This window comes from Lynx rufus, unplaced genomic scaffold, assembly GCF_022079265.1.
Source record: "Lynx rufus isolate CCGP_SWC_20201006 ecotype Redwood Valley unplaced genomic scaffold, mLynRuf1.p SCAF_37, whole genome shotgun sequence".
In the NCBI taxonomy this organism is placed as follows: domain Eukaryota; kingdom Metazoa; phylum Chordata; class Mammalia; order Carnivora; family Felidae; genus Lynx; species Lynx rufus.
Genome location: NW_025814853.1, coordinates 178,234 through 452,438, shown reverse-complemented (window position 1 = coordinate 452,438; position 274,205 = coordinate 178,234). Strand labels below are relative to the sequence as shown.

At 57.5% G+C, this 274,205-nt stretch overlaps 6 protein-coding genes, 7 long non-coding RNA genes and 1 other non-coding gene across 26 annotated transcripts in view; 7 read left to right on the top strand and 7 right to left on the bottom strand.

Annotated features, from left to right (window-relative positions):
* The window catches only part of CANT1 (calcium activated nucleotidase 1), a 30,896-nt gene extending 2,851 nt beyond the window's left edge, over nucleotides 1-28,045 (top strand). Inside the window, exons 2-9 of one of the 4 annotated variants that reach the window (XM_047093918.1) lie at nucleotides 7,623-7,776; nucleotides 7,936-8,275; nucleotides 10,192-10,395; nucleotides 20,649-20,723; nucleotides 21,686-21,877; nucleotides 22,448-22,579; nucleotides 23,753-24,011; nucleotides 26,649-28,045. In XM_047093918.1, the coding sequence (XP_046949874.1) occupies nucleotides 7,645-7,776; nucleotides 7,936-8,275; nucleotides 10,192-10,395; nucleotides 20,649-20,723; nucleotides 21,686-21,877; nucleotides 22,448-22,579; nucleotides 23,753-24,011; nucleotides 26,649-27,702 (2,388 nt within the window). In that variant the 5' untranslated portion in view covers nucleotides 7,623-7,644 and the 3' untranslated portion in view covers nucleotides 27,703-28,045. Of the gene's footprint in view, nucleotides 1-7,622; nucleotides 8,276-10,191; nucleotides 10,396-11,249; nucleotides 13,498-19,164; nucleotides 19,280-20,648; nucleotides 20,724-21,685; nucleotides 21,878-22,447; nucleotides 22,580-23,752; nucleotides 24,012-26,648 lie in introns of those variants that run through there. The other 3 variants (XM_047093917.1, XM_047093919.1, XM_047093920.1) reach the window with 3 other exon arrangements.
* LOC124522474 (uncharacterized) lies at nucleotides 3,082-9,088 on the bottom strand. 2 transcript variants are annotated; one of them, XM_047093921.1, is made up of 2 exons: nucleotides 8,669-9,088; nucleotides 3,082-5,972 (listed from the first exon to the last, which is right to left on the bottom strand). In XM_047093921.1, exons 1-2 carry the CDS (start codon nucleotides 8,678-8,680, stop codon nucleotides 5,085-5,087), a joined length of 900 nt encoding a protein of 299 aa, XP_046949877.1. In that variant the 5' UTR covers nucleotides 8,681-9,088; the 3' UTR covers nucleotides 3,082-5,084. The 2 variants fall into 2 exon arrangements, with proteins under 2 accessions (XP_046949877.1, XP_046949878.1); XM_047093922.1 differs by having other exon boundaries at nucleotides 3,082-5,944.
* Nucleotides 28,046-53,805: 25,760 nt separating the features above from the next.
* On the top strand, nucleotides 53,806-102,188 carry TIMP2 (TIMP metallopeptidase inhibitor 2). Of its 4 annotated transcripts, none has more exons than XM_047094050.1 (5): nucleotides 53,806-53,822; nucleotides 92,237-92,337; nucleotides 94,285-94,393; nucleotides 100,447-100,571; nucleotides 101,883-102,188. In XM_047094050.1, coding segments are annotated over exons 1-5 (534 nt in total). In that variant the 5' UTR covers nucleotides 53,806-53,821; the 3' UTR covers nucleotides 102,081-102,188. The 4 variants fall into 4 exon arrangements, with proteins under 4 accessions (XP_046950006.1, XP_046950002.1, XP_046950005.1 ...); XM_047094046.1 differs by lacking the exon at nucleotides 53,806-53,822 and adding an exon at nucleotides 57,086-57,233; XM_047094049.1 differs by lacking the exon at nucleotides 53,806-53,822 and adding an exon at nucleotides 82,716-82,779.
* Nucleotides 81,787-87,299, bottom strand: LOC124522554 (uncharacterized). Its single transcript, XR_006964807.1, has 2 exons — nucleotides 85,894-87,299; nucleotides 81,787-83,535 (listed from the first exon to the last, which is right to left on the bottom strand). It is a non-coding gene; the product is annotated as an uncharacterized LOC124522554 (long non-coding RNA).
* LOC124522553 (uncharacterized) lies at nucleotides 89,520-91,123 on the bottom strand. The gene is made up of 2 exons (XR_006964806.1): nucleotides 90,629-91,123; nucleotides 89,520-90,107 (listed from the first exon to the last, which is right to left on the bottom strand). It is a non-coding gene; the product is annotated as an uncharacterized LOC124522553 (long non-coding RNA).
* An 11,875-nt stretch (nucleotides 102,189-114,063) lies between the features above and the next one.
* On the top strand, nucleotides 114,064-151,492 carry USP36 (ubiquitin specific peptidase 36). Of its 4 annotated transcripts, none has more exons than XM_047094055.1 (21): nucleotides 114,064-114,167; nucleotides 116,764-116,914; nucleotides 118,509-118,904; nucleotides 119,440-119,661; nucleotides 126,558-126,668; nucleotides 127,233-127,335; nucleotides 131,319-131,386; nucleotides 131,833-131,903; nucleotides 132,560-132,642; nucleotides 133,655-133,766; nucleotides 137,024-137,164; nucleotides 138,107-138,207; nucleotides 138,850-138,988; nucleotides 141,840-142,499; nucleotides 143,126-143,253; nucleotides 145,107-145,658; nucleotides 146,100-146,311; nucleotides 147,896-147,997; nucleotides 148,460-148,575; nucleotides 148,988-149,139; nucleotides 149,434-151,492. In XM_047094055.1, the coding sequence occupies exons 3-20, from the start codon at nucleotides 118,652-118,654 to the stop codon at nucleotides 149,117-149,119; spliced, it is 3,306 nt and encodes a 1,101-aa protein (XP_046950011.1). In that variant the 5' UTR covers nucleotides 114,064-114,167; nucleotides 116,764-116,914; nucleotides 118,509-118,651; the 3' UTR covers nucleotides 149,120-149,139; nucleotides 149,434-151,492. The 4 variants fall into 4 exon arrangements, with proteins under 4 accessions (XP_046950011.1, XP_046950010.1, XP_046950008.1 ...); XM_047094054.1 differs by having other exon boundaries at nucleotides 145,086-145,658; nucleotides 146,103-146,311; XM_047094052.1 differs by having other exon boundaries at nucleotides 145,086-145,658.
* LOC124522561 (uncharacterized) lies at nucleotides 118,213-120,119 on the bottom strand. The gene is made up of 2 exons (XR_006964810.1): nucleotides 120,057-120,119; nucleotides 118,213-119,890 (listed from the first exon to the last, which is right to left on the bottom strand). It is a non-coding gene; the product is annotated as an uncharacterized LOC124522561 (long non-coding RNA).
* LOC124522559 (uncharacterized) lies at nucleotides 122,704-144,656 on the bottom strand. The gene is made up of 3 exons (XM_047094056.1): nucleotides 143,216-144,656; nucleotides 139,674-139,836; nucleotides 122,704-123,468 (listed from the first exon to the last, which is right to left on the bottom strand). The coding sequence occupies exons 1-3, from the start codon at nucleotides 143,248-143,250 to the stop codon at nucleotides 123,007-123,009; spliced, it is 660 nt and encodes a 219-aa protein (XP_046950012.1). The 5' UTR covers nucleotides 143,251-144,656; the 3' UTR covers nucleotides 122,704-123,006.
* Nucleotides 151,493-151,664: 172 nt separating the features above from the next.
* Nucleotides 151,665-155,444, bottom strand: LOC124522560 (uncharacterized). Its single transcript, XR_006964809.1, has 2 exons — nucleotides 155,226-155,444; nucleotides 151,665-151,858 (listed from the first exon to the last, which is right to left on the bottom strand). It is a non-coding gene; the product is annotated as an uncharacterized LOC124522560 (long non-coding RNA).
* A 7,133-nt stretch (nucleotides 155,445-162,577) lies between these two features.
* On the top strand, nucleotides 162,578-241,603 carry CYTH1 (cytohesin 1). Of its 3 annotated transcripts, XM_047093937.1 has the most exons (14): nucleotides 201,518-201,644; nucleotides 220,711-220,793; nucleotides 222,319-222,383; nucleotides 223,931-223,997; nucleotides 224,289-224,407; nucleotides 224,723-224,803; nucleotides 225,211-225,323; nucleotides 226,244-226,392; nucleotides 226,767-226,879; nucleotides 232,108-232,186; nucleotides 235,527-235,598; nucleotides 236,239-236,393; nucleotides 239,829-239,939; nucleotides 240,212-241,603. In XM_047093937.1, the coding sequence occupies exons 1-13, from the start codon at nucleotides 201,617-201,619 to the stop codon at nucleotides 239,905-239,907; spliced, it is 1,203 nt and encodes a 400-aa protein (XP_046949893.1). In that variant the 5' UTR covers nucleotides 201,518-201,616; the 3' UTR covers nucleotides 239,908-239,939; nucleotides 240,212-241,603. The 3 variants fall into 3 exon arrangements, with proteins under 3 accessions (XP_046949896.1, XP_046949893.1, XP_046949895.1); XM_047093940.1 differs by lacking the exon at nucleotides 201,518-201,644 and adding an exon at nucleotides 162,578-162,662 and having other exon boundaries at nucleotides 239,829-241,603; XM_047093939.1 differs by having other exon boundaries at nucleotides 226,767-226,878; nucleotides 232,110-232,186; nucleotides 239,829-241,603.
* On the bottom strand, nucleotides 199,014-201,221 carry LOC124522489 (uncharacterized). The gene is made up of 3 exons (XR_006964789.1): nucleotides 201,133-201,221; nucleotides 200,632-200,689; nucleotides 199,014-200,255 (listed from the first exon to the last, which is right to left on the bottom strand). It is a non-coding gene; the product is annotated as an uncharacterized LOC124522489 (long non-coding RNA).
* On the top strand, nucleotides 228,277-228,378 carry LOC124522599 (U6 spliceosomal RNA). The gene has a single exon (XR_006964812.1). It is a non-coding gene; the product is annotated as a U6 spliceosomal RNA (small nuclear RNA).
* Nucleotides 241,604-251,233: 9,630 nt separating the features above from the next.
* LOC124522490 (uncharacterized) lies at nucleotides 251,234-262,987 on the top strand. Its single transcript, XR_006964790.1, has 3 exons — nucleotides 251,234-251,464; nucleotides 258,910-259,910; nucleotides 262,017-262,987. It is a non-coding gene; the product is annotated as an uncharacterized LOC124522490 (long non-coding RNA).
* Nucleotides 262,988-264,263: 1,276 nt separating this feature from the next.
* On the top strand, nucleotides 264,264-266,659 carry LOC124522537 (uncharacterized). The gene is made up of 2 exons (XR_006964803.1): nucleotides 264,264-264,788; nucleotides 265,790-266,659. It is a non-coding gene; the product is annotated as an uncharacterized LOC124522537 (long non-coding RNA).
* The last annotated feature ends 7,546 nt before the right edge of the window (nucleotides 266,660-274,205 follow it).

The following is a 274,205-nucleotide window of genomic DNA, read 5'->3' as shown; positions in this document are numbered from 1 at the left end:
TCGGGCAGGTGCGACCCCACCGTCTACAGGAGCAGGCCGTGATTTGGGTGGATGGGGGGATTTTTATTGTGTCCCCTTATCTTCAGGCTCTCTGATAACGAGTAGCGTTGTTTGGGACGTTGCTTTCAACCGGTAGGGTAACTTTTGCTGAAATTGCTCCTGATGGTACGAGTTCATCACACACGGCCCTACAGCGATGCAGTAAATACAGGCTCTGAGGCTGTGTGTGGAGGGTCCTGGCCCCTGGGAAGCTGAGGCTTCTTTCCCTGTCTCCCTTCTTGTGGCCGGCAGAATGATGGCCCCCCAAGATGTCCACATCGTGACCCCCAGAACCTGCAGGTGTATTATGTGGCAGAGGGGGCCGAAGGTAGCAGATGGAATGAAGGGTGCCAGTCAGCTGACCTTGAAATGGGAGGCGCATCCTGGATGACCCAGGTGGGCCCAGCCTAGTCCCAGGGCCACAGAGCAAGTGGACGCAGAGACAGGAGAGCAGGGGGGAGGGCGTGCGAGGCTCAGAGAGATGCGGCGTTGCTGCTTTGAGGATGAGCAGGGGCCGCACGCAAGGGACGCAGCCATCTCTGGAAGCCGGAACCATCTGGGAAGAGGCTTCTCCCTGGAGCCTCTGAGGGAAGGGAGCCCTGGATTTTAGCCCAGCGGGACCCGTCAGACTTCTGTCCCGCAGGCCTGTGACATAAGTGTGCAGTGTTGAAGCACCACGCCTGCCCGGAGTGGTCACAGCAGCCACAGAAGCTCGCTTCTCTCGGGTAGTTGACTATAAACAAAAACAGGGCTGAAAAAGAAGTTGTTCTGAGGTGTGTTTAACCTGACTCAGGAGGCAGCCGTGAGTGCCTGCTGTATGCAGAGAAAGGGGGTGGGAGTCCTGACCCGGGAGGCAGCCGTGAGTGCCTGCTGTATGCAGAGAAAGGGGGTGGGAGACCTGACCCGGGAGGCAGCCGTGAGTGCCTGCTGTATGCAGAGAAAGGGGGTGGGAGTCCTGACCCGGGAGGCAGCCGTGAGTGCCTGCTGTATGCAGAGAAAGGGGGTGGGAGACCTGACCCGGGAGGCAGCCGTGAGTGCCTGCTGTATGCAGAGAAAGGGGGTGGGAGACCTGACCCGGGAGGCAGCCGTGAGTGCCTGCTGTATGCAGAGAAAGGGGGTGGGAGACCTGACCCGGGAGGCAGCCGTGAGTGCCTGCTGTATGCAGAGAAAGGGGGTGGGAGTCCTGACCCGGGAGGCAGCCGTGAGTGCCTGCTGTATGCAGAGAAAGGGGGTGGGAGACCTGACCCGGGAGGCAGCCGTGAGTGCCTGCTGTATGCAGAGAAAGGGGGTGGGAGACCTGACCCGGGAGGCAGCCGTGAGTGCCTGCTGTATGCAGAGAAAGGGGGTGGGAGATGCAGAATTTAGTAGGATCCGGAGTGTCGGCCTTTAAGGAAATGATCTGGGAGGAGGGCCTCAGTCCCTAAAGCACATGCTTGGCCGCTGTGACTTTTTCCTTCCTGGTTTCCTTGTGCCTCTCACCCCGTCCAAATTTGAAGTGTGGTTTCCTTGCTGAGTGCAAGGCGGAAGAATGCCGTGAGCCAGGTAACGTTTTCCAGGAGCCCGGCCCCAGCGGGTGTTCGACATTCGCTTCCCTGACTCTCCCGGCACTTCTGGAGTCCCGGAGCCCGCCAGCCCTCGCCTCTGTCTTTGTCACTCTGAGGAGCTCAGGGCCGGCAGCCTCTGCTCTTTTCTCCAACCGGGAGGTGCGGTGGGCAGCGAGCTCCCCCCTGCTGCCCGGACGTGCGCCCTCTTAGGACCGTTCAGTTCCGAGACCGGGGCCGTGCTGGGGGAGGGGAGGCAGCCACTGTGCAGGGGTGAGGCAGCGCCTGAGCCTAGATCCTGGAAGGGCGGAGGTTTGCTCTGGCAGCTGCAGCTAAACCTGTTCGTTCTGCCACCTGTCACACACCTGTCCTGAGGGAAGCGGGGAAAGAGTCCCTCTTGGCTGTGGGCTCCGTCGGGAGTGGCCGCGCCTGTCGTCTCAGCTTTATGTAGAGTCCTGTCGCGGCCTGAGGATGGCGGGAGAAGGTAGGGGTGGCCGCTCCCTCCTGGGGCTCGGGTGGGAGCGTCTCCCTCGCAGGGTCCGGAGTCCGGGGACCCACTTGGGAGTGGACAGACCCCGGGTCACACCGTGTCGCTCAGGCCTGTGTTACAAGGAAGTGCTGGCGACAGAAACCAGAGATGTGGGCGAGGCAGCGAGCCGTTCTTGGTGCCCGTCTAAGAGAGAGGGGGTGGGGAAGGAAAGGAGGATTGGAGCCCCCTGTGGGGGGGGGGGTTGTCCCCCCGGGTGGCTCTTTCCCGGGACCTCTCCCGGCAGTGTGGCTGGCGCAGGAGAAGGGAGGCCAGCAGGGGTGTGGCCCCCGGGTTTCCGAAGGGAGATCCGGAACAGGCGAGCATGGCCAGCCAGAGATCGTGTGACATTTTGCCGTAGCATCTAGGTTCTAACTTTCCTGATTGTGTAGGATCAGCCCATTATGCCGCAGACGGTGGGGTTGACGACCTGGTTGTCACGATAAAGCAAACATTTAAATGGTGTAGAGCTTTGAGGAGCGCGGGCAAGGAGAGAGCCTCACCTGTGCCCTCTCCCGGGAGCGGCTCTGTCCGTTTCGCTGTTGCCCTCGTGGCGCGTTTCTCTTGGGGTTCATGGCTGCACATTTGGGGTTGTGGTGGTGGATGGAGGTGGTGGTGTTTCCTTTAAATACGAACGCGAGGCCCCGCACTGCGCCAGGACACAGGCCCCATCAGTTCTGAGAGTTCTGGGTGCTGAACCAGCCTGGGCTTGGGGGGGGCAAATGGAAAGACATCTGATTTTATCTCCACAAAATAAAAGTAGCTCCTAGGACACTAATGGAGGGCTGTCTTCAGAGGTTGGGTTTTGGTCCAGAGAGAAATTATTCCAGTCGTGAAGCTAAAGGGATTTTTCTGGAAGGCAGACAGAGCCCGCTGTCGTTCTCTTGTTCCCGAAAGGTGGTGGGGCCCCAGGCTCTGCCCGCCGGTCAGGGGCTGGGACTAGCCTGGCGGAGCAGAGCCCCTTCCCCCCAGGAGCTCAGAGTGGAGCCGTGGTCGCAGGGGGCAGCACAGAGGACGGCGTGGGAGGAGGTGTGTGTGTTCCTGGGGCCCTGCCGTGGCAAACTACCACAAACGTGGCTGAAAACCACACACATTTATTCTCTCCCAACGCGGAGGCCAGAAAGCCAGTATCGGTGTCCCTGGGTCGACATCAAGGTGTGAGCTGGCGAGCGCCCCCTCCAAGGCCGTAGGGGACAACCTGGCCTGGCCTCTTCCAGCTCGGGGGCCCCAGGCACTTCTTGGCCATGGCCCCATCACTCCCCTCTCTGCCTTCGTGGTCACAGTCTCCTATCATTGTCTAATCCCCCTCTGCCTCCTTTTGTAAGGACGCTCGTGGCTGCATTTAGAGCCCACCTGGATCATCTCCCCATCCCTGGATGCTTAACTTAGTCACATCTGCAGAGTCTTTATTGACAAATCAGGGACACTCACAGGTTCAGCGTTAGGCCCGGATATCTTCCGGTATCCACAGGAGGGAAGCTCACTGGTTGGGGAGTGGGTCCTTCACCATCGATGGGGGCAGGAGGGGAAAGGGACAGCAGAAGCATCACTATCATGGCACAGCTAGGGACCTCCAGGTGGTTCTGTGTGGTCAGAGAGGTTGGCGTCCCAGGCAGAGGCATCACGCACGGGGGTTTGGCTCAGGACTATGGAATTGTAAACAGCCCAGCGCTGCGTGCATGTGTGCGTAGGGCTGGGGAGTTTGTCCGTTAGTGGGAGAGCTTTAGGATCTAGTGAAGGACTTCAATCCACGTTCGCTTTTTCGGGGAATCGATCTGTCACTTGTGTGCAGGATGGGTCTGAGAGGGTCCAGGGCAGGGCCCGGCACACTTTCTCTGTGGAGAGACGGTCCTCGTGTTTGGCCTTGCAAGCTGTGCGGCCCTCGACCTTGCTGCCGTGCTCAGTACTTCCGGGATGGTCCAGCCGCTTCTGGTCAAGCCTACTTACACGGCTAGGCCCTCCGGGCAGGTGGGCGAAGGTGCTGGCAGAGTGAAGGGGAAGGTGGGGGGGAGCCGGCCACACGGCTCTGGGAAGGTGGCCCTGTTCTGTCCCGGCTTACACGTGAAGGAGCCGAAGCCCAGAGAAGCGAGCTCAGGCCTCTGATGGGTGGCGGGATGCAGGTGGGACCTGGACGGTCCGGATCCCCAGGAGGCCAAGGTGAGAGATGGCGCCAGGGGGAGGCCTTGGGGGTGGGACCCACATCCAGAGCTGGGGTGCAGACCAGACCAGTGAGGGGAGAGAAAGCGAGCTGCCTGCTCCCCAGGATGACTTCTGAGGGCTGCGAGTGCCCTCAGCCAGCTCAGCAGATTCCTGGGGGAACCCGTTCTGGTGCCCGCGGGCAGACGAGGGGGCCCAGCGGCCGGGCCTGGAGTTCGGGGCAGAGGTGCGGGCGGGGAAGGTGTGGGGAGCCCGCACTGTAGCAGTTCTGCCCCTGGAGACCGAACCCACCTCACGGAAGATTCAGGAGAAGAGGTGGGCTGCAGGGAAGGAGCTGCAGGCTCACTGTCCCCCTGGCAGGAGGTTCGGCCTTGTGACACGGAGCAGGACGGAGGGGCAGAGGGGGCGGAGGGGCGGAGGGGCGGCTCCTCCAGGATGGTGAGGGGCGGGGAGGGACCGAGGTGTCACAGGCTGCGGAGGGGTTCTCATCCCTCAGACACGGTATTTACTGGGTGCGTTCCGTGTACCTGAGAGTATAACGTGGGGATCAAATGGCCGCTCAGATGGCTGATTTGGACACGTATGTAGATGGTGGAGAAGGAACCAGAAGCGCAGGCATGGCTGACCTACCCCCGAGAAGCAGGAGCGGGCCCCTTCTCTCCAGACCCCTTGGACCAGGGCCAGGCAGCCTGGTGCATGGGAGGGGTGGCCATGTGGGCTCTGCCCTGGGCCCCCTCGTCACCTACAGGAAGCCAGCGGGCAGGAGATGTGACAAGATGACCAGGGGCAGGATGACGAACCAGGAGTGGACAGCGGGCAGGCTAGGGGCCAGTAGGGTGACGCCTCACGATGGTGACCCCTGGCGGGCATTGTGTCCACCTCCCCTGAGGCCCAGTGTGACAGCCGGGCCGGATGCGGGGGCGTGGATCTGCAGTATGACCAAGGTGGGGCCTGGGGTGGAGTTGAGGGACTGTTGAGGACGTGGGCCTATTTTTCATTCCTTCCGCAAATATATGCCGAGTTTCCACCGTTCGCCAGGCGTGTAAGTTCACAGTGGGCAGGTCCCTGCCCCGTGGAGCCACGGCAGCGCGGAAGTGATTACGTGGGTTGCTGAGGGCCTGGGAGAGGGGGGGCAGGATGCCGTGGTAGAGAATGGGCAGGCACTCCGGGGCAGCCCCTGCGGAGTGGGCGGCCGAGTCTTTCCGGGCAGCTTTAGAAAAATCCTGAAAGGTGAGGCAGCCACGCAGAGAGGCGAGAGCGTCCTGGCGGGGGGAGACGAGCCCCGGCCAGGGTGCACGAGGGCCACGGTGCCCGGCCGGCCAGTAGAGGAGCCGGCTCAGGGAGGTGGAGGTCTGGGTGGGGGCCGTGCCGCAGTGAGGGTTTACTCCCAGAATGCGCGGCGACGCGGTGCGATCCACCCGTGTGGGTAGAGCAGGTGTCGCCGGCCGCGGGGCAGGTGGGTCACCAGACGGGAGTGGCAGCAGACGGTGTGGTTGGAGGGGGTGGGTGGCCGAACTGCCAGGTCTCTGGCTGGAGCAGATGCTGTGGAGGGAGGGGGCGTGCCTGGGTTCTTCAAGGTGGTGGTGGTCCTCGTGCAGAAAAGGGCCTCTCCTGAGGTTCCGATGGAGATGTGGCCCCGGGCAGCAGAGAATATGGCGGCTCTCCGTCACCAGCACTATTCCTGAGGGAGGGGTTGGGGGGGAGAGAAGCTTGGGGAGAGCAAGCGAGACTTAGTTGGGAATAGTAAGTTGAGAAAGCGTTAGAATCCAGGCGGAACTGGGAACGGGAGGTGAGCGGGGGTTGAGAGCTCAGTGGCCACGTGGCAGAGGAGATGGGCTCTGGGTGGCTTGGGCCCAGCTGTGGTTTGGGAAGCCCTGGGCTTGGGTGCAGCAGAGGAGGGGCAGTGGCCGGGACCCCCGTCTCCCAGCCAGGAAGGCCTCAGCCACCAGCTCTGTGGCCACAGCTGGGCCGCTTCCCGGGGGGGCAGGGAGCCCTCGCCCAGGAGGGAGGCCTGGGACCAGCATCTGAGCTGAGGCGGGGGGCCTCCCTAGCCCACCTCCCCCGCGCAGCACCTCTGCCCCCAGGGCCCCCCTTTTCTGCACCCGACCCTACGGGCAAAACCTACACATGTGTCCAAAAGCAAGAGAAGGAAAGGGCTGGCTTCCACGTGGAACCATGGCCACGTTTTTCTACCCGCAGAGCCAGCGGCCTGTGGTGTGGATGGGAGCTCCTTGGCCCCCCCGCCGTGGGGCCGTGTGGACTGGGGTGCGGCGGGAGGGGGGGCTCGGGGTGGCGTGAAGCTGCCTGGCCCCCCGCCCTTCCCTGCTGCCACCCATTAGCAAGAGGAGCATCCGCCCCTGAAGTCACGTCATTGGCTGTTTCGGGGCAGGAGGCAGAAGTGGCCTAGCGGTCCGGCCCGGGGACTTTCTCAGGCCGGGACTTACTGAGTGACAACTGAAGATGGAGACCGAGGGCCGCAGCCCAGAGCCGGCTCTCTGCCGATCGTCCCCAGCTTGTCCGGCGCCGCTGTGGCCACGCCAGCCAGGCTGCCGTGGTCCGTGCCGGCGACGCAAGCAGGGGGCAGGTGGTGAAGAGCCGCGGTTCCTGGCCGCCGCCCGGCTGTGGTAGTGCCCCGGGGAGTGGGCCAGGGTCCCACGGCTCCAGGCCAAGAGGGCCCGTCAGACTCTGGCCCCTCCGTCATTTGCACGAACAGAAGGGTGCCAGAGGACAGACTTTGCCAGAAACAGAAGTATTTCTGTTTGTTTTACGTGTGTCTTATACTTGTATCTGCTTATTACAGACGCCTGGCCCAGGAGGAGGCGCGCACACGTCCGCTCTGTGCCCTGTTCTAGGAGTGCAGGACTCATGAACACACTGATAGTTGTGTGCCATGATGTTGGGGGGCGGGGTGGTGACAGATGCCAAGGAAGGGGACATGGGGGCTGCTGTCGGGAGCAGAGCCCTTGGAGCGGGCTTCTCGGATGAGGTGGCATCTGATGAGAATATAGCTCAGGAGCCTGTCCTGCCCAGACCCCTCGGCTCCCCCACTCCCTCCCTCACCCCCTGCTGCTCCCTCTTTCTGAGCTTGTAAAGCGCCAGCCTCCACAGAACTCGCCCTCGCCAAGCTTTCTATCCCGCCAGTCGAGACAGAGGAGATGGAATAGTTTTGCTCTGGAAAGACTTCTCATCTTGCCGAGTAAGAGTAAACAAAGATATTGCTAGAGTCGGGTTTAATTAAGCCAAATCCTAACAGCCGCACAGCAGTGACAGTGCCGTTCCGGGTACGGCAGCCTTCAGGCCGTGCACCGTCTCGGGATTGGGAAGCCGCTGACCTCTCTCCTCTCTCTCTGGGTGCCCAGGTACCGCCTGCCCTTCGGTCTGATGCCCGTCCAGCCCTCCAACCACCTGGAATGGAATGAGTCTATGCACTCCCTCCGGATAAGTGTGGGGGGCCTTCCGGTGCTGGCGTCCATGACCAAGGCGGCAGACCCCCGCTTCCGCCCCCGCTGGAAGGTGATCCTGCCGTCCTTTGTGGGCGCCGCCGTCCTCTGGCTGCTCTACTCCCACCGCCCGCCCCCAGGCAGGCCCCCCATACCCAACGCCCACAACTGGAGGCTCGGCCAGGCACCCGCTGACCGGTACAATGACACCTACCCCCTGTCCGCCCCCCAGAGGACGCCAGGCGGGACTCGATACCGAATTGCGGTTATTGCTGACTTGGACACGGAGTCAAGAGCCCAAGAGGAAAACACCTGGTTCAGTTACCTGAAGAAGGGCCATCTGACCCTGTCAGACAGCGGGGACAAGGTGGCCGTGGAGTGGGACAAAGGCCACGAGGTCCTCGAGTCCCACCTGGCTGAGAAGGGGCGGGGCATGGAGCTCTCCGAGCTGATCGTTTTCAACGGGAGACTCTACTCTGTGGACGACCGGACAGGGGTCATCTACCAGATCGATGGCACCAAGGCCGTGCCCTGGGTGATCCTGTCCGATGGCGATGGAACCGTGGGGAAAGGTAGGTCAGGCCCTCTCCGCCTCCCGGCTTTGGCTGAGGTGTCGGGGGACAGGTTTGGGTTGACTGTCTGCCGGTCTGGTTTGTGCCCGTGTGCGGTGAACACGACCAGGAGGGACCACCGGGAAGAGCCCTGTCCCCCCTGCTTCTGGCCCCCGCCCCCGCCACCCCCCCACCCCAAGCTGGGAGCCGAAGCCTTACGGGGCCTCGGACCAAAGCAGTTTCTAGCAGTAGGAGCTTCTTCCTAGAAGACTGGCCACGAAGCAGGCTCCTTTCTAGGACTAGTTTGAGGGCCCTGTCCACTGCTGCTCCCGGTGACCCCAGGATCGAGCCCTTTCTTCCATCTTCAAAGGTGTCTTCAGAGCACGCAGGGATGACACCCTGTGAGTGTCTTACCTTTAAAGCCATGGTGTCCAATTGCCCTCATTTTGAACGGGGACTTATTGAAAAGGTAAACTTGCGCTGCCTGGGGCTCCTTTCTGGAAACCCAGCCGAGGGAGGGTCTGCGTAGCAGCGACCGCACTTGAGTGGGATCCGTGCTCAGAAACCAGCTGTCACCCACTGCTCTGTTGAGCCAGAAAGGAGTTACCGCTTTCAGCCCACGGGGAGCACAGAGCTAGGAGAGGGAGCCAGAGCGGGCCAGGGCCTTCCCCGGGGAAAGGGGCCAGGAGGCGCTAGGCACCGGCGGGGGAGCTGACAAAAGCCCCGCTCTCAGGCTGGGTGTGCACCCTCTAGGAAGCTAAGCACTGCGGCCTCTCTAAGGCCGGAGCAGTGGCAGCAACTAGCTGGCCCGTGGGGCGCGCCATCTGCCAGCCCTCCCCCTCCCCCCCCCCCCCAGTGATAAAACCCCTTCCGGGCTTGCCCAAGCCTCGGGCAATTGGCAGGGAACTATCTCGGCCTGGGTTTTAGAGAAAACATTCGTTGCCCATTTCCTGCCATGGTTTGTCAGCGTTTATGGGCAACCATTATAGTTCTGTTCTTCCCTGTCGGATCAGGAAGAGAGCGGAATGATGGGAGCCTTGGGTTGCCCTGTGGTCAGGTCATCGGAAGGGACAAAAGACTGGTCAATGGAGAGGGCCTTATCTGAAAGTGACCCCGGGAGGTTGATGAGGTCCCTGAGACCACAAGGTACCCAGCGGGTCCCTCCAGAGCCACCTGCAGAGAAACATTCTGGAGGCCACAGCTCTAGGTCCTTGGGGCCGGCCAGAAGCTGGCAGAACGTGTGGGAAAGCGGGCACAGTTTAGAACACGGGGTGCGGGGAACGGCTTTCCCACACAGCCTGAGCACCCTGCAGCCTTCAGCTGGGCTCACGGTAAGTAAACCTGCCGAGAAGTAAACACGCTGATCAGAGCTGACTAGGAGCCCCCACCACCCCTCGTAGCTCTGGCCACTGGGGCTTCACGTCCGCTCGACGGGCGCCAGGCACGGTTGCAGAGACAGAGACCGCTCTCTGCTACAGTAACCTCTCCAGGTGCTCCCACTTGCCCGGGGTCAGGGGTGATCCTGAGGTTGGGGCACACAGCTTGAGAAACAGTTCAGGGATCAGAGGAGACTGGCCAGTGGCTGCTGGGCCGTTGGGAGTTGGGGAGCAGGCGAGGCACCAGCGGCAGAAGCCATTGGAATCAGTTTAGGACAGGCTGTCCCAGCAGAGGGTCCCTAGATCCAGTGGCCAAAGAGAAGGTGACGGGTCTTGGGGACAGAGGACAGGGAGAATAGCAGGCAGAGGGCCGGTGCCCCACTGCTGGCCCTCTGGGAATGGCGCCCTGAGCCAGACTGTTCCCCGCTGTCTTGTCATCGCCTCGTGTGAGGTCCAGCATGGGTGCCCTCTGATGCCCAAGGCTGCCGGACCCCCCGCGAACCCAGGGAGCAGAGGGGTGGCTGTCATCTCAGGCGCGCCCCCTCGTCTCCTTGTCCCCAGGCTTCAAAGCCGAGTGGCTGGCGGTGAAGGACGAGCATCTGTATGTGGGCGGCCTGGGCAAGGAGTGGACCACCAGCACGGGGGAAGTGGTGAACGAAAACCCGGAATGGGTGAAGGTGGTGGGCTGCAGGGGCAGCGTGGACCACGAGAACTGGGTGTCCAGCTACAATGCCCTGCGGGCCGCCGCGGGGATCCAGCCGCCAGGTAAGGGACCCGGCCCCGCCCGGGGTCATGGCAGATGCCGGTGCGCTGCGTGCGCGCTTTCTCTGGGCACAGCGGTGTTGGGCATTTCTGCCTGTGCGGTCTGTTCCCAGCCCCCCCCATCCCTTCACTGTCCCTGACAGAGCGCCTCCTGCTGTCTCAGACCACAGCCCCTCCTGTGCCAGCTCTTCTGGCCCTTCCCTGAGGGTGGGGCCCGGGCCCCGCCCCTGACCAGGTAGAAGCAAGGTGGACCGAGTTCTGGTTCTCCCCTCGCCTCCCGGGAGAGTGTCACGGCTTGTGTGTGTGTGTCGGGGCGGGGGGGTTGGGATGTTCAGAGCGGCCAGGCAGCTCCAGGCTTGGGGGGCGTGGCGCTGGGGACGTTGCTTCGCCCCCAGATAGGAGGGTGTGCTGCCTCCTTTTCAGCCTCGAGGGAGCGTCTCCCCCAACCCTGATCCCTTCCTCACAAATCCATCGTGCTGGCTTATCTCGCTCCCTTCCCCCCGGGCTCGCTCGCTCATCGTGCTCCTCGGTTAGCAGCAAGGGAGCAGAAACGCAGACAGAACTCCTGGCCACGGGTCCCCAGGCCTGGGCGGTCTCGGTCTGGCTTTCCCGTCTTTGTCTCTCGGAGTGACCAAGGACGAGGACGGACGGAGAGCGCCACAGGAAGCAGGGAGGTCTCGATAGGACGGAGTGGTGACGCTCCCTGGCGGCCCGCCCGCCACGCACTGTCAGCGTGGAAGCCTGCGCGGGGAAGGAGGCGCCGCGGGCGCACGACCACGTGGTGGAGGGTCCCGTCCGCACCCTGCTCGCGGGCGGGGCGGTCTGGTGACCCCGGGGGGTCTGTCGTGTGTCCCCAGGCTACCTCATTCACGAATCGGCGTGCTGGAGCGACACTCTGCAGCGGTGGTTCTTCCTGCCGCGCCGCGCCAGCCACGAGCGGTACAGCGAGAAGGACGACGAGCACAAGGGCGCCAACCTGCTCCTGAGCGCCAGCCCGGACTTCGGCGACATCTCCGTCGGCCACGTGGGCGCCGTGGTCCCCACGCACGGCTTCTCTTCCTTCAAGTTCATCCCCGACACCGACGACCAGATCATCGTGGCCCTCAAGTCTGAGGAGGACGCGGGCAGGGTCGCCACCTACATCCTGGCCTTCACACTGGATGGCCGCTTCCTACTGCCGGAGACCAAGATCGGAAACGTGAAGTATGAAGGAATAGAGTTTATTTAAATTCACAAAATTCAGACCAGCAAGGCCGAGAGGTGGACGGTGTTCAGCCATCAGGACTCAAGTTTTCTAAAAACCAGAAGACGGCACTTTTCCGTGGTGTTTTGTTTTGCTTTTGTCTTTTCCTTTTCAGAGCTCAGGTGTGTGCCTGGTTCAGAGACCCTGCCCGCCCCCCAGAACAGGGGGGTCAGCCCCAGGGTGCGAGCAGAGCAGCCGCAGGAGGGGGTTCCGCAGTGCGCAGTGCCGGGAAAGGGGCCGGGACGGTCCCCCTTGCGGCCACCTGTTCTGTGCACTGCCACCTGGTGGTGGGAGCTGGTCCCTGCGGGCGTCCTAATCTGGGACCAGCCCTCCCTCCTGCCCACCTCCCTTTCTCTCCTTCCCTTTGTGCTTTCGTTTAATAAATGTTTCTTGAGCTCCTACTGTGTATCCAGCACTGTCCCCCCGTGGGAACAAAACAGTGAGTCTGAAGTGGGACCTGCCCGTCGGGAACTCCCAGGCCACCCCCTTTTCTTCCTTCCTGGTGAACCTCGTGCGTTAAATCCACTCCTCGAGGCGCCCGGAAAGGAATCTGTCTACACTACAGGGTGTCACAGGGCTGTGTGGGCGAAGGCAGACCTCCAGGGACGCATCTGCCCACAACCCACAGGAAAGGACACAAGTTTGCTCGTTTGTCCTCGGCCTCACATCAGGCAGTCTCCGCTCCGTGTGGCTGACTCCACGGTTTTTCCCTTCAGGAAGCTTCTGTGGCCAGGCAACACTTGGAAGTTTTAATTATGGCGCTCGCTTTGCCAGCATGTGTACTGAGGTTTTAATTATTAACTCATTTTAATTAAACCAATTTCCTTTCTCATAGTGGAGTCACCAAATCTTATCACACAGACCAAAGTCCCATAGTTAACGAATTCATTCCCAGCAGTGGAGGAGGCTGGAATTAAGTTCTGACAGGTGGGAAGACAAGTGATTAAGCATTTAGAAGTCCTCGGTCAGAAGATACGAAGACAGAACATTAGCAACTGTCGGAAGTTGTCTTGCCTTTAAAGACTTCCACGAGTGACGATCTTTTCCTTCCTTTACGGGCCTGCCCTGGGTCAGGGGTGCTGGGCTCTTTCCAAGAGAGGTCATGTACGAGGCCAGCCTGGCCCTGTGGCTTCTGTCCCCTGACCTTTTGTTTCTCCTCCCCTGGGGAACTTCGCAGCTTCTCCTCTGGGAACTTCACACAAATCGCTTGCTTATCTGCGTCCCTGTGGCCTGTTCGTGCTCCACGGCAAAGGCAAAGGGTTTAGGACAGGTCAGCCAGGACCAGAGCCGAGGAGGGCCCTTCCCCTGAAGCTCCCTCACCCCTCAGGGAGTTGTAGGATGCCTGATGGTCTGGGAAGGGCCATCTTTTAGGCTCGGGTGTCACTGAGGACCCCTGTCTCACAGACTTTTCCCGCTCACAGACTCTGATACCGCTGCTAGGAAGGAACCCAGGGAGGCTCCGCTCCCACTATGAAGTATCTGGCAAAAGTACGTGACACGTTTCTTTGGAACTCGATTCCTGCTGGACGTAGGCTGGAGCAGCCAAGTGTTTTCTGACTTTGCCTGACCGGGCTCCCTGACCCACGTCCTTGATAAACGTCACTGACGTGGAGGCCGTGTGAGTTTTTGAAACGGAAGCAAAATTAGGAAGGTTGGACTTGGGACAGTCACTGAGTCGAGACCTTTCTGATGGCACTTCAGGCCTAGGTGCCCCAAGGGGGTTTTCACAGTTAGGGATTTGGGACCGTTTTAAAGCTAGAAGTTTTCTGTTTCTGTATTTGCTGCCGTAAGCATCAGGATTGCGTTCCTTCCTACTGGAGCCATTGTTTTCTAAATAATAAAGTGCTAGAGGGGACTGTGAATGCTCTGTCTCCGGCTCTGTGTTGGCTGTCGGCCAGGGGCCTCATGCAGGAAATGTAAGAGGGGTGGCGATTCACAAACAGGCCGGGCTCTCTCAGGGGTGCGCTCTGTCCTCTTCTGGGGCGGGGGCGTCTGACAGGCCGTGGGAATTGGCGGGACAGGCGCCTTCGCAGACCAGGGAAAGACTTTTCTGGAAACTGAATCATCCAGTCCCAACTTTTCCTGTGTCTGAAGGAGCCCGTTTGGTCATTGCGGTGAAGGACATGGGCTGTGAAATCACTCACAGGTTCCAGTCCTGGCCCCGACGCTTCCCAGTTGTGTGGCCTGGGACAGCACGTCTGACTTCTCAGTCCTTTGAGTTCCTCGTCTGTAAAGGGAAGATGCTGCTGTGAACAGCCCCCGGTGCCCAGTTAGCATGCGCTCGCCGGTGCTGGCTCGCCGCGTGATGGGGTGATGAGGAGGGTCCCAGCAGAGAGGTTAGGCCGATCAGGGTGCCCTTGGCGTGTCTGTGGAGCTGCGGGGATGAGCCCGTTCCCCGGGGTGCGAACCCTCAGGAGCACCCAGGAGCAGCGGGTGGGGAAGGGCTGTTGGAGAAGACGGGCCTGAGCTGGCGTAGGACCCAGAGGGTGTGCTCACAGGTCCTTTTCTCTCTTCAGACCCTCCCTTGCCCTTCCCCCTCCCCGCCCTGCTCTGCGTCCCCAGAGACTGACCTGGGGGGTCCCCACGGAGGGAGGAGGATGAGCCGAAGGTCCTCAGTTCCCTCTAGCGGGGTCGCCTCCGGCACGATCTCGCGAGAAGGGTCCCCCCTGCCCTCTCAGCCTGTGCTCCAGTGACTGCTCCCTGCCCTCGGCCCTTCTGGCCTGAGAGTGGTCCACACTCCAGGAACCACTCTACCCCTCGTGATGTCCCTACCCGTGCTCACTCACACCTCGCAGGTCGTGCCTTCCTTAAAGCCTCCGTCGGTGACCCCCGTTTGGAGCCATCTGTTTCCTACTGGGAGCCTGACCATCAGATACCGCAGGGAGGTCAGGGAAGAAGGGCCGCAGAGGGTCCGTGGACTGAGCCACAGGGAGGACCCGGTGTTCTTGGCAGTCCTCCGGAGAACAGCTCCAGGAGGGCCACGAGGGGGAAGCCGGAGGGCGTCGGCCTGAGATGGAACCGGACAAGGAGTCATCTCTTTGAGAAGCTTCCAGATACCGCGGGGTCTGGGCTCACACCCTCCTCACACGCGTGGTGACTGTGGCCTGCTGGCTGCTGTCTGTGTTCAGGGTATAATTCATCAGCAAAAGGAGAGCTCCCAAGCACCGTCTTGGAACGGAGTGAAAACAAGTGAGATTAATCTCTTCCCAAGCGTGAATCCTGTCCTATGCACTTTAAATTGGTGAGTTTCAAGGTAAATCATACCTTAATAAAATTGTGTAAAAGATGCGACTCAAAAGCCTTCACGCCAAGAAAATTCCAAGGCCACGTGGTCTTACTGGTGAATTGCCCCAAAGATTTAAGGAAGAAACAATACCAAGCCAACACAAAACCTTCCATGATTTGGGAAATCGAGAACACGTCCTGACTGATTTTCTGAGGGCTCCACTATCCTGATACCAAAACCAGACACATCTTTTACAAGAAACGACAGATACAGACCAGCATCCCTCATGAACAAAGACGCAGAAGTCTTTGATGAAAATCTAGCCAGTTGAATCCAGCTGTATATCAAAGCGGAAGTAATTCACGAGAGCGTGTGTTTTATTCCAGGAAGGCAAGGTTGGTTGAATGGTCAAAACGTAACATAATCCACCACGTTGCCAGAGTCAAAAGGAAAAATCCTATAATTGTCTCAAAAGACACAGAAAAAGGTTTGGACAAAACTCAACACCTGTTCATGATTTTAAAACGAACAAAACTCTTAGCAAACCAGGCATAAGAGGAACGTCGCTCATCACTTGATAAAGGGCGCTTGCCGTAAACCTACAGCGAGCATCATACTTTGTGCTGAAAGACTGAAGGTCTCCCCCCCCCCCCGCTAAGGCTGGGAACGAGGTAAGAATGTCCCCCAACAACCTAATTTCTTATGTTGCAGCCATTTTAAACCAAAACTCGCACAGAAGTTGCAAAACTAGCACGGTGCCTTCGCGCAGCCTTCTCCGGTGTTGACAGCTTCCGGTTTTCACGAGCGTAAGCGCAGTGATCAGACGCGGGGAAACTGACCTTGGTTTCCTCACTTTTATTCACAATCATCCAATGGGGTGTCCCAGAGCGTGCAACTGGGCAAGGAAAAGAAAGTAAAAGAGAGTAAAATTATCTTTATTTGCCAGAGACCAGATCAACGGGGCGGGAAAGCGTAAGAAGCCTTCAGAAAACAGCTACCAAAACTGAAGAGTTGAGCTTAGCGGAGCTGAAGGACAGATGGCACACGTACAGAAATTCACTTGTTTCTGTGTAGCTGACGTGAACAACTGGAAACCCTGTGTAGTAGTTAAAACCTGGGAATGACCCAAATGTCCATCGGTGCACGTAAACGCTTACGCAAGTTGTAGTCTGTCCCCGTGGGGCACGACTACTCAGGAAAAAAGTCAGCCGAGAGCTGGTATTCGCGTGTGGCACGAATGAGTCTCAAAAGCCTCGTGCTAAGTAAAGGCGGCCAGATGCAGAACGTCACACGTTGTACGTTTCTGTTTCTATGAAACTCTGGGACACGCGAAACACATCGGTAGTTGCCAGGGATGGGGGCTGGCGGAGGGGACCGACCGCAGAGGGGCATGAGGAACGTTTGAGGATGATGAAAATGTTCTGTAGATTATGGTCATGGTTGCCATTTGCACACCCCTGTCAAAACTCATTAATGCATTTTAATGAGTGCATTTTAATGTATGTAAATCATATCTCAAGAGAGCAGGGGGGAGGGGCAGAGGGCGAGAGACCGACTCTTAAGCAGGGTCCACGCTCAGCGTGGAGCCGCACGTAGGACTCGATCCCATGACCCCGGGATCGTGACCTGAGCTGAAATCAGGAGTTGGACGCGCAGCCGGCTGAACCATCAAGGCGTCCTGAGCCAATTTTTTTAAAAAGAAAAAGTGGGGGTTTGAATCCCAGCTCCTTCCCTTCTTGCTGCACAGACGGGCACATTTTGCCTCTCTCGCCTCTGTTTTCTCATCTGCAAAGGGAACCCCCTTTGCAGATACCAGCCACGGGGGTTTGGGTAGCAAGTGGGCCGAGGCCCGTGCGAAAGGTCTATGGTAGACCCCAGCAGGAGCCTCTGGGGCCAGTTCCTGCGCTCGGTGTGCAGGTGGGGGAGACGCAGGAAAGAATACCCTATGAGCCGGCCAAGGGTCCTCGCCTCCGAAAACCCCCAGGCCTCTCCCTGCCGTGTTGGCAGTGGCTTCCTGGTGACAGCAGCCGGACCGTCGTCTGCGGTGCCCGGGACTTTCCGTCCTACCGGCACGGAGTCCCTCCTCACCGGACCAGGCCCTCTCAAGCTCGGTTCCGCCTGGAGGGCCCCGGGGGAGTCCACACCCCGCACCCGGATTCCATGCAGAGGCCTTGGGCTCACACCTTCCTTGCCCGAACACGAAGGACTTTCCAGGACCGTGGGGCTAAAGATTCAGCAACTTGAGTGGGAAACCGCGCCACCATGAAAATGAGGCCAAGGAAACCTCGGTGAGAATGGAGGGGGGCGGCGGGCGGGGGAGCTCTCACCCCAGCCCCGGTTGACCACCGCAGACCCAGCAGGAAGAGACCGCGTCACTGTCCCAACCTGGAGGAAGGAGGGTTTCTTCCTCCCCGTGCCGCAGCTCAGCCACTGGGAAGCCACCTTACGCCACCTCCCAGTTTCCCCCAGGGGCCTTTCTGTTTATAACAGCCCCTCCCTTTCCTCTAAAACCGAGCCCCTTCTTCCTTGCCCGGTGGAGTTGCCAGCGGCTTTGCCGTAGCCTGCTTGCTCCGGGTAGCAACTCTTAGCTTTTCGTCAACAAACTGGTTTTTGCTGGTAAGATAGCTGGCAGTTTTATGTTTAAGGGTAACGCCACCACCACCTCCCAAAGGACTTCCTTCGTACTCTCTTCCTGACGGGCGGCTTGTGTGGGCAAAAATCGTGGAGACTGAGAAGGGGGGGTCCTGGGGGTTCTGCACCAACGAAGCTGAAGCTCCTTCGTCTGGATGGGATTTTAAAACTCACCACGGTCTCTCCTGCCAGCGCTGTTTCCAGATGCTTCTCCCCCTGGATATCTGGTTTCTCTGGAGGGAGCTGGAGGAGCCACGCAGCTCCCTGAAACCTCACCTCGTGGGCAAACAGCCATTCAGGGCTTGACCTCGGCGCGCCTTCCTGGGATCGCAGTGCCAGGGAACCCGTGTGTCTCAGCCCTGGCCGCCACGGCAGCCACCTGGAGGGCTTTACGTTGCCGATGCCTGTCCCCACCCCGGAGATCGTGACGGACTGGGCCTGCACACCAGGAGTTTGTAAAGCTCCCGGGTGACTGTCATGTGCAGACCAGGCTGCGAGCCACTAGGCTGGGGAGACCTGGGGACATTCCAAGGGACAAATCATCCAGAACTGTGGCATGCAGGTGACAAAAACAAAAGAGGGCGTTCGTTGCCTCATTTAACCGTGAATCCCAGGGCTTGACCTTGGCAGCTGGACCCAGGGGCTTGGACCACAGACTCGGGACCTACCGCCTCCAGGTCTCAGCTCCACACACACACCCCCCCCCCCCAGATGGGCTCTCCCCGGGGCATCCGCAGCCCCCGGGCACACGCACCTTACAGGGACCCTCCCTGAGGCCGAAGCTGACCCCCACTGGGCCGGCCGCCCTCATGGCCTCTCTCCGACACCATCCCTGTGGCAAGGGGCCTGCAGGGCCCTGAGCTGCCAGGTCTGGGTCAGACTCCGGGGGAGCCTGGGCCCCCAGACAGCCTGGGAGTGGGAGCCGGTGACTTCCCGAGGGAAAAATGCAGTGCTGCTTTCTGTTGGGGGGGGGGGAGGGGGGAAGAGACGGCTGGGGGGGAGGGGGGCTCCGCAATTTACACCCGCCCTGCAGGGGTGAGACGCTGGGAGAACAGCCCTTATCGGGGGTGGGTGGTGTGCCCCCTGGGGGTCACTTGCTGGCTGCGTACTTGGCCGTGCTGTCTCGCGTCTCCGAGCCCCCCTCGCCTGTCCGGGGATGACTCCGTGCAGCCTCGCGGAGGGCCTCTCAGTGAGGTCAGGCTTGCCGCACTCTCAGCGCGGGGTGACGCCCGGTGAGCGGCCATCCCGGCGGTGGCCACCCTGCCGGCCACGTGCCAGACCCAGGATACGGCCCGGAGCGTTCAGCGCGAGCCCAGGCCACACTGGCAGGTGCGGCCCCAGCCTGTCTGTTCCCACCCCCTGCTCTTCTTCCCGGCTCCCCCTCCCCCTCCCCCACTCCCCCCCCCCACCGCCACCGCCCTCCCCCAGCGCCAGCCCTTGGGGCCAGTCCAGCTTGGAAGGTTGTTTACAATCAAGCCTAGCTGCCGCGGCGGGCAGGCCGCCTCGCTCCCCTCGCTCCGGTTATCAACTCAGTTAGACTGCCCCCGTGAGGTCCAACATCTGCAGCCAGAGCTGAGAGGAGGGAGGGGACCAGGAAGCCTTGGGCCGGCAGCCAGTCCCAGAAGAGACCCAGGTCAGGTGGTTTCTAGAAATCGAAACTCCACTGTTTTCTGTGGCGTTTCCTGGGACCAGCATGCCCCGCTTCACACGGGGTTTTCTGGGTTGAAGAGGGGATCCCGCAGCAGGTAGGCAAGACGATCCAGGGCAGCCATCAGTAGTGGCCTCAGGTAAGCTCATGCCTCTTGTTCTCAGGTGGGTGTCCCTCTCACTGCCCAATGTAATCTGGTGGGTACAGTCTCCCTGTGTGTACTCAGCTGGGATCTGGTGCTCTCCCTCAGCCCAGAAACCATCATTGCCGCTCCCAGATCCACAGGGTCTCTATGTACAGTTGTCCAAGTGGTTCACTGCACAAGGACAAAGGGCAAACAGGCTTGGAATTCAGCCCAGTGCCCTCTCACCAGTTGGTGTATTCCAGCCCAGGCCTATACCTATCCCAAGAAAGAGTATCTTTTTTCTAATTTGCAAAAGTCAGGCAGCCTTATCCCAATTTCCCATGTGAGGGAGCCAGGCTACAGCAGGTGGCCATGACCACCCCAAGGACAGCCATATTTGCATACCACGTACCAGGTGCTTGATCGGCCACTGTTAATGCACAACTGGGGTGCTGCCTCAGGGTCACCAGCCCTGAACTCGTAGGGGTGCCCACAATGGCGGCCTCGTTGCCCACTTGCTGGGCCCGGGAGTGGCGCGGGGCCACGGGATTGTCACCGAGCCAGAGAGACGATGACTGGTTCCCCCACAGCCGGGGCCTGGTGGGCAGAGGGAGGTGAGGGGCAGAGGCTGGGATTAAGGCGAAAACCGAGCCCCAAGAATTGCAGAGAAGCAAGGACTCCAGGCGGACGTTGGAAGAGCTGCGCCCCCCAGGCTGGCTGTGTAGTCTCGGTGGCCCGAGCCTCTCCGCGCCTGTGTCTTGGGGACACTAACCTCAGAGGAGGCAGCACCAGGTCCACCGCTCAGCATCTCGCCCCCAGCCTGCTCCCCCGGCCCCCGTCTCGTCCGCACCCCCACCCCCACCCCCACCCCCACCCGGCTGCAGCCAGTCCCAGGCCTCAGCCCTGACTCCCCCTCCCAGCCACTGTCTCTGGCCCTGTCTGTCGCTCCTGCCTGGATTTCTGAGGACCTCCCGGCGTGTCCCCTCCCTTTGGGGCCCACAGAGAGCTCTCAGGCCACGCCCACAGGAGTCCAGCTGCCAAAAGTAAAGCCCTACCTTCAGCAGGGCCCACCAGGCCTCTGGGGATCTGGGCCCTGCACCCTCTACAGCCTTGCCCAGGGCCTGGTTTTCGGAGATGGGCTTTAGTGCCCGCTGTCCTGCTGCTTAGAGACCTCCGCCAGTTCCCCCCACCCTTCGTCTGGGCAAGTCTCACTCCCTCCTTACGTGCCGAGGACCACCCCTCGGGGGAGGGGCTCCCGCTGGGGGGGGGGCACCTGTCACACTCACAGCTGAGAGCAGGGACACCACACGTAGGGTCTGAAGGATCCTGGTCCCAAGGGCTGCCCAGCTCTGCCGTCTGACTCTTCCACTTCCTTCCACCGCAGGACGGGGGCCTCCCAGGAGAGCCATGGCCCCCCCACGACTCCTCTGGATGTGGCTGCTGGTTGCAGGGACCCAAGGTGAGCTGAGCCCCAGGAATGCCCAAAGCGGCCATCTGAGGGGCCGCTGCTCCGCCTTCTGTGGGGCTGACCCCTCCTTGCGGAAAATCTAGGCAATGTTCTGCCTGGGTCACCGGGGTCAGCCCGGGTTCTCTCCTGCCTGGAGCCCTGGTGAGCCCCAGTGACGGTGGCTTATAGGTTCTGGGGGGACACCAAGGGATTCTCCGTTTTCATCCAGTGGGACCCGGAGGGACTGAGCACCGGGAGCCCATCACACAGGCCGAATGCTGGGAGTTGGGGGTGGGGTCACGAATCAGTGCCCTGTGGACCCAGTCAGACTTCAGAGTTCTGGATGCCTGTCTTCAGAAGTGTTCTCAGGAGGCCCTTCCTTGTCCTGGTGACCCCATGGAGGCCTGCTGCACCCCCAACTGAGAACTACCCTTTGACATGGCACCCAGCTCCTGCCTGACCCTGTCCCAGAACAGCCCCACTTTCTCTCTGCACCTGGCGTTTCCTGCCAATGTTTCTGGGGGGGTCCCTGGGCCTGCCATTCCTGGACTCCCCCCCCCACCCTCCTAGGGGTCCATGCTGTAGTGCACAGGCAGCATCCCCGAGCCCCAGACGCCCTCAGGTGGGGTCACATAGGCCCCTCCTTCTCCATTCTGCCCCCCGGGGTCCCGCCTCCCCCGTTCTCAGGCTTTAGGGTCCCAGCTGCCCCTCCTGCCCCTTCTCTACCAACAGAGGAAGGACTCAGACCTCAAAAATAAGAGGCGTTTTACCTCCTGGGGGGGGGCATGTCCTCTACCCCTCCCCTATAGGTGAACCCCTCGACGATGGATGGAGGGCTTTAAAGTTCGTTGCACAGCAGGCACCCCGCCCTGGGGGGAACTGACAAGTGGTCCTCGGGGGGCAGGGCCCCCGGATAGGGAGGGAGGTGGGCCTTCCTCCCTGCTGACCTTTCTGTTCCCTTGGGGACCCTGTAGGTGTGAAAGATGGGGACGTGCGGCTGGCCGACGGGGACAGCACCAATGAGGGCCGCGTGGAGATCTTCTACAGAGGCCAGTGGGGGACGGTGTGTGACAACCTGTGGGACCTGACGGATGCCAGCGTCGTCTGCCGGGCCCTGGGCTTTGAGAATGCCACCAAGGCTCTGGGCAGAGCCGCCTTCGGGCCAGGTAGGCCTGCTGATCCCCAGGTCCCAGAGCTGGGACCGGCTGCCGGAGAAGGGCCGGGCCTCCTCACTCAGCTTTGGCCAACACTTAAAGCAGTGCTAACACCCGAGCTGGCCAGGGGCACTCACACTGGCCTTGCCGGCAGCCAGTCCCGCAGGCCCCGGGAACCATACCTTCCTGAACCATCGGGGGGGGGGGGGCACGTCTGTGCACAGGACCGTTTCCACTGACGCAGGGCCCATGATTCTGAAGAAAGGGAAATAATCCAACTCTCCAGAGGCGGGGGTCGGGTAGAGATGATGGCTAGTTTGTGGCGCCACCGGAATAACCCCGAACCCGCACTCGGATCGCCGCCAGGTCACACCTGGGGACAGACCCCGCAGGGCAGCGTGAGGGACAAGGGGCTGCCGGCTTGGAGCGGGAGGGCTGCCCGGGGCTCCCGTCGCCGCAGTAAACGCAACTGGCCTCTGCAGTCGGCAGTTCTAGGGGAACAGCAGCCCTGTCCACGCCCCGCCCCCCCCCCCCCCCGCGGAGGGCGCCAGCACCCCCAGCCCCGCCCTTGTGTGCCTGCAGGCGCGGGCCCTATCATGCTGGACGAGGTGGAGTGCACGGGGACAGAGTCGTCGCTGGCCGAGTGCAAGTCCCTGGGCTGGCTGAGGAGCAACTGCAGGCACAATCAGGACGCCGGCGTGATCTGCACCAACGGTGAGCCCCGTGCGCTGCACGCCCGCCCTGGCCCTCCCCTGCACCGCACGCCCTGCCCCGCCCTGCCCCGCCGCGCCTGTCCCGGAGGGAGGGGGCGGGAGAGCCCCTAGAGCAGCACCACGCCCCAAGCGATCCCCCATTCCCCACGGCCCTTCGCCCCCTTCGCCGGGCTGCTCAGAAGTGCTCCCTTTAACCGGGTCCTTGGGCAAGAGCCGCCTGCCCCCTGCACGGGACACCTGCGTGCTGCAGGCTTGCGTCTCGAAGCCTTTTACTTTCCTTCCTCCTCCGTCGGCGACACGGAAGGAGCGCCCGCGTGCCTGGACGGCAAGCCCTAAACCCTGCCCCCGTGGCTCCCGCCCCTCTGGCCTCCCCTCCCCCTCCCCCTGCACCAGCACGCGGGCTGACCTCTCCGGGCCGCTGCGCGTTCTTCAGTCCCCGATTCCTATCTTTCTTCTCCTTCCTGGGCTTCGCACGGGGCCTGGGGACCCGGGCAGCCCCCCCAGGCTTGGGGACGGAGCATTTACACAGCGATAGAGCCACCGCGTGGAGGGCTCCCTGGGAGTGGGCGCGGGGGGCGGGCAGGGAGCGGGTGGTGACCGTGGGGGTGGAGGAATGCGGGGCTGGACCCGCCTGGCTGACTTGTGACCCATTTGTGAAAAAGAAAGAACAGGTGGGATTTTTGTTCCCAGTTAGGCTTTGGGGGTGTCGGGGCAGGGGTGCATCACCCCCGGCACCACCTGGGGGGGGCTTCAAGTGGCTTCTCTAGGCCCCTGTTCCCTGAAGGAGGCTGCTAGGGACCCCATGGCTCTGAACTGAGTTTCTGTAAGACTCTCCCTCCTCAGACGGTCCAGCCAGGGAAAGGGTCTGGGTTTTAGAACGCACCACCTGGGTGACTGCTTGAGCAGCTGGGATTTTAAAGGGGGGGGGGGGGGCAGGGGCGCTGGACGTGGGGGGAGGTGCTGCCCGAATGTGGGGGAGCAGAGGAGCTAACTGGGGTGTCCCACGGGGGTGGGGAGGCTCTGCACCACAGAGGGGACGGCACCCCCTGTCTCCCCCGGAGCCTTCCTGAGTAGATAAGGCGAGGAGGAGGCCGAGTCCAGGGGGCAGAAGTGTTCTTGGGTGACGGCCCCTGGCCCTTCTTGCTAACAGTGTGCTCCCCTCCGCCCCTCTTAGAAACCCGCGGTGCCCACACCCTTGACCTGTCGGATGAGCTCCCTGCGGCTCTCGAGTGGATCTTTGACAGCCAGAGGGGCTGTGACCTGTCCATCAGGGTGAGGGTGAAGGACGACGAGGAGGAGGGCCTAGACGTGTGCGGTCACAGGCTGATCCTGTCAACCAACCCCGAGGCCGAGGCCCTGTGGAAGGAGCCTGGCCCCACCGTCACCATGGAGGTGGACGCAGAGTGCCTGCCTGTCGTCAGAGACTTTATCAGGTGACCATCCTCGGGACGGGGGTACCAGGGCCTGGGCAGGGTCCCCAGGGCGCTCCCACCTCCCTCCGGCGGCAAACCTCAGGGGCTACGGCACCGACCTCACGGGTGCTTCCGCAAGCACGTGCGTGGGCACGACACAACACACACTCACACCCACGTGTGCCCCCACATATCCGCATGGTCTTAAACAGGCACGCCCACACCCTCACGTGGACACACGTGTGCTCGCACACGCTCGGGCTCACAGTTGTGTGCGTCCCACCCGCTCGCGTGCACACGCACACTCTTGTGCGCACACACAGTTGCGCACTCTACACTCACACACACACACACACACACACGAATACCGACTTTCACAAAACACTGTATAAAAAATCTCCCAGCAGTCGCCGCCGTTAGAAGAGGCATCAAACCCTCTGTGGGTCACAAGTCCACCGGGTCCAAGACCCGGACCGGTTTGGTGAGAGGTCGCTGGAGGGGCCTGGGGCAGAGCTGGGAAGGGGTCCCGCACAGCAGAGGCCGCCGGTCTGGGCCACGGCCTCCGTGGAGGCCCAGTCGTGCGTGTGTTCGAGGAGGAGTCAGGTGGTCCAGAGCACACACACCTGTCTCTGAGGTCACGTGAGGTCACGGCCCAAGATTTGCAAGAAACTTAAACGTAGTTCCGAACTCACCCTTCTCCCCGTCTCGCTCTGACCTTGCTCGTGTGGAAGGTGGAGCGCTTGTGACCCCAGACCCCTCGGAGTCTCCCCCGCCCGTGAGCCAGCGCCCCAGCTGGGGACACGGAGACACCAGGGGCCCACCTCTCCGGGTCCTGGGCCGACCCTCCCGCCAGGCCGCCCTGCCGGGGCCCCCAGGGGGCTTGTGCTCCGAAAGCACGTATTTAAAAAGAGCTGCTCCTTCTCCTTCTCCGGACCTAAAGCTCTATGTAGCTGCGAGCGACATTGAAGAGAAAACAACAAATGTTGGCAATTAAGACAGATTGAAACGGTTTCTTTCCAGCTGCCCTGTGCTGCACCGCCCCCCGCAATGGGACCCTCTCTATGAGAACCAGGCAGGCGCCCTTCCCCCCCCCACTGCTGCCCTGTGCCCCCCGCCCAGTGGGACCATCTCTACGATCCGTTCAAGAACCAGGCAGGCACCCTTCCCCAGCTTCCCAGGCCCAGCTGGAATCACACCCTTAGTCAGAGCTCAGGATTCTGGAGCAGTGGTGATGCCCCTGTCTCTTTCCTTCTCTCTCTATCTCTTTCCTTCTCTGTCTTTTCCCTTTTCTCTCCGTCTCTGTCTCTGTGCCCTCGCCAAAGGCAGAAAGGCTACAGCGAGCTGGATGCCCCTGGCCTCCGGACCCCGTCCGGCCCCGGGAAGGCCTCAGGAGACCTGATCCCCATCGAGGGCAGAGACTCCCCCCATTCCTCTGCCTGGGGCCCCCTGATGCCCGGGGCCTCCTCACCAGTTCCCGTGGTTTCTGAGGGTCACCGACGCTCCCCGTCCTTGTTCGAGTCTGCCTCTCAGGGGCAGGCCGAGGGACGACTGGGACCCCCCCCTCCTCACACTGGGGCCCACCTGAGGCTGAGGTGGGCAGTGACCGGCGGCCTGGGAACCTCCCACTCCGGCCTGAAATGAGAATTGGGAGGGGTGGTAGCCACAGTCCCTCCCCACTTTTGCCAACGCACCTGCGGGGCCTGCCACCAAAGAGGCCGTGCTCGGGAGGTGTGCGCCCCAGTGCCCTGCCACCGCCCCAGGGCGAGGCTTCAGTGATTCGGGCAGATACCCAGCTGGTGGGTGGCCGGCCAGTGGGAAGATGCCCTCTTCCCCCTGCGAGTTCCTGTCGCCAGCAGGAATCACACATTAGGCTTCGAGAGTAGCGAGTACAGGAAGGGACGAGGAGGGGAAGACCCGCGTCTGCCACCGTCACTGGGCACAGGGTCTCCTCCCAAGGGACCCCACCCGCCCCATCCCGGGAGAGGATGGCAGGCCTAGCCAGCATTGCCTTCTAGGCAGACCCCTTCCACACCTGTTCTCACCCAGCACAGTGGGTCCTGGTGGCGCCCCAAGTCACAGAACCAATCATAGGTTGGGTGCCACCGGCATGGGCTCCCCATCAGCAGGGGAAACAGACAGGGAGCAACCAGGGGTGATGCCCGTGTCATGGGGGCAGGAGACGGGTGCTGGGGACAGAGGGGCACTGACAGGCACCCAGCAAGGGACCGAAGGGGCCCTGGCCCGGCCTGTGACGGCAGGAAGGAAGGGGTAGTGTAGTGCTGATGCCCGAGGTGGCCAGCAGGTCCTGGTGCCCAGGACACCAGAGGGTGATGACCGTGACGGCGGAGGCAGAGCACAGAGGCTGCTGGTGCCGCCTCCGTCGCAGGTGAGGGGCGGAGCGTCGTGCTTGGCGATCCTGGGATCTGCCCGCTTGTCAGATCTGAGCAGATGTGAGATTGGACTGTGGGTTGGCCCGAAAGATAAGTCCGTGGGGCACTGAACGCCTCTCGAAACGGCACCGCCGGGGGTGTCTGTGGGTCAGTGGCAAACACGGGATAGACGGTGATGTCAGAGAGGCAGGCCCGGCACACACCCGGCCCCCTGTTGTCCCGCAGGGGCAGGGGTGCCAGGCTGGTCAGCGCTCGCTCCCCTTCCCAGGTACTTCTACTCCCGAAGGTTGGACGTCTCCCTGACGTCTGTGAAGTGCTTCCACAAGCTCGCCTCCGCCTACGGGGCCTGGCGGCTGCAGAGTTTCTGCGCGAGCCTCTTTGCCATCCTCCTCCCCGAGGACGCCTCCTTCCAGACGCCCCTGGACCTCTATGCCTATGCACTGGCCACCCGGGACCCCATGCTGGAGGAGCTCTGCGTGCGGTTCCTGGCCTGGAACTTCGAGGCCCTGACGCAGGCCGAGGCCTGGCCGAGCGTCCCCACGGCCCTGCTGCAAGTCCTGCTCTCCAGGAGCGACCTGGCCGTGCGCAGCGAGCTGGCCCTGCTGATGGCCGTGGACGCGTGGAGCCAGGAGAAGCAGCCCTCCCACGGGGAGGTGGAAGGCCTTCTGGACGAGATCCGGTTCCCCATGATGCTGCCCGAGACCCTGTTCGAGCTGCAGTTTAACCTGTCCCTGTACCGGGGTCACGAGGCACTCTTCCAGAAGAAGACTCTGCAGGCGCTGGAGTTCCACACCGTGCCCTTCCGGCTGCTGGCCCAGTACAGAGGCCTGAACCTCAGCGACGACGCCTACCAGCCCCGGCTGTATACCTCGCCCACCTGGAGTGCCAACATCTCGGGCGATTCCCAGGCCTCGTCCGGCTACCCGTACGTTCCAAACTGGTCCTTCCAGACCCCACAGCACCCCAGCTTCCTGTTCCAGAACAAGCTCGTCTCCTGGTCGCTCCTGTACCTTCCCACCGTCCAGAGCTGCTGGGACTACCAGTTCTCGTGCACCGCGGACGAGGTCCCCCTCCTGGGCCTCTCCAAGTCCACCTACTCGGATCCCACCATCGGCTACCAAAGCAAGGCTCTGATGCTCTGCGAGGGGCGCTTCGTGGCGGACGTCACCGACTTCCTGGGACAGAAGGCCTCGATCCCCGACGCCCTGGGCACCAACAGCTCCAGGAGCGCCTCCCTCTTCCCCTGCCCGGAGGGGTCCTTCACCAGCTTCCAAGCGGTCATCCGCCCCTTCTACCTGACCAACTCCTCCGACGTGAACTAGGCGCAAGCGAGCGCCGAGAGGCCAGGCGCCTCCCAGTCCGCCCCAGGCTTGCCGTTGCTGGCCGCCTCCTGTCTGCAGCCACCGGCCACACCGGCCACCAGAGGGCCCTCGCGCTTTCACTGATGTCTCTGAGCTTAGAGAAAGTACTGGAAGGTTTCAACTAACGTTCACCACCCTGCACAGAAGTCCCAGTTCCACCCCCACCGCCCGGCTGGTTTCCAGGTCGAGAAGCAGCAGGACCTGGGAGGGGCAGCGGCTGGACTTTCCACCCGGCCTTTCCCTTTCCCGGTCGGGTCCTGTGCCGTCCCTCGTCCGAGATCATTAAAATTGCACTGATTGCCCAGTTCCCGCGTTGGTGCCCAGAGTCACGCGTCCGTTCTGCGCTCGGACGTTGGGTGTGCTGGGTCCTGGGGCTCAGAATGAGCAGACACAGCCCCTGTCCTCGTGAAGCTGCGACCCGCGCGGTGGGGTGGGCGGGGCAAGTAGACACCCCCGGCGTCATCGCAGTGGGGACGGCAGGTGATGGAAAGCAGAGGGTGCGCAGGGCGGCGGGCTGTGGAGAAACGAGAGCCCGGGGCATATGGAAAATGGGGCGGGGGGCGGTGAGCCCCGGGGAGAAGGAGCGGCGCCCCGCGACCCCGTGCCTCCGCGAACCCTCGCGCATGCGCACAGGGATGCGGACGCGGATTCTCCTCGCAGCCGGGGTCCTGGGAATTGGAAACCACCGTCATGCACGTCAGCGAGGGGCCAGAGCCCCGATAAAGGACCCCCCACGACGGGGTGGGCGGGACAGAAAGACGTGCTGGAGCAACCCTGGGCCACCCACTCAGTCTAAGTGAGGGCAGGGGACTGAGCCTGGGGTCCCGTGGGGACTTACCCTGGGCTCGGGGTGCTCAACCCTCCCCACCCCCCCCACCCCCTCCACCCCCCCCCCCGCCGAGAGCGGGGCAGGAACTCAGAACTGTCCCTGCTGCTGTGTGATATGCGCTCCAGGCCAGGGTCCCCGGAAACACGCGGTTGGCCGAGCCCAGGCCGCGTGCTCGCAGCTCTTGGCCAGGGTCTGAACGGCAGCATCTGGGCTGCTCCGGCCTCGGGAAGGGGAGGCGCCCACGGGAGGGAGGGTCAGACGCGGGACAGGCCGGAAGGCAGCAGGCCCGACGCACCCTGCGCCCCCGCCCCCGCAGAGACAGAGAGCCTCCCGCCCGGCCCAGGCACAGCTTCGCCTTCCCGAGGGGTCCCCAGCTCCAGGCCCGCGGTCTTGGTCACGTCGGTGGCCGTGCCTGGACGTTTTACAAACGTTAGCGTTTCGTTTCTACCGCGCGCTGACTAGCACCAGCTCCTGTGTCGGGCTCAAACGCATGTAGAGGTCGACGGGAAGGAAAGGTCGGCGGAAGTAAGCACTGGGTCCCAGAGGTGGCCCCGGGGACCACCAGCTTCCACAGCGGTGTTCTTCTCTGGCTCTGGGAGAACCACCTGCCGGCCTCGAGCTCCGCGTGCCCCGAGGACCGGAGGGCGGTTATCGGCTTGTGTGGCAGCCCGTGATCGGATTCGTAAGGAATCTGGAAGCAGGGTGGTTCCGGCAGAACTGGCTGGCATGCCTCCGGGCCCAGGTTCTTCCGTCTCCCGCCCCTGCCGTCCCCGAGCCCTTCCACACTCGTGAGTCACGGGGCTGCCCGCATTAGATCCTTGGGCCTCGGCACCTGCGTGCACTGGGGCCAGGCACCACGCCATTCGGTTGGCCCAGGGTTAGTAGGACAAAGGCCAGTATGACGGGTGGGGAGGGCCAGTCCAAATCTAGAATAAATGTCGGATCCCTTGGCTGGAAGATATCCGCCAGGCACAAGTGCCCTCGGGGAGACGGCGGTTCCGCCTCAGCGTCACAAGACGCCAGGGGAGGGCTCGGGAGCAAACGTCAGATCGCATCGCCTGGGTGACTAGGCCAAGGTCACCATGCACAGCCACCCTCCCTGCCACCAAGGCTACCTGGAGAGCCAGAAGAGCAGGTCACTGTGGCCGGGGAGGGGCAGTGACTCCCCCCGAGCAGCATGCCTGACCCCCATGGCATGAGGGCCTATTTGGTCAGAGACTCTCTTTGGTCAGGCTCTCTGATCAAACCCTGCCTCCTCTGCAGACAAGGTGGCCCAGACCCTCTTCCCTAATGGGGAGTGAGGTGTTGCTCAACCTTCTGCCCTAAGGGAGGGCGACAGTGCCACAGCAGGCCTCTCCCGCCTGGTGTTAGCCAACCGTGCATCTGAAACCAGGCGCGCGTCTTCCCCAAGAGGCTGCAGGTGGCCGAGGGAGGGGCGACCGATGCGCAGAATACGGCAGCCCACAGATACGAGCCACCCACTGCTCCAGGGATTGGTCGAGCCACTCCTTGGGGACCCACTCCACCTGCTGCTGGGGGCTCAGATCCTGTCGAGCTCAGGGAGGGCTGCTCAGGACCCGTGCTCAGGTGCTGGGGCCCAAAGCTGGTTGTGGCGTAGAAGGAGAGAGGTTCCCTGCTGAGGACGGCATCGACTTGACTGCAAACGCCCAGATACCTCCCGGATGGTCCTCCCACCAGGCCTCGTGGGCACCGCCCCCCCTCCCCCGCCAGTGTGCCTTGGTGAATCCCAAGCACCGCTGGGGAGGCAGCTCATAAAGGAATCCGTTCTGGTCCCGAGCCCCTCACGGACAGCTGGCCACATCCTTCTCCTTGCAGTCGGAAAGCCCCCACCAACTGGCACCTTCTTCCTCAGTGCATTTCCCCGGGGCGTTCAGGCAAGAGGGCTGTCCAGGTCTGTCTAGATGAGGGGCCACAGATTAACTGCACTTCGTGCACGTCTCAGGGTCCTGGATCCTGGGTTCCTTTCTCTGCATCGTAGTGAGGGCTTCATGGGTCACCAGGAGGTCACCAGGAGGTCACCAGAAGCCCATCAGGCAGGTGAGACAGCACTACTCTCAGCGGCTCAAGCAACGAAGGCAGGTCTCTGATGGTTGTGCCTGTACTGGATATTTTTAGCTTCCGCTTCGTATATTGAAAACCCAAAAATATGGGGCGCCTGGGTGGCGCAGTCGGTTAAGCGTCCGACTTCAGCCAGGTCACGATCTCGCGGTCCGTGAGTTCGAGCCCCGCGTCTGGCTCTGGGCTGATGGCTCAGAGCCTGGAGCCTGTTTCTGATTCTGTGTCTCCCTCTCTCTCTGCCGCTCCCCCCGTTCATGCTCTGTCTCTCTCTGTCCCAAAAATAAATAAACGTTGAAAAAAAAATTAAAAAAAAAAAAAAAAGAAAACCCAAAAATAGCGACGACTTAGGTGGGATACTTTCTTTTTCTCTCACCTGGGAGAGATGAGGCGATCATTCTGGAGGTGGGAGCCTCCTTTTCTCAGCACTATCTTAGGCTATGACTGCCATCTTTGAGGTTACTTCATGGTCCGCAGTGGCTGCTGGGATTCCGGCCATCATGTCTGCCTTTCAGGAGGAAGCAGGAAGGAGGTAGCAGAACAAAGACTTTCTTCCGGCTGTCTGTCCCCGGAGACTGGGTGCATCTTTAAATTTTGCACGTAATTTAGCTTGCTTGGTTCATCCTTGCTTCAGTCCCATTGAAAACAGCTGCCCCTTCAGCCTACAATCCTTGAATATCTTTGGTTCTTCATAGTATTTTGTGGGCAGCAACAGGGTCCCCGACATTTTGCCTCCAGTGGATATTTCATTCCAGGCGACCCACAGGCCAGTAACTGAAATCAGCTGGTTTATACACTGCCAGCCGTCTATCCCTGTATGCCAGTGGAATTTTGAGAAACGGTGTTACTGCTTTACGACATATACGTATAAGGGTACAGATCTACATCGATGCATATATATATATACACGCACACATGTATAAAGTATAGAGCTCAGTTAATCTTTATATTACGTGTATACAACAAATGCCGACCCCTCAGATCTGGATTCTAACACCTCCCTCGGCCCCAGAAGACGCCCTCATGCCTCTTTCCAATTAGTACCACACCCCCGCCCCCATAACCACCGTTCTGACTCTCATCAACACAGACTAGTCTTTCCTGTTCTTGAACTTCACATAAATGGAATCATGCTGTGTGTACCCTTCAGCGTTGGCCTTCTTGGACTCAATATTTTGTCTGCAGGTTTCCGCACAAAGGCAGAGTTCCATTATAGGAATTTGCCCCAGTTTTCCAACCTGTTCTACAGCTCCTGGGTATCAGGGCTGTTTCCGGCGTTTTGGTATTTTAAAAGAAATATTTACTTATTTTGAAAGAGAGAGGAGGGGGCAAAGAGAGAGAGAGAGAGGGAGAGAGAATCCCAAGCAGGCTCCGGGCTGTCAGTGTGGAACCCAACATGGGGCTTGATCCCACGAACCGTGAGATCGTGACCTGAGCAGAAATCAAGAGTCGGATGCTTAACGGACTGAGCCACCCAGGTGCCTCTGCCGTTTTGAATAAAGCCTCCGTGAACATTCTTGCGTGTGTCCTTTGGAGGACACGTGGGCTCATTGTCCCGGGGGTGCACCTAGGAGTGCAGTCGATGGGGCGTGCGTTTCGCTTTAGTGGACACAGTGCAGTCCTTTTCCTCAGTGACCGTGCCAGTGTCCCCCCTGCCCCCGCGTGAGAACTCAGCTGCCCCGCGTCGTCCCCAGCACCACGCACTGTCAGCCTTAACTGCAGTCATGCTGGGGGGGGAGGGGTCCAGTGGGAGTTTCTCCGCTTTCAGCCCACCGTTCTCCAAGGACCGCTCACCTGAAATCCACTTCCAGCACCAGCGTCTACACCAGCCGCTGCTCTCGGTTGCAAACAACAGAACCGAGTCTGGCGACTACGCGGAAGAGGGTTTAAGGAAGGAATCAGGAAGCTCGCGGACCGGATGGAAAGGCTGGAGAACCAGGCTTGGGAGCTGGGCAGCAATTAGGGAAGTTAGTGTTTCAGGGAACTTGCCCACTAACAAACCGCTCCAAAACTCAGCCTCTTACTCCCGCCATTCCTGCGCGCATGGCCCTAGGGGGCGTAATTTGGGCTGGATTCTTGGGAATGGCTGGTCTTTGCTCCCGCGGGGTTGGCTGGGCTCCTCGGGTCCCGGCCTCACCTGGGTGGGACAGCTGGGAGCGTGGGGCTCGTCTGTCCACCTGGTCCTGGCGGATGCTAACGCAGCCTCGGTCACCTGGTGGCAGAGTTCCCCGATGCGAGGCCACCGTAGATCCAAGGGTGCGGGGAAAACAGCATCTACCTCCTGCCGGGAGGAGCTGCCATTTGAAGTTCGCAGCCAGCAAGCTGAGAGGACGGCTGGGCCCAGGTAGCGAGGCTGGAATTTAGAAACCGCCGACGCCCCGTCGGGGACACACTCTCTGCCTCATGGGCCCCTGGGGTTCCGGATGCCGCCGCTCCTCTTCTGTCCCCTCAGCAAGCTTTCTGAACCACCCCTGCCTCACTCAGCCACCTGCTGCAGACCTGAGGTCCCGAGAGGCCACCCGAGAGCAGACCTGGCCTTTCCAGCCCGCACAGTGGCAGGTGTCCCGAACGCAGGAAGGAGCTTCAGATGCCCCGAGAAATCGGGGACACGTTACGGCCCTGGAGAGGGGAACGTTCCTGGCTGTCTACCGAGTCTCTATGTCCCCCCCCCCCCCTCCAACTCCGGGCCCTCTCCCAAGGACCCAGCTGTTCCTTCTGGGACTGCCCCTCCCCCACCAGGTAGCAGCAGTGGGCGATCCCAGGGAGGGGCCCACAGGACCCCCACCCGTCTGTGCAGCTTCTGGTTTGGGGTGCAGTTGGTTGACGGGGAGGAGCACGTGACCCCTGTTCGAGCTTCTGTTGGGGGAGGGGAGTCGCAGGCGACCCTTTGACCCTGAGAACGCTTGTGGACCCCCCACCCCCCCGCCCGATGAAAGGTTTCTATTGCCTGCTTTTTCCATTTCGTTTTTATTTTTTAATGAGGAAATAGGACGCAAGGAAAGGTTTTCCAAAGCCGTCCCCTTGCTGCTCAGGCCCTCACACCTCAAGCTCTGGCCACAGCCTGGCGCAGACGCGCTCACGACGCCCCGAAATGTCACAACCCGCGGTGGGTTCCTTGCGCGCCTCCCCCCCCCCCCCCCCGCCCCGCGTGGCCCCAGGCGAAGGTGGCGGGCCCGGGGCCTCCGTGAGGGCTGGACAGAAAAGGTTTGATGTGGCAGCAGCTGATCCCTCCGAAAGAATGTCGCTGGGGGGCTGCCAGAGCCCAGCGCCAAGCATGTGGTCGTTGCAAAACGGCCGGGAAAGAACACAGAGCCCTGCTCCCGGCTCCCCTCCCGCACCCGGCTGCCCGGCCCGGCCGGTCCTCCCCGTCCGCCCGGATGCCCGCGTCGGGGAGGGGGCGCCTTCCCTTCTCGGGGCCAGGGTGCAGGGGCGGTGGCCTCCCCCAGCCCCAGCCCCCCTCCCAGGGCCAGGAGTGAGCGGATGCCTGGCAAGTGTTGGGGGGGGGGGGTGAGAAGCGGGGAGGAGAGGGCGCCAGGGCCAGAGGCACCACGGGCTGTGACCTATGGGGGAGGGGTGGAGAGGAGTGGGGTCCTGGGGACAGTCCAGAGCGGCCCGGAGGGTCTAGGGGGGGCCCAGGTCAGCAACCAGAGGGGCTTCGGGGCCTCCGGGTGAGCGCCCACTGGAGTTGCCCAGGCGGGGACAGCCAGCACCAGCACCTGCGACCCCCACGCGCCCCTGAGCCAGCCTTCAAGCCTGCTGGAGTCGGCGGGGGGTGGGGGGGGGGGGCGGGTGGCCTGTCCAGGGGGCTGCACCGCGTCCAGGTGGGAACCGGCCTGTGTTAGTTTCCGGGGCTTCCGGCTGGAGTCGCCCCCACCCCTGCACAGCTAGAGATGGCACAGGGGTACCTCTCCCAGTGCTGGAGGCCACGGTCCGAAATCAAGGTGTGGGCCGGGCCGGTTCCTTCCCAGGGCTCCTCGGGCGGTCCGCTCCAGGCCCGTGGCCTTCTGCTGGCAGCCCTCGATCCCTGGCGTGAGGGCACGTGGCTCTGCATCCAAAGCTCGGCTCCCTGTGTCTCCCGCCTCCCTGCCCTTTCTCTCATAAGGACACCAGCGCCTGGATTCAGGCCCACCCTCCGTCTAGGGCGAGCTCATCTCCAAGTCTTTAACTTAATTACATCTCCAAAGACCCTTTTTCCAAACACAGTCACACCCTTGGGTCTTGGGGGTCAGGGCACGGACATATCTTTTGAGGGAACACCATCACCCCACTCCTTCCCTAATCCGAACCCTGCTGGTGCCCAGGAGAGGGGTCCTGGTCCCGAGGGGGACCTTCTGCCTTCCTGCCACGGCACCCTTGGGCGCCCCGAGCTGGATGGGGGCCGCCAGCCCGTTTTCTCGTGCTTGAAAATGGGAAGCTGTCTCCCCTCCTGCTGGCCGGGGACTGACGTTCAGACTCAGAATATCTCACCCTTCCTGGGGTCTGCTTTCTTTGAGACACGGACTCTCCCATCTGACTTCAGCAGACCCCCGTGCCTGGTGACGCCACCTCTGCCCGTGCCAGGCCCGGGAAGCGACGGGGAAGCTGGCCCTTGGACACTGCTACAGACCCCGATCCATATGAGCTCTGGGATACCGGCGAGGGGGGTCAGATGGATCATGGACCGCGACCTCTTTCAAAGATCCGAGGGCCGAGGCAGGGGAGCCACCGGGACACAGGTTTTGGTGTAATGTGACAAGGCGCATTCTAACCATCAGAGTGAGACGGGGACACACAGCTGGCGCTTGTTGGGGACGGCCACGGGGCAGTCGGCCGAGACCGGCCGGCGGGCCGGGCACCTGAGCCCCCGTCCTCAGCTGCAGAGCTGAGCGGACTGGGACCCCTTATCCCCAGCCCCAGGCTCCTCTGTGCAGAGGGGACCCTGCCGGCTTCCCAACCCTTCCGCCTCCCTTCCATCTGTCACGTCCCCACCCTGAACCCAGAGCGACCTGCCTCTCTTTTCCGGAGCCTCCCCGCCACACAGCTCTGCCATCGTCCGGTGACAGTGCTGCCCGAGTGACAGTGCCACCGCAGGGAAGCAGGAGTAGACTTCCTAAGGCGCAAATCTGTTCTTGGAGCTGTAGCAAAACGATGCCCCACTTTTACCGGTGAGACGACCCACTGGAAGTCTCCCAACCCGACGGACAGAGGCTTGGAGGCCCCGGACAAGTGGAGGAGAGCCACCAGGAGTGTCCCCAGTCGTGGTCCCTTCACAAGGAAAGATGCTTCTCTACCACCAGCACCCACCCCCACATCCTGCTCTGGTCGGTGGAACTTGTTTTCCCTCTTAGAGCGCACATGGACCAGAATGTTCTTCTGGAACATTCTTTCTCTTCCTCTTCACCGGGTAATTCCTACGCATCCTTCAGGTCTGAGGGCCTCTCAGATCTCAGGGGTCTGGCGGAAGGGGGCCTGAAGTTCTGCACCTCTAACCAGCTCCCTCAGACCACACTTTGGGGCCCAGCGCCTTAGACGCAGGACCTCTGGGAACGCTTCTCTGTCCTCCTCGCCAAGTCAGCTACCCGGCCCTGTGCCCACGACACACAACATGTCCCCCTGCCACAATCCTCCCACAGGGCATGGCCATCACCACCTGTGTCTCTGCGGCCACTAGACGGAATTCTTCTTTCCGAGGTCGGATCCCAGGGATGCCCAGCACAGAGCGGGAACACGGTCAGCCCTGAAATCTTGGTCGGATGAAGGAACCAACCCATGCGTTCAAACGCACGGTCCGTCAGACCTACGCCCCCCTCCTCCAAGACCACATCTACACCCTGGGGGAGAAATCCACTTAGAACACGGACCTCGCGTCGAGTCCCAAGTAGAGGAAACAAAACGGCTGTGGAACATTGGGCCAGCTTAAGTCAACTTCCGATGGGATCATCTAGACCAGCGGTTTTCACAGCGGGGTCCCCCATCAGCAGCGTCAGCGTGGCCTGGGAAACTTGTCAGCAATGCAAATTCTCGGGACTGCCCCAGCCCTTCCGAGTCAGGAGCCCTGGGGAAGCGCCCGGCCTGCGTTCCAGAGCCCCAGAGACGCCAGCTCCCGCAAATGCAAGAGCCCGGGTCTCCACCCCGTGACAGCTGTGGTGGCTGCAGGTGGGAACCCCCCGGAGGGGCTCTGAGCGTTCCTGAAACCCCCGCCCTCTGTGCCGCTGTCACCACCCCTCTGACACTGAAGGTTGTCACACTGAGGGTTGTGGAGGACCCTGCTTCCTGACACCTCCCGGAGGACTTTGTTTCCGACCCTTCTCCGGCCCTCAGACACCAGCTGCCTGGGGTCAGCGCGGACCCCACAGGCTAAGGGCTCCCGTCCCAGGAGACCACTCCCACCTCAGATGCCAATCGCGGATCCCCAGGGGGGTTCCCACCACCCCCTGCTCAGGCTTGATCGTTTGCCGGAAGGGCCCACAGAACTCAGGGAAACACCCGGCCTGCCGTTACCAGTTTATGCTCACGGATACCAGCCCGGCGCGGTGGCCGAGGGCAGCCCTTACAATTCCTTGTGTGCGGTGCCCTGAGCAGCCGTTCCCCGTGAGACCAGCCTCCAGCCCTTTCCCGGGAGCCGCGTGCAAGAGGCTCTGTGCTTCAGTCACGGCAGCCCCGTGCGGGGATGGGGAGCGTTGCCTTGGCAACACGGAGACTTCGGGGGTGGCGATGGTGAGAAGGCCTGCGTTTGACCTTCTCGCCATCCCATCTCGCGGGGCTGGCGGCTTTCCTGGCTCCCTGCTCCGCCACCAGGGCCGGGCCCAAGCCCTCGGCCGGGTGCGTTCCCCAAGGGAGGCCTTGGGCGCCCCCTCCCCACGCCCTGGGCTCAGAGGGCAGCCGCCTATGACATCGGCTTCACCAGGAGGCCCCGAGGAGTCCTGTGCCCATCTGGAAGCGGAGCCCCCCCGCCTGCACCAGGATAACCAGGGAGCCCCCCACCCCCCGTGGCCACACCTTCTGCTCGCTCGGAGGCTGTAACCACACAAAAGCAAGGTGATCTCTGAGTTCCGGGCGGCGAGTCAGGTCTCCGTCTCGGCCGGGTGACCTCAGGCAGAAGGCTTCCCCTCTCGGGGCCCCGGCTTGGCGACCGTGACGTGCGCACTGACACGCCGCCTCTCTCCGGGGACTGTCGTCAGAACCACGTGAAAGGGTATCTGAAGGCTTCCGATGTCACAGTCCCTCTTATCACGATGGCGAGGGCATTGTCTCTGCACGCTCAGGCGGCTCTAACAGAGCCACCCGCAGACCGGGTGGCTCAGACACGACAGGAACTCGCTCCCCTCAGCCTGGAGACTACACGTCCGAGATCAAGGTGCCGATAGATTTGGTGCCTGGTGGGAGCCACCTTCCCGGTTCGGAGATAGCCCTCTTGGTCCGCTGTGTCCTCACAGGGAGGAAGGGGTGAGGGAGGCCCCAGGGTCCCTTTTATAAGGTCACTAATCCCATCCCTAAGGCTCCGCCCTCCTACCTGAACACCTCCCTAGAGGTGACACCCCCTAACACCATCACACTGGGGGTTAGTTTCCAGCGTGTGAATTTGTGGGGGGACACGAACATGACCAGATGCTTCCGGGAGCTCAGCTCTGTGCGAGTCCCTCCGGGAATCTTTACTCGGTTAGGGACCCAGGTCGGAGACCTCAGTGCCCTCCCGCCACGGGGCCCAGCCGCAAACTCCCCCACCCCCGCACTCTGGATCGCAGGCACGGTTGCACATTTGGGGTCCTGGCTTCGCAATGGTTCCCAGGCTGTGCGTTGACTGGGGTTCGGGGAGGGGAGGCGGGCCGGCCCCTGCTCGCACGGAGCTCACGCTACAGCCAGGCCAGCCCCAGCGGCCGGGGTGCATCTGGTCTGCCCTCCTCGGCGGCCCCGGCCTGGGGACGTGAGGAGGACTCACCCCTGACCACGCGTGGGTCGGGCCAGCTGCTGCCCCCCCGGCCCCCCCACTGGGCCAGTCGGCTCCCTGAGACCTTGGTGGGGTCCCTCGGATCGAGGCTTGGGCAGCCTGCCCGGTCTCACGCGAGGTCCGTGGATTTCGGAAAATGCTTAAAAGCTTCAGCTCCTTTAAGAAGGCTTTTCTCCAATTTGGCACGGTGGGGTGTTTCTGGGCTGTGGGCTGCCCAAACCCTGGGGCGCCTGTGTTTATTCACCCAGTCAGGGAGGAGGCCCGGCCGCAGGAGCTGGCCGTGCTGTCCTCCGAGAAGTGGGTGTCGGGGACGTGTCCTGGGTTTCCTGGGGGGCGGGGGGGGGGGGAGGGGTGGGTGCGCACCCTCCGGCCCGGGAGGAAAGGAGGCCAGTTCGGTGGGTCCCCCTCCAACAGTCAGGGTGGCCCGGCCACCACGGCCCCAGGTGCCGGCCACCGGGGGAGTCATCATCGGCTGGCCCCGGCCGTCCCGACCCGGGCACCTGCTCCCCGCACAAGGTCAAGAGGGCGCCCCCAGAGGGCGACCAGAGGGAGAGGGGTCCCCGAGGCCCACGAGGAGGAAAACTAGCTGGGCCCCTTTAAGACTCTGCGTCGCCAGAGGAGAGAGAATGCAGAGCTTTGGTAAACATCTGAGGCCTTGCGGTAACAACTACCAGCTGTGTGAGGGGGCGCTGGGGGGGCGGGGAGGCCGCCCCAGCTCGGCTGGAGGGTGGGATGGGCTGAGGTCAGTCTGGGTGGGGACGGAACAAGAGCGAATGTAGGGAGGACGGCGGGCTGGGACCCGGAGAGGCGTGCGTTCGAGGGCAGGAGCAGCGGCCCAGCCCCGAAGCTGCCGAACCGTCTGGGCCTAGAAGCTTCCACCGAGGCTCCCAGTCTTGTCCCACATCCTGCTGGGAGATCTCTAACCCTCCCCCGACTCCCCGCAGCAGCCGGGCAGTGAGGACAGCGGGAAAGGACGGTTTCAGCCCCGTGGGGGCCGTTTCTTCGAGACGCTCCGATAGTTGCGTCTTCGCCCGACAGGGGTGGCGTTTGGGATCTCGTTCTAGAGCGAGTAGTACCGAGCCCGGCACCTGTGAACTGCCCCTCGGCAACGCCCTTCCCCAGACCCGTGGCCTTGGCCCTCACCTTCTCTTGCCTGGAAGCTTGGCTGCAGAGCCCTTCGTGTCGTGGCCGTGGCCACGTGGCCCGTGGCCCGTGGAGCCACCGTGGTAGTGATTGTGTCTACAGCAGCCAGGGTGCTTTGGGATTATGAGAACGAATCCACTTCAGAAAGGCTTAGCCTCTGGAGAGGGTGTTTTGTGGGCATTAACGGGGACGTGCGGAAGCCGGTGGCATCGTGGCTCGCTGGGCCCAGCGTTCGGCCGCGTCTGAGGGGCCTGGTGCAAGGCCACTGCTCCTTTCTGCTTCCTGTAGCAGCCTCTTCATGCTCACACCGCTCCCCTTCATGGCGCCAAAAAGGCTGCAGTGGCTCCGGCCCCATGCTGCATTTAAAAGGCAGGACGAGGGACGCTTGGGCGGCTCAGTCAGTTAAGCATCTGACTCTTGGTGTCGGCTCAGGTCACGGTCTCACGGTTCAGAGGTTTGAGCCCCGCGTCGGGCTCTGCGCTGACAGCCCGGAGCCTGCTTCGGGTTCCGTGTCTCCCTCCCTCTCTGCCCCTCCGCCCCACTCTCTCTCTCTCTCTCTCAAAAATAAGTAAACATTAAAAAAATTATAAAAGGCAGACTGAACCTTTTCTTTCAGAACTCCTGTTCCGGTTATCTATTTCTGTATAACAAATCACCCCAAAACCTGGTGATTGAATCTTTTATTTTGCTCGTAAATCAGCGATCCGGGCTGGGCTCAGCAAGAACGCGGTCAGCCTTGTTCTGTGTGGCATCTGCTGGGGCAGATCAGCCGGGGGCTGGAGGGTCCGCTTCAAGACGGCTCGCCCACAAGGCCCGCAGATCCATGTGGCTCCTGGCCGGGAACCCAGGAGGGGGGCTCTGGACTGGGGGCCTCAGCCCCGCTCAGGGAGAGCTGCTCAGACTCCCTACCAGCACGGTGGCTGGGTTCCAAGGAGACGAGGCCGAAGGGCACGGCGTCTTTAGGACCTGGCCTCGGAAGTCACACCAAGTTACTTCCGTCGGACTCTGCTGCTCGAGGCCTCACGAGGGCCTGCCCAGCTTCGGGGGAGGGGCCGCAGGTCCCACCACTTCCTGGAGGAGTGTCGAGGCTGCCCTGACGAGGACCATGTGGGGTCGGAGCTACGGGTGTGGACACCTTGGAAAACCTCATCAGCCACAACCCCCCGCGGACGTCTTCTCTGTTCCCGCTGAGCCACTTTGGGGCCCACGCCCAGCACCAACCTGGTAACTGAAGCCAGGGCACAGGGGAATCTCGGCTCTCCCCACGGTGTCCGGGATGTGTGAGGAGGTGTGGGTTCCAAACGAAACCAGCAAAGTCCCCCAGAAAAGGAAGGGGAAGCTCAGGATGTAATCACAGTGTCCCCGAGAGCCACATTCATTGAGCACTTACTATCATGTTTATTTATTTTTGAGACAGAGAGAGACAGAGAGTGAGCAGGGGAGGGGCAGAGAGAGAGGGAGACACAGAACGGGAAGCGGGCTCCAGGCTCCGAGCTGTCAGCACAGAGCCTGACGCAGGGCTCGAACCCACGAACTACGAGATCACGACCTGGGCCAAAGTCGGACACTTAACCCACTGAGCCACCCAGGCGCCCGAGCACTTACTATAAACCTGGGGCTGTGCTGAAAGTTTGATGCTCATTCAACTGATCACTTCTCCCCACCACTCAATAGACGGGGCTGTTGTTCTCCACTCTTTGCAAAACCCAAGGTTTGCAACCTGCCCGGGCTCGCAAGGCCAGAAGACAGCAGGGACAGGGTCGAAGGTCAGGTCCAAATGGCTCTGAGTCTCCACCACTAGCCAGTCTGCGGCAAAGTTCAAGCCGTCTGGTCTGCGGCTGAAGAAAGCACAGACCGGACTTTGACTGTGGAGGAAGCACGTAGTCTGGTTGCACTGGTAGCCATTTTGGGACAGGAGGCCATCCAATCTGAGAAAGAAACAGGTGCCTGGAGGAGGGGAGGACGTTGATCGAAGACAGCAATGCCTGCCCTCCCCGGGGACACTTCAGCTGCCTGGGCCAGGAAATCCACTTTACCGTTTAAGACTGTGTAAGTATGGTGCACAGTTACTTATAATTGAAAATATCTTAACCAATACAGGAAGCTACTATAGTGTTTTTCCTGTCTCGTTGCGGGGATGATCTGTAGGTCAGTCTACGCAACCAGACAACAAGGGGCTTAAGAGGAGGGACCAGGCCTCAAGCATCTCTGTCCCCAGTGCCTAGCAGAGCGCATGAACCCTACTCGGAGAGAAAGTAAAGGGGAACAGGTGTAGCTTTTCCTCCAGAATTTTTACGTGTTTATATCAGAAGCTTCTCTCTTCTCTGCATCTACACCTGGTGACGTTGACTCACTGCGTCTAATTTTTTTTTTTTTAATGTTTATTCTTGAGAGAGACAGAACACAAGTGGGGGAGGGACAGAGAGAGGGGGAGACACGGAGTCCGAAGCAGGCTCCAGGCTCCGAGCCGTCAGCACGGAGCCCGATGCGGGGCTCGAACCCACAGACCGCGGGATCGTGACCTGAGCCGAAGTCGGACGCTCAACCGACGCCCCCCCCCCCCCCAGGCTCCCCTTGCCTGTCATTTTCAAAGCTGAAATGCAGGAAGGAGGCTGCCCTGGAGTCCCTCCAGAGGCGACCTCGGTGGAAGGGGGCAGGCGCGTGCGTCTTCCCAGGGCAGCGGGAGGAGGCCGCTGGTGCTGTTCTGTTATCAGCACGTCGCCTGGTGATGGCTGTGGCCTCAGCCCAGGACACGCCGCCACCCTTCGAGGCCGGCTTCTCATGAGTCAGATTCCCTCCCACACCCAGGCTACGGGGGAGCTTTTGCACGTGAAGCAGCTTTGCGGAGCACCGATAGAAGAAAGCCTCGAAAACAAGCGTGTTCTGAGAGTCGGTCTGACAAAAGCATACCCGGCCGGCTCCCTCTGCACCCGGGGAGTGTGGGCGCCCAAGGCCTGAGCCCCGGGTTCGCGGCCCTTCCGCCAGAACCAGCGGTCGCCGTCCCGGGCTCGGGGCCTTCTTCACTCGCCTGAGAGACCCCGGCTCCTGTCCTGACGCTGGCCCTCTGTCTGGCCTGCCAGTGAAAGAAAGCCCACACTCGACAGGTGTAGACAAGAACGGTTTGAAAACGTCACCTGACAGGGAGCCCGGAAGCCGGGCCCCAGGGCCTGTCGACTCAGGGGCGTCACGACATCTGACATCTTCTCCTTGTCCCGGGGAGTGGAACTTCCCCTCATGTGTCGCCTGTGCTTCTGTCCTGTCCCAGGGTGCTCCCCCAGAAAGGGAAGGGAGGGGTTGGATCATTCTGAATGTTGCTCACTTTTCCTCTGACATGATCACCCGATACAGATAAAGACGGACGGACGGTTGCTTAGAAATTCAAAGTCTAACTGAACCAAGCCGTGAGTACGTATTTTCCAAGCCAATAAAATCATCTTTGCGGAGATGACCGGACAGGTTTTTGGCACCATGTGTGTTTGAGGCGGCCTGGCCTAACATAGAAGCCCGGCAGAGTGAGTCCCGGTGCCGGTGGTCAGGGCCGAGGTCCAAGCAGGGAGGAGTGACCCGGAGGGGACACGCAGGAGGCGGTGCTCCACGCGTGCTGGTGACGGGCCATCTCTTGTTCTGGATGGTGGTCGTGAGCTGTGTGCACACGGCAGGGATGGACCGAGCTCCGTCCACCCTTAAGGTCTGTGTTCTCTGCATGTGTGTTGCATTTCAACAAAAGTGGCCTTGGTATCTCCCCATGCAGGGGTCACACGATGTTCACTGTAAGGGCGGTGGGGGGGGGGCCACAGGCACTCACCCCTCAAGCAGCTGGAGCTTGGGGGGTGACCCACTGGAGACGGAGAGGGTGGCAGAGAATCTCACCTGTCATGACTCCCTGGCTGGAGACCAGCAGAGGCTTTAAAAATGTTTTTCTTGACATTTATTCATTTTTCAAGAGAGAAAGAGAGGCAGAGTGTGAGCAGGGCAGGGGCAGGGAGAGAGGGGGAGACACAGAATGGGAAGCGGGCCCCGGGCTCCGAGCTGTCAGCCCAGAGCCCGACGCGGGGCTCGAACTCACAGACCGCGAGATCGTGACCTGAGCCGCAGTCGGACGCTGGACCGGCTGAGCCCCCCGCCCCAAGGCGCCCAAAGATCAGTAGAGGCTTCAGCCCCGAGCCCCCAGCACAAGCGGGTGAGCTGCCCGTCTCGCGTGCGGCTCCGTGCACGTGAGGACGGGACGAGGGCCGCGGCGGGCCTGGGGAGGCGGGTTGTGGGGTCACGCGTCTGAGAACGGCTGGAACTTGGGTGGCCCCGGGACTCTCTGCCGTTCGAGATCGTCACACCCTGCTCGGGACTTGCCGCTAGCACACCGGCCTCGCGTAGATGCCTTCCTGTCATGGGTCACTGGAGTCATCAGGGCCGCCCGTCCCTCGGGCCACAGGCCTCCGCATCAACCCCCGCCCCCCCCCCATTATTTCACCGCATCCGTGCAGATGAGGACACTGGGGGAGACTTCCGGGCCACAGGGCTCGCGAGCCCACCGAGCCCAGCGCTTCCTGCGGCCCCGGGGGCCACCAGCGGTTCGCGGCTCGTTCTCCGTCCCGCGTGGCGGCGCGGCCGAGGGTCGGGAGGACGGAGGATCTCGGCGGCGTCGGGAGCGTGGCCCAGACCCAGCCCGTTTCCCTCCACGCTCCCCCAGAGGTGCTCTTGTCCCCCCGCACGGGGGAGGGTGCTGTCACACAGAGGGGGTCACCTGGGTTTAGTCAGCTAAGGGTCCGCCTTCAGATTAGGTCGTGATCATGTGGTTCATGAGTTCAAGCCCCATGTTCGACTCTGTGCTGACAGCATGGAGCCCACACTTGAGATGCTCTGCCCCCCCCTTCAAAAATAAATGAACATCGAAAACAATTAAAAACAAGATAATCAATACTGGTTCAATCGAGCCATCAAGTCAAATATGCGTGCGCCCCCCAAATTCACGTTGAAATCCTACCCCCGCAACGAGATGGTGTTAGGAGGTGGGTCCTTTGGTGGGGGGGGGGGGTCAGGTCATGAGGGGACAGCCTCATGAGGGGTTAGTGCCCTCGTAAGGGAGACCCCCGAGGGCTCCCTCGCCCCTTCTGCCACCGCCGGCCCCCCAGTGTCAGGCATCCAGCCTCCGGACGTGTGAGACAGCTGTTTGCGGTGGGAGCCGCCCGGCACGGTCTGGGGCGTGTTTGTCACAGCGTCCCAGCAGACCGAGACATTGTGACCCATGTGTCGCACTGCGTCAGGTGATAACAGCAGGGAACCCCGCGCTCTCTGCTCAATTTCCCGTAAAACTAAACTTACCCTAAGACCTAAGCTCGGTTCCGTGAAAACGACGAATACTGCAGATTTAATGAAGGTATTACACTCAGGCCTCAGGAGGGCCCCGGCACCTTGCCCAGCCCACTTTGCACAGTGCCCGTGGCAGCCGCCCCCCCCCCGCCCCCCGCGGAGTCCCCACATCGTCACCCGGTCCCACCCCATGTGTTTGACTCCCCCACCTTTTCCCGCCCCTCCCCCGTCTTCCGCGGCTTTGATTTGGTTTGCTCTCCCGCCAGCGGATCTCTGCCTTTTCCAGCCTCCAACGAGGAGCCAAGCTCCCCTCCTGTTCTCCTCCCGGCTGCCCACGACTCCCAGCCTGGGGTCCGAGGCCAGGAGCCACGCCAGCAGACTCGTGCCTTGCTGCTCAGATCACCGTGCACGAGTGTGGCTCCCAAGCAAGCAAAGTACCGGGTGTTGCCAAACCTCTCTTCCCGGGAGCACACGGCTCGAACCTTCCCCTCCTCCCGCCCCGCCCCGTCTTGTGCCCAACGTCCCCCTGGCGAGCCTGAGGAGCCGTCCCCGTGTGTCCGGACACTGTGGCCTGAGGGAGAAGCCGGAACCCCGGCTCCTCTCACGAGCGGCCTCCTGCCGGCCCCCCACCCCGCCTTCCGCCTCAGCCTCCCCGCCAGCCTCTCCCTGGGTGCCCTCTGCCCCTGCCAGCCTGAGCTCGCCACGTCCTGCCCACAAGTCAGGCTGGCTCCCCTCTCCGCCTCGGGCAGGCCCTCCCCTCCCCCTGGCCCAAACCCCACTATTCAAACCCCTTCCTTTTTGACGGTTACCGACGCACGATCCGGATGCCGTGTAATTCATCCATTGGAAGGGCACGGCTGCATGACTGACAGCGATATTCACAGCTCTCCAACCGCCTCCACGGTTCACCTTAAAACATTTTCACGGGGGCACCTGGGGGGCTCAGTCGCTTAAGCATCCGACGTCGGCTCACGATCGTGATCTCCGGTTCATGGGTTCCAGCCCGCGTCGGGCTCTGTGCTGACGGCTCAGAGCCTGGAATCTGCTTCGGATTCTGTGTCTCCCTCTCTCTGCCCCTCCCCCACTCATGCGCGCACGCGCGCTCTCTCTCTCTCTCTCTCTCTCAAAAATAAGCATTTAAAAAATTTTTAAAAACTAAAACATTTCCATCATTTCTGAAAGAAAACCTGTGCCCTTAGCCGGTCCCCGCCGTCTTCCCCTCCCCTCCCCTCGGAGCCCTGCAGCCCTAACGGACTCGGTCTCTACAGGCTTACCCGTCGGGTGGAGGGAATCGTGCAGTACGTGGCTGTGTGTGTGGCCGGCTCCTTGCACGGTTTTGAGGCTCATCCCCATCGTAGCAGGAGTCAGTGCTTTGTGCTTTTCTGTGGCCACATAGTATCCACTTTACGGGTACCCACGTCCTTATCCGGCCATCACAGTGACGGACACTGGGGTTGTTTCCACCTCTCGTTACAACGAATCCACCGTGCACACCGAAGCTTCTCCAGGCACTTCTCCAGCCCCGCTAACTCCCCCCTACCCAGCCCGCGCTACGTGCCAGGCTCCAGACTGCACTCTCGCTCATGCCCGCGAGGGCCGGTCTCGCCATACCCCGACGGGTGCGACACAGGCCATCGTTCCCGTGTTACGGATGAGGACACCCGAGTCCGGAGAAGGGAGGAGATTGGCCAACGTCCTGGTGGAAGGAGGACCCCGACACAGGTCTGCTCTACAACCTGCAACCTCCCGCTATTGGGCATTTGGGCATTTACCCCTTGTTTCGGTGGGTCCTGTGTATTTATGGGTCTCCTCGAACTATAAGCGTCTTCCGGATAAGGACCACGTCTCTTGGCCCTTTGGTCGGCCGTCGGGGGGTGGGGGGAGCTCTATGCTTTCTGTCGGCTAAGCATCCTTTCCCTCACCCCCCTCCTGGCTACAGGATGGGCACGTGGTTCAGGCCTGGCCAGTCACGGCCCTTCACTCCACTGGCTACAGTGATTGGCTCAAGGATGGGCACAGGCTCCAAGCCTGGCCAATCAGAGCCTTCCTTGGGTCTTTTGCCATAGCAACGGCTGAGGCCACCTGCTTCCTCTTTGGGACCGGGAGCTATAAGGACCATGAAGCCTGGAGCTGCCCCTGGAAACTTCTTCCTGCCTCCCGGGGACAGTCTACACCAGAATGCCATGCAGATGTCAGAACTGATGCTGCAGGAAGCCATTTGATGGCACCGAAAGATGTTCGCGATCCCTTCCCCGGGTTTACAGTAAGCAAGCTGCGAACTAGAACATGCAACATCACTTGCTCTCCGTGTGTTCCCCTATGTATGAAAACATACGCACGCACGCACACACGCACTCTTTAGAAATGGATGCCAGATGCCGAAATATGAACAGTGTTTCTTTCCGATCCTACGACTTGGTGTATTTTTTCTTTCTGTTCATCTGAACTTTGAAGCCTCGGCCTGTTAGAAGTTGTTATGCTTGTTCTGTTTTGTTGAAGCCACAGTTCCTGCAGGACCCCCCCCTCCCCCCCCCCCCCCCCGCCCCACCAAGAAGTCCTGTCGACTGCCCTCCTCCCTGGAATTTTTAGGTTCAGCCTGAGTCATGTCGTCTTGGCCTTTTTAGAGCACACAACTTTTCCAACAATCCCATTTTCTGCCCCGGTCCTGGGCGCTCCCCACCCTCGGCGTCTCTGCTCACCTGCCCCACCCCCTGGGCCTCCAGGCCTGGCCGTCCAGCTGTGCCTGAGTGACGCCATCCCCCAGTGTCTTCCGGACCCTCAGAGAAAGCCAGGCCTTTCACCCCCACCCCCAACCCGCCCTGCTGGGTGCTGTGTTTTCATTCTCAGCTCGCAAGGAACCTGCAGAAAATATTTTCTTTGGCAGCCGATTAGGGAGTAGCAGCCCCGGACATGCCTTTCAGGCGACGTCCAAGCCTGGGCCAGCTGCTGGCCTCCACAGCTGCCCCAGGGGCTGTGGCCACGGGCAAGGCCAGGGTTTGGACCTCATCCAGCTTGAGTAAGGTTCTCTCCCCCATCAGGTTCTGAGACGTCCCAAGGCCCCACGGCACCCTTCTGGCAGACCAGACCTCTCCCAGGCCACCATGCCAGGGGGTTGGCGTCTGGCCTTCCAGAGGCCCACCCCCTGAATGCCTTCTCCCTCTGCCACAGGGTTCAAGGGTATAAGGGCCTCCCAGGCAGGGAGTCAAGGGCCTCATGTCCCCCTCCCCGCCCGAGTGTCTCCTTGTGGGGGCCCTGCCTTCCCTCCCTCTTGGAGGGGCTGTTCCCACTCCCCTTCTGAGCAGGCCTGTCCTTCAGATCTAGGCCCTGTCCCGCTGCCTGACCCTGGCTGGCCGGTCAGATCCACGCTGATAAGAACGGGACCCTAGCAGAGAATGAACTGGATGACAGGCTTTGAACCAAAGGGCCGGCAGGTTGTAGGGGAGCAGCCGGACCAGGAGAGCCAGGGAGAGGCGAGGGGCCGAGCTGAGTCACCCAGGGGAGCAAGAGGAGGAAGGGGGAAGGAGCCCGGGGGGCTCTCAGGTCCCGGATGCACAGCTGCACCTGTCAGTCTCACCACGTTCTCTGCTTCCTTCCAATAAAGCCCACTTCGGCTAAACATCCCACCTGGATATTTATTCCTTAAAGCCCAAAGATCCAGACGGTTTCACTAGGGCACCTGGGCTTCCCCAGGTGGGAAGAGCCTTCCTCGCCCGCCTCCAGGAGGAGGGCGTCCTCCTCTTGTCCCTCCCGCTGGCTGGAAAGCCCCTTTTTCTGCTCAGTCCCAAGGGCCTTGAGCTCTTGAAGAAAGTGCTTACCTGGGTCTCCTCCAACCCTGGTGTCCAAGGGAGGGGGTTCAGGGCAGAGAGGCCTTCCGGGTCACAAGCAGAAGTCACCGGGCAGCCCAGTTCAGTGGACCCTGATTGGGCATACGGCTGGTGGAAAAGAAAAAGGTAGCAGATTTTGGAGTGTGGCAGATTTGGGTTTGAATCCTGGGTCCAGCACCTGCCAGTTTACGCACCCTGCTCTTTGTTGGCCCCGTGACACCAATGGCGTCCGGGACTTGCCACGCCCTGGGCCCCCTCCTACACTCTCCTCTAGACAGCACTGCTAGGAGGGTCCCGTTTTTCCAAACAAGGAAGCAGAGATGGGAGAGGTTAAGCGATCGCCCACAAGCTTCTCTCAGCCGGTGATGGGAGAGAAACCCTGATTTTTCTGACTCTGGGGAGCTGGTTTTGCCCTAAGAGAAGAAAAAAAAAAGTCTGGTCCTAACATAAACCCTCATGAAATAAAGCTAACGTGCTTCTCTACACAGAGGAAGAGTAGATAACCCTTCCAAAAAAAAAAAAAAAAAAAAAAAAAGCTCTTCCCGTATTTACCCAGGAACTACAACATCTGGGATTTGCTTCAGAAGATCCCACTGGGGCCGGTGCTGATGAGCTGATGGTTCTGGAAGCTGGAGATGGGTGGCTCTCCCTCCATGTGAGTATGCTTGTGAGGTTTCATAATACAATGTTTTTTTTTAAAGTAGCAAGAAGGAACACGGCCAGGGTGGAGAAGCGGTCTTGCAAAGGATGTCAAGGTGCAGACAGCGAGCCCCGAGTCCCGCCAGGAAGGGAGCCCCGAGCCCCTCCCCACGGCCCGCCGCCAGCCATGCCCCCTCCCCACGCCTCTCCCTGTTGACTCCCTTGTGGTCCAAGAACCCTCGGCTCTGAGTAATAAATGTGCGCTCTCTCGGAGGGACATGTGTTTCCAATCATTCTCCGCAGTGAGTGACCACCGACGGCTGCTGCCTGTCTGTCCCCCACCTCGTACCTTCAGATCCGCCATGACCACAGCCCCGGCCCAGCTCCCACCCCAGGTCTGCGCGGAGCCCCCCCCCCCCCCTGTGCCCTCCCGCCCATGTGACTTCACGCAAGCAGGCTTGCGTCTGGAAGAGAGTCCTCTGCACCGCCTCTGCCCCCGATGGGACAACTCCGACCACCCTGTAGGTCTCGTTTATCCCAGCGAGCGTCCCAGACCACCTGTCCCCGCCCTCCGCCGATGCCCTTCACCTGCTTGTACTTGTTTCTGTCCGCGTTTCTGCTAACGGCCGGTTGCTGCTGGAGGAAGAACCGGGTCACGTCTGTTCCCTCTGGGCGCCCGGCACCTGCACAGGCCTGGCAGATGGCGGGTGCCCAACACATCCTCACTGAATCGATGAACGAACAAATGAGCCATAACCTTAAGGAGCAGGGAGTCGAGGGGAAGACAGACACAAAGATGAGTAACCTGCTAGGGGACACGCAAGGGGCCTAAGGAGGCCAGACAGTGAGCTATGACCGGGTCATGTCCATCCCCGCTCCCTCTTAGGGCGACCCATTCTCCACGCAACTCCACTGGGCGCCGCCTTCGGCTGGCTGGGCCCGCGGCCTGGGGCACAGCGAGGAGGGATCTTGGGCCACACCAAGGCTCGGTGGGGAAGGAGTGCTCGGGTCTGCTGGAGGTCGGGGGTCAGGGAACGCGGACGCCCCCCCCCCCACGTCCCCGAGGAGTCAGACCACAGTCCGATGTGATAGGGGAGCAATGACGAGGACCCACAGCGCGCTCGGTGCAGGAACATCACCCCCCCCAGACCCCAGCGCCTCCCCCGTGGGCATCTAGGTCACACTTGTTGGGGGTGTGCTGAGTGGCAGCTGGAGAATGCAGGGGACACTCAGGTGGCTGGCTCTCAGGCTTGCCTCTGGGGCCAGGAACCCTAGGGCAGAGCTTGGGGTCCCCGGGAAGAGGAGAGAAGCAGGGGGATATGGTGTGGAACCGCTCCCATGGTCCCACCTGCCTCTGGGGGCTGGACCGTCCGTCCCTTTGGCGTCCGACGCAGGCACCAAAGGGTGTGGAGCCCGGCAGGTCCCCCCAGCCAAGGAGGGGCTGAAGGTGCCAGTGGGCCAGACCCAAACTCCAGAAACCGTCTGGAGATGGCCATAAGGACCCAACGACTCACTTTCTAAGGAGCTGCGTTTCTCCTTGCCTCTCATGGCTCTGCTGTCTTCCGATCTTTTCGTTGATGACCAGGGCCACCCCACCCCTGCGCTCTCTGTTGTTCTGGTGTTTCAGCTCAAGGTTGAACGAGCGCCCTCAGGGATTCTCACCCCGTACTCCCTGGGTGCCGTCTCGGGGCTGGGACCGAGCCCGTACATGCCAGGGCTGGTCACGGAGCCTCACGGAAGGCGGCAAGAGCCTGGACCAGTGCTGGCCACCGGGCGAACCTTCAGCATCCCGGAGAAGAGAGGGCCAGGGGAGAGGAGGGGAGGGAAGGAGAGGCAGGAGAACAGGAAGAAAAATAGGATGGGGAGAGGGAAGGAGAGAGAAAGGAAATTCTTGGGCACCGTCCTAATCATAGCCTTGAAATGAAATTTACTGCTGCACTCAGCATGGGGACGCCAGCCAGCACCAACCCCCCTTCTGTTTGGATTAGGCGATGACATCATGGCCACGGCCAATCACTGCCAGCACCAAAGAAGCAGAGGATGGTGGGGGGAAACCTGAGCCTCCAGCCGCCCCCCCCCCCCCACACTCCCCGTGCTTCCAGGGAGGGGAACCTGAAACCAGCAGAAGTCAGTCTCAACACACCCCTGCTGAGCTGGGCCCGCCACTCCGGCTGCCCTGCTCCCTGCCAGCACCTGGTCCCCGGGCCCCGCCAGCTGAGGCTGCCTCCGGGAGCAGGCCAGGGGCGGACGCAGCAGTGCCGGGTTCCCGTCTCCGCTCTGCTCGCTGGCCCTGCTCCCCGACCCGCCCGTGTGAAGGAGGCACATGACACATGCCCGGGGCCAAAGGCAAGGGCTTGGGCACGAGAGAGCACAGAGCAGGCGGCGTGAGAGCGTGAGAGCCGGCTCTGGTCGGGTTCACCCTGCTCTGTGTTTTGCGGCGACAGAGTCAAAGTGTGGGTCGGCGGGGAGCCCACGCTGGGGGCCTGCCCCCGCCGTGCCTCGCGGGCCGGGAGACCCTTCTGCGTCAAGGCCACCGTGCCGAGAGGCAGTGCCGGCTCAGAATCCGGGTGGGACGAGGTCCGCGAAGGCTTCGGCCCAGGGGACGCGGCGGGGTGGCGTCAGCCCGCCTCCCCGGGGGGGGGGGGGGGGACAGGAGTGTGATCGCTGCTCCCAGACGGCTCAGGGGTGGCCAGTGACTTCACGGGCTGCCTGCTCACAAAGCAACAGCCTCCCTCGCACCCTCCCTCTCTCTTTCTGGAGTTACTCTAGACTGGATCAGAGCAGCACGGGCAGGCGGTGTTGGGACGGCATCCAGGCCTGTGGAACCTGTGCCCTGCGGAGCAGGCGGGCGGGCGGGCAAGGCCGGCATCCAGGCAGGCGTGCAAGGTGGGTGCCTGGGCTCCGACTGCCTTTCCCCACAGGGCGCCTGCCTGGGAGGAGGCAGACAGTGACAAAGGAAACCCCGTGGGGAGGCAGGGGCTGAGGGAGTGTAGGTGACCGCGTGGGATCACCGAAGTACCTGGCTTGGGGAGCTGGAGACAGGACAAGCCTTGAGAGAGCCAGGCAGAGAGCCTAGAAAGTATCCAGGTTTCGGCGCCAGGAGATACCCGTCGAATCTGCATCTGAAAATTGCCTTCCTCGCCCCAGGGGCAGGATACGACGCTCATCCTGGGTCACCAGGTCCCATCACCTAGAGAAACTCCACGAACTTTCTGGCCAACACCCTCTTACATACTCTGTCCACGCATATGTGTAATTTCACGTAAATGAAACACCGTGCATACCGTTTTCTCAGGGACGCTTGGAGAAAACAAACCCTTGAAATACGCCTTGCCCTCCCTGTGTCCCCCGAGAGCCGATGTGGACACACGGATACGCCGTCCTGCACAGCTAACCTCCCGAGAGCATGACTGTGTCTCTACAAAAACGGAGCCTTGTTGATCTGCCCTGCATTTTGCTTTTCTTGAGCCTGAAGGTTTTATTGGTTTCCCTAAGCTAGTGGTTATCAACCAGGCGGTTTTGGTCCCACCCAGGGACATTAGGCAATGTCTGCAGACATGTTTGGTTGTCACAACTTGGTGGTGGTGGGGGGGGACCCTTGGCATTCAGGGGGTGGAGAAGAGGGATGTTGCTCAACACCTCACAGCGCACAGGGCGCGCCCCTCCCCCACCAGAGATCAATCTGGCCCAGAGATCGGCGTCACCGAGGCAGAGAAGTCAGCCCTGGCCGCAGAGGGTTAATAATTTAATTAATGAGCAAATAGGAACATGGACCGTCCTTATAGCGTCTGCTGCTGGTCGTTAAGACGCTGACTGTGCAGAGACCACAGCCCATATTCTGGCCACAGTCGGACTCAGCTTGTCACCGTGGATGTCCTGCGGTAAACAGCCCCACCAAGGAACACGGAGGACAGATATCTGGGCGGATGCAGCGGGTGGCGGGGGTGGGGGGGGGGGAGGGGAGTACCACCTGCCTTCTATGGTCATGAGTCAGACGCCCAGAGTGGACAGGGGCCCGTCGTGACCCTGATCCCTCTCTGGGGGCCACCCATCACACAACCACAGAAACCTCCCAGACGGTCAGGTGTACGGACAAGCCCCACCCCCCCCCACCCCCCCCCCGCCACCGACCCGGGAGCTGCCCGAGACATTGCCGCTGTTCTGTATCTAGCCTCCTGGGCATGTGGGGCCAACTGTAATGCCTGTAAGTTACACGGAGCGTCTGGCTCTCTGGAACCTGCCGGAAGGAGGTGGAGGCTTCAGCTCCGCTCCAGCTGCCTCTCCGGAGAGAACACTCCATGCTCAGGAGGCAGGAGATCTCCTCCAAACTGAGAGAGTGAGTCTACGGAGAAGACGCACTCCCAGGGCTCTCCCAGTGCTGGGTGGACAGAGCCTGGCTCTCCTGGGCCTGCTGCCCGGGGCCCGTGAGGTCACTCTGACTCTGTTTACCTGACAGGAGCAGGAGGGAGGAGCCATTGGCATTTCCTCCTGGCTCCCGACAGTGTTTACTCTGTCAGGCCAAGCCCGGGACACGTTTGCTGGGTGTGCCCCGACACGGGTAGGACGGGCAGCGGCTCTGGAGGACCGTGCATTGGAAAAGTCTCTTGGTGAGGGAGGCAGGGGCAAGCTGTGAGTTTCTGGTAGACGGTGGTGGGCCCACGAGTGTGGTCTGAGGGTCCCGGAAGTCCCCCCTCCCCGGCTGGCCCGGCAGGTCCGCTTCCCCCTGTCTGTCCTAAGACTCAGCCCAGAGTCAGGCTCTGGGGGCAGATACGAGCCCAAGTCCAGAAGGCGTAATCAGAATGGATCCCGGGGGGAATGGGCCAAGGTCTCCTGCGTGGCTCCCCTACTGGCCCACTCCCCCAATATCAACGTAGAGGAGGCTGGGTAGGAGCAAAGGTGACAGAGGGAGCTACCGGCGGCCCGGGGCCTCCTCCCTCCCCACTCTGCATGGATGTGGGCCACGCAGACCCTGTCCTCCTTCTTGGGGGCGTGGTCAGAGCGCAGCCTCGCCTGGCTGTTGATGTTCTACAGCACGTAGCAGAGCGAGCGCTCTTGCGATGGGGCGTGTGAAAGATCACTCTGTTGACATCAGCAGCCAGGTTCTAATCTCCTCCTGTCCTCAGTACCTTCCTCATCTGAGGCCTCAGTTTCCTGAGTTGGAAGACAGCACCTGGAAGGCTGGCCAAGGCTGCAAAGAGGAACAGAGAGGCAATCAGGCGGCAGTCAGATGGCTGGAGCCGGTGACGTGGATGGAGATGGGGGTTGGGGGGGGGGCGGCTGCTCGGCCCGCATGAGAGTCATTCGATGTGGGGTGGCTCTCAGTAACAGCCAGCACATGCACCAGATTTTAGAGACCAGGTCAGCCATTCAGAGCAATCCGTTAGGAAGGGGGTTCAATCACCATTCTGCGGGTGCGGAGGGCGTGGTGGGACCGCGAGGCGGCTGGGCTGCTGAGTCTGAGATCTGCTGGTGCCCTCTGCCCCCACTCCAACCTTTCAGAGAGGTACCTGCGCTGCCCATCTGCTAAAAACCCTCCAAAAGCTCCAAACTCAAAATAAAAGGTGCGTCCCCTCCCCTCCCAGCCCCTCTGACAGCAAATGGGTCCTAGCTGGCCCCTTTTCCCTCACTTCCCCCTCCTTCACTGGCTCAGGGGTCTTTGCACCCACTGCCCATGGGACTTTTGCCTGTTCTGTGGGTTTCTGAATGCCCTGCTCCTAGGACAGTGTCCCTCTGTAGATGCTCCAGTGAGCACGGTTGATGGAAGGGAGGAAGGAAGACCAGGTCTCTTATTTCCACCCTGGGGCAGCTGGTGTGGCCCTGCTCTCCTCTCGCACGGCCATCGAACCTACCTCTGGGATCCTCATCACCCTCACCTATACCTGACTGCTCAGGTGTACGTCTTGCCTAAAAGACAGGGCGCCCCTAGGTTGTCTGTTTCATAAACTGACAAATCGATTTTGGATTCTGCAAATTTCAGCAGCATTTTGGTTGTGCCTGTCACAATGAAAGGATGGTGGGGGGGGAAATGTTACAGTTTTCTGAATTCACGACTAGAGATCGGACACCATCTCAAAACGACACAATTCTATTTTATGCGAACAAAAGCTGGAAAAGTGACTTTGGGTTTGTCAGGGTGCTAAAAATAACCACTCTGCCTATTTATCTTTGCTCCCAGTTGTGTGCTGCAAAGCACACACAAACAGAGAGAAACCATTTTCTCCCGGCCTTCCAGTATTTTCCAGTTTCCTATTGAAAGTCAGCATCACACAGTTGCAGGAGCAATTACTCCTTAACTGTGCCCTTTTCCTGCACTTACAGCCCTCCTAGATAACACACGCCCTGCGGGCAGGAGGGAGGTCCTGTGTATAACACCACCACCAACCGCAGAGGGGCTCGGGGGGCAGCCTCGGTGACAGGTACACGGGGACCCTGGTGGCCACAGTTTGCATGCCATCTGCGCCTCCAAGATCCCGGCCTTTCCTGGAACACAGAACTGTTTTGGGAAAAGTCCTTCAGCCCCACATTTGTGGGCTAAGGGAGGAAACTGTGAGCAGAGCCCAGCAAACGCTTTCCATCCAATCCTACTGCGTCCTGAACTCCAAGGCCCACCCCCCACTGGCTCTTGTTGGCTGGTCAAAAATATGGCCAGTTTATATAAAATCCTGTTTTGTTCATAGTAACCACTCCCCCTCCCCCTCCATCTGAACTGGTCAACCGCACTTAAAATTCTAAGACCTGCATTTGAGACAGGAATCTTCACGAAGCTTCCTGAGGCCACCTACCAAGGGGGGCATGGGCAGGGGGCGGGCGGGGAATGACCCCCGCTCTGAAGCGCACACATCCCTTTGGCTCAGTCCCTAGCCGAGGGACCCCAGGGGTGGAAGGGAATCAGGCAGTGCACGCCTCCAAGCCGGAGGGGAAGGGGCAGTCGGCGGGCGCCCGGTGCCGTTGAGGGGTGGGCTGCGAGTCCCAAGTGCTGAGTCAGGGCCCCGTGGGCGCTGCCCGCCCCGCGGCTGCCACCCCAACCTCGGGCGATCTCGGGGGGCGCCGGGGGGAGGGGGGCTGCGGGGCGCGGCCGGGGGCCAGGTGCGCAGCTGCGGGCGGGGGTGGGGGCCAGACGTGTCCGCCGGTCCGGGCACAACAAAGCCGAGTTTGGGGGAGGGCGGGGAGGCGCGGGAGGCGCGCGGGGAGGGGGCGGCCCGGAGCTGCCGGAGCCGCATTGGCCGCCCGCCACCGGGGGGCGGAGCCGGCTCGCCCCGGAGCGCAATAAAAGGCCGGCTCGGCCCGCGCCCGCAGCGCACGCATCCATAGAAGGCAGTGGAAGCCGCCGGCGCCGGGTCGCGCGCTCGCTCGCTCGCCCGCCCGCCCGCCTCGCCGCCCCCACCCGTCTCCTCGCCGCCGCGTGAGCCGCGCCCCACGCCCCGCGCGCCCCCCTCTCCGGCCCGCGACAAAGACCCGGGAAAGTTTGCGCGGGCGAGCGCGGGCCAGGTGCGGAGGGCGCGCCCGCGGAGCGCAGCGAGCCCCGCGCGGCCCCGGCGCGCCCAGAGGCCAGCGCCCGCAGAGCCGGCGGAGGCGGCCGAGCCCCGCGCCCCGCGCCCCGCGCCCCCGCCCGCCATGGGCTCCGCGGCCCGCAGCCTGCGGCTCGCGCTGGGCCTGCTGCTGCTGCTGGGGACGCTGCTGCGCCGGGCCGACGCCTGCAGCTGCTCCCCGGTGCACCCGCAACAGGCGTTTTGCAATGCAGACGTAGGTAAGGACGGCGACCCCGCCCCGGCCCGGTGCCCGCCTCCCCGAGGGTCCGCGGGCGCCCCGCCCGCCCGCAGCTGGCCGAGGGGCCCACGCCCCGGACCCTGGCCCTCGGGCCTTCTCGAATCCTGCAAGTGGACGCCAAAATCGCACTTTTTTTTCCCACCCCCTTCCGTCTCCCTTTCTTTGCTTCTCTGCCGAGATGCTTCTCAACCTCAAAATTCCACCGAAATTCCGCTGCAGCTCCAGCCCCAGAGAAGGGAGCCAGGGAACGGATCGGGTTTTGGCAGGCGGAGGGCCCTGGGATGCCAGCGCGGGGGGCGGGGAGAGTGGGGGGACACAGCGTGGGACGGGGAGAGTTCCGGCGCCGGGGGGCTGGAGGCCTGGGGACCCCGGGAGAAACTTGCACGGATAACATGGAGCTGGCCTTCTGTGGCCTGGAGCTGAGTGCCAAAGGGCTTCTCTGCCTGGGCCCCTCCCTCCAGCCCCGTTTGGGGGTTCGCAGGATTAAACTGGGGCAGAGTGGAAGCTTCCCTCCTCTGGCCGGCTTCCCTGAGCTCAGAGGGGCAGCCCTGAGAGGCAGCTAGAGCCCCAAAGGCAGCTCCTTGATCTGCACCCTGCCCACGGGGCACCCAACCCAGGGCCGTCGGGGGAGAGGGAGGAGGGTCCTTGAGTGGTTTGCACCCGGCGAGTGCTTTTTCAGGACATGCACAAGAACGAGGCTGTGTGGGGCAAGTGGGGTTGTGTGGCTGTTTAGAATCCTCAAGAAAATATCTGTTACCCCCAGGACTCCTTACCCCCCCCCCCCAGTGGTGGGAGCAGGCAAGGGAGGGAGGAGAAGCCAGAGACTAGGTGTGATCCACGCAGAGGCTGGGACAAGTGGGGAGAAGCCAGCAGAAATGGGAGGAACCAGCTGGGCCCCAGAGGTTTCCATGCAGGCCTCCAACTGCCCTGGTGAGGGTCAGCCTGGTTCTCCTGGGCCAAGTTCAGTTGAGCCGGAAGGACAGATGCCCAGCAGGTGGGCCACTGCAGCCCCCTATCCCGCCCCTCCCCCCCCACCCCCAGGCTTTTCAACAGGTTTATGTTCTGTTCCTGAGTCTCAGCCAGCCAAGCATCCGGTTGCCAGGCCACGTGTGGTGGGGCTGGCCGCCCTCACCTGTGCAGACGCAGAGCCAGGGTCTCTGGGTCTCTTCTGTTGTCAGCCATGCCCTTCCCATCCCCCCATGGCTGCTGGCCACACCCCAGTTGGCCCTCCGAGCTGTTGCCAGCCCAGGAAGTGTTCGTGGGTTCTTATCTGTGGGCCTCACATGGCTCTGGCCACCTGGGCGTGGGACGTGGTCCATGCCTACGGACTAGTTTTCCGTAAAACCCGAGTTGGGGGGAGGTAAGGTCGGCTCCCCGATTTGGCTTTGGTGCTCAGCAGGATTTGAGGGCGATGCACATCGGCCTCCTTCTGGGGTGTCTGCTGGGAGTCCCGGCCTGGCCAGGCCCCTTTGCTAAGAGCGAGGCCATACTTCTGACCATCAGGCTGTGGGGCAGGATGGTCCCAAGGCCCAGAAGGAACCGAGTCTTGCAAGGTGCTTGGGCTTGGTTCGCAGGCACCAAGCAGGAAGGGGCTGGCCCTGGAGACCACCTCACACTCTTTGGCCCCGGAGGGAGAATTCCTGGCCTCGTCCTGGCCCAGTAAGCTGAGGCAGCAAAGGGTTGGGGTCGAGGGGCTTCTTGCTTTGTGGTTCCTCTCTCTTCCGCCTGGATCTCCTGGCATTTGTGTCCCAATTCTCCAAATCAGAAGCATCGGAGATCCTAGACTTCTAACCCCGTCTCAGCTCGGAGGCCGGTCGGGGAACCGACGCCAGACTTGCATTGCGACGCCCAGTTCGTTAGATTCCCGCGGCTGCTGTAGCGAATCACCAGAAACTGGGGGGTGAAGGGGGGGTGCTCAAAACAACAGGAATTGCTTCTCTCACAGTGTAGGGGCCCAAAGCCCCAGATCAAGGTGTGGGTAGGATTGGCTCCTTCCGGGGGCCCCGAGGGGGAATTCGCTCTAGGTCTCTCTCGCAGCTTGGTCCGGCTGCTGGCGCCCCTCCAGCCTGCGCTCTGTCTTTACGTGGGTCCGTCTGTGCGCGCGTCTGTCCACATCTCTCTCTCCTTAGAAAGACCCCGATCACTGAGTTTAGGGCCCACTTGAATCCAGCATGACATCATCTTAACGTGATCACATCTGCAGAGACCCTATTTCCAAATAAGGTCACGTACGCAGGTTCTGGGTGGACCTGAATTTTAGGGGGAAGCTCGCCACACACCGGCTGCCCCGGTCGGCCCCTCTGTGTTCGATCTCCTTGGGATACAGAGCCGAGGCACCCCAGGGTGGCCGTGGAGTAAACCTCACGGTGAAGGCCGTGGCCCTTCTGTGTCTGCTTCTCTTTTAAGTCCTGCTTGTGTTCCCCACTCTGGCCCAGAACCGAGTTGCCTGGGGCTCTTTTAGAGACCACTCAAGGCTGGGTCCCTTTGTAAATACAGAGGGCCTGGCCTGGACCTCAGCTCTTGTGGTTTTAAAAGCGCCACAGGTGATTCCGTGCCACCACGGCCGGCTGTGGCCGCGACCCAGGGGCCCGTGAAGGGTGATGGCCTCACGCACACTGGGGTTACTAAACGCTGACCTTGAATGTGCTGTGCTGGCTCCTTTAATTGTCGGCTGGACGCAGGCTCGTTAACTGGCTTGGTGTCTACGAGAGGCGGTTGGCTTAAGAAATAGTCCGATCTCTGTCTGCCTGCCTGTGTAAGGATTTCTGGGAGCTTGTAGGACCGGAACTGTGCTCAGGAAAAGGAGCTCATGATGAGGTTGTGAAATTTACGATGAAGGGAGCAGTAGGTAAGACCTGGGTCCCTCCTGGAAGGCCTTGTTCCCCATCCTTTCCAGGCAAATGAGGACAAACGGGAAACGTTTCCTGTCTCAGCCCTGCTCCCATGTGCTGCTGGCCCGTCTCCTACCACCTAATGGAGTCCGTGGCCGTCTACCGCGAGCCTGCCCAGCCCCCAGCCCCCGGCACCTGGCCACAGACCAGCTTTGGGCCTTTTCTTCAAGCAGTACCACCACGGAGGGAGCCTCCAGATACTGAGCCGGCTGAGAGACTTGGCCAGTTTGGGAGTCCTGGGTCAATCCAGGAGCTCCCTGGATCTGGCAAAGAAAATCTCACTTCTCGCTTGGGTGGCAGCACCCAAGGCCGCGTGGCTCCAGAAGAGTGGCCCACGATGGCGTCTTTCTCAGGGTGCTCCCATCTCCAGACCCTGCTCTCGGCAAACCCCCTGGCGATCTCCGGCAGAGCGGAGAAAGGCCCACCGCCAAGGTCGCTTGCCGGTTGCCGGGCCGGGCGGGCCAGACCGTGGCCACCTGCAGAAAACACACAGCGAGCATTCGGAAATGGCCGTGTCTTCACTGGACGCACGTGTCCGGGAAGACCAGGGCAGATAAGACTCCCGTGAGTTGAATCAGGCCCTAAGTGCACAGGGGCCGGGTGGGGGTGGCTCTTTAAAACTGCCGTTGGCGACTCCTATAGAGTGCTTGCCCGCTTGGTGTTGTGTATACCCTTTCACAGCGGGCTGTGTTTCAACAAGCCGTTATGGCGTGGCCGGCTCCGCCCCACGGGAGGCATTGTCCCCCGCCTTAGGAGGGGACCTCCGGACACCAGTGCCAGGCGGTGTGGGAGTGCTGGGTGTGTCAGGGTAGGCAGAGCCCCGCAGTCCCCAACCCTGATGGCCACACTCCAGGTGCTTTGGGTAAATGATAAATCAAGTACCTGTGTGAGAGGGGAATGCAGTTTTAGGATCTGGAAGTAGCAGGTTTTGAAGGGAGGGGGGCCACGGAGGGGACTGGAGCCCCTGGGCCCGGGTTTGGACAGTGTCCCTGGAAGGATGCATTCTCCCCAGGGAGTCCCTGGAACCTGGGCTGCTGGCATTTTCCCGGGGTTGGGAGACAGAGGGCGGAGATGTAGCCTAGACACACGCGTGCAGGTGGTGCCGGGCGTGGCCGGTGGGTGGAGGGAGCTCTCCCCACACCGTGGCCCCTGCCTGTGGGCTGAGGACTTGGTGTCAGCCTGCAGCCGGGACCCGCTCGGTCCTCGGGAATTCGCGGTTGGGGCCTGTGGTCTGTGAGCGGCCCGTGGGCTGGGCCCCTGCCTCTCTTCTGTGCTGTCTCAGCTGGGCTGCCGGGCAGACCCCCGTGCCGGGTGCACGGTCCAGATCCAGTGGCAACATTTGAGCGCATTGAGAGCAAGGATGTGGACCCCTTCCCAGGCTTATGGGGTCGGCGGGGAGGGAGGGCGTGCAGCCACCCTAGGCCAGATGCAGAGCCACTGATCCGATGCCCGAGGCCCGCAGGTGGGGGCGAACCCCTCAGATTCCCAAGTGGCTAAGAGATCTACCCGGAGGACCCTGGGAAACGCAGCAGGAGAGAGAAGGGCCTGGAGGAGACCAGAGAAGAAAGAACAGCGTGGTGGGCGGGGCCAGTGCTTCTCCCCTGCACCGGACGCTCCCTCACCCTTCCGCAAGCACGTGCGCAAGGGACCAAGGGCAGGTAGCCCCATGACTAGGATGGTTTTCCTGGAAAGAGAAAAGCAGAGCTGAGGAGCCAAGGTGGGAGAGTGCGAGCCCTGAATCTGAGGACAGGGCTGGGGGACCACGCGCCCAGACGTGGTTAGGTGCATCATCCGTGGCGGCAGCGTGGGGGTGTGCTGAGCAGAGGGACCACCCACCCAGGGAACGGTGAGAGAGAGTTCCAGGTGCAGAGCAGGGGGGCGAGGGGCCAGATGACCCCTCTGTGGTGTATCACGTGCAATCTGTGTCCCTTCCCAGGGGCCCAAGGCAAGCCTTTGAGGATGACAGCAGGGGTGGCCCCGGGAGTTGGTTAGAAGGCAGATGTCTGAACTGGTCCCGAATTGGAGCCTTGTGGCTCGGGGCATGGGCACTGGTATTTTTTATTTGGAGTGTGCACCTGGGAGAGGGGCAGAGAGGGAGGGAGAGAGCGAATCCCAAGCAGGCTCCACCCTGTCGGCACAGAGCCCCGTGTAACGCTTGATCTCTCCAACCGTGAGATCGTGACCTGAGCCAAAATTAGGAGCCAGATGCTTAACTGACTGAGCCACCCAGGCCCTTCATGGGCATTGGTATTTATAAGACTGTCCAGGTGATTCTGGTACCTGCCAATGTTTGCACAGAGCAGTTGTCTCCAGTGTGGGCTACTCAGGACACTTTTGGTTTGAGAAAAGAATGTTCTCGGGGCTCCTGGGTGGCTCAGTCAGTGAGGCATCTGGCTCTTGATTTCGGCTCGGGTCATCATCTCACGGCTTGTGAGTTCAAGCCCCGTGTCAGGCTCTGCACAGTCAGTGCAGGATTGACAGCTTGGGATCCTCTCTCTCTGCCCCTCACCCGCTCATTCTCTCTCTCTCTCTCAAAATAAATAAACTAAAAAAAAAAAAAAAAAAAAGAAGGTTCTAGATCTTTAGTATAGGCATTGACAGCTGTACTTGTACATAACTTTAAATGGGTCGATAGGTCTTGAGGCTGCTTGGCCAGACTTCTGTCTTGGTGCTAAAGGGTCTGAGCAGGAGTGGAGACAGAGGGCCGTGGGGGTGTCCGGCCAGGGGTTAAGCAGGTAGATGAGATGCCTAGAGTTTGGGAGCAGAGGTGGCTGAGGGAGGCGGGGAAGGGGGACTTCCAGACCGAGGGATGGTCAGGAGCACCTGTGTCTCAGAGGGCAGGTAGGATGAAGTCGACTCCCCCATCCAGACCTGGGAGCTCCCAGGACCCACTCCCCCGGCCCCTTGAGGCCTGAACTGGCTGGAATCCTTCGGTGCCTCTGTCATTGCATGGAAAAGTGCACAGGACCCAGAGGAATCCTGTTTTGCAGCTGACCAAAATTGGATTGTCTGAATAGTACCCCAGGTTAGGCTTCTGGAGACCCCAGCAAGGCGGACTACACAAGCGTTTACTCTAAGAATCCCATTGAGGTGGAGTCTTTCTAAGGAAGGGTCCTATCCTGGGCCGTAGGGACATCTATCCAAAGATAGACTGGGGGGAGGTGGCGGGGGAGGGGGGGCGGGGGACACGGGTCTTGAGCCCTGAAACCGCAAGCAAAGCCGTGTGTCTGTGTGCGCGCACGCGTATGTGTGTGCGTGCCCGGATTTTCCGAGGCAGGGGCGGTGGCTTCCACCAGATTCTCAGAGGGCTATGTGACCTCCAAGAGCCGGTTCGCTACCGTGGAAACAGCCATTGTATGGCCTGTAGGGGAGAGTGGAGAACGTGGGGAGAAGCGTCGCTGGAACCGAAAGGCGGGCAGCTCTGAGCCCGGGTGCGGCAGTGGAGTCTGGAGTCCCGGCGATGGGACCCACTGCAGGATTTTGTGCGCGCCCCCCTCCCCCCAACTGTTAGATGTCAGGGTGGGGGAGGGGCACAAAGCTGCGGGCAGGAGAGCGATTTTTTTTTTTAATGTTTTATTTTTGAGACAGAGAGAGACAGAGCAGGAGCAGGGGAGGGGCAGAGAGACAGGGAGACACAGAACCGGAAGCAGGCTCCAGGCTCCGAGCTGTCAGCCCAGAGCCCGATGTGGGGCTTGAACTCACAAACCGCGAGATCATGACCTGAGCCGAAGTCGGACGCTTAACGGACTGAGCCACCCAGGCGCCCCGATTTTAAGGGGCCTGCAGTTCTCCAGGAGCCCGTGCCTGCAGTGGGGGAGGTCTCGGGAGACAGAAGGCAGGTGTAGCAACTGGTGGGGCTGGTGGGGAGGGCAGGGGCGGGAAGGGCTCGTGGGGGCTCGTCTCTGGAGTTCGCCCTCAGTGCCCAGAGACCAGGTATCCCCTCACGTGCTCAGGGCTACCCTCCCGTTTAGTTCTGCTGGGATACAGAGCCTGGGTCTACACGGGAAAGCCTCTGGCCGTGGCTCAGCAGACGGTGGAAAATCGGGGCGGGCGGGGGGGCCCCGGGAGGGAAGGGGAAGTAGAACACAGAGGGGAAGTCGAGTCAGCAGGAAACGAGGGAGCTGGCTTTTATAACAAGCCTGTTAGGGAGGCCGCCGTGCCGCCCCATGCCGGCATCCAGAGGGTTGAGGTCCTGGGCCGGTGCCCTCTGCCTCAGTTTCTCCAGCTTCAAACAGATAGTAAATTACTTACTTGCTAGGGTTGTGGGCGAGGATCACAAGAACAAGCAGAGGTAAAATGCTTAGGACGCTGCTCACAGGAGGTTCTGGTGTGTGTGTGTTTTGGGGGGGGGGGTGTTCGCTGTCTCCACGTGAGACCCTGTGCTCTGCGCACCACCCCCACCGAACAGAGCAGAGGCCGTGGTGATCGATCGCACAGGGAAGGGAGCTGGGGAGACACAGGCCGGGTTCCCGGGCCGCCTGCGGGCAGCCAGGCAGGAAATGATCCTAAGTTTGGGAAGGGTACAGGACGGGGACCGTGACAATAACGGCTGTTGCTAATAAGTGCCGAGTGCTTGGAGGTATGTCCGCGTGTTCCTGGTGTTAGCCCTGCCCGTTCAGTTGTTATCCCCATTTTACAGAAGGTCACGGTGAGGCACGGCTGATGAGGTCACTTGCTCGGGGTCGTGCAGAGGGCAGGTAGCCGAGAAGATGGGAGGTGTTAAATAGAGGAGCCCGACCTTCGGGATTCTGAGCCACGAGAGCTTGGCTGGGGCGGGAGGGTGGAGGGTGGAGGGTGAAAGACCTCTCGCTCAGGGGTTAGCCTGTCGACTGCAGATGAGCAAATAAATGAAGCTCTATCCTGACAGCAAAATATTCAGCTGTCATTTTCAGCGGTGTTACGGATTCATGTTTGTGACCTAGAAGAATCTTTAGGACGTATTTATTTTAAGTTTTTTTTTTTAAATGTTTTTATTTATTTTTGAGACAGAGAGAGACAGAGCAGGAGCAGGGGAGGGGCAGAGAGAGAGGGAGACACAGAATCCGAAGCAGGCTCCAGGCTCCGAGTTGTCAGCACAGAGCCCGACGCAGGGCTGGAACTCATGGACTGTGAGATCATGACCTGAGCCGAAGTCGGACGTTTAACTGACTAAGCCACCCAGGCGCCCCAGGACGTGTTTATTTTAAAAGCCCAGTTGCACTGAGTGCTTTCAAATTTATTTTATTTTATTTATTTCGTTGTATTTATTTTATTCTTTAATTTTATCTTATTTTGTTTATTAGTTTTTAAATTTTATTTAAATCCAAGTTAGTTAAACTGTTGTGTAATACTGGCTTCAGGAGTAGAAATCAGGGATTCATCACTTACATACAGCACCCGGTGCCCATCCCAACAGGTGCCCCCCCCTTAATGCCCATCCCCCATTTAGCCCCTCCCCCCCACCCAACTCCCCTCCAGCAGCCCTCAGCTTGTTCTCTGTATTTAAGAGTCTCTTACGGTGTGCCTCCCTCTCTCTTTTTGTCTTATGTTTCTTTCTTTTCCCCCATTTTTACTTTTTTAGGTTTATTTTCATTTATTTCGAGAGAGAGAGAGAGAGTGAGCAGGGGAGAGGCAGAAAGAGAGGGAGACTAAGCCCAAACAGGCTCCACGCCGTCAGCACAGAGCTGGGCTCGGACCCTGTGAATCGTGAGATCATGACGTGAGCCGAAATCATGGGTCAGACGCTTAACCAGCTCAGCCACCCAGCACCCCTGCTTTCGCATTTTAAACATTCTCTCCCCCGGGGCGCCTGGGTGGCTGAGTCGGTGAAGCGTCCGACTTCGGCTCAGGTCATGATCTCACAGTCTGTGGGTTCGAGCCTCGCTTCGGGCTCTGTGTCTCCCTTGCTCTCTGCTCCCCCCCCCCACTTGCACTCTCTCTCTCTCTCTCAAAAATAAACATTAAAAAAGGGGAAAAGGAAATGGAAGGACAGAGTGAGGTTCCCTCGGGAGGGGAGAGGCGGAGGAGAGGCCCCCACGTGATCGGGTGAGGGCGCTGAGCCTGGGGACACGTGCCGCCCCAGAGCCGCCTGACTTTGCCTTGGGTCCCCCGAGAAGCGGTCACACTGAAGGGTTCGTGGCCCCTCAGAACAGCCGTCATGCTTCATGCGCCTCGGAGACGGGCCGTGAGTTCCGTCGGCTTTCCTGAGGTGCGGTTCCCGTACGGCTGTTCATCTGTTCCAGGTGTAGGAGTCTGGTTTTTAGTACATTCGTGGGGGTGAGCGGCCGTCACCGCTGGCTGACTTCACAAGGGCCAGGGGACCCTGAGCTGGGTTCCCTTTGCGGTTTCTTAGCGGGAGGCGTGGGGTGGCCCTCAGCCTCCTCCCGCCGCTGGAGCCTGCTGTTCTAACCCGGTGTCCTGGGCTGCAGCCCCGTGCGCCAGGAGTTCGAGGCCCACAGCGGCTTCTGAGCCGGGCGGCAGAGCCGATCGGTGGGCAGTGTGGCACACAGAGCCCGGTCGGGGGCCGTTGGGCCCCGGCCGGACCCAAGCCGAGCCCTGGGCCGTCGTGAGGGCCGGCTGCACGTGTGGGCTTTCTGGTGCCAGCTCCCCTCTCCCGTTGGCCTGTGGGGTGTCATTCCCCGAACTGACCTCAAAGATACGGTGAATCCACCCCCCCTCCCCCTTCTGGGCTCGAGCCGGCGAGCACAGTGGCAGAGATGAGCTGCAGGGCGAAACCTCGGCTTTCTGCCGTGGAACGTTCCATGGGCAGAGAGACCCCGAGATCACATCGGCGTGTCCTTGGGGACAGGACCTGGCTTGGGGTGAGGCTTTACTTGTCCCTTTCTGGTCTATACCCTGGAGATGTTGGTTGGGCCTTCCTGGCAGCCCCATGAGGGGCTGGGGGCACCTTCACAGAGCCGGTGAGGCACGAGACCGCAGCACCGGGCTTTGCCCTCACCCCCGTCACTGTCATCGAAGGCGCTGGTTAGAAAGCATTTCAACTGCTGATTCTTCACCAAGGGCGGGATGAGAAAGCGGACCGACATGTTAGAGAAAAAAGACAAAGTAGAAGGCATTGGGAGAAAGGCCAGCCAGAAGTGGTTCCGAATCCCAACCCCTGTGCCCGTCTGAGTCTCCGTTTCCTCTTCCGTACGAGCAGGATTGAACTTCTGGAGGCCGTGCCCTCGTAGACGCTGAGTAAGGCTCTGCGAAAGAGTGCGGTGCAGGGGGAGGGGGGCCTCGACGGCCGTCGGTCCCCCCACTGCACCCAGGATTCTGAGACCCAGCACGATGCTCCGTCCCGGAGCTCTTTAGGGAGAGGCCGCGGCTGGCGCGGGAAGTAAACCTACATCGTTCCTGGCCGGCTCTGGCCGCTGAAGCCCAGCCGGGCTGTCCTGGGGCCAGCTCGCGGCAGCTGCCTTCCTCCCCCCGTCCGGATGGGGAGTTCGGGGCTCGAGGGTGGACTCACGGTGATGATCACACGAGATCGTAGCGCCAAGGAGAGGTTGTGCCCTCGACCGTCCGCGGCTCCGCCTCTGTGGCTGGTCACGCCCGGTGGCTGAGAGTTCACCGTGCCGCGTTGGCTGACCCTCCCCAGGCCACCGTGTCCTCCCCCAGGTCCCGTGAGGTGCAAGAGAGCGGAAAGCAAGGACAGGAGTGAGAATGAAGCCAGGAGTGTGTTGCACGCAGAGGTGTGGGGCAGTGATACCGTTTGGGCCGTGTGTCTTGCGTGTTTACAAGTACCCAGCGGGATCTGGGCTCACGTCACCACCGGGCGCTGCCACGCCGAGGAAGATTACCTGACCCTTTGCCCAGGTCACAAGGCCACTGGGCGTCCCGGCCGCAGTCCCAGCCCGGAGTCCAGGGTGCTTTGGAGAGCTGGCGCTCCATTTGTCAGGGGCCGGGAGAGAGGGGACTTGGCATCACTTGTGGGCTTCAGGTCCGTGGAGAGGGTCCTGTTCCGTTCGGAGGAGAGTGTGTGTTTCAGGAGGATTGTGGCGGCCCCTGTGGCCGGTTCGCTTTGGGGGCACGTAAGGCGCCCTGCTTTTTGGGTACAGGGTTATTAGTTGGACGTGTGTACCCAAGTGCTCTCCTGGGGGCTTCTGTCTACAGCTCTCCTAGCATTTAGCCTTCAATTTTTAAGTCTCTGGGAGGAAAGGACCAGCCTGGCATCTCAGGAGGGGGGGAGGGTTGTGCTAGAGCAGAGCCAGGATGCAGGCCGCCCAGTTGTGTACATCTTGTCCCCTCATCCAAGGTGGCTCAGGACGGAGAAGGAAGGAACAAATCTATAGCGGCCTTGGCTTTTTGTGCACCAGTTCTGGAAGGCAGGGATTGAAAACCCAGGGCTCATCGCCCCCAATTGTACGTCTCTTAGATGAAGATACCAGCTGTCGAGGCCTTCCCAGCACAGAAGGGCCTCCCGTGTCCCTTCCTGGTCACGAGGCCTCGGTGAGGCCGCTGTCCTCTCCTGTCTGGACGGGGACTGGTTGGATGACTCACCCAAGGTCACGCAGCTGAGGGCTCAGGCCAGGAATGCGAGGAGCCTGGTCCTGGCACGCGTCTCTAGAAATGGGACCGGATGTCACAGCTTTGGACTTCCCGTGGCTTGGTTCATCTGGCTGAGGGGCTTGCTGTCCTTGGAAGGGCTTGACTGTAGGATTCTGTCTTAACCCGAGCAGTTGAGAGGCTCGGAAGGGCATTTTGGCCTTGCCACTCGGGGGCTTTAAAAATCAGTCTCCGTCTTATCAGGCAGCCCTGTATCTAGGCATTTTCTGAGGGAAGGAATTCGGCACACGTGCCAGCGTTCAGTCAGGATATTCATTTCCGTCTCGTTTGTCTTAGGGAAGCGTTAGAAACACCTACATACACAGCAGCAGGGGAGCAGTTAAATAAATCACAGCTTCTGATGCTCTGCGGGACCAAATGGTGTACAGTTTTTTTTTTTTTTTTTTAACGCGGCGTGTTCAGATGGGGGTGGGAAATGAGACGTTCTCTTCCAAGTGTGCGGTTCCTAATTTTTCTATGATGCGTGCGAATGACACGTGTCGTTTCGAAGTTAAGGTTCGCGAAGGTGCGGGTCGAACCGCGGAGCGCAGCGGTACGGGCCTGGGCTTGAGCTGGCTGGTCCTACGCCGGTGGTGGGCCCAGAGAGGAAATGCCGTCGAGCAGGGCAGGTCAACGCAGAGCAGGGGAGCTGTTGCTGAGGTGGCGTTAGGAGGACCGGGGCTCGGGAGAAATGTCTTCGACGGTGGTGGCCATACCGGGACGTTCTGGAAGGCCGTCAGGGACCCCCTAAGCTGTAACATTTGGAAGCCGTGTTTATTCCACCCCCCACCCCCGCCCCGAACTTGTCCCTTGCTGGAGGTGGGTACAGAAGACCATGCTGAAGGGGCTGGGGGGCTGGAGGGGTATTCACTGCAGCAGAAGTAGAACTCTCTGTACCCGCAGGACCAGGAAGAGGGACCCCAACAAAAAGGGGGTGGAGGGGGCAGACTGTGGTTGAGAACTTCGGTGGGAGGTTCCGGCCCCAGACAAAGGCTTTTGTCCCCAAGATTCCCACGATTCAGCCAAGTGCCTGCTAGTAACCTTCTCCTCTCAAGAAACCAAACCCCGGGGCGCCTGGGTGGCTCAATCGGTTAAGCGTCCACCTTCGGCTCAGGTCATGATCTCACGGTTCGTGAGTTCGAGCCCCACGTTGGGTTCTGTGCTGACAGCTTGGAGCCTGGAGCCTGCTTCTGATTCTGTGTCTCCTCTCTCTGCCCCTCCCCTGCTTGTGCTCTCTCTTTCTCTCTCTTCCTCAAACATAAACGATTAAAAAAAAAAAAAAAAAGGAAGAAACCAAGCCCCCGAATCAGTTGCTTTGACTTCTTAAGGCCAAAGTCATGTTCTCCAAACTAAATTTCTTGACTGCTAGATTGGCGGAGGGCGCCCCCCGCCCTAGAAACGAGGTCAGGCATGTCTGGTTTCTTATTTTGTATGGGTGGGTGGCCACAGGGGGCCGGGGCCAGGAGCCCTTCCCCTCCTCGTCTGGTTAGCTCTGCTCAGCAGTGGCGTCCTGCAGGTCCCCGACCTGAGTGGGGACAGAGGCTCTCGGGGGGGGGGGGGGGGGAGGGGGAGGGGCGGCAGCATCTTGGGGATCCCCGACTTTGACTCGGGACAGCTCAGAAGAGCGACCCCCTGGCCCTCCTCACCAGCATGTGCTGCCGGGCCCCTCCTTAAACCCCAAAAGGGCACCCGCGCCCCGACCTTCACGATGTGCCTGTGTGTGTGCTGTCTGCTTGTCATGCCAGCCGCTTGAAGCAAATCTTCGTGATTGGTAGCCTCCCAACAGGTGTCCTCATAGGCGCTCGCCCTCTGGCTGGCTGGTCACCGTCCCTGACTTCAGCCCTGCTCTGATGTCACAGGCCAGCGGCTGTGTCGTTCCCGCGGCAGCGGCCCGCCTCTGGTCACCGGCTGGGGCAGACGCCGGGCTGCTGGTGGAGGTGGGGAGCTATGAGTCCAGCCTCCCTCGGCCAGTGCGCCCTGGAGAACCCAGTGCAGGCCGTTCAAAGCTCCAGTGGTGCCCGCCCCTTATCCGTCGTGGGGTGGGCTCCGTGTGGGCCCAGCTGTTTGGGGGGGGAGGTCTTACAAGGGCCTTGGGAAGTGGGCCAGTCAGGGTCGCCAGGCCACGTGTCCAGAAGGCTAATTTGAATTTCTTTTTTTTTTTTTAATATTCATTTTTTGAGAGACAGAGAGGCAGAGTGTGAGCAGTGGAGGGGCAGAGAGAGAGGGAGGCACAGAATCCGAAGCAGGCTCCAGGCTCCGAGCTGTCGGCACAGAGCCCGACGCGGGGCTCGAACCCACGAGCCGCGAGATCATGACCTGAGCCGAAGTCGGACGTTGAACCCACTGAGCCCCCCAGGTGCCCCTAGAAGGCGGATTTGAAAGTCCTGCACTGACGGGGCTCTCCATATGCAGCCGGATGGGTGGTGGTGGCTGGGGACAAGGCTGGCGCCGGAGGTCCCTGTCTGAGGGAATGGGGAGAAGTCATCGTGCGGCAAGAACAGCTGTCGGTCGTGGGGGACCCCTGAGCGGCGCTGGGTACCTGGGGGTGTGAGGTTTCGGGGAAACCCGATGATTGGCATAGGCAAGGGACATTTAGAAAGGAAGCTCCCGGTTGGGTCAGCCGTAGCGGCCCCCTTGGCTAGCCCGGTGTCCCCCATGGGTTTGGGAGAGTCTGTGCCTCGTGTCCGTCTCTGAAGCTGGTCAGGGGGGTGTACAGATTTATAAGCCCCACCCTAGGATGTGGGTGCAAAACTCTGCTGTGGGACTTGGCCAGGATTCTTCTTCTACCATGACTCCCCCCTGCTCCCAGTGGTTCTGATCCGGCTGGTCCAGAAGGCCAGCTGACTTTAAGAACCACCACTCTGAAACTTGGCTGAGAGTCAGGAAGTGGGCAAACCCCAAGGCTCTGGGCAGCCCAGTGGTTGTATTGTTAGAGGCTAGAGCTCAGAGAAATGGAGTTTAAAATGTCTCTGATGTTTGTTTCATCCGGGCTTGGCTTGGATGCCTCCAGTGATGGGTGTCTCACTACGTACAAGGCACCCCCAGGATTTCAAGACAGCCATTTAGCAAGTGCTCCTTTCCACCTGGCCAGTTTCCACCTCCCTGTAATGTGTTGTTGGTCTCGCTCAGTCATCTGGAGACACACACAGTAAGTACCACCCTCTTCCCCAAGTAGCTTGCCAAGCATTTGGGTGTTTCCTGGTGATGAATGCCAGCATCTGTGCAGATGGGTGCTGCTGTTACCACTATTTCACAGAGGAGCAGACTGAGGCACCCAGAGTTTAGAAACCTGTGCTGGGTCACACAGTTCATACTCGTCACCACCACATCGTGCTGTTCTAGACTTTTCCATCTCCTTCAAGCTCCTCTCCAGACACTCTTGGTTCCTTAGGATTTTTCTTCCTCGGACAGGTTTTTCATTCTCCTGAAGAGAGGCTACAGCCCCTCCCCCCCTTGTGGAACTCTCTAGTTTTTTGTGAATCCTTTCTGGGAAGACACATCTCTCTAGTATTCAGATTTTCTCCTTAGTGAACTTGTAGTTCTCATTTATGTATATTTCTCTTTCTTTTAATATTTCATTTTTTGGTGTAACCTTTATTTTTTGAGAGACAGAGACAGAGCACAAGCAGGGGAAGGGGCAGAGAGAGAAGGAGACACAGAATCCCAAGCAGGCTCCAGGCTTTGAGCTGTCAGCACACAGCCCGATGCAGGGCTCAAACTCATGAGCCATGAGATCGTGCCTGAGCCGAAGTCGAACACTTCACTGATGGAGCCACCCAGGCGCCCCTGTTTATTTTTTTTTTAGAGAGAGAGAGAGAGAGACAGAGCATGAGCAGGGGAGGGGCAGAGACACAGAATCCGAAGCGGGCTCCAGGCTCCGAGCTGTCAGCCCAGAGCCCGACACGGGGCTCGAACCCACGAACCGCGAGATTGTGACCTGCGCCAAAGCCGATGCCCAACCGACTGAGCCACCCAGGGGAAACCACGTGTATATATTTCTTAATTAGGTTAATTCCGAAGCATTTCATTAGTTACGCTTTATGAAGCTTTGCCCCCGATGCTAAGCAGACATGCTGGCTGTCGACACCTCTTGCCCCCTTAAGGTTATTTCGACACACGTCTGTCGGCTCCGTGCACGTGGGTTGCATCGTCTGCTTTTACGTCTCTGCGGTGCTTGGACGTTCACCGAGCCTTCCCGTGAGCCAGGCTGCCTCACTCCATCCCGTGGGGTGGCAGCAGGGTGGGCTCCCCGGGTGTGGGCGCGCCTCTTCCACGTGCCCCCCAGCTCCTCTGCGCGTCCCCTCCACGCCCGGCTGGGGTCCGACCGGGGCAGCGCCGGGCCGGACCGTCGCCCTGCTTGTCCGAGGCCTCTCTGTCGCCACAGGTAGAGATCACGCGCGTCCCTGCCGAGCCGCTCCCGCTTTGCGCTTGTGCAGCCGGGGCTGGGGGGCCCACGTGTGGGTTGTAAATGTCTTCCCGACCCATCGAGTGTTGTCAGGTTTGGTCGGGTGTTCAAGCCTCTTAAAAATCTTCTGAGCTGGAGGTGTGCCTTCTAACCCCGCCGCTGGCTTTCTGTGTCCCCGCGGGGAATTGCAGGCTGGCTCTCTGTGCAGCTGGACTTGGGACGGCTAGACTCACACACTCGTGAACTTGAGTCACAGAAGAGCCTGTGCGTGCCCCGTACTGCAGACTCTGTTTATTCTTCGGACACAGTTTAACAAGCTCCCTTGTGTGGGTGGCAGGCCACAGGAGTTGGGAGCTGTTGGAGAAAGGAGGATAGGGCGCTGGCTGTCACTCTCTGTCTGTCTCACAACCAGGGAGGAGGACATAGGCAGCTATAAAGAGTCAACGTGGAGGGGCGCCTGGGTGGCTCAGTCGGTTGGGCGTCCGACTTCGGCTCAGGTCATGATCTCACGGTTCGTGGGTTTGAGCCCCACGCCGGGCCCTGTGCTGACAGCTCTGAGCCTGGAGCCTGCTTCGGACTCTGTGTCTCCCTCTCTCTTGGCCCTCCCCCGCTCGTGCTCTGTCTCTCTCTCTGTCTCTCAAAAATAAATATTAAAGAGAAAAAAGTCAACCTATAAAACCCAGATTGTATTCGGGGAGGTCACTTAGTATAGAGGAACCTTACCCTACACGTGCCTTTTTCTTTCTTTTCGTTATTTTTTTAGTTTTCTGCATTTTAATTTCTTTCTTATTTATTTTTTTATGTTTATTTAATTTTGAGAGAGAGAGAGAGACAGAGCACGAGCAGGGGAAGGGCAGAGCCAGAGGGAGACGCAGAATCCGAAGCAGGCTCCAAGCTCTGAGCTGCGTCAGCACAGAGCCCGACGTGGGGCTCAAACTCGTGAACCGTGAGATCATGACCTGAGCTGACGTCGGACGCTTAACTGACTGAGCCACCCAGGCTCCCCTAGTCCTATGCATTTTAAAAGCCTTTAAGGGAATCTTTATGTTACCGTCCAAAACAGAATCTGGAGTGTTCCAAAAGAGGTCAAGTTTGATCTGTTCTGTGTACTCTCAGAGGACAGAAATGATGAACTTTGCATCTGAGAGGGTAAGCCTTAATTATATGGAGATGTTCTCCCTCTCTGGCCGCACCAGCTAACGGGAGCCTTTCTGTGTCTATTTTTGTGTGTTTCAAAGAAAAGGTGCTAAACCCTGTGACCCAGGCACTGAGCCTGCAGGCCTTTGGAGAGGGCAGGAGTGTTTCTCTAGTTGCCACAGAGCCCAGGGGGCCACCGGACCTGGCTTGGGAAACGTGGGTAGGGCTGAGGAGGTGTCTGTTGGTGGAACAAGAAATTGTGCATCCGGGGCGCTGGACCCGGATGGCGGGAGGGGGGCATTTGGGAACGGCGGGGAGCCAGAACACACCCTGCCAGCAGGGTCTCCGGCCCGCAGGCCGGGGACTGTGGACCCTGGTGGGTGTTGTCTGGGAGCTGGTGATGGCCTGGTGAGCCGGCCGTGCTCTGGGCCCCTCCCTGCAGGGGCTGGGACGGGATCTGCGGGCAGCAGGGCCCCGGAATCTGCATTTTCACCGGCAGTGCAGGTGACGGGGGTGCAGGCGGGCTGGGGGCTGCACCTGGAGACCTGCTGGTGTGGGTGAGAAGATGTCACAGCCCGACCACCAGCTGGGCTAGAATGGTGGCCGAGGACGGAGGAGGAGTGGCCGGGGTCAGGGCGGGGGTGGGGGCACAGAGAGCCTGATTAGGAGTCTTTCTGGAGGGGCTCCGGTGGAGAGGGGGCTGGGGAGGAGGCAGATCAAGGCCCTGATACTGGCTAGAGCCACCTACTAGGGCCGCCCTTCTCAAAGTATGGTCCCCGGACCAGAGTATCCCTTCCCCTGGGGGCTCCTCAGAAATCGGAGCCCCCAGCCTCACCCCAGACCTTCCGGATCAAAATCTGACTCTCCATGAGATTCAGGAAGCACTGGGCTAGATCTTGCCTTTCGATGTTCAAGTAAAATACTCGAATGGGAAAGGGGAGGGTGGTTCATTCGATGACCTCAGAGAAAAGCACCCGGAAAACACTGTGGACCGCCCCCCCCCCCCCCCCGCCGCCCGCTTAGCACAGAAGCTGTTGCACCTCAGAATCCCGAGAGGACAGGTGTCAGGTGGTAAGTTCTTAATTTTGCTTGCAGTTTATTTATTTATTTATTTTGACAGAGACAGAACAAGCAGGGGAGGGGCAGAGAGAGAGAGGGAGAGAGAGAATCCCAAGCAGGCTCCGCGCTGCCCGCACAGAGCCCGACACGGGGCTCAAACCCGCGAATCAGGAGACCATGACCTGAGCCTAAAGGAAGAGTCTGACGCTTAACCACCTGAGCCCCCCAGGCGCCCCCGGGTGATCTGACCCCCCTCAGCTGCAGGGTAGGTGTCTCAGATCAGGGGTCTGCCTGCTCAGATTCGAATCCCTGCTGTACTGCCTCTGAGCTGTGTGGCCTCAGACAAGTTACTTAACGTCTCTGAGTCTCGGTTTCCCCATCCAAAAGTGGGGTAGGAATAGAGCTCCTCACGGTGAGACCACGTGGGAGGGATGGTCGGCTTCTACTGTGTCCCCGCTTAGTAGCCCTGTGGCGTTATGCGTCCTGTACACGGGAGGGAGCCACGGACCCGAGACCCTCCGTCCTGCCTGCCGTCGGAGCCCCTGGTCTGGGCACCTCCCGGCCTCTAATTGTGGCCCTGTTGTCCTTCCTGCTCACGGGCGCGGCATGCCCCGGAGTCTGCTGTGGGCCTGGTGCTTCCCCGCCACCCGCAGACGGGGTCCCCCCAGCAGCCTGGCAGGGGCCTGTCTCTATCGGAAGGCTGTCTGAGCGACTGCCTGGGGGCGGCCGCCGCGCTGGGGCCGCAGAGGGTGAGAGAGAGAATGGGCCCAGTGTCCGCTTGGCACTAGAGGCCGGTCGGTGTCCACCTTCCTTCTGTCTGCTGCTCTGAGCCGGGCTTGTGTAGGGACCGGGGCTGTGGTTTCCCCGAGGGGTGGCAGGCAGCCGGCATGGGGCGGGCAGCCGTCCAGCTCTGGAGGAGCAGGCTTAGGAGACCGGAGGGAGAACCCCAGGACGCTGAGAACACTCTGGGCTTAAGTGAGCGAGCGGGGTCGGGCTTGGAGTGTCAGCACGCAGGAGCCGGGGACGTGGGCGGACAGCGAGGGGGGGCGTCTGCTGGTTATCAGTTCTGGACTTTGTCCCCAAGACGTCTTTGTCCCCAGATTTTTCCGTTTCATCCATTTGTGTGTCTCCAGGAAAGCCAGCTCAGCGGCTTTGGGGTATCCGCCTCCGGGGGCCTGGCTCAGGGTGATGGAGTGGTGGGGGGCACTCCAGAGTGGGAGAGTCGTGTCCAGACTACTGACCGGGGCCAGTGAGCAGAGGGGGAGCCAGTGGATGGCCGGATCTCGGGGTACACTCTCCCCCCTCCCCGCGGGTATCTTCCAAGGCAGACGAGGGGACAGCCACAGCTCTCCAGACCTCTCTCCCCCCGTTTGGACACCACCGTGGCCATTCCCATGTTGGGAGAAGTTCAGTCTTGGGCATCTGAGACTCAGACCCAAGCTCCCCACTTTCCCCTGGGAAGGTCGTGTCTTGGGTCACGTGCTTTCCTTTCTCTTGGCCACGCAACTGCCGGGTCGCCTGACAGATCTGGGTTTGCCTTTTAAACATCGGCCAAACTCCTTCCCGAAGCAGCCTCACCATCTTGCGTTCCCGCCGGCAGCGTGTGAGGCTTCTGCTTCCTCCCCGTCCTCACCAACACTTGTTATTGTCCGTCTTTTTAATCATGGCCGTAATTCGCACCCGGCGGGTGTGGATGGGACCTGGCTGTGGCTTCAGTGTGCGTTCCCCCGAGGACCGTCCGTGCTGAGCGTCTCGTGCCTTATTAGCGGTGTGCCTCTCCCTTAGGGAAGGGTCTGGTTTGATGTTGTGTGTGTGTGTGTGCCCGTTTAAAAATGGGATTGTGGGGCGCCTGGGCGGCTCAGTCGGTTAGGCGGCCGACTTCGGCTCGGGTCATGATCTCGCGGTCCGTGAGTTCGAGCCCCGCGTCGGGCTCTGTGCTGACAGCTCAGAGCCTGGAGCCTGTTTCAGATTCTGTGTCTCCCTCTCTCTCTGACCCTCCCCCGTTCATGCTCTGTCTCTCTCTGTCTCAAAAATAAATAAACGTTAAAAAAAAAAATTTATAAAAATGGGATTGTTTGTCTTCCTGCATTTTGAGTGGTTTACATAATCTGGATTCAAGCCTTTTTTGTTGGATACGTGACTCACAGGTATTTCCTGCCAGTCTGTCCCTTGTGTCCTCACTTACTAACGATGTCTCGTGGCAGGGAAATGTCTTGAGTGTCGATGGCATTTTATCAGTTTCTTTGATTGGTTGTGTTTTTGGGGTTGTATCTGAGACATCTTTACCTAACCGAAGGTCGTGAAGATGTACCCACGTTTCTTTCTGAACAGCCGTGGTTTTAGACCTTACGTTAAGGTCTGCGATCCATTCTGAGTTAATTTTTTTTCCAAAACTGACACAATGGTCAGTGTGTGTTTTTTTTTTTGTAACATTTATTTATTTTTGAAGGAGAGAGAGACAGAGCATGAGTGGGGGAGGGACAGAGAGAGAGGGAGACACAGAATCCGAAGCGGGCTCCAGGCTCCGAGCTGTCAGCACAGAGCCCGACGCGGGGCTCGACTTCATGAACCGTGAGCCCAAGTCGGACACTCTACCGACTGAGCCACCCAGGTGCCCCCTGAGTTAATTTTTATATACGGTGTATGATTTTGTCTGTGGTGAGATAGGGGGTCTGTGTTTCTGGTGTTTGCACGTGGCTGTCCCAGCACGATTCATCGGGGGAAAAAACACCCAAACTGCTCTTGCCCCCGTTGAGTTGCCGTGGCCCCTTTACCAAACCTCCATCAGTGCGTTTGATGCCCCAGCTTTCTCTTCTCTCCCCCTCCTCTTGCTCATAGCGGTGGTGGGCACAGTGGCTGAGCGTAACTCTGACCCCTACTGGAAGTATATAACCGCGTGATCAGATTTACCCAGAGCCGGCGGCCCTCGGTTGGTCAAAGGCACTGTGGTCCCCGTGCACAGCATAGGCCTGGCTCTGCCACTTGCCGGCTGTGTGATCTGGGCTAAGTTTCTTAATCGGTCCCTGCCTCAGTTTCCCCACCTGTGAACCAGGGGTGCTGATAGCTGCTTACCTTGCGGGGTTATCAGAAGAAAGATGAGCCAAAACGTATAAGGTGCTGGAAGGGGGCCCCGCACAGCGACGGTCGGCTGTTCCACGGACGCGTGCTGTGTTCCGACCCCCACCATGCCTCTGGGCTGGCCTTGCTCAGCCCACAGAAATGAGAGCAGGGAGGGGTGGTGGAGGGGCGCTCGGCACAGCCTGCAGCGGTCCAGGGAGGGGCTCCTTTAGCCCACCAGCCTGGCTCATCTTGGTATCAGCTGCAGGGGGCCACAGATGTGACTCCACACCTTTTTGGTGTAAACGCCCCTCCTTTTCTGGGAAGGCGGGCAGAGCCCGCGTCCCTTCCTGAGGCCGGAGCGTCCCCCTCTGATAATCCCACGAGCGAAGAGCTGCGAATCCTGAGAAGAGAAGCTTAACCCCCTCTCTGATTGGTTTGCCCTGGATTCTGGTGCCAAACGTGCCTGCACACGCACACCCTTGCACACGTGCAGCCTCCTCGTCCTCCTCCTCCCTTTCCCCCTGCCATTTACAAGCAGCTCCCCCTGCAGAGACCAGACCCTCGCCCCCTTCCGCCCCTGCCTGAGTCCCCATGCGTCTCCCCGGGTGGGGGTCTCTACCTCGGCACCGCTGACCTGTGGGGCTGAACCAGCGTTCGTCGTGGGGACCGTCCCGGGGAGGCCTCCACATACCAGACGCTGGCAAGTCGTGACAGCAAAGCATGTGTCCAGACATTGCCGCGTGTCCCCTGCAGAGCAGACCCACACCCCACCGGGAGCAGTCGCCCTGCGGGATCTTGTTAAAGGTGTGCAGGACGAGTTGGGAACAGAGCCTGGGCCCTGGTGGGCGGGTGTGGGCCAAAGTGATCCGGAGGGACATGTCGTGGGGCTCGTCCCGCGTTCCGAGCTCCGTGTGCCTTGTCTCCAGGGGCTCGCTCTCCTCAGAGCGTTCCAGGCCGCCGCGTGCGTCTCCTGTCCTTGCGTGTCCTCAGCCCCTGGCGCCTTGGCCCCCACCACCCTCCCTCCGAAGCCGTGTCCGCGGAGGCCGCCGACATGAGAAGAAACACAGGCAGAACTGCTCAGCCGTGTTCCGGCCCCAACCACGAAGCCCCGCTTTTGAGGCGGGAGCACAGATTGCTCCAAGCCCGCGAGAGAGGAGACCTCGCTCTGCAGAGAAGGCAAGACCTCCAGCAGCCCCGGCGCCCGGCCGAGGGGCCGAAGTCAGGGTCCCCGAGCCCACGAGCGCGAGGCCCGGAGAGGCCGTGTTTAGCGCATCTGTTCGGCGTCGCGGGAGGACAGGCCAGGGAGCACCCACCTGACTTGGAGGGGCCCGGCTGCAGGGGGCCGGGGAGAAGCACAGAGCAGAGAGGAGTCACCCAGAGGAGCTGGTGAGACCGCGGCCCCAGCGCACCAAGAGGAAGGCGGTGGGCACGGAGAAGCAGGGGGCTACCAAAGCCACAGGCCTGACCCGTCACCCCTGCTGCACCCCAGAGAAGAATAAGGGGGAGCGAGTGCCTTCAGCAAAGACCGGCGGTGGCTGCCATCCCGCTGACCCGCAGGTGAGCAGAGGGGTGAACACGGAAAAGCTGTTGGCTGCCGTGGAGGGACCGGAACGTCTGGAGAAAAGGGAGAGAGAAGGAGCCTGGGACGGGAGGAGGCAGCCGGGAAAGGAGGCCTGGAAAACAACTGTCTGGATCAGGGTCCCCAGGGAAAAGCGAAAGACCCAGAACAGCTGTGGCCGCTTGGCTCTCCCCTCAGAAGGGGAGCCACGTCACCCGTGTCCCTGCGCTGGCACGGTGACAGGAGCAGGTGGCAGAGGGAGCTGGAGTTTGCCTTCGAAGGGTTGTTTGACACCAACAGAAAGCTGAAGGAACACCTGATCTTGAACCTTGTATCCAGGCCCGGGGCAGATCACAGCCCCGGCGGGGAGCACGGCCTCTCGGGGATGCAAGGCTACGGAGGCGAGACCCAAAGAGACCAGAAGACGGGAGGTGTGGAGACGGAAATGGATCCTGGCAGGGAGTCCTTGCGACCCGCGGATGTGGACGCCCGCCAGACGGCGTCCCGAGACAGGTGGAGAAAGTTCCTGAGCGAGCTCGAGAACCCCAAGTATCACAGGTTGGCCAAGCTCACGTTTAGGAGTGAGAGTAAGCCGTCGTTTCCCCAGGCAGGAGGGTCTGTCGGTGAAGAGACCCGGCTCCCGTGCTCCGGCTCTGGGCGGGCACCGGCCGGGCTCGACCCGCTGGCCGGGGGCCCCCGTCGCCCTGCCCCACGAGACCTGCCAGACGGAGCTGGCTGCGTGGCATTGCGGCCCAGGCGGAGGGCGGAGACGGGGCGGAGGCCGGGTCGGCAGACGGGACCCCAGGGGCTGAGCTGGGGAGCCCCCCCCCAGACTGAGCTGGAGGAGCCCAGAGAACAGGGAAGGGCGTGCGTGGCTCTTCTGAAGTCCCCCTCCTCCCGAGACCCGGACGAGGAAGGGCCGTATGAAGGCAACGCCACTTCCCCCTGGCCCTCTAGCTTCGCGGACGATGACGGGCACAGTCAGATGATCCGTGACCTTCAGCAGCAAATTGAAGAGCAAAACAAGTTGCACAAGCAGTTTCTCGAAGACGCCAGGAAACGCTTGCAGGAGTTCCAGAGGATGTGATAAGCGCGAGAGTTCCGCCCGCAATAAATGCACCGTTGGTACCCAAGCCCGTGCCCTCTGTGTCTGCGTCACCCGCTCAGGAGCCAGTAGGCACCCCGCTTCACAGCGGCCTCCCCGGCGCGACCGCGGCAGCCCCTGTGGGGCACGGTCCGCGGGCCTGGCCACGGGTGGGGGCTGCCCGCTCGCGCCGGTCGCACAGCGGAGACTCAGGTGAATGAAGCATGTTTTGGCCGGACAGACACTGGACTTTCAGGGGAATCCAGGGTCAAGCAGGCACAGTTTCAGAAGTTTCAATGTGGTGTTGCTTAGCCGTTGGCCGAGACCGAAACGGGGAGATCTCACTGAAACCTCTGAAGTCTTTTTCAGACCCACAAAACCAACATCGTTTAACAGGACCTCGCTTAGTATACGTTCTTGTAACTTTAATATCAGGAAGTGAGAGTGAGGCGGAGGAGAGGCAGGAAGAGAGGGAGGAGAAGACAGAGGCGGAGGGAGGAAAGGGGAGTGGTCCCCAGCAACCGGGCCAGCCTGGCGACTCCGCCTGGGGCTGGCAGTGGCGGGGCACCTGGCCGGCTGGTCAGTGTCCCACCCCCGGCTGTACCCCTGACCCAGCAGCCCTGGAGACCTTGCCCTGGGCGGCGGGGGGCAGGGGGGTCCATCTGTCAGTTGCAGATACTTAGGGGCCGGGACAGGGGTGGATAAACTTTTTCTGCAGAGAACAGGACAGTAAATTTTTCAGGCTTTGACAGCCAGCCAGTCTGTGGCAATGACCCACAAACGCGGCCATAGGCAACTCACACTGGGATGGGCGTGGCCGGGTTCCGGTGAGACTTTATTTACAAAAATGGGGGGTGTGGGTGTGGATTGGGACCTCAAGCCATAGTTAGGTGACCCTGGACCGACGTATGAAGGACGTGCTTGCGTCCCCCCTCCCTCCCCAGGACCTCAGGTGCGCGGAGTGGAATCATCCGTCTTCGGTCGTGATGCATTTGTATCACTGGCCCATGAATGGCCTTTTCCCTTTTAACGTGCATTTCCTAACGGATGACCTCATGAACGGTTGTGAGCCCAAGGCTGGAATATTTGCTCAAAACCGGCTTCTGCCTGTGTGCTACTTCCGTTTCGTGGCTGCTGTGCCTTCTTAGCTACATGCCTGTGAACTTGGGGTTTGTCGCCCGTCCCTCATCCTGTGGGGTGTGCCCAGGGAGATGTGGGGTGACCCAGTCACATGAGAAAGCTGAACTGGGCTTCCCTGGAGAGCATTGGGCTCACAGAACCCCCAAATACGCCACCTGGATGGGGCAGTAACAACACCCCACTGAGTTTTTTGGGTTGTTTTCGAATCTTCAGTATCTCCGGTGAGGAGGCTTCTGTTGCCGCGCGTTTTCGTCTCATTGAAAGCATCTCCTCGGACTCTGTCGCCGGTCTGGCTTTTCCGCTTTAGGTGGAGAAAATGTGTGATCGTTTTGTCCCCTGGTTCTGGAATGTCATGGGTCAGGACTGCAAAGCCAACTCGACGATCTGATCTAAGCCCAGTACCGTTAAGAACGAAGCCCCGGGCCGGGAGGGGTGTTGGCTTTGCGTTGCCCAGTGTTGCGCATTTCAAGATGAGGTACCTGGAGCTCCTGCCTGTTCCTGAAGCTTCTCCGTGGTCGGAGAGGGTGCTGTGAGATCCCCAGGTTTAAAGCCATGGCCACAACAGGACGCAAACATTGAGTAACGAGGTCTTCTGACAGCTGGAAGCCCCGGTCTAGTGAATGGACGAGCCTGCCTTGGAGAGGGTGATTTTTGTTTCTACTTTCGAAGGTAGTATTTGTGGCCCGTGTGTTTTAGGTGAGGAACTGCCCCTCCTCAGCTACACTTGAGCTAAAAGTGGATGCAGGAGATAGGCAGTGAGACATGGTGGAGGGTGGGTCGTCGCTGCCCGGACGGTCACGCCTACACTGTCCCCAGAGAGCGGGATGAGACACCCTGCCCTTTCCCACCTGTCCTGCAGGAGCTGGGGGCCAGTAGTGCAGAAAATAAGACTGCCCTCCAGCCCACCCCCGACTCCCTGTGAAGATGTCAGGTGCCCAAAGAGCAGGCTGGGGGCCGGGCAGACCCTGTCTTTGCTCCCTGTTGATCTGACCCACCTGGACTGCGGTGCCAGATGCCCTGGGACAGAGCCACCTGGAAGAGTGTGGGACTCGTGGCAGGTTCCCACGGGGCATGCCAAGAAGCAGTGAGGACTCCTGACTCCCGGATGACTCTGTGCCCCTTCGTTCTCCTGAAGCGTTTCTTGGGTCCTCCCTCTCCGAACACTGTACTTTCTAGAACTTTCCGTGGGTTTGATGCTCCTGCCCGCATATTTTGAGGCAGCCTCCCTGTTTCCATCTCCTCCCGCATTTACTGGAACCTTTGCCATCTGGTCGCTTCCTGGCAGTCCCGTCTGAGTCCTCGCCCCCAGACTACAGGGACTCGGGAAGGCCTCCGTGGCCGGTCTGGTGTTGCCCAGGGGGGTTGGAGAAGGAGAGCAGCACGTGTGCGCGGCTGAGGTCCGCTGCCCGCGGGACAGGTGCAGACCTGCAGTGCCGGGACAAGAGACGGGAACGGCGGTTCACCCCGTGATGGCGTGACCCCCCTCCTACTCTTGCCGCACTGGCAGGCATCGTTGCCTTTGGCTGTGACCCTGCCTTCTGTGTGTGCTGCTCTGAGGGTCCTCATACCGTCCCTGCCCCCGCCCAGCCAGGGGCAGGGTCGCGGGTGCATGATAATATCCAGAAACCCAGGAATGTAGAATAATGGGGAAAAGTAAGATTTTTTAAAACTTGGGGCCCCGGGGGACCCTCTCTGCCCTGTAGTAGTTCTTCAGACGAGCGGGAAATGTAACGTGGTAGGGAGTTGACGTGTTAGTGTGGCCTGCCTCCACGGTGCCTGTGACGGTCCGGGCCGCGTCCCAGGCGTGCGGGAGACGGCTGTGAGGACCGGGCAGACCTGCTGGGTCCTCTCCCACGTTGGAAGCTGGGAGCGTAGGCCCTGGGCTCCCTGTCTCTGCCTGAGAAATGCCGTGGGCTGGGGTCAGCGCGCAGACCGCATGCCTCAGCCCTACTCGAGGCGGGGGAGGGGGGCGGGTGCTGCCGTGCCGATGGGCCTGAGCCCCGGGCCCAGCCCTCTGCCTTCACCCCTGAAAGTGGGGCAGCCCGGAGCAGAGCCTGGCCCGGGGTCCCGGCCTGCCAGGGGCAGTGTGAGGACGCCCCAGCCCCCAGCCCCTCCGTGCCCCTTCCTCAGCCTGCGCATGGGGAGGGATTGCAGGGGGGTGGCCAGATGCTCCCTCCGCACCTCCCTGGGCTCCCTCTGCCTCCTGCCCCGCCCCGTCCAGCGGCTGCCCCCCGCTGCAGGCTCCAGGCCTGGGGTTTGCGGGGCTGAGCTTGGCTGCTCCTCGGGGTCTTGGCGGAGAAAGTGCAAAGCAGCAGTCCCTTCCACAAAGCCGCACTGTTCTCAGCAAATCCTCCCAGGATCGGGATGCATTTTTTTCAAGTGATTCAGCAGCACGTGAATGGGAACGGCCTGAGCCCAAGGCTTCGGGAACCGTGACCAAGGCCTCTGGCATGAGATCCCGCTGGGCTCACAAGGAGAAGGAAGGGTGGCGGGGCGCAACTCAGGGGCCTGCCAGGGTCCGGCGGGGGCGGGGGGAGGGCGGCCGAGCAGCGAGGGCCGAGGCTCTTCTCTGCGCAGCTGATGAGCTCTTAGAGACGGCTCCCTCCTGCTCCCGAGGGGGCCGTGGAGGTGGGAGTGCTGGTCTCCATGGAGACAGGGCATCCAGTGGACAGCAGCTCAAGCGAATGTGCTAGAATCTCAAATGGCCCGGGGCTGGGCCCACACTGCTGGTTCCTGTGCTCTCTCGTGCAGCCCGTCACCCTCCCCGACGCGTCGGCCCCCATAGACGCGTCTGCTCCTGGGGGTCGTGAGTGCAGGCATCTCCAGCACCGGCCTGAGTCCCGCCGGCCAAGCCTTGCCCTCACCCTGGATAGGCACAGCCCTGCCCCAGAGCTGGGGATGTCAGCACCCCCCCACCCCCACCCCAGGATGAGGAGGCTTGCAGGGACCCGAAGGTGCCATCTGGTCTCCCAGCGCTGCTGCTCAGTGGAGGAAGCCCCTGGTTGCCTCCTGGCACCACGGGGAGGCCTTTAATTGTGAAGTGATGCCTCTTCCCCCTTCTCAGTTCCCTAAAAGACTTGGCCTTGGAGGAAGTCTGCTGCACTGCCGACCGAGAGCGGCCGGGCACTGACACCAGGGAAGGCAGAGCCAGGTGTTTGGGGAAAGCCCTCACCACCGTGTCCACCGAGGGGCACCTACAAAGCTGGGGGGTGGGCACACAGTGAGACCGGAGGGGCAGGTGGGGTGGACGCTCCTGGGTGCTGAGCCAGCAATCGATGTCCTTGTGGCCTCTCCCAGGCTGTCTGACCACACCCCGCTTCCTCGTGGTGCAGTTCTGGGGGGAGGGGCATGGCCTCAAGCCCCGGGGGGTCTGAGCAGGCCTGCAGCCCACGCGAGCACGGTTCCCTTTCTGGGTCACTGTCTGCCCTGTCCCCCACTGTGCAGCTGGTGAGGTCCGCCCACCCTGCTCGCCATGCAAATGCAGTCCCACTGGAGGGGTTCACAGCCGTCTTTCCTGTGCCCCCCCACCAGCCACCGGAAGTGCTTTAGTCACATGCAAGCAGTTAGGGAATCCCACGGCAATCGGGGGCCCCGAAAACCTAGTAATTTTGTTACAGCTTTTGTGGGGCAACGCCACAGCTGTTACCACTGGGCTTAGATGCTGGACGGGGGGCACCCCCTCACTTTCCCAACTCTGGCCTTGAAGGTGGGATGGAGGGGCCCCCTCCAGGGCGTGTCCCGGGGCCAGGCTACCCTCAGCCAGGCTTTAGACACGCTCATTACCTTCAAGGAGCTCCAGCCAGGTCGACCAGCCATCCGGTGTCGCCCGTCCACCCCAGAGGGGTAAGAAAGTCTCGTCCTAAGCGGCAGCCGCAGGACGTAGCGGCAGGTGTCGGCGGGGACTTGGGTAGCTCTGCGGTTGGAGGGTGTAAATGTCTAGACGGCAGGGCCCCTGCAGCTGTCCCCGAGCCCCCAGCGGAGTGGAGCCCACCTGGAGTCAGTGGCAGCTGGGTTTCCTCTGAAGAGGTTGGCATGTAATTGTACGTGGAGACAAGGAAAGGGACCGGGTGACCCACGGAGGGCGTTTGCAGCTGCAGTGACCTCATTTCCGTGTGAGAAGTGGCCTTCCCCACACTCGCCCCTGCGGCCGCACGCCATTGCCGCGGCCGTCAGACCCCGGCGCCCGCAGCGGGTTTGGCTCGACTGCGTTCCGGCTGCTACACAGGGCGGCCCCGCCCGCTCTTGGGGACACAGGACAGGAGGGTCCAGGGCACACGTCTGGCAAATCTAGTCGAGACGCCATCTTTCCCTCCCCCTGGGCGCGTGGCCCCGGGAACATGCCCCTGACCGGAGGGACCACGGGTCTGGGAGCAGGGTGGAAGGGCAAAGCAGCCGTGTCCCTGCGGGCAGTGCTCTCCCTGGGCGACCCTCCCGGGTTCACGCTGGAGGCCACAGAGAGTCGGCTGGGCCGGGAGGGGACGTGGCCTGTGCTGATGCTGAGCCAGCCCTGCCGCTCTGAGTCAGTGCACTGGTGAGGCTCAGATGATCCGGGGCTGGATTTTGACCTTGTATTTACGGGAGTGTTTTTCCCGAACCCCGAGATTCCCACGTCTCTTCTGGGCAAATGCGTGGTTTTTCCATACTCCAGAAGCTCGGCCTCGCCCGGAACCGGGGCCTGGGGGCTTAGCGTGTGTTGAGTTTGTTGAGACGAGGCCTCGAAGGTCTGGAAGTCACGTTTTAATATCCACAGCTTGACCCGTGCTTTGGAATCGGGAGCCGGTGCCCAGGCAGAGCGGCCCCATTGGGAAGTGTCCTATTAGGTTACGTTCGTAAACGTAGCAGGTGAAATGCCTCCAGGGTGGTGGCCAGGCCCATGGCAAGATAGTAAAGACGACCCGGTGAGAATAAAATACACAGACTTGGCAAAGAGAGCTCTCCTTCTGGGTCTGCCCCCCCCCCCCCCCCACCGCGGATTATGGGCACGGCTTGCTGTATCCTTCGTGGCCTCCCAGGAACGTCCGCGGACACAGTAGGACTCAAAAGATGTTGGTGGGGTCCGGGGGGGAAGATGTGAATCTCTGCCTGGGCTGGTCGAGTGAGCCACACCCCCTGGCCAGCCCAGGCCACGTTGCCGTGCACTGAGGACACCCTAGTTTTCCCAGAAGCCCCCTGCTGTCCCTCCCCTGCCCCCCCTCCCCCCTCCCAGGACAGTCTGGCCTCCCTGGCTTTTCCCTGGGTGCTCGTCCTCTCTCAGAGTCTGAACACAGCCTGTGTTCTTGGGATCATCGTCTCTGCCCTTGACTCTCCACCCGCCCAGCTCTTTTCCATCCCAAATCTGGCTGGGAGTGCGAGGGATCGGTTTTGCAGGCTGCTAGCCGGGGGAAGTGACATCATGTGGTGTCCGTGGCCCGAGGGGTGGGGGCAGGGGCTCTGCGGTTGCGTGTGCTTTGAGTTAAGTCTACGGTTGTGCATTCCAGTAGCCAACATCTGGCGGTGAATTCATCAGCCAGTGTATCACCCTTGATCTCAAACCCAGATGTTGTGTTAACGGCAGAAAGGAAAGAAGAAAAAACAAAAGCCGAGCAGCTTGGGGAGAGGCCATCATTTTTTAGCACAAAGCGGTTAGAACAAGGATCTTTATAAAGCCTCTTGGTCCCGCCGCTGCCTCTGGTTCCTACGGCGGAGGGCGGGCCAGCGGAGCAGAACCCCTCGCTGCTGGGGGGTGGGCAGGCCGGGGGCCGATCACCCACCCCAGGGCCGGACACTGGGCCCAGCAAACGTGTGTCCATGCCTGGATTTTAGTTTCCTCTCAGATTCTTTTCTGCTTTTCCCCAGCCCTGGTCTTTCAGCGGCCTGGGACTGAGAGGGACCCGTCCTACGCTTAGAGTGGTCTCCATCCCAGAGCTCTGGAGATGCCCGTCGCCTGGGGTGTGGGAGATGCCCTTCTGGAGAGTTCTCTGCCTCCTCCCTGTCCGCCGCGAGGGTGCACGTTTCTGTTTTCCTGTCACTGTCTGACTTCTTGCCTGGGTTGGGTGCTCCTTGAAGGCCCTCCCGCACCTCCCCCCTTTCTCCCGTGGCAGCAGAAGGAGGCCCATGCTTTTAGGATTTCGCTTGAAAAGCAACCCAACCCCAGACTCCTGAGTTTCTGGCCTCGTGCTGGGGGCAGAAGACTGAGGGTCCAAAGGCCGGCAGCCAGTGGGGTCCAGCTTGGTGCCCCTCCCGCCCTCCCGCCCCGTGGGGCCCCTCTTCCTGTTTCCCCTCAGGTCTCCTGCCTCCGCTTGCCTGTGGGATCCTCTGGCTCTGATAAATTTATCCGCTAAAGCTTTTCGCGTGCCCTTCCCCCACCTACAGTGCTGAGCCCAAGCAGCCCCTGCTGCCCGGAGCAGGTTGGCGGCTCTGGGGCTCGAGCCCGCGCGGACAGGTGTATGTGTCGCGCCTCTCCTTCACGTCAGGAGGGCGCTGACACTCCCAGGAGATCGCCAGAGAACTTCTCTTCATTCTCTTTCTTTCCTTCACCATCTCTCTCGTTTTGCAAAGTGGAGAGAGGGGGTCCCCACGCGGAATTCAAAGACGCCCAAGAACCTGAGTTCTTGTGCTGCGTGGACGAGCCCCGTCCGAGCTCCTCCAGGCCCCTCCCCCTGCTTCCCTGCAAGCAGCTGGCATCCCGGGAGCCGCTTACCATTCTAGTCCGACCCCGCGGGTGGACCCCGGACCCTGGATGCAACCGGTGCCTTCTTTCCGATCATCTGAAACCGGAAAGTGTGGAGTGTGTCGCCCTAGGCCAGAGCGAGCATGTCAGGGAGCCGCGTCAGACCGGCCCCTGGGATTCGTGCTGACCGGGATGTGCGGTGTGGACCCGAGCGGCCAGCAGGTGTGGCTCTCCAGACCCGTCACCCGCAAGAGTGGGGACGTGCGCGCCATTCTTCGCCACGGCGCTTTTGCTGTTCTGTCGTCCGGAACTAGAGGTCCGTGGGGCCCCGGGCACCGTGTTTCCGAGCCCTCACTGCACCCGGAGGGAGTGCGGGTACCGGCAGCGGCACCTCGGCTGCGGACGTGAGCGGCTGTGTCTCCGGGACGTCAGGGAACTTCCCAGAGGCTGCGCGGAGGGGGAGGGGCTGACGCACAATCTAGCCCGGCGCTGCCCCTTTTGAATTAGGATTTGGACGGGGCGCCTGGGTGGCGCAGTCGGTTAAGCGTCCGACTTCAGCCAGGTCACGATCTCGCGGTCCGTGAGTTCGAGCCCCGCGTCAGGCTCTGGGCTGATGGCTCGGAGCCTGGAGCCTGCTTCTGATTCTGTGTCTCCCTCTCTCTCTGCCCCTCCCCCGTTCATGCTCTGTCTCTCTCTGTCCCAAAAATAAATAAAAACGTTGAAAAAAAAATTAAAAAAATAATAATAAAATGGGGAAATGTCACTGTGTACTTAACGTGTTATGATACAGATGGAAACTACAGAAGCCGAATTTCCCCTCTTAAAAAAAAAAAAAAAAAAAAGAGGATTTGGACTGCCTGGGAGCCTTAGGGGTTTTTCTGGGAGAAAACGGCACGGAAGGCAGTGGAACCTTTTCACCGTCTGAGAGTAGCGTTTGCCTGTCTTCTGCCCGCCCGCGAGTGATGTTTCTTGAGCACCTATTTTGGGTTGAGCATTGTGTGGGGGTAGCGAGGCTTCTGGAAGGCAGTTCCAGAAAGCATGCAGAATTGGGTGTATTATAGTAAAATCCAGCAGCAATGCCCTTTCTAGAACCGTGGCTTCCCTTGGATGTTTCTGGTTCATTTGATATCACCAGCCGGTGACGGTGTCACGGGAGGGGACAGGGTTAATCTGGTACGTTTCCTGATTTGCATGAACACGTGGCATCGCAGTAGGGTACAGATTACACAGGTAGTACGAGGGACCACAGACAGACTTCACCTGGTTCCCCAGATTTCTCAGGTACAGCTCATTTCCATCTGGCGAATACCTGGTGAGCGCCAACTGCTCTGTGCCTAGAACATAGCTTCTGCCAAAAAAAAAAAAAGAAGAGGGGGGGCTCCTGGGTGGCTCAGTCGGTTGAGCGTCCGGCTTTGGCTCAGGTCATGATCTCACGGCTTGTGGGTTCGAGCCCCGCGTCGGGCTCTGTGCTGATGGCTCGGAGCCTGGAGCCTGGAGCCTGCTTCTGCTTCTGTGTCTCCCTCTCTCTCTGACCCTCCCCCGCGCGCTCTCTCTCAAAAATAGACATGAAGAAAAGAGAACGTAGCCTCTGCCTATCAGAAAGGCAGGTGCACAGCTGTTTACGACAGGATGGATGAGAGTGTGGAATGTGCCAAATGCTATGGGAGGACAGGATTTCCCAGAACAAGACAGGAAAGGGCAGTTTTATCTGGGTCTTTAAGGATGAATAGAAGTTTTCCAGGCAGGGGAGGGGTAGATGGCATTCGGAGCAGAGGTGGGGATACCCCTGGGCAGGTTTGGGTTCAAGGGACTATTATGGGCTGGTGGGACAGCAGGATAGGAGCCGCTGGGGGTAACTGAAATACATACCTCCTGGTACCGGGCCGCAAAGGGTCTCCCGTTTTAGACGAGGGCAGTGGGCGGCTGAGGAGGACACTTGAGCCAGGAGGGATGCGTCTAGAAAAAGCCCGCTGATGCCAGGGCCAGGAGGAGCCATGGAAACAGGTTGACCTGTTGCCAAGGGCAGAGCCCTCGGTTCTGGGCGGCCCACTGGGTGGCATTTCCTAGATGTGGGTTTGCAGGTTGGGGCCTGGCTCAGCCCCGAAAACAGGAACCCGTGGCCTTGGCCGGTCATGACTCAGCTGCAACAGAAGACACATGAACGGGGTTTGGGCCTGGGTGGGGCGGGGGCGCTGGTCCCTGGTGCCAGGCTGGGATCCGGGGGATGGGCACAGACGGGGGGTCCATGTGCCTGGGCCTCCGGGCTCCGTGGGGAAGACCACCCTGGCCAGGGAGTCCCGAGATCCGAGCTGCCCACCCGCGGGTGGAGAACAGAGGCGCCTTGGTGCCCGGTTCTGTCTGTTCCTTCTTTCTCTGTCTTGCTCACATCCCATTAACGGGTGACCCTGCACAGCTGAGTTGTGGAAGCCAAAGCATTTAAAGCTCTTAAAACAGGCCGTGCCACCAGCTGATAGGGGTCAAAATGGGGAAGGGGAGGGCTCTGCCCAAATGACACGGGAACTGCCCACCTCACCTTGTCGGGGCACGGGCTGGGGCCCGGGGTCTGCCTGCCTTGCTAGGAGGAGGCCATGGGGGGGGGGGGGCATGGCCCACGAGCAGCCTCGGGCTCTTGCAAACACTCCAGAACCTTCCCAGCCCGGCCTCTTCCCTCTCCTTCACCTTGTGTCCCAGTCTGGGGTCATTTTCCTTCCGTGGGGGCTCCTTCCGTGGCAGCGGCCCCGTACGCCGGCCGGGATGCCCGTGACTGCCTCCTCACCCGGTTCGATACCCTTTGGCGGGTAAAGCGCTCTGACCCTTCCTCTGTCGTGCTCCCTATAGAACCTGTGTCGTTATCACAGAGAGTCAGCCACAGGACATCTTTCAGGGACACTTTTGGGACAGATTAGGCGTAGCGGGATAGACTCTTCAGATCGAAGACCACCCCCCCCCCGCCCCGCCCAGTCCTAAACACGACGAGGCCTCTTGGGGAGGCTGTTACTCCCCTGCCTTCAGCCTGGAAAAAAAAGCCTGTTTGCCAGCAGGCTGCGGACGGAGGCTGGGTGGTAGGAGGCTCCCCGTCTTAGCTGCACGATGACGATTGCGGGCCAGTTAATTTGCTTATCTGCTTCCCCAGCCACCTGCGTACACAGTGGAGAGAATTTGCAAAAGCCCCAGAGCACTCAGGCGTGACCTCAACAAAGCGCTTCGTCCCCATCGGTGCCTGCCAGTAACCCCGCTGGTCGCGGGAGATCGGGTTTCTGCTTCTGGCTTCCGTGGACCGATTCGTGGGACCAGAGGGGGGCTCTTAGGGCTTTACCTCCTGACCCTCCCCGCTGAGCTCGTGAGGGCTCTGGTGCCGTGCTAAGGGCTGGGGTCATCTTGCCCCCGGCCTCCCGCCTCCCTGCAGCCCCTCGCCCCTGCTCGGAGCCAGGACGGCACAGGGGGGACTCTCCTCACCTCTGCGTCTTTATTTTGCAGTGATCAGGGCCAAAGCGGTCAGCGTAAAGGAAGTAGACTCCGGGAATGACATCTACGGCAACCCCATCAAGCGGATTCAGTATGAGATCAAGCAGATAAAGGTAAGGGCGACTGTCACCAGGCTGCCCCACTGGGCAGAGCAGCGGGAAGGTTGGGAGCAAGGTTGCCCCCCCCCCAGAGGCGGGAAACCATGAGGAGGTGTCCCGGGGTCTCGGGGAATGCAGCGCGGCCCCCGTGGAGCAGACCTAAGGGCTTCGAGCCACAAGTCGATCTGATTTTCCTTATCTGTAATTGCCTGAAAAGTCGTGTGGACCTGCTGCGTTCCCGTCGACTGGGTTACTTCAAAGATGTGTCGTCTTCCTTGTGATGGGTCGTAAATTCGGGGCAGGCCCTCAGCGTTGTCAGCAAGTGTGCCAGAGTTTCTATGGACCATTCCACGGGTGCCTGTCCTCGGCTGAGCTAGGGCGAGGTTCGAAGCCAGGAGACCTTGGTCGTTGCGTCTGGGAGGCCTCATTTCCCCCCACACTGTGCTGTGGGCTCTAGTCTTGCCTGGTGAGCTTTAAATTCTAAGAGGAAGGAAGGAGTCCTCTGGGCAGGTGTGGTGGGAGCCACCTTCTTGCAAGGGAACGTGAAGGAAGGATGGAGCCCGGAGCCCGGCCGGTGACGGAGAGGAACATCGGCCGGGTGGCAGAGGGGCGGACAGATGCGGGGGGTGGGGGACAATGCGTTAGTTTTTTCGGAACGTGTGTTCGTGTTCAAGGGCAAGGAGCCCGTATTTGAGGGGAGACGGGGCAGAGGGCGGGGCTTGGAAAGACAGGACCAGCCCCGGAGGACCGTGATCGTGATCGTTGGCAACAGTAGCTAACTCGGTCTGCAGGAGAGGAGGAGATTCTAGGCTCTAGCTGGAGAAAGGGCTTTGTCAAGGTGGGAGCTGTAGCCGTGCATATTTAACTTCGTTACAAAAATGTTATTTTTAGCCGGAAACGTTATCAGGAGGTCAATGAAATGCTTATTCGCTGCATCTGTGGTAGCTAAGAGGGCGTGAGCTATGAGCGGGAGAGAGAGCATCTCTGTTCCTGAGACCTCATTAAGGCATCGTGAAAAGGCCGGTGTCGACACCGAAGGACGATTCTTGCCCTTTGGTGATTAATAGAGCATGTTGTCGTCACCATCGGCCTAACCTTTCCTGGCGTGGGTGGGACGAGCTGTCTCAAAGCCGGTTTATCATGACATTGAGATGACCCTATTCCATTGGGGTTTGCTTGTTGAAAGCCCCTCCTCCCCCCCCATCCTGTCCCCCAAAACCAATGCTGTTGACTCTGATTTAGGCCCAGCAAAATCCCGATGAGGTGCCCGAAGCCCGAGGGCGCCCCCTGGGCTGCGCCCCACGGCCGGGGTGGGGGACCGTCCTCAGTGCACGCTCACGTCCCTGCCTGTCACCACCCCCGGTGGGGCCACAGGAACCCCTGGCTGTGGTGGGTTCTGCCTGTGTCACCTCCTCCCGGGGAACAGTGCACCCCTCCACGTGGGCTGCAGGCACGTTCAGTAGGTCACTCAGTAGATCCGCAGGCGAGAAGTCAAACCCCATTGGCCCCGGGGAGTCGCATCCTCCTTGCAAGGGTGCAATCCCGCCCCGGGGCCCCATCAAGCAGCCAACGCTTGACCCAAATTCCTGGCAGTGCACAGGGGGGTGTCCCTCCACGACGGGTGAGAACCACCTGGAGACACACGGGCCTCTCCCCGGAGATTCTGAAATGACCTTGTCGGTGGTAGGGAGAGTCGGGCGTCTGAGACGGTTTCCTCCAGGTGACAAGAGTCGCGCCCAGCGTGCTGGTAGCTGCCACACTACGTGAGGAGTGTCTCCAGAGAATCAGTCTACAGCGGGAACGGTCACCTTCTAGCTCACTAGAACCTTCTGCCCCCCTTTCCCATGCTGCACCACAGGTGCAGGTCGGGCGGCCCCTCCCCGGGATGTTACGCGTGGGACCCGGACCTTGTTAGCTGTGCGGACCGGCTCTCCTCACGTTTCCTTATCCTTGTCTTTCCAGATGTTCAAAGGACCTGACAAGGACATAGAGTTTATCTACACGGCTCCTTCCTCTGCTGTGTGCGGGGTCTCTCTGGACATCGGAGGGAAGAAGGAATATCTCATTGCAGGTGTGTGTGTGGATATGCCCTGGAACGTTGTCAGGGACCGTCCAGGGCCGCGTCTCTGGGGTGGGACCTGGCGAAACCACGAGGCGGGACAGAGTCCCGGGTCCTGACGCCGAGAGGCCGTCCCGAAGTCTCTGGGCTTCCCTGCCCTTTCCCGTCTGCGAATTCCTGGTGGATTCTCACCTGCCCCCCAGAACGGGGGACCCAGTGTGGCTTCATGGGGAGACACAGTAAACCAGTGTCCACGGGGAATCTGCGGTCGGGCAGACACCAGGAGGTGAGAGGGTTTGCGTTTTGCTCCTGAGGGGGAGTCGTGCGCGAGATGCCGGAGGCACCCATGGCTGGGCGGGAGGCGGAGAGGGGTTGAGACCTTGTGTTAAATCTGCTGATGTTATGAGGTCCTCGACCTGTGCAGCAACTCCGCTCATCCTGTCTTTTTCCTTTTTTTTTTTTTTTTTTTTTTTTTTTTTAGTTTATTTACGTATTTTGAGAGAGAGAGAGAACACGAGCCGGGGAAGGGCAGAGAGAGAGGGGGAGAGAGAGAATCCCAAGCAGGCTTCCGCACCGTCAGCACAGAGCCCGGACGTGGGGTTCGACCTCACAGACTGGGAGATCGCGACCCGAGCCAAAGTCAGGTGCTCAACCGACTGAGCCACCCAGGAGTCCCCTAAATGTTTTCTTATGAGCATCTATTACAGTTTAGGTTTTCTTGAGCTAGAACTCACACACCATGCAATTCACCGTTCAAAGGGCATCATTCACTGGTGTGACACCTCCATCATCGAGATGGGCAACCACGGCCACCGTCGGAGAGAACTCCGTACCCTTTCGTGGTTTTACCTTCCTGGCCGCCACCCCCCACGCTCCTCCCCCAGCTGCAACACCCCCCAGTCTACTTCATGACTCCGTGGGTTTCCCTGTTTCAGAGGCCTCTGAACGGAGTCACAGAATATGCGTGGTCCTTCGTGCGCGACGTCCCTCGCTCCGTGGGGTCGTTTCACAGCTCCGTCCAGGTTGTAGCATGAATCAGAACTTGTCCCCTTTCTACGGCCGAGCAGACCGCGGTCTGTCTGCCCGCTCACCCGTCATTTCGTGGACGCTGGGGTTGTCTCCACCTTTGCGCTCTTAGGCACGAGGCTGCCGTCCACACCCGTGATCGGGTGTCCGCGTGGCGGTGTTTTCATTTCTCTTGGGCCGATACGTGGGAGTAGAATTCCAGGGCGTATGGTGACTACGTTTAAGCATTTGAGGGGCTGCCAGACTCTTCCAAAGCAGCTGCACCATTTTACATTGGCGGCATCTACTGTTTTTCCGGTAAGAAAAATAAAGTCAATCGGAGAGAGAGGGATGGGGACAAAATCACGAGGCGGAGACCTTCCTGACTGCGCTTGTCACGGCGACGCGGGGGCCGGCGGGGCCGGGCAGGTGCACAGAACACGTGGTGCGGGTGCCCAGGGGCGGCTGTTAGAGACCCAGGTCAGCAGGTGCAGGGGGACAGTCAGCCTCAGGCGTGTCTCCTTTTTCATGCTTCCCTATGCTTGCTACATTTTTGCAAATGACATCTATTGCTTTTATGGTGAGGAAAATAAGCCCTGGAGAGAAGGCAGAGGAGACAGAACCTTGCATGGTGGCGGGAACTTGGCGCCCTGACAGGTCCACCGTTTCCAGGTCCCCGCATCGGGTGGAGCAGGGCTTTAACCTACACGCCTCACCCCGCGTCTCCTCACGTCGCCCTCTAGAGGCAGCCGCCCAAACTGCAGAGCTTCCAGAGCTGCCGGAAGGAGGGCGGGCCAGGGTCCCCTCCGGGTGGGGGCTCCTGGGTGGGAAGGTGACCCAGGCCTGGCTTCACACACGTCTCCACCGTCTCCCTGCGACCGGAAATCGTGGCGCCCCTTTCCTGGCCCTGGTGGGCTCTAAAAGCTTTTCGTGCAGATTCCGTCCGATCCTTACGACCCCTTATGAGGAAGGCACTGCCGTGATCCCCGTTTTACAGATGAGGAAAACCGAGTAGACGAACACCGTGGCCCAGGTCCGGGGGCGTGTGCCTCAACCCGCTTCCCCACACCAGTTGTTAGGTTCTGCTTGGTGGCTCGTTGGTCGCTTGACATTGGGGTGTGTTTAGGGTGCAGACTTTTTTGGGCAGATGCTGTGCCGGGGCGGGGGGGGGGGGGGGGGTTGGGCACGTCTCCGCACACCCGCGCCCGGGCCGCGCCGGGCTCTCACGCTCTGCCGTCTCGTTGGTCGGGTCCAGGCTGTGGAGGTCTCACTGCCCAGCCTCTAAGCCAGCAGCCCCTCCCCCGCACCGTGTGCGAGAATTCCCGGGGGGGGGGGGGTTGGCTACCAGCCCTGGTGCCCAGGGAGCACCGCAGACCGGATCAAGCAGAATCTCCCGGGGTGTGGCCCTGGCAGCAGCATTTTTTCTTAACGTTTGTCTATTTTTGAGAGAGAGACGGAGCGCGCACACAGCAGGGCTGAGCCCCAGCAGCCAGGGTCGGTCCCCTCCCTCACGCAGGGGCTCTCCGGACATGACTCTCCTCTCCCGGAGCCCCTTGTGGTCAGGCCTGCCGCTTGCCCAGCGATTCCGAGGACCTGGGCACTGCCCTTTATTCCCTGAGGACGGGCAGTGGGGGACAGCAGTGGGGACAGCCCAGAAGGTGGATCCTGTCCAGCGGTCAGGAGCCCTGGCATGTCGTGTCCCCGTCCCACTGACCGAGAAGAGTGCGAGGAAGCCGCGTGGCTGCCTGGAAAGCGTGGGTCCAAAACGAGAGCCGAGGTGCACACGGCAGCTTTGTGGTGGTTCTTTTGCCAGTGGTTACTTTGTGTTATTTTGGGGGACCTCATAGGAGAGCCTACTTATTTTGCTCAGCCCTGTTCTGAAAGGAAGAGGCTTCTGTGTCCGAATGAAGCTGGGCTTTTAAAATTTATTTGTGATGTTTGTTTATTTTTGAGAGAGAGAGAGACAGAGAGAGAGAGAGAGAGACAGAGCACAAGTGGGGGAGGGGCAGAGAGAGGGAGACACAGAATCCGAAGCAACTCCAGGCTCCCAGCTGTCTGCACACAGAGCCCGACGCGGGGCTCGAACTCACGAACCGCGAGCTCGTGACCTGAGCCGAAGTCGGACGCTCAACCGACGGAGCCCCCCAGGGGCCCCTCTACTTATTTTTAATTGATTTTTAGTTTGCGATTTCCTGATGGCCTGAGAGCCCCAAAAGGCACTTCTAGCAGCAGCTGGCCCACCCTTGACAGGAGGGGCCTCGCTCATCTGACTTCTTCCCCAGCTCGGTGAGATAGTTCTGGATCCAGTCGTGTTCACTTTCTGAGCGCAGCCTCTCCATCTCGTCCTCCTGGGGTCGGGATGGGCCACCCAGAAATCACGGGGCGCAGCAGACAACTCAGCCGGCCCGAGGCAGCCCACCTTCTCTTGGGCTGATGATTCAAGTTCACGTGTTGAGCCAGGCACCATGAGACACTCATGTGCGGGAACTGTTCTAGAATGGGCCCTGTAATTTTCTTCTGCGGTCCTCTCCTCCGAGAGGAAAAAGAAGCGTACGGTCCTCAGTTACAAATTTTAATTAATTCCTGTCTTCCTCTCCAGTCCGAAAGGACTGTGTGTTTTTCCGAGGCAGACGTAGTAGAATGTGACAGACGGGCACATCACGCGTGCCCGCCCAAGTCTTGGTACCCGTCCCTGTACCGAAAGGGTGTCCTTTTAAGATCCGGAGATACTGCTGTACCTTATACCCGACGTCCGAGGTCACCGGTATCCCCGTAACCAGGGCCACAGAAGACAGACAGTTTGCATTGCATCGCGTGTCCTTCCATGCCCTAGTCTTGGCGGAAGCTCGAATTCGTGGTGAACAGGTCACCAGGGAAGACAGACAATGGGGGCGCCTGGGTGGCTCAGTCCGTTGAGTGTCCGACTTCGGCTCAGGCCGTGATCTCGCGGTTCACAAGCTCGAGCCCCGCATCACGCTCTGTGCTGACAGCTCAGAGGCTGGAGCCTGCTTCCGATGCTGTGTCTCCTTCTCTCTCTGCCCCTAACCCACTGGTGCTCTGTCTCAGAAATAAATAAACATTAAAAAAAAAAAAAAAAAAGGACGGCAAAAAGCGGCAGGAAGTGGGACGCTGATGCCAGCCAAGCAAGACAGCAGACATCCCTGTAGAAGTTGGGAGGGCAGAGCCAGCACGGGCCCAGCCTGTCTGTAAAGAACGACCCGGCCGGGCCAGGGGAGGGCCACGGCATACCTCCCTGCGTGGGCCGTGCACGCCAGGAGAAGCCAGGAGACGGGAATGAAAGTTACTTGCCATCTGTCTGTTTCTCCCCTCCTTAGCTGCTCTGGACTCCTAGAAAGTAGGGGGGAAAAGCCAAACACTTATTTTTTTGTTTGCTTATTTATTTATTTTGAGAAAGAGCAGGAAAGGGGCAGAGAGAGAGAGAGAGAGAGAGAGAGAGAGAATACCAAGCAGGCTCCGCAGTGTCAGCACAGAGCCCCATGCGGGGCTCGAACTCACGAACTGCGAGATCATGACCTGAGCTGAAGTCGGACGCTCAACCAACGGAGCCGCCAAGGCGCTCCAGATACCTATTTTTAAAGTACTTAGAACCACCCAAGCGCTTCTCTTTGTTACTTGTTGGGACTCAGAATAAATGCTACAGTGGAAGTCCTGCTTGTTGATTCTGTCCTTCACCTAGAATGTCAAGTGCAAACAGACACAAGGGAAAACAGGGCTCCCAAGGGTCAGGGGAGCCGTCAAAACAGAGGTCAGAGCGTCCGAATTCGCGTGCGGGGAGTGCCTCCTGCAACCCGCCTGGTGCACCGGCTGTCCCCGTGCCGCTCGCAGCCTCGGGCGAGCCGACCCGTGTCTCCCCTGGCCAGAGATCGAGGTGGCATTTACTCGCTGCAGTCGACAAGCCGCGTTAGTCACTCAACTACGTGTCTGTCAGCGGGTTCTCTCCGCGCCCAGTGCTGTGCCTGAGGTCGTTATGTTGGATGTACCGGAGCTTTGCCCAGTGCGATGTGCCCAGGATGCCCCCCGAGGCTCCCGTCTGCCCCCCGGGGAGCCTCCCCCTGCCCTCTGCCAGGCCCCGCCGCTCGTCGCCGGGCACCTGTGCGTCCTGAAGTGATGCCATTGCGGTCACAGGGCTGGGACTTGAAACGACCTCCCGAGCCCTCCTTACGTTCTGTCATTCGCCAGAATTCGCTTGCCTGCCTTTGTCTCCTGCTTGGCTAAGGCCAAGGCCGTCCCCAGTGTGAACTCTTCAGCAGAGGAAGGGAGGGGCAGAACCAAGAGCCTGAGGTATGAGACACAAAGAGTGCCTCATCCCCCCACCCCAGGGAAGGGAATTTGGAGCGGATTCCCAATTCCGTGAGATTCCAAGGTTTTGCCATTCGTGGTAGAAAAACCCAGACAGGTAGACAGGTTCCTCATCAGATGGAGGAAACGTCTGAAAAAAAACAAACAAACAAGCAGGAAACAGTATGGTCTGCATGCGGCGTGATTTTTTTCTGTGCACATCCATGGGCATGAAAGGATATTGGAAGGAAATGCGTCAAAGCGTTAGCTGTGATGGAAACGGGAGGTTTTTTCCCGTTGTGCTGTTCTGTGCTCAGAGCAAGCGACCCACGGTGGAGTAGCCCACTGGGGCTGCCGTGAGGCCGCTTCCCCAACAGGGATTGGTTTCCTCGCAGACCTGGGGGCTGGGAGTCCGAGATCCAGGCGTGGGCAGGGCCACCTGCCCCCCGTGGCCTCACCTGCTCATCCCTCTGTGCGCGTCTGTCTGGATCTCTTCTTATCAGGACACTGTTCATCTTGGGGGGGGGGCTTGTGACCTCATGTAACTTCATGACCCCTGGGAAGGCTCCGAATGCACATCCTGAGGTGCTGGGGGGTTAGGGCTTCGACACAGGGATTTGGGAGGAGACACGACACAGGCCATGACACTCGGTATTTGTCAGCAGTAAAGTTGCCTGCGCCCCAGCCACGCTCAGGTGCAGGAGATGGGCAGGAGGAGGACGTGTATCTTGCCCTGAGCGTGGTGATCCCTGTGTCCCCAGGAAAGGCCGAGGGGAACGGCAAGCTGCACATCACCCTCTGTGACTTCATCGTGCCCTGGGACACCCTGAGCACCACCCAGAAGAAGAGCCTGAACCACAGGTACCAGATGGGCTGTGAGTGCAAGGTAAGCCGGTGCCACCTTCTTTGGGGCCTTTACTTCATCACCTCCGTCTCCAGGGAGACCGCTGGGCTTTGATCCCTGGCTTCTCAGTCCACGAGGTCCTTAGGACGGGGCCGTGGGGAGGCACGGTCTCTCCACCAGCGAGGCTGTCCGGCCGGGGACAGATCCCCGAGGCGAGCCCCTGCAGAGGGATCCGTGGGCGGTCGGGGCTGTCTAGCCACCTGGCCTGTGGCTTCCAGGAAGGAGAGCCTCCCAGGGGGAGGGATTCTGTGGGGAGAACAGGGAAAGAATGTCCCAGCCCCCCTTCTTGAAAGCGGCACAGAGGCTGTGCCGAGCACAGCTGCAGCCGCGCTCACGTCAGATGCGCCTGTACGCGGTGACATCCCCAGGCCTGCATCCCGTCGTCCCGCCGCCCTGCACCCCACTGCCCCCGCCCCCAGCCCCAGCGCAGGAAACACCGCGGGCACCGGGGCCCCTCTGCCACCGGAAGTGAGTCTGGGGCCGGAGAGCAGCAGGGATCGGCTGAGCCGGTTGGCCCAGTGCTTACTGGCACACCGTCGTCGCCAACCTATTCCTGAGCTCATTCGACATGCAAATTCCGGCCCGCAGCCTTGCATCCGTGGAGCAGAACCCCCAGTGCCCGACGTGAAGTCAAAACTGAATTCTGTGCTTTCCGTGTCGTAGACCCTTGTTCCTCCACCAAAATGCTGCTTGCCGACCCCCTCAAAGCCCACACACGCTTGAGAGCAAGATAGCATCCTTTTTTTAAAGTTTTTTTTGGGGGGGGAGGGCAGAGACAGAGACCGCATGAGCAGGGGAGGGGCAGAGAGAGAGGGAGACAGAATGAGACTCGCAAGCAGAGCCTGATGTGGGGCTTGAACTCATGAAACCGTGGGATCGTGACCTGAGCTGAAACCAAGGGTTGGACGCTCAACCGACTGAGCCACCCAGGCGCCCCAAGCTAGCGGCATCCTTTTTATTTGACTGGCGCCTCGCTCCGGAAAATTTAAGACCCTTTGTTGTTGTTAAGCTCCCAGGAGGGTGGGGCTAGCCCGAAGCCGGAAGGTCACACTCCTGCAGCATCTGGGGGCGCAGACACCATGCACGAGGGTCCCCCCCCCCCCACCGCCCCCGGCCCTGTCCCTGCTTCAGGCAGGTGCCTGCAGCTGCTTAGCAAGTGGAGGGGGCGGGGCACCGATGGGGCAGGTTCAACTCTAGTCCCGGTTGCTCGGCCAGGCGCGTTGGCTGCGTTCTGGACGTGCCACCTCGCGCGGCCTCGGCCCCTGACCGAGTCGCCCCGCGCCCTCTTCCTAGATCACGCGCTGCCCCATGATCCCGTGCTACATCTCGTCTCCGGACGAATGTCTCTGGATGGACTGGGTCACGGAGAAGAACATCAACGGACATCAGGCCAAGTTCTTCGCCTGCATCAAGAGAAGCGACGGCTCGTGTGCGTGGTACCGCGGAGCGGCGCCCCCCAAGCAGGAATTTCTCGATATCGAGGACCCGTAAGCAGGCCAACAGCATCCCCTTTGGCCAACGGAAGAGCCTCCAAGAGTTCAGACTGGTCCAGCTCTGACATCCCTTCCCGGAAGCAGCATGAATAAAATAGTCATCCGAGCGGGTCTATATTGGTGTGATTCTCCTCCCGCCCCCCCACTTGCCCTTGACAAACATGGTTGCGGTCCCACGCTCCATCCGCCAGCCTGGGCGGCGTGCGTCCCGGCCTCCCACCCTCGGGTGCGGACGGGAGTGGGACGCACGGGCCCGGCCACTGTCACAAACACTGAGCAGACAGCACTTAGGAGTCTCCCAGGCCTGGTCAGGGCAGAGCCCGGGAACGTGCGTTTTGCAGAAACTTTCGAGGGTCGTTGCAAGACTGTGTAGCAGGCCTACCAGGTCCCTTTCGTCCTGAGAGGGGCATGTCCCTCGTTTCCTGCAGCCTCCACGCCTCTGGCCCCAGGGTGGCAGTCCCCACCCTTTGCAAGTGCCCCGGCCTCCTCGGTGCCCATCACGGGCTCCCATAAGTACAGGAGTAGCCCTGGACCAGTGGCTTCCTCCTGCAGGAGCCCCACTGACCCCGATGATCAGCAGAATTGCAGTGAGAGCCACGCTCCAGGGCCTTTGCGGCGTGGGCGGCAAGCTTCAGCCTCAGTCCTGCCCGCCCCCCCACACCCCAACTCTGGGGGAGTCTGTCGCATTCTGCCCTGAGGGCAGGCCCCGGGGGGACTCACGGCCGCCCTGACAGTTTACTCCCAGGCGTCCGAAGTCCCTCCGGCTTCCCCCTCCTCGTCCCGGCCTCGAGCGCACAGGTGAGTGGCGCACGTCGGCTTTGCGAGGGGTCGCGTGCGCCCGGCGCACCGGGCTGGCTGTGCCCCCCCACACACACACACCGCAGAGCCCCTCCCGGGCGGGTGTGACCTCCCTCAAAGACACGCGTTCGCCGGGCTGTGCACGGATTCCTGTGAGTGAAGTTAGCCGGGCCTGCCGTGAAGTCTTCCCGGGAAGGGGGAAATGGACGGGGGTGGGTTCGGTGGGTCCCCTGCTGGGCCTCCGGATGCTATGGCCAACACCTCACGCTCCTAAGGACGAATTCTCAGATAATACGTGAACCCAAGTGACAGCTGTACCAACTTCTACTTCTGTTTGTCCTGTTGGCGCTCTCAGTTGGAAAAAAAAACAAAACAAAACATCGTAGGGGACTAGAAAACCTGTCCCCTACCCGTGGCTTTCTGCTGCCCCGTAAAATAGGGGTTAACGCAGGCAGAAATCTCTCAGTAACAATAAAGGCAATCTTTTCCTTCCTCCTTGTGTTGTCAAGATGACCCGTGCCGAGTTGGCCACGCGAATTGGGGAACTGCACACACGTGCGCTAAAACCGAAGTCTGTCGGCCGGTGAATGGTCCCTCTGCAGAATGCTTCCAAAGTCACCACGTTCTAAGCCTGCTCTGTTCTGCGGTGACCCCAAAACACCCGTAAGACTCCTGACCACCCCCCCGCCCCAAGTGGCATGTCGGTCCCATGCCTGCTGGGACCTGGTCAGCATAGATTCTGATGACTTCCCTTTCTAGGGCAGACTAGAATATCCAGGAATCCGCCCTCGTTCCAAGGGTGCTTTCATGCTGTGCAGTGATAGAGAGTTTGTAAGATGTCATAATGGACCAGTCCACGTGATTGCAGTATATACGAGAACACCAGACCCCTCCAATCAATATAACACCCCACCCCCGTTTGCTTCCTGTATGGTGTTATCATATGTAACATTTACTCCTGTTTCTGCTGATTTTTTAAATGTCTTGGTTTGTTTCTGACATCAGTTGTAATCATTCCTGTGCTGTGTTTTTTATTACCCTTGGTAGGTGTTAGAGTTGCACTTTTTTTTTTTTTTTTTTTTGGTTAAGGTTTCTGCATCGTGGAAGCATTTGACCCAGAATGGAAAGCATAGCCTTTGATGGTGGATTCCTTCAGATCTTCTGTTTCCTTCTTTGAGTACGGTTGCTTTTTCCATTTGCTACCTTTTTGTTCTCTGGTTCAAGTCGTGACAAAGTAAAAGGTCTTCGAGTAGGTTGGTTCTAAAACATGGCCTTTCTGCTTAATCCACACACATTGGTTCTTCTAGCCATGCTGAGCGGGGAAACAGAAACAGAAACAAAAAAAAATCAAGATGAAGTGCCCAGTGGCAGCCAAGAGACAAAGCCACGCAAATACCGTCAGAGTAAATAATTGCAACCTGTATGTAGTTCGAGAAGGCTCTCCATTCGGCATTGTCTAATTTATGTGTTATGTTCTAAGCACTGCTCGTTCCTCCCACCATTCTTGTCTGCATTCAAGCAACTCAAAATATTTAAAATGAAGTTTACATTGTAGTTATTTTCAAATCTTTGCTTGATAAGTATTAAGAAATATCGGACTTGCTGCCATAATTTAAAGCTTTGTTTGATTGTGTTTGTTTTTGCTTGGTTTTGTTTTGTTGTTTTTTGGGGTTTTTTTTTTTTGTTTTTTTGTTTTGTTGTTTTCTTTTTTTTTTTTTTGATTTTTGGGCAATGTGTTTTTGCTGGAATATGAAGTCTGAGACCTTCCTGTGCTGGGAACACGTAAGAGCTGTTGAACGTTGACAAGCAGACTGCGCATGTCTCCGATGCTTTGTATCATTCTTGAGTGATCGCTCGGTCAATGGACAATAAACAGTATTATCAAGAACGTTGGCTCTGTCCGTGTGGCTGTATCTGACGTTGTGGCGTAAGAACCAGCCCCGACACCTCCAAAGGAGTCGCTCCCGTGGAAGGGGGGAGGGTGCTTCGTCTGCGAGAGAAACAGAGGGCTGGGTGCTCAGAGGAGAACGTGGGGTAACTCAGCAGGGACCGGGCAGACGGTGGTAAAGATGATTTGAAATTGGCCAAGGGGCAGAGCGCATGACACAGGCCCTTTGTTCATCTAGCAGACGCACCCCGCTTGCTTTGCTATGCAGCACACAGAGCAGAGCCCCGTGACCGTCTTGCGTCCTCGACGGGGAGCACCTCCTGCCCCTTGTCCTCCTTCTTCGCCCATGTCCACACCCCGCACACCTCACTTGAAGTCATCAGGGAAATTCCAGGTGTGAAACAGTGTCACCTGTAAATGCTTCAGTCCGTGTCTTTTAAAAATAAGGACTATTTAAAACACATTTCCGGGGCGCCTGGGTGGCTCAGTCGGTTAAGCATCTGACTTCGGCTCAGGTCGTGATCTCACGGTTCGTGGGTTCGAGCCCCGCGTCCGACTCTATGCTGACAGCTTGGAACCTGGAGCCTGCTTCCGATTCTGTGTCTCCCTCTCTCTCTGCCTCTCCCCAGCTCGCTCTCTCTCAAAAATATTTAAAAAAAATTTTTTTTTAATAAAAGCAAAAAGTTTTTTTAAAAAATGAAAAAGGAGCACAGTTCCGGAATATTTTAATCACACCCTAAAAACGTAACTGGTATGTGCCTGTATCAGTGTTCAGACATCTCCGATGGTCCCATAGGATGCTTCTTTTATGGTCCACTGGTGGGAATCAGGATCCTCATAAGGACCATACATTGTAGTTCCTCTCCAAGGCTCTTTTTTCCCCGCAGGTTCCCCTCCCTCCCCGCGCCCACTTTCCTTCGAGCCGGGAAAGATGGCCTTGTCCTGATTTAAACTTGAACCAAGTCTCACGTCGCACCAGGTCACCATAAGAAAACCCTTTAATGGTCTGTCTGAGCCCTTAGCCACCCCGTGGCGCGTTTGCAGAACGTGATCTTCCTGGGACAAACCAGAAGACGTGTATTCCCTGCTTTACGCGGCTGCCGCTGGGTCGGCGAGAACACAGTTCCAGACGCCACCCTGGAGCAGCAAAGAGGTAAGAGGACCAAGTTCGCCCCCATGTCTGCGTCACTAACCACTAAGTGTCACCCATTTCACATCACCTGTGGCAGAACTGTGTGGATTGTCCTTCCCGTCGGGTGAAACGAGGGGAGTGGCCTGGGAACGGACCCAGACCATCCGTGGTGTGCGAATGCGCTTCCTGGGCACGCGTGGCCCTCTGGAGGCCCCACGGGGTCTTTGCAAAGAGCACATCACATGATTGCTACTCGGTTCGTTTGTTTTATGTAATGTAGGTCAAGTCGGACTTTGGAAAAACACTTATGGTGGAAATTTTCAAACATTAAAAAAAGGCAGAGGGGTGCCTGGTGGGTCAGTCGGTTGATCGCCTGATTCTGGCCCAGGCCATGATCTCATGGTCCGTGAGTTCGAGCCCCGCGTCGGGCTCTGTGCTGACAGCTCAGAACCCGGAGCCTGCTTCTTATTCTGTGTCTCCCTCTCTCTCTCCCTGCCCCTCTGCCACTCATGCTCTGTCTCTCTCTCTCTCTCTCTCTCAAAAACTAAATAAACATTAAAAAAAATTTTTTTTCAAAGGCAGAGAACGATAGAACAAACTCTGTGCACCCGTGATCCCGTTTCAACAGTCGTCCCAGTTTTCTTAATCTTTGCAAACTATTTTATTGTATTATTTTATTTCATTCTTTTTAAATATTCTTGAGAGATAGAGTGTGAGCAGAGGAGTGGCAGAGAGAGAGAGAGAGAGAGAGAGAAAGAGAGAGAGAGAGAATGATCGGGGGAGGGGCAGAGAGAGAGAGAGAGAGGGAGACACAGAATCGGAATCAGGCTCCAGGCTCCGAGCTGTCAACACAGAGCCCGTTGCAGGGCTCAAAGTCACAAACCATGAGATTGTGACCTGAGCCAAAGTTGGACGCTTAACCCGACTGAGCCACCCAGGTCCCCCTCCCTCCTCATTATTAAAAAATTTTTTTTTGGGGGCGCCTGGGTGGCGCAGTCGGTTAAGCGTCCGACTTCAGCCAGGTCACGATCTCGCGGTCCGTGAGTTCGAGCCCCGCGTCAGGCTCTGGGCTGATGGCTCAGAGCCTGGGGCTTGTTTCCGATTCTGTGTCTCCCTCTCTCTCTGCCCCTCCCCCGTTCATGCTCTGTCTCTCTCTGTCCCAAAAATAAATAAACGTTGAAAAAAAAAATTTTTTTTTATTTTTTTAAAAATTTTTTTTTATTTTTAAAAAAATTTTTTTTTATTTTTTTAAAATTTTTTTTTTATTTTTAAAAAAATTTTTTTTTATTTTTAAAAAAATTTTTTTTTTATTTTTTAAAAATTTTTTTTTTATTTTAAAAATTTTTTTTTTTTATTTTTAAAAAAATTTTTTTTTTCAACGTTTATTTATTTTTGGGACAGAGAGAGACAGAGCATGAACGGGGGAGGGGCAGAGAGAGAGGGAGACACAGAATCGGAAACAGGCCCCAGGCTCTGAGCCATCAGCCCAGAGCCGGACGCGGGGCTCGAACTCACGGACCGCGAGATCGTGACCTGGCTGAAGTCGGACGCTTAACCGACTGCGCCACCCAGGCACCCCCTCCCTCCTCATTATTAATGGGTGTGTTTAACTGATCTAAGTTAGCAACAATAAGTCACAGCGGAGGTACAGATATTTTCCTGGGGTCAGTTTTACGATGGACTGTCTGCTGTTCCCACAGATTTTACACGAAGACTTTGAAATTCCTCTCTGAACAGGTTCTATCTTTAGCCTTGGGTTGGAGCTTTGAGCTGACCCCCCAGCCCGCCCTGTCGCACACAGTTGCCGTGAATCCTTTGCGATGAAAGGCAGCCCTTTGATTTGGGGAAACCGTTAGCTCCGATAGCAGATTTTCTCCTTCAGGAAACAAATGGATTATGAAGGGGCAGAGAGAGAGGGAGACACAGAATCGGAAGCAGGCTCCAGGCTCCGAGCTGTCAGCACAGAGCCCACTCGGGGCTTGAACCCACGAACCGGGAGATGGTGACCTGAGCCGAAGTCGAACCCTTAACCGACTGAGCCGCCCAGGCGCCCCCATTTTATTTTAAGTGATCTCCACACCCAGCTGGGGCTCAAACTCACAGCCCCGAGATCAAGAGTCACATGCTCTACCAACTGAGCCGGCCAGGAGCCCCCCAGGATGTGTTCTTATCAGAGATTAAGAGGGGGAACCCTCCTGAAATCCACGTTCCCAGACGCCAGCCCAGAAGCAGACCTTCTGAAGGAGAGTGGCCTGTGGGAACTTCTGCATACACACCCTGACCCTTTCATGTTTGTGACTTTCCCCAGGCTCAGGAGACTCTGACCCTGAACTCCCCTGGGCAACTGCTTAGCAAATCATTCTAATAATAATCGTGGTCAAAGCTAACATTTTATTCCACGCCAGGATTCATACCGAGGGCTTCACGTACGTTATCCCAGGGGACATGGGCCAAATCCGAGAAGCCCGTGCTCTCATCCTTCTTGGTTGGTAGATAAAGAGTCTGAGGCATAGGGAGGTCCGTTTCCTGGGCACCCGGCCAGTAAGCACTGGGGCTGGGGTTGAACCCGGGCAGAGGCGGGGGTCTGGCCTCCTCCCTCCCGCAGCATCCCTGAGGACCGCCAGCCACCAGCCTGGCACAAGCAGCTTACCCTCCCCCAGACTGTCTCCCTCCTGGGGACATTTTGCCTTCCGTTTGCATGAAGAAGGGCCTTGTAGTGGCTTTTGTTTTGCTTTGCATGCGTTAGTTTTCAGAACAAGTTTTTGCCAGACTTGAAGCAAGGATGACAATAAAATCCCAGTGTCAGCTAAGACGCGTCAAAACACCAAGATGCCTGTGGTGGGTTGTAGTTTGTAAACTTAAAAAGGGCCAAATTCAATTGTCTGGAAGATTCGTCTCTATCTAATTGATCTTCCAAACTGGGACACTTTCGAGAGAGCAAGAGAGCGCTCGCAACGCGTGCGGCATAAACCAGGACGTGGTGTCGCCGTAGGACAACTTCCCCAAGGACACCGGGTGCATCGAACCCGCCTCCGCTGTGGTCCCAGGTGCGTGGCACCAGCCTCAGCACCCCACAGCCCCAGGGCCCTGCGATCTGGGAGCAAAGGTGCACCAGGCAAGGTGGTTGTGGATTCCGTAACAAACAGACCCAACATCTCTGAAGCTAACAGAGAGGGGATTTCTTGCCGAGATCAACGGGGACATTTGTTGGGTGACCTTCCTCAGGCGATTCAGAGACCTGGGCTCTTGCCCTCTGTGTCCCCACCACCTTCCGGAGCCTCAGAGTCCTTCGCTTTCGGCCAGAAAAAGGAGCAAAGGAGGCCCCGGCAGATTCTCAGCCTCTGGCCTGGGCTTGGGTGTGATACCTGTCACTTCCTCTCCCGGGCATCGGAGAGAATTAGTCACGGCTGAAACTCCCTACGGGAAGCTTCTGGCCACGGCCCCCTGGGCCAGTACCCACCTCCTTCCCAGGCAGGCCCAGACTACGGCAAAGAACAATCTAGCTGAGCCTGGTTCGTATGGCACCCCGGGCAGTGGCAGAGGTCTGAGTGTCCAATGCAAGCTGGTGCTGGGATTTAAACGGAAGGTCTTGGGGCGCCTGGGTGGCTCAGGTGGTTAAGCGTCTGACTTGGGCTCAGGTCATGACCTCCTGGTTCACGGGTTCAAGCCCTGCATCGGGCTCTGCACGGACAGTGTGGAGCCTGCCTGGGATTCTCTCTCTCCCCCTCTCTCTGCCCCTCCCCCACTTGCGTGCGCGCGCGCGCGTGTGCGTGCGCGCGCGCGCGCGCACGTGCTCTCTCTCGCTCTCAAAAATAAACATTTTTCTTAAAAGGTAAGTTCTAATTTGATTCATTTTGGTTACACTTTTTTTTTTTTTCGAATTAAGAATTTTAGGGGAGGGGCACCTGGGTGGCTCGATCGGTGAAGACTCCTACTTGCTACAAGGTCAGGTCATGATCTCGCAGTTCATGAGTTCAATCCCCGTCTCGGGCTCTGTGCTGCCGGCTCAGAACCTGGAGCCTGTTTTGGATTCTGTGTCTCCCCCTCTCTCTTCCCCTCCTCCACTTGCACTCTGTCTCTCTCTCTCGAAAACTGAATAAACATTTAAAACATTTTTTAAAGAAAGAATATTTTCGGGGCACCGGGGTGGCTCGGTTGGTTAAGCAAGCGTCTGACTGTTGGTCTCAGCTCAGGTCTTGATCTCACAGTCTTTTTTTTTTTTTTTTTTTCAACGTTTATTTATTTTTGGGACAGAGAGAGACAGAGCATGAACGGGGGAGGGGCAGAGAGAGAGGGAGACACAGAATCGGAAGCAGGCTCCAGGCCCTGAGCCATCAGCCCAGAGCCTGACGCGGGGCTCGAACTCGCGGACCGTGAGATCGTGACCTGAGCTGAAGTCGGACGCTTAACCGACTGCGCCACCCAGGCGCCCCGATCTCGCAGTCTTGAGTTCAAGCCCCACGTTGGGCTCCGCACTGGGCACGAAGCTACTTAAAAAAAAATAAAATAAAAAGAGAACGTTTTATTATTTTCAGTGTTTTTCTCCCTTTCTCCTTCAGGATTTAGAGATTATTCACTTGTCTCATCTTCCCTATTTCATTTTCTGTTTGGTTGGTTTTCGTGAACATTTACATGCACAGTATATCTGCAGTGAACCAGGCCCCGGGGACACTCGGATGAGTGAGACATAGTGAGGGCTTTAAGAGTCATGGTAGGGGAGGGAGAAGTCCAGAGAACATTCCAATTAATATATAAATGGGAAGTGCAGCAGGCCCAAGGCAACACAAACCTAATGGCAGGGATGGAGGGAATCCAGGAAGACTTCCTGGAGGAGGTGGTGCCTGAGGCAGTTGGAGAAGGGCAAGTGGGAAAGGGAATTTAGCCCAAAGACCGGTTGGAGCCTACAACAGAGACAGCCTTGTTAGGGTCTGGGGCGGGGGCGGCGCTTGGATTCAGCTCTGGTGAGAGATCCAGGGCAGGGAGTGGCTGGGGGAGAAGGAGGAAAAGGCAAGCAAGTAGCCAGCCCCCCAGGGACCATTAGAGACCATACGAAGGAGCTTGTCTTTCCCATCAGCTTCTGGTGGCAGGGAAGGGTTCAGGCAGGTGCACAGTGTTTTCGGGTAGGCCATTCAACTCTATTATTCTATTTGGCAGTTTGAGTGATGGATTTGGCCATCCCAGGAACGCAGGTGCAGAGGGAGAAGGGCTTTATTTGGGCAATTAGATGGAGGCAAGAGAGTGGCTTGAGGAATAGTTGAGTAGTAAAATTAGCAAAATTTGTTGATTGACGATTTACATGGGGAGGGAGAGAGAGGAGACCAGGATGTGGACCAGGAAGGTGGATGTTGGGGTCATTGTCTGTATCAGCCTGGGTTCACTCAGGAACACCAGAACGACTCTGTGCAGATTTTAAAACGGAGGGGGTTTGGGGCGCCTGGGTAGCTCAGTCGGTTAAGTGTCTAATTCTTGATGTCGGCTCAGGTCACGATCTCATTGTTCATGAGTTCCAGCCCCGCATCGGGCTCTGTGCTAACCGTGCAGAGGCTGCCTGGGATTCTCTCCCTCTCCCTCTCTCTCTGGCCCTCCCCCATTCACTCTCTCTCTCTCTCTCTCTCTCTCTCAATAAATAAACTTAAAAAAAAAAACAAAACGGGATTAAAGCAGAGATTGCTTACAACCTGATGGAAGCCAACCAGAGAACAACAGACAGCTGTTAGCACTTCTAGGGCAGAGGGACAGAGGTTGGAGGCCGTCCTACAAGAGCCCAGGGAGGGGACAGGCTGGGGAGGGAGAAGGCTGGAACCACAGTGCACATCGCTGGAGGGAGCCAGACACTCCTGTTCCAAGCAGAAAGGGTGCAAGAGAGAGGCCAGGCCACTCCTTTCCTTTGCCCTCCAGTCTCGCCAGTGACCCCCAGTGGCCAGACCCTCCTGGATGCCGGGGAGCTTGCAAAAGCTGAAAAGGACAAGGGTTCGGTCTGAGCTCCAGCCCAGCAGCCCAAGTGGGCAACAGGGCAGAAAAAGAGAGGCGGTTTAGGCAAGAAGGAATGCACCCGTGTCCGGGCATGGTGAGCTCAAGTGTTTGTGGACCCTGCAGGGAGGTTATCAGCCGGCACTTACTGGACCCACCGTTCCCAAGGTGGGGGTCGGGGGAGCAGAGGGCCGCAGCTGCGCGTGTGGAAGGTCCTGGACTACAGGCATAGTTACAGTGGTGATGGCCACAGCAATGGTCGGCTCATGGGGCAGGTGTTCGTGTTACTGAAAAGAAACATCTAACTTTTCTTTCTAAGACGGTTGCATCATGTTATATACTCCTAGGGGTTTTACGAGTCCGCTTGCCTCGCCTTCTCTCCAACACGTAGCGTTTTCAATTTTAGCTGTCCTAGTGGGCGTGAAACATCCCTCGGTGTGGTTTTCCTTTGCATTTCTCCGGTGACCTTTGAGATTAAGCGCTTTAGGAAAGGCCTACTTGAACATACCTCGAGGAGATTCCACGCTGAGGCTTCTTATCGAGAGTCAGGAGGGGGAGTTAGGGTGGGAGTGTGGGTGGCGGAAAGCTCTTCCCTACTAGGTTTCAGATTACTTTGTGAAGCAGGACAGAAGCCTCTCGGGCTAACCTGTCATCTCAGATTTTCGGGGTCTCTCTGAGGGCCTGAGCTAATGGTGTGAACCTGGAGCCGGGAACACCTGGGTTGAAACCCTCACATCACCTCTTTGCGGAGATGGTGCGTGTGCTCAGTTTTTTTTTTTTTAATCTGTAAAATGGGAACAGTATCTTTTTATAGGGTTGCGGGGGAGGCTTAAAGCATAGAATGTAGGCAAGGCGACAGACCAGCTAGGTCTCTGACACATAATATCAGTTCAGCGATGGAAGCAAAGGTGTTCAGTTTTGTTGCTACAGATCTGCCGGAGATTGTCTTTATTCCCCAGATGAGGAAATACAGGTTAGTTCACTGTCCAAAGCAACCCTCGAATTAGGGCAGCGCTGGGATAAAAGCCTAGTCTCCTCCTTCCCCTGTCGGTTGCCAGCCCTTGGGACCTGCCCCCACACTTCTAATCACCCGCTTACACATGGGATCAGGCGACACCATAGTGAGAACTGTCTTGGTTTCAATCACTGTCTCGGGGCACAGAATGCTCTCACCCCAGGAACAGATCTCAATCTGAAGCTCCTGAGGGTTCTCCCAGGCCCAGGCCCCTACGGTTTTGTTTCTGCTTGTTTGCTTTTTCAGGACACCAGCATCCACATAACAACTACAGGGTGAATTTTGTCCCAGTGACACCTGTTGTGGGTCCATCTCCAATCCCGGCCCCAAGGACTGTCGGGGTGCAGCGTGGGCATGGAGACTAGCTCTAGGAGGTTCCCCCAGGAGCTCACCCAACCCGCCGCAGACTTCCCTGCCAAGAAAGAGCAGGCAGACAAGGCTCTGAGCGCAAGGTTGTGATTTTGGGTCGTTTATTCCCACCCGCTGCCCTCGTCAGTGTCAGAGTGCCGCTCGTTCTCCCCCCTGCCCGTTCACGCGAGGAGTCGGTCTGGTGAAAAGGATGTTTTAAAATACCGCAGAAGCAATGCGTATTTGCAAGCATTCAACCAAGAGCTGAACGCAGTCGTCACAGGATGATGCGTTTGGAGGTCGGGAGTGGGGCCAGGGAATTGCACACGGTCCCCCCCGGACATTTCAGAGGTCAACCGCCACCTCTCCCCACAGTCATCCCAGCAGCTCTTTGCTCGGCCCTCCCTGGCTTTTCCGGGCCTGCTGCCCTCATCGCGCCCGGTCCGGGTCTCGGTCACTAAAGGCCCTGGACAGCGAGGCCGACACCCCGCGACATCAGCACCACCCGCGCCGGGCACTGGGCGCGGGACTGAGGCCGCCCCGGGTCTGAGACCGCGCCAGGTGCGTTGCGCGTGAAGGACCCGGAAGCGGACGCCTCACGTGCTCTCCGGGAACTCGCCCGGCTCCGACCCAGGGGGCGGGGCGTCTCCGACTCTGCGTGCTTGCGTCATCGCGTAGGGGGCGGGGCCGCGGGATGAGGGGATGACGTATAGGCTGCGTAGAGTGACTGTGGGCGGGCCCAGGGAGCGGGCCTGCTGCTCTTAAAGCAGCCACGACGTTTCGAGTCCGGCAGCGCTGGCCTCGAGTCGCGGCGCCTTTAAGCGTCGCGGTGACACGTGTGTGAGGCGCCCGAGGCCCGGATGGTGCGTGTGCAGGGCCCGGGCGGAGCAGACGCCAGCGCCGCGGGCCTGAAGCCGGGCCCACCGAGGGCCGGGTAGGCTGGGGCCGGGTGGCGGCCGCGCGCGGGCCGAGAGAAGGCTGCGCGTCCGGCCGGGTGGAGGGCTTCCGCGGGGCCTGGGGTGCGGGAAGGTGCGCCCTGGCGGGGGGGGGGGGGTGCGCACAGGGGACATGTGGGTACTCGTCCTCGAGGGGCTCAGGGACCCGTAGGGAGGGCCCAGGGCTATTCGGTTGGCCAGTTCGGGGCTGCTCTGTCCGTGAGGGGCTCGGGGGTTCACGGGAAGGGCCAGGAGCGCGCGTTCCGCGAGGGGCTCGGGGGTCCACGGGGAGGGTCATGGGTGCGCGGCCCGCGAGGGGCTCCGGGGTCCATGGGGAGGGTCAGGGGCGCGCGGTCCGAGAGGGTTCTGCAGACCACGGGGAGGGTCAGGGGCGAGGGGCTTCGGGGACCCCGGGGAGGGTCAGGGGCGCGTCGTCCGCGCGGGGTTCTGGGGGCTCCACAGGAAGGGTCCGGGAGGCTTCCTCTTTGCTGTTCCCGGGGAACCCTGACCTGTGATGGAGGGGAGAGCCTGCCCCAGCCAGGAGCTCCGGGGGGGTCGGAGGAGGCAACTGCCTGTGTCGGTCGTGGACAGGGTCGTTACCCACGGAAGCATCATTTATGCAGAAACCAGACTCTCTGAAATGGCTTAAGTCAAAATCTGGAGGAGCCTGTTCCGTTTGGCAACAGTGCTGCAATCTCATTTTTTTCCTTTTAGTGAAAAACGTGGGAAAGACTTACCCCCGGAGAAGGTAACCTTCCTCAGGGTCATGGTCAAGGTGGATGCGAGCGGGTGAGGACAAGGCGGGAGGAGGGTGGTTAAAATACCCGTTTTAGTGGGTAGTGTCGAGTCTCCCCTGGGGTTATAGGAGCTAGACCGAGTAGCATTCTAAAACCGAGACCGATGAGAGAGGAAAGCGTCCAGCCCGCTCTCTGTAAGCGATTGCTGAGAATCCGGCCTCCAAGGAGAGGGAGGCTCTGCTCGCCTCTGCAGAAGAGCCCGGAGGCCCCCTGTGAAGGTGCCCCAGGGAGGCCGGGGCTCTGTCCATCTGGGGCTCCTCCCCCACCAGCACGTGGTTGACCCTGTGAGTCCTGAGTGCATTTCATCCTGGAAAAGTGAATTTACAGGGCGGAGGGAGAGGGAATGTGAGGTAGCTGTGTCCGGCTGCTCTCCGAGGTGGGACTAGGCACCCAGGAGCCCGAGCTGCTCTGGACCATCAGCGACTCGGAATGGAGGGAGCATCCTTCCCGACTCTGGAAGAGCAGGTTGTCAGATGCACACATCAGAGGGCTTGCTGGTGATTGCAAGGACGTTTTTCTCTGGGTTCCTGCACCTCAGAGGGAAATAACTTTTTGGTTATTGATATTTTGGACGGCATCGGTGACACAGAGGTCGATCTTTGTCAGAAGTTGAAAAATGACGTTTGTTCAAAAATCTCTGACTTCCGCAGCGAGGAGTGGGCGGTGGGATAGGGGTTCTTGAAATTACTTCTCTTGAAATCAATCGGGTTGTATCTCCCGAGTTCTGTTCGTCCCCTCGCTGTTTGGTCCCCCAACATTCGCCCTTGGGCCCATGTCTGTCTATGCCCTCACCTGTGCACAGTGAGGTATGAGTCTTGATTAAAACAGGGATATTATGGGGCGATTTTTGTAAGACCGGGATCTTCAGTTTCCACGTTGGCTTTTCTTCTGAGATCATGTTTATTACGCTCCCTCTTTGTTTTGGTGTGGGTATGCTTTTATTTATGGATATGAAATACAATGTATCTGAAATTTGCTGTCGGTAACGTGGGGACGGGAGAGGAATATGGATTGGGCCCACATAGTAACTGCTGATATGAATACAGGGAACGTGGTGGTCCCTATGTTGATTTCTCCACATTGCATATATTTAGAAGGAAAAAAAATGTGTGTTTATTTTTGAGAGACAGAGCAGTGGAGGGGCAGAGAGAGAGGAGGACAGAGGATCCAAAGCGAAGTCTGCTGACAGAGAACCTGACGCGGGGCTCGAACTCCCGAGCTGTGAGATCATGACCTGAGCCAAAGTCAGACGCTTAACCGCCTGAGCCACCCAGGCGCCCCCACGTTGTATACACTCGAACGTTTTCACCGCAAAAAAATTTTCAGTACCTTAATTTTATGTAATCATAGTGATTGTGGATGGCAAGGACAAGAAATCTGCACTTAGCAAAGTGAAAATGTGGCGATTCTCTTTGCTCCTTCAATTTTTTTTTTCTTTATTCTGGTCTATGAAACGTGGAAGTTGGAGGTGACTATTACCTCTCACTTTCTGGAAAGCATTTTGGACCAGAGCCCCCTGGAGATTTTTGGCCCCTGGACTTGTCCCTGGTTTGAAGGTTAGGACGCAGGGCAGAGGGCAGTGCTTCCCTAGTGTGCACATTGCAGAGTTTGTAGCTGGTGCGTTCAGTTCTTCTCCAGAATCTTCCTAAATCCAGCAGTCGACACTCCTTCAGCCTTAACACCCACTCTTCCAGGGAGATCGTCGGCCTCCCAGGGAGATCGTCGGCCTCCCTGCTCTGTGTCCATGCAGTGGGGCCGAGGGGACCGTGCCTCACATCGTGCTCTGTTCACCCCACAGATTCTGAACGACAGACCCGCAGCTTTGGTGATTTACCAAGCCAAAGGCGAGGAGCTCGGGCATCTGAGGGTCGCGCACCGCACCTGCCCACTCTGGCCCAGAACCTGACCCCATGCTGCAACAGCAGCACGCCCAAGTTCAGACGTCCCAGGTGAGGCAGCAGAGGTTTCTGTGCATCTTCTCATTTCTCCGAGTTGTCAGCTTGTTCAGGTGGTGGGAACACTTAGATAACAACTCTCAGGAAAGGTTCTTTTGTTTCCTCAAATCAAAGAATTTGTGCTTGGTCTTTTTTTTTTTTAATTTTTTTTTCAACGTTTTTATTTATTTTTGGGACAGAGAGAGACAGAGCATGAACGGGGGAGGGGCAGAGAGAGAGGGAGACACAGAATCGGAAACAGGCTCCAGGCTCCGAGCCATCAGCCCAGAGCCCGACGCGGGGCTCGAACTCACAGACGGCGAGATCGTGGCCTGGCTGAAGTCGGACGCTCAACCGACTGCGCCACCCAGGCGCCCCTGTGCTTGGTCTTTTAAAGATAAGTTCCAGGGTGCCTGGGTGGCTCAGTTGGTTAAGCATCCCACTCTTGATTTCAGCCCAAGGTCATGATCTGACGGTTGTGGGTTCGAGACCTGTGTCAGGCTCTGCGCTGAGTCTGGAACCTGCTAGGGATTCTTCCTTTCCTTTTCTCTGGCCCTCCCCTGCTCACGCGCACGTGTGCCTGTATGCACTCTCGCAAAAAAAAAAAAAAGTTTTTTTTTTTTTTTTACGTTTATTTATTTTTGCGAGATAGAGATACAGAGCACAAGTGGGGGAGGGACAGAGAGAGAGAGACAGAATCCCAAGCGGGCTCCAGGCTCTGAGCTGTCAGCACAGAGCCCCACGCGGGGCTTGAACCCTTGAACCGTGAGATCATGATCTGAGCCGAAGTCGGACGCTCAATCGACTGAGTCACCCAGGCGCCCCTTAAGTTTCTGGGTTTGTTTGCAGAAATTTTGTTTTTTCAAAGATTTTATTTATTTCATCTTTTGAAAAGTGTATTTATTTATTTTGAGGGAGACAGAGACAGCATGAGAGGGGGAGGAGCAGAGAGAGAATCCCAAGCAGGCTCTGAGCTGCCAGCACAGAGTCCAATGTGGGGCTTGGACATACGAACCGCGAGATCGTGACCTGAGCCCAAGTCGGACGCTTAACTGACTGACCCACCCAGGTGCCTCTGAAGTCATGTTTTCTTTTTTTTTTAATTTTTTTAACGTTTATTTCTCTATCTCTGAGAGACAGAGGCAGAGCATGAATAAGAGAGGGACAGAGAGACAGGGAGACACAGAATCGGAAGCAGGCTCCGGGCTCCGAGCTGTCAGCACGGAGCCCGATGCGGGGCTCCAACCCACGAACCGCGAGATCATGACCTGAGCCGAAGTCAGACGCTCAACTGACTGAGCACCCCCAGTTGCCCCATTTACTTCTTTTATTACATGGATTTGTGTGTGCAACCGGGGTGTCCTGTGAGAGTTAGCGTTTCCCTGTTTGTGAGCACACATTAGGACCACGAGGTCACCTTTTGAAGGCAGGTGTGCCCGGCCGGAGGCGCGCGGTCCCGTGTGGAGCAAATGCACGTTGCACAGCTCGCCTGGCGCTGGTGCCGTCACCGTGTGTTTGTGGAAGCACCTGGTCTTTCTGAGAGAAGCACGGCCTCCGCTCCGTCCAAGCGGTTGGTGACACATTTCCATGTTTTACGCTTCCTTTGTAGGGTTGGCAGCCGATCCAGAGAAGCTTGTGTGGTGGCTAGCATCCGTAAAGACCAAAGAGGGGATTGCAGAGAAGTGATGCTTTGTTCCTGGGACCTGGGTACTCGTCGCTCTGTGTCCCTTCTTGTCCCCACGGTGATGCACCATGCCAATAGTCGATAAGTTGAAGGAAGCCCTGAAACCCGGCCGCAAGGACTCAGCTGACGATGGAGAGCTGGGGAAGCTCCTGGCCTCCTCTGCCAAGAAAGTCCTTCTACAGAAGATTGAGTTCGAGCCAGCCAGCAAGAGTTTCTCCTATCAGCTGGAGTCCTTAAAGAGCAAATATGTCTTGCTGAACCCTAAAACGGAGGGAGCCGGTCGCCACAGGAGTGGAGATGAGCCTCAGGCCAGGAGACAGGGTACAGATGCACGGTGGGCCGGCAGGAGGGGTCTCGATGTGTGTTGACCACGCGGATGGACGGAGCGTTGGCCGAGTGGGAGGAACAAAAATAGAGATGTGGTCAGAGAGTTGGGAGGTTTCAGTGGGGTCGGTGGCTTTTAGTCGTAGAAATAATGACACGGGGTTGGTCAGAAAGAGATCCGTGACCTTAGAGAGGCCTTGGAACTCGTGTGCGTTTCATCAAAAGCGGGGCTTGGAAACGAGAGGAGCGGGCTGGGCCTCAGCATGCGGGGGCCTGGCCCCTCTAGTCGTTCGTTCTCTGAGTCTTGCCTTCCCATCCGTGGGGGGCTCCTCGAATTCCAGACCTGTGCAGTCTGCGAGGACCGTGGGATGACCGGGTTTTCTCCCGGGCTTTCTAGTAACTCCCGGTGGGCGGGAACACCAGTTAGCCTCTGACGCCGTGTTTTGGCCACGTGCAGGCCGAGTGTGCCTCTTGTGGTCCATCTGTGCGTGGACTCAGGCCCTTTTTTCTTCCCTCGTCCCTTCTCTCACAGGCAGCGAGCATGCGTACGAGAGCTGTGGGGACGGTGTCCCCGCCCCACAGAAAGTGCTCTTCCCCACCGAGCGGCTGTCTCTAAAGTGGGAGCGGGTTTACCGCGTGGGAGCGGGGCTCCACAACCTCGGCAACACCTGCTTCTTGAACTCGACCGTACAGTGCTTGACCTACACCCCGCCTCTGGCCAACTACCTGCTCTCCAAGGAGCATGCTCGCAACTGTGAGTGGGAGGGGGCGGCCTGGGGGTCGTGGGGGACCGGATGGTGTCCCGCGGAGACAAACCCACGTGCTCACGGCCTGCCAGCCCTCAGCCCGGGTCAGATTTCAGAGTGACGTTCGTGACGTAGTAACTGACAAAACCTAAATTTGTCGTGTGCCCGCAGCAGGACGGGCCGTGGAAGCCAGTCTCAGGTAGAGCGTTGGTCCCGAACTCTTGTAAAAAGGAGTACCTAAACGGAGAGAGGGGTTTTCAAAAAATACATCCAAACTATGTATATTCAACGACTTTATACATCCGTTATCGTACCAGTCAGCGTTTTATGAGCATTATTAAAACATGCCCCCAAGTAGAAATTTAAAATGGGTAAAAGAGGGGTGAAATAAAACGTAACTTACCAAAACTGAAGCAAGTAGAAAGTTTTAAAAGCCTTGTAACTAATAAAGAAATTACAAGGGTGGGGGCGCCTGGGTGGCGCAGTCGGTTAAGCGTCCGACTTCAGCCAGGTCACGATCTCGCAGTCCGTGAGTTCGAGCCCCGCGTCGGGCTCTGGGCTGATGGCTCAGAGCCTGGAGCCTGTTTCCGATTCTGTGTCTCCCTCTTTCTCTGCCCCTCCCCTGTTCATGCTCTGTCTCTCTCTGTCCCAAAAATAAATAAACGTTGAAAAAAAAAAAAATTAAAAAAAAAAAAAAGAAATTACAAGGGTGGATTAGATCTTCCCATGAAGAAAATACCAGGCTGAGATGACTTATGGGTGAGCTTCATGAAAATTTTGAGAAACAGTTCGTTGCAATGCTTCACAAACTCTTCCAGAGAATAGAGAAGGAGAGAAAAACCCCCCAGCTCGTTCTATGAGGTTCTAATAACTTGGGGAATGAAATTAAACGAGTACAACATAAGAAAAATTACAGCCCCATCTTATTCACGAATGTAGTTAAGAAACTTCTAGACAAACTACTACCAAACTCCAGTCTTTTTTTTTTTTTTTTTAATGTTTGTTTATTTCTGAGACAGAGAGAGACAGAGCATGAGCGGGGGAGGGGCAGAGAGAGAGGGAGACACAGAATCGGAAACAGGCTCCAGGCTCCGAGTTGTCAGCACAGAGCCCGACGTGGGGCTCAAACTCACCAACTGTGAGATCATGACCTGAGCCGCAGTCAGACGCTCAACCGACTGAGCCACCCAGGCGCCCCCAAACTCCATAGTCTTTTAAACACTGTGAGCAGTTTGTGTTCATCATAGCCCTGCAAGGATGTTCTAAAATTTGAAAATCTCCCAAGTGTGACTGTTAAATGCCATGATCCTGATGGTGTTGTTGGGAAGTTTGAATGAATCACGGGAAATGCTCAGAATGGTACTTGGGCCACAGTTTAGTGCCGTGTAAGTGACTGCTAATTTTGCTTCCTTAATTATTGTATCAGCAGATGAAAAGGGAATGGTCACCTGCAAATAGATGTCCAAAAAAGAAATTGATGATGAGCTTTTAGTAAAGCAGCAATAGGAAGGAGTTTCCTTATCTTGATAAATGGTTATCTACCAAACACGAAAAAACAAAAACAAACAAAGAACCCCCCAAAGTTCTCAATAGGAAAATATTGGAAGCATATACTCTTCAAAACACAGCGTGAAATAAGGGTCCCTGTCACCCCTTGTGTTGAAGATGTGTCCGTCTCAGCCAGAGTGGTGACGTGGGGGGAAAAAGGAGAGAACACACCATTGTTAACTTGAAAATAACGTTCCTTAAAAAAAAAGAAAGGAAGGAAGAAAAGAAAGAAACATTTCCTGCATTGAAAAGCGAGAGAAACTATAAATCAGAAATTTGGCAATGTAACTAAATAGGTCAGTGTACGAAAAGTTAGTTGAATTTCTCCGCACCAAACGAGTTTTAAAAAAAAGTTGCTACTATGAAAAAAGTTTGTAATAGCAACAAAAATGATAAAGTGTCTAGACTTAAATTTACCAAGAGATCTCTCACTGAAGGACGTTACACAAGAACCTACATACACGAAGATAGCTGCCTTCAGAAGGAAGCCTCGCTGTTATAAAAATGTTGGTTCTCCCCAGATTAACGTAGATTCGTTAACGTAACTCCGGCTGATTCTAGAATGTATACGAAAAAGCAAAGCAAAGGACTCAGTATCACCAGGACGCTTCTGAAGGAGGCTATAGGGAGAGAGATGCCCTACCAGCTAGGAAGTCTTGTCACGTAGAGAAACTAACGTGTCGAGAGTATTGGGTCAGGGAGGGACAGACTGAGCGGTGCGGTGGAGCAGAGCCCAGAAACAGACCTGCACGTATCTGGAAGTGTGTTACCTACATACTGATCTTCCACGTGTCTCGCGTTTTAAACAAATGGAACTTTGAAAGAACTCAGGCTTACATCTGGGAAGAGTGACATAGGACCCCCATTTCACAGCGTAGCCGTGCACAAAAGATGCGTTCAAAATTTATTATCAGAAGCAAACATCACACTCTGATAGCAAATGTTGGCAACTATCTTTCTGACCTTAGGAGGGGAGATTTCTTTTTCTTTCTTTCTTTCTTTCTTTCTTTCTTTCTTTCTTTCTTTCTTTCTTTCTTTCTTTCTTTTTTTCTTTTCTTTCTTTCTTTCTTTCTTTCTTTCTTTCTTTCTTTCTTTCTTTCTTTCTTTCTTTCTTTCTTTCTTTCTTCTGTTTATTTCTTATTATTGAGAGACAGAGCATGAGCAGGGGAGGGGCAGAGAGAGAGGGAGACACGGTTTCCGAAGCAGGCTCTGGGCTCCGAGCTGTCCACACAGAGCCCGACGCGGGGCTGGAACTCAACAGACTGCGAGATCATGACCTGAGTCAGAGACGCTTAACTGCCTGAGCCCCTCCGGGGGGCCCCAGGATAGGAAATTTTTTTTTTTTTTTAAACGTTTATTTATTTTTGAGACAGAGAGAGACAGAGCATGAACGGGGGAAGGGCAGAGAGAGAAGGACACAGAATCGGACGCAGGCTCCAGGCTCTGAGCCATCAGCCCAGAGCCCGACGCGGGGCTCGAACTCACGGACCGTGGGATCGTGACCTGAGCTGAAGTCGGACGCTTAACCGACCGAGCCACCCAGGCGCCCCTGGGATAGGAGATTTCTTAAACAGGACTCAGCACTAACTACCACAAATGACGAATTCAAATGCATTAAAAGTAGCAGCTTTGGTTCACAAAAAGCACTTGAAGGAAATCAAAAGGCAAACGGGCAGCTGCGAACCAGAGGCAGAACCTGGGACGCGTTGCCAGCAGAGGATCACTGCCGAGAATGTGGAAAGAATGCAGACCAATAAGGGATGGACAGCCTACACAAAACTAAGTGAAGATTATGAACCAGCATTTTACAGGAGAGGAAGCTCGCGGTCAGAAGGACAGGGAGAGATGGTCAGCCTCGCTCGGAACCAGGGAAACGCCAGCACAACCGGGACCGGTACCACGGCCCAGCTCTGTGATGGGCGAAGATTCAGAAGCCTGACGACACTGAACGTCAGGCAGCACGGAGGTGAGCGAGAGCCTCTGACGCTCGTCTGCTCCGGCCTCTTCCAGATACTCTCCCGGCCAGCAGTTCTGCAGGAAAGCTCCGGGACACGCGTGTCACGACACCTGTGTAAACACGGCTGCCAGCAGCTCAGGTGCCCGTGAACAGAACGGATCCCGGAGTCACGGGTGGGCGTGGGGCGGAGCGGCCCCCGGTGGTGCAGGAGCGCGAGTGACCCGCTCCGCGAGTGAATCCGAAGGCCACAAGGCAGAGTGAAGAAAAAGTCCCAGAAGACCGCGTACGGCGTGAATTGCTGTTTATAAAGCTGAAAAAGCAAGACGATACGGTATTTAGGTACACGCGCGTGGGAGAAGGCTAAAAAAAAGAACCATGATTTTTTTAGTTGGTACGCAAGGAAAATAGGAAATCAGGCTAGACCTGGGGCAGGGAGATGGGAGCGAGAGAGGGGCAGCGGTAGGGTAAGAGGTTTGGGTTGTGTGACGTGTTCGGGGATATCAGCTGTGTTCTTTTTTGTTATTTCGTGAAAGATGGCCACGCGGTGGAAACTAGCATTTTGTAACGTCTTGGAATCGGAATGGCTCTGTGGCTGCTGCAGTTAAAATACTGAGGCACTGTGCACGCTGGAGGCGTAGCTGGTTTTGAGTCCCTATTTCCGGTAGCGACCTCGGTGTCATTAGGGTTGTTTCGGGTGGACTTCCAGTATGACCAGACTAGGCTTTCTTTGCTTTTATCTCGTGGTGGTGGTCGTGATGACCCTACTCTGCCCTAGTTCCGTTCTGTCCTTCCCTGCACCGCTGCCCTTCGTTTCTGTTTTCTCTGCGGCACCCGTCGTCCACCTTATTAGGACTGATGGAGGGACGTAGGAAACACCCATGAGTCCCTGCAGCCCATCCATGACACCTGGCGCATGGGAGCGAGGGTGTGAGGTGGGAGCCACCGGGATCGGCCCTGTCGGCGGTGGATCGCCCCCCTTCCCTCAGGTTCCCTCTCCTGGGAGGGCACCCGTGTCGCTCTGGGTCGCTCTGCCGAGTGTTGGTGAGCCTCAGTGTCTAAGGTTTTTTGGAGTAAAAGTATTAAGGGAAGTTTTAGTATTTTTCCCTGTACCCCACTGGCTGTCTGAGTGACCCCGCGTGGGCTTGGGCTGTCGTCTCTTCCTCCGCGAGTATGTGCTGTTTGGAGATCCTCAAGGATCCTGAAAAGTATCACCAGAACTGCTGCACGCTGGCTGGACCGCTTCGGCACCGGGATCTAGCCAGAAAACCGATTTTGGTATTTTTTTTCCACCCCCCACATGGAGCTCAGACTCATGACCCCGAGATCAAGAGTCGCACCCTCCACCGACTGAGCGCCAGGCGCCCCCAGACTTACCGCTCTGAGCGCACGGCTGAGCGGCACGAGGTGCATTCACGTTACCGTGCGGCCACCCATCCGGCTCCAGAACCCCATCGTCCCAAGTTGAAACTCTGCCCATGACGACAGAGTCCACGTCCCCCTCCCCTCCCCCCGGCGCCCCCCATCCTGCCTCTGTCTCTGTGAACTGGCCTGCTCCGGCTCCCTCGCACAAGTAGAGTCCGATGGTGTTGGGCCTCTCGTGTCTGGCCGACTACACCAGCGTCTCGTCCCCAAGGTTCGTCCCCGCCGTAGCAGGTGTCAGGGTCTGCTTTTCTGGTCCAAGCCGAACACCGTTCCGGTATCCATCTGCACCACACGTCATTATCCATTCCCTTGTTGATGGACACTTGGCGTCTGTGCTTTAGCGCTCGTGAATAACGCTGTGAACGGTGGTGTGCGAATAGCCGCTCGAGACCCCGTTCCCCGTCCTCTTGGGTGTGCACCCTGGAGTGGAATGGCTGATTCCCACGGGAATTCCATTTTTAATTCCTCCAGGAGGCGCCATACTGTTTGTTTTCACAGCCCCTGCGCCGTTGCACGTCCTCAGCAACAGTGCACAGGGTTTCCAGTTTCTGCACGTCTTTGCTAATGCAAGTTCTTTTCTGTTTTTCAATACTAGAGTTCTTATGTGCGTGTGGTGAGCAGGCCGCGTGCCGTTTCAGTATCGATTCTGAGACGGGCCTAAGTAACTGGGTAAGGAGGAGTGTTTGATTGATTGGTTTGTGGTACAAGCTGGGGCTGTTTGAGAAGTAACATAGGGTATGTGGAACAGCAGGTATCCTGCACAATTGAAGACGCGCCTGCCCCGGGACCCAGAAGTCCGTCGTGGGCGTATGCGTTAGAGAAGGTTGCACACAAGGAAGCAGGTGCGGGACTGTTTGTGGGAGCAGAGACACAGAGTCAGCAGGAAGCATGTAAGTGAACCGTGGTCTGTTCCTGTGGTCAGATACTCCAGCCCACGTGAAGGAACCACGTCAAAACTGCGGAGCCGTTCACACTGCATGGCGTAGTTTATGTAGGCTAAGCATAAACACGCTTATTGTTTGTGGGTACACACGCTCGTGCGTTAGCGCAATAACTACGTAAGCGGGAGCAGTTGTGACCTAGTTCGGGATCGCGGTGACTTCCGATGAGGGCGTGTGGGCAGTGCAGGGGAGGAGACGTCACTGTCACGGCAGTGTTTTCCTTCTGGAGCCCCTAAAATGGGTTGGCGCTCAATGGTATAGGCTTTGTACTTCTCTGCATTTAAAAGATGTGGTTATTTGAAATAAAGGTTAAGACGTACCACCGTCCGGCCTGCTGGCCGAGCAGCAACAAATAGTTGCACACACAGCAGGGGCTGGCGGAGCGTGGCCTGTGGTCTCAGTCTGGCCCGCTGCCTGCTCTGTAGGTCAAGTTCCGAGGTGCACATCCCGCCCGTTGTTGTACGGTCTGTGGCTGCGTGGTGTGCTGCCTGTGCTCCCCAGAGACGGAGCCACATCGTCGCGGACTGTGTAAGAGCGGACGGCTCCCCGACCTGGCTGTACTTAACCTCCCGGGTCTATACGGAAGAAGCTCGCCAAGCCTTGAGACGGCAGTGGGCAGTTTCCAGAACCAAGAGAGCAGAGGTTCCCACATCTGAGGAGCAAACTAAGAGTTGTCGGGGGAGCCTAAAACGTTCACGTTTATGGACCACGTGATCCAGCTTAGAAGTTAGGAGAAACGTGTTCTAAACTTCATTTTGAAAGTCAGACTTCCCACTTTTAGTAAGTAGCACCCAGGAAATATGAAAAGGGCCTCACACAGGTCAACAGCGCCAGCTCAGGGTGGTGGGGTATGTGCTGGAAGTACAACTTTGGATGGGTCACGACCCCCCACGCTCTCCAGCAGAGGAAATGCTTCCTTCGTGGACAGCGGGCTGGCTTCAGGGCATCTGGGACCCCTGTGGCCCAGCCGTTCCCTGGGCCGTGTGGCGAGACGTCTCGGGAGCCCCCCCCTCACGGTGACCGCCTCGCCCTGCAGGTCACCAAGGCAGCTTCTGCATGCTGTGCGTCATGCAGAACCACATCGTGCAGGCCTTCGCCAACAGCGGCAACGCCATCAAGCCCGTCTCCTTCATCCGAGACCTGAAAAGTAAGAGTTCGTCTGCGGTGGGCGCTGAGGAGGTCGGAGGAGGGGGTGCGGGGAGGAATCAGGAGCGAGGCGACAGTCTAAGACTTCCCAGAAGAGCACTCGGGCGCAGGTGGTGGCGCTGGGGTCAGCAGGGAGGGCTTCGCGTGGGGGTGCGCGCTGCCCTGCACCCTGAAGCATGTGGAGGTTCGGGCCGGGCGGGGGGAGGGGCTCTTGTGAACATCACAGGAGCCACTTAACACAGACTGACTTCCCGTGTGTGGCGTCACTGTGATCGTCTGTGCTGTGCGTGGGCTCCTGGAAAAGTAGTTGACCAGTGGATTCCACATCCTTGGTGACTGGTGTCTCGTGGCCTCTGGCTCTTCTGCTAAGCATGGAGCGTTTAAGCTCGTAGGTCTCGGTGGGGAAACCTCTGCCATGAGGACGGGACACGCGCTTTACGCAGAGCTCTCGATTTCCTCACTGGCCGCTTTGCAGGTGCTTCCCGTTTACCCTTGGGACAGCGGGGAACCGGGGGAGAAGGTGTGAGCTCTCCCCTGCCAGTCTGATGCTTCTGTCTGTCTGCAGAGATTGCCCGGCATTTCCGCTTTGGGAACCAGGAGGATGCACACGAATTTCTGCGGTACACCATCGACGCCATGCAGAAGGCCTGTTTGAATGGCTGTGCCAAGTAGGTGCTTCCCTTCACCCGCCTCTCCTCAGAGGCTTCACCCCTGTTCCCGCGGAGACGGGAGACGTGCCTCTGTCCCCGGGCTTACCGCTGTAGACCCTGCCTTCCGGGTCCTTGACCTGCTGATGCTCACGTGACGGACTGCAGGGCCCCCCCCCCCCCCCCGGGGCACCTCCGAAGGGGGCGGTGGGGGCGGAGCTCTGTGCCCGCAGCTGGCCGCAGGGAGAATGCTCTGGCAGGTCTGTGTGAGGGTCGTCCGCTGTCGTCCGGACTCTTCCCGTCTTTAGAAATCACCTTACTATTTTGATACGGAGGGTGGCGGGGTAGGAATTACGTCTTTATGAAAGAACTTGAACATTCGAGGGTAGGAGGTTTAGGATTTTTGAGCTTACTTTCTGCACGGTTACTGTTTCTTCATTCTAAATTTGAGAGCATGCGACGGGTCGCCGACTTTATGCTGCGTCTGGCCTTTTGTGACACAGCTGCCATCGGGGATGGCCGGTGTCTACGAGGTCACGTAGTACATGCTGTAGTGCAGGGACGCCTCGGGAGCCTTCCCAGGAAAATTCCACTGTGCTCTTACCTGCAGGAGGCCTCCTAGGATGGGTCACCCCAAGGCTCCGATGGGGGCAAAGGGGAGGCAAGCAATGTGGCCTCACTGCCGTGCACGTGGGTACAGCACGTCCCCAGCAGTGGTTCCCAGGCCTGGTCTCAGCACGGAATCACCTGAGAAGTTTTAGGACAGCAGCTGACCCCCCCCCCCCCCCCCCGCAACACACACACACACGCGCGCGCGCGCGCACCCTGCCAGCCAGCCCAGTTACCCAGGCCCTCCAGGGGTGGGAGAATGCGGGAGGGATGGGTAAGGTTGGCGTTTGGGCCCGTGGGCGGGAGGAGTCCAGGTTTGTGGTCTGGAGAGCCAGGTAGGTGGCGGTGAGCCTTCCAGGTTGGGGCACAGAAGTGGAAGATGAGCAGATCTGACGTCAGGTGAGGTGCGTGTGGCCGGGCACCTGCACAGCGGGGAGGTGGGTGCTTTCCACGCACCCGTCCGTGAGAAAGGTGTCGCTGGTCTTCGCGAAGTGAGAGAAGAGTGGCGTAAGCTGAATTAGTTTGAAGTGACTTTTTTTTTCTTTTTGATTTTATTAAAGATTTTCAGTTGAACTTATGAATGGAGAGTATGCATAACGTTTCTACTTCATGGAATTTCCTGGCACCGGTTCTGACCCGATGCATGACGGTGGGGGTTCGTGAGTGTCCCCGTGCACCTGACACAGTGTAGTCTGTAGTTGGGGTCGCTCTTTGCGCGTCCGTCTTGAGGCCTGTGCCGTCAGTCCTGCTGGCTGTCCCCTGTCTGCACTCGCTTCTCCCTCCTCGGTGCTGATTCTGGGCGGGCGCCAGCCTCCTTGTATCTCCTGGAGCTTTTGCTTTGGAAGTGTGGCTGTGGTCAGATACAACCACCGTACCTTTGTTGGAAGTCCGTTTCTCCCATGGGCAAGTTCAGCCCCCTTCTCGGGTACTGTGACTTAGTCCGGCTGTGATACTGCTCCACGATTACCCCAGCACATCTGCTGTGTTTCCGTCTCTCCGGTTTTCCTTTGCTCGGTAACTTGTGAACTTTCGGCTGGTGCTTAGGACAACCCGCGTCTGTTCCAGTGACGACTCTGCGTGCACCCTTGGAGGTGGCCTTCCTCCTCTTTTCTGGACCCTTTGGTTTGTCACTGCTTCTTGTGCTCCGTCCCTCTGTCCTTCTGTCCTTCCCTCTCCTCTCACGCCTGACTCTTGGTTGAGTTATCTCTTACGTTGTCGGGACTTCAAGTTTCATGTGTTCTCTCCCCACGTTCATCCCTACCTTTGCCTCCGTCTTACCCTGTTAAATAGGCCCAGGGCTGCCTGAGGCGAGTCCCTCTCTCTCTCGTCCTTGCAAGGACCTTGCCTTAAAGGGTGCACGGTCTTTCAAGTGTGACGGCTTCACAGGAACGTTTGTAGAGCTGACCATGGTCGGTCAGCTTTCCTAGACACCCGAGCAGTGACCAGAGGTGACGTTCGTGGTGGGCAGACATCGACTCTGGAAACGTCTTCTTACCGGTAGACTCTGGAGACTTCTTCTTCTTACGCCTTACGCAGCGGGCCTGTGGTGTCTGAACCACACTTTTGAATCGGCTCAGTTCTGAGTGTCTGGGCTTGAAAACGTGCAGCAATCACTTAGGCGGGCGCCGTGCCCCCAGACACGGGGTCTCCCGGTGGGGGCGCCGGGGCATCTCCGCCCGGTCCGGGGCGGCGCCCCACACCCATCTCAGGGCAGGTGCGTGATAAAGGCCTCCCTGTCACGTCTTCCTTGGTCGGGGTCTCCCCCGCAGGACCCCCTCTGTCTGGCGGCCCTTTCTTCGCCTCGACCGCTCCTCCGGACACGTTCCCGCCTTGTCGCGCCCCTCCCCCGAGTTCACTTGAATCTCGTCTCCTTCGGGCCCCGCGTGATTCCCGCTTCGTTTCCGACCCGATTTCCTGTTTTCTTCCCCCCGTACTGGTTAACTTTCTCCGTTTGCTCTTTTCTGTTCTTGGTTCTGAAACTTCTTACGATGGTTTTCCTCTCCCCAAATGCTTGTGTGCGGATCTTTACTTCCGCTTGGGATTTTGTCTTCTGCCTTGTGTGTGCTTTCTGGGGGCTCGTCTCCACCGGACGAGGTGGCTCTCGTTCACTGCTCTGTCCCGACAGTGCCGTGCAGGACTGGGGCCACTTGGGCGCAGCTCCTATACCTGGTGGCTCCTGTGGTTCTCAATCCAGGGTGCCGTGAGCGCACCTTCTGTCCTGGGCGCTACAGGCTGGACGGCCTGTGGCGTGTGTGTGTCTCAGGACCCTGTGTCCTCTCCTGTGCTCCGCTCGCCCTTCCCCACCGTCACCTCCCCAGCCACTCTGGTGGCAGGCGCCCCGAGCCTCGCTCTCCCGCGGGCTCCCCTTCCTGCAGGGACTCTGGGCGATTCCCAGCTGCCTCTAGGACTCAGGCTTCTCCAGACCACCCTTCAGACGTGGAGTTGGCTCTCTGGGATTGGGTTTTCTCCTGCCTGGGGCTAGTGTGAAGCTTGAGCTGGCTGTGCCTCGGGCCGGACGGATGGCGGGTTCCGTGCGGTGGTTTGCCCCTGTTGGGACAGGCTCCTGGCTGGCTTGGGGCCACCTGGGTCTCCACAGCTGTCGTCACATGTGGCTTCCCACACGCTTCCGGCGTGTGCTGGGATTATGTCCTCCACGGTCCGGGGAGTTAAAACATCCCTCCTTTCGGCGAATGGTGGTGGTGATACATGGCGGTGTTTGGTTTTCACTTCCTAACTCTACAAGGTGAAAACGTGCCCTTGTGTCGGTCCCCGTGGTGTAGACTTGCGCGCCTCAGCGAGCTCCCCGGGTCGGGGCCGCCCGCACGCTGAGGCAGAGAAGGGGCCAGGGCAGGGCGCCATGGGGCGTGTGTAGAGGTGGCGGGGGGAGGCATCTGCAGGGCTGGGGGTGCAGGGGAGGGGAGAGGGCTCCCGTGGCTCCGCTTGGCAGCTCGGTGGGAGGCTGAGGGTTGTCTTGGATCCTGGTTGGTTAATGGGGCCGGGGATTTGACCGTGACCCATGAGAGGGCGCGGGGGAAGGTGTCCCTGCTCACTCCCCCTCTTAGCAGGTAAGAGGCTCGGACATAGGACAGCCAGGCGTCGGACAGGGGCGGGGGTGGGTTCCAGAGAGATGGGGCACTTCTGTCGTAGACCGGGTGGGCACACAGGCGCGTTTCCCCGGCCTCTTATTTCCCGTCAAGGGTGGGGGGTCGGGAGGGGATTCTTGAGGCAGCTGCTGTGGGGAGCGGCCGGGGACCCGCTGAGGGGCAGGGTGAGCGTGCCCGCGTGGTGGGGTCACGGGCCGTGTGGTGGGGTTTCCCCCCGGCGCGCTGGGTCGGGGTGACTCAGGCGGGGGCTGCTAACTGTCATTCCCTTGAAGGCTGTGGCCTCCTTTCCAGGTTGGATCGTCAGACGCAGGCAACCACCCTGGTCCATCAGATTTTTGGAGGCTATCTCAGATCGCGAGGTAGGTGAAGACGCTTTCTCTACACCCTTGTCAGGGAGGAGGATGTCAATCAGGGAAGGCTGAGAGTCCGCGCCCAGGTGGGGCCCTTTCCTGGCAGGCGGACCTGGGCGAGCCTCGGAGGCCCCGGTCTCCTCTGAGATGCACCCTTGGCCGACGGGCCCACTGTTCCCGGAGGAGGTCTGGAGCAGAGCCTCCGGCACGTGTAGACGAGGGTGGCGTTATTCTTTCTGAGCCCCTGAGCTCCTCACACGCGGCCTCCGCCCTGCCGCTGGGGCCTGGGGCCCGCCGAGGCCACGGTCTGGGACGGAGGCCATCGCTGGGCTGGCGGCGCACGCGGGCGGGTTCTCGAGGGGCTGGCGGCCGAGGGCTTCTCCCAGCGCTGGGTGTTGGAGACGTGGGGGTGGCGCGCTGGGGGCGCCCGCCCACTGCCGCTTGTTCCGTTGCAGTGAAATGCTCGGTGTGCAAAAGCGTCTCAGACACGTACGACCCCTACTTGGACGTGGCGCTGGAGATCCGGGTAAGGACCACGGCCGGCTGTGCTGGGTCACGTTTGCCGGAGGCCGGGGAGGCGGGGGAGGGCCGGGAAGCAGGGATGGCGAATTACCCAGGCAGGTAGGGAAAGAAATGCCGGGAGCGTCACCGCCTTGAAGTAGGGGCCGCTGTTTTTGCACGATGGCTGCTGGCCTTTTCCCTGTGTGCGTTGCTTTCGTTTAAAACAAGATAAAACGTGGCTTTGTGTCCCCGAGGCGTGAGGGGTGAGCCACGGTACGTGCAGGACTTGGGCAGGGAGCCGCTGGCAGACGGGCCTTCGGGAGAGCAGCCTCGTCTCGCTCCGGCCTTCTGGTGCTGCAGCCGGGGCCGGGTCGCCTGCGCCCGGGGTGTGGGGCCAGCGCGCCTGGGAGTCGTGCGGTGGCTGCCCTGACCTGTGTGGCCGGGGTCACAGTCTGCCCCCACCCCCACCCCCACCCCCACCTCCCCTCCCCTCCCACCCCCGGCCCACTCCTCTGCAGCACATCCTGGGTGGCAGAAGGTGGCAGCCGGCAGGCCAGTTTGGGTGCAAGTAGATTGTTGTGATTTGCTGCCTCAGCCTGAAAAGGACCTTGCATTTGGCATTCCTCGAGTCAGCCTTTTTCTTCTGCTGCTGATTCATTTCCCCGTTTTTGTCCTTCTCAGCAAGCCGCTGATATTGTGCGCGCTCTAGAGCTTTTTGTGAAGCCAGATGTCCTGAGTGGAGAGAACGCCTATATGTGTGCAAAGTAAGTTCCATTTTGCTCACGGCAGAGAGCGAGCCATCGGGGAGGACCTCCGGCCGCCTGACCCGGCCCTGCGGCCATCCCCGCCCCTCCCCAGAAGTGACCGCCACTCACATTTCTTGAGGAGGATATATAGATCTTGAGACGGAAACCTCTTCACGATGCAGATGGAGTGGCCACGGTTTTGCAGCTGGTGTTGGTTTGCGTCGCACTTAGGATGCGCCAGCCCCTCTTCTGAGCGCTCCTCACCCGGGAAGCAGGTCCCTTGGCGACACAGAGCGGCAAGGCGACCCCACGTGGCCCTCTGCCGTCCCGCCTCTTGGACGAGCTGCCTTCTGTGGCCTCCATCAGCCCCGGCAGACGTAACTGTGACCTCGTTCTGCTAAGGGTCACGTGGATTTTACTGCGTGGGCGTTGTGCTTTCTTTGTATTAGCTCCTTCAGAAGCTATAGTTGCTGAAGATTCTTTTTCTTTTTTTATTTATTTTGAGGGAGAAAGAGAGAGAGAATATATCCCAAGCAGGCTCCACACTGTCATTGCAGAGCCCAACATGGGGCTCGAACTCACAAACCACGGGATCGTGACCTAGTTGGATGTTTAACCGACCGGGGCACCCAGGCATCCCCACCCCCCCACCAAGAATATTTTTCTTGATGCTTTTCAGATTCATTATTCCTGCCCTTCCTTCCCCTCTCCGAATCGGCCTCCCTGTGCCCTGAAAGCTGTTTGCTTTCCTTCATCTTCTCGCCCCTCATCCCCTGGTCTTCCAGCTTCACGTTCAGTGGTTTCCCGCCCGCCCTGCATTACTGGGCTGCACCCGCTCCAGCTCGCTCCTTCCTGTGTGTGTGGAGTTGCTTCCCTGTGTGGGCAGGTGCTTCCTCAAGACTTTATAGTCTCCAGCTCTTCGGCGGCCCCAGGTCCCTGTGGTAGCATTCCTTCATTTAAGTCACGGGGATTCGGATCTAGGGACGCAGAGCACGAACTGATCACCTTTTCCACTTGCCGCCCCTCACAGATGCAAGAAGAAGGTTCCGGCCAGCAAGCGCTTCACCATCCACAGAACGTCCAACGTCTTAACCCTCTCCCTCAAACGCTTTGCCAACTTCAGTGGGGGAAAGATCACGAAGGTGAGTGTTCACTACAGTGTCCAGTCTGCTCGGTCGGCCGCCTTTAAAGAATACAGGTTCCGTGGGGCACCTGGGGGGCTCAGTCGGTTAGGCGTCCGACTTTGGCTCGGGTCATGATCGCACGGTTCGTGAGTTCGAGCCCCGCGTCGGGCTCTGGGCTGATGGCTCGGAGCCTGGAGCCTGCTTCGGAGTCTGTGTCTCCTCTCTCTCTCTCTGCCCCTTCCCTGCTCGCACTGTCTCTCTGCCTCAAAAATATATAAAGATTAAAAAAAAAAAAAGTTAAAGAATACAGGTTCCATGGGGCACCTGGGGGGCTCAGTCGGTTGGGTGACCGACTTCGGCTCAGGTCGTGATCTCGCGGTTCCTGGGTTCAAGCCCCACGTCGGGCTCTGTGCTGACAGCTCAGAGCCTACAGCCCGCTTCAGATTCTGTGTCTCCCTCTCTCTACCCTTCCCCTGCTCATGCTCTGTGTCTCTCTGTCTCTCAATAATAAATAAACGTTTAAAAAAAAAAAAAAGAATGCAGGTTCCAGGCTCTGCCCCTGAGCCAGTGACTTACAGTCTCAGGAAGACAGGGCTTAAGAGCCTGCATTTTTGTAGAATCTTCGAGTGATTGTTATTTTTTTATCTTTTTATTTTATTATATCAAAGTCATTTATTTTAAAAATTTTTTCTTATAGTTTATTTTTGCGAAAGAGAAAGCTCAGGGGAGGGGCAGAGAGAGAGAGAATCCCAAGCAGGCTTTGCACCACCTGTGAAGAGCCCGATACGGGGGTCGAACCCATGAACCGTGAGATTGTGATCAGAGCTGAAATTAAGAGTCAGATGTTTAACCGACCGAGCCACCCAGGCGCCCCATAAGTCTTTTATTTTTTAACTTAATTTAATTTTACTTTACTTATTTTTAAGTTTATTTATTTTGTGAGAAAGATGTGCACTCACAAGTGGGGGAGTCCCAGAGAGAGGGGGAAAAAGAGGGAACCCCAAGCAGGCTCTGCACTGTCGGTGGGGCCCAAACTCACGAACTGAAATCATGACCTGAGCCAAAATCAAGAGCTGGACGCTTAACTGACTGAGCCTCCCGGGAGCCTCTATTTTATTTCATTAACTTTTTAAAGTAATCTCTATGCTCAACATGGGGCTTGAACCCACAACCCCGAGATCGAGAGTCAAGTGCTCTCCAAGCTGAGCCAGGCCGGTGCCCCTGCACGATGGCGTTTTTAGCAGAAGATGTCATGTCATAAAAGCAGTTAGAGCTGATGATGTGGTTTGGGGAGGGCACTTATCTGAGCCTCAGTTTCCTTGCTGGCAGTGATGCGGTGATGGGGGCTGACTTAGAGCACCATTTCCCAAACTTGTGTTCTGCACAATGTCTGTGCTGCGTGTTTACAAAAGACCGTATTTTGTACATACAACTGTATTGTACTTTGAAAGCATCTGCCCAGCTGAGTTTGGGAACTGCCAAGCTGCAGTTCAGCAATCCTTTGGAATTACAGGCCTTCTCAGAGCCTTTATTAATAAGCTGTGTTGCATTTTGAATTTCCAAGAGGAGACTTAGGTTATGAAGGGTTTTCTGAAGTTAATTGTTTGGGGATCTGGTCATTCATTCATTCATTTTACTCACACTTAATGTGCTTACGTCCTACTGTGCCATCAGTGCTCTGGGAAGTCGGCGGGACTTAGCGGTAAATGAGATCATTGTGGTTTTGCCCTGAAGAGCTCATATTTCACCTTAGTATGTCCCGGAACTAGTTTTCCATCAGAAAACTGTTTGATCTGGGGGCCCATATCTGGCAGGATTGGATGGGGGCCCGTGAGTTTAGTGTGTGTTGAGTTTGTTGAGATTCCGAGTTTGTCATTTTCGGCTCAGGTCACAGTCTCATGGTCCGAGCCCCTTGTCAGGCTCTGCACTGGTGGCTGATAGCTCAGAACCTGCTTGGGATTCTGTCCCTTCTCTGTCTCTGCCCCTCCCTCTCTCTCCCTCAAAATAAATAAGTAAACTTTTCTTTTTTTTTAATTTCTCTTTAAAAAAGAAAAGTACATATTCCGGGTCTCTAATGTTATAAAGCTCTGAAACAGTCAGAGCTGATAGATGGTGACAGAAATCATAACAGTGAGTATTTGAGATGGAGTATCTCCCGGGGTACGAGACTTCCGGCTTGATGTCTGTGTCTCGATAGGAATATGGGTCAGTACGCGTTTGTCAGACTCCGCTCCGTGGTTCACACTACGTAACTCATGCTTCATTTTTAAAGCGTCTGTTGTGTATAGGCAGAGATGCAGGTAAATCTGTCATTCAGAGGTAATTTTGTTTTTGAGAGAGACAGAGAGAGGGAGTGAGGCATGAGCGGGGCAGGGGTGCAGGGAGAGAGAGACTTAAGCAGGCTCCATGCCCAACATCAAGCACGGGGCTCGATCCCACAAACTGTAAGAATGACCTGAGCCTTGTTTCAAAAAAAAGGCGGGGGAGGGGGCGCCTGGGTGGCTCAGTCGGTGAAGCGTCCGACCTCGGCTCAGGTCATGATCTCACGGTCCGTGGGTTCGAGCCCCGCATCAGGCTCTGTGCTGACACCTCAGGGCCTGGGGCCTGCTTCCGATTCTGTGTCTCCCTCTGTCTCTAGCCCTCCCCCGTTTGCGCCCTGTCTTTCAAAAATGAGCAAATGTTTAAAAAAAAAAAAAAAAAAAAAAGAATGACCTGAGCCAAAGTCAAGAGTCAGATGCTTAACCAACTGAGCCACCCAGGTGCCCCTCAGAGATAATTTGTGAAAATACTTCCCAGTGGAAAATTGTCACATTTGAAATAAATTCTGGCATGAGACCTCTGTCCCGATGCACTTGGTTCTGGTTTTGACCTACTGTGACAGTGGGCTCCGTGGAGTGAGCACCGTTTTCTCTGAAGACCCAGACCGGGCCATCGCCTCCCTGATCCCCCCCAGTGCTCCTTACGGTGGCGTGGAGGGCACGAGCTATTTCTCTCACCTTACGCTGGGGGCCCACGCAGGGAGAGATGGTAGTCCAGGAGTCACTCGACGGGACGATAAAATAGTTTCACGTCGGTCGGATGGAAGACGCTCTTCTCTGCGTCCTGTATTTTCACCCTTGGCTAAGGGGCTCTTGCCACAGCGTTGCCACGTGGCCTGGTTGCCCCCCGGTTGTCAGAGACCAGCCGATCGTGCGTTTTACGTAGTTGTGGGTGGAGGGGGCAAACTGACCTCTGGCTGATGAATTTCCGTCGCCTTGTCTGGGCTTTTCCTTCAGGATGTAGGCTACCCGGAATTCCTGAACCTCCGTCCGTACATGTCCCAGAGCAGCGGCGAGCCCGTCATGTATGGGCTGTACGCGGTCCTCGTGCACTCTGGCTACAGCTGCCACGCGGGCCACTACTACTGCTACGTGAAGGTCAGTGCTCCGTGTCCAGGTGCGTCGGCGGCCGCTGGAGGCGCGTGCTCTGCCTCCTGGGGGCAGGTGTGCCGTGCCCGTGGGTGCACGTCCACGTGGGGCCTCTGCAGAACGTGTGCTCGTGGAAAGTGGCCGCGTTTGTGGCTGCGTTCCGGTCCCTTCGGTGCTTCAGCGAACGGAGGGCAAAGATGTCTTTAGAACCCGTCGCGCCAGGATCTGTAGCGTCCTTGGACTTGGGCTGAGACTCCGGGGGGAGGCTGCCTCCAGCAGGCTGGAGGCGGCTCAGGACGGCCGGGTGTTGGTGGGAGACGCTGTGCAGATCAGACCCTAGACGGCCTTGCACCAGGAGGGAGCGGGGATTCGGGGCGAGAGCAACTCTGGACGTTTTAACACGAGGTCATTGACAGCACACGGGTATACATGGCAGTTAACAGCAGATTGTTTTTTATGTTTATTTGTTTTTGAGAGCGAGAAGGACAGAGCGTGAGCAGGGGAGGGGCAGAGAGCGAAGGAGACAGAGAATTTGAAGCAGGCTCCAGGCTCTGAGCTGTCAGCACAGAGCCTGACGCGGGGCTCGAATTTGTGAACCGTGAGATCGTGACCTGAGCTGAAGTCAGACGCTCAACCAACTGAGCCACCCGTTTATTTATTTTTGAAAGGGAGAGACAGAGTGTGAATGGGGAGGAGCAAGGAGAGAGGGAGTCACAGAATCCAAAGCAGGCTCCAGGCTCAGAGCTGTCAGCCCAGAGCCCAACACTGGGCTCGAACCCACGAACTGTGAGATCACGACCTGAGCTGAAGTCGGACGCTCAACCAACTCAGCCCCCCAGGCGCCCCTAACAGCAGATTTTTTTATTTCCTTCTTTCAAAGATACGGCTTACAGAACACATGTTGATTGTTTCGTTTTGTGTCGTTTTCTCCCACACCCCGTGCCACTCCAGGCAAGCAACGGACAGTGGTACCAGATGAACGATTCCTCGGTCCGTTCCAGCAACATCAAGGTGGTTCTGAACCAGCAGGCCTACGTGCTCTTCTATATGCAGTGAGTCCTTTTAACCCCCGCCGTCTGCGAGCCCGTCCCCTCTGCTGTGGGCCGCGGGCTCCCCCGTGCCCGTTGCCGCATGCGCGTGACGGTGGGCTGCGTGGGCGGGCAGTGTGCGGAGGGGAGCATCCGCCAGGACTGCTCCTTTAGACCCGCCTGCCTGGCCGTCCTGACAGCGGCTGCCTCTAGGGGGGCCAGAGCAGGACTCCCCCTGCTCCACGTTGAATACGAGTGGGGGAGTTGCCTGTTATTTTCTGTTGCTGCCCCAGATGCCATGTGTCGTGTCTGGACGGCGGCCGCAGTGGGCACTGGAGCATGTTGGCAGAGGGCGGAGGCCGCAGCGGGGCCCCTTCTCTTGGGGCCAGTTGTCCCCGACCTAGAGGTTGGAGGACGTGGAGACTGTAGGCATTTTTGCTGCCTCGTCCGCGTCTTGCTGAATTTGAACACAGTGATTGAGTGGGGCGGGGTGGGGTGGGGGGGTCCTCTGGCTTTCTGGTGAAGCGAGAGTTCCGTCTCGGAAGGGCTCTGACCCTAACGCACTCCCTGCCTGTGCCGAGCGGACGTCCGAGGCTGTGTGACGGCCGCTGTGGTGTAAGGGGGGGTGAGAGCTCAGAGAACCAGACCGTGTTCTTCTTCTGACAGAATCCCGGGCTCTAAGAAGAGTCCTGACGGCTCCCTCCCCAGGACAGCGTCCTCCGCTCCCGGCCGGGCAGGTGTGGTCGCCGACCGCTTCAGGAAGAATGTTGGCAACGGGACTCTTTGCTCCCCGCTGACCGGAAAGGTACTTGTTTAAGAGGATGTGAGTTTACACAGCAGATCCTCCTGCCTGCGCCCCTAGGGGGTCCTGGGGCCCCCAGCACTCTTCACGCTCAGAACCCGGCCCGATGGCAGGAGAGCTCGGTTTGTCCTGTTTTATTCCGTGTTCTCTCTTAAACTGGTCACGGGCTGACACTGGGTGAGGGGCGGAAGGGACAGCGAGGAGAAACCCTGAGCCAGCGAGCGAGTCAGGCCGTAGCTCCGCGTGCCCCTCAGACCAGCTGCCACGCACAAGTGCGGTGGCGGGCTCGCCAAGCGTGTCCTCGCCCCGACGCGTCCGGGAAGGCGTCGTTTTTGTCTCCACGACTTAATGTTGGAAATGTGAGCAGTTTCTAGCAATGTTAATTTCCTGCTTTTGATAATCCTGCTGCGATCAGGTTAAGAAAACATCCGTGTTCTGAGGAATATACACGGCCGTTTTTAGGAGCGAGGGGACATTATGTCTAAAACGTATTGAGGTGGTTAGGAAAGGAAACGTGTACATGTGCGCGCGTACGGATACGCGGAGGGAGAGAGCGAGCGAGAGAGCTAATGTGGAAAAACGTTAGCAATTAGGAAATACCCTCCTTTTCAAGTTATTTTTGTGTAATATTTGAATTTTTCTACTGAAAGCCAGTCGTACCGACCAAAGTAGCGAGGGATTTCCTTACCGTAACACCGTCTGTCGTCGAGAAACAGATCGGTCCTTTCTGTCGACCGCTTCTGTGAACCTTCCCCTTCGGTCTGAAGATCAAATCCAAACGCAGGCTGCCGGGAGGTGGGAGCCCTTCGCAGTCTGCAGGGGTCTGGTCATTTTTGCAGATCTGTGTTTCCCTGCCAACACGTGAGAATTAGAAGCGTTGGGTTGACCTAGCAAAGAAAGGCCATGACCTGTGGCCCAGACCAGGAGTCGTAAGCCTCAGCTGTGCTCAGAAACACCGGAGGGAGGGGCGGGTGTCGTTGCGGTCCGCCCGCGGGGCCACGCGCCTCAGCATCATGAAGATAACGTTCCACACATACTGCAATTGACAAAATCCTTTTCACTTTATTTTATTTTTTATTTTAGAGCACGACTAGGGGAGAGGGGAGGGGGGAGGAAGAGAGCATCTTAAGCAGGCTTCGCGCTCAGCGTGGAGCGCGACACGGGGCTCGACCCCACAACCCTGGGATCATGACCTGATCCAAAATCAAGAGTCAGATGCTCAACTGAATGAGCCACCCAGGTGCCCCCAAAGCCATTTTATTTTAAATAACATTCTGTAGGTTACATAAATGTCAGTGCTCCATCAACGAGAAGGTCTCGCAGTGCAGTGGGAAGAGGTATACTCTTTACAAAGAATGTAAATAAAGGATAAATCGTTGTTGAGCGTAGAGACAAAAGAGAGGAAAACTCGGAAAAAAGAGAAGTGCGTGTTCGGTAAACTTCCAGAAGAGGGAAGACTTTGTAAGAGAGAAAGCCTCGCAAAACAAATCATAAATTGGGTAAACTAACATTTGAAGTTTTGAGTGTGAGATATTAGAAAAAAAGAAACGACAAAGCGTCTAAAAATTTGTGCAGCAAATCCAGCAAAAGGTGAACGTTTCTCACGCACAGAGGACCCGTGCAGGTGACGTGTGAGAGCGTACGAGTGTTAACGGTAGTAAGAGCCAGCAACGGTTTGAAATTAGCGAACATTCTGAGAAGGACCCAGTAGCTCTTGCTGGTGAGAGTTTGGTAAACGCGTCGGCAGCGTGCCTCAGAATTCACGGAAGTGCTCCCGGCCTCGGAACTCCGTCCCGAAAACACGAGCACCGAGCAGTAAGGAGGGAAAAGGTGTGGTCTTTTGGTGGTTCATTCGGCCAGCAGTTGTAAGCTCGGGCTCCTAGACCTGAACCAGGTGGGCGGTGAGGCCGGCAGGCTGCAGACACCGGCCTCGCGGAGCATTTAAACCAGGGACGAGGGGCGCCTGGGTGGCGCAGTCGGTTAAGCGTCCGACTTCAGCCAGGTCACGATCTCGCGGTCCGTGAGTTCGAGCCCCGCGTCAGGCTCTGGGCTGATGGCTCAGAGCCTGGAGCCTGTTTCTGATTCTGTGTCTCCCTCTCTCTCTGCCCCTCCCCCGTTCATGTTCTGTCTCTCTCTGTCCCAAAAATAAATAAACGTTGAAAAAAAAAAAAAAATCTTTAAAAAAAAAAATAAATAAATAAAAAATAAATAAAAAAAAAAAACCAGGGACGGCACGGACGCCGCTGCGAGGAGTCTGGAGGAGGAGTTGGGGTACCCGGAAGGGTACCCGGAACCCCGTGGCGCGGTTCGTTTCCGCGGCAGCAGGAGGCAGGGCAGCTTGTGTAAACTGTTCACCAAGGTGCTTGCTGGGCACACGGGAAGACCTTTACTGAGAGGAGTGACGATGCTTCGGGAAGCGCGCAGGTGGGCCCGGACACCCCCCGTGCGGGCCAGAAGCCCTCGGGAGGCAGGGCGGCCGGAGGGGATGCCAGCGTGCCCATCTGTGCTGACGTTTAGCCGAGGGGTGCGGCTCGGGTACGTGTTTTTTTTACTTTACGCTTTTTTGTATTTCTTGATTCCTGATGAAAACGTCCTGCTTTCAGTAAAGGGGACCATAAAGATCCCCACGTGTGCACGAGTCACAAAATCCCACCACCGTTCAGAGAAGCAACAGCGTCCTTACCGTGTGTCCCCCCGGATAATCTGTCTTGAATTGCTTGGCAGGGACCCTGCCTGCCTCTGACGGTGCCTTGACCTCGCGGGGGGAGCCGCCAGCCCGCGCTCCCTCCCGGGTGTGACCGTGTCCCCTGCGCCCTCCCGGGTGTGACCGTGTCCCCTGCTTGCTCTCCTCCAGCGACTGGACCCCGCGACGCTGAAGAAGCTGCAGGCCACTGAGGAGCTCGGCGTGCTTGTTTCCAGAAACGGCTCCGTGTTGGGTCTGAAGTCTCAGAATGGATACGTTCCTCCAAAGCCGCCCTTGGGGTCCCCTTCCCCCCGACTCTCCAAAACGCCCCCCAACACTCCGACCATTCTGGATGAGCCCGGAAAGAAAGTCAAGAAGCCGACTCCCCTGCACTTCGTGTCCCCGTCACGCAGAGCTTCTCAGGGGCTCCACGGTACCAGCACCGGGAGCGGCGGCAGGGGCGAGGGCCACAGGCCCGGCTCCTGGGACGGCAGGGCTGCTGCCCCCTCTACCTCACCGAGGCTCCCGGCCGGAGTGACTGCCAGCGGGCCCGCGGCGGGCAGCGAGCGTCCCGAGCCCGACAGGAGGGGTTCCGGTGGCCCCAGCCCGGAGCACTCTGCCAGCAGCGACCCCACCAAGGCCCCCCCAACGCCCGAGAGCGGAGCCGCCCCCTCGGGTGATTCTCAGGGAACAAACCCCAGAGCGCTGCCGGGCGGAGAGGACTCCAAGGCGGCGAAGCCCAAGCCCCCCGTCCTGAGCACCACCGCCACTGAGCCCGCAAGCATCATGTCTCCTCCACCAGCCAAAAAACTGGCCCTTTCTGCCAAGAAGGTGGGTGTGTGAGGGTCTCACCGCAGGAAGTGTGTCTGTCTGTAGAGTTCAAAGAGCAGGTTTGGTGCTAGTCTCGGGGGTGGGGGTTGTGGTGGGGCCTTTGGCCACCCCCCTCGACCGGAGGAACAGAGTGGTTGTGGGCACTCGCAGGTGCACAGGGCCGTCCCGGGCACGGGCGGGGGCCAGGGGGACGCTGGTGTGATAATACTGCGTGTGGCTGTCGGGGGTCGGGGCGAGGTGGCGGTCCCCCGGATCCGTCCGTAGGCAGGATCTCCCGCGGAAGCCTCGGGGAGGACGGGGCAGGTGCGGTGGGCGGACAGGACGCGGGCGGGCTGCACCTCTGCGTGTAGCACGAAGCTCGAGGATGCGACTGTTGTGCTGAGACTTTTGCTTCAATTTCCTTCCTTTTCTCCTTTTTGTTTCTAACCAAAAACACTTCTGATTCTTCTTCTACCATTCCCCACCCCCACCTCCCTCTGTTTTGTCCCCTTCTGTCCCCTCATCCTTCTTTCTGGGCTCTTCCATTTTTACTTTTCGTTTATGTTTATTTTCATTTTTGTTTTCCCTCTTCACTCACGGCAACCTCTTTTAGACCACCAAGTTTTTATTTATGTCAATAACTGCAGGCCAGCACCCTGCGGAGGGCAGCCGGCAATGACCTCCGTCCACCCCTCTCACCATTGTCCGACCTCACCTACCCCAGGAAAACCACTCACCCGGTCGCCGCCTCCGCCTGGCCTGTCGGTGCCATCAGGTGAGCCGTGGGCGCGGGCCCTGCAGGTCGGCTGCTCCTCCCCTGTGCTTAGCGTGTGCTTGGCTGGTGAAGACTCACCAGGTCTCCAGCCTTGCGGGATGGACGGTGTTGTGCAGCTGGACAGGTACAGGGCGTACCCCGCATCGGCTTCTCCCTGTTTCCTCGGTTTCCATCTGGCAAAGGAGCCCTGGCCGGTCAGAGGCGGCCTGTTCTCTGCCACACTGATGGTTTTTTTTTTTTTACTGGTCTTCGTTTTCCGTCTGTCTGCCGTGTCCATGTGGTGACGGTGACGTGCCTGTGGTCCCTCCCCAGCCTCATGACGGGACCGCACAGGAGAAGAGGAAGGCGGGAGTCCCAGAAGGACCCTGCGTGGACTCATTTCTGTGAGCCCACCGAGGGGTGTCTTTTTGCCGCCGGTGTCGTTTTGTGCGTCCCCCCGGTGCCCCCGAGCGGGCTCCCCGGGCCGTCTAGGCTCGCTGGCCTCCGGAGCTCCGGGCGGGCGTCCAGAGCGGGAGGTGTGGCTCTCTGGGGGGGTCTGTTCAGGCTCCGCGCCGACGCGTCTCCCAGCCTGTTATGCACGGGGTGCGGGTGTCCCTCAGGGTGTCGAGTGGTAGGAAGCGGAGTTGCCGATGTGCCCGGTCGCCCGGTGGCCGGTGGGGACGGAGGGAAGGAGGCAGCTGGGTGAGGCCGGGACATGGTGCTGGTAGTTTGGTGTTCGCCGTGGGCGCTGATGTGTCCTCCCCACCCCCCGGCCGCCCCGGGGATGGTGTGGTCAGCCGCGTGTTCCCGCCACCCAGCCTCGCCCGCCCTCGTGCTCGGGCTGGACCCGGCCCAGTGTTTTTGCAGCGGGTAGGTCCTTAGACTCTCAAGGTATCTGCTGTGTGTTTCTTACTCTTTCTCTGACACGCAGCTTTTTCATGACGTTTGCCAGGGAGCGCGGTAAATGGCGTGGTAGTTCCCTTTGTCCAGGTGTCAGTCTGTTCCAGTTTAGGGAACAGCGTCCTGTTTGCTGCTGTGACCCTTCCCAGCAGGCTTTGTCATCACTCAGTCCCGAATGAGAACAGTGAGGCCCACAGAGGTTAGCTGTCTTGGGACCCTGCCGCCGGCAGGAGGTGGGCCAGAGAGTCTGGCGTGAGGGAGCCCCCGTTCCTGCCCCGTCCCCGTCTAGCCGCGGGGTCCGCTGTAGAGTCTGTTCCCCTGATTTCCCAGAGCCCCCCAAATTGGAGAGTCCCGGTACACGATCCCTAGGCCTGCACCGGCCCTCCTTGCGAGGCTGGCGTCCTGGGCATGAACATCGCGAGGCTCGTGGGGAGCTTAGCGAAGCTGCTTCTCCCAGCACACTCGTGTTGAAAATTAGCAACAGGAGGGGCGCCTGGGGGGCTCAGTCGGTTAAGCGTCCAGCTTTGGCTCAGGTCACGATCTCAACGGTTCGTGGGGTCGAGCCCCGCGTCGGGCTCTGTGCTGACAGCTCGGGGCCTGGAGCCTGCTTTGGATTCTGTGTCTCCCTCCTCTCTGGCCCTCCCCCGCTCACATGCTGTCTCTCTCTCACCCAATAATAAGTAGACGTTAAAAAAATTTTTTTTTAAATTAATATCAAGAATTTGCAAAAATACTTCAAACCGTCTGGTGATAGGGACAAAGAGAGATGTTACGATTTTTATTAACTTTGACCTTCGGTGTATTTGCGTCTTCTCGTGAGTCTCTTTTCTCACTCGCTATGTATGACCAACGTACGTCTAAGGTTGACGGCGGGGAAAACCACCTGAGAGGGAAGGGGGCCGAGGGTGGGTGGGAAGGGCCCGGCTGTGCATCAGAGCAGCGTGTCCTCACAGGGCGCTCTCACCTGCTCCCAGACCATCCAGCCGTCCGAAGCTCCCCGTCGGCCCCTGCTCGTCACTGTCCAGTAGCCCCCGACCCCTCGGGACGTCAGACCCACAGAGCTGCTCCTCCGCCTCTGCTCCCCTGCCTCAGGTCAACGGGGGCTTCCGGGCCCCTCCACACCAGCTGCCGGAGGCCAGCAAGCCCCCCCGGAGCCTCTGTAAGAAGAGGAAGAGGAACCGGAGGGGAGAGACGCAGGGGCGGGGCTCAGAGACGTGCGCCGCGGCCGCAGCCCCTCCCGGGAAGAGGAGAAAGAAGAAGGGGAAACGCGCGGAGGCCGTGGACGCCTCCCCCCTGCAGGAGGGGCAGGTGCAGAGGCAGCACCGGGGCCTCGAGCGCAGGAAGGAGGGCCGGGCGGAGGTGCCCGTGGACCGCCTGGAGGAGGAGGGCGGACGGCAGCAAGAGAACGGCCAGCAAGCGGGGTGCGTGGCCGACGGCCACCACGTGAGCGGCAGGAAGAGGAGGCGGGAGGGAGCCGAGGGCCTCGGCGCCGAAGACGGCCTCCCGCAGGACCCACCGTGGCACAGGTGAGCGCAGGGAGCCAGGCGGCCCCCCACCCCGCCAGCGACACGGTCCGACCCAGGTGGGTGTCGTCTGGAAATGCAGCGTGCCGACCAGGCTTCTAGGACGTGGCCGCGTCGTCAGGTGTCTCGCCGGGGCGGTGAGCGGGCGGCATTGTTCCAGAGCCGGCTGGCGTGGTGCGTGCCCCCAGGCGGCAGGTGCCGCGGCCACGTCATCGGCCTATACGACTTGCCCGGTTCGGTTGCAGTTATGGGCTTTTCTCCCCGACCGTGGCCTCGGACAGCTAGTACGCTCTGTCCTGCTCACGTCGGGGGGTGGGGGGGGGCGGTTTCTCATGGGGGGCTCTTCCGCACAGTTAGGCATCTGCCATCTGGGAGTTCCGGGGCGAGTGAACCCCCACTCTCACTCCCCGTTTGCTCAGAGCTGACTGTTGACTGACTTCCCAGCAGCTGTTCTCTCTTGGATGTCACCGAGTCAGAGGCCAGTGCAGCATCTCCAAGGAAAAAGAAAAAGAAAAGAAGGCAGCAGGAGTCACGGCAGGAAGTACAAGAGAACGAGCTCCCCGAAGCCTGTAGGGGCGAGACGCAGAGGGGCCCTGCCGTCCCTGGGAGCCAGCCCTCACCGGCCGTGAACGGCAGGCGGCCCGGGGACCGAGCAGGTGTGCACCCGCCGAGGAGGGGGAGCCGGGGGCTGGGCCCGGGGCCGCGTGGCTGTACGTCCGGGAAGGGGACCGCAGGGGAAGGGGGCTGGGCACAGGCCTGCTGTATTCCAGAGGCAGGTGCGGTGCAGGGGGAGGGGCCAGGACGAAGACCTCTTACCTCTGCTCTGTCCCCGTGGGCAAGCCGCCTGCCCTGGGGGTCGCCGCCTCCCCATCCGGACAAGCATCCGGCTGTAACTACTCCGGAGGAGCAGAGAGGTCTACGCGTGTGCTTCTCCACGTTCTGGGAATACTGTGTTTTTCCCGATTCAGGGCTCTTCCTGCCTGAACTTTCCCGTCAGGATGAGTCCTGGGCCATCCAGCCGAGAGTTCCTCCGTGATCTTGAACTTGGAGTGTCGGCCTGTGTTTACATTTGGCCTTTTCTGAAGATCACGTGGCGTCTTGCTGCCCGGGTGCCCAGTGTTTCGGCTGTCCCCGGGCCTTAAACGCCCGTGGCTCAACGCCTCCTCTGGCTTTTGTTTCCTTGTTCCCTCAGAGCTGGCCAGCCTCAGCTGGGTGCTCCTGACACAGCGTGTCCGCTAAGCGAAGGGTAGAGAAGGTCACCCCTGCTCGGGAAGGGACCCGGCAGGCGGCAGACTCCGTGAGATCTGCTCTGCCGCCCGGGGATCCGGTTACGTTCGTGCTTTTGGGGGCGGGCGGGCTGCTGGGGAGCGCCGTGTATTTGTCCAGCCCCTGAGAAGCGAATCTGGCTGGGCGTTGATTACCGTGGGAAGCGCTACCACGAGGCCGTGCCGAGTAAGGCGGCCAGCGTGCCGAGAAGACGTCCGCACGGAGGCGGCCACGGAGCAGCCTGGCCGCGGTCGTCAGACCCCGGCTTGCTCCGTCAGCACGCTGAGCACGTGGAGACGGTGCTCGGGCCGCAGGGCCCACCGCCCGGCGCAGGTGCCCCCGCGGCCCCTCGTCTGTTGGCTTCCCATCCCGAATATCACAAGGCTGGGCTTCGTGGGCAAAGGCCTTCACGGCCGGGAGACGGGGAGAGCGTTGCGGTAGCTCAGCGGGACCACTGGCCCGGGCCGTTCTGCGGAGCAGGGCAGGAGGCTGGAGAGGGCAGCGGGCACCGGCCGAGGGGCACCGCGCTCGGGACGCGAGCCCACAGTTCATGGGGTCACTGACAAAGTGGAGGCCAGGAGAGCAAGGTCCGCTTTGTGCTGAGGGAAGGGAATCCGTTCTGGCAGCTGTCGGCAGAGGAGCTCGGGCAGAGGTTGGGACCAGGCAGACGTCGTTTCTAGAAGCCTGAGGAGGGTGGTCAGAGCCGTCAGTACCCAGGTGTCCATGGTGGCCTGGCCGTGCCGGGACGGGGCTGAGAGACCGCCTCCCCGGAAGCTGAGGCGATGCTGGTGCTTTGTGGTTCCCTCCGGTTCCGGCCCCTCATTTCTGGCCCCTTCCCTGGAGGAGGCGCCGGTTCCCACGGTGGGGCGCTGGGGTTTTGGTCTTTTCCGAGAGTCGGGGTGGACGGTGGTCCGTCTGTGGAAAAGCAGTCGGGTCCCTCGTGAGAGGCAGACACGGTCTTTGTCTGATTGTAGGGCAGGCACGGGCTCCTCGCGTGTCCTGGGTCCGAGACGGGGAGGCCGACGTGCTCCAGGAGCTGCTTGAGTATTCCTCAGATAAAGCCTACGGGAGGAAAGGTACCGGTTTTGAGCCCGGGCAGCGCAGAGGTCTCAGATGGGCCCTGGGGTCGCGATCCTGGGGCGCGGGAATTGCTGGGCTCCAAAGATGAGCCGAGGAGTGTCCGTTCAGAACCGGTCCCTGGGGGCGGGGAGAGCAGACCCTGTGCCCCTGGGTGGCGCGGGCCGGGCGGGCACGGGTTGGAGGGAAACATCCCGCGCCTGAGACCTCTGGTAAACGAGGGCGCGGGTCTGAAAGGGACTAACTGCGGGCTGACAATGCAGAGCCAAGGACGTCTGCATGGAAGTCACGGAACCGCTGACTGTCCTGCTCGCTGCGGGCCCCTCTGCCCTCCCCCGTCCTTCTCTGCATGTCCGTTTCACCAGAGGGTGGCACTCGAACGTTTGAGTGTATCAGGAGTAGGCCCGTCCCTGTCTACACCGCGTTCTGGAAGCCGGTGCACAGAGGTGTCTGTTTTGCAGTGTTGACGTGGGACGGCGAGGTGTCGGCCGTCAGTCAGGACGCCATTCAGGACAGCAGATGGGCCCGCGCGGCCACGGTGATCGACGACTGGGACGAAGAGTTCGATCGAGGGAAGGTACGGGGTGTGCTCGTGGCCGGTGTGGCGGGGTGCTCGTGGTGGCCCCGCTGGGGCCTGGCTCAGGGAGGACTAGGCCCTTTGGGGCGGTTGGAAGTGGCAGTGGCCTCGTGAAGTCGTCCGGGACGGCGGGAGGTGGGCTGCTGGGCTCGATGCCGGCCTGGCCGCTCTGAACGTGGCGTGGCCACGGACGAGGCGTCTGTCCCCCGCTGCTTTGTTCCTTCCCCAGCAAGGTGGGGACAGTGGGGACGCCTCCCGCGGGCCGCACGAAGAGAAAGCCTGTCGATTTGGTGGCATGTCGAGATCCGTGTGGCCGCCCCCCCCCCCCCCCCGCAGTAAGCCTTCACGAGGGGCTGCGGGAACGGGACGAGCCCTTTTTGGGAATTGTGACGCGTGCGGTTTCTTGACGCAGGAAAAGAAAGTGAAAAAGTTCAAGAAAGAGAAGAAAAGAACCTTCAACGCCTTCCAGAAACTTCAAAGTAGACGGAACTTTTGGTCTGTGACTCACCCAGCTAAGGCTACCAGCCTCAGTTACCGCCGCTGAGTTTGCTGCTGTCGAGATGGGTCAGTGTGTGTGTGTGTGTGTGTGTGTGTGTGTGTGTGTGTGTGTGTGAGTAGCGGATGTCAGTGTGGGGTTCTGGGCTGTGTCTGGTGCATATGCGTGTGTGTGGTGAGGTGTGTGTTAAGTGTGGGGGTTGTGTGATGAGGTGTAAGGGTGGGGGGTGTGGTGCGTGTGCGCGGGACAGAGCTGGCTCCGTCTGATGTCACGTGCTGACCGGTGTGGACACGCTCTCCGGGACGTTGGCGGGAGTCCCAGGCTCTCCTTTCTCGTCAGGAGCAATGTCCTTTGCCCCACAGCCTCCAGAGACGAGTGTCCTTCCTGGGTCCTGTCCGTCTGAGCTGAGAGCAGCCCCGCCGAGGACTTTGTGCCCCGTGGCCACCAGGCCGGCGCCGCGAGCCCGCCGCAGGAGGACGGCCCACGGAGGCCCTGGGCTTCTTTGGATCGGGACCTCTGGTGTCACGGCGTGAGCCGCACGGTGATGCGCAGAGCGGGTGGCAGCACGCCGGGCCGGCGGTGCGTGTGGCCCGCGGGGGGCGCGGGGGAGGACGGCGGCCTCACCCCTCCCGGCGCATCCTCGGGCGAGAGGGCGAGACGTCCGTCCCTTGCTGCTGGCGGCCAGCGCCGCCGTCTGGTCCCGGCCTCCCCGTCTCTGCGGGGGGGGGGGGGGGGGGGGGGCTCTGTCTATGCCTTATGTGTCCCCTCAGAGGGTAAGCCCGGGGCCGCCGCCCACCGCACTCCTCCCTTTTCTGGAATCGGGGGCGGCCCTTCCGGTGTATCGTCCCCCGCGAGAGACTCTAGGCTGGCTCCGGGGAGCAGGGGCCTCGAGACGATGTGCCGACACGCCTGCCTTTCCGGCTGTTTATTCCGAGGTGGCTTTGCCATTCCTTCCCCTGCAGCTGCAGCGACCCGCGGGTCTTTATCGAGGTGGTGGTCTTGGGGTAGAACCCTTTTCTTTTGCTACTTAATAGAAGACTTTCGTTTTGACCAGGTCTGTGGCTTCCATCAGCAATATGTTTCCTTCCCCCAGTACGCGATACCAGCTTTATTTGCTCAATTTTGTGAGTGCTTTTGAATTTAGATGATTGTATGATTCGAGATCACTTTTTTATCTTGCTCAAGCTGTGCCTGCGAACTCGTAATTTAATAAATGTGGGAAACCCTCAGTTGAGGTGGCGTTTTCCAGAGAACAGACACGTGACCCAGTAGTAGAGGGCGTAGAGGTCAATCTTAGAGCGACTCCACGGAACACGTCTGCGCGTCCTTTCCTCTTGGGAACGTCCGCGTGGAGGTGGACTGACGTCTGGTGTGGACCTGTCCGTCCCTCGCGGCCTGAGGCCCGCCGATGCCCTTGTCCGGCACCCCGGTGCCACACTCTTCCCGAGCCTTGCCGCTTGCTCTGGGGCCGGGGGGGGGGGGGGGATCAGAAAAAGCATTAGTGTTTCACAGAGGGAGGTACGTTAATTTTTTCACGGAGGTAGTTGTGTTTGGTTTTCCTTTCTGTCCTATTTCTCTTTGGAAAAGGTGGGAGAGTACTAATACCCTGGCCCGTTCTGGGGCTGCTTCTGGTCCCAGCAGGAAGCTTGGGTGCTGTGTCACCTGTGCGGGGGCCTTTTGCTTTTTCAGGGGACGGAACCTTGTTCGTAGATAAAGGTTGCTCCCCACCCCACCCCACCCCAGTCCCCAGTGTTCTATGGCCTTGTCATCTGCCCGTTTGGGGGGGAAGACAGGGGCCTTTATGGGCAGGGCTCTTTTTTTTTTACCCCCCCCTCTTGCAGTGTTGACCTTCATTCTTGTATGGCCCTATTTTTCTGGAACGTTCCATAGTTGAAAAGGGAAGTTCATTGTCTGCAACACAGAATTTGTCTCTTTTCTTGCTCCCTCTTCAGACCAGGCTCTTCCCTCATCCGCTGTGTAATTATGAAACCTTTTTCTAGGAAAACATGCCCGTTGTGTCTTGGGCGGTGCTGAGCACTGGCCTGTCTACGGCATTCATCACTGTTCACAGGGGCAAGCCCTTTCCTCCCGCAGAAGGTCGTCAGCCACACTGGGAAGGGGAAAGGGTGAGCCCGGAAAGTCAGTCCAAACTCTAGGGGATGTGTAAATATATAAATATATATAAGTAACGAAAGCTTTTATATGATAGCAGTCACTTGGTTGACTTAGAACATGGGTTTAATTTAACTTTGTGTTTGGGGGGAAGGGTCCCCCTCTCCCATTGGTCCCGTGTGGCCTCACTCACCTGCCTTTTCCCGGTGGGCTCAGCCCACTGCGTCCCGTGCGCCACGCCTCCGCTCCCGGGGCTGAGGCGCCCCAGACGTTGCCAAGATCCGGGTGCAATAAAACGAGTTTTTGTGAGCCCTGCCCGTGTCCTTGTTTTTCTGTTTTTCTCCCTTTGGTTTTGTCAGAGTTGCATTCCAGCCCCCGGCACAGGTGAAGGCTTCCCCGTGGTGTGGTGCTGTAACCCGCCGGTACGTGGGAAAGCGTAGAGCAGATCTTCGTTAAGGAAGAAGAGGAACCAAGGGGTTTATTCAAGTGTATTAATAAATACGTTTATTGGAATTTAAGACAGAGGAGCCCTTTGAAGTGGCCCGCCAAGCCTCGTGGGTGATTTGCAGGGAGGACTGCGTTGAGGAAACTTGGAAACCGTAGCATTCCACTGAGGTTTGCTGCTGTTTGATTTTTTTTTTTTTTTTTTCTTGTAACTGAATAACGTCTGGGTCTCTGCGGGGAAAGAGGAGAGAGAAATGATAAGTTTTATCGAACTGTGAGTTTTCTTCAGTCAGCAAGAGCAGCACAGGCCTCCGGTTTGGGATCCTCCCGGCTTGGCGGGTGCCCGGCGGAGAGCAGGTGCGGCCGCGCGGGTCGCGCCCCTTGAGCCCCTCCTGACGCGGGCAGACGGGCCCAGCTGCTCCGGCCACACGCTGGGGGGCGTGGCGAGGAAGACTGGATGCCGGGGTCCACACAGGAGCTTAATTTGGGCTCATCTGCTGAGTGGGAGGAGCCGAGTCTGGAAGCTGGGGGAGGCCACCAGGGGCGGCAGGTCCCCGCACAGGTGACCGTGACCCTGATCGGGAGGTTACATTTGGCCAGAGCCCCACCTGTGAGTGGGAGACAGAAGTGAAGGCGGCCCTGGGCTGGAGGCAGGCTTCCGGCAGGTGGGTTCGGTTCCGGGTGCTCCGCGAACACCACCGGGCAGGCCTGTTCCCGAGCCCCGTGGCTGCTTCCCTCTTCCTCCCCCTCAGTGTCTCCTCCGAGTTCCCACCCAAACATGCCTGTCATACCCGGGGCCTCTGCCACGTCACTAAGAGCAGATGAAGTGAGACCACAGCCGGACGCACACCCAACGGGGTGCCCGGTGGGGTGGGAGAGTTTGGGGCGGCTGATGGCAGCCCGGAGGCCCGGCTGGCAAAGCCCAGCTCATGTCCGTAGTTCATGAATCGGGCTGGGCGGCGGTAGGCTGGGGGTCCACTTCAGCTCCGGGGCCCGGCGGGCATAGGGGCAGGACCACCTCCTCGTCACTGTCACTTTTCCAAACTGTAGGGGTGCCGGCCGTACGTGTAAAGGTGAACAGAGAGCTAAATCTCCCAGGTGGCCCGTGGTCTCTAGGGCAGGGACCAGCGGCTCTGGGTGGGAACCACGAGGATGTCTGTCCACAAAGCGTGGGGTATGTTTTGGTGGATGATGTCGGCATGAGCCACGTCGTGCGGGTGTCTGCGTGTGGGGAGATCCCGTGAGCTCCCGCTCTACTTGAGACGAGAGTTTGCAAGGTCTGGTTGGCACCGTGGACTCTGGAGTCTGGTGGGGGTGGAGGGAAGACAGGTGAGGACGACCCGTCCACTCGCCGGCCAACAGTTGCCCCAGGACGGCATTGGAGGCGGCGGTGGAGAGGTGGGGAGCTGGCATCCAGGAGCGGAAGGTTCCGGGTGGGGGTAGGACAGCTCCTGGCCTGGGTGGGCAGTTGAGTGGCAGAACCAGTGTTCCAGGGAGGCCAGTGGGTGACAGATTCCCTGCAGTGATGCAGTCACGCCTGAGGAATGCGCACGTTCTGGGAACAGGAACCTCGGGAGGGTCACAGGGGTGAGGTGTAGGTGAGCTGTGGGCTCCGAATGTTGGGGTTCAGAAAAGTCTAGGCGTTTGGCCACTGCCCCCACCCCCACCCCCTGACCCCACTGACCCACGCGGGGGACCCGCTGGGGTCACCATAGCAGTGAGCGTGCCCTCCGGTCCAGAGAGGGGCCTGAGTGCCAATCCCTGCCCTGAGTCTCGGGAGCCTGGGTGGCCTCCGTGCAGACGGGACACAGCAGGGGAGAAGGAGCCCCTCGGGGGGCTGTGAAGACGCCTGGTTCTTGGTAGGTGCTCAGCAGTGTGGTTCTCCCCCGGCCCCTCCCTTTGGCCACACGCGTGCCCCGCTCCTTCCTCCCCCACCTCTGCGCGTCCTTATGAGGCTCTGCCAGCCCCTCAGTGGTTTTCCCAAACGCCGTTGCTCCCTTCCCGCCTCTGTGCCACTCACTCTTGGCGAATGGTTTCCAATCCCGCTACAGGAACCCCCTCCCGCTCCGAAGCAGAAGAACAAACCACGAGGAACCACCTGCCCCCCATCTTCCTCTGCTCCTGGTGGTTCCAACACTCGTGGGGCAGCAGAGTCAGCTGGGCGGGTTATTCCAGGCCAGTGTGAATGAAACTGGAACCTGGGGGCGAGGCTTGGGCATCGGCATTTAAGACCCCTCCGCGTGCATGCTACTGGGCGGCCAGTGCCGAGAAGCGCTTATTCTGGTCCCAAGCGAGCCTCAAATGTGAGCGCGCGTCAGAATCACCAGGGGGTCGTTCAGACACCCACGTTGCTGGGCCCCATCCCCCGACAGTCTGATTCAGCAGGCGGGGGCAGGGAGGGGGCTGAGAGCGTGCATCTCGAACGTTCCCAGGGGGTGCTGGATACGACCCAGTGGTTCTCCTATGGAGCGGCCGGCACGAGGGGGAGTTTGGGAAGGAAGTCAGGTGCGTAGACGGAAGACGGGAAGACTTACGCTTGACCCGTGGGGACCGCCACAGACCAGACACCAGAAGATGCGCCCGCTTCCCTCGGTAGGGCTGGTACCCTGCCTTTGCTCTGGAGGCCAGCCTCTTCCACCCTCTGGGGGTCCGTCTGCCTCCTTCTCTCGTGACCTGTTCACTCGTCTGCCACCCTAAAACCCCTTGTCTCTGTGTCCGCCCCAGCCACCGTCTCCCCCCCCCAAGCCTCAGCTTGCTCTCTGCTCCTTCCTCGAGGTCCTCAGCGTGCTGCTCTCATTACTCCACTCAGCGGCCCCATCCCCAATGTGATGGGCATTTGCCACAAGCCCTTTTCTGTATTTGACACTGTTCACTGCCCCCCCGCCAGGAGTTCTTTTTCTTTTATTTTTTATCATTGTTTTAGCGCAAGCAGGGGAGGGGTAGCGAGGGGGAGATAGGATCTGAAGCAGGCTCTGTGCGGACAGCAGTGAGCCTGACGCGGGGCTCGAACCCACGAACCGTGAGATCACGGTCTGAGCCAAAGCCGGACGCTCAACCGACTGAGCCACCCAGGCGCCCCTTTTTCTGTCCTTTAAATGTTAAAGCCGTTGCGTTAAATGGAGCCAGAATCCGGCGGCTCCGATCGATACATCTCACTGCCCGATCAATGTAACCCTGCTGAACGTCTTTCCCTGGATGCCCTTCTGGCGAGTTCTTGGCCCGTCTTCTGTTTGCCTCCTCTTAGCGGGTCCTGCTCCTCCCGGGCCCCTCCGTGGCTGGGGGCTCACCCCCTACCCCGTTGCCAAACCCGGAAACGTGGCCACCCCCCTGCACACCTCCCTCCCGTCACCCCCACACACTCCAGCAACGGAAGTCTCATCTCCCCAACGTCCCGTCACCGCCACCCGTCTCTAAGCTTGAGTCCCCACCATTTTTGTCCTGACCCCCCAAGAATCAAACCAGCTCGACCTCCCGTGGGCCTGCTTCCTGCTCTGATCTCCTGGCCCCCGGGACGATCTTTCAGGACAGGAAACCCTAGGCAGTCGCCCCCTACAGAGGTTTCCCACACCTCTGTGCTAATCCCAAACGCTGACTGCACCGGCACGGCCTCGGGGCAGCCGTCTGTCAAGGCCTCGGAAAACACGCGGGGGCCCAGGGCTGGGCGGGCGTGCTTCCTCCGAACACAGTCTCCGCCTGGCTCTCCTCCAGGAGCAGCTGCTGCTGGGAAAAGAGGTCGGGTCGGGTCCCAGGGTCGTGGGATCAAGCCCCGCGTCGGGCTCTGCACTGAGCGTAGAGCCTCCTTAGGATTCTCTCTCTCTCTCTCTCTCTCTCTCTCTCTCTCTGCCCCTCCCCTGCTGGTGCAGGTGCTCGCTCGCTCGCTCTCTGTCTAAAAACTAAAATCATCAAAAAGAAGTGATCTGTGTTTGTTTTTTTTAACGCACCTCTTCCTCCTCTTTCACGCTGATCATTCCGTTTCCTGTCTTACGAGGCCACAGTCACGTGCTTCCGGTGACCAGCAGTCGCTGGCCAGAGCAGGGCCCCGGAAATCTTTGTCGGGGGAGTGCACTGGAAAAGCCGCTTGAGGAAGTGTCACTCGTGACTGTGCATGTGGCCCGTGCTCGGAAAACGGGCCGCCCACCCTCCACCCACGTCACTGGCTTCAAATGCCGCTCCTTTTTGACGTGGCAGCTTCCTGAGCCCAAGCCCCTGTGCGGCCCCCTTTGCTTTGTTCTGTTTCACAAGCGAAATCATCGGGGCAAAGTCTGGCGGGAACTGGAGCCCCCCCCCCCAACCCCGTTGGAAGTGAGAGCCTGAATCGCGTGGCACGTGGCCAGCTGTCTTCTGGGCGGCACGGGAACAGTTGGTGACAGCTGGATACAATCAAGTTCCATTACAAACAGATTTTAAGTGCCATTCACACAGAAGAAATTGCGAGCTTTAGCAAAATAAAATCTGGGGGTTTTCAAAGCAAGACAATGCCCCAATCTCGGCCCGCACGAGCGATCTGGTCTGTGGTCTCTTACGTGTGCGAAGCACCCTTTCCTCCCCAGCGCCCCGCCTGCCGGGAGAGCGGAACCAGAGAGCCAGGGAAGAACCCCTCGCCGGCCAGCTGCCCGGTCCCCTGTTTATGGAGGACGCCGGGTCGAATGCCTTTCTCAACACCGTTCCCGCTCGCGTGTATCGGCTTTTCTAGAAGAGCCCCTGCCTGCCTTCCACTCTGGCCTCAGGTGGACACGAGATCATGACCTGAAACCGAAGTCGGATGCTCAACTGACCGAGCCACCCATGCGCCCCTAAAAGTTCTATCTTAAAACTTTAACAGAGGTATAGGGGCGCCTGGGGGGCTCAGTTGAATGTCTGACTTTAGCTCAGGTCATGATCTCATGGTTCATAAGTTCGAGCCCCACATCAGGTTCTGCATTGACAGTGTGGAGTCTGCTTGGGATTCTCTCCCTCTCTCTCTCTCTGTCCCTCTCCCTCTCTAAATTAATTAATTAATTAATTAAATTACTATAAATAAATAAATAAATAGGGGCACCTGGGTGGCTCAGTTGGTTGGGCGACTGACTTCAGCTCAGGTCATGATCTCGCCGCTTGTGAGTTCGAGCCCCATGTGGGGCTCTGTGCTGACAGCTCAGAGCCTGGAGCCTGCTTCGGATTCTATGTCTCCCTCTCTCTATGCCCCTCCCCTGCTCGCTCTCTCTCTCTCAAAAAGAAACATTAAAAAAGTTGTTTTCAGTAAAACATAAAATAGGTACATATTTGGCCTTTGGTATATATGATGTATAATTTAAAAGCTCTATATGTCCCAGGCCTACCATAACAAAGCCCCACAAATTGGAGGGCTTGAAACAACAGAAATTGGGGCACCTGGGTGGCGCAGTCGGTTAAGCGTCTGACTTCAGCCAGGTCACGATCTCGCGGTCCGTGAGTTCGAGCCCCGCGTCGGGCTCTGGGCTGATGGCTCAGAGCCTGGAGCCTGCTTCCGATTCTGTGTCTCCCTCTCTCTCTGCCCCTCCCCCGTTCATGCTCTGTCTCTCTCTGTCCCAAAAATAAATAAACGTTGAAAAAAATTGTTTAAAAAAAAGAAACAACAGAAATTTATGCCCTCTCACCATATGCTTCTGGACACCTGAAACCTGCAGAAAGTGTGGGCTGAGCCGCACTCCTTCTGACGCCCCCAGTGGCTCTTGGTCTGTGGTCACAACCCTCCAATCTGCCTCCTCTGGGTGTGTCTGTGCCCTAATCTCCTTTTCTTAGAAAGTCACCAGTCATTGGATTAGGGCCACTCTAATGACTTCGTTTTAACTTGATTCCATCTGCAAAGAACCTATTTGCAAATAAGATCACAATTCACCGGTGTTGGGGGCTAGGGTTTCAAGGTTCCTCTTTGGGGGCCCCAGTCCAACCCCTAACAATATGGAAGGATGGGTAATGAAGAGTCTCTCCTATTCCTCCTGTCTGTCTCTGTCTTTGTCGGGTGGCCGAACATACAAGTATAGACGTCTACTACGTGTGTAAATATTTTTATTACAAATGGAAATATATTATACGCTCCGGTTCTGTCCCTGCTCTTTTCACTGCCTACAGCTTGGGAATCATCTCACGCTGGTCAATACGGAAACCGGCCTCAATCTCTTTAAAGCCTGTGAACGGTCCTTTGTAACGAAAGCACCATAACACATTAACCTGCCCCCTGTTGAACACAGATTGTTTCTGAAGAAGTTTGAATCACCACAGCGTAAGCACAAGAAAAATTATTAGTATTATTTTTTGCTTAAAACCTTCCTTCATAATTCTGATTTTTAAAAAAATGTTTTGAATGTTTATTTTTGAGAGAGAAAGAGACAGCATGAGCAGGGGGAGGGGCAGAGAGAGAGGGAGACACAGAATCGGAAGCAGGCTCCATCCAGGCTCTGAGCTGTCAGCGCAGAGCCCGAGATGGGGCTCGAACCCACAAGCCTTGAGATTACGACCTGAGCTGAAACCAAGAGTGGGACGTCTAACCAACTGAGCCACCCAGATTCCCCCGATTTAAAAAGTTGTTCGCGGCGTCCGACTCTTGGTTTCAGCTCAGGTTCTAATCTCACCGTCTGTGGGTTCGAGCCCCACGCTGGGCTCTGCACTGACGACACAGAGCCTCCTTAGGATTCTGTCTCTCCCTCTCTCTCTGCCCCTTCCCTACTTGTGCTGTCTCTGTCTCTAAATAAATACACTTAAAAAAAATAACATTGGGGCGCCTGGGTGGCTCAGTCGGTTGGACATCCGACTTCGGCTCAGGTCACAATCTCGCGGTCTGTGAGTTCGAGCCCCGCGTCGGGCTCTGTGCTGACAGCTCAGAGCCTGGAGCCTGTTTCAGATTCTGTGTCTCCCTCTCTCTCTGCCCCTCCCCCGTTCATGCTCTGTCTCTCTCTGTCTCAAGAATGAATAAATGTTAAAAAAAATTAAAAAAAAATAACATTAACATCAAAAACCTTTTATGGACCAACCACAGGGAAAAGGCATATATTCAAGGTTGTCTGAAGAAACAGCAATGCAGGGAGGAGGCCTGGGTTACAGCGGGCAGACTGGGGGGGAGTCCCAGGTCCTCCGTGGAGTCCCGTGTCTCCCAGCTCTCCCTGCCTCCAGCTCTCTCCCCTCCAGGGGCTGAGGACACAAGCAGCTAGCGAAGCCGGCCTGGTGTCTCCCACCCTGCACCGCGGCCTCTGTGAGCCCCAGTTTCCAAATCTGTGGTTCAGGGGAAACATCGAAGCAATCCCTGTGAGTCACAAACGTGATCTAATGGAGCGTCTTTGCCAGTGACTTTGAGTCAGAAATACATGTCGCATCCTTGCACGCCTTCACACCCGACCGAAACAAGCACTCACTATCTTTATTACGTGTGACAGATGCGGATTTTGGATTTTAGTCCATTTTCATCTAACGATGATTGGTTTCTCCGCCGTCAAGAGTTGGGACTTGCTATTTGAAAGCCCCTGCTGGAATAAAACCTTGTCAGGTAAACGAACTTGTACACAGTCAAGTGCCATGCTAATTGCAATGATTAGCATTCACACCAGTACCCCTCATTATCCTAATGGGCTAACATTTGGGAGTTGGGACCACGATCGATTTCCTTCCGTGTGGAGAGTGAGAATTAATCTGTCATCTGAATGGCTTTTCTTCCCGAGGTTTGGTCACCGAGCAGAGTTCAGGTGGCAAGGGACCCCCGTATCGTACCGTTAAGGGAAGAAAGCCAGCTCGGGAATGCCTTGAATCTCCTGGTGACTCTGGCCTAGAGAGTGGTAGGGAGAAGACACGGAGGGGACAGATGTCAGCGACAGTCTCGGTGCTCCGCTAGGGTGAAAGGAGATCACCAGGTCAAAGCCAGTCGATGGAGCATCGAAGCCCAGGCCAACACAAACAACATGCAGCCAAATCACTGAGCACACCCACCCAAAGGACATGGTCACGCCGGGGCCCAAATAGGACTCCCTGCTGTAAAGTCCCCTCTATAAACTAGACCATCTGGCGAAATCAGTCAAGATGAAACTCATGAATCCACGAGAATCAACCTTTTAGGAGAAAGATAACATAATCTATTCAAGAGAAGTGTCTAATTTCTGGAATCATTTGAAAGAAACACTTGGGGGGCGGGGTGTGCCTAAAGAAATGGAGACACTAAGGTTCCCCACCAAAGGCTGGGTTGGTCCGCTCGTGAAATTAAGAGGGATGTTCGGGAAGGAGCCATTCTCTTAGAAGAGTGGGCCAGAGCTATAGCCCCGCCCCCCAGATAGGATGTAAAGATTAGGGTTCTTTAGGCTGTTATCTTGAAATCCGTCTCCTCTAACAGAAGTGACGTCAGCCAGCCGTGTAGAAGTTGAGCGGAAGACAGGGACAGACCTGTCCCTTCAGAGATCAGTTTACAGGCAGAGGCTGCATTTTGTGGGCAGGAAAGGGTCTGGAGGGTGGAGGGGCTTGCCCAGGTCACAGGGCTAATCAGAAGCAGATCTGACATAAAAGCACCAGAGTTTCCTCATTCATTCTTTCTTTCTTTTCCCTCAAGGGGAAATTACTTCTCTTTGTTGCCTAGAACAATTGAGAAGTCCTGGGAGGCATACTTGCGGGTTGGCCAGTAACGAAATAGGCTGCCGGGAGAGGGGTCACACTTCCCCCACCCCCGCCCCCACCATGGAGATATTCCAAGAGAGGTTCATGAGCATTCAGGAACTTGGCCAAGGCCGAGCTCTCCTCCAGCAGCCCCAGGTGTAGCGCACTGTGTTGGGTGTCCAATGATCTGTATACCAGGAGGGGCTTGGACCAGCCAGAGTGACCGAGTGATCCCGAAGTCCCTGAGGGTCCTGTAACTTTTATGGCTAGCACTAAACCAAGAAAGATCCCGTGCATCTGGGAGTGGCTGGAAAAGTACCATTTTCTTCCTTTATTTTTCTAAATTAACAACGATGAAGATACATTCACACGGTGTAAAAAGACCAGACGGCACAGAAAGACCATGACAAAGTATAGAATGAAACGTAGGTCACGGGGCCCCTGGGTGGCTCAGGCAGTTTAGCCTCCAACTCTTGGCTTCGGCACCGGTCATGATCTCACGGTTCGTGAGTTCTAGCCCCACGTGGAGCTCTGTGCTGACAGTGCAGAGCCTGCTTGGGATTCTGTCTCTCCCTCTCTCTGCCCCTCCCCTGCTTGCGAGCTCTCTCTCGCTCTCTCTCTCTCAAAATAAGTAAGTAAACTTAAAAATAAAAGAAGGATGAAAAAGTCTCAACCTCCCTTTCTCCCAGTTTATTCCTTTTAACTTCTTTTGTGGAGCCTTCCAGAAAAATTGTTTTGCACAGAACACCACGTATATTTACACGCAGCATTTGTATCTACAAGTGAGTGTTTCAAAGTGGACAAGGGAGGGCACCGGGGATTAAAAAACACTGAAACTGTCCATAAGAGTTGTCAGCTATCAGTGTAGACAAGCTGGCACTCTCAGGAAGGAACGGTTCCAGCAGGAAAGTCAGCCAAGACGGGGTTGCACTGGGGACAGGACGGCCCACAGGAAGAGTTATCTTCACCTCTCTCTTGTGACTTGTCTAAACCCCCAGAGGTCCATGGATGTCCACGGAGGTCCTGAGGTAGTGCACGGTGTTTGGGTGAGGAGTCCTGAGTTCTGGGGCTGTCATTCCACAGCCCTGAGATTTTCCTCTTTGTCACAGAGAAACGGCCTTCGTGTCTCCCTTGATCCCTTCTTGTATTCTTTTGCTGTCTTGTGAGCAATTATCATAAAGGGTCAGGTAGGAACGCAGTAAGGTGGGGGGGGTTTAGCATGGTAATGTTGGGAGATGTCCGGGAGAGGGGCCACTGCCTGGTCCTTGCCTCAGTCCTGTGTGTGCCCTGGACCTCCTAGGGCTTCAGTTTCTTTGTCTGCGAGATCTCAGGACAAACTGTTCTCCAAGGGTCTTTCCAGTTCATTCTTCCATCCCCTCACTGGTTAATGCAAGCAGATACCTGTTAAGGAGCCCAGCACCCTGATAGCAGAGGTCCCCAACTTTCAGGTGCAGAGCTTCCCTGCCCCAGCACAGCAAAGGGAAGGGGACTGGTTAAGCCTGGTGCGGGCAAATAAAACACGTAGGGAACAGTCTAGAAACGTGTAGATTTACAGATGCAAGAATCAGGAGCATGAAAATCCTGAAATGCTGGGGGGTGAGGTGCCTCCCTTTGAAACCTGATCCAGGAAAATTCAAAGGACTAATAAAAGCATGTATGAAAGCAGTGAAGTCATGGCACGCATGGGGCTAAGGTTTGGACCACAGAAATCAATGAATTCAAATGCTCTGCAGCCTCTGGCCAAGGACACGGCCCTCCCTGGCAAGCTGAGGCGGGCATGACCTTCGGGGCTGACGTCAACGAGGACCACCCTTCCCTTTGGTGGCCGGACGCGACCTTGGGCGTGTGGGCGGCCGCCCGCCGGCTGTGGGCTGGGCACGCCGCGCCGCCCTTGCGAAACCCGAAACAGGCGGGGCCCGCGGAGGCGGCCGGGCGGGGCTTCGGGACCAGGGGGCGGGGCCCGGGCGTGCGCGCGTGCGCAGGCGCGGGTCTGGAGTTGGCGGAGTGCCCGGGGGTGCGCGCGCGCGTGTGGGTGTGTGGGCGGCGGGCGGGGTCTCGGGGGGGGGGGCGGGGTCCGGGGGCCGCGCGTGCGCAGGTGCGGGCCTGGAGTTGGCCGTGTGCGGAGCGGGGAGGGGAGGGAGGATGCGCGCGCGCGTGGGCGGCGGGCGGGGTCTCGGGCTCGGGGGGCGGGCCCCGGGCGGGCGCGCGTGCGCAGGCGCGTGCGGGCGGCGGCCGCGTGCCGGGGCGCGCGCGGGTGGCGGGCGGGGCCCCCCGCGGGAGTCCAGGGGCCGGCGGCGGCGGCGGCGGCGGCGGCGGCGCGGGCTGGGGGCGGGGCTCTGAGCCGGGCCGAGGCGCACGGGGCCAGGCGCGGCGGGACGTGAGGGGCGAGCGGCGGGGCCCGGCGCGCAGCCCGGCGCCGGCACCATGGAGGAGGACGACAGCTACGGTCAGTACGGCCCGCGGCGCGGCCGGGCAAGCGCCCCCTCCCGCGCTTCCTGCCGTGTCCGCCCGGCGCCTCCGGCTGCTCGGGCGGCTGGCGCTTCGCGGCGACGGCGGTGCGGGACTGGAGCCCAGGGGTCGGCGGTGTTCGGGGACCGGAGGCCGGGGTCGCGCGGTGTCTCCTGCGGGGGCCGCGTCCCCCTAGTTTCGGGCCTCCGTGGGGTCCGCAAGTTGTGTGCCGGGTCCGCGTCTTTGTTCGCGGGCGAGGAGCACACATGGGCGGCCACGGAGCGCACAGGCTTCCCCGGGGCGCTGCTGCGGGCGGGCTGCGGGGAGCGGGCGCCGTCGGGCGGGCTCCGGCCCCTCCGCCGGCCCCCGGCCCCCGGCCCCCCGGGAGCTGTGCCAGCCCCCCGCGAAGCCCGGCCGCGCTTCGGGAACACCCAAGTTTGCGCTCCCGCGGGTGCGCGGGGACAGATCGCCCTGCACGGCGTCCCACTTGACAGTTCCCACATTGCCCTCCTGCGACCCTCACCACCCCCCCGGCCCCCCGAACCGCTGGTGGCCGGCAGCCGGCGCATTCCCCCCTCCAAACAGCCTGAAACTGCGGGGCTCGCCGCAGGTTCCTTGGGAATTGAGTAACATTGTATTCGGGAGGAATTTCGGAAAGAACTGGCAACTAGGACGAGGGGCGAACTTGGGTGGTTTTGGTAGCCGCGCAGGAGGCAGCCCCATTTACAGCGCTTGTGCGGCTCGCTGGAGCCGGTCCGGGGGCAGTCGCGGAGGCAGGTCTGGTGTCTTGTGTTTATTTACAAGTAAGGCGTTGTGGAGCTGTTGGCTGTGGAAGAGGGGGGCCTGTGACCCGCAACTTGACCCCGAGCTGCGCGCCGGGGAATGTGCAGCTGCTCTCTAGACCCACTGGCAGCTCAAGTCCGGAGCGCGTTGGGGATGGCGACCGTCAGACGTCCCCGAGTTACCTTCCAAAGAGAAGCCTTCTGTGCGCTCCTTTTTGTGATGGGGGGGGGGGGGGATCACCCACTGGCTGGCCTCAGAGGATCTTTCCGCCCCTCCTGCCTCCTCTTTTCTGCACATGAGAAGCTTCGCCTGCTGCTATTTTCTCTTCCTTCTCTTGCCACTGAATCTGTGTGGGACCCCGGGGTTCTGCCAGGCTTTCTTCTTGCCCTCTGCTAGTGTTCTGACCCGCCAAGCGGGGCAGGAAGCTGTCGGTCTGGTTGCTTTTAATGCAGCGACCGCTTTGCCAACGGGCATGCGGTGAATTTGTGCTTGGAAGGGGTAAATGGAAGCGGGCGGATTGGTGTCCTGGGGCAGCTGTACCGGATTAGCACAAACTCGATGGCTCGGAACAACATACATTGATGCTCGTGTCGTTTTGGAGGTCACGAGCCCACATTTGGGTCTCGCTGGGCTGCCGTCAAGGTGTTTGCAGGACTGTGTTCCATTCTGGGGGGCTCTAGGGGAGTATCCATTTCCTTCTTGAGCTTCTAGAGGCCACCTTAATTCCTTGCGGGGGGGGGGCGCCTTTCATCTTCAGAGCCAGCAGGTAGCCTCTTCTCGTTCCTCTCTGACCTCTGCCCCTTCTTATCAGGACCCTTGTGATTACATTGGACCCACTGGGACGGTCCAGCTTAGCAGGGGTACTCCGCAGGGGTAATCCCACGTTTGCCACCTAGGGTAACACAGTCATCAGTTTTGGGGGCCGATATTCTGCTGACCACACGTAAAGATGAGAAAGAAGTCTATTCTTCCCCTTTCTGCAGTTAAAAATGTCATCTTCTTTGTATTTTGGTGGAACCAAAAACGTTGGAATTAAAGAAGATTCCCCACCCGTAGGGCTCACCACACAAGTACCTAATAGCTACGAAGAATAAGAATGTCAGTTCTTTGAGGGTTGTCTCCGTCCCCAGAGCGGCGGTTCCCCTCCCGGGTTTTACAGGGAACCCACCTTGCGGGGGTAGGACACGTGGGGTGCAGACTCATAGAGCACACAAAATGCGCGCCCAGACGGTCTCTCGGCACCTCCAACCTCCGTGGTGCCGTGAGTTAGCCTAGCGCACAGGCCCTGTTTTTAACGTTGTGTCTCAGGGGAAGGATTGTGGTTTCCTGGCTGCCATGTGGTCATGAAACACTTCTGGAACAGAATTCGTTCATAACACGCTGAAGACAGAGGATGAGTTTTAGACTTTCCCTGTTCAATTACAGAGAACTTAAAGCACTAATAGAACGGCCTTTTTTTTTTGAATGTTTATTTTTGAGAGAGAGAGAGCGAGCAAGGGAGGGGCAGAGAGAGAGACACACACACACACACACACTGAATCCGAGACAGGCTCCAGGTTCCGAGCTGTCAGCACAGAGCCCGACGCGGGGCTCGAACCCACGAACCGCGAGATCGTGACCTGAGCCAAAGTCGGACGCTCAACCTACCGAGCCACCCAGGCACCCCCAGAACGGCCTTTCCCGACTGTGGACTCCGGTGTTCTGTAGACCCAGTGACCACACCTTCGAGTTCGGATGCCCTTCCTCTCGTAGACGCGCCCTGTAATGCCGTCTGTTTAATTCAGAGGTTCTTAACTCACTGGACATGTATCGGGTGCTTCGCACGGTGCACGTGGTGGGGCACAATGGACTGTGAGGACCCGGGCCAGGGGGTAGGAGGAGAGTTCAACAGAAGTCCCCTTCGGGCTTTGTTTTCTTTGAAAACTGTGGAATTGGTGATTTTCTAAAAGCTTAATTGACGTTGGAAGAGAGGTGTGCCTATTGCTTGTGGCTGGTCGATCTTTGTCCCCCAGTTTCTTTCTAAACACTGTGAAATAATGGGGACTTTTTTTTTTAAAGGGTCACGCTCTCTTCTTAGGTCACCATTCTTTGCGGATTTCACAGTTCTCTTTGCAAGAGGAAGAGGGATTTTTGCCTTCGTAGATACCCTGCCCAAGAAAAGACTCCGTGACCATTCCCCTTGGTGCCTCCTGAACTTGAGCGGACATTGTAAACCTTCAGGCCACCTCTTAGCGGGCCTCTGGGGCCCTCCCGAAAGCGTACGTGAAAGTTTTTGTGCATGTGCGTATTTGGAGGGTCTTTAGCTTGGTTCTCGGGAGGTTCTGACCCAGGAATCGCGGTTCCAGAGTCCCCGTGTATTGTCCACCTCTCTCTCGGGACAGATTGTGAGGGAGAGGTGGGCAGGCCCATCCCGTAGTGACTTTGGAAGCATTAGCCGTCAGGATTCTGTGTCACAGTTCTGACATCAGACCATCAAATATCTGAGCAGAGCCGCTGAAGATCTTTGAACCCGTGGTGCCATGTATGGCCTTTACTTCTCGAACACAGCTCCTACTCTCCTTGCTTTCCATTAGCTTCAGACTTGTCCCAAGTTTCGCCATGAGGGAGAACTGGCCTGTAAGGAGTAAGCTTCTGTGTGAAGGACACGCTGACCTCAGCCAGGGCCCGACTTCCGGCATCAGAAGACGAAACGAGGTGTGGGCAGTGGGGTGCGTGGGCGCTGCTGTGGCAGGGGTGGGAGCCCCGTGCCTTCGGGGGAGATTTGCTGTCTCATCTCTGTGCCTCGGGGGCAGGCCAGCGTGGGGTTGGGACCCAGCACAGACCCCTCGGCAGCCATTGAGGGAACAGTAGTAGACTGAACTGGGTTCCATGCTGCAGAAGTTCATGTTCAGTGGTTAAGTTTTTGCCTGCCGCTCTCCATCCCAAACAGAAACAGGAACACCCCTCTGTACGCGTTTGACCCTGTGCCAGACCAGTTTTCCTTTTTTTTTCCCCCGGTGATAATGGTGTCTTTCGTTGTTCTCAACTTCAGTTACACGCTTAGTGATTTGCCTTTATGGAAAACAATACAGTTCTATGAAGTCAGGGCTTCCTTAGAAAAATCTGGAACATAAGGTTACCATAATTATACATTTTGTGGTCTTTAAGGTAGATTTCCAGGGGTGATATTAACCTGTCAGAGGCGATAAACATTTTTAGAATTCTTGGTACATGGTGCCGACTTGCTTTCCAAAAGGGCTGTACAGATATACCCTGTTCCTAGCGATGTATGGGGGAACGTGTTTGAGTATCACGGCAAGTACGCCACTGGTGAGGATTTGCATTTGAAAGCTTTTTTTTTAAAGGAAACAAATCTACTGGTTACAAAATGGCACCTCGTTAAATCACTAGCTGGGTTGAAAGATTCTTTTGCATTTTTGCGTATTATGACCTGCGTGTTTGTGTGGGATGAGGGCTTCTTTATTTACTTACCTGAGATTAACTTTTTTTGTGTGGCTGCGAACAAACGAACTGACTGTTTTTCTCACTCTGATGTTTTCAGCATGGGGAAAGATTTTGGGGTTGGGGTGAGATTTTGCCCAATGGTGGTGGTCACCTGTTTATCTTTTTTTAATTGTTTCTCTTTTTTATTTGAAAGGGTTCGTTTATTTTGAGAGAGAGTGTGAGCAGCGGAGGGGCAGAGAGAGAGGGAGAGAGAGAATCCCAAGCAGGCTCTGTGCTGTCAGCATCAGAGCCCGACACGGGGCTTGAACCCACGAACCTGTGAGATCATGACCTGAGCCCAAATCAAGAGTTAGACGCTCAACCGACTGAGCTACCCAGGCGCACCTAATTTTTCTCCTAAAGATTGAAGATCTCTCAACCCATATATTGTCTTCTGGCCAAATACAAACGTTTCCTTTAGAGGAGAACTCATGAGTTAGGTAGCTCTTACAGGTCTGGGTTATGATGATACTTGGGTCGGTCCGTGGGATCTTAAGGCTCATACCCGTTTCTTTCTAAATGTCCCGTGTATTAATCACAAGCAGTCTTGCCAAATGGGTTTTCCTTAATGTGTTTCAAACATTCAAGATCAGGTAGTTCTACGGAAAGAACCGGAAGGAGAGTGCCTCCCAGTTCAAGGGTGAGAGCGAACCCACGGGTCAGTTGGCGAGGGTGAGGCCGACGTGCGGGCGTGTTGCCCTGGATTGTGGGGCAGAGGTTCAGCGTGGGGCCGGGTGGCTGCCGGAGTCCGCCCCCGAAGACCTGTCCGCCCCTTTCCTGTTCGCCCTCCAGCACGAAAGGCTCGGACAGCGGGCTCCTGGAGACAGTACTTTGCCCGAACCTGTCCATTGGCTTTGTTGCCACACTGCCTCTTGATTGTCTAATTATTGTTGCTTAGTTTCAGTTGCAATAATAGAGGCACGGAGGAGGTGGAAAATGATTTAGAAATGTTCAAGAAGTGAGTCCCACATCCTCTGAAACTGCTGGTCATGTTGTTTTGCGGGTCTCTCTGCACTAAAAACACGTAAGATAGGCTGAAGGCTGTGTAGGGGATTTTTGTTACCCGTCCTTATCCAGGATGGTGTGGCAGTGTCTGTCTCTGTGATGCTGAGGTGGCCGTGAGCTGCTTTCCGAGCTGCCTGGCTCCTTTAACAAGGGTCAGGACATGACTTTCCTTATCTGAGTCTTTTCCTGTTTTTTACCTTTTTTTTTTTTTTTTTTTTTTTAAGTCTTCAAGGTTTCCTATTTCAGAAGAGTCCTTTCTCTGGCATCGTTACAGTGCATATTATAATTATTAATGCTGGTGCGAAGGAGGGAATCGGTGTCCTGCTATTAAAACACCTTTCCTCTTCGGTAGTACCGTCGTAGGCCCGTCTGGGCAAGCAGTTCGGAAGCGCGTATTTGGTCAGCCAGCCCCCCCCGCTGCCCCAGCGTGCAGCCCCCGTTGGCAGGCGTGCTTGGAGCCTAGAAGACAGACGTGGAGGCCTTGAGGGCGAGGGTCAGAGCGCGTGTGGCAGGTGTGAAAACCCTGGGTAAGCAGCTGGAGGAGTCCTGCCTGGAGCTGGGGTCGAACCGGACTGGACGGACGACAGCTCTCAGAACTGGGCTCTAGAAGCCCGGTCGGTGCCAACTAGGTGAAGATGGCAGGGAAATGACATGTCAAGCAGAGAGAGTGAGCCAGGGCCAGCTCAACTGAGGTGGAAATGGGGAGGTCGCGTGCTGAGAAGAGGGCGAAGGCTGTGCTCCTGGGCAGGGACGCCCAACCGACTGAGCCCCCCAGGCGCCCCAAACACCAAAATGTGTATTAAAAAAAGACTATAGGGGTGCCTGCGGGGCTCAGTCGGTTGAGCGGCCGACTTCAGCTCAGGTCGTGATCTCACAGTCCGTGGGTTCGAGCCCCGTGTCTGGCTCTGTGCTGACCGCTCAGAGCCTGGAACCTGCTTCGGATTCTGTGTCTCCCTCTCTCTCTGCCCCTCCCCTGCTCGTGCTCTGTCTCTCTCTGTCTCAAAACTAAAATAAAACATTAAAAAAAAATTAATACACGTTTTGAAAATGATTCTGAGCCAGTCTTGAATTACAGGATTCACTCGCGGCTCCTCGAGCAGGACCGGGCTCAAGTTCTTCTGTGTGTGGGGCTTTTGTAGCCAGCAGCTGCCGGGGCCACGTGTGTGTTTGCACCTATTAGCTTAAGTTACTTTAAGTTCTGTGTTTCCCTGGAACACGGCTTCCAGCAGCCCTAGTGACTGAAATTAAGAGGATATTTTGATTTCTAGCTGTGTTCTCGTGTTTCTGGCTGCCTGCTGGACGGTCCCCTTGGCCGTACATCCCCGTCTCAGATTCCGTGTGTCTGAAGGTGTCCTGCCTCTCCAGTCTAGTCCTCCCTCCAGACTTTTCCTTTGTGTTTTTTTTTTTTCACTTTTACCACCATTACCTATCACCCCAATTATTCATGCTTGGAAAGACATTTGATTCATTCTCTTTCTTGCCATCTGAATTGTTTTCCAGCTACCCATCCGTCTTTCTGCCTGTTGAGCATTTTTTTCATTACCTTCTTGGTGTCAGGGTGTTTGCTTGAATTTTAAAATACAGGCCTGCTTTCAGGAAGCTCCTAGTGGAGTTGACATGTTGAAAAATTTCAAGACCGTACGGCAGGAGCTCTGATGGACACGTGAGCAAATGCTGTGGGAGTCTGGAGGGTTCGGTTTTCACTGTGCTGGGTGAGCGAGAGTTCGGGGGCGGCGGGGGGAGGGGAGCACCTGGCTCTGGGGCCGGATGAGATGAGTTGGGGGCACACCAGAGCACAGCAGGAGTTCACAGCCGGCTCTGCGCGGAGTTCCTGCCGAGCACTTTGCCTGAGTTCTCCTTCGGTCCTCAGGGTGATCCTGCAAGGGAGGAGCACAGAGCCTGCCCCTCCCCAGGTGAAGAGGCCGCTGTGTATGTGAGGTGGCCTCACCGATAGGCGGCAGCCAGATTCGCAGACCCGAAGTCGCTTCTGCTGTGCCGTCTGCTCATTCCTATTCCCCATTATTTCAGACCCCCTTTCCCACTTCCTCTGGACCCTCTGTGCTTTGTATCAGCTTTCTAAGCTCTCTGTTTCTCCTGGAATTGGGGTGCGGAGTTCTGTGTCTTGATATAGTTTGGGTAGTTTTGTAGTTACAGCCTACATTGGGGGTCATTAAACAGATTTAGATTGAAAGAGCCCGCTGTTAATTTTTTTTTTTTTTCAACGTTTATTCATTTTTGGGACAGAGAGAGACAGAGCATGAACGGGGGAGGGGCAGAGAGAGAGGGAGACACAGAATCAGAAACAGGCTCCAGGCTCTGAGCCATCAGCCCAGAGCCCGACGCGGGGCTCGAACTCCCGGACTGCGAGATCGTGACCTGGCTGAAGTCGGACGCTTAACCGACTGCGCCACCCAGGCGCCCCATAAAATGGGTGGAAATTGGAAGGTTCCAATTCCAGTTGGAGGGAAATTGGAAATGGGTTCCACAGGAGGCCATTCTTGCCCTTCATCTGTTGGATGGTGTCGGTTTCGAGGTCAGCGTTCCCTCCCAGGGCCTCTGGTGACCCGGGCTTGGTGTGGTGGCAGGGGTGTGACGGGCTGGCCTTTGATGAGTCCCGAGAGCCAGAGCTTGTGTTGTGGTTGGGCAGCCAGAATGTCAGCGAGCAGTGGGGTCACCAGGTGACAGTTAACGTAAGTGATCCCCCCCTCCCCCCCCCGCCCCTTACAGATCGATCGTACTGAAGTTGGCCTCTCAGCCACTTACAGGGACCTTTCATGACACTCCTTGCCTTTTCGCCCTTGTGATGAAATAGAAAAGGCTGTTGAGAAAGGAAACGTCAACAGTGAAGTAGGAGAACGCGGCTGGAGAATAGTATTTCTTCGGGTGAATGACAGAGCGTCTTCCAGCGTCTTCCCACCTGAGGCTCGGACTTGGCAGCTTTGTCTCCTGTCCGGGGAGAGGCCGGCGTTTGAGCAGGGCCCCCTCAGGACAGCGGTACCCTGGAGGGGTCACCGAGGATGCTGACACAGGGCTTCAGCTCTGCGGGCTCAGAGACAGACTTTGGGGGCCTGGATTCCTAACCGTGACGCGAGATTGCCCATTTAGTGCCGTGTTTGAAGGAGTTTTAAAAGCCGGCTTTTGCACATTTGGCTCTCGCCGGCCATCCCTCGGAGCTCCCACAGGGGGCCTGCGGTTCAGGACAGTGGGGGGCCTGGGGCGCACCTCCCAGTTCCCAGCCGGGGGCCCTCATCCTCCTGTCAGGGCCACACTGGACGGAGAGGGAGGCGGCACACAGCTTCTGGGTGACCTGGGCCGTCTCCTTGGAGCCGAGGAGCCTCCGGGGCTCCTGGTCTGGGATGCTCCCCTCAGGGCGCTTCTCCTCCCTTGTCCCCATGACTTGTCCTGATGTGGAACCGCTTCTTCTTCAGCCCGTTCGGTAACTTTGACAGCGACCTTCAGGGATTTGCCTCTGTGCCCAGACGAAGCGTGGAGGAAAAGAAGTTCTGAAGAGTCTTAGGATTGTAATTGGAAGATGATTTCCTGGATTTCCGATAACCCCACAGAACTAGGGACGCCCCCCTGGACTAGGTGGTCTGACTCTGGCCGTGGCCGCGGGGCGCGGGGAGGCTCCTCCACCGCTGCTGGCCTCGGCACCTGCTGACCTCAGCGAGGCCCCCCGGGTCCGCTGCTCGCAGGTCTCTGCCCGCCCGCAGGGGGCCTCTCGCTGGCTCTTCCCCCCGGCTCGGATGCCTTCCTCCCCACGTCCTCCCGGTTCGTGCCCTTGCCCGCCAGCCTCGGCTCGTCCCTAGAGCACCTGCCGGCAGTCACGTGACTGCGTCCACTCCGTCTCCACCGCCTCGGCGTCTCTGGTTACCGGCCGGGCCCCAGGTGCCCGGCGCCGGCCCGGACCTTGTGGGCTCTCGGAGTGCGTTGAAGGAGTCGCTCCGGCCGTCTCTCCGTCTGTGGCCGACAGGGAGACGAAGGCCACTGAAGGGGCCCGTGGCTGCCCGCGAGGTGCAGTTGAGATGAGAACGTAGCCCTTCACCTCACTTGTAAAATGTCCCGCTTCGTTCCTCTGTTGTCCCGTGCTTTGTTCGGGGGCTCGGTTCCTGCGGCAGCTGGCTGTGGCCGTGACCCAGGGGGAGGCTCCGCGCCGCTGAATTGCCGCTGAGCTGCGGGGAGGGTTATGGAAGCGCTTTCCGTGCGGTCTTAAAAAAGGAACATTGAGGCGAAAAATAGGGTTATTCTGCTCTTGAAAGACGAGTGCGGCAAGGAGGTTCTTTAAGAGGGGCTCCCGCAGGGGTGCCTGGGTGGCCCAGTCGGTTAAGCGTCCAACTTCGGCTCATGATCGTGATCCGTCCGGTCCTTGAGTTCAGGCCCCGCGTCGGGCTCTGTGCCGACAGCTCGGAGCCTGGAGCCTGCTTCGGATTCTGTGTCTCCCTCTCTCTCTGTCCCTCCCCTGCTCATGCTCTGTCTCTCTCAAAAATAATAAATAAAATAAAAAAAAAAAAATAGGGGCTCCTGCATTCTACAGGAGGTGATTTGTGGTGTGGGCTTACTTTATTCTAGGAAGCGTTGACGTGTTTGACAAATGCCTGATAAGGAGTAGACCTAGGTTACCAATTTTTCTTCAGGATTAAAAAGTCAGGCCTGGGTGGCTTGGTCGGTTAAGTGGCCGACTTCGGCTCAGGTCACGATCTCGCGGTCCGTGAGTTCGAGCCCCGCGTCGGGCTCTGTGCTGACAGCTCAGAGCCTGGAGCCTGTTTCAGATTCTGTGTCTCCCTCTCTCTGACCCTCCCCTGTTCATGCTCTGTCTCTCTCTGTCTCAAAAATAAATAAAACGTTAAAAAAAATTAAAAAAATATATATATATATTAAAAACAAAAAAAAAAAAAAAAAAAGGAAAGCAGCCGGACATGGCGGCGGAAGGCTGCTCTGACTCGGGATCGCTTCTGGATGTGCCCTCGTGTGTCGGCGAGGCGGGGACAGTGACTTTGCTGTATTTGTATTCTCTTCCTGTGGCTGCCGCTCAAAAGATCGCACGCTTACTGGCTCCAAACAACACAGATTTATTATCTTATTGTCCCGAGGGTCACGAGACTGGGTCTCACTGGGCTAAAACCAAGGTGTCAGCAGGGCCAGATCCTTCTGGAGGCTCCTGGAGAGATTCTTCCCTTGCCCTTTTCACCTTTCAGAGGCTGCCTGCGTCCCTCGGCCCCTGACCCCTCCCTCCATCTCAGAGCCCGCAGTTATTGCTAAGCTCTTAATCTCATAATCCTGATCCTGAGTCCCCTGCCTCCTCCTCCTATATACGAGACCCTGGTGGTTCCGTTGGGCCCGCCAGACGATCCGGGATCATCTCCCCATCGTCGGGACAGCTGGTGCGCTGCCTTCACTCCCTCTGCGTCACTTCCCCTTCGCCGTGTGATTTAACAGATCCACACGTTCCCGGGACTAGGCTGTGGACATCTTTGGTGGTTCTGCCGACCACATCCGCCCTAGGACTTTTGTCCCTGGCTGTTTCTAGGGAGGGAAGTGTCCCACGTGGACAGTGAGGATTACAGTATGGATGGAGACTTGGTCTGCTCTTGGTAAGCATTTCTGGTTCTGGAAGAGCATTCCTGATTCAAAGGTGGAGGAGAGCACGTGCAGAGCAGCCATGAACTTTGACCCGTCCATCCTGTTTCTGCTTCTCAGCAACCCTGTTTGTCATCAGACGACCAGAGAACAAAGACCATGTTTGGTCAGAAGGCTGTGTTGTTGCTGCCGATTCTTAGGAATGTTTTTGTACTTTCTTCAAGAGTAAGGAGAATTTTTCCAGGTTCCAGGTAATGGAAACATCCCTGCACAATGGTGCTTGATAGGAAAAAGTTGTTCATTATTCTGGACGGAGATACTGGCATGACGTGATTTGGAGATCATTTTCCCAGGCATCTGCCCTTTTTTCGCATCTCAGTGGACATCTCCTTGCGTGGGGGAGGCGGGCTAGGGGCATTTACTCTTGCACAGATTCGTGCCAGAGGCTCATTTGGTTTAATTTGCACCCCAAATAGATTTCAAGGATACGAAACCAAATTTTTGGCCAGATACTACTGTTCTTTCTGAAGGTCCCGTTTTCTTAGACACATAGATGTGTGCGTATTTATAGCATTCTACTAAGAGGAATTTAAACTTCTGCTTTAAAAAAATTATAAAGATAATACATCTTTATGGTAAAAAGTCAATTGCCAGAGAAAAGCACATAGTTAGAAGTCAAGTTTGATTTTTAAAGGGATTTTTGTAGGCTCTAGGACGTTTGCACAATTTTAGTTCTCTGCCGTATCCCCAAGGTCGGTTGCTTTCCACACAAAAGTAGGTTACACCTCACCTGATTTCAGCCTGGAGCCACGGGACTGAAGGAGACAGTCCCTATGAGACTGGGTGGCACTTGGAGAAAATCAGAATCTCAGGACGGTTTGACCGCGTCCTGGTGAACACGGACGTGCGCCAGAGCGTCGCTGCGAGAGCCAGAACTTGGAAACCGCTGACTGTTCACCAGTGAAGAGACGGTTCAGTACATCGTGGTGTGTTTGTGTTGCAGAATACTAGGCTCCCCTCTGTGTGTGCAGGTGCGGGGGATGGCCGATCGATGCGGAGTGAGAAAACAGGTGGCTCGTGAGGTATCGTGTTTATTTGAAAAAGTACGTATTTTATCAGTTCACGTGTGTGTGTGCCAAGAAAACCTCGGTCGCCTTTGTGAGGATCCAAGTCAGACCCGGAAACCAAAACAGAGCTGCAGACGGGGGACAGGGCGGGGGGCGGGGCAGGGAGGAGGTGCGGGGCCGGTGAGGGTGGAAGGAGTGGAGAAAAGTCCGGTCTTCTGGACAGTCGGGGGAAATGATGGTGGCTGAATAATGCTTATTTTGGGGTGGATTTTGGTTTTGAGAAGTGATGCCGTCAGACTTCCTTGGGTTCTGTATAGCTTTTAGAAAGATAGGGATGTGGTACACGGTGTGTAAAATTCCCTTTTAGTTCTATTTAAAAGTCTCGCAGTCTGTGGGATAGAGGGATTTTTTGTTGGCCTTAAGAGAAGGCATTCAAACTCGTAAAATGTCATCGATCGCGTTCTTTGTTAATCTGTAAAAACCTGACTATTTGGATAAGAGGCCAGGGTCAAGATATCAGTGGTCAAAAAAATAAATAAATAAATAAATAAAAGGAATTCACTGTTTCCTGAATTTTTGGTTTTAGATATCCCCATTTGTAAAATCACCACGTAGTTTCCAGTTCCGCCTGGAGACCTGTTCTAGTCGGAGCAGGCAGGTGTCTTAGGAAGATGAACATACGAGTGTTCATCTACCTATCTGAAGCTCGTCGTCTTGTAAATTGGGACAAGCGTGGTGTGGTTCCCATCCCTGGCTCATCTGCAGAATCGCCTGGGTGGTTTTTTTTGTTTTTTGTTTTTTTTTTTTAAGAAATCAGTGTTTTCCGGGGCCCCACTTGAGCCATACCTACTAAACCAGGGCCCTCCAGGGTAGGATCCAGGAATGAATGAATGAATGAACACACACACGTTGTCAGAGCTCCTAAAAGCTCCAGGAGCTCAGAATGCAGAGGAACCTCACACCTCCCCCCGGGGTGGGTGGTGGTAGCCCTGGCTTGGGCTGGTGCTCCAGAGACCGATCTGATCTCATCATTTCCCACGTCCATGGCGAGCAGTGACGGTGTGAGGGTTTGTGTGTCCCAGGTTGTAGGAAGTGCCCTCCAACTGTAACCGGCTGATTGATGAGGTTTTGCTTCAGGCGGTTCAGAATTCCCCTTCGAGCGTTTTGAGCTTTCAAGCAGAGGTTGGTTTTTTGGGGTTTTCTGTTTTGTTTTGTTTTTTTAGTTTTTTTTTCTTTTAACGTTTATTTATTTTTCAGAAAGAGGGAGAGGCCGTGTGTGCACCAGAGCAGGGAGGGGGCAGAGAGAGGGAGACAGAGGATGCCAAGCAGGCTCCGCACCCTCAGCACAGAGCCCAAGCCCGGGTGGAACTCACGAACCTGTGAAACCCGAAATCAAGCATGGGCTGCCCAACCAGCTGACCCCCCAGGCGCCCTCAGGCAGAGGTCTTTAAGTAGAGGCTCAGCGGATCGAAGGAGAAGAAAAAAATCCAAAAAAACCCCCACAGAGCCAAGTTTGGGGTTTTTTTTTTTTTCCTCCTTTATCGAAGCTGCGAGGTGTAGCTGCCTCCCCACCTCAGGTTCCCCAGGTGTCTGTGGTTTTCGTTTCGTTCCTTTTAGAGACGCCGTCCCTCTGTCGTTCTGTTGCCAGGCGGCCCCTGGGCTCAGGCCCTCTTTCCGCTCTGATCCGTCCGGCAAGGGAAGCGGCCTGAAAAGAGCCTTCCCCTCTGCCCCTTGGGACCTGGCTTGCCAGGCGCGGGAGCCCGCGCGAGAACTGAGCCCAGTCACCTTGCCAGTGTCTTCCGGCCGCCTTCCCTCCCCTCCGGGCTCCTGGAAGGTAGCCTGACCCTCGGCCGCGTTAGGCGGCTTGCGAGGGTTGTCTGGCATCGTGTGTGTCCTTCTTACTTTGTTGCCACTTGGGCGGACTTTGGAAAATTCTTACTAATGGAGGATTTCGAAAATGCCAAGTGGAGGGAAGAGTGTAATTAGCTCGTTACTTGTGTACATTTTGGTGTAATTTCCTGCAGAGTTTATTTTTTTATTTTTTTTTTCTGTGCTGTCAGCCCGCCTAAGTCCCTTTGGAAAAATGTACAATTAAAAAGTAAACCTAAAAATGGGCTCCAGTCATTCTGCAGACTCCGTTGTAGCTTTCCAGGTGTGCTTTTCTCGGCCGTTAAAATGTGTATGTGGACAGTGTTTTAGCGGCATCTGTCAGGGCAGGGCCCCATCCTCATAGAGGACACCAGGCCAGCTGGCCGGCCGCAGCCTTGCGGGGGCTGGAAGCAGGTAGGGAGACACTGGGTCACGAGCGGCGCTGCGTTCAGCGGGACCTCAGCCTCCCTGGCCCGAGTCCCACGGGGTGACGCGACGGGCCCAGACGAGGGCCACGCTTGAATTGGATCCGTCTGCAGTTGAGGGGCCGAGGACCAAGCACCTTTGGTAGCGAGCAGCGGACGAGCCAGACCCCCTCCCCTGGGAGCCAGCGAGTTGCGCTGTGGTCTCCTTGACCAACCAGATGTGGCCGAAGAGACGTGCAGGGACGCCTGGGTCCCCTGGCGGCCCGCCTCTGCCAAACGCCGCACGTGTGGGTGCACCACCATTTAATTAGTTACCCCTCTTGTTGGTTATTTAGAAGTTTCCACTTTGGTCCCACGACAGGGTCATCCCTATAACGTTGGTGGTAAAACTTCACCCACATTTCTGAGTATTTTCTTAGGCTAGATTCCAGCAAGTACGATCCGTCCCTTTCACAATTGCATCTCACATGAGTGTTTGATTGTATTAGTTTGCCCTCCCGACACTGAAGTGTTTTATTTTTAATTTATTTTTATTCCTCGTTTTTTTTAAAGTAGGCTCTACTCCCAACATGGGGCTTGAACTCACAACCCCAAGATACGGGGCTTGAACACACAACCCCGAGATCAAGAGTCCAACGCTCCACTGACTGAGCCAGCTGGGCTCCCCTTATTGAATTGATTTTTAGTCATTGGCTTTTTGATACAATGTTTAAATCTTCTTTTCTTTCTCCTCTCAGTGTTGGAGTGAACATTGGCTGTTCTAAGAGCTTGTCTAGTGTCTGCGTGAGTCAGCGCGGAGATTGTAGCCGTTTAACCCCGGGTCCGTTTGAATGTATTCACAGCTATTTATTGAGCATCTGTTGGGAGCTGGGCTCTGTGCAGGCCCTGGGGTTGGGCATGAGCAGAGCCCTCAGGGACCTTAGGCTGTAGATAGAAGAAGCTGGTTTTCTGTGGATAGTGTGTGTCATCTAATTTCATTTCTCCGTTGAGTTCAGATGAGGGCTTCTTAATAAAGTTAAGGTGGGAACCCATCTGCCTTCAATTTCGTGGATTGTCGTAGGCATCATTTTTCTCATGCTTAAAAAAAATTTTTTTAAGTTTGTTTATTTTTGAAGGAGGAGGGGCGGAGAGAGAGGGAGAGGGAGTTCACACGAATCATGATGTCGTTGTGAACAGATAGGTTTTTAAAATCGTTTATGGTAGGAGAGAAGACCATCTCTGTTCAGACAGGGACACCGTGGTTGAAAGGAGCTTGACTTTTTTTGCTTCATAACTCCCCCCCCCCAATTTTGCCAAAAGGCATTGTTACAGATCCTTCATCGGTCAGCCTAAATTTTATTTAAAACTGGCCATCTTGTGCCTTGGGCAGATTCTCTGTCTTCTCTAAGGGCCACTGGACTGGGGTAATGACGCAGTCCTACCTGCCTCTCAGGGTCAGATGAAGGGTCCAGTGAGGTGCTCCGTGTACGTCAGTTGGGGAGTCGACATGCACAGGTGCCTGGGGAGTGTCAGCACCCGTGGCCGTCACCAGCAGCCGCCGCCCAGGGCTTCATGGGCTCCACAGTAGTCCGACACACCAGAGGTGACATTTAAATGTCTTTAGTCATAAGGAATACATTATTTCCCACTTGACTGTTGCAAGAAACTCTTCGGGTTCCCTTTTCTTGTAGTTTTTTTTTTTTGTAATTTAACGCATACTTACCTATGGTAAACTGTATCCATTCATGATTTTATTTTATTTAAACTGTATCCATTTGAAGTGTGCAGTTTGATGAGATGTATCTGACAGATTTTTGCCCCCGTGAAGGCACAGTTGCGGTGAAGAGGTGAAGATCCGGAACACTTCATTGCCCTGAGAAGATTCTCCCTTGTCTGTTTGCAGCCCAGCCCTCCCTCCCACGGATCTGCCTTTTGTCACTACAGATTAGTCTGCGTTCCCCAGAATTTTATATTAATGGGATCATACAATGTATTCTCTTGCGCCTGGCTCTCACTCAGCGTGAAGTGTATGAGATCATTGTTGGGAGTGTCAGTCTTCCCTTTTTATTGCTGAGTTATTTTATTTCTACTATCTGCACAGACCACATTTTATTCATCCATTCACCTGTCACGAAGATGTGGATTATTTCCAGTTTGGGGCCACCGTGAATTAAGCTGCTGTGAGTGTGTGTGTGCAAGTCATTGTGTGGGCGTCTTGGGTTAGTACCGGTGGAACGGCTGGGTTACACGGCAGGGTTTTTCTTTTCCCTCGAAGATGTTTTATGTAGAATGTAATAGAGGTAACAAGGACTGGTGTGTGCAAATGGTATGCAACAGTCCCGAAATAAGTGTTAGAAAAGCTTTTACTGATTGTAAGCGTAACGTGCCAGTCTGTTACAGAACGTTTTAATATATTTTGCATCAAATAAGAAAATCAGCATTTACCCCCCCCCAAAAAAAGTCACAGAGTAAATGAAAACATTTTTCTTCCTTGTTCTTGCAGTAAAAACATCACAGTTTTGAACTTCCTTAAAATTGGGGAGAAAGCCTCGCACAAAATTACAAGTATAAATCGTTGTGGCTGGGCCCCGTGCAGGGTGGGGGGAGAAGGGGGCCTTTGGAAGGTTCCGTCAGCATTGTCTGCTTCTCCTGCGCTCTCCCCTTTCCAGAGCTCCTCTGTGTGTCTGGGGGAGCTTCTTTGCAGTTCATGCTCTCGTGCATGACGTTTATGACTCAGCCCGCATGGGAGAGTCTGCCGCGCTCCGTGGGTCTAGCGGGAGAGGCGCCCTCTCCTGTTACTAAGGTGTTTGCCCCCTACTGGGCTACACCACCACCCCGGGGTAAATCTTCTTTAACGATGGGGTGGTGTTTGTTTATTTACTTATTTATTTTTTGAATGTTTATTGTTTTGAGAGGGGGGGAGAGAGGGAGAGAGAATCCCAAGCAGGCTCCACGCCGTCCGCACAGAGCCCAACCGGGAGAGCGTGACCTGAGCCGAGACCAAGAGTCAGACTTCACTGGCTGAGCCGCCCAGGCGCCCCAGTTTTTTAATTCATTTTTAAGGAGCTCCCACCTCCAGTGTGGGGCTTGAACTCACGACCCTGGGATCAAGAGTCGCATGCTCGACGCGCCCAGCCAGGTGACCCTGTGAGCATTTTGTTTGTTTGTTTGTTTTTAAGGGATTTTTCTATAGAATCTTTTGAGAACAGTTCTGTTGTTTGGGGGTTCTGGGTGTTTGAACTCCCAGGTAGATGATCTACTTTGGAATCAAGGTATTGATTGAAGGTTACTCTGAAGAATCCGTAGTTTACGTCCCCACGTGAGTTAGGTGGCAGGGGTCAAAAGTAACTGAAAGTTGGGGACGTTGGTCTTTGCATAGTTGCAGTGTGGTAAGTCGCCGATTGAGTCTGCTTAGTGCCTTGTTACGTGCTGTTTTCCATCCTCATTGTTAGTACTACTTGATTAAATGCTTGGGGTCTCCTGCAAGACTCCCCGGGACCTCGCGGAAGCCCCGTGTGGCTGACGACGGGTGCCAGCAGCCGTGTGGTCCTGGGTTTACTGTCTGTCAGCCTTGCGGGGGGGCGGGGGGCATGAGAAGCCTGGCCTCAGTGTCCTCACGCTCCTGGGTGCTCACCCTGTACTCCCCTCGCTCACTCCAGCACGCGCCTAAGGCCTTTGGGGATGGAGGGGTCAGTCTTTGGGGGGGGGGGAGGTGGGGGAGCGGTTGGTACCCCTGAGTGCACCCTTTTTTCTTTTTCTTGATGTCACTGTTTCCCAGCCAAGGTTATAGATGACTTTTGGGCGGGACTGTCTTTTTCCTTTTTCTTTTCTTTTTTTAAAATTTTTATTTGTTTTTGCGACAGAGGCAGAGCATGAGTGGGGAAGGTGCAGAGAGCGAGGGAGACACAGAATCCGAAGCAGGCTCCAGGCTCTGAGCCGTCAGCACAGAGCCCGACGCGGGGCTCGACCTCACACACCGTGAGATCGTGACTTGAGCCGAAGTCGGATGCTTAACCGACTGAGCCCCCCAGGTGCCCCTGGGCAGGACTGTCTTGTACTAAACAAACAGGTTGCATGTTTTACAGTGCTACCTGTAGCTTTGAATTTAATGAGGCATTTTACACTTGCAGGATAAAAGTTCATCTGTACGAGCACTTGGTGAGGGGAGGTTTGTGGCACTATTCGCATTTCCGTGGTCAAAGTTACAAATTCACTTACGTGCCTGCAAAGTTCCCCGGGGGCAGCAGCACTGATCCCCGTGGCTCTGAAACCCGGTGATTGATGATAGAGACTTTACTTCAATTAGATCCTCTTAAAAGGTGACTTCTGTGAAAATCACCGCGAAACGCATCTGGTAAAGCTCTTTCCTTTACAGCCAGAGGGAGCACTAGATAAAATTTCTTTCTTTTCCTTGCACGCTCTGAACTACGGGGAGTAGAGAAAGGAGTCAGCGAGTGGAGACCACACCACCAGCTTTGTCTCGGGGGGAAGGGGCGGAGGAGTTGCCTGACGTGGAGCGTCTGGGAAAAGGTGGCAAACGTGTAAAGCAGGTCACGTTTCTCACGGTTTCTTCCCTGCTGATCGGATCTTCTGAACTTGGGAATTCCGTCTGACCTAACCCGCAGCGTCACGTGCTGCCTGCCTTCGAAGTCTCCTACGTTCATACAGCCCCTCCTTATTACTCGTGGGTTCCATATTTGTGAATCTGCCTTCTAACGTTTATTTGTGACCCCAGATCAGTCCCCAGAGCAGTGCTTTCGTGCTTGGGAATACGTGCGGGCAAGTGGAAACTGCCTGGCGCCCCCTGAGGGTTCGGGGCGGGGGGGACACGGCACCGCCCTGCCCCCCAGTTGCCGCTCCCCCTGCCGTAAACAGGGTCCTTTTTGCGGCCCGTTTAGTGCTGTGTCTTCCCCCTTGTGTTGGTGATTTCGCCGTTTCAGGCAGCCCCGAGCGCAGTGCTGAGGTGCTGTCCGTGTCCCCGAGTGCAGGGAGGCTCTGATGTGCCCCACCGAGATGTGGCAGATGAGTTTCCTCCAGGCCTGAGTTCAGTGTCGGCGAATCAACAACGTAGACTAAACGAGATGCCCTTAAACAGAAACACACCTGAGGTGAGCCTGGATATTGACGGCTGAGAAAATGTGATCAGGGGGCTCGCAGGAACCCAGCCCTGCTCTTTCCCTGGAACGCCGGTTTAGTGCCTGGCCGTGGCTGGGACACGACTACCCCAGTCACTACAGTGGGCTGTCTCTGGCCCTGTCCCTCCCTCCAGGCTTCAGGCTCGGCCAGCTTACTGCCTCATTTACCATCCCTCTGGGGTGTCTGAAGGGGGTCTCCCGTGAACTCAGGGTGACACAGCTCTCCCCGTCCTAGGAAATAGCAGGTCTGTCCACATAGATGTGCAGGTCAGATGTCGGGAAATCAACCCGGACTCCCTCCTTTCATTTTCCAGTTCATCCTGCCTCCAAAACATGTCCCCGAGCAGTCTGCCTGCCTCTGTCTCTACCGCCTGCCGCGTTAGAGGAGCCCCCTGGCCCTGCTGCCCACAGTGCCGTCCCGGCTTCCTCTGATAGATGCCACTGTGTGCACCTGTCATGCTCTCCCTTTTCTGGGCATGTGAGCTGTGCCGGCACTTGATTGGCTGTCCCTTTTCAGACCCAGAGGAAGCAGGTCGAGAAATGCTTCGGGCAGCATTGGTAAGGGTTTCCCCGGGTCAGGGCTGCTTCTGCAAACCGAGACCGGCCTCTAAACCTGGTAGGAATATTTTTGAGGCTGGAAGGGATTTTTTTTTTTTTTTAAGGGAATAAACGTCTAAACAGTAGTTCAAGTAAGAGCTTGAAGAAAATCTTGAAGGAACGCCCTTTCAAAAGTAGAGTTTTCTTGTTCAGATCTTACTGAAACCACTGCCTTCTGGAACAAGGGGAGGAGATGTTACCACAGTGGTTTCTGCTCGGTTTGTTTAAAAACCAGTAACAGATGCCAAGAAAAAAGCTTAGTCCGGCCGACTTCTGTGGTGCCACCCGTGCCCTCGTTGCCCTGCCTCACGACAAAAAGCGGGCACGGCCCGCCTTCCTCCCCAGCTCCCCTGTGGTGTGATGGCTTCGTCCCCACTGGTTCACTGGTTCGGTTTGTTCTCTGTCAGCTGAGTAAAAGGATGGGTGGAGTGCACAGATTTTGTAACATTCATCTTGTGGTTTTACAGAGAAAGGGGTGATGTATAATTAGAAAGGCCGAGGGGCGCCTGGGTGGCGCAGTCGGTTAAGCGTCCGACTTCAGCCAGGTCACGATCTCGCGGTCCGGGAGTTTGAGCCCCGCGTCGGGCTCTGGGCTGACCGCTCAGAGCCTGGAGCCTGTTTCCGATTCTGTGTCTCCCTCTCTCTCTGCCCCTCCCCCATTCATGCTCTGTCTCTCTCTGTCCCAAAAATAAATAAACGTTGAAAAAAAAAAAAAAAAAGAAAGGCCGAAAGGGAGCAGAGGAGACAGGAAGGAGGTACGCAGCGCTTGTGCAGCGGGGTGGATGTCCGGGGCAGAAACGCGCGTTCCCCGCCCCCACCTGTGCTGAGGCTTTGAGTTTTCAGAGAACCGCTTGAATTGCACGCCACGATGTTCATCGTTTTCGTACCCGGTGAAGGCTGGGCATTTTCTCGAAGCCCAGAACACCCAGTGAATGAATTTGATCTTCCCTGCTTCTCATACTAATTTTGTATTCCTCCAAGTAGTAGAAGTACCAGAAGGATCCCTTCTGGAAATATCCGTTGAGTTTATCACAAACGATTGGTGCTTGTAATGCATTACTTTAATCGAGTTAAAGGATGAACTTTCCAGGTAGCTTTTTCTCCATGCCCTCGTATAAAGCTGTTAAACTTGTTTGATCTTTAAATATTTTCCTTTTGACCCAGGACGGTGTGAACCGTCCATTCATTCTACAGCGGGATGATGAGTGTTTATACTGAGCTGATGGAATACCTAACGCGATTATTAAAAGCGTGTGAAGCTGGCTCGGCAGACGCTTTTCATCTTTGGGAATGGGAATCTTAGATCACAGAACCATCAAATGGTCAGAAGCGAAACTCGTAAATGCGAGTCAACACTTTGAGTTTGTTTCCTACGTACGGGGCATGGTGGGCGACAGGAGAGCGCCGTGGGAGAGGCAGCGGACTTGGAAGAGCAGGTGGGATTCAGATGGAAAACTAGAAAATGTTGCAGGATTTGTTCCTATGACAGCGATGCACCTGCGTAGTTTAGACGGTCACGCCCCGCGTGGAAATTGACGTGAGTGCTCACAATAGCATTATTTCTGGCAGCTGGCTGTTCCTCCCCCGTAGAATGGACAGAGTAAGGTGCAGCCCTGAGGTGGAATAGTATTGAGCCACGTAAAGGAACGAAGCGCTGATCCGTGCCGCAGCAGGGCTGAGTCTTGAAAACACGTTAAGGGGTAGACGCCCGACACAAAAGGCCATCTGCCGTGCGCAGGCGAACCCATAAGCACAGACAGGTTGGTGGTTGTCGGGGACTGGGGGTGCGGGCAGTGAGGAACGGCTAATGGGAATGGAGTTTTCTTTTGGGGGCCATAAAAACGTCCTAGAATTAGATAGTGGTGACCGTCACGTGCCTTTGTGGATGCACTAAAACCACTGAGTGGCACACTTAGAAAAAGTAAATTTTACGGTTTGCAAATTATACCTTAATTAAAAAAAAAAAAAACCACTCTCCCTTGAGGAAACTGAGCATTGATACCATATTCAGATTAAAGCAATTTTCAAGTATTGTCGTTTTCATCTAAATAGTGGAACCCACAAGGTAACCAGCACTGATGGCGTTTGATCTTTAAAATTTTTTTTTTTTAACGTTTATTTATTTTTGAGACAGAGACAGAGCATGAACAGGGAAGGGGCAGAGAGAGAGGGAGACGCAGAATCGGAAGCAGTCTCCAGGCTCTGAGCTGTCAGCACAGAGCCCGACGCGGGGCTTGAACCCACGGACCGCGAGATCATGACCTGAGCCGAAGTCGGCCGCTCAACCGACTGAGCCACCCTGCGTTTGATCTTTTAAATTCAGATGCACTGCATCGATTTCAGCCCCCCTGTTTAACAAATGCAAACAAACATTTGCCATCTTGGAGAAAAGGAAAAAAAAAATGGTCTCACTAACTAACTGATGAAAAGGAACAGCCCCCTGTCCCCCCCCCCCACCCCACCCCAGACCTGCCCTGGTGCAGCCGTTCTGAAATTTGATCAGCTGTTTATTTGTCACACCAGGTATTTCCAATTTAAGACACAATTCTCCGACAGCTTTTCGACTGCCTGTTTCAGACACGATCTGTTGACTTGGCGTTGACCACGGTATCCTCTGCTGGGCCACGTGGTCTCCCCAACCACACTGCCTTTCTTGTACAAGTCTGCTTTTCCCGGAGCTGTTCTTTGCCCCAGTTTGTCCTTTGCCTGGGTTTCTTTGCAATCACCAGTTGCTTTCTAACATACTCCCCCTCTGCCCTCAGCTTCTCTCGCATGTTTTCTGCCTGCCTGGACACATCAGTCCCTTGTCTGTGCCTGGACAGTGCCCCCCGTCCTGCTCAAATCCAGAGAGGTTTCTCTTTGTCTACGGTGTGGCCTCTGTTTTGACTTGGCTACCAGTCGTTCTGGGCTTCCCTCTTGGTTGGAGCACCTTTTCTTAGTAGGTCCCTGTCTTTTCTGTTTTGGGTTTACCTTAAGTCTGCGGAAGTATATTTTCTAGAAGTTTCCTAAGAAAGGCTATGTGGGAAGTTTGTGTTCTGAGTTTGCCCATTAGAGAGTGTCTTGACGTGTCCTTAACCCTTCTTATTTTTGGGTTTGATATAAAATTCGTTCAGTAAAGTTTTCTTGTGATTTTGAAGGCTGTTTCACTTGCATTATGTTCATGAGGTTCCCCCACTGTGTTTCAGGGAGCTGGTTTGTTCATTTTTGCCAGTGTGTAATGTTTCATTGTTTGAATGTATCACAGTGTTTACAAATCTCCTCCACTCTTGATGGGTATTTAGGTGGTTTCCAGTGTTGGGTTATTGCTACAGACGCGGCTCTGACCTTTCATATTCACATTTCCTGGTATTTGTGGGAAGGGCACATCCCCGGCAGGCAGCTCTTGTAGAAAACTCAGTTTGCGGGTCCCCCCAGCGCGCCCCCCATGATCTGTGTGGCCCCTCCGTCATGCACTTACGTCTGTGTGGGGCTCTGCCTTGGCTCTTCTCGTTCTTCCCACGAGGGACCGCACTGCCTTCTAATCCCTGAAACAAACCGGTGAAACCTGCAGGCGTTGTAGTTTGCAGCAGCAGCAAATCCGGAGAGCTTCTGGAAAGAAACTGACGTCTCTCGTGTAGGAGTCACGAATACAGCTTCTCCCTTCGTTTATTATAGCCTCTTTAAAGTCTTCCAAGTACGTGTTAGGATTTCTTTTGGTAAAACTCTTGCGCACTGTTGACAGATCAGTTCTGTCTGCTGTCTGCTGTTCCGTAGTGTCTGCTTCCTGTGGGGCGCTAATCTACTGAAATGCATTTGTGCTTTGTGTAGCGATATTGTTGTGACCAGCAGCCTTGTTCAATCCCGTCAGTGATTGTAGGAGTTCATCTTTAAGGTTTTTTACCTTTTCTGTGTGGTCAAACCAACTGTGATAGAATGATGGTTTCTTTTATTTCTTTTTTTTTTTTTTTTTTTCCCTAACCTCTTTCCATTCCTTATGTCTTCTCTTGCCCTGTGTAACTAGCTAGGGCATTAGGATTCTCCCGGGCTCCCTGGTTGAGAAAGATTGGGCTGGAAAATCCTCTAGCTGAGTTCAAAGGCAGATTTCTTCTCAGTCTTAACGGAGAAGCTTTCAGCTTTTCCCTACAGAGTATATAATGTGCAGTATAAATTGTACGTCCCCTTCATCCTGTGACAAGAACACTCCTCTGCCTCTAGTTTTCCAAGAGATTTTTTTGCTGTCGTGAATGGATGTTCCGCCATTTGGGCACTTTTCCTGCACACACACATGTGCACAGGCACACGCGTGTGATCCTACCGCATCAGAGGTCCGGGCCACCCCTGCCCCGGCCCCAGCGCTGACCAGCCGTGGTTGGAAACGTCAAGTGTGCCCTGGTATAGAACGTGCACTGCACTTTGAAACCTTAGTACAGAGAAAATCATGCAGAATGTCCTATTAATTATTCATTAAATTGGTTGTATGCTGAAGCGTCACAGATGATGTTGGGTTAAAAATTTATTATTAAAGATCATTTTACCCGTTCTTTTAGTTTTTTGACAGAGCTGCTAGAAGATTTAAAATGACGTATATGCCTCATGTTTTAGTATTGTTGTGGATAACACTGGCTACACAGACCAATGCTTGTCGTACAAATTTGGTCTGTGACGACAGTCGCTGTCATGTATTCAGGGCTTCCTGGACAGCTGCACTGTTCCAGGCGCTTTCACGATAACCTTGTGAAGTGGGAGGATTTTCTCCTTCTCCTCGAGGAGCAAACTAAGAGGCATGGGAAGAGGACGCAGCTTCCACACACACAGCCTAGAAGGTGGGACGTCCAGGACCGCCCTGTGGGCACTTGTCTCCTGGGCCTGTGCTTTTAGTCACTGCCTGTCCTGACCGTGGTGACGTCTCCCATCAGCGGGAAAAGGATGTGCTTCTTGACAAATGGTGATGGCACTTGACTATGCAGTCAGAAAAGAGCTTAAAAATTCAGATTTCCTTTGTCATTCTGTACTTAAAGGAACCAAAAAACTCCAGATGGAGTATAGATCAAAGCATGTATACTTTAGGGGCGCCTGGGTGGCTCAGTCGGTTAAGCGTCCAACTTCAGCTCAGGTCATGCTCTCACGGTTCGTGAGTTCGAGCCCCACATCAGGCTCTCTGCTGTCAGTGCCGATCCTCTGTCTCCCTCTCTCTCTGCTCCTCTCCCCTCTCCCCCCCCAAATAAATAAACAAACGTTAAAAAAAGTATATATACTTTATATACATGTTTGTGTGTGTGTACATATGTATTGTATATACTTTGGTAATTGACTTGAAGGTTTTTCTTTTAAGTATAGAATGACAAAAATATGTAAATATATATAATGCATATTATATATACACATACATGTGTATATGTAAATTTTAAAGTGAATATTTTTACAACTTCATTGGGAAGGAACACCATTTCCTAATAAGATCACAAAAACCCAGATCATAAAAGAAAAAATAATTCACAGACTTCATGTGAATGGACTTAACATATAAATTTCTATTGTTTATGTTTTGTGTGACATAAGTTAAAAAGTTAAGATGTCTCATAGAAGTTAAGACAGTGCAGTTGGAAAAAATATTTGCAACGCTTACAAGCAAAGGATTACTATCCAAAACATACTAAGAGTACCTGCAAATTAATAAAAAGACGAACAGAAAAGAGGACCAAAGATAGGAACAGTTCACGGGAGAAGCATGGATAGCCAATAACGGTAAGTGTCGGCTATTCCTAGTAAACGGGAGAATACAAATTATAATAGCCGTCAGATTACCAAAGTGCAAAAGAGCGTTGGTGGAGTCGGGGGACGCGGACATCCTCGTAGTGTGTGGCGTGGAATTTGAGGGGGCACTTTGGTACCACGGCCCGTGGTTGTACTGCCCAGACCTTGGTTTCCCATCACCACAGTCCACTAAAAGCCGGGGATCGTTGGCGAAATGGTCGATCGCGGGGCTGGGGCAGGGAAAAGTACACAGTAAACCCGCCTCGAAAATCTTCTGATGGCAGAAAGTCTAGAAGTGCTCAAAAAGTGCTGGGGACGGGTTGCAAGCCACGGGAGCCAACGTGAAGCAGCGGGCCGTTGGCACCAAGGTGAACGGGCAGGGGAGGACGACGGACTGCTGGGTGGCCGCCCCCTCTAGAGCGTCTCCCACGTGCACTCACCAGTTACACAGGGACATCACTTTACAGAAACCCGCTGCTCACCTTTACCACACGTTCAAGGTTGGCGTCACTAGTAAACGGACTCAGCCAGGTCACGGGCCTCCAACATGACGCGCTGAGAACACGACCTTGCCTCTTGTGTCGTTTGGCCAAAGTGCCCGACCTCAGGGAAATCAGAAAACCTCCAACAAATCCAAACCGGGGAACCTTCTACAAATTAAGGGGCCGGTCCTCTGCCAGGGCTCAAGTCCACGAGACACAAGGACCAGGGAGCTGTCACAGACCGGGGACTGAGGACACAGGACGACCACAGGCAGGGGGACTCCTGGATTAGATCCAGGAGAAAGGACAGTAGCGAGAGAGCTGGAGGCGTCCCTGGGAGTGTGGCCGCCTGTCCGCGCCCAGCCAGCGTTAACTTCCTGGTTGCAGTAACTACTGGGGTTACGTAAGGCGGAGGCGGAGAAAGAAGGTGGTGCTGGGGGAAGTGGGGGAAGCGGGGGGGGGGGGGCGGGGAGATGGGGACTCAGGGACTCCATGTTGTTGCCACTTCTCTGCAAGTCTACAGGGATTCAAGACACAGAGTTCAGTGCCCACACCAGCGCTCTGTAGTTCAGCCCTCCCCACTGTCTTCCCCAGACACCCTTGCGCAAGCACGGAAAGCCTGGTGGAGACGCCGATCTAGCTCAGCCCGTGGCAGCAACTTCACGGTCATCAGTCGGAAATGGGAGTGCGGCACACACTTTGCCGTGCGGTGTACCGGTTTCCAAAAGTTGAGATCCATACGCTCCAACACAGGGAAATGTCCAGGACCTATTAAATGAAAAAAGTAACCTGTAGAAAAGCACATACCGTTTAACCTTTGTTATGCAGGCCGTAAGAAGGGACTTGTATGTTTTGTGTTTTATATCCTGTCCCCTGGGCCTCTACCGGGAACACAGTAATCCTGTATTTCTTCTCTAATTTAGAAACAAGAAGAGGGGCCTCTGGCTGGCTCAGTCGATGGAGCATGTGACTCTAGATCTCAGGGTTGTGAGTTCAAACCCCATGTTGGGTGTAGAGATTATTTAAAAATAAAATCTTCAGGGGTGCCTGGATGGCTCATTCGGGTAAGTGTCTGACTCTTGATTTCAGCTCAGGTCTTGATCTCAGGGTCGTGAGTTCAAGTCCCACACTGGGCTCCGTACCAGGCATGGGGCACACTTTAAAAGAAAGAGAAAGAAAGAGAGAGAGAAAGACAGAAAGGAAGGAAGGAGGGAGGAAGGGAAGAAGGAAAGAAAGAAGGAAAGAAAGAAAAATAAAGAAATTAAACTATTTAAAAAATTGAAAACAAGAAGAAAGTAAGTTTGGTGTGTTTTGCCTTCAATGAGGTGATCCTTTCTTTGGTTAAAAGTACTCTGGGTGATCATTTAGTTTTCATGCTTTATTTCACAAGCAGTTTACTTTGATAAAAACAAACATGAAGACTGGAATTTAACCTTCAGGGAGACTCTCTTACTGGCCCACCTTTGTGGCTCTTAGACTTGTTTCGGTAGAGGTGCTCTCATGTAGGCCACGCCAGGGTTCTGGGGAATCACGCCGGACCCCACGCCGCGTGTTGCTATCTGGTTGCCGTGGGCAGAGCGTGCGTCCCACAGGAGGAGGGAGCACGGAGAGCAGATCAGCCGCGGGAAGAACCCCACTGGGCCCGCTCTTGGCAGGCCGGGGTCAGCGAAGCTCCTGACACCCTTCCCGTGTCCTGAGCTTGCCTCGTCGCGAAATGACGATGATGGGTGGTGATGGTAGGAGGGTCCCCTGCTCTGCTCCGTGGCTGTTTGTATGCCAAAAGAGATTCTGTGTTTCTGGGACAGTATCTGTGTTTCTTCTCAAACTGATAAGGTGCTTTTAAAAATTACCCGATTGACTGTTGTGCATTAGTATGTATCCCTTTAGTTAACATGGCAGACCTCATGAGACTCTGACGGCTCCGTGAGCCTGTTGCCTGCTTGGACCTTCCTGTCTTTGTTTGCTTGTTCGTTTGTTTATTTATTTTGAGAGAGACAACATGAGCAGGGGAGGGGCAGAGAGGGGGAGAGAGAGAATCCCAAGCAGGCTCCATGCTGTCAACACGAAGCCTGACGTGGGGCTTGATCCCACAAACCGTGAGGTCATGACCTGAGCCAAAATCAACCAACTGAGCCACCCAAGCGCCCCAACCTTCCCGTCTTTTTATCTCTGAACTTGCATTTAATGGGTCCCTCTTCCATGCAGACTTCTTTTCAGGTAGGTTTCCTGGCTGGGAAAAGTATATACACTCCAGCAACCGGGGTGACTTTGGATATAAAATTAGCTTGGAAAAAGAGTAGAGTGTCTGGACTGAGGATTTGTTTGGGGGAGGGGAGTTCGGCTGGGGGCCACATCCCGGGAAGGATGAGACAGTGCTGTGTGGGCACAGAGATGCCCCTGTGCCCCTGTGCACGTGGCAGGAAGAACCAGGCCTCCAAGGGCCTCTTGCCCGGTCCGCTGTCTGAAGGTGCCCTTCCTCTCCCGGACAACACCTCCTCACCCTGATGGACAGTGTCTGCGTCCTTCAGGATTGTAGCCCAGGGTGGTATCGGACCTTGCCCAGATCTCCTCCTTAACACCAGGGAACGCCACTAGGATTTTTCCCAGAAGTCACTCCGCTTTTGTGGACTGCCCCCCTACTCTCCCAGGGACTGATTTGGGGCATCCTTCCACTGAGAGCTAGGAGCGCCTGGTCTCCCGGATTAGTCCTTAGCACACCGCGTGCTGGCATCTGTGACTGCTGCCGCCCCTGGGTCCTCCCATCCCTGTCATGTGCCGGGGAGGCACAGTGTCCTCGTCTCTGTGGCCCCAGCACACAGCTGGAGGGTCGGCAGCACCGTTCGACAGGCATTGTTTAGGCTGAACACACAGTGAAAACTCAAGCCCTTTTTGAATGAATGCAGAGTCCTCAGCAAATACCTTGTTTTGGGTTTTTTTTGTTATTATTTCTTTACTTTGAAAAAGAGAACAAGCTAGGGAGCGGCAGAGAGAGAGAGAATCCCAGGTAGGCTCCACACTGCCAGCGTGGAGCCTGATGTGGGGCTCAGACCCATGAACCGCGAGATCATGACCTGAGCCGAAATCTGGGGTTGGACGTTTAACTGACTGAGCCACCCGGGGGCCCCAGCAAGTAACCTTCTTAAAATAATGAGCCATGTGTGTGTGACCAGTAGCTAGAAAATGGGAGAACAGGTTTTCCAAGTGTGTTAGGCTCTCTAACCTAAGGTTCCCAGGTTGGTGAGACCCTCTCCTAAGGAGACACAGGCAATGGGGGGAGAGGGGGCCCTCGGCCTGGGTCCCCAAGCTCCGGCCTCTAAACAGAGAGGTGGCCGTGGTCATCAAATCCTGCAGGGGCTGTGTAGTTTTACTGGTCTTCACGGAGAGGAATGGGAAGCAGGACGTTGAGAGAAGAACATAAATGTGTCTCGTATGTCACAGAATCGTAGAAGAGAGAGGCCTGCGTGGTCTTTCTGTCTTGGGGGCGTTGCGACTGTGGCCCGGATTTCACCTCGGCGATCCTGTGCCCCCCCACCGTATTCGGTGCTTTCGTAAGCCTGCTCCCCACACACGCGCTCCTGGTTTCCTTCTGTAACCCACGCTAGTTAATATATTATTTATCACGAGTACGATACAAGTTCCTACCAGCTGGTAACCTGTTCCCACAACTGAGCCAGTGTGCGGACAAAGGGCAAACCAATTTTAATTATTAAGAAAACCATTTTGGAAAATAAGACAGAAGTACTGGTAAATATCAGCAGGGCATGGCCCGTCCTAGGTAAACCATGAAGATCCTCTTTTTCTCCCCATACACGTTCTAAAGGTCATTTAATTTATCGGCCAACTTGGCTTGTTGTCAGCCTTTTAACTGTGTCTTTATTTAGCCAGCAGAGGGCAGCACAGATCGACTTTACCGCATCCAGTATTTTTTTTTTTTTTTTTTTACTTTAAAAGGCATTTAAAACTGCTGTACCAACTAATTTCTAGCACAGTTTGAATTTTTTCTTCTTTCTCATCTGAGAATTAGTATTGTTGCTTCCCCGTCTTTGTGGAGGACGATGTTTTGATGTTTACGTTTAGCCTCACAAATACTGTTACATTCTTATTTTCTGAAGTATTTGTGACCTGTTTGCGAAAGTCTCCCCGGACTGGTGAGGCTGGTGATGGTGGCTGTCGAGTGCAGTACGTAGGGACATTGGTCCACCGTCACCAGAAAGTGGGGAGTCGTTTAGCCAGGGTCCCGGGACGGGTGCCACCTGGACCCGCCCCGGGAGGAGTGTGACCCCAGACGCGGGTTCTCGAGCACCAGGGCTCTGCGTGAGCATCTGATAAATGTATCCACCCCCTTCTCAGGAAAAAATGCGTGTAAGCTCAGAAACCTACGGCTTCTCAGTTTTATGGCATTTTATGCCATCGATAATGGATTTTCTTCACACAGAAAATAAGACCAGAGTTTGTGAAGAATTGTACCTTTCTGTTCTTTCCTTACGTGAGTTAATGACTCTTCTTGGAAAAAATTGAAGTTCAAATTGTGTGTGAAAAGGAAAGGGCAGAAGGGCATGGTTTAGATTGTTGTTTTTCAATATATACCTAATTGATTCTGACTTTTTAAAAGTTTACCTTTGTAACCATTTTATTTAAAAAATTTTTATTTTATTTTAGAGAGTGCAAGACCCCCCCCCCCCCCGGTGGAGAGGGGACCAGAGTGAGAGAGAATCTTAGGCAGGCTCCACACTCAGCACAGAGCCTGACATGGGGCTCGATCTCATGACCAGCATCATGACCTGAGCTGAGATCAGGAGTCAGAGGCTCAACTGACTGAGCCACCCAGGCGCCCCTTGACTTTCTCTTTTGATGATAAGAGTGCTTTAAAAAAAAAAAAAAGTGCTAGCAACTCTGCCTCACGGCAGTCCGTATTGGCAGATAGTCAGGAATCCCAGTACGCTCTCTTCCAGGTGCAAAGTTCGCAGTTGTCATGGAATGGCCATGCTCTTTGAATTCTTCGTTTGACTTCTTTGCAACACACACATATTTCCTTTGTCCTCAGCACCACCCCCCCTTTTTGGGCAAGATCTATTCATATCTGTGAGGAAAACAGTACAAATCTGTGTCATTTGTTTATTTTATTTCATTATTATTATTTTTGTGTGTTTATTTTTGAGAGAGAGAGACAGAGCACGAGCAGGGAATGGGCAGACCGACAGAGGGAGACACAGAATCCGAAGCAGGCTCCAGGCTCCGAGCTATCGGCATGGTGCCCGACGCGGGGCTTGAACCCACAAACTGTGAGATCATGACCTGAGCTGAAGTCAGACACTCAACTCACTGAGCCACACAGATGTCCCTAAATCCGTGTTTTTTAGGTAGCCCAAGCAGTGGTAACCTTCCAAAGAGTTTGCAGTATGTGCAGGGGTGTGTGTGTGTGTGTGTGTGTGTGTGTGTGTGTGTGTGTGTTTTTTGCTGCAGAGAACTGCTGTGTTTGTGTCCCCACCCCCCACGTACAGCGGCTCTTGTGACGGTGTGCCCCGTGCCACCCTCCTGCTGGCAGCTGGCCAGGAAGGATCTAAGCTGCAGGGGAGGCCATCAGGAAGGGGAATGATTTACCCCACAGCCCAGAAAGGCTGCCGGGCTCCATGGGCCTCTGAGAACGGAGCTGAGGGAGGCTGGAAACGGGAGGCTGGATGGAAGGTGTTCATGGCGGGCAGGTATAGTCTCCTCTCCTCTGTCTTGCCGCAAGGCGATGTCTCTTCCACTTTCGGTAAAACACGAAAGTGTTTTGATTCCCGAAGGAGGACATGGAGGTGCGTGGCCTCGAGCGTGCGCGCCCGGTCTCTCCTCCACCTGCCCCCCGGCCCCGGTACTGCTGGCCAGGGTTACAGCCCACACAGCCCAGGTGGGAGGTCGGAGGGTGGCTCTTGGGGTTAGTAGGACAGAGAACCCACAGAGTTGCTCCCGGGCTCTGTGCGGCACCCCTTTTTTATTTTACAGGGAGACCCAGCCCACCACACACCGCTTCCGAGCAGGTTGTTGGTGCCGGGCTCTTAGACAAGGAGAAACAGCCTGTGTTTACTAGACGTTTAAGGAAAAGCCTCCGCGTTAAATAGGAGAACAACGCAAGTGGAGGAAAAGATACTTGAGGAACCACACCATAGCAGAACGTCTTAAAAGCCACGGACTTCAGAGTCTTAGGGGTGGTATTAATGAAACAAGAACAGGATGCTATCCAGAAGGAATATTCGGAATTAAGAGTGAGTGCGTGCACCCTGAAAATAGCAGAAAGGAAACACCGAGGGCCAAGCGTGGAGGGCGAAGCAGAGAGCCGTCCGGTGCAGGTGGCCGTGACACAGTACCCCTGACCGGGTGGCCTCTGCAGCACACGTGTCTCTCTCTGGGTGTGAGGCTGGGGTCAGAGAGCCGGCCCGCGTCAGCGCCTCTTGCTGAACTCTCTCCTCCTGGCTCCCAGAGGGCCGTCCCGTGTGCCCACCAGCTACGGGGACAGCCAGCTGCCCTCTGGCCTCTCCCCGTGTGGCCGCCGGTCCCACGTGAGCAGGGACTCACAAGCCGATTGCCTTCCAGAGGCCTCACCTCCAGACTCCATCGCGGTAGGGTTTCAACACACAGATTTGGGTGGACACAGGCCTTCGCTCTGTTGCCAGAACCCTTCCTAGAAAGTGGCTCAACAAGGAGATGAAAAGCAGGGTGAAAAGATAAAAACCAGAGGATCCACGGCAGAGGGCCAGCGTCTAACAGAAACACCGAGAGCAGCTGAGGAAAAGGGTAGGACATCGTTAGAGATCATAAGACTTCAGAATTGGGGTCTACCTAGGGGCCAGCATCGTGCGTGGAAACGAACTCGCACCCGGGCACCTTGTGACGAAGCTGCACAGCACTGAGGGCAAGGGCCCCGAAAGCTTTCGGAGAGGGGAAGAAGGTCCCACGGAAAATTCTGGGAGTCAGAAGGGCACTGTAGCTAACAGCACCGTGGGGACAGGGGACGACGAGGGAGTGCCTTCACCGTTGCGAGGAAATGATTTTAACTTAAGTTCTGTACCCAGACGACGTGCCGGTCGAGTGTGAGAGAAGAAGAGGGGTATTTGTGGACACGCAGAATCCACGCAGCAATGAAGACCCGCCCCTGCGCGTCCTTGTTCTGTTATCAGAGGGTAATTCAGGAAAGAAAACGCACGGAGTCAGAGGAACCGGAGCCGGCAAGTGCCAGGGGGACGGGGGAAAGCTGCAAGGCCAGGCCGCGGAGGCGCGTGGAGGCTTTTGGAGGGCCGTCGCCAAACACAGGCTGCTCCGAACGTTTGACCCTGTGGACAGTTTCCTGCCTGAGTGTAGAGAGTTTGGCATTCGGCCCGTAACGCAGAGAACTCAGCAAACGGAAGAAAAGAGACACTTAGCGCCCGTCTATGGTAGTTTTAACCACAGTAGGTTCTATAGCTAAGTCGTGAGCAGTATTTATGGAAATAGTAAGTGTTGATTGAACCCAGAATTTGCGTGTGACTCTACCGCGTGCGTGCCAGTGTGTGTGTGTGTGTGTGTGTGTTGGGCGGGGAGGGGAGAGGTAGAAGCCAAGCCTTCGTCCGTCGTGGCAGGCAGTTGGTGTCCAGAATTGAAAACTCGGGAGCAGAGAGTGTAGGTGTGTTACTTGGAAACAGGGAGGTGATTAGCAGAAGGCCTAGCTAAGAGGGCTACCTCTGTGGAGCATGATGCAAGGGTGGGGGACACGTTGGGCAGGAAACTGTGGGTTTCTGTTTTAAGCCGTAGGTACTGTTTGTTTTTTGTACGATGTGTGCATGTTCCTTTGGTTGAAGAAGATGAACCAGGCATGAAGGGTCAGAGAAAGATCCGGAGGGGCTGCTAGCAGGGTCGCTTTAAGAAGGGTCTTAAAACCATGAGGAGGAGGAGCTGAGACTTCTAGGCAGCTGATGGGGCCGAGGCAGACCTAAGGAGAGGTGCCCGGCAGCCTGTGGTTTGGGGTCCGCCCTTCTCCGTCCTGCTCTGCCGGAGGCTGCCTGGGTGCACTGTGCCCGCAGGCTCCCCTGCCCTTGGCCCCCGCCGGAATTGTCCAGGCGGTTGGTCAGAGGAGAACGAGGTCCAGGTATTTTCTCCCTGCCAGGCGGCTGAGGGTTAGCCGAGTCCTGTCCCCAAGGCAGCCAGCCACCGCCACCTGCGGGCCTGGCCCTGATAGGGTGCTCCTTCCTGCTGACCCTGGGGTGCTTCCCCGCCACTTGTGAGTCTCCCCAGACCCCACCCTTACTTCTGTAGACACTGTCTCAGTTCACCCTCCAGACTCCCGCTCCTTGGGATCATGACTGATGTAGGTATCACGCAGAGAGGAAAGTTTCCCCGGGACGTGACATGAATATTCATGTACGTTTCCTCCCAGCGTCATTTCAAACCATCACGAGGTTGCACGTTCCCGCCTGCCTGTCCCCAGAGAAGACGAGACGGGGGGAAAGGACTCAGGCTATTGAAGGTGTTTTATTAATTGAAAACATAACACGTCTCGAGTCAAAACACCTGTAATCCAAGCGCCTTCCTGTGTGAGGTGGATACGAGTAGCTACAAAGGGCTGCGTTTCCCTCGGTTGGTTTCGTACTTGCTGTGGGGCTGGGCCAGGGGCTGGGCCGCCCATCTCATTCCTCACACGGCTCTGAGGCCTGGGTAACTGTTCGCTTTTGTCTTTTCCTTGTTTTCCCAGTGGTTTCAGAGTGTGCTTTGAACTTGTGCACAGCTCCGTTGAAGGAGCCGCGTATAATCTTGGGTGCCGTATTTGGGACTGATGCTGGAGCTGTGCCTGGCGAGTAGGGTGGCACTTTGTTTCCGTTTGCCCGGGAAGGCCAGGTGTCTGTCTGCCTGTTGGCTGACGTGCTTATAAATAGCACCCACCTGCAATCTGAAAAGCGTCCCAAGATCTGGGGTAAGTAATGCAGTCCCTTAGGAGTGAGTCAGACGTAGAGTTTGGTGCTTTGGTAGTTAAACTTCTATTTTTAGGAACCGAAGCTTTGCCCTCCATTCACAACTTCGCTTTTTAAATAATGTCATCTGTTGCACTAGCTTTGGAACAGCGGTGACCGCGCGGCAGGCAGCGTGGTGGCCCGCCAGGTGCGCCTGCCGTGCTCCCGGTTTAAGGCCTGAGCGGCAGTTCTCCTGCCCACAACTTACACAACCGGGACAGGAGCCGGTCGTGAAGGGGCCGCCGTCCCCACATGGGGATGAGCCTTAGAATCCCTCCTGGGAAGTGAACTGGCCAGCGGTGCCGCGCAGGGCGGGGCTGGAAGTCCGGGAGGTCCGGGCAGAGGCTGAGGCGCACCCTGCGCCCTGGGGCGGGGACCCTGGTGGCAGCTGCCGCCCAGAGACGGCATGTGCCTTCTCCCGCCCGCCCAGGCCAGAGGGCTTGGGCCACCCTCGACCTCTCTCACACCCACAGGGAGTCCGTCAGTAAGTCCCTGGTGCTGCCTTCCAAGTGAACAGAGCAGGACTTTGATCCCTGTCCCGTCGCCCCTCGCCTGGGTGGCGGCAGCGGCCTCCCTGCCCGTCTCCCTGCTTGTGCCCCTGCTGCCCCGCGGCCGGAGTCATGACAGCGGAAGTCCGCTCCTTCACTTCGTGCCCGCCCCTGGCAGCGCCTCCCCGTCTCACCCTCCGCGGAAACAAGTCCCGAAAACAGCCCCCAAGGCCCTCCCCAGCTCTCCCCTGCCTTCCCCGCCCTCCGGCCTTGCCTTCCCCTCCCGCCGCTGTCCGCTCTGCTCCAGGCCCGGGCCAGGGGCAGCCAGCCCTGCCCCGCTGGGCGCTTACCTGCCCACGTACGTGCATTGTCCTCCCCGCTGCCCTCCCTCCCCAGCCCCCTGCAGCCCTACGTGCCACGGAGGCCGGTGCCCGGCACGCCGTGGGGTACCCAGCACCCCACATGCCCAGAACGAAGCCAGTGGAGGAAGAGATGACATATTTGATTGTAACACACAGAAACTTCTATAAAGGGAAAAGATACCACAACTGCTATTAAAAACAAGCGACCGGTTGTGAGAAAAGATTTGCGACGTTAAAATAAATGTGTTTTTTTTGACGTTTATTTATTTTTTGAGAGAGAGAGAGAGAGAGAGAGAGCGCACAAGAGCCAGGAGAGGGCAGAGAGGGAGGGAGACGCAGCATCGGAAGCGGGCTCCAGGCTCTGAGTTGTCAACACAGAGCCTGATGCGGGGCTCGAACCCACGAAACGAGAGACCATGACTCGGGCTGAAGTCGGACGCTTAACCGACTGAGCCACCCACGTGCCCCAAAGTTTGCAACGTTTAATACAAAGAATTCATAATCTACAAATCAATAAGAAAATGGGCAAACAGTATGAATAAGCAGTTCAGAAAAGAGGAAATACCTCAGACTGTTGTAAAGGTCATCAGCACCACCGGTCATCAGGTCAGTGTAGACCGTAACCGCCGAGAAGCCGTTTTTCACTTCTCAGACTAGCAGACGTGAAGTTTGTCCTGCCAGGGGGGAGGCAGGCTCGGGCAGGGTCTGCGAAGGCGGCAGGTGCTCATGCCGGGAAGGGGGTGGGCGTGGGGGTGGGGGGGCAGGCCTGCCTTTGGGCATCTTTTCCAGAGAAACGCTCTACCGCTTGACAGGCATGAAGTAGAAGTGACCCGTCCCGTGAAAAGTTGGGATCCGCATCAGAGACCGGCCCTGGCCCCAGAGGGTACGAATACTGACTTGGGAATGAGTAACTTAGGTTTTGAAATGGGGCTGGAGGGGACTTGGCCTGTGACTCGTTCCAGAAAGGGACGCGCCGGAGAAAGCGTAACTTTGATGTACTGAACTGAAGGCAAGAAGTTGGTTTATGTTAGTTGCCTCTACAAAACAGGGTGGTTTCCAAAAGTATGTGTTTGTGTGTTTATTTATTATCAGACAAAGAAGGGAAACGGTGGGCCGGGGCCGCTGCCCTGAGACAACTGGGGCCACGTTCCGAGCGTGCCTGGAAGCGATGCTCTGGCGTCTGGCCGTTGACGTGTGCCTTTCTGCCCGCGGTCAGGGCCCGGCCTCAGGACGGCTGGCCCCGCGTCCCGCACGCCTGCTCACGACCAAGGCTACCGGGAGGAGGGGGTCGGGGTCCAGCAGCGGAGCTCGGTGCCGGGTTTCAGGCTTCGGGCGAGTCGGGTGACGCCCCTGGGCCTCGGTGTCAGGCGAGCCCCTCACGGGCCGATGAGTTAGCCGTGCCAGGCCGGGCCACGGGACCTGCAGCGATGACGCCCGAGGCACACGTTGTTTCGTTGGTCCCTCGTAAGTGAAGTAACTGAGGAGGGGACCCGGTATCTAGATCCGGCAGTTCTGCTCTGAGAACGTTTGCTCAGGGGATGATAAAGGGCCTGCCAGCATGTGTGCCCGTGGGTGTTGAGATGGGCAGGAAGAGTGGAAGCCGCGTAGAAGTCTTACAGTAGGGGATTGGTTAGATACCGTCTATGCTGTGAGTGACAAAAAATGTGATCAGCTTGCGTCCGTCACCATGGAAAAACGTTTGTCATAAGTAAAAAATGGCCGATTATAAAAAAGCATGTAAAACGTCGAATTTTTGTCTTTCTATATACGTATTTATTTCTTTATAGATCTATATTTCTCTCTGGATGTATATACTCTAGATGTATCATCTCTAGAGATGATATAAACGCATTTCAAGAGATACGTGTTTGTGTAACATATATGGTTATTATACATGTCATATATAGGATCCAAGGTATCTATAGAGGTAAAAGATATATTTGTACATGTGTGTGTACAAAGAGACAGAGTGAGAATATAATACACAGAACAAAAATCTGGAAGAATATAAATGATACATACCAAAGTGTCACCAGTGGTTATTCCTGAGTGATAGGCTTTTTTCCTCATTACCGTTCATCTGATTTCAACAGTAAACACGTATCATGAATATAATAACAGTATTTGGAAACGAACCCACAGGAGAAAATAGAAAGGGGATAAAACCGAACTTGTGTTGGAAATGTCCTTGGAATTTTTTTTTTTTCCTCTCAAAATCTGCTTTCTTGCCTGGGTGGCTCAGTCGGTTGAGTGTCCCAACTCTTGATTTCAGCTTAGGTTATGATCCTGGGGGTCATGGGATCGAGCCCTGTGTCGGGCTCTGTGCTGAGTGTGGAGCCTGCTTAAGGTTTGTTTTCTCTCTCTCTCTCTCTTCCCCCCTCCCTCTGCCCCTCTCCCTAGCTCTCTCTCTCTTCTTCTTCCCCTCCCTCTGCCCCTCTCCCTAGCTTGCTCTCTCTCTCTCTCTCTCTCTCTCTCTCTCTTAAAATCTGCCTTCTCCTTTTAGCCTGTGACCTCAGAGCATACCGTAACGATGACGGTGTCTTAGTCACTCTCTTCGGAAGTGTGCCGCCCTCTCGGTGTGAGAGCACCGGGGCTTTATGGGACTCTCTTCTGAGAAAGTGCTCGCCAGGTGCAGGGACACGGGGGCTCGCCCCGTCCGTCCGTCGCTGTGGTTGAGTCGGAGGAGAGTCCGGGAGGGCGGCTGCCGGGCTCCTGGGCTCCGGCCTCGGGCTGCTTCCAGGGAGGAGGAGACGGTTAACTGGTGAACTTCCTCCGAAGCTTCTTGAGCTCGACTCCGGGAACTGGGTGGTGGCCGTGACGCCTCTGCCGCGGGAGGCCCATTGGTCCCCGGCGTTCAGGAAGGCGCTCTGAGCTGTCCCGGCGCCCGGCGGCCCCGCAGGTGCTCCCGCCCCGCCCGGCCCCGCCGCCCAGGGGAGCTCGGCCGCGCCAGCTGGCCTCTGAGAAACACAACCTAGCAACCTCCGGGGCCCTGCTCTGGTGGGGAAAGATGGTCCTTAAAACCCAAGAGGAGGATGGTGAGTCCCAGCCCCGCCCGGGCGTCTGGAGTGGGGGTGAGGTCTCTCTCGATCCGTGTGGGCGACGCCGGGATGACAGTTGTGCTGCCTTTCGGGGGGAGCGCAGCCCAGGCTGTGGGCTCGCTCTCGCCGTTTTCGGGAGCACGGCCGGAGAGTGCGGTGGCGGGGAGGAGGCCGGGGCTGGCCCGTGTCCAGACTGAGAGTGATGGTGAGGGGTGCGGATCGGAGCGACCAGGGAGAGCCCCTCGGAGGCGTCCGTTGGCACTAAATGAGGTGTGACGGAGGGGCCGTTCGGGGTTAACTTGATCTTCCTCTTTCGGTATCGCTACCGGCCGCCAGAGGCCCTGAGGGGTCTGTAAACTTCCTTTTGGTCCTCTCCGCACCCGCACTGTAAACCGTGACCTTTTAAGTAAAGGGGCAACAAGTCACGTGGCCCGTACGCCCCAGAGGACCCTGGGAGGGAGGTGCGCGAAAGCCCCTTCTGTCGTTCTGAAGCTCGCGTGTGGACGTGTGTCTGTTTTGTGATGTCGTCACCAGATGGCAATGTTTCAATGCTGGAAGACACAGCACAAACATGTACCGGTTTGTAGTTAGTAATGAATTACGTGGATGAGTTTGAAGATTTCACGGTAGATTTTGTGAAAGTTGGAACGAGTTTTGGGGGTCATTTTTATGCTTTTCCTTATCTGGTTCACCGTAAGATACATTGGAAAGCTTCACCTCTGAGTGCAGATTATCTTGGGCCGTATCCGCGGGGTGACTGGGAAAGCTGTACCGTGTGGGAAAGACTCTGGGAGAGAGGGACATACAGGTGTTCGTGATGATACTTTTGAAGACGGGGCGTAAAGAGAGGCAGTTCCGGGTTAGCGTTGAACAGCCCACATGGGAGGTGCTGTAGCTGGAAGGTGGGTCCACCGTAGCCAGGGTCTCTCGTTGGAAAGGGGATACGTGCAAGAGGGGAAGAGAGCACTTTACTGATGGTTCGGGGCAGCACGTGTGAGCCCGGCCTGGGCAGTGACCGCTGGTCACTCTTACACGCCGCTGGTCCTCCAGGTGAGCTTGGCCTCAGACCCATGAGGGGTCCTGCTGAACAGTCACTTCGAGGCTGCTGCGCGTTGTGTGCGCTTGGCCCAGTGGTGACAGCGGGCACCATCTGGGGACTGAGGACTCTCGGGCTCAGATTTGAGAGACAGGGTCAACGGGCAGCTTTGCTTTGAGCGAGTCACCGTCAAGAGCGGGCCACTCTCCACTTCCCTCATCGCCTCCCAGGAGCGCTTTGGCCTGTTGTGTGTTGGGGACGGGAGGGAGGACGTGAGGGAGGACGGCGTTGCCCTTCTAACTGCCACTACAATAAACGCCCGAGGGATTACGAGGAGACACAGAAATGGCATTCGGGCAAACGTGAACGGGAAGGGAGCAAACGGGCCTCCCTCCGGCGGGTCCCCGGGGTCCCTGGGGGAGGGGAGTGTCCGCATTACGCTCCTCACAGAGCAGCTGCCTTTACTAGTGCCCAGGACGCCGAGGACGCCCCGGATGAAGGGCAAGTGGGGGTTTGAAAATGTCTCTAGGGAAGTGAGACCTTTCCTGCTGCACGAATCTCAGACCCGTAATCCGTAAATTAAACGTGCTCTTGGCCGCTGTCCTTCCCTGGTGCCTGCACTCATCGGCTCATCGGCACCCGTTCCCGTGTCCTGTAGGCGTGGGAGCCAGGGCGGACGCGGTGCACCGAATGGGGCAGTGTCTTCACAAGCGTGGCCTTTCGGTGCGTAGTCTACCCCCTTGATTTGCCCTCGAACCTTGCCTTTGGGCCGGAACCCAGGCTCCCCCGTATGTGGAACACGAGGCCCCGGCAGGCGGAGGCGAGGCTGTCTTCCGGGTGCCAGCCCGGTCCTGACGCGCCCTGGGCCCTGACCCCAGGGGTGCTCGCTGTCCCCGGCCACCAGCCGCTTCCCGGCCTCCTCGCCTTGCGTGGTATGTGCGTCCACAGTAGTCTCTGCTTCCCCACTTGAATCCATTCGCCCTTCGAGTCCTGGCTCAGAGGCTTGACCTCCCTGAGGCCTCTTGGTGTCCCCAGGCGCCCTCCGAGTGCCGGGTGTGCGTGGCCACTGTGGCAGCGTGGGCCGTGGCTACAGGTTCACAGGCCTCCCCGTCTGGCCTTGCTGTTCTGTGCAGGGCAGGGGCCGGAACCGTTTAAATCTGAGCTCCGAGCGCAGGCCGGGCCTGTGCAGGTGCTCAGTAAGTGGAAGTGCATGTGATTATTCCAGTAAGAGAAAATAAAGAGCTAAGGACTCGGCCAGTGAGTTCGAATTGGCCTCTCTTAGTAGGTTACTTGTACTGAGCGAGTCTTCCCTCGTCTATAAAACTGGACGTGACCGTGCACATTTCATTGTCAGGAAATACGCAGAGTTCACAGGTGGGCTTCCTTATCTCGTCCAAATAAAAGCAGAAATGGAAAAGAAAAATCTTAAGCTGTGAGAGTCCATGTGAGTCTAGGGAGGGGTGTGGGATGGAATGAGGTAGAGTGCCTCCCCACCAGGGTAGTGGGTTCTCAGGTGGCGCCTGGAATAGCGTCCCACCCGATCCCCTCGTCTTAGCGCGATCCTCGTGATCGTGCCGGCCTCGTGTTGGGCAAACCGCTTAGGGCGCGGTGCACAGGGAGAGGGGTGGCCCAAGCGCCGTAACTAGAATTAAGATAGGTTTTGCCCCCTTCCTTGGGGGTTGAGTTGGTGATTTGCAGATGGCAGGTCTCGAAGGGGACTGGCTCTGGTCGGAATCTTCTAGGCCCTTCTGCGAGCGCACCAGAGACGTCGCTCCCAGTGCACAGAACCGCCCTTTCTTTCTGGTGAGGAAGGCGAGCGGAAACGAGGCTTGGGTCTGCCCCTCTAGAAGAGTGAACCTTTACCCGTTGTCTGAGGCTTTCTGCGGCCTCCCGAGTTCCCTTGGTTATGGAATATGAAAGCACGGGCCCGGCCGCCGGCGGTCAGGGCCCGGGGTCCGACACACAGGTGGGGTGTGGAAGGCAGCAGGTGGAATTGTCTCAGGAGCCAGCGTAGGTAGAAAGGGAGGGCAGGTATCGTGGGTCTAGGCAGGCCCAGGTCTGGGCCTTCAGAGCGTGTATCTGCCTACAAAGTGGTCAGCGGACAGGGCCTCGGGAACAGGAGACCTTCCTGTTGTTGCCATCAACCCTCTCTGCTTCGGGAAGGGTCGCTGAGGTGTGTTTGCGGTGGGGGCGGTAGCACCTGCATGCGGCTTGCTGCGGGTTGAAGGGCTAGGCCTTCTGGAAGTGTTGGACGGTGCCGGGCTCTCCCTTTTCCCTTGCATTTTGACAGCCCTCCAAAGGCAGCTTGACTGGCTATACGTTGTTCTCGTCTCTGCTCCTCTAACTGCTTGTCCACTGGGCTGAGATTTCCTCGTGACAAGTAGCTGCTAAAGGCCTCTCCTGTCTGAAGAGCTGCGGCTGGTGGGGGTTTCGTCTTGCAGCGGGGACAGTCACCGACCCCAGTGTGGCCTCAGACCCGTGCGGCCTCAGCAGTGACCCGGTCAGTCCTGCCTGGCTGGCCGCTGTGATCACCAGGGCTCCCCGAGGGACGGCCGGCTCCGCCAGGAACCCACGTTCACGTGCTACGGCCTGGCGATCTCGTGACTTCCTGTGCGTGTCCCCTGAGTACAAAATGTGTCTGCCCACGTAGATGTGGGTGACACACTGGAGGAAACCGAGGGGCAGGTCAGGCCCCACTTCCCTCCACTCCGCCAGCGGTCAGCACTCACCCCAGCACGCCCCTCCTTCCTTAAGGAAAGAACTTCCTTACTGCACAGAGGGCTCCCGAAAGCTCAGCTGCTGACCTAAGAAAGATCCGGTGAATTTCTTTTCTGAGCCAGTGGCTGTTTCTGCGTCTCCTTTCTTTCTGGTGTTTAGAGTCTCCTTTCTTCAGTATCTTCTGTTAGAGTTCAGGATTCTGGTGCAGAGACTTCAGGCAGAGCCCCACGTACAAAACCACAGCAGAATGGTGTGGCTACAGCAGGTGTTTTACAGACATTAGAACAGAAGTCAGGTGTACTTTTTTCCACAAAAGAAATATTTAGGCGTCAATCTGGGCAAGTGTTTTGTGGTGTAGGTAAGTGGCTGGTGGCATTTCCATATTTTCTCTGAATAGGAACTCCAGCATACCGTGTTGCCTGAGCTGTGGACGCAAACACGCGGTGAGGTTGCAAGTGACGCATCCACACCCACACTTGCTCGCAGCCTTTCCACGCGGTCTCCGAAGACGGTCCCCGTCGGCACCTTCAGGCGCGTCCTTCTCAGAGTCTTCTGTGCGCTCACACACCTAGTGTTCTGTGGTTTCCTGTTGCACGAGTGTGTCTCAGAGATTTTTCTAGATTAGCACTCCCGGATTATCTCATTCCTCTTCGTGACCACATCGTGTTTAAGTAGTTTTTCTTTTTTGCAGTCTTGGGGAGGATGCGTGTTGGGCAGATTCCTACATGGAATTCGCTGAATCGAAAAGCACGTGGCTTCTAAGATTCGGTCCTGTGGAAAGGTTGGGCCAGGTTACACGCCCCTGGCCTGTGTGCCCCCACGTCCTCGCCAGGGTCTCCTGTGTCATCAGACATTTCAATTTCTGCCGGAATGACGGAGAGCAGTATGGTATTCGTGTTTCGATTGTCGTGTTTTGAATTTTTAATTTTTGGAGCGTTCGGGCATCTCTCCACGTTGGCCACGTGTGTGTTTCTCCTCGTGTCTGCCTGTGTGTCCTCGGCCCGCTGTGTGTGTCGGTGACTTTCTGGTCTTCGTGCTCCTGTCCTTGGGACTTACAGAAAAGTTCACCCTCGCACGTGCTTGTGTGTTTGTGGTCCTGGCTGCTTACGTCTGCACTCGGGCTTTTCGTTTCAGTGCAGGAAACACACTCTCCGGGACTGTGCCATAGTAATCCGTGCTTCATTCTGGAATTTTTGTGGTTTCTCTTTCTACATTAAAATCTTTGGTTCGGCTAGAATTTACTTCGACGTAAATGAGGTAGGCATTCAGCTCAGCCTCCCCCCGAATGGCTGCCTGGCTCATTGCCTCACCACCGTTGTCCAAATAATCCTCCTCTTCTCTATATTTGTGTGTCTTTTCTCCCCGAGACCCTGTGACTTGAAATGCGGCCAGGTGTGTCGGCATCTCTTGAGTGTCCCCCGGGCCGCTTCCCGTCACCGAGCCTCGTGAGCGTCAGTCACCAGGAGCGACTCTCTAACTTCATCTTTTTTCTCCTTTGTACTTTTCTGGACTGTCCGTAGGTAAATATTTTCATAAGGACTTTGATATTATTTCATTTGTACCGTTTCTGTAAAAATCTTGGTGATACAGTTTTTTTTTTTTTTCCCTTTCTTTGTTTTGAGAGAGCATGAGCAGGGGAGAGGCAGAGAGGGAGAGAGAGGATCCCAAGCACAGAGCCCAACGTGGGGCTCGAACTCACGAACTGTGAGGTCATGACCTGAGCTGAAATCAAGAGTTGGATGCCCAACCCACTCCAGGTGCCCTGATGTAAAGGTACTTTTAGGAACCGTGACCTACATACTGAGGGGAGACCTTTTCCTGTAGGGGTTTTCCTTTGTTTTCCTGGTGACTCTCCTGCCGCTGTGAGAGGCCGGCCCTGCCGCAGTGGCCGTGCGGGCCTTGGGGATGGGAAGGAATTTGTCCAGAGAAACCCGTCACAGCAGACCATCCAGGATAAAGGCCAAGAGGAGAGGATCCGTTTGTCCTGGAGGGGAGGCCACCAGAAACCTCCCTGGTGTCGGGAATTCACAGCCAAGACCCCCCCACCCTCTCATGGATCACATCGCCTCTCCAGTTCATTTTGGAGATGGAGAAGCGCCACCCAGGGTCCCGGAGCGCAAAGAACATGGAACTAAGCTTTGCCCACCCACTGGGGCCCTCTCGTGGCCCTCCTCCCGGCAGCGCGGCCCCCGGTGGCTCAGCCGTGCGCTCTGCAAAGAGCCGGAGGTGGAGGGCTCTGAGAGCAGCCTCTCGGGACAGGACGGATACGCCCTTGGCCCGGCTCCGCGGCTGGGCCCTCCGTGCCTGTCCCAGCTGTGCCCGCCCGGCCCGGGCCTCCAGCCCCTCGGAAGCTTCTCTCAGAAATCAGAAAACCCTCTCTGGATCCCCGGCGACTCTGATCAGGGTCAGGGTGTGGTTCTGGGAGCCGGGTTTTTTCTCCTTTGGGGTTAGAGTAGAAAGCGCTGCTCTCTTAAGAGACCTTCAGGCCCTGCCCCGTGGCAACAGATGTGTGGCAAGAAGTATTTATGCTTCTCCCTTTTACTAAAGGAAAGTTAAGCACTTCTAAGGGTCAGGAATGGAGCGGAAGTGTTGAAGAGCTCCACGCCTCAGCTGCCATGTCACACGGACGGGGGGGGGGGGGGGACGGAGAATCAGGTGCTCTGCGTGCTGGGCCCGGGGCCGCTGCCCAGGTCAGCTGGGACTTGCCGTGCCTCACGCCTCGACACCTAGGATGAGCCCGTGTGGGGCCTGGATGAATTGAAAGATGCTGATTTATCTCCACCTCAGAAGCTGTGGCTCAAGTAAAGTGAGTGCTGCCGCCTTCCCCCGCACGCGTGGTAAAGGGTCACTGGCCGGTTCCGTGCGCCCCGGGCTGCGCTGGCCAAGGGAGAGCAGGAGGGAGGGCAGGACGGAGGGCCAGCCAAGCCGCCAGCACTGCACGGGGGAGCCCTGTGTCAGCCTGCAGTTGCAGCCCTGAGCCGCTAGGGGGCGGCAGAGGACACTCAGTTCTTTGCTCCCGCTTCGGAACCCAGGTTTTTACTGCACTGGACAAACGCCCTGTGTCCCTGTCCCTGTCTCTTCGCGACCGTGAGCGCTGAGAAGCCCGCTCTTTCTTTCTGACGCCCCTCCCCGCCACTTCTCACCGCACCTGAAGTGCTTCTCTCCGGCTCAACAACAGCAGAGTCCAGATGTCCTGGTGTCACATTCAGAGGACACGGTGGGACTCCAGCTTCTCCACACGTTTCCAGAGTGTTCTTTCTCCCCTTTCCCGGTGCCACTGTCACTCTGCCCAGCCTGGAGTGCCCTCTGCTGCCCGGCTCTGGCCTCGGCCCCTTGCGGAATCTTCCGGCAGCCTGGCCGCTGTGTTCACGGGCCCGACCCCACGGCACCTGTTTGCACGTACTCGCTTCTTTTTCCTCCAGAAGGAAGGGGGCTCTTGGGGGGCTGAAAGCATCTCTGAGCGTCTCTGTATCTTCTACAGTAACTAGTAGGGCGCCTTGTTTATGGGTGGTATGGGCTTTTTTTTTTTTTTTTAAGATTGTTGAATTAACAGTCTGAGAAAACCTTTTTTTTTTTTTTTTTTTTTAATTTTCTCTGCTTGTAGATTTCCTGAAATTACTGGCCTTTGAACGGTCTTTTTCTTTGATCACTGTGATTTCATGACCTTGATCATGGGGCTATTTATTTTAGCATCTGTCTTCTTTATTTCTGAGGAGGGCCATGCTGCAGCCTTTCGTTGGTGGCTTTTTCGTCTGACTTCCCGTCCGCTCACTTTGTGGGTCGTTTTGTTTGTGCCGCAATGGACTCTGGTGGCCTCTGCTCCCAGCTGCCCGTGGCCCACATTCAGGCCGAACTTTGTCCAGGTTCACGCGCTGCCGGTGAAGCGGGCTGTAGGTCCTCTGCCTGCACAGCAGGAGGAGTGGGCGGTGGGTGGCAGCGAGCCTTGCACGGGAGGGGAGAGGTCAGGAGCCACCTGCTGTGTGTGTATTTTTGTAAACATCAGTAATGCTGCAAACAAGGGGACGTAGCTGTGGTTGTACATTTACAGCATGAGGTCCATCTGCGCAGATGAAACCCCTGTGGCGGACCCTCGGGGGGGGGGGGGAGGGGTGGCCGGAGTGTGTGGGGGAGGGGTGGCGGTCCGTCTTCGCCTTTGCAGAAAGCTTGTTTCCTTTTGCAGTCTAAAACGAAGAGTTTATAAATAGTTTTCGTGTTTGTTTCTCATAGACTTGCTATGATTCTTGTAGATGAGAACTGCCATTTTGACACAAAAATAAAATGTTCATATGGCTGTTTCTTAAAAGACTCTGCTGGGCTGCAGAGTTGGGATATTTGGGTCGGGTCTGGTGACCCTGTCATGGTGACGAGGAATCCACAGAGAAGGGAACCCACGTTAGTGTGGCGAGGGCTGGGGTGGGGGTGGGGGCGCCTCCTAGCAGAAGTCAGGGGAGGGTGTGGGGATGTTTTTGGGGTTTTTTTTTTCCCCCTCCCTTGTTGTTTACCTGGAGCAGTGGTTTTGCCTTCAGGGGGACATTGGGCAGCGTCTGGAGACCTGTTTGGTTGTCACATCTGGAGGGGGCCGGGGGGGGGGCGCTCCGACGTCCAGTGGGTGCAGGCCAGGGATACAGCCCTGCATCGCCCTGGACACCCCAGGACGGGGAGTGACCCACCCGCCAGGAGGTCAGCAGTGCCGCCGGGGTCAGAGAGCCCTGATCTGTGCTTAAGGTTCCTCTTGCGTCTTTTCTCCTTGCTTGTTTGGCACTTGCTTTTGAGACCTGTGTCTGCCCCTGTGAGTCAAAGGCAGCATTTTCTCCCCGGGTGGCCTGTGCACAGCTGCCCCGGGGTCATCCTGTGTTCTGGTCTGACGTGGAGCCCGCGTCTTGGGGTCCGGGGGTCCGAGTGTGTGTGTTTCATGGTGCTCCTGGGGTGTCCTCGGGCTGTCCGAACTTTGAGAGCTCTCGGGCCGCAGTGATGTGTCCTGTCCCAGCCACTGTCCCCGAATTCAACCTGCCGAACGCCTCCTATCCAGAACGTGCTGGAATGTGAGATTACAGCCTCTGGTGACCGAGTGGGAGGTGACCCCTCCGCCAGGAAGTCCGGCGCGCCCGTGTGGACCCACACGGTCTGGTCGGCGTCACTGCCTGCTCAGGGGGTGCCCTCCGTTTGTCCGCTCGGTGATGAGAGGGCACCTGACGGCAGCGCTGCGTCCTCCCAGGGAAGCAGCCATCAGCCTTCTGCTCCTGGGGAGGGGGGGGGAGGGAAGAGCAAGCGCAGCCTGCCTGCGAGCTGGCGGCGCACCCCTCCCCCAGGAGGCCGCGTGGGGGGTAGTAGGAGGGGCCGGCTGTAATCACATTCATGGAAATACGCCCGCCCGCGAGGAGCCCCCGGCACACGCGCGCCGAGTGGCAGCCAGGCGGCAGCTCCGTGCGGCCATCTCTGTCCAGGCCGGCCTTCCCCGCCGGGACCCGCTCCCTCTCCGCCCTCGGTCTCCGCTTGCTTCTTGGCTTTTGTCTCCTCGCCGCCTCCTCTCCGCTGCTGTCACACATGCCGTGCTCGCTCCGTCCCTCCGTCCGCCCGGGGCTGCGGGAGCTCCCGGGGGCCCGGGACGATGGGGTCGCGGTGCCGGCCCTCCGCGGCCTCTGAAGCGGAAAGCTGCGAGCGGCCCAGGCTCTGACGGGGGCGCTGCCAGGACGCTGGGGCTGCAGGAGAGGGGCTTGCCTCGGGTAAGAGGCCGGACGGGGGGTGCGTGAGTGCATCGCGGGGGTCGCGCCCAGTGTGCGGACCCCGGGCCCCGCTCGGTCACGCCTTGCAGCCGGGCTGGCTTGCGCCGCTGTCTCCGCACGTCTGCCTGTGGTCTCGCGTTCTGCTCCCCCGACCTAGGGTTTTCCACTAGCTCCTTGGGGGCAGGTGTCCAAACCCTCGGCCTGAGATTCAGGAAGAAGCTCATCACCGATGTCGGTGGCCTTCCGGGGTGAGGTGAGAAATGCTAGGACAGCAGGAAGCAGAGGGACGGATTCAGGGCGATTCTGTCCCCTCTGGACCCACCCCGTGAGTTTCTGTTTTATTCTTTGAGTCCAGTGGAGCCGTTCCTGGGTCCGGGTAGCCCTCCTTGCAGGAGTTGGAATTGCACGTTCACTTTGGTCCTCGGGGTCCATTGCAGCTGTTAGACCGGCTGAGAATGTTTGTGCAAAAAATTAAGGGCTTTACAAAGAGGTGGCATCCAAATAGGTTTTAGGAACAGGTAAAGTGAGAGAGAACCGGCTTCCTAAAACCTGCACGGAGCCCCTGTTTTGGACTGAAGGGGTGTGGCAGCGCAGCTGGGCAAGCCCGAGGTCGCCTGCGGCCGGTCCCCTTCCTCAGGAGATGGGGGGGCAAGCCCCGGTGACTCGGGGTGTCTGGGGGGCTCCCCCAGGGCTGAGCGCTCTGCCTCTGTGTCAAGGAGGCCAGTGTGAGAAAACGGTTCTCCCGCTGAGCTGGTGCGGCTCTGCTCCCTGCTCTGTGATCACACCCGGCCTTGCACACGGAGGCTGCACACGGGGAGGTTGGACGTCTGAATGCAGGCGAGAACCTTCTGCAGACCTCCAGCTGGATCCCGTGTTAGCTGCCGGGCTTTAGACAAGGGGGAGGGTTTTAAAACGGTTGTTTGCTAGTTCTTAGCATTTATCGAAAGCAGATGTTGACTTTGTTTTTCTCAAGCAAACTTTTAGGGTACGATTTTATGACTTCGTCCCTTTTCCTGCCTGGAAATTTGACCTCCTTTCCCTTTGGTTGGCTGGGTAGTCTTGGAGTTCTAGGATTTGTTAGATACAATGTGTCAATTCCCTTTAGTGTGTAAGGTAAATGGTAGAATAGCTTGTTTTTTCCCAGGGCGGTTTATGGGGCTGTGTGTGTTTTGTTTTTTAAGATTTTATGTTTAAGTAATCTCCACACCCAGCGTGGGGCTCAAACTCACAACGCCAGCACCTAGAGTTGCACGCTCCTCCGACTGAACCAGCCAGGTGTCTGTGGGGCTGCTCAATACACGTTCTGTCATCGGAGAAGGGCGGTGATGATGACAGGCCCATTCGTGGGGCAGGGTGAGGTGGTGGCTTGCCCAAGGTCACAGAACTAATTAGGTGAGGAAAACCCCCAGCAAGTGTCCCCTCCCACCCCAAGCCCAGATAGCTTCTCTTCGGAACTAAGGAGGCTTGAGTCATTAGGGCAGTGGTTAGATGAGCCGACCGGGGTGGGAGCAGAGTTTTTCTTAAAGATGCGAATATGGGGGCGCCTGGGTGGCTCAGTCGGTTGAGCGCCCGACTTCGGCTCGGGTCATGATCTCGCGGTCTGTGAGTCCGAGTCCCGCGTCGGGCTCTGTGCTGACAGCTCGGAGCCTGGAGCCTGCTTTGGATTCTGTGTCTCCCTCTCTCTCTGCCCCTCCCCTGCTCGTGCTGTGTCCCTCTCTCTCTCAAAAATAAACAAACATTAAAAAAAATCCAAACTCTGTTATCAAGATGCAGAATATGGTTATAAAATCATTAACGTATCTGCTCTTCTCCTAGTCTGTTAGCAGGTGCCTCGGGCCTCTCTGTGCTGAGTATCAGTTATGTTAGCCACACGCTAGTTTAACTCTTTTCCGTCCATGTCGTGTATGCACATTCCTTCAAAATCTCCTAGGCCGTGAGTTGGCAGTGAGACACTTTTAAATCACTCTACACAAAAGTGAAGTCATGAGTCAGTCGTGGCAGACGAGCACAGTAAGCAGAAACGAGGGAGTCGGGATATTGCTGTTAACTTTTTGTGTGTTTATTTTTAATCACGGTACGATGCACACAAAATAACATCTATCATTGTAAGTGTAGGGTCCAGCTCGCATCGTTGTGTGAGCAGTGTTCAGAAGTTTTCCGTCTCGTGAAACTGAAACTCTGTCCCCAGCAGCACCACGGCCCCCTGCCCCCTGCCCCCTGCCCCCTGCATTCTCCTGTCTGTCTCTGTGGATTTGGCTGCTCTAGGGACCTCACAGAAGTGGGATCCTCCAGCACGCGCGACTGGCTGACCTCACCGAGCGTGCTGCCCTCAAGGTCCACCCACGTTGGGGCAGGTGTCAGAATTCCCTTGCTTTTGGAGGTGACAATGCAGTGTCCGCTTTTACAAAGGATTGCCGTGGTTTCGACTTGCAGGGAGGAAAGCCCTCGGTTTTCTCAAGTTGGCAGACTTCCTGTGAAGGTGTGACGTGATCACGTGTGCTGTTGGCTCGCGGGTGCCCACGGGTTCCCGGCTTCAGTCACGTCCGTGTGCTCCGTCCGTCTGTGCCCCCCTCCCTCCCCGCCCCTTGCCCTCTGATCCCCGTCCTGAGGCCTATCTGTAAAGTTGAGGCTCTCAGTGAAATCCCTTCATCATTACAGCTGTCTGTGGTCCGGATCTCCGCGTGGTGCCCGGTCCCTGGGTCGTGCTGCCATTTTGGCTTGTGTTCTCCCCGTCTTAGATCTGATCCCAGGGGTTTCTCGTGTCAGCTTGGAATTGAGAGTTTTGTGAAAGTTGGCTACACGTCCATCTCCGATGCCTGAGTTCTTTCTCGTCTTTTGAACTCTTCACACTGCAAGTCTCGGGGATTTCCGGGGAGACCGGGTGACTCACCCCCGTCGGGTGGGGCCGCGTGAAGCGTCCAGCTGGGACGGTCTGCACAGGTGTGGGGGCTGTGAGCACCGGCCCTCTGGCCTTGGGTCTGTGGCGGGGAGAGAATCTGCCTTCCTCCCACGGACAGTTCCCCGGATTGGCACCCGTGAACCCCAAAGCTGTTGGTAGATAGCTGTGCTCTCTCTAGAGCTGGCAGCAGCTTCCAGAGGGTGTAAGGAAGCTTGATGCTTCACTTTGCTGCTGCCGCTGCTGCTGCTTTAGGTGGGGCTTACGTAGGTTTCTGAGGCTGTGTGTTTTTTGTGTTTCATAAAACGTACAGGTCGGTAAAGGGTTTGGCTTGGGTTAGCTGGGGTTCCTCAGGTGCTGGTGCTCTCTGGAGGGCGGGGTTGTGTCCGGACACAACGTTGCGCTCCCCTGGCTTGGGGGCGGGGTGGGGGCGGATTGGACCAGGGTGTTTTCTCCTGTCTGTTTACCTTCTCCACACTTGGGGGGAAGGGAAGCGCCTTTCTAGACTCTTGGCTTTGCTTAAAACATTTCCCTGCTGTGCTGGTTTAAATTTGGACCCTTCTGAGCCACCGAAAGGCAGGGGCTGTATATAAGATGGGTGAAGATTAGGATTGGAAAAAGAAGACAAGTGCTGTGCTTTGCAGGCGGGCAGAGGGAGCTGGCGTAGCCGGGGGGCCTGTGAAAGCACATCTTTAGCGCCCCGGGGATGTAGGACAGGGTCCTCCACTTGGGTGGGCGGCTGCCGGCACTCCTGCTGAGCAGGGACTGCCGTCTGAAGAGCTGCCTTTTCTGTTGAACTTCATGGCGGATGGCCGGGCACCTGCTCGCGGCCGCGGCTGGCTGCGGAGCGGGGGAGCGGGGGAGCGGTGGCTGCGCCATGTGCGTATCGATGGGAGCTGTCCCTTTAAGACAGTCCTCCTTTGTGTATGCTGGTTGGAGCGCATTTCAGCTCAGGGGCTCTGCCTGCTGGTAAAATCTGCAGAGCAACATTGAAATAAAGAAATAAATGGAAGCTACCCTTGTGTGGCTTTTCTGTTCACAGCTGAGCACAATGGCCCCTTGTTGTTGTGGGCACTTTAATCCCCTTGGTTCAACTGGAACCCTGCGAGGGACTGGGGAGGGCCCATCCTGGACCGGTCCCCCTGCTGTAAGGGGGACACCTTGTCAATTAACCTTTGCGGGAATCATTCCCGAGGCCCCCAGACCCCCAGGCGCTCTGCTCCCCGCCTTTTGTGCCTCCCTGGTTGCCCTTCTTTTCAAGAGGAGGGGGCTCAGCCGCCTTCCTGGCACAGAAGCGTGGCTGCAGCACGTGGCAGTCGGGGGAGGGAGGAGTTGTTTGTTGCTCTGCCATCTGGCCCATCAGCCGATCTTTTACAGTTTAACCCTCATGGCTTCGAGGGAAAGCCACGGTGTGGATACATGCCCTTCGGGGGGCCCATGCTGCTTTTCCAGCAACGCTGGGTTCGGGGTGCATGTGGCTGTAAGCGGCCTGCTGGACCCGGGGGGCGGGGGTGGGGTGGGCTGGGTCACTCACCCCTTGGGCTCCCCAGCCACGGTTTCTATTCTTCTTGCTGTTAAGTGACACGAAGCATTTTCCCCGTGGCATCTGTTTTCCTCGTGGGCAACGTGGGGGTGAAGGCTTGTACTGAACGGGGCGTGTTACCTTGATGAGAGGCTAAGTGCAGGTGGTCCGTTTTCTTAAGTGCTGGGGTTTTCCTTGCCTCGGGAACAATCGCACGAGCATGATGAGATCTGAAGCTGCCCTCCTTTAGAAAGAAAAGTTCTCGGAAGATTTGCCGAACCAGAAGGGAAGCAGTGCTGTGATTTAAGGTGGCTGAGTGTGGGATGCAGGGGGGCTTAGAGAGCCTGTGGTTAATGTCAGGAGACGGCATCGGAGTACATGTGAACAAACGTCTTGTTCATTCTCACTGCAAATTAGCCAGAAGCTGCTTCCTTGTGACCACCAGGACACGGAAGGCCCGTCTTTCCTGGTAACGTAGATTAACGTTTTTTTCATCTTAAAAATGCAGTAGCACCTACGTGTATTTTTTTTTTTAAGCGAGTGTTCAGGAGCCCTTGCCCCCCCCCCCCCTTCCCAGACCCATTCCCCAGAAGCAGCCGCTAGTAATTAACTTTTTCTGGCTTTCAGCGACCGGTAGGTGCTGCCACATGCATATTAATACTCTCATCCCGCTGACTATTTTATCAGCGTCAGAGATGGTCTCTTGACCTCTCTCACCGTGTGTCCTCTTCCTCTTCACTCTCCCCCGTCCCATTTGTTGGTTCCTTTATTTTCACCTTTGGGACTTCCATTCACACGTTTCCGACGTCATTTTCTTGTTCCCGACTTTGTAGGTCTGTTGCTGCTTTTTGTAAGCAGGTGCCTGGCGCCCTCCTTGCCTTTCCGTTCGCCCCTCCCCCGGCCTCCGCTGCAGGTACCGCGTGATTTCCATTAGCCTTTGTGCTGTGTGTGCAGGCCGGCTCCGCAAGGTGACGGCGGATACGCCGCACCGTCGCGAGGATGTTCCTGCGGCTCGGCCCGGAGCCCGCGTGTGCTCTGCTGGGCTCCCCCCTCGGGAGCCGGTCCCAGCGCCCAGGTCCAGTGGACTCCCCTTACCTTCCGCTGCCTGCCGCCAGCCGTGGCTGCCTCGTGATTCCCCTTGGGTGTCGTTTTCTCTGTTTCCAGTGATCGTCCTGGTGCTGTGGAGGGAAGGCCCAGGACCCCTCCCTTGCCTTCCCATTGCTTCTCTGGGGTGCGGCTCTCGCAGCCCGTCATCGGTCTCCTGTTCTGATCCGGTCATTCTGTCCATGCGTGTGGGGGTGTGTGCTCCCGAGGGAGCCCCATCCTTGTGAACACGTTTTCCTCCTCCTGAGGGAGCACGGGGGGACAAACGTGGAGTCCTCCTGTGTCTGAAATGATTCTATTTTGCCCTCCCAGTTGACTGAGAATTCCAGGGTCAAAGTGGTTCCCGTGTGGACCCTTGAAAGCCCTTCCCGTCTCCCAGGGTCCAGCACGAACCAGCCACACCTTCCTTTCCCTTCCTGCTCACGGAGGTTCTAGGATCCTCTTTAATCCTCCAATTCTTGAATTTGTTTTCCAACTTCTGAACGTTTACAACATATGTTTCTCTGTGGGATTTGTAAAGACCTCAGGACACTGAGTCCGTTTCTGCTGCTGTTTTCAAGTGCTTTGACTCTTTATTCTGCGGGAGTACCTCACCTTTATCTTGTAATCCTTTTCTGGCGGGGGGACAAAAATACGTTTATTTTCTAGGAGTGTGTTCTTTCGTTGTCCCTCTTTCAGGGTCTTCTGTTCTTTTCAAGTTTTCTTTTGTTCCGCTCCAGGGTGGGCTTTTGCTGTTTCTTGTTCGGGCCATGGGCCCCGCTGCCTCCGTGGGTGCAGGAAAGACACGGGGCAGGTTCGATGGGAGCTCGGCGTGTGGGGTGGGCCTCGTGTGCAGCGGTGGGGGGGGGGGTGCTGCTTCAGGCCGGCTGGGCACGGCCCTACTTTGCTGTAGGACAGCACCCGGGTCCCCCAGCCTAGCTGCTGGCCCAGTTCTCCTGTTTTGCCTCGGGCGGATACGTGTGCAAGATCTTCGGTGTGCGGGGTGCTGTGGACGTGGCAGTGGTGGGCACACGCGGAGTAGGCCTTCCAGAAGGGGTCGGCACTCTGCTTGCTCTGTCCCAGAAGTTTGTTGAAAGCTCTTCTGCCAGTGGCCCCTCTCCCCGTAGTCTTTGATGTTGTAGGTTTATAGCTTTGTAAAAATGCCTTTACTGCTTCTAAAATAGTACCTTGGAAGGGGGAGGGCCAGCAGCACATTCTGAATTTAGAGCACAGAAACTAGACGGTGGCCTTCTAGAGAAACGGTCGTGTGTGAGCGTTCACCCAGAACGGCTGGGTGCTGAGGTTCTGGAAACAGAGCAGCCACAGAGAGTTTCCATGTGGAAGGAGAAAAATCGGTTTCTCGGGACGCGTAGCGCTCTTGAGATATAAATTTTCTACACGATGGTTCTGGTTTTCGTCAGCCTCATTCTGAGGACTTAGTCTTGCCTCCGCCTGGGCAGGGACTCGCTGATCTGATTAAGCCGTCTCTGGCTTCAAAATCAAAGCCTAATGATTCTCCCCCATGGAACGGCTATTAAAAACGAACTGTTGCCTCAAATTTTCAAAACCTCTTATGTTAGAACGAATGTTTGTGTTCCAGGACCTCCGGAAATTGTTTCTTAAAGGGACCTTCCGGTCCTCGTGGATTAGAAAATCTGCTCTGTGAAATCCAGAAACGTTAGCGTGAACTCCTTTAAAGCCTGCTTTTCTCTGGAAGGGAGGATCTGTGTTTCGCCTTTTGTGTGGTCTCTCAAAGTAGGGTTGGCTCTGACTAGAGCTGATCTGTGACTCACAGGGGAGCACTCCCTCGGGGCTCTCAGGGACACAGCGAGGCCACTCCTGGAAGGTGACCCAGGCTGGATTTCGGGGGTCCACTGGAATCCTGCAGCCTCTAGCGTTAGTGGGACCCCGTGCATTAGTTCTGCTGTGACCTCACGGCCACCGTTAAGAAAACGAAGGGTAAAATGATGGTGTCAGTGGGCTTCGCATGGGGAAGGCATGGTTTTGATATCGTCGTGTGTGGAGAAGATCGGGTCGTGATGGCAAGTGCATTTTTCAGTGCGTCTTGGGGAAGTTTAAAATTTGGGCACTTCTGGACAAGGGTGGGGGAAAGCTGGGTAGAAAAACGAAAAGCCAGCTTACCTGATGGAGCTAAGTACCTGTGCTGTGGGTATCGTTGTTGTGTGTGTTGCTTCTACTCTCTTGTGTTGTCTTCCGTGATTTTCATGAAACGTTTTGGGAAGGGAACTGGCCCCTGCGTGCCGTATTCGGTGTCACAGTTCGAAAGAGAGTCGTGGGTCCTACGCTTTCAAGCAGGGCTGCTCTTCCAGCTCCGTGCTGTCCGGGAGAAACATATACGCCGTAGGGGCACCTGGGTGGCTCGGTCGGTTAAGCTCCGACTCTCGGTTTTGGCTCAGGTCACGGTCGCGCTGACTGTGCGGAGCCTGCTGGGGAGTCTCTCTCTCCCTCTCTTTCTGCCCCTTCCCGGCTTATGCTTGACTCACTCCTGCTCTCTTTCTCTCTGTCAAAATAAATAAATGAACATTAAGCACAAAAAGAAACGTAATATGAGCTGCGTATGCAGCGTTACTTTCTAGTAGCCCACGTGAGAGCCACTTAGAATCATCTTTTATTTATCAAGTTACGAGTTCAGTGTGTAATTGACATCAGCCGTTTTCAGAGAGATCTTTCCCTCTCTGTGTAAAGTCTATGCCCACCGTCCATCTCAGACTGGTCCAGTCACATCTCAGGTGCTTCGTAGCCACGTGTGGCCATGGCTCCTGTACCACGTGGTGTGGCTCTGACGCGTTTCGGCGCCTGCGTGAGTATGCAGGCATCTGAGCGCTGGCGCCTGCATCAGGCCACAGGGGGGCCTTTCGCTCTTGTCCCAAAGGAAGCAGAGGCCACCACCTTCCAGCTCCCACTAAACGCCAGGCGGGGCGCGAGGCACTCTCTCTCTTGGACTCCGTGCGTGCGGCAGCCCGATGAAGCGGGTGAGGGTGTGCGCCTGCTTTGCTGGTGATAGCGTGTGGCCCGAACAGGCCACGTGACTTGTGTAAAGCGACCCTAATTGGCGTGTGGTGGGCTGGCGCCGGGATCTGAGCCCAGGTTTTCCCGCTGCCAGTGCTCGTTTTCCCCACGGACCGTGTGGCTTTCCGCAGCACCTTCAGAAGGGTCACCTGCGGGCTTCCATCCCGCATCCCTGTGCTTACGGGCGAGGAGAGGCGGGCTCAGAGGAAGAGGTGCTTCGTGGGGAGAACTGTGCCTGTGAATTCGGTACTTTGTTCTCAGGATGAGAGCTTATTGAAACATCTTCAAACAGGAGCGCCTGGGTGGCTCAGTCGGTGGAGCCTCTGACTCTTGGTTTCATCCCGGGTCATGATCTCACGGTTCTTGGGATCGAGCCCCACATTGGTCCCTGCGCCGACAGCACAGAGCCTGCTTGGGATTCTCTCTCTCCTTTTCTCTCTCCAAATAAGTCTAAAAACACCATACTCAACCGGAAGGGCATAAAGCGGCGAGAAAAGTCTCCGTGACCCAGTCCTCAGAGTTAAGCACTCCGTGGGGGGTATATCCTTCTAGATTTTTTTCCTCTGTACGTGTGTAATCCGTCCCCTCCCCCTCCAGCAATGGCACCGAAGCGTTCACGTGGTTTCGCAGCAGCTGCCCCCCCCCCACTTAAGGGTGTCCCAAAAGTGGTTTGGGGTTCGGGGTGGGCCCGGCGAGGGGGCCGAAGCCTCGAGAGGCTGGCTCACCGGGGCCTGACGTGCCCCCGCTGTAAGGGCTGAAGGTGGCCGGGGCTCGGCTGACAGTCCTCTCATCCCTGGCCAACCTCATCTGACCTCAGGCCGCCTTTTCCCTCTCGTTTCCATGGCAAGTGCTCATGGAGCAGAGCGGCTCTCTCATCGGGGTGCTCTCTTCCTTTGGTGAAGCCGGTGAACGAACGAATGGCAGCCAGAGCTGTCCCCGTTTCCAAAACGGGCTTCTCGCTGCTGCCGTGGTGTCCTTGTCCTTTTGTGGTCTCTGGAGTCTGTTTATTTTTGGTGACAAAGCTTTCTTAGTAACATTTCCCTCCTTTCTTGTAGTTCCCAGTGACCTGACAGCAGAGGAGCGTCAGGAGCTGGAGAACATCCGGCGGAGAAAGCAGGAGCTGCTGGCCGACATTCAGGTAGGCGGTGCCAGCAGTGACACGTGCGGTGTGACAGGTGTCCTTCCCAGAGCCTCCTCACCAGGTGTCGGGAGTTGACCCGCCCCCACCGGCCCGGGGCCGAGCCTCGTTACTGACGGTCACTTTGGTTCCGCCCGTGAGAAAGTAGACTCTTCGAGGGGTTGGGAAGGCCCCGCCCGGCCGGTCCGCCGTCCTAGGTGACCCCCAAGTGGAGCCCGCGCTGCCGCGTGGGGTGTGGGTGAGGCTCAGGTGCTTGGAACACCGACCTCAGGTCAGGCCCGGACCCGCGTCTGGTTCTGGCGCTGCCTCTTTCTGGAGGAGTGACTCAGACACAAGGATCCGGGCTCTTTGAACTTGACAACGAAGATGCGGTTGATAGGTTGCCGTGAGGGTTGAATGAGGTCCTGCTCACCCGGGACTTAGCGTGGCTGCGGGTCCCTAGGAGACGCCTAGGCAGCCATGGCTGCTTCACCAGAGTGTTTCCAAGCTCCTTGGTGTAACCGCCACGCTTTGTAGAAGTAAGTCGTAGGGGCGCCTGGGTGGCTCAGTCGGTTAAGCGGCCGACTTCAGCTCAGGTCATGATCTCACGGTCCGTGAGTTCGAGCCCCGCGTCGGGCTCTGTGCTGACAGCTCAGGGCCTGGATCCCGTTTCAGATTCTGTGTCTCCCTCTCTCTCTGACCCTCCCCTGCTCATGCTGTGTCTCTCTCTGTCTCAAAAATAAATAAACGTTAAAAAAAAAATTAAAAAAAAAAAAAAAGAAGTCATAGAAGCCATTGGTTGGGCTCCTTTAGCCCTCGGGGCAGGGAGCTCGGGAGAGGGGAGGGCGGGGAGGGGACACACCCTGTGACCCCAGAGCTGCCCAGTATGGAGAGGAAAGACTTGCTCACGGTGTCGGTTTCAGTATCTTTGATCATCTGTGCAAATTCTCGGATTCCTGTTTCACTGATAAATGCCAGGAAGTCTGAGCAGACATTCACTCAGAGCCCCCTTCACCGCGCCTGTCCAGCCCGTCCAGTCCGTCCAGTCCGTCCAGTCCGAGGGTCTGCTTGCCTGCCTTGCAAAGGCCGGAGCGTGGGACGGACGATCCCCCTGCCGGCCGCTTGGCGGCAGTGTCGGCCCGGGCCAAGCACCCCCGGCCCCGCAGCCTGGGCGTTTGGGCAGCTGTCCCAACACCTGCTGGGCTCCGAGAGGCTGTCTCCGGGCTGCCGTGTCTCAGTGGGAAGGCTGTGTTTTGCACAGTGCACACGACTAGAAGTTCTGTCCTAGACCGTGAGCTCCTCGAGGTCAAGGGCCGTCTTGCTCACCTTTGGTTCCCTGGAACACTTCCTTCCTGGCAGGAGCGCCATAAATATTTGTCGAATAGATGAACTTCCCACTGTCTGTTTCCACGTTAAGGTTTTTTTTTTTGTTTTTTTTCTGGTTTGTCTTTATTTCGTTTTGGTTTATTTGCTCTCGTTTTGGTTGGGGGGAGTTCTAGGAGATATGCCAGGCCCTCCTGGTAATTCCGGGCTGTCTGTTTTGTAGAGGCTGAAGGATGAGATAGCAGACGTGGCTAATGAAATCGAAACCCTGGGATCCACAGAAGAAAGGTGAGTCTGTCCGGCCCCTGCTTGCGGCACACGGACGGAGAAAGTGCACTTTCTGTCCTCGGTCCTCAGCAAGCACACGCACCCCCTGGGGTCCTTCAGTGCGGGGGCTCTGACCATGGGGGCTTTCCACATCATTGCAGGGTGCAGGGCTGGAGCCAGAGAACCCCGAAGGCCCCCAAAGCCTGAAATAGCCCTTAAATGACTGTGGTCACTGTCGTCTCTTCCCTCGTTGTCCGTGGTGTTTGCATTTTAGAGTTTGTTTTCCCTTTGTGCCAAGGAAAAGCTTAACGCTGCCCGCACCATTTCCAAGGAGGAGAACGCGTAAACAGGACATTATAGCGCCACACAAGGAGCGTTTGCAGGTTAACCACGTGAAGCGTCAGTGACTCCAGAGTTTAATTTTGAATGGGGTTCCCAGACCGTTTTCTAAGTACTTAATGCGATAATGGGGATGTTTCTAACTCACTACACGTCTGTATTTTTCTAAGCCTAAGTCCCCTGTCTGGCTTCCTAAGACCATCTGATTTTGTTATTTTAAGCGGGTGTGGGAGGTGCCATTAGAGATTAGTGTAACCCACGTTCTGCAGAAAGTGGCCAGCTCATCACTTTCAGGCCCCGTGTTGTCACTTTGGGATTATAACCTTCTTACTTGCCATTACAAAAATTTGTAGCTTTAAAGCAGCGGATAAATTAGGGTTCGTCAAAATTTAAAGCTTGTGCTCTTAAAGATGCTGTGAAAAGAAACGACTAGGTAAGCCACAGACCAGGAGAAACATTTGCAATACGCGTGTCTGAAATAGGATTTGCCTCTAGAATGTGTATGTGGAACACGTGCTAATCAGTAACGAGAAGACGGCCCCGATGAGAGTGGGCCGGGGGTCCCTGGTGTCGGCGAGCGCTGGGGATAGAGTCGCGTGGCCGTGGGGAGACGGCGTGGCACTTTCTTGTAACGTGAGGCTGATGCCCGTGCCGTGGCCGGCAGGTCAGCGCCCCGCTGTTCATTCGAGGGAGATGAACGCGTGCGCAGAAAAAGGCATGTGTGGGAGTGCTTCCTGCGCTCTGACGTCACACGGTGCCAACGGGAGGCGGCTGCAGGCCACGGGCCTTTGTCCCGTGGGCAAAGGGACGGGCGGAGGGAGGTAACGCATGATGAGCTCACACAGCACACCCTTGCTGGTGGTGAAAATGTTCTACAGCTGGTTATGGTGATGGTTGCACGGCCTCGTGAGCTTACGAGAAGTCGTTCGAATGTACGGTTAAGATGGGTTTATCGTATGATATGTACACGCGACCTTAATGAAGTTTCTTTAAAAGTCACGTTAAAAAAAAGGAAACGGGTGGGGTAGGAGGAACAAATGAACGTGGCATCAGGGTCAGGATTCCAGCCGACCTGCCGCGCTGAGACCTACGTAGGCCCGTGCTTCCCTGGGTAGGGTTTTCAGAAATCCCTGTGAGCCGGCGGACGGATGCAGGTGGGGACGATGGCGGTCCCTCAGAACTTCCCGACCGCCTGGCGCACCAACATGGCCGTGCTGGTTGTTTTTCAGGAAGAACATGCAGAGGAACAAGCAGGTGGCCATGGGCAGGAAGAAGTTTAACATGGACCCTAAAAAGGTAAGGTGCTGCCGGAGCCCTCGGGCTCTACGACGGGGTCTCTGCGGCGCTCGGTAGAGTTCCGCGGCGCCCGTCCCAGCTCCCTGCCCTTCTGTAGAGCACGCGTCACGCGGTCCGCGCTAAGCCGTGGCTCCTCAGGGGGCTTCCCCGACCCCGTGTGTCAGCCGCTGAGTACTTATTAGACACTTCCCGTGTGTCCAGAGTGCCCACACCCGCTCTTGTCTGCCCTTCCGCCTCCTTTCTGGATGTTTCCTGGGTGAGCGTCATTGGCGTCTGTGCTGCCTTTTCTAGGGGATCCAGTTCTTGATAGAGAACGACCTGCTGAAGAACGCTTGCGAGGACCTCGCCCAGTTCTTGTACAAAGGGGAAGGCCTCAACAAGACAGCCATTGGTGACTACCTGGGGGAGAGGTAAGGCCTGGAGAGACACCTGTGGCAGAGTGGGTTGGTCAGGAGTTCCGGGAGGCTCTGAGCCCTTGAAGAGAGTCTTGTCCTACGGCAGCAGTAGCCACACTGGCACTGAGAGGGTTCTTCTGGGGAATGGTGGCTGGCGTCGCGGAGGCGTGGGGACAGAGGGACGTGGCTCCTTCCTTGCCGTGTGTGCGGAGCCCGCGGGACCGTGGCACTCAGCATGGAACACTGCCTGGCTGGGGACGGCCTGATTCTCAGAGTCGGTGTCTGACTTCCGCCCCCCCCCCCCCCCGCATCTTTTGTTTCTCTTGATAGAGACGAGTTTAATATCCAGGTTCTTCATGCGTTTGTGGAGTTACATGAGTTCACTGACCTTAACCTTGTCCAAGCGTTACGGTGAGTGAGTTTGAGGAGGGCACCCCAGAAGGTGGGAGGGGCACAGAGAGAGGGAGACACAGAATCGGAAGCAGATTCCAGGCTCTGAGCTGTCAGCACAGAGCCCAGCGCGGGGCTCGAACCCACGAACTGTGAGATCGTGACCGGAGCTGGAGTCGGACGCTTACGCGATTGAGCCACCCAGGCGCCCCGTGAATTTTTTTCTAATTTTCGGCTTGGAAAACCCTTTGATTCCCCGTCTTAGAGTAGGAAGTCAGTAGTTGCCGCACTTCAGAAGCCAGCAGCCAGCAGGTTTCCCTTCATCCCTCGGGATTCAAATCCACGGGGAGTGTTAACAGCCGTACCTGCGGAAGGTGGGGGTCTCCCCGGGCCCCAGCCCAGTGACACAGCCCGTCCTCACCACTCAGGCAGTTCCTGTGGAGCTTCCGGCTGCCAGGAGAGGCCCAGAAGATCGACCGGATGATGGAGGCGTTCGCCCAGCGATACTGCCGGTGCAATAACGGCGTGTTCCAGTCCACAGGTAGGGCAGTCCCGCTCCCCGGTGCTGACCGCCATTTTGCACGAGACCCTTCCTCGGCTCTGGACAGTTCCCAAAACAAAAGGTTCACGCCCGGAACATGGATTTAGACGTTGGCCACGATAGTGAGAAGTTGGAAAGGATCCAAAAGTCCAGGGAGGAGGGATGAGGGGGTGGGAATCTACGTCGTAGTGTCTGTGAGTGAGGCCACGTGCTGCAACCACTAAAAATCACGTTCTTCATCTCCGTGGCTGGCTTATCTTGTAACTAGAAGTTCGAAAAGCGCAGCATAGGAACTCCAGTCAATACCACCGTGATCCCGCTGTGGTGACAGGCGGGAGTAACGTGCAGTGTGCCGTGCGCCCGAAACTACTGGAACGCTGTGTGTCCGCTCTGCTTCGGTGTGAAAAAAAGAATTAAAAAAAATTATGTGTACAGAAAGAGGTTTTATTGCCCCGAGAGAATGCTAAAGGTTAGCAAGATGGCAGGATTCAAAACAGCGTGTCTGTTCCGATTCCAGTTCCGTCAGGAGGATGCGTCCTGAGGTACGTTAGTCACGTGCTGCCGGTGGGCACGTCCGTTCGTTCGTGTGATGGAGGAAATAAGTTGTTACCGGGTGGTGGCATCATAGGTGTTCTGTGTTCTCTTTCTTCTACGTTGTGCTGTTTTTCGGGTTGTCTGCGGAGTACCCGCTCTCCTTTAGCGATCTGAAAAATAATCCCCTTTAAGGCCTGAACAGTCGCCGCGCCGTTTTGTGTCCCGCCCTCTTTGGTTAGTGGTATGTAACTTTCAGTTAGAGGGCGTCCGGGCATGTGGATTGGTCTCGTTCTTTCGAGAGCACATCTTGTGTTCTTGATCTCGTTGGGTATTTCTTGTTCCCTCAGGTGGGATGTTTCTGATCGTTTGTTTGCTTTTCTCTTTAGACACTTGTTACGTCCTCTCGTTCGCCATCATCATGTTGAACACCAGCCTGCACAACCCCAACGTCAAAGACAAGCCCACCGTGGAGAGGTTCATCGCCATGAATCGCGGCATCAACGACGGAGGAGATCTGCCCGAGGAGCTGCTCCGGGTGAGCGCGCTCTGACCGGGAGACGGGGACGGGGACAGGAGAAAGGCCTGTCGCTCAAGTGTGTGAATTCCGTGAAGGCGCGGGCAGTGTGGCCGGCCGGGGGGCTCGCTGGGGGACAGGGCAGTGGTTTAGGAGTCTGAATCTCAAAGCGCGAGTGCAAGTCCGGCTACTTTCCTTTCTTTCTTAATTATCCACTAGGCACTTTATTTATTTTGTCCCTGGGAGCCGCCTGAAGGCAGCACTGGTCACGCTCTGCTGTTCTTGGTGCCTAACAGATGTGTGGCCCGTAACGTGCTTATTGCGTGAATGAAGAGAAAGGGGAGGGGGAAGATCCTTCTAGAACCAGAGACATGCAGTGTCCTCTTTTATCCCAGAATCTGTATGAGAGCATAAAAAACGAACCCTTTAAAATCCCAGAAGACGACGGGAATGACCTCACCCACACTTTCTTCAATCCAGACCGAGAAGGCTGGCTGTTGAAACTCGGTAAGTAACGCACTCTGGGTCAGGACTCCCGACGCGGAGTCTTAGGACGGCCGCACGCGTACGCTCACACACTCACACTCACACACACACACACACACACACACACACACACGTGCGCTGTGGGGTGGTGGGGGTTGGTGACAGGAGGCGCTATGGAGAGCGCAAACGAGTTGCTGTGAACTCGTGCTCTCCCAGCAAGCTCTGTCTCCAGAAGGGAAGCGAACGCACGGTCAGCGCAGTGCCCCCGTGGGATATGTAGATACCGCTGGGGACAGACTCACTCTGCGTGAACACGGCTCCCGTGGGCGCGCGCTCCACGGTTTGACTCCGGAGGTGATCGACCGGGTTTTGTTGCGAGGCACTTCCCGGAGGACCTGGCCCTCTTCCTCTCTCCGCCCTCTCAGTCCCCGGGAGGGTGGCCAGCGGCGTCCGTCTCTTTTCTTGCCGTCACACCAAGCGTATCTGGTGCTCCCGCCTCCCCCTCCCCCCCCAGCGCATCATCACCTCCCCCTGCATCCGGCTCCCACAGGCAGCGTGCATGGCAAACCTGAGCCCTTGGCTGCAGCGCCACCCACAGCGGTCTTCCTCCTCCTCGGGCAGTGGTCCCCCCGCCCCCGCCTCCTCTCCAGCCAAATCAGCCCCCCTAATGGTTTTTTTCTTCCCATTCCCAAAAAGAACGAAAAAAAGTATTCATCTTCCCTCTGCCAGAAGTGAGGCCACGTTGCTGAGGTCCGTGGTCCTGCCTCGTGTGCAGGTGACAGAGTAACCAAAAGGAGAAGCAGTAGGGTTTTCATGACATTCATGCCCACACGTGACTATTTCGTTAATTGTTCCAGAACACGGGGAGAGCCCCTGGACGTAGTCACAGCGGTGTTTTGGCCCTGAGAGAACACGTACGTTCCTGTTTTGTTGTGCCTCCGCCTTTTGACGCACGGTTCCCTCATCGTCAGGAGGCGTTTGCTAGAATGATCCCCCTCTACCGTTTCAGCCGCTAGTCCCGGTGAAGTCAGAAGCTGTTTCTCTCTTGCTCTGACACCTCTGGGAGCCGCTGAAACAGAATCGTTCATTTCTGACTCGTTCAGGCAGCGGTAGGATTTCTATTTCCTTTAAAAAGCATGTGTTTCGGTCTAATGACTTAATTTATAAATTCTCCTCAAAGCACCGGTCAGAGGCTTGACCATCTCTCGAGTGAGTCAGCATTTCTCCTGCGTTCAAAAGCCAGTAGAACCTTTGAAGATAAGGCTCTAAAGCCGCTCACCCCAGAGACCGCCGTCCCGCTCTGTGTCTTGACTGCCCGGCGGGTTGAGCTAAGAGGAAACCCGCTGGAAATGGGAAAGTACACCCCAGCTTGGATTTACTTCCCCTCCAGTGAAATTTGTTTCGGTGCTAATGCTGAGTGGTAGCTTTGACAGCCCAGGTGCTAAAATTAGAACAGTGCAGAGAAGATCTTGGCTCTTGCACCAGGATGGCATGTAAATTCATGAGGCATCCTGTATTTTTAAAAGGAAAAAACATGAACGGAATGTGGGACTTGTTTTCAGGTCCTCGAATTACCTTTTCTAAACCTCCTCCAAACCAGGAACCGACCGTTCGCATCGTGTTTTCGTTGTGGCCACTTAGACTCACCCCCCTGTGCTCACAGGCTGCGGAAGGCAGGGCCTCCGGCCGCCTGCAGCGGTGTGTGTGTGTGTCTGTGTTTGCATATAGCCGTAAGAACGTGTGTTCTCGTGTGCACACACATGTACGTATGTATTCATGGGAACGTGTGTGTGCGTTCTTGCACACGCTTCACAAAGTGGTCGGCATCTGAAGAAAGACAGTAAACTTTCCCCGGAGTAGTCGTCAGACTCTCTCAGCTCTAGACTCTGGATGTGCTGATAAACGTTAGCTTTGTGAGGACCGACCTGTAGCATTTTGGGGGCCCGGTTTTCGGTAGCGCCGCGGACACTGCCTTCCCCGGCTGGCGTGTGGCGGTTCGAACCGGCTGCCCCCTTCACGCGCCAGGCAGTGGCGGGTGTCCCGCTAGGGATTTTCGATTTTGACTCCCCCAGGCAGACATGAATGACTAATACGTTGCACGTAAAGGTTAAGGAGTCGGGTTTAATTTCTTTGTTTTAATTTTCTTTTCTCCCTCATTTGTATGTTTCCATGATTTTGGCTCTCCTTTTCCTTGCCCCAAACTCCAGGAGGTATGTAACCGCCCCCCCCCCCCCCACCTGCTCGCTCGCTCTGCCAAGGCCACTCTACTTGCCGCAGCGTTTTCTTATTTTGTCCCTTTCGGTCATTTTGTTTTTTAATCGCTGGTGGTAGTGTTAATGCTGCTTCTAACTTACTGTACAGTCCCTAGGGAACTGGTCAGGATCAGGGGTTCATGGTTTCCCTTTTATGATGAGTACACAGTGCATCAGACAGCTAGGTACCAGGCCGTGGAATAACGGAAACTTTACTGACGGCGGTAATGCAGGAAAACCTCCGAAGGGTGGGTTTATAAAAGCAGAGGGAGAATTCACTGGATTTTGCCTTGGAATGACTGGCCAGGCGAATCCTGTGTGCGTTGCATTCAAATTGGCACCTGTGAATTACGGTAATTTCTCAGGCGGAGAAGAGGAGGAAGGGGAGGGAGGTTTGCCTTCCCAGTGCCACATGTGCTTCTGGTATGTCCCGAGCAGAAGGCACACCGGGACAGGAAGTAAATGACACAGCTCGGGACATTTGCCTTTGCGTGAAACAGGGAAATGGCATCTCCTAAACTCAAAGTGATGCCAACTTGGAAAAAAAAAGATAAAACCCAGAAGCCCCTCCCAGAAGTCCTGGGGATGAGGGAACCGCATTACGCCCTCGGCTCCGTATTTCATGCTCTGTTTTTCTCCCTCCTCTTTTTCAATGACTATTGTTCAAAACCCCAAATTGGCCCTTTAGTCATGTTGTTGGTATGTCTTCTCCATTTGCTGATTTGGGGAGTATGTTTTTCCTAGAGGAGGAGCCCCTCAAGTGTGTGCTCCAGCGTTACTCAAGCGGAGAGCTGCACGTAGAAAGAACAGCCCCGACAGTGACATTCGTTAGAACCTTCTGGGGGGTTGTCAGCTCTCAGGAAGAGGGCGCCTGGCCGTTACGGGGGTGGGAGGGGTCCTGTGAGTTCCACAGGGACTGTCTTAGGTGCGCGCATTGGTCTGTCTGCTTGTTTCGTGTCTGTTTCTTTCAACATGGAAATGTCCCCCCGCGACCTCCATGATCCCTCACGGCAGAGGTCTCTGTAACGCAGCAGATTGTCAGGGGAAATCAAGCTTTCATAATCAGGGAGGGAATCTTCCCGGCTTCGCTTTTCCTCCTAGGCTTCCTTCCACCTTCTTCCTTTCCGCATCTGACCCCTCCTCCATGCCCTCCGAAGCCCCAAGTGCCCCTGGGTGGTCCTGTGGGGGGAGCGCATGGGAGTCAGCATGGTCGAGGTGTCCCGTGTACAGAGCCCTGTGTGGGGGTGACGGCCCACGAGGCAGAAGAGCCGATTTCTCAGGCCCTCGAGTGGGGGAGGGGGCTTCCTTTTTATAACATATCGGCTCCAGTTCTAAATATATTCCTTGTTTTCTTTGCCATCCTCGTTTGTTTCGATGCTGCCCAGCCTTTCCCATTTTCCACATGCATGTCCTATTTCCACCTGTGGTTTTTCTCCTGATTCATGCCCTAGGGCCTTAGGGACCGGAGGCACAGGCTCACCTCAACTGGCAAACGGCCTCAGGGGGTCCGTCCTGGGGTCCGTCCTCGCTTGGCGCTGGCACAGGACCCCCGGCGGGTGGGCTGCGTGCGCGTGCTGACGGCAGAACCCTTCGTAAGCTGGGTCTGTGCCGCTTAGAACCGTGGCGCCTTGCGATGGGTCCCTTAACCTCCCCGGGGTTCGGGCCCCCACACAGAGCCGGAAGAGGGACCGGAAAGCCCCACGGTCCCGCTTGATGCCGGGACCAGCGCTGGGCGCGTCGTTCCCGTCACACGACGGGCAGTGCTCACGCCCCGTCAGGAAGCATCCTCGCACCTGGCGGCACAGCCTTACAGGCACGCTGCTCTCAGCTGCCTCTGGCGAGGGGCAGGAGAGCTCTGCACCCCAGAGGCCTTTGCGAGGCGCGGGGGAGCGCTGTTCTCTGTAGGCAGAGTCTCCACAAGAGCACGTGCTGCTGGGGCAGCAGGAAGTGCTTCCAAAATGGCATGCGTGTCACGCACGAGAAGGCCTTGGCCTAACTCGTGTGGGCTTCGCGTCCAGAAAGCCGCCCCTTGCCCGACGTGGGCGGAGGGGGATGGGCTCGGCTCACGGCCGCGAGGGGCGCACACGTGGCTTCACTGAAACCGCTCGCGGCTGAGCCTCGCTCCCGAGTGTCCCCCTCCGCGTAGGATCGCGGCCCCCGCGTTGCGGTCTCACTCAGACCTCGCGGAGGGTGAAGGGGCCCCTGGGCGCTCGCGGCCGCTGCTCTTAGCGCCCGTCTGGCCCGCGGCCCCTCCTCCAGCCCGTCGTGTCCGGAGCTCCAGGTGGGGAGCCCGGGCTGGGGAGGTCCTTGAGCGCTTTTTGCGCCTGGGCTGGTCCAGGACTCTGGGGAGGTTCCATTGGTAGGACACCGGCCCTCAGAAGCTGGGAAGCCAGAGTAGAAGCTCACTCGAATCAGGAAGGTGGGGTAGAGGGCGAAACCACGGGAGTCTGGGTTCCACATTCCAGGAAACCTGTAGATTTGCCCCCGAAGGGGTTCACACGTCTGAGTCCCCCTTTCTTCCCTCCCGCCCCCGCCCGCGGAGCCCGTCCACGTGTGCCCCGGGCCGGGTGACCCGGCAGTGTAGCTCGGGCCGGGGCTGCCCCTCTCCCCCCTTTCTCTTCTGTGGGCCCGTCCCCGCCACGCCGGTGGGCTTCTGCCGGCGCGTCTCCGGCCCAGTCAGGCTCGCCCTGCGTGTCCTCCTCGCCCGGGCATCCCTCCCCGAAGCCATGCTCTCATCCCACCATCCCGAGCTCATCTCCGGGGGCCGCCCGACCTGCTTGCTCTGCTTGCTCCCACGGACTTTCACTCTGTGAAAGGCGCTTCTGTTCTGGCTCTGTGTCTTGTCACGGATGTAAATTTTGCCATGGCCTCCATGTTCTCCCGGTGCCTGCCCCCGCTTCCTCCTCCCTCGCGCTCTTCGAGGGGAGAGTGTCGCGCGTCACGGAGCCCGCTCCGGCCTGCCGGCCTCCTGTCGGACACGCGTCTCTTTTTGCTCTGCAGGTGGCAGGGTCAAGACTTGGAAAAGGCGCTGGTTTATTCTGACCGACAACTGCCTTTACTACTTTGAATACACAACGGTGAGCGCCTGCCCGTCGGCTGTGGGACCGGGGGTGGGCCCGGCCTCCGTGGCCACTGCCGCTCTAGTCCGATGCGGTTGGAGGCGGCCGTGGGGAGGGGGCGCGAGGGGACCCGAGGCGAAGAGGGGGAGCCGGGACGGACCCCAGAGCCGGGGGCCCCAAAGATGCTTTGGGCGTCTCGGCGAAGGTGGTGTGGCTCGGAGCCCACGTCCCCCCGCCGGGATCGGGGCAGGAGAAGCCCGGAGGGGCAGGCGGCAGCCTGACAGGACAGACGGCGTTAGAAATGGGGTTCGGTGCCGGGTCCGAAAGAGTGAACTTGGGTCAGGTGCCAAGGAAGAGTTTGTGGCCTCCTGGAAAGGGAGGTGGAGGAAATGGCGTTGTGGAGAATTCAGATGTTCTGGTTTATGGAGAGGCAGTCCAGGGGTGAAAGGCCTAAGAGGGGAGAACGTGAAATGAGATGGGGGGGCGGGAAACCACCTGCAGTTTTAAACTGAAGTTTTCTTGAAGCGTGCAAGTTTTGTTGGTTTTCAGCGGGAACGGAATAATAACTGTAAATACGTGTTACGTGTAAGTTTTTAAAAAAGTTTTTTTAACGTTTATTTATTTTTGAGAGACAGAGCATGGGGGGAGGGGAGGGGGCAGAGAGAGAGGGAGACACAGAATCCGAAGCAGCTTCCCTGAGCCGTCAGCACAGAGCCCGACGCGGGGCTCGAACTCCCAGACTGTGAGATCGTGACCTGAGCCGAAGTCGGACGCCCGGCTGACTGAGCCACCCACGCACCCCAAGTCTCTTGTGATAAGAGCCTATGAGAATGAAGATTACAAGATAAGACCTTTTCTGAGGCTCCCTCTGATGCAGCCCCCTGAAAGCCTGGCGGGTCGGCTGGGGCCCAGCCCAGCTCCCCACCTGCAACTCGATCCTCTCTCACGTCTCTGGTGGGACCTGTGCCTTGGATGAATCAGGGCGGCTGAGTTGGGGACAGCCGGTGTCTGTTCTGACCCTCCTGTGGCAGTGAGGACGAGGAAGCGTCTTTAGTAGCAAAGGCGGAACAAGCGTTACTTAAATGGAAGATGAAAGTCCCGGGTGCACAGCTTAGGAGCAGCCGCGGCCCTGGCACGTTCCTGGCCACGCTGCCAGGTGGCTTTCTTTGGTGGCATTCCCTCACCGTGGACGCCATACGGGTGTAACTTCTCACGCGGCGAGTGTGTATCAGCCTGTGATTCAGGCCCTCGTTCCGAGAGGGAACCACTTACGACAGTCATTTTCTGCCTGTCTCACCCCCAAAGTACCACTCAGAACAGCGTGGTACCTTCCTCTCTGTCCCCTCCCATCCCCCGCCCAGCCCAGATTTTGCCTTTTTCCTCAACGATCTCAAGACTGAGGACATCTTAAAAGTCGTGTTTGGATTTTTTCATTGTTCTCCGGGTCAGAATGAAACACAGACAGGCACGCAAACACGATACGCCCGAGCACTGGCTCAGTCTCCGTGGCGGTGCAGTGAGATTCTAGAACCCTGTGTCCTTCGGGGTGCTGACCGGCGGCATCATGGAGTCCTGCACTCGGTGCCAGCACTGCGTCAGGCCGTCGGAAGGCAGGGAGGTTTCTGCAGACGCTGAGGGGGCCTCACAGTTAACGTGGTGGGCAGAACTTCCACGCAGAATCACCTAGAACAGCGACGGGATCCAGTAGCGGCGGGGGGGTGGGGGGGGGTGGGGGTGGGGACGGGAAGAGGGACGACCCCTTCGGCTCACCAGCAGGGGCGGGGGCGTCTCTGTGAAGCCCCCGCTGCCTCCGCATTGCCCTGAGTCTGAGAGAAGCAAACCCAGTAGAACTGTGTCCCTCTTGTGATTGGCCAGCAGTAAAGTCTGACGCTGGGGAGGGAGTGGTGACGTGGGAAGAGTGAGAAGATGGGCCTCACCCTGCAGCGTCAGGGAAGGCTCTGGGCTGTAAACTCAGTTGGGAAAACTGTCCACCGGGGGTGTGCGTCCACAAGCATTATATCTGCCCCAAGCTGATGTTGGACGTTCGCAGTCCCCAAGGAGAGCTGCAGCTCGGCAGGTGTCTGAGGCGGCCCTGCCCTTGGCTCACCGTGCTCTCGTGAGACCGTGGAAGGGGCCGGAACACAAACTGTCCGACCCACCCCCCACCCCCCCCGCCCCAGGTTCAGACTGGAAAACAAATGAGAATCGCAGTGATGTATTTAGAATATAGCTGTGTAATCGTAGGCTTGTAACTTAACGTATTAACAAGTTAAAACTTTAAGGAGAACAGATCAGCCGAGAATAAAATCCCTAACGTAGAGGAACGGTTGAGACAGTCAGGGAGCTAGTATCTGGAAAAAACAAGTATTAAACCAGTTCGAGAGAAGGTAGCCAGTTCTGGAGGACAGAGAAAGGTGATCCCAGTACCCAGATCCTGGCATCTGCATGTGCAAGGACACCCTGTGTTATGTGGGGTCACGCCCTGGAAAAGAAAAGGAACCTGGATCTGCAAATCGAGAGTGCACAGAGTCTCAGGGACATTTGCCGCAGGAGCTTGGTGCCCAGCTACACTGTTGAACTTGGAACGAAGTCTTTGGCTGTCGGTTGGCTGCATATCCAGGAGAGGGAGGTGTGAAGGTTGACATCAGATGTCTGGCAGGCGGGGAGAGAGAGAGTGTGTGTGTGTGTGTGTGTGTGGGTGTGTGTGTGTGTGTAGGGGCCTTTGCCAAGAGGGGAAGTGCTGGAGGGGGGCCACTGGGGCCGAGGGCAGGCAGGGGTGTTGTAGCTCTGTTCCGGGCAGGAGTTTAGGTGCATTTTTAGATGTCCGTGGGGTTGTCAGGAAGGCGGTTTCTCTTTGAAGATGGTGCAGTCTGGCGAGGGGGAAGATGGGGCGGGGGGTGAGTCTATACACACAGCTCGGCCCCTGGCATCTGGGGGGCACCGAGCAGGGCACCTGGAGTGAGACCAGGGCTTCCCGGGGTTGCCGACACTGGAACACAGGCTGATGAGATGAGGCGGGGGGCCAGGCAGAGAAGCAGGGTGGTCTCCTGAGTGGGAGCGGCCAGCGTGCTCCCCGCTTGTGGGCCTCCCGTGGGCTCTTGCCACATTCAGTCTTTCAGGAGCCTCCCCCGGGCGTTCTCCTTGCAGAGGCCTCTGGTTACAGGGGGCCCCATACCCGTACATTTCTGACCCTTTTCTGATTCTAGAGCGTAGGGTGTGGGCCCTAGAGCAGATCTGTGAGCTCGAGGCCACGAGGGAGGAGCAGAGGAGCCAGGAGAGTTGTGGGTGAGCAATGCGGTAGGATGCGTGCTCGTGCTTGTGACGCCAGAAGTAAGGACTTCATGTCTCTGTCCTGCAGGATAAGGAGCCCCGGGGAATCATCCCGTTAGAGAATCTGAGTATCCGGGAGGTGGAAGACTCCAAAAAACCAGTGAGTATTCGGGGGGCAGGGGGACAAAAGGGACGGGTGTAGCGGGTCTTTGACAAGGACTGAAATTGCAAAGATCCACTTAGAACTGAAAAGTAGCGTCGTTCCTCTAACGTGGCCTGCCTTTAAAACTGTCTTCCGTGTTCAAACCAAAGATGAGGCAGTAAGTGACCTCTGCGTTCTGTCCGTGTGGCTTAGTGTCACCTGTTGAGTGTCACACGAGGGATGGAATTGTCCCTGCTTAAAAGGCAGTGGCAGGCGCTCGGGATGGGGCCACTCGTGGGAGGCCCTTCGGGTACCTTACAGATCCCTCTCCTTGGGAGTCCGGCGACGCGGCTGGGGGCGGGGGCGGGGGCCAAACCGCATCCCTGTGACGTCCGGCTCTCCCTGCTTTCCGTTTGTTGGGAGCAGGACAGACATGTGTGTATCTGGCTGGTACCTTCGCCATCAGCCTTGTTGACGTGCAGCCTACGTTCTGCAGATTTCCACCTCTAGGCTCCTCTTCCCCGTAGGGAAATCCGCATTGCCTATATTTTACGGAGGTCAGGACAGTCTTTTGAGGAGTAAAGTAACGTTGTTTCTGTGTCGGTGGGCAGCTCTCTCAGATCTCTGTCGCTCTGTCCCTCTCTTTTCTGATTCTCAGAACTGCTTCGAGCTCTACATCCCCGACAACAAAGACCAAGTAATCAAGGCCTGTAAGACCGAGGCCGATGGGCGGGTGGTGGAAGGGAACCACACGGTCTACCGCATCTCAGCCCCGACGCCCGAGGAGAAGGACGAGTGGATTAAATGCATCAAGTAGGTGGCATCTGAAAAATAGACCTGCTTTCCCCTGACAAGGGCTCTCATCTCTCTCAGGCACTTACTTTTCAAATTTTATTTATTTATTTTTTTGAACAAGAGTACAAGTGGTGGGGGGGGGGGTGGGGAGAGAAAGAGAGAGAGACACAGAGAGAGAGAGAGAGAGAGAGAGAGAGAGAGAGTATCCTAAGCAGGGCCCATGCTCAGTGAGGAGCCCAACACGGGGCCCAGTCCCGCGACCCTGGGATCATTACCTGAGCCAAAGTCAAGAGTCGGACGCTCGGGCTCCCAAGTCACCCAGGTGCCGCTCTCAAATGCTTTATTGCTGCGGCTGTTGAGTGCTGCCCGCCTCTGTCCTGGGTCCTGTGTGAGAGCTGGAATTCCCAGGCTGCTTTTCAGAGGGTCTTTATTTTATTTTTTTTTTTTTTAACGTTTATTTTTGAGACAGAGAGAGACAGAGCATGAACGGGGGAGGGGCAGAGAGAGAGGGAGACACAGAATCCGAAACAGGCTCCAGGCTCTGAGCTGTCGGCACAGAGCCCGACGCGGGGCTCGAACTCACGGACCGCGAGATCGTGACCTGAGCCGAAGTTGGACGCTTAACCGACTGAGCCACCAGGCGCCCCTCAGTGGGTCTTGAGCTGCTTGACCACGACAGCGTGTTTAAGAGAGCACCTCAAACCGAGGCTTCCCAAAGTGCACCTCGTAGACCCGAGGAGGGGGTGGGTGACCGGGCTGACAGGCACAGGTGCCATTTGTCCAGCAGGTCTCCCACGTCGTAGGAAGCAGGTCTCGTTTTCAGGATGGCAGTTCAGTGGAGATAAAATATCATCACGTTTCGTGAGTCTCCCTCGGTGGTACGTTGTCCCGTTTACAGGGGAGGAAACTGAGGACCGTGGAGGTCGTGTAATTTGCCCAGAGTCACATGGGTGCGACCCAGGGTCCCAAGACCGACTCGCACCGTTCACGGCTGCGCTGTGGGGAGGGAACAGGGTTGTCAGGGTTACGGAGGTACAGACAGCAGTGGCCCCGGGCTCGGCTCTGCCCACCTGGCTGAGCGGCACGGTGCGGGGGTGACTGCGGCGAGGGCTGTCCGCATGTGGCGAGCCGCCTCCTCCCTCCCTGGGACCTCCGTGGGACCTGTCCAGACGGCCATCGTGCCCGCGTGTGTGGTGTGGCTGCTGTCTCTGAGAGCGCGTCCTTGCTCTCCCCATTGGGTGCTTGGTCCGCCAGGCGTCACCGGTCCTGTGCTTAGTCTGCTCGTTACCGGGCTCTGTGACTCCCCCGGAGTCCAGGGGGGCGGTCCGGACCGGGTGACCTGAGGCCCCGCACGGCCCCTGTGACTGGCGCTCTCCCGCCCGGGCCACAGCCTGATTCTGAGGGGGGAGCACTGTGGCTTGGAGTCTGCCGTGGTGGCAGGGCCAGGGTGAAACAGCCAACAGATGAGTGAAGGCGGGGCAGAGGACAGACTCACCCAGAGTCAGCCCGGAAGTCCTTCCTGGGTGCGCCGCCTGCCCTCCCGCCAGACCTCGGCTTCCCCACGGCACGACAGTGGATGGCGGGCTCCGTGGTGACTGGGCACGCCTCCCACCCCTTCGGAGCGATGGGGAAGGCTCCCGGGACGTCTGGGGGTGAGACCGGGTCACGTGGTGGGCATGCTCAGCGCGCCCCGGGCCCTGGTAGCTTCTCCCCCCCGCCCCTCGCTGTGTGGCATCTGCAGGGGCCCTGTGTGACCCTTGCCCAGCAGACGAGGCTCCAGTGTCCCTGTGGACGCTGGGTCGTCATCACCAGAAACGAGACAGAGCCCTCCGCTTGTGGCGAGCACGGGGTGCCCCAGGGAAGGGCTGGTCACTAGATGGTAAACGTGAGACGAGACGTACACGGTGTGTTCGCTAGCCGGCATTTGAAGAAACACTTAAAAGCCCTCCACTGAGGTCTGGGCAGGGGAGTCGCCGTGCCCTGGGCATCCTGGGCAGTGAGTGGCCCTCGTCCACGTATCCCACGCTCTGTTTTTACCGTACATCTTATAAAAAGCACTTAATTCTTTAATCCTTATGGAACTTATTTTTAGTATGTGGTTCGAGGTGAGGGATACAACTCACTCCCTCAGCCGAATGGACGGTCGTCCTGATAGCTGATTCGCCAGTCTGAGGCGCCCTCTGCAGTTTTCCCACGCCCCCGTGTGTGCGTGGCCCACGGGCTGTGGACCCCTTGTGTGATCACGGGGGCATCAGAGCGTGTTTTGTTCTGTGGCCGCTCACGGCCTCCCCCGCGCTGCTCTTTCAGATGGTCTGCTCTGCAGCCGGGGAAGCTGGGCGTTGTGCGAAGTCAGGTCCACCGTTCCGTCCTTCAGGGAGCGTGCACACAGGCCCTCCCCGGGGCTGCTCTGCCCAGCACCGCCTCGTCTCCGGTGCGGGGTTCACACTGTTCGTGCTCTCTGGGCGCCGTCTCCTTACCCTTCACCGCAGCCTGGGGAATAGAGGCATCCCGTTTTCCAGATGAGGACACTGAGGCACACAGCAAGGCCCATCCCAGTGTCCAGAGCCACAGGGGTGGTGCTGGTGCTCAGACTGAGCCCGTGACTCCAGAAGCCGCGCTCCTGGCGGCCGTGCGGCCCTCAGCCTCGGCGCCGTGGCTCCCGACACTTTAACTGATGCCTTCGTGGCAAGTGCCCTTGGGACACGTGCCGGGGACTGTCGGTTCTCGCTGCCCCAAGGAGCCGTGGAGACACTCCTCAGGGACACGTGACCTCGGTTGAACAGGTCGCAGTCAGTTGGCCGAGCGGTCATCCACCCTGGTCGGCGGGGCTTGCGAGCTCGTGTGGAAAGTAGTCCGCTCGCGGAAGGCTTCAGGACGCCCGCGCCGCAACCTGCTTGCGAGCCGGGAGTGACGGTGACGCGGGGCCGGCCCTGCCGTCACCATTCTGCGCGGTGTCTCCGGGGCAGGGCCGGGACACAGGCTCCCTCCTCACCGGGCTGTGCACACAGAGCGGAGCAGGCCTGGCCGGCCGCTCCCCGAGGGCCCAGCGAGGGTGTGGACGGCCCAGTTGCGCGGCTGTCGAGTCGGTGGGCCCAGGACAGACCGCCTGCTGTGGACGGGTTGGGTAGTGTGGCGCCCACGGTCTTCGTGGAGCTCCGGTGCCACACTCGTCCTTCTGGGCTGGAACGCGGTTCCATGCTGCCCGTAAGTCTAGGTAGAAACAGGCAGGAAACGCTCCGGAATCGTCTCGTCACACGCAGCGTGTGTCTCTCTCGAAGCTCGTGTCCCTTCGGTCGTCGTGTGGACCCTGTGGAGGTTGGCCCCACTGCCTTGGCCTTTGCGGTGGCCGTCGAGCGGGGCAGGGGGCACCCGTGCTACTGCAGGAACCCCAGCCTGGGCTCGTCTCCGGGCCTGTTCTCAGTCTTGTCTCTTTTGTCCCCTCTCTGTGTCCAGAGCAGCCATCAGCAGGGACCCTTTCTATGAGATGCTGGCGGCGCGGAAGAAGAAGGTCTCCTCCACGAAAAGACACTGAGCCTGCGCAGTGAGCGGCCCCCGGCGTGCGAGGTGTGCGAGGCCCTGGGCTCTGTCTCCCGTCCCCCCCACGGGCGGGGCCGGGCTGCCAAGCAGGGGCGTCACCTGCTGGGAGTCACCCCGGATTCCTAGACACTGGCTTCAGCTCTCGCTGTCTGTTTTTAAGTGGGAGAGGGTAGGCGGTGGCACCGGCGGGGAGGGCGGGGATGCCCGAGCGGCGGGGGGGGTCTTGAGCCTTTCTCTCCGGAAAGAACAGAGCCCAGCCCGTCGGCAAACCCGCGCCCTTCAGGTCTCTCGCTCGGCAGGTCTGACAGCGGAGCTCGAAGCCAACTGGTTACCTCTCGGTTATCTCCTTGTGAAGAAGCCTTCAACCCTGCACCGAAAATACACGTGCCGATATATTAGTATATGCTGAGAAAAAAGTGGAACGGAAGACAAGCCACGTACTATAAAGATATATTTTTGTGTTTTAAAAGAAAGAAAAAGTTAAAGTAGCGCCTTTGCACGGCGTTCTGCCCGGCGTGGTGGCCTCTCCGGGGCGGCAGGTCCCCGGGCAGCTGGCGGGTGCCGCGGGGGCTCCGACCCGGCCGGGACTCCGTGCCCCGCGGCCTGCGGCGGCCCGCGTCTCCCTTCCAAGTGCCGGGGGCGCCGAGGGGAGGAGAGGGTCCCGGCCGCTCATCTTCTCTCTTTCCAAATCCTTCTTGTTGGGCTTTAAGATGCAAGGTCAGCCTTTTCCTTGAGCTAAATACCCAGTAACCAAAACTGTGAGGACGGTGACCCCAGCGAGGTTCCGGCTGATCTGCTTCTGACTTGGTGGCTCCCCGTCCCCCAGACCTTCCTCCTCGTTTTAGAGGACGGGGGTCCTCCCTGATCACCTTAGGTCTTCGGCTCCTCTGCCTCAAAGCCGGCCCCGCCCTGGGCGCATATTGGGGGGGGCCCCCGAGAGGCAGGTGGGGCGAGGGGTGACGAGGCCGGCCTCAACTGGAGCTGGCCTCGCCCCTCCTAACTTACGGTGTGAAGGGAGCCACGAAAGGCAGTCGTCCTGCTGTTCTCTCAGGGACTCTCGGGGCCGCTCCTGCCGCTCGTCCGGGCTGGATGGCGCCTGGCCCGGGCCATCCCGGCGCCCCCAAACGGCCGGGGACCAGGCGGTGCACGCGCTGCCTCACGGAAGAGGGGCTGGCGGTCTCCGCGGGCCGCGCCACCCCTGCTCCGCCGGCACCGTTCGGTGGAAATCGCTTCCGTAAAAGGGCACGAAGGGGGTGCTGAGCGGGGTACCCTCTGGGGCCCCCCACTTCATACAGGTCCTACCGGGGCTCGTGAGGGCGGCGGGGGGGGGGGGGGTCTGGGCTGGATGCCTGCGGCCGGCCGGGTCCCGTGCCCCGGTTCTGGCAGATAGCAGAGAGGCCCCTGCGTCAGTATTCGTCTATTTATCAGAGGTGTACATAATCCGTGTATAGTTTTTCTCCTTTTAGATTATTTTGTATTTGTTTAAAAAAAAAGAAAAGTTTTGTCAAAATATAAAATATAAAGAAATGACTGAAAGTTGTCGACAGGGTTTCAAAAAACTTATAATTATTATCCCAGTTGTCTTGCGTTTGTATTTTTGTTTCTTTGTTTTGTTCTGTTTTGGTTTTTTTTGGCATTGGAAACGAGCGCCAAGGAACCGCAGCGAATAAACTCCACGTCTGCCCAAAGCAGCTGTGTCGTGTGCGGCCTCCTTTGTTCCCTGGTGACCGTGAGCAGGAGGGCCGTGGCCGGCGGGCGCGCCCAGGCGGGGGCCGAGTGACCTCGGTCGTGCAGCCGTCCGTCCGTCTGTCCGCGGTCTGGCAGTAACGCACGTGGGAAGTCGGGCGAGGCGCTGTCTTGTGCCCTGCAGGAGACCGCTCACCGCTTGCCCCCTTTTGTCTCAGAGAAACAAGGGACCGACCTCCAACGTCGAGCTAAGGTCGAGAAATGCGCCTTCGGCTGGTGGAACATACGTCGCGTGTTTCAGTTTGCAGACGTGCCCACGCGGCACCGGGGAAGAGTCGCGGGGAGCCGGAACCGCCCAGAACACGGACGGGCCCGGGCCTGCCCCTCACTGGCGGTCCTTTCCCTGAAACAGCAGCGCGTTCCCGTTCCCGTCCTTGCTTCTCGCGGGTTTGGGGCGCTTCGCCTCCAGGCCTTCTCGATCTCTGCGGGCGTCTGGAGCAGGTAGCGTCTCCTAAACCCGTGCGCCGCGGTCCTCTGCAAGGGGCGTCTCGGAGAGACCAGCGTTCCTTTGCGCGCTTGGGGCCGGCGCCGCCCTTTTCCGTCGATCCCAGACCTCTTGCTCACAGCCCAGCCCTCCCTCCCCTTCCTCGCTGGGCGCCTGCAGTGTTTCTCGTGGACCAGCTGTCTCCCGCCTGGCCGCCCCTGCCGGCACCCTCCCTGCTGCGCGGGAGCCCTTCCCCCGTCTGTTCCCGGGATGTCCTCCTCCTCCCGGAGACCCCAGCCCAGCCACCCCACCCCACGTCCCTGGACTCCCCATCACCACCTGCACTACACTGACTCTCTTCTGTTGGGGAAGGAACGCTCTTTGTTGTACGGCTGGCTGAGTCTTGGGTTGGTTTTTTTTTTTAAGTTTATTTCTTTTGAGAGGTGGGCGGGGAGACAGAGAATCCCAAGCAGGCTCCGTGCTGTTCGCGCACAGCCCAACGCAGGCTCGAACCCACGAACCGTGGGATCGTGACCTGAGCCGAAATCAAGAGTCGGACGCTCAACCGACTGAGCCACCAGGCACCCACAGCTCGCTGAGTCTTACGTAACCACGCTGCCTTTAAATTGTACGGTGGTTTGTCTCAGCCCAGGCAGGGTCCCCCAGAGCCTTCCTCACTCCGTGCTCGTAAACACCACAAGGAAGCAGGAACTACTTGGTCCTGCACACAAGGAGCTTCAGGATCTGCGCCAGAGGCCCTTCTGGACCGGGCTGCTCCGTCCCCGGCCGATTTGGGGGCCACCGCTCTTTAGGCCTTCGTCACCAAGGGCCCTGGCCTGACCGAGGGCCAGAGAGCGCGAGGCGTGACCCGACACTCTGCCGGGGTAGCGAGAACGTCCCGATTCCAGCCCCCAGCCCCCCACGGCCGCTTGGCTGAACCCAGCGGGGCCGGGTATTGGGCCAGCCTCTCTGAAAAGCCGCCCGGACCCCATGAACGCAGGGGGCTTTGCGGTGCCTGCCTCTGCCCGGTGGGGTTCGGGGGAGGAGGACCTGAGCAGAGTGGACGCGGGGTCTGTTTTGCTCGTTACTTGGGTTGCCAGGAAGCTCAGGGTCAGGGGTGCAGTCCGTCATGCGACCCGGTCCTGCTTTTTTCACTTACCCTGCTGCTTAACTTTATTTTTATTAACAGACGGTATTTTTTAGAGCAGTTTTAGGATTGCAGTGATACTGAGGGGGCGGTACAGAGATTTCCCGTTGGCCTCCTGCCCCCACATCGGCACAGCCGCCCTCCCCCCCATCCGCATCCTGCCGGGGGGTCCGTGTGTCACAGCTGACGGGCCTTCACTGCCCCACTGCCACATCGGCATCCCGCAGAGCCCGCAGTGTGCACTCGGGCTCCCTCTGTGGCTTTGGACAGACACGATGAGCTGTAGCCATCGTTACAGCATCGTACGGAGGACGTTCGCTGCCCCGACGTGCTTCCTGCCCCCCCCCCCCCGTCCGTCCCTCCCTCCCCGCTGGCCCCCAGCAGCCACGTTTTGACCCTTTGTCCTATTCTGTTCTTACCGTAACATCAATCTGAATTTATAATCTCCATCTTTTTTTTTTAAGGCAGAAATTTAAGGGGGCACCCGGGTGGCTCAGTTGGTTGAGTCTTGATTTCATCTCAGGTCACGGTCTTGTCCTGAGATCGAGCCCCACATCGGGCTCCGTGCTAACCGTGCAGAGCCCGCTTGGGATTCTCTCTCTCTCTCTCTCTCTCTCTCCCTCCCCTGCTCGTGCTCTCTCTCTCTCTCTCTCTCACACACACACACACACGCACAAAATAAATAAACTTCAAAAAATGATGATGCGATTGAGAACTTAAGGCAGAGAATGCTTTCCGAGAACTGACGACGTGGCTGGGGCTGGAGCGGCCCCTGGCCTTCCCGGGGAGCACGTCCTAGCTGCCCCGGGGCTCCTCCTGGGTGCCTGCCGCTGGCAGGGCGGACCCCAGCTTCGAACACGGGGCACCCCCATGCGGCTTGGGTCTCCGCCTCGCCGAAGGGGCTGGCTGCCTGTGCGCTCTGCAGGGTAAGCGGGACGCGTCCCCAGAACCCGCGCGCCTCAGCCCGGCTCGCCAGCCGTCAGCAGGAACGGGCTGTTCGCAACCAAGGCAGGTGTCTCCCTGACAGAGGCCGCCCCGCGTAGACGGGGCCGTAGAGATGAAGCCCTTCTTTCTTCAGACACGCGGACCTAACGGCATCACGAGACACATTTGGGTGTGCAGTGCCACCGGGGGGGTGCCACCGGCTCCCCCAGAGCCACACGGCACCTGACATCATCCTTTCTCTTCCGTGCTTGAGCTAGTCTGTCCCCGGGGCTCCCACGGCACCTGTTTGAAGACTTGCTAATCCCCTTATCTCCTAGGAATCAGCGGGGTCTCCTTTTGTTTTCTGAGGGAGGTAGAGATGCTACTCCCTCACCGGAGCTCTGATCTTCACAAACCAGCCCTCCCGATCGTAACCTCTCCGTTTTGAGACTGTCTTCTCGGGAGGTGTGGGGACGCACCGTCTGGCAAGAGCTTGTGTGTCCGCCTCACCCAGGAGTCCCCATGGAAGCGGTTCTAATTATTTGTGGGCCTCAGGCCCCTCTGTGAAGCCAACGTGAGCTACGGACCGTCTCCACGGGACACTGCCCAGAAAGCCCTAAGTGCAGATCGGCAGAGCCCCCCTCCTGAGCCCCTCCGCGGGCTCCAGACGGAGTAGCCCTGGTCTAAGCCTGCCCACGCTTTCCACAGCTCGGGGGGGCCCTCACGTAACGGGAACCTGGGAAGCTGCATTTCAGTCCACACACGGTTCGCCTGTTCGCTCCGTGTCTGTTCCCTGAGGGACCTCAGTCCGCTCGCCCCACGGCAACACGAACACCACAGACGGGGGCAGTTTAGCCCACGGAAACGTACTCCTCGCGGTTCTGAGGGCGGGGAAGTCCAAGATCAAGGTGCTGGCCAGTGCAGTTCCTGGGGAGGCCCTCCTGCCTTCTCGCTGTGTCCTCTCAGGATGGCCCGGGGGGACGGAGGGCGTGTGGGGGGGGAGCAAGCTCTCCCGTGTGTCTGGAGAACCCGGACCAGTGCAGTCGGCAGAGGAGACGTCAGAAGCGACCCCAAGAGGGGGGGCATCTGCCAAAATGACACTCGCCAAGCGTGTAGGCGGAGAGCTGGAACCATAGCTTCTTTAGGCACCCGAGATGGCATTCACCTTCCCCAGGCAATTGTGTGACACTACTGACCGCGTCAGCCAACTCTGCTAACGCCCGGATGGCTGGTAACACTGCAAAGTAGCGCGACACCCCCGGGACTCGGACGCCAAGTTTGTGAGCTTGGCATGACACCTTCTGGGTGCTGGTGGCACCCTCCCTTGGAGACCGCAGGGAAGCGTGGGCTCCATCGGGGAGTCCTTAACATGTGCTGGCCCCACGGGGCACCAGTGCAGACTCGAGGGGGCACCTCACCCAACGTCAGGTGCACCGTGGACCCAGAGTCTGGAGAGCCTATTGAAACCCAAGGTCGGGGACAGGGGGTGTGCCGAGGAGACTAGGTGACTTTACGTTGACCCCGGGTTGAAATGGAGACAAGCAGGGGCGCCTGGGTGGCTCAGACGGTTAGGTGTCCGGCTTCAGCTCGGGTCATGATCTCACAGTTTGTGAGTTCGAGCCCCGCGTCGGGCTCTGGGCTGACAGCTCGGAGCCTGGAGCCTGCTTTGCATTCTGCGTCTCCCTCTCTGTGCCCTCCCCAAATTGTGCTCTGTCTCTGTCTCTCAAAAAAAATAAATAAATGTAAAAAAAAAATTAAAAAGAAACAGAAGCAAGCAAGGAGTTAATACAAGTCACTGGACATTCCTCGGAGGCGGACAGTCAGGTTTCCAGGGAGCAGGGCCCAGACCGCAAACAAGCAGCCTGTGCACGTTCAGAGGTAAGTGCAGGTGCTGTGCAGACGAGGGCGCGCCTACGTGCAGGTGTAGGTGTTTGTTGGGACGTGTGTTGTGTTTAAACTTCCCAGCGCTTACGACTTCACCTTCAACTTGGGATCCAAGGGCTGGGTCTGGAAATGTCCGCAGACAGAAGAATGTTCTTTAGACAGGTGTGTGAGGAAAAGTCAGTTTTCCACCTCCTGTGTGTGTGTGTGTCTCTCCTTTACCTTCACATGCAACACTTTGCTTCTGACGTTTCTGGATCCCCCCCCCCAAAAAAAAACAATCCGGAGTGATACCGGGTGGGTGTCCCACAGTTTTGCTGCGTTCGGGCACCGTCCACCTGGAGGTAGCGGCCGGCCTCACAGGTGAAGGGCTCGGTCCCCGGGGAGTGCCCCCCCCCCCAAGCAAGGGGTCCCCAGGGAACCCACAGCCTCGGTCAGACTTGGTGGTAAGCTGCAGTTTCCCATGATTCCCCTTCTCGGGTTTGATTAATCTGTTAGAGGGGCTCACAGAACTCAGGAAAACCATTATATTTACCAATTTATTAAAAGATGTGATAAAGGCCATAGAGGAACAAACAGCCAGGGGAAGAGATTCACAGGGCGCGTTCCAGGGGGGCATCTCGAATGCAAGCACTGTCCCCAGGAAGGTGGGGTGAGTCACCCTCTCAGTACACATGGATGCGGTCACTAACGTGGAAGCTCCCTGAACCCCATACTTTGGGATTTTATGGAGGCTTCCTTACTTGGGCTTGATCGATCACTTATCCATTTCCAGCCCCCTCTACTCTCCCTGGAGGATGGGGGCTGGGCCGAAAGTTCTAAGCTTCTGGTCATGGCTTGGTGTCTCCAAGCCGGAGAAGGTTCACCTCTTACATTTAGGTCTGACCCATTTTGAGTTAATTTTTAAATTAAAAAAAAGTTTATTTAACATTTATTTGTTTTTTGAGAGACAGAGCATGAGCAGGAGAGGGGCAGAGAGAGAGAGGGAGACACAGAATACCAAGCAGGCTCCAGGCTCTGAGCCATCAGCACAGAGCCCGATGCAGGGCTCGAACCCACGAGCCGTGAGATCATGACCTGAGCCGAAGTCGGATGCTTAACTGACTGAGCCACCCAGGTGCCCCTCATTTTGAGTTAATTTTTGTGTGCGGTATTAGGCAAGGGTTAAAGTGAACATCTTTGTCCTGTTCCTGATCGTAGGAGAAAAGCGTTCTGGGTTTCATCATTAGATGGGAGGACAGCCGTGGGTTTTTCAGAGATGCCCTTTATCGGGCTGGAGATGTTTCCATATTCTCCTCGTTTGCTGAGAGTTTTAATCATGAATAAGGCTGAATTTTATTAAATGGCTTTTGGGCACAGATACAGTTGCTCATGTGATTTTTCTCTTTTCGTTGGATTAGTACGATGGTTACATGAAGCAGTAGTGGTAAATCAACTTTGCATCTCTTGGTGTAAAACCCTCTTGGTCATGGGTTTTTGTTTATTTACTTTTTTTTTTAAGTTTATTTTGAGAGAGGAGAGAGAGAAAGCATGTGTGTGAGTGGGGAGGGGAGGAGAGAGAAGAGAGAGAGAGAGAATCCCAAGCAGGCTCCATACTGTCCGCACAGAGCCCAGTGTGGGGCTTGATCTTACGAACCAGGAGATCGTGACCTGAGCCGAGATCAAGAGTCAGACACTCAACTGACTGAGCCACCCAGGCGCCCCCCTCATGAGTTTTTAAAAATATGTTACAGGACGGGGTGTCTGAGGCTCAGTCGGTTAAGTGTCCGACTTTGGCTCAGGTCATGATTTCATGGTTTGTGAGTTCAAGCCCTGCATCAGGCTCTGCACTGACAGTACAGAGCCTGCTTGGGATTCTCTCTGCCTCTCTCTCTCTGCCCCTCCCCTGCTCACTCACTCTCCTTCTCTCAAGATAAATAATAAATAAATGTAAGAATATATATATTTTACTGGATTCAGTTTGTTAATATTTTGTTAAGGATCTTTCTGCGTCTGCACTCTTGAGGGACATGGTGATATGGTCATTTGAGCCATCACACCAGATTGGCGGCTCTGTGACAACGGGGACTCTGTCTGTTCAGGTCATCTCCGGGTTCCCAGCTCCTAGACGGCACCTGGCACAGGGAGGGCCCTCGGGACAGGTCCGTTGAATGAATAAATGCATGACAAGAAGCCACAGGTTGCTTTATGCCCGACAGGATCATGGGAGTATTTTGTCAGAACCCGTTTTCTGCAAGCCAACAGAATGTGATTCAGATGCGTTAAGAACGTCTTGGGGTAGGTGCTCCAACTCGTAAGGTGGTCCAAACTTGTGAGGCTGGAGGTTCTGCGAAGTTGTAGGGGGAGAAGCAGCAGAGGAAGGAGGAAAGGAGCCTGTTTCGGGGGGCCCCACCCCTCTCTCCTTATCCTTGGCCCATCTCCTGCCACCTGAGAGCACGCTCCCTGCTCGCGGAACTCTCCTCCCTACTCTTCCTCTCGGCAGCTGCAAATTCTCCCTTAAACACCCGGCGGATCCGGGTGCAAATGCATCAACTCTGCACACGCTGTGAACAGACTGAAGGCTGCAGCTTGCTCTCTGGGTGCAGGGGAACTGTAAACGCCACCTTCCACGCTAACACCATCACCGTTATCATGACCACTGGCCGTGTACTGTGTAAATACCACGTGGAAGTCACTCTGCTATGGAAGGCCTCCGGCCAGCACACGGCATAGATGGGATCTGGAGCCATTTCTCTGGTCGCTGCTGGACCAGACTCTTCTCCGGAGTGGTCAAGCCCTGAGGCTGTGGACTGTGATTCTAGCCTTGGCCTTCCCCACCTCCCCAGAGACCACGTTCGAGGCTCCCGTTCGCGCGGTTCGCCCTGCGCCGGGCCCTCCAATGACCTGTCTTCCGTGGGGCCGCCTGACTGCCCTCTGAAGCGTGGGGGCTGTGACGCCCCATCACGGGTCGGCGGGGCGGTTTCCCGGCCAGCGCACGGAGACATCCATGAGAATATCCTCAGCCCTCTTGCAACTTTTTATTTTCAGGTTTTTTTAAACTCGTAGAAAAGTTGCAAGCATAGAACGGAGAATTCCCGTACACCTTACCCACCTCCAATTTTTAGATATTTTTCTACATTTCATCTGTTTTTTCCGTTCTTCGGCCTTAGGTTTCTGATTGCAGGTCTTTCTTTTTCGTATATCTCCGAGTGTGTGTTTGAGGATATGTATTCAGTCTGGAGGGCTAAATTACAGCTTTCTCCTGCCTCGTGGGTGATGTGGGAGAGAGAATTTCCATCAGCAGAAATGCTTTGTGTCAGATTTTCTATTTTCTTCTTAAATAACTTTCTACGGAGTTTCTCTCGAGTTTTTCTATTCTCAGATCTTCCGGTGAAAGGGTTCCTCGTTTAAGAGCTCCCTGATCTTTGAATGTTCCTGGATCTAGTACTTGCCGGTGTGCAAGAATTTGACTTAATTCAACCCGATTCTGACACTGTCTACCCAAAGATAGCATCAGATTCCAAAGGCTAAGGGTCCGGTCCTACAAGACTATTCCCCAGCCCCCACTTCAGATGCCAGTCCCCAGGGCAGCTGACAGCCTGCAGATGGGCTGCAGATTGGGGGTTCCAACGACCCCCTCCTTAGGTCCGATTAATTTGCTAGAGCAGCTCACAGAACTCAGGGAAACGCTGAGCTTTACCGGTTTATTAAAGGGTATGATAAGGGATGCAGGTCAACGGCCAGATGGAGAGACAGGAAGGAAGGTGTGGTGTGGGGAAAGGGTGGGGAGCTTCTATGCCCTCTCCAGGTGCACAGGGCCTCGACCAGGGCCTGGACTCCCCTCCAGGCTGCCCCTCCTGGAACGAGGGTGGTGGCCTGGAGCTGCAGGGCACTGGTGCTTGGAGGCTGGGATGACTGCTAGGCGGCTAGGCCTGGAATGTGCCCACGAAGCAGGAAGCTCATGTGTTCCTAAACTTTCCAGAAAAATCATCCGTGCCTGCCAATGGCTTCACCTGAGTGAATTCACCTCTTTTTCCTTGGGCCGTACTGGTGGTTGGGCCATATGCCCTCCCGCTGGGGGCTTCTCCTGGCCTCCTTCCTGCCTTTTGTCGGGGCCGACCTCGGCCCGCACATCCCTGGACCATGACATCACCAGCTTCGACCCTTGACCCTTACTACCACACACAGAGCTCGGCCCTCCCGCCCTGGGGGACAGCGCCCTCACCTGTAACTGCCCGAATACGGCCGCACTCAAGGGGCTGGACGGTTCGAGGCTCTCCGGGCTCCGACGTGCGGCCAGCGTCCCTTGAGGGTGGCTCCCCTGCAACCAGTGACAGGTGTGGGAGGGGGCCAGGGCCCGGGCCGGGCCCGGGCTCAGCCCCACGTTTTGATATTCAGATTTTGGTCTCGTCTTTGCGGGTTCTGGCAGGAGACGGCCTTGGTGGAGGACGCAGTGAGCGTGCTGTTCCCACTGGGCCTGCAGAGCTCTGTCTGCGTGTCCACGGGGCGCGTTCCGGTGCCCGCTGCCCGCACAGGGCTCTTGGCCTCTCCGGCCTGAGCGCCCTGCGCAAGTGGCCCCTGCACTTTAGACCAGCGTTCACCGTATGGTCGTAGGGGCTCCAAAGTTCTCGCACACAGGACGGTCGGCTCAGAAGAAGGGAGGATCCGGGTACGTTTGGAAAGCAAGGACTCCAGCTGGCACGTAGCGGAGTCAGATCAGTTGTGGATGGATTGTTCTCTCTCCTTTTTATTCTATGAGCTGCCCCTCCCCCCCCCATCCACCAACACACACACGCACACCTCCCCGCTCAACGTTCAGCTCCTGGGTTTTTTGTTTGTTTATTTTATTTTTGAGAGAGAGGGTGGAGGAGGGGCAGAGAGAGAGATGATAGAGAGAGAGAATCCCAAGCAGGTTCTGTGCTGCCAGCACAGAGCCCAGCTCGGGGCTCAAACCCATGAACCGCGAGATCATGACCCAGATCAAGAGCCGGACGATCGAGCGACTGAACCACCCAGGCGCCCTCAGCACCTGTTTTAAATGGACCTTTTTCTTTTCTTTTTTTTTTTTTTTTTAATTTTTTTTTTCAACGTTTATTTTATTTTTGGGACAGAGAGAGACAGAGCATGAACGGGGGAGGGGCAGAGAGAGAGGGAGACACAGAATCAGAAACAGGCTCCAGGCTCCGAGCCATCAGCCCAGAGCCCGACGCGGGGCTCGAACTCACGGACCGCGAGATCGTGACCTGGCTGAAGTCGGACGCTTAACCGACTGCGCCACCCAGGCGCCCCAAATGGACCTTTTTCTAATTAGGAACCTAATTTTAAGAATCCACAGGAGAATGAATTTTTTTCTGAATTACAGATCATAAAATCATCGTCCGTTGGCCAGTGTTGGTCAGAAAAGAGAGTCTCTTGTGCGAGGACGTGTGAGCTGAAACGGTACGACGTCAGGTTAGTGAGCTGAGAGGCACATCTGATGCCTGGGGTGGGGACAGGCGTGTGCGGGGGGCCGGGGCGGGGGCCACACTGCACGGCTGACACGCCCGCGTTCCTCTCCGCCAGAGCCCTCCCGGTGTCAGGTGTCGTGACGAGAACAGCTTCGCGCAAGGGCAACGAACGGGGTGTCGGACGGGTGTCGGAGGGAGGAATTACAGAGAAGGACCAGGGTGGGAAGTCACCGGGAACGAGGGAGCGCCGTGCCTCTGGAGGGCGTGGAAGCTCCGGGCGTGGGACCCGCGTGTTTGTGGACCACCGTGGGCTTCCTGCCCGCCGCGTGCTCTCCTTCGCCACGTGAACACCGTGTGGTCAGGGGGCCGGGTCTTGAGGGCCGTTGTTCTAGAATTTCAAATTACTGGCCTGACATGGTGCGTGGAGGTCTATAACTTTTAACCTTCCTATTTGCGATCGCAGCTACGCTCTCGTTCCTTGCGTGGGTTCGTCTTGCCATACTGTTGGCCGGTCTCGTGCGTCTCTTCAAAAGTCCGGCTCTCCTCCCGTCGGATCCGCAGCGGGTTTTCCCCCCGGGGGCGGGAAGATCTGATACCTTCGTGCGTTTTGTTAACCCCTTGTCCTGTCTTCTTCCCGTAGTGTGGGTCCGGCGCTCCGCTCGGTTGTACCCAATTGTACACCAAAGTGCCTCTCTCTGTCTCGGGGTAGGTGCGAATCGACTGTTATCAACCCGCTGTGTGCGGACGTGGGGTTCTATTTCCGTCCCTGCTCAGACGCGCCTCTGACAGGCCCTTCCCCGCTTGGCAACGAGAAAACTAAATTTAACTCAGCTTCACCCGGTAAACCGTTCTGCCGGGCATTTTTCGCTAGCATCGCCTGGTTTAAAGCTTCGTCTTTCTCCGGTAAACACCCGGCCCCGGCCGGTGTGAGCGCCACAGCCTGGAGCTGGCCCCGGCTCCCCTCCAAACGCCGGCAGCCAGCCGCAGGGGACAGGCCGTGGCAGCCCTCTGTCCCGGCACGCGCCCCTGCACCTGCCCTGGGAACCGGCCCCTGGGGTATCGCTCCGAGACGTCCGTGTCCGTGGCTGGCTGCAGGTTTGGGGGGGGGGGAGGGCTTCTCGTCCGGTTTTGGCTTCGCACGGTGACACTGGCCGTGGCACATCTGATGGTCTTTGGGTTTGGGGGCCCCACGGACGCGCGCTGCCTGGCACCCTCCCATTCCTGTAAGAGGGACACTGGCAGCCCACTGGGCGGGGTGGGGGGGCAGGGTGACGTAGCGGGTCCTCCAGTAACGCCTGTGGCCTCTCTGGGTCCCCAGGACTCCCCGCACGGATGCGCCCTTAGCTTCTGCTTCTGAACTGACCGCGAGGAGGAGACGCCTCTGCGGAAGCCCGGGGCCTCTCCAGACTTCGGGCAAGATGACGTCATAGCTAATGGTGGGTGGGCTTCTTCACACACACACACACACACACCCCGTCTCCCTTGCTGTCCCTTGTCACGCTTGACCGTCCCTGGGAGGAAAAGCAGGCAGCACACTGTCTGGAGTCACTGCCGGGACCACCTTCCTCGTGGAACGTGAGTGTGTTTTCTTTCCCACGATTTCTGTCCTCCCACCGGCCTCTGCGTCTCCTCCGGGGCAGAGCTCTGCAAGCTTCGGGGGAAAGGTCGGGATGTCCTTGGGTGGCTTCCCACCTCAGAGCCTTTTTCTTTCCCCTGCCCCTGTTCTGGTCCTCGCCGAGCAATCGTCCTACGACCCGGTTGCCCGGGACCGGGGCTGGATGTGTGAGACAGAAGGAGCGGCCGCCCAGGGTTACGGCGGTCGAGGCAAGACTCCTGTTCCCTCAAAAAAGCCCGGCTGTTGAGACCGTTGGCTCCACACTTTCATCAGCAGAGGACCACACGCTGGATGGACGGCTTGAAACGACAAAATTCTCGCACGTCTGAAATCAGGGTGTCTCGGGGCCGACCCTGGGGCGGGGTCCTCCCCATCTCTCCCAGCTCCTGGCGGTGAATCTTGGTGTCCCCAGGCCGACAGCTGCCTCTCCGTCTCTGCCCCCGTGTCACACGGCCTTCCTCCCTGTGCCTCTGCTCTGTCCTCTTAGAAGGACCGTCTCTGGGTTGGGGCCCACCCTGACCCAGGAGGATCTCATCTTTACTGACCACGTCTGCAGAGACCCGATTTCCGATAAGGTCTCACTCACAGGCTCTGGGGTGGACGTCTTTGGGGGACGCTCTCCAACCCGGTACCAGGTGGGAACGGCCCGTATGCTGACGTCGTCACGGTCTCAGGATCGGTATGCCCTCTACTGCCGAGCAGGCTGGGCCCGGGGGGCAGGTGTCATGTCTGTGGCTCGCTCACGTTTCTTAACCTGTACTCTCTACCTGAGCCAGAAGCTCTGCCACAGCAACATGTGTTTCGGAGGCCAGAATGCGCTAATCCCGCTCATCCTGCCTCAGGGGAGACTTCCAGAACTCTCTCCCTCGATTGCTGCTTTGTGGTCCCAGTCCGCGGTGGAAAATCAGTAAGGGGCCCCTCACCCGCTTCCCAGATCCCTTTTCAAGGAGACCACGAGACCGCGGTACGGAAGCGAACCGTTTCGTTTCTAGAGAATTCGGCGGCACTTAGTGAGTCACACTGGCGTGCAGCCAGCGCCCCTCCCCGGTTGCGGAACGCTTTCGTTACCCGGAAGGCAACCCCGGGCTCGTCAAGCAGCGGCTTCCTGTTGCGCCCTCCCCCAGCCTTTGGCAACCACCCGCTTTCTGTCGCCATGGATTCACCTATTCCAGAAATCTGAGGCCTTTTGTGTCTCAGCGACGTGTGCAGGGTCTGCTGGCGTCATGGCAGGTGTCAGAGTTCCGTGCCTTTCTCTGGCCGAACACCGTTCCGTGGTGCGGATAGACCACAGATTGTTGACCCACTCACTGCACGTCACGGACGGGCGTTGGGTGGTTTTCACCTCTCGGCGGTCGTGACGAATGCTCGTGCGAACGTGCTCGTGCGTTTATGTGTTTCCGTATCTGTCTTCAGTTCCCCCCGGGCACGTGTTCAGGAGTGGGATTTCCGGGTCACGGGGCAATTTTATGTTTAGCTTTTTGAGGAAACACCAAGCTGTTTTCCACGGTGACCGCGCCATTCTACGTGCCCGCCAGAGCGCGCGAGGGCTCGTCTCTCCACATCCTCGCACACGCCTGTTATCATCTGTCTTGACTCCGGTCCTTCTGTGAAGTCGTGTCTCATTGCGGTTTCGATGCTGTGGTTCCCGTCACGGCTCCACGCGGGCGTCCGATCCCTCGTGCAAGCTGTTGTGGCCGTGTGGTCCTTACCGCTCTGGAGTCCCCAGGCCCCCTGCCGCCCCGGTTGCAAAAGGACAGACGGAGGTGTCTCCTACTTCAGTTTTCCCATAATCACATCCCTTCACAACAAATTGGTGAGCTTGGGAGACACCCAGGAGCCACCCTCAAGGCTCAGGCTCCTTACGAAAGACCAGACAAAGCCCGATGGCAGAAATGACACTTCTGTCCCCGCAAGGTGCCCCCGATCCCTTAGCTCAAAGCGCGACCACGTTCTGGGTAAAAAAGAACCTATATTTATTCTTAAGGCCCAGCCTGTCTTGCGTTTGCACTATTTTCTCCCACGCTGGTCCACCAACGCCCGTGCTCTCCCGCCCCTGCAAACAACTCACACACGTGAACGCACATCAGGAAAAGTCTCCAGATCCCAAGACGGATTCCAGCACTGTCTGTAAACCCCACTCTCCAGGCCCACTTTTATCTTGTTTTCATTCCTAAGAGGCGCCGGGGCGTTTGGTTTTCATCACTGACCCCCCGAAGGCCCGGCCAGCTCCCTGCAGAGAGCGCACGCGGCCGGGCTGGTGTCCCTTCCCGGAGCCTCATTCCTTAGGTCTGGAAAGTTGGAGGCCCTTCTGCATTGTGTGGTTTATGTCAAATGTCTGAGCGCATTCGAAGCAAACAGCCAGCTTCATCCGCTGGGAGGTTCCAAGGCGTAACTTGAATTATCAAGCTCTCGAGGGTGGTGGCCGTCTCCGTAAGTCGCTGGAGAGAGACAGAAGCAGGTTCTCAAGCTGACGAAAAAGGGGGTGAAGACAAGAGCCTCGGACACGGACCAAGTACAAGGAGGGGGTGTCCTGGGTCCTGGAAGCACCCCACATTGGCTTTTCCAAAGCTGCTGCCCGAGCCAGGCACGCCACCGATTTCCATCTGAAAGGTGTCCTCCTGGCCATCGGCAGCTTTGAGAGCCTTCTGATGGGACAGACGGGTCCCAGGCTCTCCCTGGCAGAGGTGGAGGGAAGGTACCGGATACCCAGGTCAGAGTGAACGCTTATCACCTGTACGTTGGACAGACAAACCCAGGGCAAGCATGTTAGATGCGCTAAGACAGAGCCCTGGAAAAGTACCCCAATACCGGCCCTAGCAAGACTGGGTCGCTACCAGCACCCCTAAAAGCAGAGAAACGCCGTGGGGCCTCACGCCCCGGCCGAGAGCTGTGCTCTTGGGTGAGGCTTGAAGCCTCGTCAAGCTCGCTTAAAATTCAGGTTTCTCAAAGGCGGTTCAGCGATTCCAGAGCAGGCATCGGGCTCCCCACGTGTGAGTGCGGTGCCCTGTGCCCGATGCCACAGTTGCTGCCTTGTGGATCGAACCACCGATGCCAGAGGTCGCGGGATCTTAGAGGTCATCAGGTTAATTTACTTTGTAAATAGGGAAACCGAGGCACGGAGTGGCGGGGCGCCTCTCCCAAGGGCACTGAGCTGACCTGTGCGGGGCTGGTCCGAGGGCTCGGGTGACCGCTCCTGCCGTGCCAGGCGGGCGCTGGGGTCTACGGCACCTTCTCCCCCACGTCGGAGCGGGGGTTCACCTTGAGAGGAAAAGGTCCCGGGTTTCCCGTCTGACTTGCTCGCGTCTGAGAATCTCTTCTCACCGGCTTGTCGAGAGAGGACCTCATGCCATGCTGCGGGATCCGCGGCCCGCGTGGCGGTCCCACTGTGCCACCGGCATCAGCTCCGCTGGGCCCGGGAGAGACTTTGATGCCAGGTGCTACGGACTGTCCACAATGCGGGAGCTCCCGGGCTCTGGTATTGAACTTGGCCCAAGTTCCTAACGCACTGTGTACCAGTCAGAGCTCGACCGGAGACACAGAACCAGGAGTCTGTGTGCATGTGTGTGCGTGTGTGTGCGTGTGTGTGTGTGTCTAGATTTGTCGCAAAGAGCAGGCTCACGTGACCGAGGGGGCTGGCGAGGCAAGCCTGAGGTTGCAGGAACAGCTGTTAGGAAGGGTGCTGGCCAAAGCTACAGGCGGGGGTCTTCCTTCTGCAGGGAAACCTCAGCTCTGCTCTTCAGACTTTCAACTGATTGGACGAGGCCCCCCCAGATAGCCCAGCATCGTCTCCTTCCGTAAAGCCAGCCGATGATGAACTTTTATCCCATCCGTAAAATACCTTCCCAGCAGCACCTAGGTTAGCGTCGGAAAGGGTAACTCGGGGACTGTAGGGGCACCACGAGGACACAGAAGGCTGACCCCTGCGCGCTCTGCCCCTGCAGAACGAGCCCCTTTGTACTGACCAGTCCTTGAAACTCGAGTTTGCCAACCCCCCCTCAGAGCTGAGCCGCAAAAACAGCAACCTCACCATGCTGCTGCTGACTTGTTGGCAAGCAGGAATCGGGACCCAGTCCCTACACGCTCCATTTGAACCCGCCACGTCTCCTTTCAGTTTGCCAGCTCAGGAGGCCCTGTCCCTCAGGGCTTGGCCAGCAGTGAGCCAGGACCCGGAAAGGAGCCCAAACCATCAAACCCCATAGAAGGGTGTGGCCTTGACTCTGGGGCATGGGGTCGTTGCGTTTGGATCGGCCCTGTCTTCAGGGCTACAGAAAACCCAACCCATGCTTCTTTAAGCCTAAAGGACTGGGATTTCTTTTGCACAGGACCCAGAGCCCCCGGGGCAGATGGAGCTCAGGATACCTGGGACATTCCAGAATGCTGTCAGGACTGTCTCCATTTTCACTCCTGCTCTGTTCACCTGGTCCACTGCTCTCTTCCTCTGGAGCCTCCTGAACCCCCCGGGTTATGATTTAACACCCCCCGGGAGAGGGTGTGTCAGCTCTTTCTGAACCCCCAAGTTCAAGACCCCGGGGTGAACCCCCAAGTTCAAGACCCTGGGCAAGCGGCAGCGAGTGCCATTTCTAGCTTGGCCAACCATGACCGTGGGGGTGGTGGAGAGACGTCCTGCCTGGAAAGGACACAGGGTGGTGTGGCCAGCAGACTGGGTGGCCACCCTGAGCCCTTCCCACCGGACAGTAGGGTGACCGTCCCCCAGTCCCCCAGGCGAGTGGGGGTGGGGGTGGGAGGATGGGCCAGATGGTTGCAGGCCTCAGCTCCCCTGCCTGCCTGGCTGCCCGCTCCCCCATAGCTCTGCACGCGGCGTCCCACACTCTGGATCCTCCTTGATTTAAACTTGTATCTTAGAAATGGACTTTTCCTGGGGCGCCTGGGTGGCTCAGCCGGTTAAGCGTCCCGACTCTTGAGTCGGCTCAGGTCATGATCTCACAGTTCGTGAGTTTGAACCTGGAATTGGGCTCCGTGACGGCAGTGCAGAGCCTGCTTGGGATTCTCTCTCTCTCTCTCTCTCTCTCTCTCTCTCTCTCTGCCTCTCCCCTGCTCATGCTCTGTCTCTGCCTCTCTCTTTCAAGATAAATAAATAAACTTAAAAAAAAATGTGTTTTTCCTCTGTCCCAGGTCTTTAGGCCTCTTTCATTTGCCAGCCTCGTGCTTCTCAACCCACCTGTGGCAAAGGACCTATTTTCTGGTTTTATTTCGCTTTTAAAGTCCAATCTGTTACAGGACTAACAATTTCGTAAAATGCAATAACGCTGAACTGTCGGAAAAACGACCGTGCACCTAGATGCCTTGGGGAGGGCAAGGTGTTAGCAGAGTTTGTGAACGCTGGCTCTCAGCCCCGTGCCCGGTGTGGGCCCAGAGCGGTCAGGTCTCCACCTGTTCCTAAGCATGGGCCCCAAATGCCAGGTGATTAACCGAGGAGTCCAGCGAAATCTTCCCCAAGCCAAGCGCTTACCCGGCACTGTTTCAGCTCACGGAACTCTACATTTAATGTGGGAAGACAGGCAGTAAATAAACGTGACAAATGAGTACATAACGGCAGTTCGTTGGAAGGTGATGTGTTCTTGCGGGAACAGTGGGGCGCGGGAGAGAAGGGGGGTTGAGCTGGTTGGGTTTTCCCCTTGGGAAGGGGGATTGCAGTTTTAAACAGGGGAGTCTGGATGACAAGTGATGATGTAAACCAACCAGAGAAGGCTGTGCAGGGCCGTCCCCATCAGTGAACACGTTTGCGTTTCAATAGGGACGTTCTCACGATCAAAGGAGCAGGTGCACAGGCTGAGAATCGAGGCCCCCGTTGACACGCGCTATCTTTGGGGCAGGTGCAGGGGAAGAGCAGGGCGGGTCTGGAGGAAGGTAGCGGCAGACGGACCAGGGCAGGAGCAGAAGACGACCGAAAAGGCAGCCTCAAGGACGCCAGTCCTCACCGCCCGCCGAGCTCAAGAGGAGGGAGGGCCCGCCAACCCAGCGGGAGGCAGGCCAGTCCGGTGACCTAACGACGGAGCAGACGACCCGGAAGTCTCCCGTCTTGGTGCGGTCAGTGGGTTCTTCAGCAACCGGAATGTTCCCATTGGCATTCCCACCACCACCGCCCCTCCCCCCGGGACTCGGTGTTCCACCGGGAAAGAAAAGAACAGAATTAAGGAATGTGCCCAGAAGCCTCAAAATAGTATCAAGGATGCCCAAGAGCTGCTTCGAAATTAGACATTTTGTAGTTCGTTGTCACTTTCGGGGCGAAAAAAGATTCCACGAGAACCTGTGCGTTTATTGTTCCGTTCAGCAAAACAAAGAGTGGAGACGGGTGATACCAGGTAAGACCCGTTCCCTGCACCAGGCCTGTTCCCGAAGCCTTACAAATGTCTCTCTTCACCCTCACGACACCCCTCGGTTGGGGGCGCTTTTATTATCCCCCGTCTCGAACTGACGTGTCGAGAGGCTGGATGCCAAGGTTGTTGAAACCCTGGCGATTTGCCTCCGCGTCTGGGCTCCTACCCACTCGGCCATCCTGCCTCAGAAGCACCCTACGCCCCCCTCTGCAAGTTGGGGGATGCTTTCCCAGGCGGAGGGAGCGCCCAGAGCCCCTCACGGTACTGTGACACCCCTACCCGGGCAGGTCCAGCTCCGTCTCTCAGAGACAGAGGACCCGAGACAGCCCCATTGCCCAGGCTGGGCTCCTGAAGCCGGGGGCCGCAGCTGAACTATTTAGAAAGTCTCCTGCCAGTTTTCCCAAGGCAGCCTGAGACCACACCGTGAGGACGGACACCCCCCACCGCCGAGTTCTCTTGACTGAAGAAGGGGCCAGTGGATTCCAGAACCACAGGAGGTAAGTCCCTGTCCTGTCGGAGGTTGGCCTCGCTCCCTGGCCACCCCGTCCGCTTGTGGGAATGAACAGACGCCCAAGAAAGACACAGGCCGCTTACTCAGGGCTCGTCGGCGGGGCACTGGCCACCGTCCCTGCGTTTGCACAGGGACGGGAGAGCCTATGGCGGAGCGGGAAGTAGGGGGGAGCTGTGGGCTAACGAGGAGCGGGACATCCTTTGTGGCTGGGTCTGGGGCACGTCTATGTTTTCCTGATCGGTCCTGGGTTGAAAGCGAGGGAAGATGAGGGAAGCCACGGTTGCGTGAAGGTCCTGTTGTCGCAGACGGTCCGGCTGCTGGCCGTTTTGTCCGTCCAGCCTCTCGCGCTAATCGGGAAAGCTGGCTCCCACGAATTCCGCAGCGTCCTGGCGGGCGGCGTGCCCAGGGCCGTGAGGGTCCGCCGTGCCACTGGAGATGAATGGCAGGCCCGGGTGCCGGGTGGCTTTACGCCCTGGTGTGGGGACAGTCGTGCGGTGGTCATTTCCCAAGTGGCTTCTCTGTGGGGACCAAACTGTGGGGCCGGGAGTCCCCTGCCCCAGCCACCTGCGCTTGTCTGGCCATTTCCCTCAGAAAAGGCTGGAGGCTTGGGGTTGGGGTTTCGGGGGAAGGAGACCCACTTAGCTTGCCTCGTTCTGGTAATCAGATCAGTCTCTCCTGCGCTGCGTTGTATTAAAAGTAAGAAATGGGGGGCGCCTGGGTCGTGCAGCCAGTTAGGGGTCTGACTTCGGCCCAGGTCATGTCATGGTCTTAGGTTCTAGCCCTGCGTCGGGCTCTGTGCTAACAGTGCAGAGCCTGCTTGGGATTCTCTCTCTCTCTCTCTCTCTCTCTCTCTCTCTCCCTTTCTCTGCTCTTCCCTTGCTCACGCCAACCCCCCCCCCCAATAAATAAATAAACTATTTTTAAAAAAAGTAAGAAATACCCCACTGGCGTTAGGTCTCTTGCACATCCAATGCAGCAAATGGGGCTCACTTGATGTCCAAGCCTCCATACCCTCCATGACCTCACCCCAAGCATCCTGTGATGGGTAATTTTATGTGTCTGCCTGACTGGGGTAGGGGATGCCCAGCTAGCCGGTGAGCTATTTCTGGGCGTGTCTGTGAGGCTGTTTCCTGAAGACATTAGCGTTTGAATCCAGTCAGGCAGACCAGGTGGGCATCAGCCAATCCGTTGACGGCCTGCATAAAACAAAATGGCGGAGGAAAAGCTCATTCACTCCCTCTGCTTGAGCTGAGACCTCTCTCTTCCCATCTTCTCCTTCCCTCGCCCGTGGGTGCTCAGGCCTTTGGTTTGGATTGACCCACACCCCCAGCTCTCCTGCGTGTCCAGCTTGCAGACGGCAGGCCACGGGGCCTCTCAGCCTCCATCATCACATGGGCCAACCGCTCGTTAAACATGTCTTCCTGGTTATTTCTGTGCATGTCCTATTGGTTCTGTTTCTCTGGACTAATGTTCATCCCTAACTTCTATTCTAAATCTATTCTTGACTTTATCAAAACCCTTCGTGGACCCTGTTTTCAGCCACTACTGCCTTTTGAGGTTAACAGTTCCCTCACCTCTACTGTCTGCTGAGTTGAAGGTTATCATGAATTAGGGGCGCCTGGGTGGCCCAGTCGGTCGACCGTCCGACTTTGGCTCAGGTCACAATCTCACGGTTCGTGAGTTCGAGCCCCGTGTCGGGCCGTGTGCCGACAGCTCAGAGCCTGGAACCCGCTCCGGGTTCTGTGTCTCCCTCTCTCTCTGCCCCTGCCCTGCTCATGCTCTCTGCCTCTCTCTCTCTCTCTCTCTCTCTCTCTCTCAAAGATAAACATTTTTAAAAAATTTAAAAAGGTTATCATGAATTATTTGCGTGCCCTTTGATTTTCTTCAAATACTGCATCGAAAATTTGTCTATCTTGGTCACAGAGTTTGGGGCCTTCCTTGAGTTCTGCCCCCGAGGAGTGTGCCTCCCCTCCCTGCTTTCAAGCCTGGTGCTCCGGGCCCGGTGAGGAAGCCCTACACGTTTTAATGGACTTTTATGTTTCAGTCATGGTTTCTGCTTCTCTGTTTGGTAATTCGTTCGTTCATTTCGCAGGTGTTTCTTGCGCCAACTCTGTTCCAAGGATGTGCCAGGCGCTGGGGATTCAAGAGCGAGCAAAACACGCCAGGGCTCTGTCCTCGTGAGCCCGTTTCCTCGCTGGGCCTCAGCCCTGCAGCCTTCCAGACCCCAGTGGGCTCTTTCCCGTGTCCGGGTGGAGGAGAAGGGCTCCGGGAGACCATCCCTGGCGGGGTGGCGCCCCCCTGTGTTGGGCGGGGATGAGCCCGGCCGCTGCCTCCTGGCCTCTCTGGGCTGCGACAGGTGTAGGCGTCCCCAGGCTGGGGACGGCTTCTCCATCCTGGTGGCTCTGTGAAGGAGACAATGGTCACAACCGGCCCGTGGGACGCCTGCCTGAGGGAGTGCAGACAGAAGGACAGACGGGCCCCGACAGGAGCCTCCCATTTGTCCGCCAGCGGCAGGCACATCCTTGCTCTGTTGTAAACTCCCTGAGCCCCGGAGACAAGTCCCGGCACCCGCCAGCAAGGGACCTCACAGGAGGCAGCCCCCCGTGCGCCTCTTGGACAAACAACCGCGAGTGGGTGCAGGGGCTACAAACCCCACTCTGCAAACCGGAGGGGACATCTGATTTGCAAGTGCAAGTGTCCCCGCCCCCCGGGGACAGTTAGCGGTGCTGAGCTCACAGCCGCCCCTCCTGTTCCCTCCCAGGCGTCTTTCCGCACAAGGCCCGTGGGGATCCCGCCCGACCTGCGCGCTGTGCCTTCCTCACCGAGCCCCTGACCCACGGAGGCCGCGCATGACCGTGGCAGGTGCCTGGGCTGTGCCGGCTACTTTTCAGGGTTAGAAATGCCTCATTTTCGGGGATTAAGAGGCGCAAAGGTCTCAACTGTGAGACAGCGGCTCATCCTCTGTTTGGTTTTCCAGTGGTCGCTCTAAAATCCACTCTAGGGGTGCCCGGGGGGCTCCGTGGATTAAGCGTTTGACTCCGGCTCAGGTCATGATCTCGCGGTTCGTGGGTTCGAGCCCCGTGTCGGGCTCTGTGCTGACAGCTCAGGGCCTGGAGCTGCTTCGGATTCTGTGTCTCCCTCTCTCTCCGCCCCTCCCCTGCTCATGCTCTGTCTCTCTTGCGCGTGCGCTCAAAAATAAATAAATGTTAAAATTCACTCTAAGTGTCTTAGCTACTTGGCTTTAATAACTGTTGCAGGTAATTGTGCAAACACCCACAGGGCAACGGCGATGTCTCTCACCTGCTTGGAAACACTCCAGTCGGCCTGGGGAGGCAGCATTCTTGCATCGGAGGCTTGGAGCTTTAACCCCAGAAGTCCCTTGGAATTTGCTCTCCCGGGTAGAAGGCACCATCCGGCTGGTTCAGAGAGGACCCTGCCGTCGCAGCGCCAGCCGCGGCTGGCACCCTGCCAATGGCCGTCTGCAAGGGCCTCGAAAATAGTTCTTGGGTTTTTTTTAATCGTCCTGGTTGGAAACTCAAGGAGCAGAAAGATAGGCGAGTTGCTACGATTTGGGGACACCCCACCCTGCGTGGATTCAGCAGGAGATGGGTTTTCACCTCCTGTTGGGGGGCGGTGGGGGAGACCCCCGACTTACAGGGGAACCAGCTGGCGTGGGAGGTCCCAGACGCTTCTGAATGAGCAGTTCCCGAGCCCCCAGGGGCCGTGACGGTGTTCTGAACTCAGGAAGAAAAGAAACGTAGCCGGTGAACGTCTTCCCTTCTGCCTTTCTCCAAGCCAGGGGTCGGCAACACGGCCTCCCGGCCACACCCAGTCCTCGGCCTGTTTTCTCAAGGAATGTTTGATGGGAACACAGCCACACCCGCTCATCCCCCAGCTGCCTGTGGCAGAGGTGACCGCTCACGACACACCCCACCCGGCTCTCGGAGCCTAGACTGGTTACCATCTGGTCCTGCGCGAAGGTTGTAACTCCGAGGGCCCCTAAGGCCCCGGAATCCTGGAAAGACGGGAGAGGCCGGTGCTGAAGGGTTTGCATCTCAGAGAACTCAGCCTTGGTGGCGTCCTGACCTATGGCAGGGAGTTCTCAGCAAGGCCCTGTGGTCCTGTTTTCCCCTCAGGAAACCGTTTAGCCAGGAGGCCTGCGAGTCACAGGCCAGGCCCCCGGAAGGTGGGAAAGTCGTCTCATTCGGTGTCTGGGCAGAAGGACCGGGACAGAGATCATCCGAGGGACTCAGCCGCCGGGCGGGGGTTCGTGGGGCTACAGGAGGGACCCGGGGGCGAGTGGTCCAGTCGGGGCAGAAGAGGGAGGGTGTGTCGGCACTGGACGTACCGAGGTCCTCGGCAGACAGCGGTGCCGAGGGGCCACCGCACCTGCCCTCGCCACCACTGTCTGCCCGGTCGCCATCTGTACCTCGGGTCGCAGGCACCTGCCCCGCGGGGCGGTGGGAAGCGGTGAGGCAGGGGCTGAGCCTCGTCAGTCCGTGCCGGCCGGTGGGGTCCCTGCTGTTCCCCTGCAGATGCTCTTTCCCGGAGCCGGCTGCGGCGCGGGACCCACGTCCTGCCCTCAGAGCCACCACCTTCCCAGGCGACAGGGACCCTCTGCTCGGGGAGGAGCACGGAACGGGGCAGGAACCACGGGCCCCGGCGGGGGCACCGAGCTGCGCTGAGGAGGCAGGTGGGAGCCAGGGCTCACGACTTGAATTTTGCTCAGCGGACGTGTCATTTTCAACACAGACCTTTGGTTTTTCCCCGAGTGACGGGGACCCTGAATGCAGCCGGGCGGAGGGAGAGGGCTCACCTCCGGCACCCCCGAAGCTGAGCGTCAGAGAGGACCGGAGGGGAGCCGGTGAGCGGGGCGGGCGGGGAGTGGCCGGGATTAGGAAGGGATGAGGCTCTGCTCTGTGAGGTCAGGCCGCTTCGGCTGGTGGTGTCACTGGTGACTTCGTGGCGTCAGGATCACGCCTGGAGTTACTGACACAAAGGGAGGGATGCACCCCAGTGACCGTTACCTGAGGGGGCTGGGGGCAGCCCGGGACCCTCACGGGCAGACGGAGCAGGTGGGGGGCGTGCAGGGAGGTCTCCGTGCTCTGTGCTGAGAGTGGGGGTCCTGGGGAGATGCCTCGTTCAGGTCCGCGTTGTCCCCACTGCTGGGCAAGTTCCCTGCTTCCGTTCACTGCCTCACCGACCGAGGCCGCTTGTTTCCTCTTTTTTTTTTATTGTGATCTAATACACAGAACAAAATTTACCATCCTAACCGTTTTAGTTATTTTTTTAACGTTTATTTATTATTTCTGAGAGAGAGAGAGAGAGCACACGCACAAATGGGGGCACAAATGGGGGAGGGGCAGCGAGAGAGGGAGACGCAGAATCCGAAGCAGGCTCCAGGCTCCGAGCTGTCAGCCCAGAGCCCGACGCGGGGCTCGAACCCACGAACTGTGAGATCATGACCTGAGCCGGAGTCGGGGGCTCAACCGACTGAGCCCCCCAGGAGCCCCCCATCTTAACCGTTTTAAAGTGAACACTTCGGTAGCCTTTAGGGCGTTCCCAGTGCTGGGCAACCGATGCCCATGGAGTTCCAGAACCTTTTCATCAGCCCACAGGGACAGCAACCCCCCCAACCCCCATGCCAGCTGCCCCTATTAAAAATCCCCTCCTCTCCCCCACCCTGCCCCCTCTCCCCTCTCCCCTCGCCCTGACACCCCACCCCCACCCCAGCGTCCTCCAGGCAGCCCTCTGTCTTATGGTTTTGCCCACCCTGTACATCTCATATAAATGGACTCCTACAGTATGTGGCTGTGGCTTTTTAAAAGTATCTTGTTTTAAAAGAATTTGCTTCCCAACTAACAGCTAGGCAAAGGATCTAAACAGACACCGCCTCAAAGAGGATACACAGATGAGAAATACGCACACGAGAAGGGACTCCGTGTCGTGTAATTCCCCGACGAGAGAAGGGCACATTAAAGCCACAACAACGAGATGCCCCCGCTCACCTGTCGGGATGGCCAGGATCCGGAGCACTGACCACACCGACGCTGGCGAGGATGTGCAGCCCCCCGAGCCCACTCACTGCTCACCGTGCAGCCCCTGCAGAAGACGGTATCTTACAGAACCAGTCACACCGTCCCCGTACGATCCCGCAGCCACACTCCTTGGTTCTCGTACCCAAGGGAGCTGAAGAGTTACTGCCACACAAAAACCTGCACACGGATGTTTATAGCATCTTTATTCAGAGTCACTAAAACTCGGAAGCCACCAAGAAACCCTTCAGTCGGTGATGGATAAAGTTACTGTGGTCCATCCAATCAATGGAATATTATTTAGTGGTGAAGAGAGAGAGAGAGAGAGAGCGGGAGAGAGAGACCCCTCTAGCAAGTTCCCCAAAGACATGCAAAAGTCTTAAATGCACGTCACTGAGTGAAGGAAGCCAGTCTGAAAAGGCCACAGACCGTGTGATTTCAACTGTAGGACGTTCTGGAAAAGGCAGGACTCTGGAGACAGTAGGAGGACCAGCGGCCGCCAGGGGTTGGGGAGGAGGGAGGGATGAACGGGAAACACGGAGGGTGTTTAGGGCAGCGAAGCCCTCTGTGTGAGGCTATAATGGTGGGTATACATCATCACCGTCCATCTGTCCAAACCCATAGAATGTATCACAACCGAGAGGAACCCTACGGGAAACTGTGGGCTTCCGTTATTAAAAAAAACAAAACAAAACAAAAACGTGTCAGTGTGGGCTCTTCAATTTTAGCATACATTCCACATGAATGCAAGGTGTCACTGACGGGGAGAACAAAGACAGAAAGAAAAGTAGATAAAATTGTATTTCCTTGTAACCTGCAGCCTTGGCTGGCGAGCACAATTTGTTCCAGAAACACGCTTGTAACCCAAAGTTCTGCATGGGGGCCATGGTATACGCTCGCACGGATGTCGACTACAATGCAGTATTAATAAACTCTTGTCATAGACTGTATTTAACGTAACCGGCAATAAGGCAGCGGAGGAAAGGGTCTATATCCGCAGGCAGCCTGACCTAGAATGAAGCAAAGCATTCCTGAGCTCACTCTTGGGTGGAAAAGCAAAGGACTGTCCAAAATGTGACAAAAGTTACCCTAGTGCCAATTGTGGGCACCTTCCGAGGTTTTGAAAAATCACTGATTTCTGCCAAACACCGCGGCCTGAGACCAAGCATCTGAGCATAGGAGACGATCATCCACAATCCCCCAGCGAGAGAGAGAGAGAGAGAGAGAGAGAGAGAGACACACACACACACACACACGGAGAACCACTGGATCAGTTGTGATCACGTGACATTAGGCATCACGTACTACTCGCGTCGCAAGACCTCGCTTGTTTATCAAGTTAAAATTTATTAGAAATGTTTGCTCGAGCAGGGGAGGGGCAGAGAGAGAGAGGGAGAGGGAGACGCAGAATCCGAAGCAGGTTCCAGGCTCCAAGCTGTCAGCACGGAGCCCGGCGCGGGGCTTGACCCCAAGAACCGCGAGATCACGACCTGAGCCGAAGTCGGTGCTTAACCGACTGAGCCACCCAGGTGCCCCGTGTTCTTTAACATCTGAAAATCCTTTTGGAAACTTTCCCCCATCTTTACTTCCCCCAACTCCAAAGTATATGATCAGTTGCCCCTCACAACCCTAGTGCGGCTCTTTCTGCCCACGGGCCCTATCCCCGTGCTTTAATAAAACCACCTTTTTGCATCCAAGACATCTCAAGAATTCTTTCTTGGCCGTGGGTTCCAAACCCCCATCACCCCAAACCACACCGTTACTAACAGGGGAACTGGGGGGTGGAGAGGGGTGGGGACTGAGGAGGTAAGAGGCATATCAGAACTCTGTAATTTACACTCAGTTTTTCTGTAAACCTAAAACTACCTTAAAAAATAGTCTATTCGTTTAAAACACAAAAGAATCTCTTTCTGCCGTGTGTTAAAAATGGGTTTCCCGGTTTTATTCAAAAACGCCTGTAACTGCCCTTCGAATTTGTTAAAACTCTAATTCAGAGCGTAGGGTCTCGCTAAATATCCCACTTGGCTTGGGGAGGCTGCCCCCAGGTCAAGGTGCTGTTTTTCTGTGGCTTTGCATAAGAGCGGCAATGACTCCAGCACCTTCCTCCGATCCGACCTGTGTCTGGAGCTGGCCCGTCCCTGGTCTAATCGCGCCTGTGCCTAGAGTCACCTGGGGATGGGATCAAACCCCGGTTCTGAGTCCCAGGGACGGGTGGAGAGGCTGCCTTCCCACCAGATCCCCTGAGGTGGTCTGGTCTGAGGACCACCCAAGACTATAAAATAAAGCTTTGCAATTCAAACGATGCCTCGAGGGGTAAACCAGCAGCATTTGGTGAATTGGAAAATCGGATTCCAAACCTGGCTTGCTAATTACAAGCTGGGTGGTCCTGAGAAAGTTCCCCACCTCTCCGAGAACCACAGGGAATTCTTCTGGATTCCAGGAAGGTTCCTGGGGAAAACAGACAGCTTGTGTTCACTTCTACTGGAGTCATTTTGGCCCCGGCAACAATGAGAGGGCCACCAGTTAGCCCCACGGGGTCCCCAACTCTCCCGGGCTTTGTTCTGAAAGTCCCAGATCCTGGGCAGTCCCTTGGCCCCAGGCACACCAGGACAGCTGGCCACCCCGAATTATTAGTTGCTTTTGTGCTAGCCAAGAAGACAAAGGACCACTGAGATTCTAGCTTCAGGGACGGAGGCCAGACTGAGGGAACAGGCCTTGGGGGATGAATCTCTCAGCTGCTCAGGGTGACTGGTAGGGGGAGTCAGGAAAGAACGCAGGATCCTCCCCGAAGCCTGGACAATCTCCCCCCCACACACACACCGGAGGAGTCCTGGGGATGCACACAAGCCCTGTCACATTGGAACAAATGTCCTTGGGGTAGATTTAGAGACAGACAGGCGTGAGTCAACCCACAGGCAGGAAATCTCGTTTCCAGACCTCCTTCAAATGCCGCTTTCCTGACTCATTACTTTCAAAGCACATTTAATTTTGCAAACAAAGCCCAGAAGTCCTTCCAGCAGTGGCCCAGCCGGCCCCTGGGGCCCTGTGTGTCTCTCTCCCTCCGCTGAAGTTCAACTGAGTTGACCTTGAGCAATCGGGCAAGGCAGGACGGAGGGGAGCACGCACGCACGGGAAGGAGGCTCGTGGTGCTTTAATGGGAAAAGCCTGGAGTCTTCCAGCCTTGTCCTGACTCTCAGAGGTTACTCAGGGCACTTAAGTTCACCTTGGAGGCATTTGTTTTCCAGTAGGAGATCTTATAAACTAAGTCACTGAGAAGGAGAGCATTCTGTAGCGCAGTTCAACCTTTTGAAGAAATAGTCCAAAGACTAGGGGTCGTGTTGCTTTGAAGGAAGCAATATTTGATATTTCCTGGTCTCCAGTAGATGCTGAGCTAGAGGGACCGTGGGTCTCTCGAAGCCTGGCCTGTCCCCCGGGCTCCCAAGCACAGAGTGTTGCCCACCTGGCCGATGTGATGGACGAGCAGCTGGCACCGAAGAAATGGTCAGAAGAGGGGGGATCCGTAGGGCCTGGCCTGGCACCTGCTGGAACGCCTTCAGGGCACGTCCAAGGTCTCCCCTGATGGGGAGACAGACAGTCAACGATAGATCAATCGACTGTGAGGGCTTTGGCAGATTCTGTGTCCCTCGGGAGGGGTCCTGGCGTGCACCTTGCTGCTTGTGCCGGGACGCGTTTGTCTCCGAGTCGGATCTGCCCGGATTTCTAATTCGTTCTCTCTGTGACTGTTTGGCCACGATGGGGTAAAGGGCAGCGAGACTCCCCTCTGAGGGGCACTGAAGCCTCCCCAGAAAGGGATCCCCATTCAGACCTACAGGGAAGATTTAAAGCCTGGACATATGGCCTCGACCCCTGGGGCGGTGGGGCCGGGCACCATTAGGTCCAGAAGCTTCCCAGGTGATTCCACTGTGCGGCCACCGGAGAACCATTGTGTGAAGCCACACCTGCTGGGCTTGTTGAAGGGAAGGCCGGTTTTGAGGGTGGGTTCTCCTGGAGCTTGAATGACCAGAAAGAAACACAGGAGGGCCCTGGTAGCTACTGGCTGCTTCCAATAAAGTTACTCCAAACAGAGACCAAAATTGTATTGGAAACCCGGGGGCTTGTTTAGATGAGGACGGCTGGGCCCCACCCCCAGACTTCCCACTAACAACCTGCAGCCCTAACCGGCCCCCAGGTGCTCCTGCTGGTTCAAGGACCTCGCATCTCACTCTGCTCTAAACAGAGATAAAGCTCCCAGGCCCTGAGCTGGGCTGCACCGGCGGGGCCGCCCGGGACACAGGAGGCTTGCGTGGCCCACAGCCGGTTTCGAGCAACACAAGGGCCGGGCCTGGCAGGGGGGATGGGGCGTGGCTCCTGGAAGGCGTGGGGTAAGTGCTTGACATTGAGCTTTGACTCCGAGGCACCCATTGGAAGCCGTCCATCTCGCAGGAGCACATTGCCTGCCGGGTCACAGGCCAGGAGCAAAACGGCCAGATGGGCAACTAGGCCCCCCACCTGGAGTTCCCCTTTCAGAAGACGCGGCCTCCGCTCTCCTGAACCCTAATTCCCCTCTTCTGTTTCAGGTTAGCCAACAGTCAGCCACCCCGCAAAACCCAGACACCCTGCCTTTGGACCCTGACAAAGGGAGAGCCCGAGGTCCACATTCTGTCTCTCTCATCCCCTGTGACCTTGCTGTGTGGCCCTGGGCATGCCGTGTACCCTAGGACTTGTGGCTGATAAATCTGGTCCCTCCGAGGTCCCTGTGGTTTTGCTGAATTCCGCCCCGAGCCACAGGCCGGCCGGGAGGGACCCCTCTGTCTGCTGCCCCGAGGGCCAACTTCTGGTCCCCCAAACTCCGAACCCCTCACGAGGTTGAAGCCTGAAGGCTTCTTGCCCAAGCTGGGGACGGGTTCCTCTGAGCGCTCTCTGTCTCGGACAGGCTGCTTCTCGGTGCTGGGGCCCAGGTTCCAGGTCTGCCTAAGCCAGTCTTCGGGAAGAATCCCGTTCCGTCACCGCCACCCCCGCTGCCATTGATGTCTGTCAGGCTCCTCGGCCCCCGCCTTCGGTGTCTTAAGTCCTCGGCTGCCTCTAGCCAGAATCCCTGTCCCCTGGCGTCTCGCGTTGGTCATTCCCACCCACGGACCCCTCGCCGAGCAGGGCTGCAAATGCCCAGCTGCCTCTGCTGTGCTCGGAGTTGCGTCTGGTGCTTTCCTCCATCCCAGTAGCACCGGAGGGTCTGTCTGTCTCAGCTCAGACCAGAGTCGGCTCTGTTCCTCTTGGGCCAGCCAGCGCGAGGCATGTCCGTCAACCACCGGCTCCCGTGGGGAGCGCCGCGCACCGACCCCTTTCCCCGGGGGTGGGCAGGGGCAGATTTTGCCACAAAGTGCTCCCACGGGCCTGCCCCGTTCGCAGCCTGGACCGCTTGGAATCCACACACTCCCCCCCGTGCCTGTCGGGGCCTCACCCCCGGGCTTGCTGTCCCAAGAGCCCAAGCTAGAAAAGGCCTCCGGAGTGCCTACCCTTGCGGCGACCTGTGGCAACCTCGAAGGCCAGAGAACCCTCTCTCTGGCCACACTGCCCTGGTCACAAAGGAAGAGTCCCCTGCAGGCCAGCCTGGCGGGCAGGGTTCGGCCCTCCCTTTCTGCCCAGTGCCAGGGCAAGGACGTGCCTGGGCGGGAGGACAAAGCCCGACTGTCCTCCCGTCCCCCTTCTGCCGGGAACTCAGCATGAGGACGTGTGTCAGGGCTGGAGCAGAGGGAGGATGTCGGGGCGGGGAGGGCTGACGAGAGCCAGATGGCCGGCCCCCTGCTGTCTGCAAGCGTCCCCAGCAGGAGAAAATTGTCCTGCGATTGTGTTTAATGATGGGTCACGTCTGCTGTGAAACCGGGAGGAAGTGCTTCCTGGGGCTGGGGAGTGGGGGATGAGTTTTCTTGGAGTGGTCTGTGACTGTCACCAAAGGAAGTGAGTGACTGATGTGCCCCGCTGGGGGCCCCAGGGCGGAGGGTCACCACCAGCCGCCCATGGCTCGGCCCCGAGGGCATCTCCCGGTCCGGAAGCTTCGCCCGCTGCCCTGGTCGTTTCCAGAGGGCCTGCCGCTCCCGCTGCGACGCGGACAGTGGGTCCGTGTCGAAAGTGCCGCCTGGAAAGTGAGTCCTCCTCTGTCTTCTTTGCTCAGGTGGGACCCACCGGGAAACTCCATGGCCCTCACGGGTCTCTCCCTCGCATCAGGCACAGCACCCACCCTGGAGCCCTAGGGCTGTGGTTCGAGGGCGACAGGAGGTCTCCCCGAGTCCCTGCACGTCCACGATTTCAGCAGGAGACATTCGATCCTTTGCGTCTCACGGACACACAGACCCTGGGGAAGCACATAGGGTTTCAAACAAGGGATGGGGCTTCGAGGAAAGAAGGGCTCCACCGTGTTTCCAACACATCTGACGGAACACCAGGTTGCATGAGGTTAAACAGACCTCCTAGCAGCAGGACTTCTCAGGGCCTTTGTTCCTTTGGTAATATTTACAGAAGGCCTGCGGTGGCCCAGGCACAGTGCCCGGTGCAGTGCTCATCCAGAGGGCTGGGCACCGGGAACTTTCTGGATGGATGGATTTGATGGCTCTGGGCACCTCACATGAGTTCATTCCCCGGCAGTGAGCGATGTAAACACCTGTTCATGTGCTTGTTGGTCACGTGTTTGTCTTTCTTGGAGGAAAGTCTACCTTTGTCCATTTCTTTTTAAGTGTTTTGTTTAAATTTTTTTATTCATTTATTCATTTTTGAGAGATAGAGTTCAAGTGGGGGAGGAGCAGAGACAGAGGGAGACACAGAATCCGAAGCAGGCTCCAGGCTCCGAGCTGTCAGCACAGAGCCTGACGCGGGGCTCGAACCCACAAACTGTGAGATCATGACCTGAGCCGAAATCAAGAGCCACACGCTCAACTGACTGAGCCACACAGGTGCCCCCTTTATCCATTTCTAATTATGTTGTTTGCATTTTTATTATTGCGTTACGAGTTCTATATGTATTCTGAATACAAGTCCCTTATCAGATGGAAGATGTGAAAATACTTTCTCCCATTCTGTGGGTTTTTCTCTCTTTGTAGCGTCCTTTGAAGCACAGAAAGTTTTCATTTTGATGATGCCCCATTTATCCATTATTTTCTTTGATCTCATGCTTTCGGTGTCCACGGAAGAAACCATTGCTTCCTGCAGGGTTGTGGAGATCAACTCCTCTGCTTTATTCTAAGGTTGTGACTCTTACATTTAGGTCTTTGATCCATTGTTAGTCAATTTTTGTAGGTGGTGTGAGGTAGGGATCTGACTCCTTTCCTGTGCGTGTGGGCTGGACTCGTTCCAGTGCCATTTGTTGGGAAGGTTACTGCTTCCCCTGCTGGACTCTCCTGGCATCTCTAACACCAACTGCCCATAAAAGACTTCTAGGGTCTCCGTTCTGTTGCATGCATCTGGATGTCCGCCGGACGCTCTCAGTCTTGATTACTGTAGCTCTTGTAGGCAGTGTTGAGCTTGGGAAGTGCATGTCCTCCAACTTTGTTCTTTTTTCTTTTTCTTTTTTGTTTATTTTTGAGAGAGAGACAGAGTGTGAACAGGGGAGGGGCAGAGAGAGAGGGAGACACAGAATCCAAAGCAGGCTCCAGGCTCTGAGCTGTCAGCGCAGAGCCTGATGTGGGGCTCAAACCCACAAACCGTGAGATCGTGACCTGAGCCGGAGTCAGTCGCTTAACTGACTGAGCCACCCATGCGCCCCAACTTTGTTCTTTTTCAAGATTGTCTTGGTTCTTCTTGGCCCCTCACATTTCCCTGGCATAGGGTGAACCAGCTTTCCCATTTATGCAAGAAAGGTAGCTGGGATTTGGATAGGAATTGTGTTGAATCTAGATCAATTATAGATCAATTTGAGAATTGTCATCTTAACAAGACTGTCTTCTGAACCATCAACACAGGATGACTTTCATCCACCTAAGTCTTTTTAATTTCTCTCAGTGATGTTTTCTTGTCTGTTTTCAGCATATACGTCTTGCACTTCCTTATAAAATCTAATCCTAAGTATTTCATTCTTTCTGATGTTCTTGGAAATGAAATTGTAAGCAGAATTGATGTTATTGTAAATGGAAATCGTTTTTTGAACTTGATTATCGGGTTGTAGTGAATAGTATAGTGGGATGTCAGGATGCATGTTGTGATGTCTATGCGCCTCCAAAGGGAAAACAAAAAGATGTATAATAACCAAAGTAATGAGA

What these genes read in the sequence shown, in the direction of transcription:
- CYTH1 (XM_047093937.1), top strand. Translation starts at nt 201,617, where the DNA reads ATGGTCCTTAAAACCCAAGAGGAGGATG. An exon ending in GGTGACTACCTGGGGGAGAG is followed by an intron (nt 224,408 to 224,722) that starts GTAAGGCCTGGA and finishes TTCTCTTGATAG; the next exon opens with AGACGAGTTTAATATCCAGG. An exon ending in CGGCGTGTTCCAGTCCACAG is followed by an intron (nt 225,324 to 226,243) that starts GTAGGGCAGTCC and finishes TTTTCTCTTTAG; the next exon opens with ACACTTGTTACGTCCTCTCG.
- USP36 (XM_047094052.1), top strand. Translation starts at nt 118,652, where the DNA reads ATGCCAATAGTCGATAAGTTGAAGGAAGCCCTGAAACCCGGCCGCAAG. An exon ending in ACGTGGCGCTGGAGATCCGG is followed by an intron (nt 131,904 to 132,559) that starts GTAAGGACCACG and finishes TGTCCTTCTCAG; the next exon opens with CAAGCCGCTGATATTGTGCG. An exon ending in TGGCCCTTTCTGCCAAGAAG is followed by an intron (nt 142,500 to 143,125) that starts GTGGGTGTGTGA and finishes CAATAACTGCAG; the next exon opens with GCCAGCACCCTGCGGAGGGC.
- LOC124522559 (XM_047094056.1), bottom strand. Translation starts at nt 143,250, where the DNA reads ATGGCACCGACAGGCCAGGCGGAGGCGGCGACCGG. An exon ending in CAGGCGGAGGCGGCGACCGG is followed by an intron (nt 139,837 to 143,215) that starts GTGAGTGGTTTT and finishes ACGTGTTGGCAG; the next exon opens with GGAAACACAGATCTGCAAAA. An exon ending in CGACGACAGACGGTGTTACG is followed by an intron (nt 123,469 to 139,673) that starts GTAAGGAAATCC and finishes TTGCTTTTTCAG; the next exon opens with CTTTATAAACAGCAATTCAC.
- TIMP2 (XM_047094046.1), top strand. Translation starts at nt 57,101, where the DNA reads ATGGGCTCCGCGGCCCGCAGCCTGCGGCTCGCGCTGGGCCTGCTGCTG. An exon ending in GTTTTGCAATGCAGACGTAG is followed by an intron (nt 57,234 to 92,236) that starts GTAAGGACGGCG and finishes TTTATTTTGCAG; the next exon opens with TGATCAGGGCCAAAGCGGTC. An exon ending in GAAGGAATATCTCATTGCAG is followed by an intron (nt 94,394 to 100,446) that starts GTGTGTGTGTGG and finishes CTGTGTCCCCAG; the next exon opens with GAAAGGCCGAGGGGAACGGC.